This window comes from Channa argus, chromosome 9, assembly GCF_033026475.1.
Source record: "Channa argus isolate prfri chromosome 9, Channa argus male v1.0, whole genome shotgun sequence".
NCBI lineage: Eukaryota > Metazoa > Chordata > Actinopteri > Anabantiformes > Channidae > Channa > Channa argus.
In genome coordinates, this window is record NC_090205.1 from 3,360,828 (window position 1) to 3,649,185 (window position 288,358).

At 43.6% G+C, this 288,358-nt stretch overlaps 9 protein-coding genes across 46 annotated transcripts in view; 6 read left to right on the forward strand and 3 right to left on the reverse strand.

Moving 5' to 3' along the window:
* Positions 1-768: 768 nt before the first annotated feature.
* On the forward strand, positions 769-4,427 carry rgcc (regulator of cell cycle). Its single transcript, XM_067516709.1, has 5 exons — positions 769-925; positions 1,004-1,177; positions 2,983-3,093; positions 3,175-3,237; positions 3,827-4,427. Exons 1-5 carry the CDS (start codon positions 898-900, stop codon positions 3,832-3,834), a joined length of 384 nt encoding a protein of 127 aa, XP_067372810.1. The 5' UTR covers positions 769-897; the 3' UTR covers positions 3,835-4,427.
* An 11,115-nt stretch (positions 4,428-15,542) lies between these two features.
* vwa8 (von Willebrand factor A domain containing 8) lies at positions 15,543-73,055 on the reverse strand. Of its 2 annotated transcripts, XM_067515614.1 has the most exons (45): positions 72,781-73,055; positions 71,522-71,599; positions 71,284-71,414; positions 70,668-70,778; positions 63,845-64,012; positions 63,316-63,480; positions 62,897-62,946; positions 62,697-62,805; positions 62,436-62,540; positions 62,209-62,340; positions 61,184-61,318; positions 61,024-61,101; positions 58,666-58,826; positions 58,087-58,200; positions 55,576-55,774; positions 53,272-53,349; positions 53,063-53,178; positions 52,883-52,983; positions 51,491-51,597; positions 50,025-50,096; positions 49,621-49,697; positions 47,995-48,070; positions 47,671-47,806; positions 47,135-47,254; positions 46,592-46,797; positions 44,002-44,153; positions 42,122-42,230; positions 41,587-41,725; positions 40,515-40,702; positions 36,507-36,626; positions 36,231-36,295; positions 36,003-36,128; positions 35,838-35,929; positions 35,291-35,442; positions 34,528-34,732; positions 34,354-34,435; positions 33,877-34,081; positions 27,361-27,469; positions 27,051-27,207; positions 23,155-23,263; positions 20,638-20,763; positions 20,002-20,160; positions 18,566-18,664; positions 17,601-17,839; positions 15,543-17,436 (listed from the first exon to the last, which is right to left on the reverse strand). In XM_067515614.1, exons 1-45 carry the CDS (start codon positions 72,917-72,919, stop codon positions 17,328-17,330), a joined length of 5,706 nt encoding a protein of 1,901 aa, XP_067371715.1. In that variant the 5' UTR covers positions 72,920-73,055; the 3' UTR covers positions 15,543-17,327. The 2 variants fall into 2 exon arrangements, with proteins under 2 accessions (XP_067371715.1, XP_067371716.1); XM_067515615.1 differs by lacking the exon at positions 20,002-20,160.
* Positions 73,056-74,183: 1,128 nt separating this feature from the next.
* On the forward strand, positions 74,184-126,915 carry dgkh (diacylglycerol kinase, eta). Of its 14 annotated transcripts, none has more exons than XM_067515767.1 (31): positions 74,184-74,477; positions 75,487-75,651; positions 84,395-84,505; positions 85,765-85,923; positions 91,140-91,220; positions 97,638-97,742; positions 99,583-99,715; positions 103,153-103,259; positions 104,556-104,681; positions 105,928-106,030; positions 107,763-107,925; positions 108,086-108,194; positions 109,079-109,318; positions 109,644-109,735; positions 110,871-110,970; positions 111,068-111,362; positions 111,604-111,735; positions 112,856-112,990; positions 113,308-113,425; positions 113,527-113,637; positions 113,978-114,074; positions 114,674-114,781; positions 116,443-116,556; positions 116,646-116,780; positions 116,934-117,094; positions 117,188-117,293; positions 118,094-118,186; positions 118,269-118,388; positions 119,013-119,140; positions 121,065-121,195; positions 122,907-126,915. In XM_067515767.1, the coding sequence occupies exons 1-30, from the start codon at positions 74,430-74,432 to the stop codon at positions 121,147-121,149; spliced, it is 3,780 nt and encodes a 1,259-aa protein (XP_067371868.1). In that variant the 5' UTR covers positions 74,184-74,429; the 3' UTR covers positions 121,150-121,195; positions 122,907-126,915. The 14 variants fall into 14 exon arrangements, with proteins under 14 accessions (XP_067371868.1, XP_067371873.1, XP_067371875.1 ...); XM_067515765.1 differs by having other exon boundaries at positions 74,186-74,477; positions 119,035-119,140; XM_067515769.1 differs by having other exon boundaries at positions 74,186-74,477; positions 109,097-109,318.
* A 2,027-nt stretch (positions 126,916-128,942) lies between these two features.
* On the forward strand, positions 128,943-147,389 carry akap11 (A kinase (PRKA) anchor protein 11). Of its 6 annotated transcripts, none has more exons than XM_067514956.1 (13): positions 128,943-128,997; positions 131,347-131,415; positions 132,231-132,335; positions 132,804-132,914; positions 133,023-133,076; positions 133,229-133,357; positions 134,184-134,436; positions 134,602-139,012; positions 139,190-139,330; positions 140,323-140,406; positions 142,507-142,553; positions 143,045-143,244; positions 144,254-147,389. In XM_067514956.1, exons 3-13 carry the CDS (start codon positions 132,273-132,275, stop codon positions 144,416-144,418), a joined length of 5,658 nt encoding a protein of 1,885 aa, XP_067371057.1. In that variant the 5' UTR covers positions 128,943-128,997; positions 131,347-131,415; positions 132,231-132,272; the 3' UTR covers positions 144,419-147,389. The 6 variants fall into 6 exon arrangements, with proteins under 6 accessions (XP_067371057.1, XP_067371061.1, XP_067371060.1 ...); XM_067514954.1 differs by lacking the exon at positions 128,943-128,997 and adding an exon at positions 129,083-129,290; XM_067514959.1 differs by lacking the exons at positions 128,943-128,997; positions 143,045-143,244 and adding an exon at positions 129,078-129,290 and having other exon boundaries at positions 144,254-144,470.
* An 11,262-nt stretch (positions 147,390-158,651) lies between these two features.
* tnfsf11 (TNF superfamily member 11) lies at positions 158,652-171,731 on the forward strand. 2 transcript variants are annotated; one of them, XM_067514961.1, is made up of 4 exons: positions 158,656-159,100; positions 161,327-161,362; positions 168,263-168,389; positions 169,112-171,731. In XM_067514961.1, the coding sequence occupies exons 1-4, from the start codon at positions 158,897-158,899 to the stop codon at positions 169,567-169,569; spliced, it is 825 nt and encodes a 274-aa protein (XP_067371062.1). In that variant the 5' UTR covers positions 158,656-158,896; the 3' UTR covers positions 169,570-171,731. The 2 variants fall into 2 exon arrangements, with proteins under 2 accessions (XP_067371063.1, XP_067371062.1); XM_067514962.1 differs by lacking the exon at positions 161,327-161,362 and having other exon boundaries at positions 158,652-159,100.
* A 26,339-nt stretch (positions 171,732-198,070) lies between these two features.
* Positions 198,071-211,600, reverse strand: epsti1 (epithelial stromal interaction 1). Its single transcript, XM_067517239.1, has 10 exons — positions 211,325-211,600; positions 210,284-210,342; positions 210,106-210,189; positions 209,912-209,985; positions 209,675-209,758; positions 206,066-206,139; positions 204,819-204,903; positions 201,537-201,610; positions 200,989-201,176; positions 198,071-198,705 (listed from the first exon to the last, which is right to left on the reverse strand). Exons 1-10 carry the CDS (start codon positions 211,486-211,488, stop codon positions 198,572-198,574), a joined length of 1,020 nt encoding a protein of 339 aa, XP_067373340.1. The 5' UTR covers positions 211,489-211,600; the 3' UTR covers positions 198,071-198,571.
* A 661-nt stretch (positions 211,601-212,261) lies between these two features.
* idh1 (isocitrate dehydrogenase (NADP(+)) 1) lies at positions 212,262-221,784 on the reverse strand. 2 transcript variants are annotated; one of them, XM_067517236.1, is made up of 9 exons: positions 221,624-221,784; positions 219,981-220,110; positions 217,619-217,910; positions 215,170-215,272; positions 214,601-214,778; positions 214,360-214,511; positions 214,135-214,275; positions 213,861-214,023; positions 212,262-213,333 (listed from the first exon to the last, which is right to left on the reverse strand). In XM_067517236.1, the coding sequence occupies exons 2-9, from the start codon at positions 220,100-220,102 to the stop codon at positions 213,240-213,242; spliced, it is 1,245 nt and encodes a 414-aa protein (XP_067373337.1). In that variant the 5' UTR covers positions 220,103-220,110; positions 221,624-221,784; the 3' UTR covers positions 212,262-213,239. The 2 variants fall into 2 exon arrangements, with proteins under 2 accessions (XP_067373337.1, XP_067373339.1); XM_067517238.1 differs by having other exon boundaries at positions 219,981-220,113; positions 221,624-221,779.
* Positions 221,785-226,700: 4,916 nt separating this feature from the next.
* Positions 226,701-256,320, forward strand: mao (monoamine oxidase). Its single transcript, XM_067517235.1, has 15 exons — positions 226,701-227,065; positions 238,690-238,784; positions 240,595-240,732; positions 249,273-249,377; positions 249,459-249,550; positions 249,681-249,822; positions 251,175-251,324; positions 251,707-251,866; positions 251,969-252,065; positions 252,193-252,246; positions 252,324-252,381; positions 252,470-252,567; positions 252,939-253,050; positions 253,863-253,925; positions 254,016-256,320. Exons 1-15 carry the CDS (start codon positions 226,954-226,956, stop codon positions 254,169-254,171), a joined length of 1,632 nt encoding a protein of 543 aa, XP_067373336.1. The 5' UTR covers positions 226,701-226,953; the 3' UTR covers positions 254,172-256,320.
* A 27,272-nt stretch (positions 256,321-283,592) lies between these two features.
* The window catches only part of caska (calcium/calmodulin-dependent serine protein kinase a), a 115,533-nt gene continuing 110,767 nt past the window's right edge, over positions 283,593-288,358 (forward strand). For 5 of the 17 annotated variants that reach the window (XM_067514975.1, XM_067514988.1, XM_067514980.1 and 2 more), the window contains exon 1: positions 283,594-284,332. In XM_067514975.1, the coding sequence (XP_067371076.1) occupies positions 284,274-284,332 (59 nt within the window). In that variant the 5' untranslated portion in view covers positions 283,594-284,273. Of the gene's footprint in view, positions 284,333-285,427; positions 285,481-288,358 lie in introns of those variants that run through there. The other 12 variants (XM_067514979.1, XM_067514991.1, XM_067514983.1 and 9 more) reach the window with 4 other exon arrangements.

Here is a 288,358-nt window from a genome sequence, read left to right on the forward strand (position 1 = left end):
CTTTCCTTGGCATATATCCTGATATAATAACATGTCAAAGTCTAACTACCCAAGATGGAGCTACAGCTATTTGTCTTCTTGCTGCAGTAAGACACTGACTGACTGATCTACTGATTAGAAACAAAGTGTTTATATCACTATTGATGCTGATGCTGTTGGTAACATGAAAATGACCAATTAAAAGTCAACACAAAGGGAAACACACACACACCAATGACCAAAAGTATTTACAATTATCAAATAGACACAAAATGATGAAACAAAAAAATTAATAAAACACAGAAGATGACACCACGTGGTGACAAAACCGACATAAGATGACTAAACGTAGATGCAATTTTAAAAAATAGGCATAAAATTCTGAAAAAACAAATACAAAACTACTAAAACACACAAAAGTAAGTAAAACACACATAGAAAGACTAGAAAACGGAAAACAATGAAACCACAGACAAAAATGACGCGAAAATGTCCCCCAAAAAAAGGGCGCACAATGACGTCACCGACGCAAAAACATCCAATGAAACAATAACCCAAAACAGACACCGAGTGACCAAAAGAAGCGCAAACACAAAACTACACTCACTTACTTACTGAGCTAAGTACTTGCACTTTTACTCTGTGTACTTGTACCTCTGTGTACTACACTTCTGTGGTGACACACGAGTTGTTTACAAACAGACTTTAGTGAAGGAGACGTCAGAGCGTACACACACACACACGAACACACACACACGCCCAGAGGTGGGAGGGGTGTGTGTTAAAAAGCGGCGGTCCTCGGGCTGGACGCTTCAGTCCAGGACCTTCAGGAGACGGGACGCAGCGGGACTTTGTACTGAGAGAGCAGCGACCAGTCGGGAAAATACCGGTTCATCCCAAACTCGATCAACAGGAATCATGAAGTCTCCAAAGCTTAAAGCCCAAGGTCAGTCCATTTGTCCATCCTCTGCTTTTAGTCCCCTGTTGGACGTCGGGACCTTCAGTATCCAATATTTCATTGCAGCCACGCTGGTCGGCGACGAGGACTTGAGCGACGTGCTGTGCGAGTTCGACGCGGTGATCGAAGACTTCGCGTCGCCGCTGGAGAACCGACACTTCCGGTACGACGAACACCTGAAGACCATGAAGCGCAGGAGCAGCGCGAGCGTCAGCGACAGCGGCATCAGCGACTCGGAGAGTGAGTTAGGACCCGTCCTGGGTTTGTGCCCGCATCATTTACAGGACCAGTACTTCACTAGCTGCCGTTTTACAGTAGTAGTAGTAGTAGTTGCAGTAGTTCACATACTGATCAAATCCAGAACAGTGTATGACGTCGTTAAAATCAGCTCCACCCTGATGAACAAGTTAATGCATCAGTGATTATCCTGATGGAAAACTACAACTAACGAGTACTTGTACTTTGAGGTCTTTGGTACTTTTATGTACCGTAGCCTTTAAGTGCAGGTCATTATTTTTTACACTGTGGTACTTTTACTTAAGCAAATGATCCGAGAAACTAACGTGTCCCCCTCCACTGCCTTTTCTGTGTCCAGCATGTCCATTTTGACACGCACACAGTCACATGTGGGACAGAGCCATGGTGGTTCCGAGATTCTGGGCTGCTGTAGTTGGTACACCTGCCCCCATATTTAGGCTTCTCCCTAACGTTACGTGCTCTAAGCCCAGCAGGGACAGCAGGCAGAGAAAAACACGTCTCAGGTCTCTCGTAGTCGCGAGGGGTTTGGAATGTCCAGGGGAAGACGTGAGAAAAAGACTGTCTGTGTGGACGGGGGGTGGGGCGGGAGGGGGTAGTCCAGCTAACTGCATACTCACATGCATGCAAGCAAATCACTTTGAATATGTATGTGATGAAGGTTTTCAGCACCCAGAGAGTTTTTCAGTCCTGCTGCACGATGCAAACAGCGGGACGGCGTTTGAACCCGTCTCCGTGACACTAATGAGCTTGTTGGTTTGCTGCAGCGATCAGATTCCTGCTTGAACTCTGTCCTCTCCATGGCAGTCAGAAGAAGAGGGACCTGTCCCGCACGCCCACGGCCTATTGTACTGTGTCCTGATGGATGGACGGCCTCTCAGATATTTACTCTAGAGGGTGGAGACGGAGCTGGTGCGTGCGGCGTCCTCTGTCCCACGCTGTGTGTTCAGGGTCTGAGTAGTGGGAGTGTTGAGGGTCAGACAGGAGGGGGACTAAGGAGGTGTTTGACATCTGAGACGCTGTTCTGCAGGGCGAAGCGAGACGGAGGACGGGTGGCTTTAAGTGGCTCTGTCCCCGACACTCACACGCTGATATTGTCGTCAGGAGGCCTGATCACAAAGTAAATGAGAAACCAGCTGCTGTGAATGAAGTTCTACTGTCTCCTCCCTGACAGAGAAACGAGCAGTGAGAACACTGTAGGTTTTGTTGTGTGTTCTGGCAGAACCAGCCCATCATTTACACAACTGTCTGTTAGGAGTGTTCGGGACACAGAGGGGACACAAATCCTAAACAAGCAGCGTCTGCTTTGTTTTGATATGATCCGAACACGATCCAGAGATAAAAGTGTCCTTGAGGTGCAGAATGTCAGGGACAGGAGATTACTTCGCGTGCTGCTTCACAATAAGAGCAGCAAATGGAGTGCTTTTATTGTGAAGGAGCACCAGCAGCCAATGAGTGGCCGCTACAGTCTGTCAGAACGTGTCCTCTCCAACCTCCGTTTCCCGTTTGTGTCGTTATGAGCTAAAGACAACGCAGTAATTGACTGAGCAGGGACGTTGTGTTTTATCGCTCTCTTTGATGTCCACAATTGACCTTTAGTTACTAAACCGACCATGTTGTGACATTGCCTGTCGCTGTTGGACAGACGCTGTCATCAGTGCAGTGACAGTACTTTGTACTGCTTTTTGTACTTTTTTGCAAACACAAGCGTGTGTGTGTGTGTGTGTGTGTGTGTGAGGCTACACAAAGTCTGGTGCTGATCACCTGATCTCATTTGTCTCGTTTAACAGGTGCAGAGTCGCTCAACAGAAACAGCTTCAGCTTCAGCGACGAGAGGCTCAACTCCCTCACCGTGTTCTCCCCCGCCAACCCCACCTCACCTGCTCTTACGTCACCAAAACGTGAGCTGCTGTGCACTGCCCACACACAAACGCAGCGCAGGTGTGACTTTGTTTGACGCGTCCCTCTGTCTTCTTTTGCAGCCAAACTTGGAGACACAAAGGAGCTGGAGGACTTCATCGCCGACCTGGATAGAACGTTAGAGAGTGAGTGCTAATGTTCCCTGTCTGTCAGGCTGATGGATGAGTGTCCTCAGGATTAACACGAGCGTTTGGGCCCGGTGTCAGCCCCGCTAACCGGAGCCACTCTCCTTAGGTTTCTGGGGGGGGGGGGGCTAAGGATAGAGAGGCGGGGAGCCTCTGAGCTGTTGTGTTTACATGCATCAAACTGTAACCTGAGACGGTCACAGGCGTCCTTCAGTAGCTTACACAACATCAGGGGTTATAGACGTACGAGGCTAATTTGGGCTGGATTTCTCCGTAGCTACTCGGGTTGTGGGTGTTTGAACTTGCATCCGTGGAGCAGGAATGTGCACTGGGCTGAAATTCCGACTGCAAATGTCAGGAATGAAAGGAGACAACGCGCGGGAGTTTCCTTATTTCCATGCTTTTCCTTCCATAGGCCTGAATGTCTGCCTTTCACAGCCCCCAGGCGCCTGTAGAGCTGGACGCTCAGGCAGCCAGTCGGGCAGTCGGCCAGGCCCCTGTTTATTAGGGCGGCGTGTTCGCGATGAGCAGCGTGTGATTGTGGAGCCGGGGAGTCCTGTTCTAACCAAGTCTGTCTGTCTGTTCTTAGGCATGTGACCGAGGCCCACAGTCGTCTTGGAGTGTAGCCACGAATGAGGAAGGGAGTAAATGTCAGGACCCACCCACCACCCCCCAACACTGAAAACCAGCCAACAGGACACAGCTGGATGGCACAGCAGCTGCCAAGTGGCTCAACTACAGCATCAGGTTTCCCCAAGTGAACCAGGACGGATCGCAACAGGGGTCCAGATTTGCACCATAAGGACCCTGAGGACGAAACACTGGGACGTCAAATCCCCACCAGCAGGTCACACTCCCTCATCCCAAACTTGAGCTGGAAGACTATTTAAAAAAAGGCTTTTTATAACAGAAATATATTTGTAATTTTATCAAGCTTCTTATTGTCTTTTTTGTGAAATATATTTTTATATCTCATGTAAATAATAATTGTTTCAGATTCTATTTTCCTTGGTGTAAAGACGACAGATTAACATTTGACAACTGTTGACTGGAATAAAGTTGGCTACAGGCTTAAATGTAAAAACTTCATCCACCCCGAGGGACAAACTGGAAAAGAGCTGTGTGTATTTAATACAACTAATGACTGCCGGAGAAAATATTAAAGAATTGAATATTCTTCTTTATTAAAACACGCCTCCTCTCGTTATTTTTTATATCCCAGTTCATGTTCTAGGAGCTCAGATCTTCTCTTTGGGTCTGTGTACGTCTAGGACAGGCTTCGAAAAGCAGCGTCTCCAGTAATGGATGCATGCATATGGATAACTATATGTCCCAAGCAGTAAAAAGTACATATGTGTACTATTTATGCAGTAAAGGTACAACCTTTTTTAAGTAAGCTTGTGGTTATGAAAATGTGCTTTTACAATTGTCATTAATAAGTGAAATGAGAAGCCGAATAATCAGTGCAGCTGTTACAAATCCAGTGTGAAGGGTACGAATGTGACCTTTGAGTAGGAACAGCCCCCCGTCTCGGTGGTATTTGTCTCTGCTGGGTTGATTTGCATCTCTCATACCAACGTTGAAAGCAGAAAAAGGAACACTTGCCTCATACAGACGCTCTGCACCTGCATCAGGCCTGTTCAGTGATCCATCCATGTTTCCACAGCGTTGTGAAGGCTGTCAGATGTGCGTTTTATGCCTGACATTGTGCTTTTGTTACTAAAGATTCATTAAAAAAAAGCTGCATGCAACAGTGAAGTAAAGGGTGGGACACGGACTTCCACCCAGGAATGTAACGCCACACACAGACACACTGAAATAGATGTTCCATGTCTCTTTAACCCTCTCTGCTCATTAATCAGCCGCTCAGCGCAGAACGCAGGGGCTTATGTAACCTCTGTGGCAACAGGGTCTATTTCCAGAGGTGGACGGAGACGGGAGGCTGCGACCTCCTCCTGGCCCGGCAGCAGGTGCAGCTGCAGTAATTTGAAGTCAGAGACAACCCTCTGCCTGCTGACCACCCAGGGGGTCAAGGGTTACTAGCATTAGGCAGATATGCTTCCACCCCGGGTTAGTAGTGGGAGTGTGGCAGGTGCACTGGAAGTAGAGATCTGTTTCTGTTAGAGATCTGTTGTTAATCGAGCACCTTTGTGTCACTTTGTCATGAAGTTGCAATGGACAGATCACAGACACCAGGCTGCTGTTGCACATTTCTAGTCACATTTTCTGTCAGACTTCAGGAAGCTCCTCCAGCCACAAAAGCCAGTGCACAATGTTTTTATTTTAGCACACTGAGCTGAAACTGATGCACTTGTCTTTTATCAAGCTTATGGTTTTCAGTTTGTAGGCGTTGACTTAACTGTGTGGTCGAGTGTGTCTGATATGGAAGGACGTCCCAGATGTGGAAACACACACACATATAGAAAAATAGATGGAAATATACAAATAAACATTAAGTCCCGGTGGCTGCACCAAAGTGGAAAGAACCCGGCAATGGTTAAAATCTGAGCAGGTAGTCCAAGACCAAGCGAACAACGGAGGGGAAAGGCAAATAGATCAATGATCGAAACCCTGGGAAAACGTGGGAAGAGGTTTAAATGCTAATATAAACAGTGAGGACACATAGTAATGGAGGTATTGAACCCAGGTGAGGTAAGATAGTAGCACTGGTGGGGAAAGATGAGCAGGTGGAGCAGGAGGGCTGAGCATCTGTAGGCAGGGAGGAGGCCAGAAAACAAACAGAACAAGACAGAAACCAGGACAAGCTGTAGAAAAGACCAGCTAATGTGTCTCCTTTTCATCTGTGCTGCAGCCTTTCGTTTCTTTCAGGTTTGGAAGTGTTCAACCGAGACATCGTCCCACTGCATCCGTCTGTAGATCCGGCCTATCGCCGGACTAATCTGACGCCAGGAAGCTGGCACCGAGACCCGTCTCTACACTGTTTCTTTAGGACAGTTGGCAGAGCAAAGCTGTGGGCACTGTGAGTCCGTGGATCTGGTGTTCGGAGGTATCCTGCCCCAGACTGGGCAGTTGGCACTGATCTGAGACACCATATTGACATAACACTTGATCCCCTGATGCTGGGGAGCTCTCTGCTAAAACAACCCCCCACCACCACCACCTCCCTGGCAGCAGCGGGCACCTTTCTGGCAGCATGGGTCATTCCAGTAGAAGTTCTGGCATCGGCAGAGGACAGCTTCGAATCGTGGGAACGTCAGGCAACACATCTTGCAACCATGTCTCTGCCTGTACGTGGGGATGCGCTGCTATGGGAGGCCTTTCAAGGCTGCTCCAGTGGTGATTAGGCTATGTTTGTCCACACCACAAAGAGACAGAAATACACTGAGACAAATATCAGGTTCAGCTTTCCACTGGGTCTTCACATCGCTGGCGTCCAGATGTCCCCGCTGGCAGTGCGAACGTTAATGATGGAGTGTGTGTTTTCACAGGCTGACAGAATGTGACTCAAGCAGAATTAGAGGTACATTTGCATTTGGACTACTTAAGACCATGTCCACCACAGTTCAAAGGGAAATGTGTTTATTTGACATCTATAGTTAGTAGGAACTTGTAGTCCAGTAGATTTTTTCCCCCCTCGGATCTTTTAATTTAGTCCTCTGTACTTATAAATGTGGAACTAATGACTAGAAATGTATCTGTACCTAGAAGTTCTGGTATTTTGACTTAAGTGCAGTCTGCAGATTATGGACAGTCTGCTTCTCCACATGTGCTTTTGTCTTTAACCTTTGCCTGGGTCCTGGGTTTGATTCAGTTCTTACTTGAGAAGGCAAGAAAATCAAACCATAAATGTAATTAGCTCCCAGGTGCATGAGAGTCCAAATCAATGCTGTTCAAAAGATCCTTAGAGTTAAACCTATTAGCCACTGAAGGAAGAAGAGACATGGTCTGAAAAGACATGTGAACTCACCCTCCTATTAAGACAGAGTCCAGACACAGTCAAACAAAGATTGACAGGTTTGTTGGGGCTGTAATGGAGGTAATTATTAGTGCCTCTCCTTGACCTCGTGCAGCAGCACTTCCATCATGGTCTCCGTCATCACTATCAGACTGACTCATCTGTGACCCCGGCCAACGAACTCCAGCACTATTACCTTGACCTGTGAGAATTTTTCTGCAGCCTCTCGTGACACAGGCTCACTGAACATGCGTTTGAATGAGGCTCACCCTACTGACCAATCAGAGAAGAGAAAAGGTGTATTAGCTTTTCTTTTACTGTTATTTGATAACTATGAGCATCTGAAGGGCTGTGCAGACTGTGACGGGGTGTCATGAGCAAAGAGGACAGACCAGCTTGGGACTGAGTGTGGTCACCCCCTGACTCACCGACACCGTAGGACCATTCAGGTTGTGTTAGCTGGACCTTTTGTGTCCATCTTATACAAGCTGGACTTCAGATTTGATTGTCTGCCTTCTAACCTGTCACCTGCCTTTGGTCAGACTTTGGTCACCTGCTACTTGTTATTGGATGTCTGCCATCTTACCTCTTTCCTGGTTCCTCCATTTGTCAGGCCAACCTTCAAAACACCTTTTGTCATTCCCAATTCTGGTTGTCAATAAACCCTGTTAACCAGCCTCCTGTGTTCTGTGTTTCTGGGTCCAAATACAAAACTATCCCAGCCGGACCAGTGAATTGGCTGCAGTGGACAGTAGCTGTCAGATGGCTTTGTAAAGGCCTGTTCCTCTAGAGAAAAGCATGACACGTGACTCTTTAAGTAAGAAACCAAGTGAAATGTGAACACTGAAAACACACAACACAGGCTGTTATGCCAACAGCAAAGGTCAGTTATGTAACAGCTGCAGCCACCGCAAAGTTCTGTCCCGTCATACGTCCCACTGGGACATTTGTGGATGCAGCACCTCCTCCATTTTTCATCCTCAAAGCCCTGTATCACTTCTGCTGCTAGAGTTGTATTTCGCAGGGGGACAGAGCGACTCCCTGGGTTAGGGTGGTCCTACAACGTGGGGCACGTGGTTACTATAGTGAGGACGTTTGTGTGTGTCGTGTCTTGTAACTTAACCTTACGTGAAGTTGTTTTCTCCAACCCCAACAGTTCTTGTGTGGATATAAATGATGTCCCACGGGGTCAAATAGTGGCACAGCCGCAGTGTCCAATACTAGCACCACAATGTGCCTGTTACGTCAATGTGATACGGCAAAGGATGGAAACCATGGCACAATTTGACACCTAAGCAAGCGTCCTCATTTGACACTGTGGGAAATGTCCGAACAGTAAATGCATGTAATGCTTGGTAGGAAAAAGCACTTTTCTTCTGCTTTGCATTCAGCGGTTGAACACTGCAGGTTCCCCACGTGGCTGGAGCAGATGTGCTGAGGAGAAGGGCTGATGTCACCGGGCTCTGGGCCCAGTCGATCCCATGCCAACGTTGGGACACAGCTGTCTCCCTTGGCTGCCCTTAACTCAGCCTGCACTTCCTCTGAGCTCGGCCGAATTACACTGGACGGGTTTGATCTCAGTGGAAGAGGCCTGAGCGTGCGCAGGATCAAAACCACATCTCGCTGTGGATCATGCCGAACATCGACGCGTCCGAGTGACCAGCCTGCAAACACACTCTGAGTCACAGCGAGATTAAATGTGGTCCGATGTTTCCAAATGGATGAGTCATTTGCTGGTGGAATCCTCAAGAGCAAATCCGCCCTCTGCATTTCATTTGTCTGATAGTTTAGCAAACATTAATCTTGCGAGACATCAACTTAAATTTTGAATTTTTAAAAATGTGAAACAACAGAAAACTGCTTCTGCGTGATCCCAGGCAGCTCTGCCAACAAACCAGCTCCACGAAGCATGTGTTAACCTCCCACTTCCTCCCTTCCTTCATCTCGCCTTCTACTTCGGGGGGGGGGGGGGGTTTCCAGTAACCCGGTTGCTTACATGTGCAGGATTATATGCAGTTGCATATACTGACGTGTACAGAAAATACATAATTAACCCTAAAGCTCGTAGGTTTGTAAAGTATGTGGCCCATTAAATGCTAATAATTTGGTACATGAAATATTAATCTGATAAATCTGTTGGGTAAAAGCTACTTCCTCTCCACCCTGCTCCTTAACCTGCAAACGTTTGTGAATCTAAAAATCTTTCTTGTCCGTGCTTCTGCCTTTCACCCTCATCACGACCTGTGGCTTCACTTGTCACTTAACCCCCCCCCCCCCCCCCCCCCCCCAATGGCCAGGTTACAAAGGTGGGTCAGGGTTTAGTTTTGAGCCAGCAGAAGCCTCCCTGTCATTAAGGACTTTACATTGAGCCACTTTCAATGGGAACTGGACCCTGAGGGGGGAAACCTCACCCTGACAACACAGTTCTGAGTCCTTTTCTTCATTTTCGCCATCACACACGGCAGAAACTGTCTTTGCCGTCGTGTTTGACTCATGTTTGGGATCAGGTGCAGGTATGAAAACCTGTGACATCACTGCCTCCTCCTTTTTTTTTCCAACAGTGAATGAAAATACAGAAAAGAGCCGTAACTGCACACGTTCAGAGTCACAATCACTAGTTTAACAAAAGCATGTTTCCGATTTAGAAGTTCAGCGCTTTAGCAGTGAGAGCAACATACGGTCATTAAGGACAAAGCCAGTTCTGGTCCAAAAGGGTCAAAGGTCAAAAATACATCTGATTTAAAAAAAACAATTGTAACAATTTCTGGTCATTTTCTGTCTATTTCTAGTCATTTTGCATCTTTTAGCTGAGGAAATACTAACACACTGTGGGTTCAGTGCCCGACAGGCCTGTGTGCTACAATTCATCCATGAATGTAACTGTAGCTTTTCTTTCAGACTCTACAATCAGGAACAATAATACACTGATTTAACCCAATCGTTTAATAATGAACACGTGTCAGCACTTTTCTTTTCTCACACGTTTGTTAGGCACTTTTGAGCTGTGCACGGATCATCAAGTCCGATGGTCCTTCACTTTAGCCTGGAGGTCACAGCTCCCATGATTTGCAAAATCGACTTTCAGACTAGTCAGACCACAGGACAGACGTCTGGCTCAGAGACAGTGGCAGCAATTCTGGCTTCTGTTTATATTTGGTTGTTTCTTTGCAGGATAGAGCTTTAACTTTTCTGTGTGGACGCAGAGACAAACTGCATGGCAACAGAAGAGACACATGAGTTCTTGATGGTAGCTGTTGGTTGTCTTTACTACATTAGGAGCCGTGCAGCTGAAATAAAGCTCAAACATTGAACTCAGATGCTCATCCGTCATTGTTTAGACACACAGAGTTGAGTTTAAGGTGCCAGCACGACACTGACACAGCTTTTTTTTGTTGCCTACGTCCCAAACTTTTTTTTAATGACGAGTCAAATGACACCATGTGCGTTTACCGAGCTGCTTTGAATAACGACTGATATGCATCTCAACACTCTGCATTTACCTGGAGATTTACTCCGTTAACTGTCCCCTCAGGGCAAAGTCTCCTATCTGATCCCGGACCACGGAACCAAAATGAGTCCTTTCATCTTGAGCAGAGCCTGCAGGACATCAGTGAAACCTCCCCACATAATTACAGCTCAATGAGAGCAGCACTCTTTTACAGAGGACTGGGCTGTTTAAAGTCCTTTGTTTTACCCCCCTCCCCTCCACTTAAGTCTGGGGTGTGTGACACAAAAGGGGAAAGGTATCTTGAACTGCGCTGTCAGTTCTTGCCCAGATGAAGTGTTTTCGTTGGACTGAGACGAGCTTTTCTAAAGTGCAAAGTCAATAAACGGGGGATTCTGTGCACATTTCATCAGCTGATGCAGAGTCGCATTAACACGTTTCATGGCTGCTCCTGTGAAAGCCGACGTATCTACAATCCTCCCTGAACAGTGAGCAGAGCTGATGTTGACTAAGAAAGCTGAAAGCAGAGACTTTGCAGTGAGAGTCAAGTCATGCTGCAGTGCTTCAAGCCTGTCTCACTGTGTGACCACTGTTTTAGAGCCACGAGCAAAGAAATCACCACTTCAGGTTTCACAGTGTAAACCCGTATTCACGTCTTTCCTCTCTCACCTATTGCACATTTTACAAAGTCGGTAAATAAATCCTTAAATTCTTATATCTTATTCTCTTTATTCCAGGTTATTTTGCATTGCATTGGGCCAACAGGACTTTTTACCTGAGGACATGTTCTTCCTAACTAAACAATTTGTTTTGTACTGCTTGTGTGATTTCCTGTCTCCTTTCAAAAGTGAACTGTGCAAGAATTCCTGTGCACATCTGTGCATCCTTGACATTATGTCCTTTGCAGGCCATCAGCGTTGGACACAGTGTGAGGAGGAAACTAGCACTCGGAGTCCAGAAAGCAGAAGCCGCGCTGAGGCTGTGTCAGCTGGCAGAGAAGGAAACTCTGCTCATTCAGAGAGGCATTTCCTGGCCGTTGGGGTAACGAGGTCCATCAGGCCTCAGACACACAGGAGTAATTACATCTGACTGTAGGTAATAAGACCCATTAGTGCTCGTTTTCTCTTTGAAGAAGCGCATTTGTTCATGAAGAATGAACAGGAAAACCACAGCAGTGATGTTGTCATTGTGAAATAATAGTAATAATACTAATATTAAAAGAGAGGAAATCGTCAGTAGCAGTAATGTAGCAGGGAGACAAAAACGGCCCGACTCCTGGCCTCCAGTGGAGTAAAGGTCAGGACAGACAGACAAACCCCCACAATCCTCTGCTCTTCCTGCGTCGTCGTCCAGAGATGGAGTCGTGAGAAGAATGCATGCGTGGGGGCAGGTGTGGGGAAAACGCTTTTACCGTTTTGCCCATCGCAGATTTTCCTTTTGTCATCAGCATTTCACTGCATCATTCAGCGTCATTGTGCTCGTTAGTGCCTCTCTCCTCTGGGCTGTTGTTGGGGATAAGACCAGGATTAGACTCTGTCTGCAGGACGCTGCACTTCTAAAGACGGCGGCTGCGGCTCCACCCTTGTTTTGAGCCTAAGAGGGAGAAAGAAAACAAAAGACAGATGAAGCACAGCACAATCAAAGACACAGAGACGCTGGTCACATCGGAACTCTGTCCATCATTCATCGAGACAGTAATGGAAAGTAGGACATGCGTCCCCACTGGTCTGAACAAGCAGAATTATTACGTATTATCTCTGACATGCAGTGGAGTGCAGCTGGAGGACAGACAAAGAAAGAGAGAGAGACATGGGGTTGGTTTAAGGCCCTGCCAGACCAGCTGGGGCTGACGTGGTGCTTCGAGCGAAGGCAGCAGGAAGGAAACGAGAGAAATCTGCAAAACAAATCAGACTCCAAATCACCACGCAGCGAGCTAAACAAACTGTAAACGACAACGAAAATGGGGTTTTTCTGCTGTCACTCGCTGCCTGTAGCCATGGCAACAGCTCTGTGGGCCAGAGTGCACAGTCAGCAGCGGATTCCCATGCGGCTGTGAGCTGGACTGGACTGAGACTGGTACTGCTTACTTTTTTCGTAGCCAACTCTGCTCCAGGAGGAATTGAAATAGAAACCTAATCTATTAAATCAGCAGTGGGAGGAGGTAGAGGAATAAAACAAACAAAGAGGAGATCACAGGACCTATTAGAGCCACGGGGTGCCCCCCCCCCCCCCACCCCCACCCACACAGCTCCAGCCATGTCCTCTCTCTGTGTGTCCACACTTGGCCCTGTCTCCACAGGCTGCTCCATAAATCATCCTGTGTGTCGGGACCCACAAGACTTGGAAAAATGCACCAAGCCTTCACAGTAGAAACGGGAAACAAAAAGCCTTTTTTTTAAAATTGTGACTGCATTTATAAATGTTTACTGACGTCAAACTCCATCACTCCTTTAATCGCATTTGTAAAGGGCAAGAAAATCCAGTCGAAATCATTATTAGCAAAATGAAATCACAAGCACAAAAACTGAACATTGTTTACAAGTAGTCAAGGAGAAGTGCAGTAATGTATCTGTTCTGTTGAGCTCTGCACCAAACCACATCCTGTGCAGCGTGGACAGTAATAGTCACCACAGAACTATCTGAATGGGAAGTGTTAGTAATGGAGCCTTCACTGTCCCCGATGGCTGATTTCACTCACAGTGAGAAGCAAAAATGGGAGAAACTGATGCTGGGTTTCTTCCACTGAGGCCTGGGCTCAACTGAGTTATTCAATACGCCAGCACAGGGTTTGGGTGCTGGTCTGTTAATGGGAGGAAACTATAAGTGACTGAGTGAAACACAGGCACAGTAAGCTGGTTTTTATATGTGATTTACCTTCACACAACAGCAAAGACTCAACCTAAAGTACAAGGATCATATAACCTGGAAATTCTACTTTGTGAAGCACAAAAGTTTTCTGATGAATTTCCTGAAAGACAGTCGTGTTCAACTGGCAACGCAGTCTGCAACCTGCTTCACGTCAGAGTCCAAGACACGGCTGTAGACCAGGTGACACAAGTCAAGTTGATGATTGTTGGCCAGAACTGCTGGGGCTGCGCATCGAGGAGCTAGTGCTGACGTCAACTGGTACGTTCTGCGCTCGTGGGACACGAAACGACTCCTCCATAGCAGCAGGTGGTAATAGAAAGAGAGGACTGTGGACGTGTGGACATGTGGACAACGTAACGCCGTACAGTGTGAATGCATGATTACATCAGATCAGAGTCTTCCACGTGCTTGGTCTACACTTCAGGCTTCCAGGTTTCCTTGTTTTCGCCACTTTCCTCAGTGTCACCACAGATTGAACATGGTTCAACATCGGAAGGCTCCTCTCCAGACTCATGGTACAAGTCAATTAGGACTCGACAGGACCAGGTGTCCGTCTGTCTGCTCGTCTGCCGGGTCTAAGAGGGATCACGGTGCGCTCACACACACACACACACACTAACCACATAGTGATTTGTGAGAACTATTGACTCTGGACAAATGAATCTACGGCAAAGCTCTGTTACTGCTGCCAGCTGTCTGACCACACGTCCCCTCAGGACTGAAGCTCTTGTGTATGTGTGTGTCTAGTTGAAGCATGTTAACGTGCAGAAACCTTTATGTGGATGTTGTTAGGCTGACAATGTTAAACTCCCCTGTAGGACACCAGGAAACCACAAACCAAAGCCACCTTCACTGACCACATCCTTATGGAAAAGATGCTTCAACATCAAACTTCCCTACACTGTGTGAACACACTGCTGGCATTACACACACACACAGGCACACACACACACGCGCACACACTCCTGTTTGTCCTGTGAGGACCATCGTTCCGTCCCTCTGCATCTCTGCATCAGAACTCGGTCACAGTGTCCGGTTAATTGACCCGCGTGAGGACAAATCCTGCTGCGATCGTAGCCCTCGGTCATCACTCGGCACGTTCACACTCATGGATGGATTGAGCCCCCCCCCCCTGCATGTGTGAAGCCCCGCATTGAAAGAGTCTCTCTCTTTATCTCTGCTTGATTATGTCCCACGTTTAGTTCATTTTGGATCATTTTTGAGGCATTTTGTGTTTTGTTGTCTGATTGTTGAGTTTTTAGTCATTTTAAGCTAATTTGCGTCTCTATGAAGTCGTTCTGTTTATCGTGGTTATTTTTGTGTCACTTTTACTTCATTTTGGATCATTTGCGTGTCTTTTTTTGCTAATGTTGTGAGTTTTCATGTGGCCTCACTGTTGTGCATCCCTTTGTCTTTTTTTTGGTCTTTTTCTGCTCATTTTGTTTCTTTTGATTTATGTTGCCATGTTCAACAACACAAATCTTAATAGTCACATCCTATTATTTGCGGTCTCAAAGAGTGAATTGTGCTGCCATCAGCCACTCTGAGCCAAAAATAGATCGAGTTTTCCACATTATGAATCATCAGATGCTGAATTTTCCATAACGGCAGTAAATGTGACTCATACACAAGCAGAGCATGTAACTCAGGGGGGGGACACACAACAAACACACACACAACACTGACTAACGCGTGTCATGCTGTCGGTCTAGACATTTTATCTCCGTGTGGTAATCACACAGACCAGGTGGGCATGTGGTGTGTGTGAAGTCATTGTAGGAGTTTGTCATTGCAAATCCAAGCAGATGAACACAACAAAAGCTTGTCAGTGCAGGAAGCAGCGAGTGGATGATTCAACACATAGACTGCACCAACTGTCTACACTAATAATTATGAAGCGGCCTACGTCTAATTCAACTTTACATGTGTTTTCTACCACAATGACCAGCTTCTCGCGAGCTTTGTAACACGTGCACGTTTTTTTTTTTTTGTTTCCTTTTTGTGGTTGGTTTTTTTAATCTGTACATTTTCTCTGGAAAGTTGTAGTTGAGCGGACGGTGAGCTGAGGAAAATGGACCATGTTAACGATTTATTAAATATTTGTACATTATTTTTACAGCTCATTTTACACATTAATAACAACGTACACTTTAAACATGTGAAGCTTATGTGCTTCTGTTAAATGCCTACACATCCAAACAAGAAGATAGATAGAGAGAGAGAGAGAGACAGAGAGAGAGGAAAGTAGGTTGATTAAAAATCAGAGAGGGATCAATGCAGACTGATTACTATTGATCAGATCGACTGATTAATCTAAATTCAGCAGAGGACAGACAGTAGAGATGAAAAAGTCTGGCCCTGTATGTTCCAGCTGAGCTTTTTTAATTATGTCTTGACAGTTTGCTGCTATTCACCTGTTAGTTACTGGGAATTTCCGTGGCTCGACACAATTCGGTCCGACTTATAAAGGAGTGTTACTGTTACAGCTTTCGATTTTTAAAACATTTTGATAGTAAATACAGTCACCAGAGGCTCTATGGTTAACAGCATAGCAAACTGTTGGTGAGAAAATCCCGATTTCATTTGTGTTTAGCTGCTACATGTTTGATGCTGGTAGTTTTTCTGCTGCAGTGGAAATTCCTTCATTTCCTGTTTGAAAAGGATGATGACCAACAAATAAAACACACTTCCTCCTATTCAACTTACACACAGATGCAGCAGTTACAGAGAATGTGATGTTCAGGTCACGTTAACTGTTTGGGAACATGGGTGCCACCATGTGGGATCTCTCCTGCCTTTCTGTTGCTGAGCGTTCTGACTTCCTGTCAACGTCACAGTGGGTCAGTAGAGGAGTGCTGCTTTAACTTTTCTTCATTTCTTCCCACCTTCAAATTCAAATGATTTAAACAAAACATATGCAGAAAATAGGACTGTAACAGGCCCAACCTCACAAGATGGCACCCGCATCCCCTAACAGTTAACACAGCGTGATTAAAGGATTTCCACAGAGCAGACCTCTGAAAAAAACCGACCTAATGTGGAACATTTCCCGTCAAATTAGGATTTCTGTCAGTCTGAGCATGCACATGTCATAAGTGTGTGTGTGTGTGTGTGTGTGCGAGACAGAGGAGTGAGAGGCCTGTAACTGAAACGCAAGCTCAGATTCCTTGCAGGCATGAAATGTGCACAGGGCGTCGCACGGTCCAGCAGCCAGGCAGGAAAGGGATTGTGTGCGCTGACACCGACGCGGATCGTGCGACGGGGGTGGGCTTTAAAGAGTGTGTACAGTCAGCTGGGAAATTCCCTGGCCACATTCCCGGTGTTCTTAAAGCCACTGACACACGCCACATGCAAGTGTCGCTCAGGTGGGGGGTCGGTGTCACCCTTCGTGACACCGACCCCCCACTACGTGTTTTACCGTGAAGCAGGAAGTCCAAAACAAGGGTTTCAAGTTCACAACCCTCCCCTCTAAGTAAATTTGCCCACAACCCAAAACAGGATGAGCGCGCGTGTGCATGCGTCAGCGCTCCGTCAGGCCAAAAACAGAATTAAAAGCAACAACAGGTCAGGATGTGTGTTTGATCTCAACACGGGGTCTTAGACGAGCTTCAGGCCTTCATCATCTCACTGCTGTGTGTGTCACACTGCACAACATCACAGGATTCCAGACTACGTTGTATCTATTCCCTGAGGGCCGCTGCAAAGCAGCTAACCCTTCTTTAACCATGTCACGCTAACAGAAACCAAAACTGTCCCTCCCCAAGACCCGACACAGGTCTGATAATACAGGAACTGGGTTAAGGACACATCGTGCTAAGTCACAAGTTTCAGAGCTGGCGGAACAAATTGAGAGGCTCGTTCTCAGGCACTGGACAGCATTGTGGATGTGAAGATCTGCTGCAGTATTTGGGGGATCTGCTTAGTGTCCATAGCAACAAAGGATCTCCCAGCTGGGAGGGTCTTCTGGAGCCTGAAGCACAAAAAAGGGAAAAAAAAGACAGAAGGTAGAGGTTAAACAGAGGCTCTGAACTATCTTTTCCAAAAATAAAAAGATGCACAAGCACTCGTTTGCTGCCAAGTGGTGTGTGAAAAACAGGGCTGGAGCTTGGGAACAAGACGCTTCCATGTCCTCACCTTTCAGCCTGATCACCAAGGGAACCGATGAAGATGGCGAATGCGTTGACCTGTGGGTCAGAGGTCAGGACTTGGGCGAAACGCTCGGGCCGGATGCCGTAGCGCTCCAGGTTGGCGTCGCTCAGCACCACCACGAAGTGCTCGTCGGCCTCTTCTCGCGCCAGCTCCTTGATGCTGGCCTCGGTGCCCTCCAACGTGAAGTCACCGCTCATGCAGAACTGAGCGTGGGCGTGCATGGTCTGCAGGGTGAGGGAGGTCAGAACGGAAGCAGGAGAAAAGGGGGTAAATTACCCAGAAAGAAGTCATTTGTTACCAATGCACTGCTCGGCGAAACTGTTACTCCTGTACTTTATGTAGTAGCACTAGCTGGAAACACAGTGGTGGCTGAAAGTTTGTGAACTGTTTAAAATGTCTGCATAAAAATAGTATTCAATCTTAAATACTGGTAAAAGTATGTGAACCTCAGGATCAGTTGTTGACAATCGGGGGTGAGTCTGGGAGTTCAAAGAATTTTTATGCCAACTGTCAAACATGGTAGTGGCAGGATCAGGATGTGGACCTGCTTTGCTGCCTCTGGACCAGGATGATGGAGCTTTAAATTCTGAGCTGTACAAGTAAATTCTACAGTAAAAAGTGTCGTGTGTGAAAGTGGATCCTGCAGCTGGACAACAACCCTGAACACACACATGCACAACATGGGTTCACATACTTTTAACACACACAAATATTTCATTGTTTAATTGGCTTCCCTTTTTGGAGCTTGGGGACTTGGCTGCATCAGGTACACTTTCAAGAAAAACCCCTTCAGAACTCAACATCCAAATCAACCTTTCTAGCTGCACTTTATCAAAGATGTTTGACACATAGAAATTCAACAGTACCAACTTCTGATTTCAGTCTCTTTGCGTATGGAAATATCGGTCATAACTAAACCCACATGGGAGGACGACAGCGTGAATCTGTACCTTGAGGACTTTGAGTCTCTCTTTGTTATTCTTGGGGACTTTGTCTGCTCGGACCAGCTCAATGTCGTAGCCGTCGCCTGAGTGTCCCACGACGTCGTACTGTGTGGAAGAAGCACTTGAAGTGAACAAAGACTTGCAAAATGTATTCACAAGGGCCCAGAGTAGCACTTTACATGCAGCGTGGAGACCCGAGCGTGATGATGTAGACACAGGCTCCGTGTCAGCATGTTGACACTGCTAGAGGTGCACATGCCTCCTGTGGACCCCTCGTCCCCGCTGGCTCACATAAGGCCGGGTCAGTGTGCCACTGTGGGCTCCATGCTGCTATTCCACATGCAGGCTATTTCTAATGTCAGCAGGTATCTAACTGTGTGTCTCATTCACTTATGACCCTGCTACCTCATCAGTATTAGCTCGAGTTGAGGGTCACTCAGGGGCCAAGAAGTCTGCCTCCCTTCAGCTCTTCATACCCACTGTGTTCTTTCTGTTCTCGCCCAGATGAACGTGTGCTCTCCGAGTTCTGTTTGCACAAACTAACGCGGTCAAACGTTCGACAAAAGAGCCGCAGCGGCAAGTCCAGATTTGACTGCGAAGATCATTGGGTCGTCTGCCATGTAACAGTGCAGCATGTGAGCGAGGCTGTAACACAACACCTTCTTTACAAGGCAAAGTGGACAGGATGGGAACCTGGGGGCAGAAATTCAAATAATCTGCAAAATTAGCACTGCAGTGTGACGTCAACAAGACCACAAAGATTAGTGGATGTTTGTCGACACAGGAGCTATTCAAATAAATTGTCCCGGTTCTACTTTAAGACAGAAAGGCCCGGTTAGTTCTCATTATTTACTTTTCTTGCTACTGATTAGGGATCCGCTCCAACGGTCACTTTCCTTTATTCAAATTCATTCATGAAGCTGAGCAGGTGGCGGTTAACAACAAATTACAAACTATGTGCAAAAAAAACATATTAGACTAAATCATAAAGTCGAATGAATATTTTTATTCTACTGCGCTGCTTCAATGAGGAGCTAATAGGTACATTACTCTTCTCAACCTTTGGCAGCATGAGGAGCTGCATGACCAGTATCGGTTGTAGCACGACGGAAAGTGAAAATAAATGTATGATGCTAATAAAGCTTTTTACCATTTGTGTGTTTGCACCAGCTTAAATTCCGTATTGTAGCTTTAATCACCAGTGTTGAAATTAAATCCCAGATAGACTTAAGACCCTATAAGGGATGTGCTTTTGATACGTGGATTTAGGATCCAGATCTGGATTTTGGAACCCCACGCCACCACTTCCCTTCCCAAAGAAAAATAAACCAAGCCAGTTAGCACGTACTGTGTGCACACAGTGTATAGCTGTTTTGTTGCTATGTCACCTGATGAAAAACAGGTGCTACACTCAAATGTGAGGCCTCGTGGGCCATCCAGACCTTGAACTTGTGCTCGTAGTTCTCCAGAGCCTCCATGACCATGCACACGGCCTCCATGGAGCGCTCCAGCCTGCCATCCACGCCATTGAAGCGGTACATGCTGCCCGACACGTCTGCCAGCAGCCGCAGACGCTTGGGCTTCTGCTGAGGGCTGCCCGGCTGTAAGCGCACACATTGACATACGATCACAACATTTTCAACAAAAAACCCCTGATGATTAAATGAAAAGGAAATACGTGATTTGGACAGTGTGTTGTTGAAGTTGGTGCAGCTTCTTTGAAATAACATTCCACACAAGGATCGGATTTCAGAACTGGGTGCAATTATTTCAGTGGAGACCTAAAAATGTGCAACACTTGGAGCTAAATACAGCAGAAAAACACACGGTGTTCCCTGTATATTAGCTTCAGTGTGTGTTTGTATGATTAATGTGGGAACTACCTCTTTGCTGTGAGTGTGTGTGTGTGTGCTTACTGACTGAGAAGAAGCAGTTTAAAAATAATCTCACACACACCACTGGAATGTACCATGTCATAGATAAAGGTCAAAATTATGTGTGTGAGTAAGGAAGTGTGGAGGTGTGGTTTAGGGAAAACACACACACACACACACACACACACACACACACACACACACCTCTGGATCCAGCTCTCCTCTGCGTTTATATATAGTCTTCTCTCCAGTCAGCCCATCAATGATTTTGGCGTCATCCAGGTCTCCCAGAGCCTGGTTCTTCAACCACTGTCGCTCCTTTCCTTTAGCCTGAAACACACACACACACACACACACACACACACACAGTCAAACCACAGTTTCTAATCCAAGTTGGTCTGAATCCATGTTATGAACCAATACACCAAGTAAATAAACACATTTCAAAATGTGTCTGGGGGGATGAGTTCACTTTGGTGGGGCTTTTAGAGGCAGGAGGTGATGAAACGAGGCAGAAAAATCCAGACAGACAGAGAATGACCGCGCTAACAAACTCATGGCTGACTGCACGTTCACGCATCTGTCTCCCCCCACCTTTCGCTGCACCACCACCCTCACAAACAAAAGACGCAGGAGGCACTTTGAAGCTCTGAACACAATTCAGACAGACCCAGGGGCTGAACCAGAGGGGCTAAGGGTGGCACCCCATCCCCCCCCATCTGGCCACCGATGGGTCCCCACCATACCAAACAAAAAAAAGACATTTTTTGAGCTGGCAGTTTTGATAGACAGTGTCGAGACAGGAAGGAAATCAGGTCAAAGAAGTAATTTTTTAAATGACCTTCTTGCTGCCTGCAACCTGTGAAACATAATTCAGAAAGATTTCCATATTAATTATTGATTTTTGACCTTCCACTCTAACTCCCTGCAATTGTTTTATTTAAAATCCTTATGATTAAAGACTTATTGCGATGCCTTATACCATGTCGAAACGGTGCTGCTTCATAAGATTCATTTAGGATTAGAAATGAAGGCAGAACCTTTGCAAGAAGAACTGGGAGGGCAAATCATCAGCAGTATACTTCTGAATGGATTATGTTGCACCACACGTTTGAGACGGAAGAACAACGTCCCTTTCTCTCGACTGCAGTCGGTTCCTGAGGAAGCAGAGCAGCTTTGTCCAACAGATGTCTGACAAAAGAAGGAACACGATCTGCTCCTCCCCACCCACAGCGATGGAGTTTTTTTTCCTCGTGTGCGTCGTAGTTTTTTTTTTACATAACACATGACGTGTGGACACGCCAAGGAACAGAGCGTATCGACATAACGGACAATAGCTTTTGACTTGTTTGCAGACAAATAGGTGGCTGCTAGAGTGGCACTTAAAAGTTTGGGAACCACGCAAGTCTTAAAACTAGACACAATTAACCCAATCACAGTGTAGCAAGGACTAAACCAAGGCTCTTCCAGTAGTAATTCTCTTCGTTAATAAAGCTAAAAATATGAGTTTATTTTTATTAGTATAAGAAACACATTGGCTTGGGCCAATCGAGCGAGCACAAATTTCTCCTTCCACTAATCCATCGGACCAGACACCTCCACACCATTCTATCAGGTAACCACCCCGTGTCACTATTAAAGCCCCCTGAAATATTGTGTATGTTTTGTACAACCCCTTGAATGAAAGCGGAAAGTCTTGACTGCGCTCACATCGTGAGTGTGAGCCTGTCTGTACATGTACTGTGCACTGCAGTAACATGGTTACTGTAATTCAGTGTCTGTAGCAGATGAGTAATCTGATTACCCTGTACCCCTGAGTTATTTTGGAAGCTTTCTTCACAGATTTGAACTGTGCAGTGACAGAAATGCTGCCTCCTGCTCCAGTCACTCCTCTCAGCTCATATTTATAATAAGTTGACTAGAAACCCAGTTATGTGTTTGCATGGCGGGGAAATCTGTGTTCTCCTCCACAAATGTAGCTGGGAAAATCTGCTCTCTTAAACCCTTTACACCTATTGTAGCCCTCAGATTTCTGGAGAAAGCAGATTGTAATCAGGTTACTTGAGGCCATGTAATCCTCGTTACAGTTTATTAGAGGTTCTTGTTAGGTGTGTGCGTTTGTCACTCTTCATGACTTCACAGCGTCGCGCCTGCTGGGATCGGTCCCATCTCCATCACATCCACAGCGAGTGAGATGCCCGTGGCTGCAAAACACCTGGATGGAAAACACAAACACACACAAACGCCCTCCCACCGCCAACATATACAAACAGGGCTTCACACCTGGACGGGGGGAATAATAGAGCAAGACTTAGTGTCGCTGCTCTGTAATCATTGCGACGTGCTGCATGCTTTTCTTCACGGCAACACACACACGGAGCCGCAGCACGTGGATGCACATTGTCCCAAAGATGCTCCAACAAAGGGAGAAGAGTCTACACCAAAACAATGAAAGTGAGACGATATCACATCCTGGATTCTCGTTTCACTCATTCCACTATTTAGGACGCCACCGCTCCAACCTCCTTCCTGCCCCCACATTACATTCGTCTACTCAAATTATGACCTCATGATTTTTGTTTGTTCTGATAGACCACAGTCGGCTGGTCGTCTCTGAAAACAGCAAACACCATGTACATGATAGATCTAGGTAATACATTTATATTATTGCTTGTGGACTCACAACAATGTGAAGTATAAAATTAGGGCAAAGACTCCGACCTGTAAACTGTCCAGGATGATGCGTAGAGACTGAACTTGTCTTCTGACGCCGTTGGAGAAGCGTTCGTACGTGGCAGCATCGTATTCGCTCATATCAATCTGCTTCAACCTGAGACACAAAGGCCAAGAAAGACAGAGATGGAGAAGAGACACAGACAGTAAATATGTGTCCGTCAAAGCATTTATACTGCAGCTTTTCATGAGTAAAAGGCTGGTGGACAGGTCTCTACGTATGATTTCAGCATACATTTAAGTCGTGTGTTGCACATCTCAATCACCTAATAATAATTGTGGAATTATGATTTTTATAGATATTTTCTTTTTACAAAATGATTTAACCCTATTGAAGTTGGTGCCCAGATTTGTCCCACATGTGCCTCAAGTTTAGCTCCTGTTCAGTTTAATTCAAGGAGGGAACCACTTTTAAAACCACATTCGTGACTACATTCATTGAATTTCCTAAAGCAAATGCTCGGGGCTGCACAGCAGAGAAATGAAATTGTATTTATTGTGAACCCATTTCACCCGTGCGCTGTAAACCGCTAACACACCTTCAGATGTGAAATTAGAGCAGGAAGAAAAAGGGCAGGTAGGGAGAAAGTGGACAGAGAAATCTTTTCACGAGCTCAGGGACACCTGCAGGGAAACTGACCCAGGGGTCAGTGTTGTTAAAAATGGAGAATTTTTTCTTTGTGTGTGTCTGCGTGTGTGTGTTCTCTCTAAAACGCACCTGTGGACATAACAAGACAGGTGTCTCTGTGCTCCCTCCCACCCCAGCCAACATGAATTTATCTAATAATCCAACTGTGCTGGTACTGAAGTATCACTGACACACACAGACACAAAATCCTCTTTGGATGAGGGTCATACCTCCACCATGTCTGCACAGAGTGTGTGTGTCTGTGTGTGTGTGGTCATGAGGGAACTCTCTGCCAGATGGTTGAAAACGTGTGATGACAACCAGACTGTGACCACCGAAGAGATACGGAGCAGTGACTTTCAAATGCAGGATGAGGGATGAAGGAGAAGCTCTGATTTTGTGACACACAGCTTGCAACAAACCTGTGTGTATGTGTGTTTGTGTGTGTGTGTGAGACAGATAGTGAGAGTGCATGAGAACACAGTTGGATGGATTCATGTTGTGTAGACTGTGCTGCCATCAGCCATGCGATCACAAAGACCAAATACAGGCTCAGACATTCACCCACATCTGTGGGCACCGTGTCTGCAGTGGGTGACTGAAATGAACTCGGCCATCACAGACACTTCAGCTTCTTATATTCCTTTGCTGCTTCCATTCATCTTCTCCTGCTTTCGGCCGTACATTCACAATCATGGCAGATGCTTTCATTGCATTCAGCTCCGTGAGACACCAGTAGCAGATAGGATATTTTTTTTTTCTTCTTTACTTCCCTGCTTTATATACAGTGCATTTCCACCAGATTGTTCCTGGTAGTTTCCTTCCCGGGGATTAAACTCCGAGGACCTGCCTGGGCTGAAAGTCCCTAGAGTGCATTTCCACAGGATGGTCAAAACCCGTGCAGCCCCACGCTGACCCTCACTTCCAACTACGTGTATTTGAATTTGTCACCAGTGCAGCTAGAATCTTTAGGACAGCTGCTGCTTTTCACAACAAGCAAAACGCTCTTGCTCAGCTTCAAAGGTCAAATGCTGGGTGGAATCTCAGTGAAACTCAACACTGCAACACCCTCCCCGGTAGCACCTGAACGTTCAGAATAGAGATTTTTTTATGGCATAAAACTAAAGCTAAACCCTGGTTTCTCAGGAAGAAAAGAAGGTTTAGCAACTAAGTTGAAGAAAAGGTTCCTGGTCCATGGGGAAAGTCCCTTTGAGCTAAAATCCAAGTGAAGAGTCAGGGGTGTTAAATTCCAGTTGCAATTCTTTTTTTTTTCATCAAGTCGAGTCCAATTGCTTAAATTGATGACTCAAGTCCAAATCATGTGACTCTGCTGTCTGTTCACATCTTGTTAGGTCAGGATGTGAGTGTTTCCATGACTTCCTGTGTTGAAAAGGTGGGAAACTCGGTCTCGACTGCAGCTTTTCATCCTTTCTCCCTGCTGCTCTCATCTGCTTTCTGAGCACGGCGCAGTTCATCTCTAACAAGACTTCATCTGACTTGAAGCTGCAGAATCTTTTCCGTGTGTTATTGATGAGTTCTGTTCTGTTTTCACTTGACCCACAACAATGTCACGTTCACATTAAAGTTATTTTCAGCCTCTCTGTTCCATCACACCACTTTAGGTCAGCACACAAAATAGCACACGGCAGAGTGGCTTCCTTCACACATTCCTGTGTGTGTGTGTGTGTGTGTGTGTGTGTGTGTGTGTGTGCGTAAGGATGTATGAGAGTGTATGTGGCGAGCAGACAGTGGCCTGTGGCCGGAGCCATTTCCTTTAAATTCCTGAACTGTCGCTTTTAACAAGAGAGAGTTAATGACAAACACAGAAAAAAGACTGTTTTGGCTCATAGTGGAGACACCGAACACACACAGCAAGCACAAAAATAAGGAGTTCGACTGACACCTCGAACCAACGAGAGCTGCCTCTCCCAGGCCACAGAAAAAGAAGAAAGATGTTTTGATTCTGTTCAGTCTCAAAATTGAAATTACAGAGCACGAAATGAGAGAGACAGCTCATCACAACCTCCCACTATCTCACTTTATGCTTGATATTTGGTGGCGTAGTGAAATATAAATTCTAAGCCATTATTATTGTGGGTGTGTTACTAAATTAATCCACACATAACTTTTGATATTAATCATGTTCATACTTCACTGTATGGCTGCCTCACACTTTTTAAATAGGCTGGACAAAACATTAAACCACCTCTACTATAATACACTCCAGGACTCCCATGTTACATTAAAGATACATCTTTTAATTCCTGGCCTTTGTAAACTTTATGAACACATAAAAATGAGGAACGAGCGGCAGGTAAAGAGCCACTGGGGCAATAATCCCAAAGAAGAGGGCGTTTGAACAAGCACACATGGGTGTTTCATGTCTTACACATACCTAAGCCTGTTTTTGCCTGCGTGTGTGTGTGTGTGTGTGTGTGTGTTAGATCCTCCAGGGTTTATGCAAGAATCACAGTCTGACTGTTGCTCGACCTAAAGCTGAACAAACAAAGGATGGTGTGCACACGTCAGTGAAAGAGAAGGTAAAGGAAAAAGAGCGAACGAGCCGGCCTGTAATATGAGAAAAATCTAATCAATCAGCCTTATCTGTGAGGCTTTCAGCCAAGCACAGTGACACCTACTTGGAAGCAGGGTATCAGCTACATGTAGCTACAAGATTTTCTGTGGGCTTGGTGGGACTCTAACAGGCGGATGGAGAGGGGGGGAGCGAGCACTGAGAGAAGCAAGGGCTGCGACAAAAAAAGAGATAAAGTGAGAGAAGAGTCGTCCTCTTGGAGTGAAAGCAGGCAGTGTATGAGGGGGGCGTGCAGGAAAAGGGGGGGGGGAGTGAAGAGAATGAGACTGTTTGAAGCTACATTGAACAGAGGGGGCCTTCATGGTTGAGCTGCTGAAAGGGGGGGCCTTTCAACCCTACACGCTGAAGCAAATGTGTGTACATGCACACACACACACGTTTACTACCCAGTGAGATCTGCTGCTGAGTTCATCCCTGCAGCCGGGACCGTCGACGGTTGTTGGTCCAGGTTGGAGAACCGTACCTGGGATGGCTGACTGACCAGGAAACCCCATGGATGTCCAAAATAAAAACATGGCACACACATGCACACATGTTCCACATTACACACATCACATGCTTCAGATCGGGCCAGTTTCCAAGGTGGTAAACGCAGTCACTGCAAAACCTCCTGTGCAGCCAGCTCCATCTGGATGTGGGACTGAGCCTCCTTTCTGTACCCACCTCTCTTTGAAAGCCTTTTCAGCCATGTCCCGGGCTGCTCTGCGGACCTCTTCTGGAACTGCGTCCTTCTCCGTCTGGGAAACCTGATAGACCTTGTGTCCTGCGTCCAGGCGGTACGGCCCCCCTTTGCCTCCCAGGCCTGCCGTGTCTCTGCCACCTACAAAGAAACATCACATTAGGGATGAACCAATGGAAGCAGTTTGTCAAATCAGACATTTTGCCCAGAGCTTCTATTACTACGATGACGCCACATTTGCACATTTTAAACAGCTGGAGTTTGTGTGTGTTGCAGTAAGAGAACACTGGTCACCTGTGCCTCCTGCCCACTGGTTTCCCCCAACATGAGGAGCATTGTTGGCGTCGATCTTGCCATGTTTTGGGGCTGTGACATCCAGGCCGCTGTCCCGCTGGATGGTGATCTGACAGGTGAGGCGTAGAAAATGACTTTACTGTTTGCACTGAAGCTCGAACTGTTAAAGTGCGTCTGTTAGCAGTGGAAACACTCAAAATTCACAATATTTGGCCACTTATGAAACATACTTCAAGAGTAAATGTGCAAAAATTATGTTCCTGGATGCAAATAAGAAACTACTAAGGAAACATCTTCTAAAGTCTGTTTTTTTAAACGGAAATATTTCTGTCATTCAGTGATCAAATTACCAAAATAATCCCATTTATTTTGTAACATTTGCAAGAACGTAGACTCATTTTATTCGACTGGAACTGGAAGAATCTCACCGAGAGGGCAGTTAGAGAGAGAAAGGGCATAACACTTGCATAACACTTGGATGCAGTGTCGCAGTGGGTTAGACAGGCGGTGTGTTAATATGCTGATTACCTGTCATGGAAAAAATAAACCTGCTTTCATATTAGCTCTAACAAGAGTGCGTGTATGTGCAGGAAGCTGCAGATGCTAGTGGAGTGGAGTTGCTGGATGAAGAAATGCCTCCTTGTTTTTAAATCAAAGTGCTTGAAGTCTGACTAAAACTGGAACTAACACAAAGAGGCCTACAGACAGTGTAACAGTGTTAAAACTCCCAGAGAGAAGCTTAAAACAAAACACATGGCTCACAGTTTTAACAGTAACTGCAAACAGCTCTTCAACTTGTTAGGCTTCAGAACCAGGCATCGAAATGTCCAAAGCAAGCAGCTACCAACCACACAGTGAATGCATTGGGAGAGCTGCTGTCTCTAAGCTCTGGGGTTTTCTTCAGGATGGACAGTACAGTCTGTGTCTTTCTCTGCAGGAGACGGATGGAGAAAGAAAGTGTGGAGACACAGAACCTCTAAAGCTTTGGGTGTTTCTGTTTATCTCGGGGGCATTGTCCCAGCCAAAATCAGCGAGCTGGCTCTCACACTGCGGGAGGGCAGACGGCCAGAGTCTAGCACGCTCGAAGGAGCAGGGCGAGAAAGGGGAGGTTCAGTGGGAAACTATGCCGTTCAGCTCAGCTGCACACTTCAGGAATCTAAATGGTGTCTGTGAGGAGCAGGTTTTGTTGTAAACTCCTGTGTGTGAGACACCTGTGTGTGAGTTATTATCCTCGCTGATTGGAGATTATCTCGAAGGAGCAGCAGTGCTGCTGTATCAGCAGAGCTGCCTATATTTAGTGCCCATCAGGAGGCTCAGTCGGACGTGAAGCAGGTCACATTATGAGGACGAGATGATACTGAGGGATCCAGTTCATCTGTTATTGCTCAGATTCAAACTAAGTTTATGAATTTAAATATGCACTTGCAGCAATTATCAACAGAGCATTTTCTCAGCATTTGTTCTGTTTTGCAACTCTGTCTTCACACATATGAACATTTTTAGCACTAATATTAAACATTCCCCCATAAAGCAAACACGAAATGTAGAAATGCCAAAAATGCGGCACATGCACATTTTCGTGTGTCTCCATCATTATATCACGTGTCAACCTGTGAGATAAACCTCAGGTGGCAGAGAGGCCTTGGTGCCATAACTGTGTGCTGAGGTAAAGGGTCATAGGTTTGAGCCTCCTGCGTCACCACAGACCAGCTCATGTGATCGCTCTCCGATTACTCACTAACACACACACACGTGTCTGATTCACGCACCACAGCAAACAACACAATGTTTGCTGCACACGCTTGTCACACACCTAATGCACAGGAATGTGGCTTCAAAGGTTTGGCTGCACACGCCAGACATATCATCCTAACTGAGTGGTTACAAGAGTGATAGCCATCACTCCGCCAGCACAAAGATCTGCCATCGCAGCGCTGCCTCCGTGAAAGCTTGGTGGTTAGTATCTCTGTATAATCAGTCCATCAGAAAGGGAGGGCGAGAAGAAGCCACCCAGGCTTGTTTCATTCCTCACACTGTATAAAAATCTCTCTTGCTGGCAACAACATAACTTGTGAATGCGTCTCGATGCTGGTAACGAACTCTGTTCTGACTCAGTCATATCCGGTGAGGGGGTGACTACCGGTCCACTTTAGGGTTTAGGAAAATGATGAGCGACGCTTTATAGCATGTGTCCGAGAGGTTTTATGAGAGCTGCAGCTCTGAGTTCAGGTTCCCATTCTGGTTGTGAATAAGGCCTGCGTCATGTGGGGCGACAGGGGCTGCAGGGGCAGGGTGTGTGTGTGTGTGTGGTCACATTACAGTGTCAGGGATCCTGAGAGGAGGACGATCACTTTCACCTACTACAGGAATCCGAGAAAACTCCCATTCATCCAGCTGTAATCACCCAGTGATTAGCTGTCATTCTTTGTATGTAGAATGTTGCTCCCAGACTGGTTGTTTCAGTTGATAATAGAAGTACGAAACCAAAGCTGCTGACTTTTAAAGTGAACCCGTTCAAGCTTTGTTTAGCACTTTCAGCCTAAGCTTCCACAGAGCTCAGGGACTGGATGTGTTATCAGGAGCTAATGTCTACCTCCAAGCGTTTGTGTACACGGGCTTGTAGCTTTGACTTATCATCAAACAAGCGGAATGCAACTTTAATAACTGGGTTAGTTTTAGATCCACATAAGCCATAAATAATTTCCTACTCTGAGTCACATTGTCTATTACTAGACTAAAGTCACCTTTAGTCATTTTTATCTGTTGCTTATTTGGCTTTAAAACACTTTTAATTGCCTCTAGAATACTGAATAATAATGATATGGTGTAAATATCTCATTTACTCCTAAAGTCTGCACTAATTCTAAATAATCTGATGAGACAAATCCTTAAAACAATGAGTCTGTGTTTTTCCACAGCTTTCGGTTGAAGCATGTGAAAACATGATGTACATCCAGGATGCTGCTCTCTGGGGCAAGACCATAAACTGAGAGCGAAGAAATGGCAGCACAGTGGAGAAAAACCTCATTTTTTGGGGACTGGGAGAGTCCATGTCTCTGCCCCACCCTCCTCTTTCAGTCAGTGTTCTCCCTTCTCACTTTCTCCTCTTCACCCAGTGTCTCTCTGCGAGGCCCATGCCTTCTCTCGTAGGATTGATAGCCTCATAAATTTCTGATTTTCCCTTAAAATGCCTGAAGACAAAGTGACTTAGGAGTGATGCCATCTCTCTGTGTGTGTGTGTGTGTGTGTGTGTGCATGAGCCCACTGCTGAATGTTTATTTTGAGCAAATGCTCTGCCCGTTTGAACTTGGTTGGAAGCTCTTGTGTGTGTGTGTGTGTGTGTGTGTTAGTGTGAATATAAATGTGAGTCTGTACAGGAAAGTGTCTACAGTATATAAAAATATGAGCAAATTCATCCCTGAGAACGGAAAAAGTGTTAATCTCTGTAAGTTTAGGAACCCAAGATGTGTGTGTACGAAGTGACGTGTGCTTGAATCATGACGTGCTAACGAATTTAACTTTGTCCGTTAAGATAAAGTGTTGTCGGCAAACGATTACTGTTAACTACTGCTGTGTGCAGATAGTGCGCCGTGCAGACGATCGGAGCTTAGATTAAGAATGCGTGAGTGAAGCTGATAAAGGAGCTTCGCTGGATTAGGGCGGGAGGGAGCGGGGTGGCAGGTGACCAGGAGAAACATGCTGTGCCTGATGCACAGTTAGGTGTCTGAATGACTGGATATAGAAACCACCTTTTTTATGGGCTGTAGCAATGTTAGACAGGAGGAGAAGAACTAGTGAGTACAAAGGACCAAACACGGAGGCTGGAGTGTAATGAGGCCACTGAGCTCACACGTCTTGGCTCTAAAGGCTGAACACACATGTAAGAACAGCACATGTAAATGAGTTCAGTGATGAGCACGAACATTTCTTCCTGCCTCCTTCTTTCATGTAACACTGTTCAAAAGCTTAGATTTGTTACACATGCGTGGATCAAATGTTAGACACAGTGTTTGGCAGCCCGCCATGCCAACGAGCCCCCCACCATGTCTAAACGACAGGCAAATGGATAGTTTCATATCTATCGATGTTATGTTCATGACCAATCCACTTCTCTTTCATGTCTCGTGAGCATGTGTGAAGGGATCCGAGAGCCGTTCTTGTGAATGTTCTGCCTAAATTTCACAACCTGTCCCACATTCACTTCACTCCCTTCTTTACTCGAAGAACGAGAACCTGCCGTTGCAAAGAGACAGACGTGGTTGACTTATTACAGGGCGGTTTGATTTGTCCGCTGTTGTCAACAAACGCACCATTTAATTGTCCCTTTCTCACCAGCTCGGTGAGAGCGAGAGCAGCAGTAGTGAGACATAGTGAGTGAATGAAGAGAGGGAGCAGAGTTAGCGACAACAACTACGAAAACCAGAGAAATCACATGGTCTTTTCTGATCGTTTCACAGCGGTTATGTTCTAGAACACAAACACACATGGTCACATCTCCATACATTGCTGCAGGAAGGACTTGGGATGAACACAACTGAAGCACACTTCTGGTTTCTGCTCCTCTGTGGCCTCACCTGCTCTGCAGGTGTGTGTGTGCTGTGACCACAATAGGAGTTTAGCTAATGTTTAATATGCAGAGCTGTGACATTTGGTCTGACATTAGGATTTCGGGCTGTTAAATATAAACAAATATAGATTACCCATGGTAAGTTCCAGTGTGTTGGCCCATTTAAAACAAAGTTCTAAATAGAAAAGTTTGGAGCTTATTTGTATTTTTTTTTATTTAGTTTTTCTTTTTTTAAAGCAACATTTCTGAAAACAGGATGCTTAAGCTTTGTCTTTGCAGGGTTGGCAGGTACATTCTGTGGAATATGCCACCAGCATAAACAGCCTGAGGGCTTTAACTAAGGCCCCCAGTGACACTTGCATGCAATAAATGCGAGTTATTAATATTCCCTTTTTTTTTCTTTGAGCCTTACAACTGAAGACTGAATCGTGTCAACTGGACTTTTTGGTGAGAAACATCTTCTCCAGTGTGAAGGAAGCGACTAGGGGACCCGGTTACACGGAATTCACCAAGTAAAGGTGCCGCATGAGAAATAAATATCACAATTTTTTTTTTTGCGTGTACGCACAAAACCTCTATTATCCTCGTGCCAAGGGACAAAATGTAGATATGTGCCAGATGCAACAGAGAAGACTGGAGTTTCTATGCCTGTCAAAAGATGATGTCAGCTCTGATCCACGCATGCAGGAACACGGTCTGCACGCGGACAAAGCCACATACATACAGTGTACATGCACCTTTGTCAGTCAATTTTGATGACTTGTTTTCATAGTGTGGTACAAAAGATGCTTTGTCTACGGTTACAGAGAATCTCGATAGTTAGGCTGGTAGACACTCGAGAGAGGTGTGTGTATTTGTGTAGGATCCCACACTGTATTTACATCAACCACAGATTCAACTTAGTCTCCTTTGAGATGTTCCTACATAACTCAATATACTGTAATGTAATGATGTAATGACAGCGAAATAAATCGGAATAACAGTAAATGCTTCGGCAACAAGATCCTCGTCAACTCAACTTACACAATGTGTTCTCATAGAAACATAGGTGCAACCACAAAGAGTCCCACATGGACTCATCAACCCCTCTCCTGCCCGGAGAGTAGAATATTTACCGTCACTCTCTGAACCCATACTGTGTACAGAGAGCCGTCAGACGGCCATGTTTAAATACAGCAGAGCTACTGCTGTTTGCAGTGAGCCAACACAGAGCACAGGGAGAGTCTGTCTAAGTCTGACCAACAGTGGACCCATCAAAGAAGAACCTGACTGCTGGGGAATCTGGAGCAGAAAGAGCTCCTGTGTGCGCGTAGCAGGTGTATGAGGGCTTTTGTGTGAAACTAATTTATTTGAAGGTAGTCCGCTCAAAGTTTTGGCTGCAGTCCCGGACTTCAGCACACGCTTGAGAAAATTTGCATCACTGCGTCCATGACTTTTCCGCAGAAGCAAATGTGGAAAATGTAGAAAGAAATGGCACCTCCCACCACTACAACACACTCAATGTGTGAATTTGTTCCAGAGACATTCCCATGAGGTTGGCAGAGAAATTCATGTGCCAGCTTTATGATCAGTCTCCTTGTTATCCTCATTTCTGTTAGGTCTTCACTGTCTCACTCCTCCTTAACAATGCTGCCTCAGTACGCTGGGGCAAATGTTCTGACCCATGCTAGGGGGCAAATGTATTGCATCATCAGAACAATAGCGGTCCATTCATAGACACCCACCCTGGGTGCAGAGGGGTCATAAGTATTGGGCCTGGAAACATTCCAGACAGGAAGAAAGCAGGAATGTTCCCAGTCAATTTTGACGTAGCGCTGCCCCTCAGTGGTGCTGAGAGAAAATACAGGCTGCAAATGTTTGTCCAGGTTCCCCAGTCCTCTTAATTTGTGATACCAGATCGATGCTTCCCCATAGAACTATTAATATTTTAGACCAAGGTGTGACATTACCTGTAAAGGTCTGCCATCCTCCATCCCGATCATATTCCTCCATTCCATCAGGGAACGCTGCAGGCTGTCCAGTCCTGTCTCCCAGAGACGGACGTACCCACCCATGTCCACTGTGACCACACCTCCAGAACCGAGAGCAGCTATTAGCACGTCAGACTCGGACACCTTAGACAACCAGTTGGTGTAAGGCGACACAGACATTGACCTGCCAATCGCAGATACGCAGTAAACCTTTTTTTTTTTCATAATCACACACAAATATTATACAGTATATCTGATATGGAGTAGTGAAGACTCTAGTAAAGATCAAACCAAACACACTATGTGGTTTGGTGACACATAAGAACTTAATTACACTACACACAGTTAAATAATGAATTCATTAGTATTTAGTGATTTAGTGCTGCCAAACAATGCTCCCTAGCTGCTGCTACATCCCCTAAAACTCCGTTCCGGTTATAAGGAGTTTTTCTTTACCTTGGCACAGGAATATATTTGACTTTCTTGGAGTTCAGATCAGTCACCTCCAGGTACGCCGCTGTCATCGGAGGTGTCACATCTGAGTGACAAACACGAAGATGAGGCTTTACAAAGCAAACACACTCTCTGCATCAACTTACTAAATACTGAACGGAGTTTATGCCATCTGACCTTTTGGGTAGACCTCCTTAAGGGGCACCTTATTGGGTGGCAGCGCTCGGACCACCTGATTGGCCGAAAGCAGACTCACACAGTTGTCTCGTTTGGGTGTGTTCGACCGAAGTCCACCTCTGAGGAACATGTGAGCCCCGCTCTCAGCACTCTTCATCACGGACAGGTCCACAGGCCTCTTAAAGCTGTACACCTCATTTGGAGACTGGACAAGACAGGAAACGCAGAGAAAAACATCACTACCGCGGGGTCTTGGGTCAAGTCCCCCAACCCTGGTGTTGTTGATTAATTATCATCTATCTTGCTACAGAGCTAAACATTAAAATACCTCATCATTGTTTCAGTGTTGCTCCCTAAAGCTCGACAAGTACACTTTGCTATTTGGTGGCTTTAAATCTACAGTATGCAACTTAAGCAAGTGCTCCCGCGACACTCTGCTCCGCCCGGACCTCCCTCTCCCTCCTCTGCTGTAACCTTCTACCATCTGCTGCACTTCACCAGGTGAGGCAGCACATTTTTAAATTCTGCTAAAATATTTGCTATGATTTCCATAGGTAGCTTTAAATTAGAGTGGAAGTTTGAAGTACTACTGAGCTTGAATTGCATTGTCCCATGATTCATTATGCAGAGACAACTCTTCTCTTGTTACTACAACAGTTGCCACACTGGAAATCGAAATCGGACTAACCTTACCCTATTGATGAGTCTTAATTTGAAAACAGATTTGACGTGTCGCAACATTTATTTCCCCACACAAGCTCACCATGAGGTCTGGGAAGCCAACGATGATGCGTGCAAATGAGCCCGTGTCGGCCAGTAAGCGGTTAGGTGAAACAATCTTCTGATCCAGAGCAGCGCTCAGGTTCTCGTTGGGCAGCTGCTCACACGACAGCATCTGAGGTACAGACACCTTAGCTGAGAGGACGAGAGTGGGGGAGGGGTGGGGGAGGGGGTCACAACAGGAGGGAATGCTGAGATTACTGAGGTAGGAGAAAGACACAGAAAGACTGTACAAGGCTTCACACGGCTTAAGAGTTATGTCAGTAACCTTTGACCTTTGTACACTGATGCAGTGCAAATTTTGGCTCATTGCTCATGACTTTAATTTTTGTTCTCTTTAAGCCTAAAATCGATTTAATGGGCAAATGACGCATTAGCTAAGATTCGATAGGTCTTATTAAAGCAGACATGTAGCAGCCAAGGGGCAGCGGTCTGTTTCCCCACGTGTCCATCGCCTTAGTTCTGTTAACTGGGTTGATACAATGTCTTTAATAACTGCAGCTGTATGATGTGCTTATTGTTACATATACCTGAGCTGGCTGAGTCCTCATTGATGCTGTGGAGCTGACACACTTCAGAGCTTTCAGCTGCCATGTGCATGGGCTTGGTCAGCAGGAACTTTCTATTTAGTGAAACACACACTGAGTCACATTATCATTCAACTGACAAACTTTGAAGGGCATTTTATCACTGACTTGTTGGTGCTGTTCTCTAGCAGGAGCCAGCGATCCTCTGCCACCAGGAAGACAGACTTCAGGTTAATGGGAAGGGAGATGGAGTGAACTCGGCCCTCTAGCACATCCAGCACTTCCAGCTGGTTCCTGCAAACACAAACACAAGCCTGCAGACAGAGCAACGGACACGGACCCATCTGATTGTGCTGTGGATAAACTAGTTTCGGTAAATTAGGAGAACAATCTTACCCGTCCTCCTTGTAGAAGAGAAGCCAGTTTTTATGAGCAAAGTCACTGCACATTTTATTTGCTCCCTGCAAACAATCAACACATGAAGTTCAAATACTGTTACGTTATTACTGTGCATTCACTGCACTAAACTTTTGAAAAACCTTGTGTAAAGGATAATACATTCCATTTCCTCCCCAAATACCAAAATCCTAACATGTCAATATTTACAGGATCTTATACAACCATGGGCACGTCTGCTCTGTGGTTCAGATGAATAGTGGACACATCTCTGACCTGCTCGTCCTTACTGCTCCACCAATTGGAGGCTCTGGTCGAGGGCTGTTCACTGTCCGACGACAACACGAGTCGCCGCACAGCTCCCGTCACCGAGTCCAAATGGAGCACTGTGTTGCTCTGGCACAGAGACAAAGTCAAAAACCGACGTAAAGGGGAATGAAAATTAGACTCAGAGATAAAATGTTATGCTCATACCTCATACTTTTCTTTTATATGTACATTGAAAGAGGGACCAGTTTGAAGTAAGGACTAGGTCAATATGGCATATTTACATCAGAATACCAACATAAACAAAACCACTGAATACTTTTACTGTTGTATGGATGGAGCTGGGCACAGGAAAAGGTGATGCTGCAATGACTGACAGATGCCTGGTCGGCACAGGTGAAGAATAATGATGAAGAGTGACCTCCAGAAAAAGCTCGAATATGCCAAATTAAAATTAATTACATGTTGGTTCTGAATTCTCCCATGATTGTTTTTTGTTGATAAGATCAATATCATCTCAATTTTACATCACTGCTAGCTATTTAATAAAATTGCATATGTCAAGTCATGTACATCTGGTGTAATTTCTGTATTTTTCTCTCATATCTTCAAATTTAATTTAAAGCAGCACTGATCACTTTATTGTATTTTTTAAAGGTTACGGTTTAATTGTTTGTAGGAGTGAGTTGCACTGGCAGGCCTAATGAAGATAGGTTAAATTCTATACCTTAATAACTAAACCATAGCCACGTTTTGGTGCATATCACCACTTATGTGCACACAGTACATTTGGTCACCTTAAAAAAGAACTCGAGCTCAGGCAACGGGTAAAAAGTGATTATTTTCCAGTTATTTGGTTCTATTGCAGACAGTAGAGGGGGCTCTTCCCCAGGTGGAAGTTGACCACTGATGTGAAGCCTTTGCTACAAGTTAAGGTTTTTTTTTAATTTAGACCCACTAACTGTGCATATGTGTGCAGAATGATATTTCAGTAAAGTAATGGAAAGTAACTAGATATCAAACAACTCATCAACAGAACGACAGGACGATCCTTAAAACATGGCACAAGTAAAACAAAAATTCAACACAGTGACCTCAACTTCACGTTCTCTCTAAGGTTGTTAAAATCAGCTCAATTATAACCAGCTGCAACCATTATATTTCAATAATATATTCATTAAAATAACATAAGCCACGATGCAAAGAGAGGATTCTGCTTTTGTCACTTTAAGTATTTCTTCAACTATGACTTTTTTAAGTAGCATGCAGCAGTGGCACTGCTACATTCATTTAAAGCTGCAGCATCTACAAATATGCTCCAACTCTTATCTTAATGAGAGAGGTGCTGTTAAGCGCTACTGCGACAATTTGTGAGCGAGGTTCCCATTTCAGCTTGATTAACATGTTTTGGAGCATTCGTGTTTATTGTAATGTCATAATGATGGCAACCTAAAGTGCTGGGCGCAGCGTGGCAGAGTGTAGCAGAGCGTGTTGGCACTAACCTAAGTTGCATATTGTAGCTTTAAGTAAATGATCTGAGAACTTCCTCCACCACTGGAGCAGTAGGACATCTCAGTGTGTGTTTAGTGTGTGGGGTGAACTGTGCAAAAGGCCATTGTTGGTGACGCACTAGGCTTCATCTTCAAATCAGTTTTATGAGAAGGAACCACAGGGGAGCTGGCCTGGGTCCCAACTGCCCCACATCACATTAATAGCTTCCTTATGGACACGCACGCTGCTGTACTGAGCACTGGTTCAGCTTTCTCACTTCCTGATTCTAAACATGCGCTGCCTTTTGTGTGTCGTAGTACACGTGTGTAAGCTGCATGTGTTTCACTCCGCAAGTGTGTATCAGTTTCCTGCATGTGTAACTGTATCTGTGCATTTGTTTTTTCATGCCCTTGAATGCAACACGTTCATGCTTGTTACTGAGTGCGTAACATTCAGTGGTTTGGGGGACGAACGTACATTTGTGCACGTGTATTCAGATGTGTTTCGGTGGCTTCCCTGATTTCCCTGGAAGGCCAGCGACCTGTGAATGAACTCCATGTTGTCTGGACCTCTTCATTCTTAGACAGACGAAATATGATCCATCACAGTGGTATTTTTAGAAGTCCTCTTCTTGCCTAATATGCACCAGCTGTACAAGTGCTCTGCTTGGACAAATACCTAGCATGCAATTGTTCCTGCTTTAAACTCTGCAGTCAGAGGACATGGTCTGCAGAGATTCAACAGCACAACAACCACTAACCACCAGCCATTTTAAGACACTACCAGACTGGTCCACAGCTATTTTAAAGCTGTGAGGAATCTGTGGTTATCCTCTGAAAAAGCTACATGCTGTACCAGTCAGTAAAAAGACCAATGTGTGTTTTCTTACATAAAAACATTTGCAATGCTCAACCTCACTACAGGTTTTTTATGGTGTTTCACATAACACGCAGTCAAAACTGACATTTACAGTATGTATGTGCTTGAAGTGGATGACTAATTCTACCTGCAGTTGTCTCTACTCCCTTAAGGGGCAACTTCACCGATTCTCAACTCAAATGTACCTTATTGCTATTAAACTTCCCTCTGACTTCCCTATAATAAAATATTTCTCTGCTTCTAGTTAAAAGGTTCCTCCAAATGACATCACCCGGATGACCCGGATCCTTAGGAGCTCTGGAAAAGCAGGTTGACCACAATTACAAACTCCATAGTGTGAACAACAAAATGACATAATCTGGACCGAAGGTTCCTCCAAGAGATATTTTCATATAGGGAAATCAAAAGGAATTTTAATGGCAAAACGAGGTGACACACAGCTACAGAGGGTTTACGGCTGTAATGTACTGTAAAAACCATCAAAGACTCCGATCAAAGGGAAGAAGAACAACAAGACGCCTATGTAAACATTGCAGGCTTGAAAACCAAAAGCTTTGGAATGATTATAACATTTAGTGGCTGCGGTTTGCTATGGTGTTAGTAAATGACTGCAATGCCGAAGCCTTCTGATGCTGCTTTCACATCCAACTGAAAGGATAACTTTGTTTGGTACGAACCCGCTGCAATTCCTCTAAAATGACTAAGGTGACTCTTCAGATAGTGGTAATTTTGCTAACTCTGTCTCCATTGTGGATACTTGGGGAAGAGAAATAATGTTAAACGAAACATATTTGGCAACTGGTTAGCAACTGTTCAGAATCAATACGGTTTCAGTCAAATCAGTTTCCACGTTGGAAAGTGAACTGATAGGACTTGTGCAATATCTTATTATCCCGTGGACTCTGTGGAAGGTAAAGGCTCATTTGACTTTGATGGAAATCTCTATTTGTTTGAAACACAAGATGAGGAGCGGGATCAGATGGAAGAGGCAAGAAAACGAGTGGAGGCAGAGGGAGTGTTTCTGTAGACGCTGTTCTCCAGTGCCGACTGAGGATGGAAACTTTTTTGCTGGACTTGGAAAATCTAGGTGTAACCAGGTGTTAGCTTACAGTAAACTAGCATCTGGTTTTTTCCCACTGGTTCAGAGCCTCTCAGAAGAATATGACAGCGGGATCAGTTCAGCCAGCAGTGGTAGTTAGCAGCAAATGCTACCTCTTGTCTTCAGTTTATTTTCTTTCTAAGTCTGAGATCAGCATGATATATAATCTGACTGAAATGAAGAACTGTCAGAGTCTAACTAGTTGCCTTGATGTTTGCTGTTTAATGCAAATTCTAATTTCCACAATTCTTTATAATGCACAGTGAGCAATGACAGAACTAACTACAGAGGCACCAAACCCACTCTGAAGGGAAACACAGCAGGGGAACAAAAAGGAACTAAATAAAAGAAATAACCCTTTAGGTTGATCATTAAATGAGTGGAGAGGCCAGTTTTCTTACTCTTAAAGAATATATATTTACGTCTTGACAGGCGAAAAATATGGGATGAAAATCACATCTTTACTATGACCAACAACAGCAGCCTTAATAACCAAATGCAGAAATTGGATTTAACCTAAACAGTTTGAGTCATTATCGTGTGCTGACCTGCTCCTCGTGCAGCACCACCTGTCCATCCAGAGGACTTCCCAGAGCAGCAACGGTGACAAAGGGCTGCCAGACGCCACTGATGGTCCTGGGGAAGACGTCATAGAGCTCCATGCAGTGGATCGTATCTCCCCTCTCCTTCATGGAGTACAGAGACACGGGGTTACACGTGGCCACATACAGCACATCTGCAACAGAAAAGGGGAAAAGGGTTTAATACACACATATATTTTCTACGTGTAGAATATGTACAGTACTCGTCACTTGTTCACTGCTTGCACTAAGAATTTCACAATACAATGTTGTATCCAGTGATTTATAGAAATTACACTCTGGCCGACTCGGCAGCTGTCAGGTGTGGTGCAAAGTTATAATTAGTAACTGTCCAAAATCATTATCTACTCCAGACTAGAAAATAAACTATTGTGTCCATCATATGGATTGAATGAGTGAATGAGGAAGAGGGGGGTGACTTTGGAGTCAACCAGTAACATTCTTAGTAGTAATGTGTTCCAAATACAATATCCCCGAAATACCCTGCGGATGTTTACTCGATTCATTGCTGTGTGTTCTACTTGTTGGCGATACTTTTACTGGCAATGCACAACTTGTTCGTGTGCTAATGTTTTTGTTAGTGTACTATTTCACTTCCAGAGCAGACAATCACACACACGTCTTATTCAAACGTTTTTCAGAGTGTGTTTAGCTCTCAGAATGCTGCCTTAATGGGAGGAAAATATTCCTTGTTTGTTCAATCCTTCCCTTGTTAAAGCCTCCATCTACTGGTCTGCTTCTCCCCCCTTGTTTTAAGGACTGGCTATATCTATAATCTGTTTGGGATTTCAAAATCTGGGGGTCTTTCATCAGTCACATCAGAAACTTAAGAAACAAAAGAGATTGTGCTGCCTATTAAACAAGTTTTTTTTGAATGGATGTACTCATTTATCTTTTTTGCCTCCTGGACTCTCCAGTCTCTCAAAATTGTAAATTTCGATTTTCCATTTGTGTTCGTTCACTTGTTTGAAAGACGTACAAAATGACCTGAGGACGTGTTATTGGGCTGTTTGTGTACCGTCTTTGGTGGTGACATCGCAGATGATGTTGACTTCGTTCATGGGGATCTGCCAGTGGGCTTTCTCCTCGCTGAAACTCAAAGCCCTGCTCTCCTGTCGGATGCAGGGGTAACCCTGAACACGCAGAAACACGGGGCCCTGGAAGCACGAGAGACACTTATTGCACTCATTCACACAACGTATGAAAGCACGACTTGTGAGTAAGTGTGCTACGGTAGCTGGATTCGGTTCTCAAAGCTGCATGACGATGCTGATCCATCCTTCCTCTCTACACAACAGCAACTGTGGCCACTTTAAACTCAGTCCTAATGGACCTCGAATTTCTCAAACCACATTTCCCTTACAGGAAAATCAACTTCTCAGTGGTGCAGTCATATGATCAATATAAATCGATCTGTTATAGTTGAGCAAAAGTACAGCAAACGCAGAGTCTGGCAAAGCATCTGGATTTAAAAGGAGCATGACCCCACTTTTAGCAGAGAGGGATTCTGGATGGACTATTGCTATTTGAGCGCTGATGCTTAGTTTGTTTACCTTGACGTCGATGGGACGTGTCTCAGTGGGACACAGCAGCTTGCGGCGAGCGTTGCCACCTTGGTTTATCGTCCAGTACCCTGTCATCGTGAGCTCTGGGAGGGGCAACCTAAGGATTAAATGGGACATTTAAGAAGGGCTTTCGTGTACTGTGGACACTTGACACATCTTTTCACATTTTGAAAAGGATGGATTAGACACATTAGTCACCATTTGCATTTTAATTAAAACAAACGCATCGTACAGGGTCACCATGGCGACCGCAAAACTATTTCAGGTGGAAGTTTTATTTTGTTCATTTCGTAAACTAAGGCTTTAATTTGATCCCGCGCCGCACAGACAGCGTAATATGTGTGTGTGTGTGTGTGTGTGTGTGTGTGAGTCTCTGTTTGGCCAGTTGGGTCTGGCGAGATTCTTAAAGGTCTTCCCATGGATAATAGCTGGATTGTGGCCACAGTATTTTTGGCTGCAGGTGGGGGCGGGGGGGTGGACGGGGTTTGGAGGATTTAAAGTAACCACAAAAACTAAAATGCCAAAGCAATGGAAGAGTTAGTGGATGAACAGTTCCCCTAACCATAAGTATTTCTATGAGTGGAAAAGCAATGAAACACATAACTATTTCTTCATGTGTGAATTAAGAGACAAAATAGTTGCTTTTATGTACACAAGATGTTGCGGGTAAAGCAACTAGTCCAATATAAACTCTTCAAGATGGGCAATAAATTACCAAAAGAGTTTGGCCGAAGCACGTACAGACATAATGGAACAGATTATCCAAATTACATAACACTTAAAGGAAAGTACTTGTTTCTGCCTTGCTCCTTTCTCAAGGTTTTACTTCAGAGGTTTAGGAAACTGAATTTATGAATGCGACCAGTCCAAATAAAACCACAGGAGACAGTAGAAACAAATACCTTCCTTTATTTAAAATACAAGGCTGCACATAAAGAGACAATGTAATAGATATTGGAATCGTATCTCTTCTTGGAATGAATGCTGAGGTACTGTGGGTGATCTACACACAGTGGTGAGCAATAAAGAGACGACTTCATGGAAGCTTCCGAGTTTGACCCACTCAGAAACACGTCACAATGCTAAAGACAACATCAGCTGATTTCAAGCCTTTCAGGATTTTATTGTGAAAAACGATCACTAAATGATGTCTAACAGGTAACAGGAGGTGTAACACACTTTTTACAGAGCAGCTCCTGAATCGTTCTTTGAAAAGCAAACAGAAAGGTGAAGAGCCATAACCACGTACAGAAGCCACCTCAGAACCATGGTGGCATCATTGGGAACCCAACATACAGTCTAAAACTGGTCACTGAGCCCGAGGCTGAGCCTGAGAACGGCTAGCGCTGGGAAAAAACAGACGTGCTCAGCTACAGCAGACACATCGAATAACGTCTGATTCTACATTGCTACTTTGCTTCTCAAGCTCTTTTTTGACAAGAGATGAACTCTTTGTAATCTGAGAGGATGTCACGCGAGTGCAGTGCTGTGGCTCAGTGATATGGTTTTAATAGTTTTTAGATGAGCTCTAAAATACTAAGAATTTAGAAAACCACTGGCCTTCTGCTTTAATATCTAAAATGTGTACAACGATTTCCACTAATTGTATCATAAATAGTGTGAAGCATAAATAATTTGCATGTTTCATTGGATTTTTAAGCAGTATAAATGTTTGCAACATGACACACTGTCTATGCATTACTCTACATTTACATTACATTTTACATTTAGTCATTTAGCAGACGCTTTTATCCAAAGCGACTTACAAGTGAGGTACAAGGCAGCAAAAAGATACTAGTCAGATACTAGTCAGGTACTGTGGTATGTGGATGTGCGTTGGTGTAATGTTAGCTCCCTGTGCTCCTTACTCCTTAGCCAGTGTGACAGAGCTGGGCTTGGCTCCGATGGGAATTCCATGCTTGTGTAGCGCTTCGATCAGGACCTCTCGCGTGTCCTTGTTGTACGAGTCAAAGTCAAAGACGTTCCGCACCACGTTGGCCAAACCCTCACCCGGGAATTTCTGAAGAAGAGTGGACGAAAGAGGGGAGGAGAGTGGTGGAAAAGAAGAAAGAGATGGAGGGAGGTACGGAAATAAGAGATGGAGATGAGGAAGGTTTTACTTACTTACAGTAACTGTGGTGATACACAATGTAAAGAACATCCTAAATGTCACAGTCTTTCATTCTGTGTAGACAAAACTCAAATAACACATTTCCATTCACTGATATGAACAACAGTGACACAGACTTGCACATCCTGAGATACAACGTAGTGGACACACGGGTGATGGGCTACATGTCAGAGCATCCAAAACTGTGTCCTGAAACATGAGAGAACTGCTATGTTTTTGGGGACAGGCTGATATTGTCCCTAAATTTGCCATTTTAGCCTTCACTGAATATCAAACAAAACAAAAGGAAATATGAAAGGAAGGAAATATGAAGATTCTAACTTTAGGCTCTGGTGAACATTAACAGGCATTGTGATTACATATGCAATTCAAGTACTTACTCCAATGATGGCTGGAAAATGTTTATGGTTACATGATAGATACTGGAAATGTACAATTTTCTAAGAAAAATTACGTCTTAATTCTCATGGGTTACTATATACAAGTTGTAAAAATCCTAATAATTATAATAAGAATAGTGATAAAAAGAATAACAATAATGATCACTGAAAATAAAAAAGTGAGAAATCCAACTTGGCACTGTTAACAATAATCTCCACTAGAGGCAGAGGTTGAAAATGCAATGTGAATGAACATAACAGTGACCCGATTCCTCACTTCGATCCTTCCACAGTCCACAGTCTTAATTGGAACAATGTCTTGGCAGATGCTGTAATTGAACAGTTGTATACATTAAAAAAGACACAGTGCCTATAAGGATCATTATTAGGATGATTACTGTTTTTTCTCACCCACATATTAAAGTGTCTTTACATTACGACTGGTTACAACTTAAACACAGATTGAGCGTTGGGCTGCATTGATCTGTGTTCACAGTTACCATGTCAAACCATGACATGGTAATTAGAGTATAGCCTGGCAAGTGCCTTGGACGAAGCTATTTAAAATGTGACCAAATGATCCTGTATCTGCAGACGTCAGGACTTGGGGTGATGGACGACACCACTGGGCGCTCGAGGGGGGGAATCAAGCACAAAGGCTTGTTTTTCTGCGCTGAGTTATTGATCTACAGCAGCTCAGGCTAATCAAAAGCACACGCCGCCCTTCTCCAACAGCTGTTCCTCTGCTCTCCTCTCCTGCTTTTCTCCTGTAGTGTACATTTCTAAAGACCACAAGCAGACAGGAGAACGTGACAACCCTGGCCATTTAATGCAATAAAGCATCGTAACGAAGTGATAACCACTGGTACAGCTGACAAGATTTAGGTATAATAAAATAACGTGTGGGAAGCTGTTGTGTTTCTTTATTTTTTTAGAATAGCATCATTTTTAATAAACTGTGTTACTTTGATGATGTGAATCCAAAGGACAAGAATTGTGGCCATATTGCTCGAAGCTACATATCTGTGGGCTCTAAAGATATAATGAGGGCCGTGTAAATTTGATACTCATCTGGTGTAGAGTAAAATTGTTGATACGTGTGATACATGTCCGTTAATATGCAGTAATTGTCCCCACTTTGATTTTTTACTATTTAGACTAGCAGAAAAGAGGTGCCAGCATACATCAGAAGAAACACTGCAGATTAAACGGCCCTTCTTGTGTATCTGACTGTGACTGTGTGGGGTTGTGTCAGTCTTTAATGAGGCCGACAACCTAACCTCCCCTTTCTGTTTGCTCCTGTCAAAAACAAAAAACATAAAAGACGTGTTTTACTTGGTGAAATATATGGCGTCTTGCTTCTAACATGGGACAGCAGCGGAGGTTTGGCTGTTTGAAGTTATCGGATTAGCGAGATGTGATGCCGATTGTTGGGTTTATATGGTCCTTCAGGCAGCATGATGGTTATCGTACTAGCTAGCATGTAGGTTGCTGCAGTAGACTAGTTAGGCAGACATGGATGCTTGGTTACGTGCTAATATGAGGTCGCTGATGGCAAATACTCTGATGACGATATCGAACAAGCCAGTTGGACGACAGACTGTAGTTTCATTTATGGGTCCTGCTGCCAGGAATTTGCTCTTCTCTTGGGTGGGGAGACGATTTAAGAACATTTGAAAGTTTAAGTGGATTTAAGATGGGTGAGTTTCTCATTTCACTGATAACTACTAGTAAGACTAGTGAATCTGTGATATGTAGTAAATATGACTCCACAAGTGAGCAGATTGTGGTCATTACGTATGACGTTATGTAAGATGAGAGATAGGGTCCGTTACGACTAGAGAGTGCCGTTACCTATCGTGGGGTCACCAGAGTTATGATGGCACCACTGGTGCCCACTGCTGCAATACCACAGATACAAGTGGATGTTCTAGTGTGTCCTCTCACCTGAAGGTGTTTGACAATGTTGACCACCTCTCGCGTAGAATAGGGGTAGGTGATTGTGCCCTGGTCGGCCATGGACCTCAGCTCTCCAAAAGCAGCCACCAGTTTGTGCAGAGTGGCATCGGGAACATCGGGGCCATACTTTTTTAACATAGCCAGCTCTGCTTGGGGCTTTGGATTGTCCACAGCATGGCAGCTAAAAATATCACCTGTTCACGGGACAGAACCGGGTCACTTTTTCTTCATTTCTGGGTGCCTTACAAATACAACTCTACCAAATCACACTGGTCCAATGCTGCTTGTGTGCTCTTAAACAAGGAAGGACATGCACAACATGTGAAACCCAGGCCAGCCACACTCAGCAGAAAGTGTTAAAAAGTCTATAACAGCTACTAATTTAAAAGGCCATAAAGTCATAAAGTACATAACTTCATCCCAAAGCCACCATCTGCTTCCCAGCATCCTAACGTGATTGGCAAACAATAAAAGATTACTATTCTTCTGTAGGAGAATGTGGTGTGCATGCGTGTGTGTGTGTGTGTGTACCTAGAGCTCCAAAAAAGTCATTGCCCAGAAAAGGAAAGCCAGGTCGGTTTGCCAGGACAAGCATCCTGAAGTCTGGGTGCATGACTATGGTGTTGGGCCTGCCCTTGGCTTCACGGGGATCTGTGGAAGAGAGGCGGTCAAAGTGTGAGCATGACATGACAAGCACACACACACACACACACACACAAAAAAAACCCAAAACAAAACACCATAATAATCATTTGTATGTGAACTGCTTCTTCTGCTCTCGAGTCTTACATGCACTCTTGCTATCCTGGTAGCAACAGGAGCTGTCTTCAGATTTATTTGAAACCTCAAGGTTGTGTTTACATTCCGGAGAGGAAAGAGCCTCTCAGGAACAAAGAAGCTGTGAGCAGCTACTACATGGAAAAACACATTCCACTGGTGCCTGTCCATGAAGGCTTTTATCATTTAACATGTTTGTCTTCTAGGACATCCGAACCTCTGCTCGTCTATTTAATGCTGCTACTTCTATCTGCATATCGTTTGTGGGACGCGAACATGCGCACGTGTACCTGAGATGATTCTGCGTCCGTCGGCCAGAATCATCTCTCCGCTCTCCACCAGGGTCTTCAGTATGCACGTGACATTAGTGGGAGCTTTGTCGGCCTCATCAATCACTAATATGTGACCAAGTTTCACTGCTTTCACCTGCAAACACATGGACGGACACACACACACATTAGTGCACCACAAGTTGAGTGCAAAGACCACACTGGCGGCTGATTACTTACAGGATTGTTGTCATGTGTAATCGAGTGCACGTCAATGGAAAAAAATGTAGAAAAAGTATCGAAAGAAGAACTGTATGCGTGTGTGTGTGCGTGCTACTGACTGACCAGAGGTGAGTCCTCGTACGTTATGATGCCCTCTCTAACTGAGGGCTGCAAGGTCAAGGTCTGGACAGTCGTATCCCTGTGGGGGAACAGAAAACAGGGTTACATACAGACCTGCACCTCACAGCGATTGCACCCTGTGGACGTGCTTAAAAATCATGCACATCTGTGAACCATCTATCGTTCAGTCAATCAAACTGTATGAAGAAAGTTTAAGTGTAACCAAAAATATATATTTTTTACATGACATGTAAAAAAATCCGCCGCTTCCTGCAGCAAGAAGACGCTGTTCACTGTAATCTTCAGTAAATCTCTCCCTAGTGACGCAGATTCCCAAGTGATGCCCAAAATTATCACTCCCTCTATTTCCGAGCCTCTTTTTCTTCAGCCCAGCTACCAGCCCTTGCTCCTCAACAGTGTGACCCAGGAGATGTCCTAGTTTCCTATCTGGCAGGCTGCGTCTCTCTGGCTTTTCTGAACCACATCTCTGTAGGCTTTTAGTCACAGGCTCCCAAAAGCCACATGCACAGATCTTCCTGCCTCTGCCCTGGTCTAATATTAGCTGCTGCTACACCAGCTAACGAGGCCACGTTAATGCTCAGCTCCACTTTGACTTTCACAAGACTTTGACAAACTGCACATGTGCAGGCCGAGAGGAGAAATCAGCTGCAACTACATGTGCAGCAGATGCGCTGGTGATACATGAACTCTTTTAGTACACACTTCATTTGGTAATAACTTTGATCAGTATTTGTCTCAGATTCACAGACATACAAACCACAGGCTTCTTATCAGCACCGAGATCAATGCAAAGCTACACTCAACACCACAACCGATGCAGTGATCATTAGGCCGGAGCTACCTAGTGTCCTAGTTTCATGGGTGAGTTTTGATAAAAGTTTCCAATATGAAATTTAGATTCAATTCATTTTGGATGAGCTCAGGCTCAGAGCATCGTTACTGTGTTTTTGGGTCTTGTTTATGTAGGTTTGTTCCTCTGCATTGTTTTCACTTGCATTTGTGGATGCAGAGACAAACTCTGTCCACTGACAGTGGTTTTTAGAGGTGTTCTTGAGCCCATGCCGTTCTCTCCACTACAGAATCATGTGTGTTTGTAATGCAGTCGTCCCTTGGGGCCTGAAGATAATGGCCAATCGATACAGTCTTTTGGTCTTGTCCCTTTTGTACAAAGATTTCTCTGGAGAATCTTGCTTCATCCCTACTCGGCTTCACTAAGATGCTCTTTTTATTTTCAGTTATGATAATGACTTTTTGCCAATTAATCTCGTTTGTTGTCAGATGTTCCACCTGATTTTTTACCCTCATCCCAGTGCTTTTAAAATATGTTGCTGGTAAGAAACAGAATTTTACACGAAAACAGAAAAAGATATTCAGAGAAACTTACAAAAATCAGTTTAGAAGAGGTTTTTCAAAAGCTTTAGTGTTTAGTTGAACTAGATGTATTGTACAAACTACTCTCCAGTGCCTGGAGAAACTCTAGGCTTTCTAGGATCTACGTGCAGTGGAAAAGCTTAGAAATAGTTGTTGAAACACCTTAAAGTTCTATACAAAGTAATGTGCCACTTATAGAGGGAAGGTGTTGGGCGGCCACGGCGACTCTCTCCTCACCTGTGGAGCTGTAGGTATTCTCTTGGCCTGTTCAGAAGGTGCAGGAAGCGGTCCACTATTTTATTTTTACCGACGCCCTGGGGAGGGACACAAAGGAAAACGTTCCTCAACAAGAATAGTTTGATAAAATGAATCTGTAGATTAGTGACACATAAAGGTGTCAATTCTAGAACCAATCCAAGTACATAAATATAGTTATATTGTACATCTTTCCTTATGCCCACAGTGAAGGCTGCAGCTCTTTTGTGCTCAAACTCTGCTGACATGTGACCTACTTCACTTCACAATAAGACATTGTTCACAACTGGAACTTCTGTGGGTAAAAACTCAGCATTTGGTCGCAACAACGCCAACACACAACTTTAAGTGAAGCAGCCAGGTAATTATATAGTGATGTCACTCACCTGGTTGCCCACCAAAAGCAGGTGTTCTCCTAGTAGGAAGTCTTTCAACATGTCCTCCATCACCATCATGTGCTGCAGTGACATTTAAATATTCATGACAAAGCTCACTGGTTATAATTTGACTTCTTTTAACTTTGATTGAACCCCTTTCACATACACACATTCCAAAAACAATAATGTGGCTCCAGCTCGATGAGAAAATTTTGTTTCAAATCACCTGTGTGTGATTGTGTGTGTGTGTGTGTGTGTGTGTGTGTGTGTGTGTGTGTGGGGGGGGGTCTTTCCTCAGCTTGAGAGTTAAGGGTAGTCACAACTGTGCCTTTACAGTGAAGACAGACAGATAAAAAGTAGGGCAGCCTCCTTGCTCTCATCTTGTCTCACCAATGTCCCATTCAGGCAGAGGAGAAAAGGGCAGAATGAGGACAGGGGGAAAGAGAAAAATCTGGGTCACACAGCATCATCACTGTTGCCAAGGGGATGTCAGAGTGTCCTTATGTAGCTGGTTCCTCCCTCAGCACACCGGTTTGGTCAATAAGGCAGGTTTCAGATATGAGACCAACCTCAAACTGAACAGAAATTCACACGGAATTGTTTCACCGGCTAAAACCCAAAGTTTACTAAATAACAAATACTTACTGTATATACAGAAGTGTTGAATTTGTCTATGCTAAACGCGAGGACAAGTCTCTATTTTCTGCTTTCATTTGCCTTAAAAGCCTGCGGCTAAAGTAAATAACTTAATGTAGTTTGGCAGAGCATTAACTGACAATGATATGAACCAATTTTGTTGGTTTGCAAAGAAATTTAACAACAATCACTACTTAACTCTAATCTTTTATCACATACATCTTTAGACTTGCTGCCACTAAAAACACACAGACAACAAACATGCCATTGATTAAAATAGTAAAACACTGCATTTGGAAGTGATGGTTGCTGTTTGAAGTGAGGAGAGTCTGTCTGAACATGCTGCTGTGGAGAACTAAATATAGATTTTCACTTTCCTTCTGTGTTTTTCTAGCCGCACACTGCATACACTGGTCAGATACAGCTTTAACACTAGCTTGTTGTTTTAATCAGCATGGGAAACATTTGATGCTGGCCATGATCAGCAGATGTTGTTGTGTATGGAGATGTGCAGCTGCAGACTGGTTAGTGAGCCCATGTGGATCCCTGTTTACTACAACATTAACACCACCGGGTAGATTTAATGTTATGGCTGACTGGTGTAAGCTTGTGGTAAATGGAGTAAAGAATTTGCTGGAGTTTTGCCTGTTTCACACTTAAACAGTGCTCATTGCAATTAGTGCACAAAGTAGATATTAGTATTTTTATGACCCTTTCACCAACTCGACAACACATCACTTTCTAATCCAATAACATCCAATAATATACCATCTCCACGAATCTGGCTCGTGTCTTTCTGGACCTCTTTTACAATCACATTTGTGTGTTTGTGTGTCTACCTGGGGATTATCATAGAAGAGCACATCTGGAACCTTCATTTTCTCATTAGGGTGGTAGATGGGAGCAGACACGCTGCCAATGGTGAGCACACCGTCTGTTACGGTACCTGAAGAAACACAGAGCAGACAGTAATTTAGCCTTCTACTGACCAAATTCATTGGACCTTCGTCAACACCAGCTACTGTAGTTTCTATGTTCAGGCTTTAGCTGTTCAGCCTCTGCCCATGAGTTAACTCTAGTTTGTCATATACACTCATTACTAAGTTGAAACGGAGATAATTCTACTGTGTGGTTATTACTCATAGTGCCTGGTGGAGTCCTACTGCTTAAATTTGAGATTTTATTTTTATTTTCTTTCTTTCTGTACATTTTAGACATTTACATTTAGTCATTTAACAGATGCTTTTATCCAAACCGACTTACAAGTGAGGTACAAGGCAGCAAAAATCTAAGTCAAGACAAAACACTAAGCTGTATTTCCATGTACTCAGAAGTGGGAAATTAATAATGGGATCACAAATTATTTATATGTGAAAGGTCTTTACACATCAGAAACAATGTGAACAAACTAAACGAAAAAGCAAGTTTTTGGAGGCAAATTAAACGCATTTACATAAAATGTGACATGGACAAGTGAGCAGATTCCAAAAAAGTCACATAAAGCGATATTGCTGATACTGCTTAAGAGAAGAAAATGGGTGCATCAAATAGGGGAGAACGTAGAGAATTCCTCCCCAAACCTGATGTAAATCAAACATCCAAGCCTTTCAACTTGTGTCAGGAACTAAACCAAGCCTGTGTTTATCACCAGCACAAACACGAACACCATCAGTTCAGAAAGGAGAATCTGTCAGATGTTACACCAAAATGGAAAAAACACGGAGCCAGAAAGATTTGTAACCATCTTTTAGTAAAGTGGTAAAAAGTGGTAAAACTTTTTTACAACTAACACTAATCCTCAAGTGACAGAAGCACGCTCACCTGTTTGCATGACAAACCGAGTCACTGAGAGACATGGGTTTTGGCTTTGAGTTTTTTAGAAATATAAATACAAATCAGAGCTATTTTTGCAGTTTCCACTTACTCCTGCAATTACTGCAATTTCATCCCAGAAATGCTTAAAACATCATAACCTGGAATAGCAACTTTCCTTTTCAGAAAAGCTTCTATAAATATATACATTGAAGGCAGCAACAACTGTGGTCTGTGAAACCCTGGTGGAAGTGACTAAAATAACCAGATTGTTTTAAAGATACATGAATGTGTTTGGATGCTAACTGACTAACACACCATCCTGAAAGCAAACGTAGGAAATGTTCAGACTGTCACAGCTGGACTCATTCAGTGGTTAAGGACAAACTCGGATATTTAGCTTGGTGCTTGGAGCTTACAGGTAGAATCACGTATGTGTTCAGCAGGTTCCGGTGGGTCCTGTATATGACAGTTGGTGAGGTTTTTCTGAAGAGAGGCACGAGCCAGGCTGGGCAGGAACCTACAACACACAGGCACACATTGAATCCCCAGTGCACATGATTGTAGGAATCTGTGTGTGTGTTTGGGTTTGGGTTTACCTGGACAGACAAGCTTTATTGACAGCGTGAGCGATGCTCTCATTGGGGTACTGTGAGAGCCGGCGGAAGATCCTCAACAGCTGTCTGGTGGAGAGGGAAGAGGCCAGAGACTGGGCCTGCGAGCACACACACCAAACACAAACAAATGATTTCTGTCACGCTCAGATTAAAGACCTGCTCAGAGTGTGTGTGTGCACGCAAAAACTTACAGTGGGGTCGTTCGTTTTGCGCAGGTTGTGTGTGAGGTGCAGCAGCTGCTCTGCTGCTTCCTTTGGGACATTAGGAGTCTGAAAAGTGAGAGAAAGACAGAGAAGAGGTCAAGTGAGGATGATGTCAAGCTATAAAAAAGGAGTCTCGATCTAGAGTAGCTTTTTGCCAGTTGAGACACACATCAGTGGATTTTTCTTTTCTCCATTCCCAGGAAGTACAGTTCAGGAATCTTTGCTCATTTCCACAAAGGGGCCACAGACCTGGTTATTGAGCAAATTTTCCCACTGATGTATTAAAAGCATGAACCCTTTAACATCAACATATGCACGTCATGAACACGATGGATTTAAAAGCTGTTTGTACTCCATGCACATCATTCACGGCTACAATCTCTTCGGTTGCTCTGCGACAGAACTGCATGTTCAGCCTCAATAGTTCCTGGATTTTTGAAAAGTAGAACCTCCACCTTTTGGGGGAAGAGGTACAGCCTGGAACTAAGTTCACACACTGGTTACTCAGGTAAAAAAGGCAGGTTTCAGCGAAGTTCCTCAAAAGGTTCCTGGTCACTGAGGATAGTTCCTGTGGTGGAAATTGGCCTACTATGGTGCAGTGCTATAACTGCAGCACCATGACCTCCATTGTCCGAAGTGATTGGTACACTTGTACGAACAGAGTTTGTTCAAAAGTAGAAGAGAGGATTTATTGCAGGCTCACTTTGTTCTAACTGGAAACAACTGTAGGCACAGATGTTGCACATCTGATGTCCCTGCAAAGCTTTTAATCCAACTCAAAACTTCAAATAAGGGTTCACAATTTCTCATTGCATTTCAAATGACAGGTAACAAAAGGAATTTCTATTAAAATGCAAATTAAATTAGGACGACATAACCTCCTTAAGACTCCGAGTAACAACACATAACCAATGTGTTAATGCTGGAGGAGTTAACTAATCATGTTAGTTATGTAATGGCAACGTTTCCTCAACCACTGTCTGTATCTCCCTCCCTTTGCTTTTCCACCTAAGTCAGCACCACAGCAAAATGACCAACAGGCAAATAAAACTTTATTTGAGCCAGATTAAAGCCAAAACCGATAGCAGAGCGTGTTTCTGCTAATAGATCATCTGTACACTCGAGACCGTCTTATGCGTCACGTGCACAACATCATGAAACACAACAAGTCAGTGAATGGCCAAACAAGGTCTGTGCTTCACTTACAGTATCACTGCCAAGTCACAATTTATTTGGAAAAACTGTCCTGCTGCTGAGCTGTTCAAAAGGTCAAGAATGAGCTGCCGCATCCTGGGCTAAGCCTTGTTTACTGGCTCCATTTGTTTTCTATCAAGTCTTAACTCACTCGCAGAAACTCCCGATTGGTGTAGTTTCTCCTCCAATAACCTCTGTACATCAAATGTCCAAGGTAGAGCCGTGTTTCAGATCTGGAAGCTCTCGTGACTCTCACACAACAATTTGCAGCTGTTCACAAGCTTTGATGAAAATGATAAAATTACAGAAACAGCAGGAAGGGAAATAACAGATGAGACCACTGGGAGCTGCTGATCAGACCACAGACACATTTAACAGCCTCGCCCTCTTGGGTTTCCGTTGGCTTGTAGATGAAATGCTGCTATGTCCAACCATAAGGTCTGCAAATCAAATTTGTAGGACTCATACTGAAGACAAAGGTTTGTTATCCAGATTAATTTAACGTGCCCTGCTGAGTTTTGACCACTGGTGACACAATACACTTCCTGTTCCACTGAACCACAGGTGATGACAAATACAGCAATCGACCATCAAAAACAGTGAGGACAACGCCCAACAAGTGTGTGTGACAAGTCAGTGTGACGATCTATGGTGAGACAGAATCAGGGGGCATAATATGTACAATTTAGATACTCAACTCACAACAGTGCTAAATCTCCATTAGATACTTCGGTTACTCTTTAATACGACCTGACCACAAAGCTTATTTATGGGGCACGTGTAGAACAAATCTGGACTAGACTTGTACATTTGTGTAGTTCAATTTTGAAATGTTTTATTTTATTTTATAAAATCAAAGTATTTCAAATACTTTGATTTTTACTAGTAGCTCAGTCGGATTGATGAGCAAAGAAATAATTCTGTTAGCGGAACACTTGATACTTGTTGTATGTTTTAGAGCATGAACTTAGTACTTCAACTTTTGTAAAGAGTTTAATGTAGCATTTCTACTTTCAGTGGACTTGTTAACTAGAGTACGGAGTTTGTGTACTTCTGAGAGCATGCGTTAGGACAGGTGTGTGCATGGTGCTGGCTCACCAGTCCCTGTATGAGGTCCATCTCCTCTGCTTTAGCCAGAGGGGCGACCCTGTGGTAGAGGAACATTGTGAGCAGCTCAGGGCCCAACCACTGCTGACCTCTGCTGCTGCTGCTGCTGCTGCTGTTCGGACTGGCACCCACAATCGGCGGCTCTGCCAGGGCCAGCACCCTGAACGATGGGTGGATGGGGAAGATTGACCTGAAAGAGAGCGGAGAACAGCAAGAGATGCATGTGGTTGAACATCTATTCATCCATGTTTAAGCAGCTGTGAAGAGCATGGTGTTTGTTACTGTGTGTGGGTGTGTGTGTGTGTGTCCCACCCAATCTACGTCAGGGACAGAGCATGACTTTTGACAGCTGGCTATGTAATCTTCTAATTCAAGAGGACGGCAGAGTCCATTTCTATCATCCTGCAGAGACACCCACACTGCAGTGGGATATATTTACTCTAATGTGGGTGGAAGTGGGCACCAGCCATCAGCAGCCATCACTAGATCACAGTGTGGGAAGAAATCTTGTACATGAAGATATCAAAAGGCTGTAATTACCGCGCACTGTCCACCCAAAATGTGGCATATGATCAAATCGGGTTTGGCTTTATCTCTTGTTCGTACCCGGTCTGACTCTCTCTACTCATTTGGTCTTATAGCGTAATAAGAGAAATATACTGAATTTAAAAATTCACAACATACAATAAATTTGCCATCGTCAATTAAAATCTGTTAGGTAGCAAGCAATCCAGCAATTTCACTGTGAGTCTGAAGTCAGGTGCTCCAGCACATAGTTTTTAACTGTTGCTACAGGAAATGCACACTAACTACCAGGGAGGCAGAGACATGAGCCATAAAGTTTTAATCTACAGCCTCGTATAAAACTGGGCAGCATGTGTCTTGTTGCCGCTGCAGGACACTCAGAGACCACACTGAAAATGTCTTACATTTTCATATAAACAGAGGAAATGTTTTAGATCCACAACCATTTCCAGGTCAGAAGGGAAACTGAGCGTTAATCCCTTTCCGTCGACCTATCAGCTCATCGGAGGCTCGTTGCCATATAACAACCTGCAGTCACCTGTTCGAAAGTTAACAGTAGGATATTTGTGATCAAGCAATGACAAAGCAGCAATGACGATGGGAAACGTGGCATCAGAGCAGAGGTACAGTGTCAGACTCATCTGCTTTATGCAAACATTGGTCAGGCACCAAAAGTGACGTCACCATCACAAGATCAATCCATTTGCTCGCTGAGAGAAAGGTAAACTTGATCACAGGCTACATAAAGATGCAATTAGCAGAAGAACTATAAAAGATGGTGGTCCAGCAGTGGTTTGTGGTCTTAGACCATGAAAAGTGGTCTCTAAAAGCCCAGCAAGCATTTGGCTTGATTCCCCAAACTGAAAGGTGAACAATTAATACAATCCAAGTGTTTACGCACTTTGTCATACATATAAACATGTTCTGTTGCCTAGCAACATGCTGGCTTTGTGTCATCCATATCTGAGTTTGCTACCCAAAAACCTTAAATGTTGAAGTGAATATTGAAAGACAAACTAAACCCTGCACTGTAATTGACAGTAAAATCCTGGAACACATAAACACACACACACACACACACACACACACACACACACACACACACCGAAACACACAAATGTTTTGTCTGAGCCACAGGAGCAAAAGAAGAGGAAGCGGTTTTATTTCAGCCCAGATGCCGCACCACAAAACTCCTTCCTGGCAGCTTAGGTAGGTTTTTAGGACACACACAAAAAAATGTGCACACACACACACACACACACACACACCCTCCCACACACACACACCAACAATCGTCATTTATATACACAGTATTTTTATGCAAAGCCGTAGAAACTGTATTTCAGAGTGCTTCCTAGTTTGACACTTGACATTGCTCTGGTGTCTAACAAGGCGTTCTACTCACAAACCTACATCCCATTTTGAACAATTCCCAACACAGCACACCTAAGCACTGTTCTAACTTTGGGCTATTTTCAGTCTGAACACCTTGTCTCCCCCCCCCCCCCCCCCCCTTCATGCAGGGAGCTCAGCACAATAAGGATAATATAAATACTGACCTAGAAGGAAGACACACACACACACACACACACACACACACACACACACACACACACACACACACACACACATAGTATCTCAGGGTCAGCAGTTAGATTCCCATCTCTTGCTGGGGCTAGCTCCTTGTATGGCAGCTCTGCCGTCATTGGTGTGTTTGAGTTGGTGACTGTAAAGCTAATTGTCCGGCAAGGTAGTAAAGCAGACAAACGTTATACAATTACTTTTCCTTCGAAGGCTTAATTTGCTTCTTATTTGGGGAATTGCCAAAGTGCATGAGATGAGTTTGCGGTATGTGAATGTGAATCTTCTTTCCTGTTGCGACAGTGACGCTGAAGGTGGCTATTGTTCATACGTGTGTCGTGCTGCCACGTTTGCTGCTGTACACGCCTTCCCTCTGACCTGTGTGTTTGTTTGTACCTCTCTTGAAGCTGCTGGTCATTGAATTGGAGCTGTTCCTTTAGCGCCTGATATCTGTCCCACTTCAGCAGCTTGGTGCCATCATACAGATCCAGGTCCCTGTCATGGAGCAACCTGGGGGACACAGCACAGCAGTGAGGACATTTCGCGGGTCCTAACGAGTTTGAAGGGCCATTGGAGGGTTAAGACATGACTTTAGAAGTAGATTTAGATACAATATATAATTCAATAATTAGCATTTATTTATTTTGTAAAAATATAAACCTGAGAAACACATTTTTAAAGAAACTATCAATTCAGTTCAACTTTATTTATATAGCGCCAATTCACAACAAAGTCACCTGAGATTTTCAGTAACTTTCCTCAAGAAAATTAAACTAAACAGAAACTGACTGGTCATCTCTTTTTTAGGGATGTACATAACGAGGGAGCTGCACACAGATATGTGAGGATATGTGGTCACATTCACACGTGTAAATATTTATTTAATTGCTGCTTTTTGCCCTTGTATAATTGCTTTTAAGATTAAAACGAGCAGCAACTGAAAGAAAGTCATGCATTTTTAAGAAGCTGAAGTACCTTGAAAGCACAGCCAGGGTTCCCAGGTTGACCCTGTGTACACCATCAAGAAGCAGCAGTTTGCCCTCAATAGCAGCGTTGACCAGTGGAGACGGCCTCCATGCTGTGTCTCCGTTAGGGAGGGTGTACCTCTGCTGAAGAAGGTCCCTGGCCGTCATGTCCTACAGGTCAAAAGAATAAGAGAAAGACATGTTAAACCCAAAGTCCATGTAAGTGTGAAACTGAAGAAAGCAAGATGTGATCTTCTTGCAGTCACGTGCTTCTGAAGATTTTCAGTCTTTCTCCTTTAACTCTGTCCCCACATAATCTGACTCTGCTGCTAAATTTAATGTCTCAACTCTGTGAATTTGAAGAACGCGGCTGTCGTATTCATTATCACGCTACCGTATCATGGCGGAGGAGGGAAGACGAGTGGAGCTGCACAATTTGCTCCAGGCAGAGGATTACTGCACTAACTAGAAGACATTTTTGCATTAAGTCAAAAGAGACCCTGGACTTTCCATTTGTTGCTAGACTGAACCTGCAGACATGGCCGATTTAAGACAAGCGCTTAATGGGCAGCTTTCTTTACACACAATAGTGAGGTGAAACAGGAAAAAGCTGCTCAGTGTCTCCACATCATGACACAGTACCTGCCTGCTTCACATGTGAGCAGCCTCTGTTTCACCTGCCAAATTGCACAGGATCAGGAACGTAAAATGTGCTTTAGATGCCAGATATCTATGCCAACACCACCTAAAGCCAAGAAAAGTAGGATTTCTACTAGATTCACCTTAAAAAGGATCCTCCTCTTGGTGTATTACCAGGAGACAATTTGAATGTATAGTGTCTGCTTGTGACAAGCTGTGTAGTTCCTGAGCACCAAGTCACAAGAGAGAAATGAACCCCGTGGTTGTTTAAACGGACCCTCAGTGAAAGATCTGCCCGTTATTCTTTCTGCTGTCACGCATCGTGGGGTGGGGGTGGGGGAGAGTATCTCTGCAAGGGACAGATTCGTACCCCTCCTCTTCCGCCTCCATCTAACCCCAGCATCGGCATCCTCTTCTCTCACACCAACTAACTTCTCCCTAATTGTTTTATTACTATTTCTTCGTGGGTATTTGAAGCTGAAAATGGAACTTTTTTTATTCTTTCACATCACATAGTATTTTATTCACGTCATGTTCTTGCACTGAACAGAACATCATCTCTTAACTGAGGCCTCCATTTTGACACTTGAAAACTGTTTGGACCCATCCCTGCATACACACAGCAGGTGTGAGCGTGTGGCCGTTTCCTGAATTGTTTTGAAATGTACGTATGTCTTTGTTAAGAAGCCACATTCTCCATCACGTCTCAGATAAGGTTTTTGTGCAACATATTTGTGATATACATGACAGAAACATGTGTGATGCCGTCTTTTTAGTCCCCTTTGTTCACTTAATAAAAGGAAACCGTTAATCAGCAAAGTCCTGATTTCGGTTCTTCACAAAGCCCTGGGGGTGTAGGGGTGTTACTATTTCGTGTCTTCCCATTGCAGGGAATATTTATTAATATATTTATACTCAGTTTTAGCCTTACATGTCACTGCGGCTTCCAAAAGTGCTATTTTCAGAGCTGAGCAGATTAATTGCCCGGCGAAGGATTCCACAATTCCCGCAGCACAAGTCACCCCTGACCCCAGCCAGCTAAGAATAGCTGCAGCATGATGCATTACTATACGAGGCTTCCTGCACCTTCGTCACCCAGTTGACAAGTTTCCAAAGCATCAGACACATTAAAATACACACAGAGTAGTAGCATGTATCAAGAAGGGCAAACAACTGTGTGGATCCAGGTATCTTGAGTAGAAACTTCTGGTAAAAAAAAAAAGATCAGATTTTCTTCTGATGAAACAGTTTCTATTTTAGAAGGTCGTCTTTTATAAAAATATCCTTTTCCATTGTGTTCCTCCTCCCTCCTCACTCCTCACTGCCAGAAAAAAAAAAAAAAAAACCTCCTTCCTGACATTGCAGGTCTCTGCTAGTGACAAACACTTATCGAGTGACACAGTTACAACAGCTGCTTTATGGCTGTATGCAACTTTTTCAGGGCTTGTGTGGTTATTTGTATCATTTTTATGCAACATGTTGCCATGACCAGCAACTAATTGTTATTGCTCTTTCAGCCCTTCTTCTTTAGATACAGTAGATGCAAAACACGTTGTAAAAGTACTTTATGGACTGTGTGGACAGAATGGTTTCAATTATTCCAGGGGTTTGACAGTAATAAAAATCACTGTAGTGTTTACTCTCCATCGCATTATGTTCTCTATTTGAATACATAATAACAGGCACATTGCTCCGGATTTTGATCTTTCCAAGAGAAGTTTTCATTTACCTGATAGAGCATGACTGGCTCTATGCTGTAGCCCAGCATCTCAGCAAACTCTTTGGCAATCACTGACTTGCCACAACCCTAAAAAATATGAAACATATTGTCATAGAGATCACATTCACCATGCGTATGCTATGGGCGTGTAGCACTCTGTGTAAGCTACCTTTGCTCCAATAAGACACATGTCCTTAACCATGTGTGACTGCATCATCTCGGCCATCAGCTGGGAGTGACTTGGCGTGCTGATGAAGTTGGGGCTTGTGTTGGGTGGACGCAGCTCCTTGGTGCCTGCAGGGACCTAAAGTTTGGCGGGGACGAGATTTGAGTCACGACGGAGAAACTAACAGCTTTGTTATCGTTTAAAAGCAGTGCGAAATATCCCCTTTATTACAGTGTGATTCACAGACATATACTGCGACACGTAAAGAAAATACCACGTCAGGGGTTAATGAGCGGGATTTCATTTGTTTGGCTTGACGAGCAGCTCCACTATTCTTAGACATCCGGGACAACTCTGTTCCTTCAAACCCCACACAGTGACTCATTTGCTGTCAGTTTTCCATCCAAGGAGAAGAAATAAAGACTGATAAATATGTCCCTTTCAGAGGCTTGATAACGCCGACTAAAAAATATCTGCATTTGAGAAGATGATCAAGCTACCAGTTAGGGTGCATCTGCCTCTCACGGGACAGCAGAATTCTCTGTGAAATGAGTAAGTGACTGTCAGAAGCATGAATGGTGACTGATAATATATAAAACCACAATGTAACTATGCACAAGACTCTTGTCTTTATGTCGTACTGTGATTTATTTCTTTGAGTCGTCTGTTTGACATAACAGAAAAAACACATCATAGTTTAATGGTTCACTGTTCAGCGTCTGGTCTTTTTTTTGGTGCGAGTTGAGGTTTTTATCACTCAGTGCCTGCTTTGCTTCTCTCAAGCAGAAAACACTGCTCATTGCATGCGAGTGATACATTGGTTTCACGATATGCCACTGATCTGCAGGTGATGAGATCATGCCAAGAAATACAGTATGACAGTGTAACTGCTGGGCATACAGGGCTTTGCTACACCTTCCACTGGAAGCATGAATGTAGCCTAATGTGCTTGTAGCCCTAGTCCACGATCATGTGAAGCCGCCATTCACCCAGAGGAGACGCCGCAGTTCAATCTGCTATACTGGTACCTGAACAGTGATGGCTTTGGCACCAACACGTATTGTGACGTCAGCAATGCCTTCAGCGGCATCCTTTGCTTTAGACACACTCAAAACGGCGCTGGGTGCTGGCTGATGACGTCCATCTAGAAGTTCAAATCTCTATGCAAACAGTGAAAAGAACGAATGTCTTGAACCACAGCAGAAAAGCATGGCACTTATGAACATTACGAGCCGTGGTGCACAGGTTGACTCACACTGAGAACACCCTCCACTGCATTGCACCCATCCTTGCCTAAGATGCTCTTGTAGGGGTAAAGTCTCTGGACAAGCTGCTGGGAGGACAGCATGGGGAACGAGTTCTGCGGCAACATACAAAAAACAACCACTGGACCAGTTAGAGGGCTTTTTCATTCCTCTGCAATCTTGAGCTTTCATTTGGTTTCTACAATCATTAAAATCTAATACAATCATCTATTAGGAACAGTAAAGCAGATTTACAGTGCAAGGATTCTCACCAGCACGTGAAGGGCGGGAAGCAGGTTGTCTACAGGGAAATCAGGAAGACCCAGGGTGGATGATTCCTGGGAGCACAGTGTAGTGGCTAATGACAGCAGCTGGGACACCCTGACAAACAGGACACACAAATGCTCAGAAGACACCTGTGTCATGTAGAAAAGGCCTAAGACTCAGTAACTTCTACTTCTGTGTACAGTACCTTTCTGCAGCAATGTTCGTTCCTGCCGTGTACAGCAGCTCCAACTGGTCCTGAGGAGAAAGTGAGAATAGTTAGCAGCACCTTTAGCTAATAAAAGCTTTTGTCTAATGAAACATCAGGCACATGGACACGTAGAGGCAACAAGTGTAGTGTTTTCAAAGCTTCCACAGCTTTTTCGCAGTCAGCTTTAATAAAAAGCCAGTTTCACTCAAAATTACAATGAACGCAAAATTCAGCATTTCTTCTACAGTAAGGTTCCTGTTTCAGCGGCTGCAGTGTGGGTGTGTGTCATAGTTCAGGGTAATGCAAACAGGATCACTGGGGTGAACTAGCTTAGATGAACCCGCTTTCCTCATTACTGAGTCATTTGGATGGTGGGAGATTTTTGGTAACGGATTTGTGCAAATTCCTGGACTGACCTTAAATGGTAGGTAGTAGATATCTCTGGCCTGGAAGCGAGAGCGGAGAGGAGGATCCAGCATATTGCCCTTGTACTTGGGAACGGGAAGACCAAGAGCAATGACCCGAAAGTCCTCGCTTACACGGACAATGTTCCAGCTGTCCAGCTCCTCTTTAGTGTGCTCCTGTAATGCACCAAGGTGTTGACAACTCTGATTCTTGATACTCTCTACAGTAAGTCCCTGTCATTTTACACATTTTATATTAAAAGCTATTTTGATGCAAAAAGCTGCAGGTTCACAGAGCCATGTAACAAGTACAGACTCTGAATGAGAGAGTATTTGCGGGAAGAGCAGCTTTTCCATCTAAACCCAAGAAGTCTGTAGGAGAAGTGTAAAAACCCAATGCTTAGGTGTGAAGAGTTGGACAGATATAGCTCTGAAAACAACAGCCATGACTATGTGAAATAATTACTTTAAATGTAAGCACGATTATTCAGAGGCTATTACCCCCAGCTCCTCATCTTCTTTAAAAATGTGATGCACTGACCTGCAGCAGCTTGTCGTAACGCTCAGCGGACATGAGGAAGCGTCCGTCCTCCAGCTGCATCTCCCTGTTCTCCAGCAGGTTGTTAAGGACAGGCAAAACGTTTCTCTCTGCCTTCTCCAGGCCCTCAAGCACCAGGACCCGACCTTGTGTTGCTGCCCTTACAGCACACTGGAGACAAACAAACACGTCAGTGAAGTCAATCAATACTCAAGGATTGATTAGTTAATGGTACTTAGAGGATACAAGTATGGATTAGTAACACAAGAAAGAATTTTGGTATCAGGATGTGGTGACTAATGTGGAGGCTAAACACTGGCCAATGAAATCAGTTCAACCTCAGGTCAAACTTGTTGCTCTGTTGTCCTGGACAACCTTTCACCCTGTGTCAACACATCTAAAAGCATTTATACAAAAAATCCCTCTAACTGTGCTTAACTTCTTATTGTCCATCCCTTAATGACAATATGAGCTGGCCATAAAGCTTTTCCTGAGGATGTCCTCAGCTCACCGTGACCAGAACATCCTCCAAGTTTCGAAACAGTCTCAGCTGTTTTATAAAGGCCTATTTTTTTTTTTTTTTTACCACTAAGTGTGGGATCAACCTTAGCTGTACTTGGTTTGTGTGTATGTGTGTGTGTGCAGACGCACATTTCTGCAGAAGTCTAAAAGCTCATTTGACGTCAAGAGGCAGGAAACTTTAGCTGTCTGGGTGGACCGCAGAGCGAGCGGCCATGTAATTAGGTTAACATGCAAAGACGTGGCAGGTTGTGTGGGAAGCAGAGCCATAAAACTGTAGTGAGGACCAGATGCTCTATATTTAACTTTTGAGCCATTTTCAGTACCAACGCTGTAATCAGATAATTGTTAGAACTGTTGAGAGATGCAGGATGGTGAAAGAGGGCGCGCAGGCAGAGTTCGCGCTCGGTCTGACACCAACTTTGCATTAAAAATGCCTCTTGAGGACAGAAGGAAGAGAAGTTATTGAACAATCCATCAGAGGAGGTGACTGGTGAAAAACACTGCTGTAAACACATTGGTTTATAAAAGTATTTCCAGGTGTGAATGAGAAAAAATTGATTATATGGATATAACTATTATACTTAAACTTACTGCTGTCAACACATTCTGATCTATTCGGTTTGCAAAGGTAACTTTTTAATTTGTATGTGAAGGTTTTATGTCATTGGGACAGTGGGCTGTGAAGCAATTTGTAGTGGTCCAACCAAAGTATTGCAACTTCCACATTATTCATGAGCACACTGGCCCCAAAAAGCAAAAACACAAAAGTGGGTAACTTTTGTAGCTGAAATCCAGAGGAATGAGGATATTTTCAGACTGTGCTTTAGTGAGAAACTTTTCGAAGAAAAAGTGGGAACCATGCTTTGATCCGTTCTCATAATACATCCAGAGTGGTGAGGGGTGTCTCCCGGCCGACATTCAGTAATCAGAATCATAACCATCCTACGTTACTATAATTGAAATTGTGACAAGACTTAAATACCCCAGAGATAAACTGAACTGACTCTTGTCACTGTTGCTTGCTGGGAAATGGGGACAGATAAATTAGCTTGCACACCTTTTCATTTGAGGCGTTGTTTTTTTTTATTCGTTTGGTGACCTTATTGTAAAAGCAACAGCACATTTTGAAACAGTGCCACGTTTTCAAGAGCCATCTTTTCCTCTTTTCATGGTTAAGAAGATGCAAAGCATAAAATTCGAACAGGTGTAGTTATATCATTTTACAACAGAATCATCAAGCATATTAGGAAAAAATGCAGTGCTGACATGCATTGTTTTTAATTCTTTCTTATTTCACATTCTTCACAGGGTTGTGGTTCCTTGTTTTGGTGATCGGTTGCCATTTATTTGACTGCTTGTAAATTCAACGAATTTACGTAAATTAAAAATAACTGGCTGCTTTACTTGACTGGCTACACATTCGGGGCTTAGTGGAGGAGGAGCTTTTATAACTGTAACAACATTATTCACAGTGTGGGTTTGAGGTGACCGGCCATGTGACTCTATCCTTCACACAAGCATGGGGAGGGAACGAGTAAGCAGAGGGACCGACAGGTTCAGTCTGAATATAGGGCTCCAAATCAGCACAGGGCCTTGAGGAATACTTGGATGTTCCAGTTAGCACACAAAAACATACTGCTATGACACCAAACTATTCTCAAAGTGAAAAACTTGCTTATTTGCTCTTCCCTCACATCCTGTAATGTGCACATATACTCACTTATTGCACCCAGATATGCTTATTAATGCAGTCAAATAAAATGTAACAGCAAGTTTAATTCATCACTTTAAAAACCAGCACACACACACACACACAGACACACACAGAGTGCAATCTCTTCACACCTTATAGTACCATCCATACTGCTGTGTCTTTTCATGAGCCGTTTCCATGGAAACAGTCACCTGTTTTTGTTTTGATGAGAAAGTGGGCGGCAAATGAGCTGCAGGGAGTTACAGGGCTTGGCTGGCTTTCCTTGTTGCCAGAACCAGAAAAAGCAGCAGAAACAGAATTACTTTCCATGTTCCTGAGCGATTTGTGAGTTTCAGACAATGAAGTCTTGTGATTGTGAGAGTTTTTCTGTTCAGGGTCACCGGGGCTGGAGCTTATCCCAGCTGTCATTGGGTGAGAGGTGGGGAACAACCTTGACAGGTCACCTGTCAATCTCAGGGCCAACCCAGGGAGACATTAAAATATATTCTGTAACACATTTCTATAAAATAAATATATATTTGAAATTAGTTACATACTATACATACTTTAAGTACAATACCTTAGTAAATGCACTTAGTTCTTCTTTTTATATGGCAGCTGATGCTCTCTAGTTTAACTATTGAAATACGGACACCGTTGTGTACACACTTCTGAGACAGTGCTCAACTATGAGGTCAAGTTCATCACGAATGTGCCGTCACATGGAAAACACACCTGCAGCTTATTACATTAAGAACTAGTCAGCTGTGGCACCTTGGTGTCTTGTAGGTTGGGGCTAACTGCACTCTCTCCTCATTTGCTGATGTCTCTTTAGCATCACTGTCTGATTTATGCACAGTGAGCTGTGGAGCTAGCAGCCAGTACTGTTGTCACATTTGTTTAGTGACACACCTAATCAAACTTTACCGTCTTATTATTAAGAGGGTTAAAATAATAATGGTTTTCCAGATCCTGTAACTGCCCTAGTGTTTCATATTACAAAGTGAATTTGTTAGATAGTTACTCACTCAGACACAAAAGTGTTATTTATGAATTAGACTGTACTGTATATAGAATTAAAATGCACTGAAAAAAAGTGTAAACTGTGTGTGTATTTTCTTTTGAGATAAAAATCTGATCACAGGAAAAAGAAAAACATTTACTTTTGTGATATTTGTGACTGTGTCCTTACTTAGGGGCCGACAAGTGCATAGATTTAGGTTCAAAGTGTAGACTTTCTTTAAATCGAGAACAGCTTTAATTGAAATATTGGATGAATCAGTTTACAGATAAGCCGTCACACACACACACACACACACACACACACACACACACAGACAACCATTCACACTCACATTCACACCTACAGGCAATTTAGAGTCACAAATTAATCTAACACACATGCTTTTGGACTGTGGGAGGAAACCCACACAGGTATGGGGAGAACATGCAAACTCCACACAGAAGGACCACGCTCGGCCGGGGACACAAATCTGCAACCTTCTAGCTGAGGCACTAGCGCTAACCAATCCGCCAGTTAAGTGTCAAAGTCATGAGTCAAAAAAGACTTCAGAGTTAATACAGAGGGTTTACAATAAGATGTAAACCATTGGTCCAACGCAACAATGGCATCCGCAGAATAGAGTTTCCCTAAATCCATGTAAAAAAACTGTTGGTGCTTTAGAACATCCTGCTATGGACAGATGAGACCAAGTTCAACTTGCAAAAGAAAAACCAGCCTTCAGTCTGTCAGTGACTGTAAAAGATGTGGAACCGAGCATTAAATCTAACAATTTAATTTATGTTTACGTAAGTTTGTTAGGATGTTTTTGACAGTGTGGGCCACGAGATACAATTTATGATTATTTTCTACATGTATATAAAACTGTAGTGTCACAAAGTTTTCCGTAACGCTTTCAGTAAGTTATGGAACCCCAGTCACTCATTTTAGTAAAATAAAAATAAAAAATCATCATGAAACTATCAAATTAGAAATAATTGATAGTGCCAAACAAAACTGCACTGGCACAGGAACAGGCCCCAACTGAGGTGAAGTGCAAATCTTGCAGCACTTCTCAAGCACAAGCGATGCATCCACTGAAGACTCTGCATGTACAAGACGTACAAAGTCAGACACAATGTTGCATGTGTTCAATATTAGTTTAAGCTCCAAATTTTGGGGCTTAGATGAAGATCAGATTTGAAGATCACATTTTATGACCAATTACTACAGAAAAATAAGGTGCTTCCAAAATGGTTCACATTGTTTTTCTTGCCACTGTACATTTACAGTACATCCAATAATCATTCACCAAATCCACGATTAGCCTCAGCGTCGTCTTTCATTGACACCACAAAACAGTTTTCTTTCATCTAAAAAGCATCGCTTTAGTACATTAGTCATTCTCAGCCGCAGAAACACTCATGCTTTTAGCACATTCAGACTTGATTATGACCCTTGTGGGCTGACATTCAGAATTTCTAAATTAACTCCAGTACATCTAGAAGTCCTGGCACCCCTGCTTTCACTTAGTCCTCACTGGCTCCCCGTTTCCTTCCCCCTAAGTTAAATTCAGTCCCATTCAAAACAAACCCTTCCCAATCCGCCTCTGTTACCTCCCCAAGAGGGCCGATCACTCAAACGGGGGGTTGGCAGAACCCTACCTGAACTGACTCCCCACGGACATATGCTCTATTACACTATCCAGCCTTATAAATTCACCTTTTGATGCTGCTTTTAACTAACCATTATTCTCGTACGTCAAATCATATTGCTGATGGTTTATCTATGCACAATACTGCATCTTTGTATCTCTAAAAGAGTTTTATTTCTATAATAATGCCTTTTTAGAGCCACTATACCCCAGAGGAAAGAGTGTGACACTGTACAACTCCCTTCTATTTTCAGTTTACTAATGAGAAACTGAAACTAATTAGCCAGTTCTTGAAGACCAGATTTCTGAGTAAAGTCTTACGAATAAATGTGCTGGGAATTAAACAAGAAAAACTTCCCCCTGTTTCCATGGAGTTCATGTTAGAACTATTATGCAACAGCTTTATTTTTTTCTTATCACACATGAAACCATGTGCTCATTAAAGGGCAACTTTACCAATTTTAAACTTGCTCCCTATGGCTTTAGGTTAGGTTGTAAATATACAATAATGCAATAATATACAATATTAATAATAATAATAATAAACTTCTCTCTGACTTCCCCATTTCAAAATATTTCTCTTCTTCTGGCTGAAAAATGCCTCCACACAACATCACCTGGAGGAGTTTTAAATAATTAGGACTTTGGATAATATCATCTGGGGAGCTCTGGAAAAGCAGGTTGACCATGATCACAACCTCTATAGTGTGAGCAACCAGATGACATAATCTGAACAGAAGCTTCCTCCAAGTGCTGTCATCTGGAGGCATTTTTCAGCCAGAAGGAGAGAATTACATTAAATTAGGGAAGTCGGAGAGAAGTATAAAAGCATTATTGTGTATTTACATCCTAAACTAAAGCCATGGGGAGCAAGTTGAAAACAGGTGAATTTGCCCTTTAACTGATAAATAAATAAATAAATAATGATATGCTGGAGTAAATGTTAATTATCACAGCCTGCCATCATATGTCACTGGTGGCTGTTTGAAGCCCAATGACAGGGTTTAATGATCAGGCCTCTGTGGAATTTTAAAGAATGATTTATTTTTTTTAACCCCTGAGGAATGGATGGAGATCAGAAAGTTGTCCTTAGAGAAACCAGTCTGGATAATAAGGAACTGTTCGTCTCCATGGTTACTTGACTAGCAAAGTGTACAGAGTGTGAGGGCGTCTGTTTGCATAGCGCTAGATCAATCAAAATGTAGCATGGAAGGGAGCAGATAACGATAAGTAATGCCCCACTGTTGTGATGCAGCTCTATATGTTTGTGTACTTTGTAGTGAAGGAAATGGTACATTTGATTAATTTTCCAACTTTACTGGAACCAATTGGATCCATGAGCAATAGAAAAAACAGCAATGACAATTTGCTTTCAGTACCAATCCCATCAGTTCTTTCCAGACATTTAGAATATGATGTTTGCAATGCCCACACATCTACACCAGTCAGTCAGAACTTAAGACGCCTTTCAAAGTACCAGAGACTTATCAGTGGAAACTGAGCTGGGAAGGAGAAATGAAGTGGGATTTGTTCTTCTTTTTCTTGTCCTGCACATGTCCCTTTAGCAGCAGAACTCCACAAATGTATTAGAACATACTCCAAAACACTGTGTGACTCAGAACAAAGACGAGTCGAGATGAGCCTATTATTGAATCTCTGAATCATGTATGTAGCCACCAGTGAATGGGTACAATTTGAAAGCTGATAGAGCCTCCATTAGCATCCATTAAGCAAGGAACAGGGTACATTGTGGAGAGATCACAAGTCTATCACAGGGGTAAAACACATACTAGACATTCACATCTGTACTCAAAGAACACGTACTGAATGCACAAAAGTTTGTCTGACTAGTGTGGCTAACAACTTGGGTTACCTTACCTGGAACTTGCAGTGCTTTCCCTGAATGTTAGACAGTGTACGAGTCCAGATAAAAACTAAGAGCATCAAATGCATTTACCTGGTCTATGTAAAAGGCTGTTCCTGAGCGGATCTCTCTCCTCTGTTTCAGGTCAGTCTCTGTGGTGTCCCTGGACAGAGCTACATACTCTACCTCCCGTTTGGTCAGCTCCTGTTTAACGTCAAAGAAACATTGGGGATCAAAACAGCATATATCAGATTTTCAGAATCCCATGTAAGCTCATTTTAGAATTAAAACCATGACAACACTCAATGTTTCAGGAATCCAGTTATAAACACAGTTAATTCAAGTATTGAGTGAACAGTAAATTTAACAGCTCTGCTTTGTTACCTGCACTAATCTAGCAACCATTCTTCACAATTCTCACTAATACAATTTTTAGCAAAGGTATAGGAGCCAAAGACAGTAAATGTGTGACGCATTGCACAAATACTGCTTTAAAATCTATATGTTCAGAGGACAATGACATTTTAGGCAGAAAATTGCTTCAATATTGTTTTACTTCAATCACTTGGGACATTCGTTGCTAGTATGTTAAGTCCATTCAAAGCTGAGATCGGTTTGTTGGGGCAGTGGGTTTGTTATAGATGTATATCTAGTCAACCTTATTGGCCTTATTTGATGTGTGTGGTTCTGTGTATGTGTGTGTACTCACGAGGTACTGCATAGCTATAGATCGTCTCAGGGGCCCGGGGGGGCCGATGAGGAACACATCCTGGCCCAAAAGGTCTTTTTGCATAATCCATCGTAGGTGCTGAGCCACTGTCTGGGGTAAGGAGTCTGAAACTTGCAAAATCAAGCAAAATAAAGTTTCAAACATTGTTTCGATCTCGTTTTCCATGCAGACACACATGCATTTTGTACCCATATGTTTAAATACAAAAATTACATACTATATTTTACAGGAACAAGTTCTGGGTTCCGGGGTGTTTTGAGTTTATAAGAGATTTCTCCGATCTTCACTGTGTCACCTGCAAAAACATGTGGTTACTAACACGAGTCCTCGACAGCCAGTCAACTCCAGTGATAGTCAGTCACACTGTGGTATCAGTTTATTCATATTCAAATTCATAAGGGTTAGTCATTGCTGTTACATTTGACACACTGGCTTACTGATAACTAGCTCCAGCTTGCCCCTCTTATATTACCAACAGTTTGAGATTCCAGTTTTAGATTTTGGAAGTCACAGTAAGCGTCTGTTTTGTCTGTTGCATGAGAAAATTGTGGACACTCCTCCAGCGCAACACTTTGCTTAGCTTTTTATCTCTGTCATTTAGTAGCATTTATTCAAACTCCATCTTAACAATAACAGCCGTTTTACAGTACAGTATGGTTTAATTCAGTGCATAAAGGGCTATTGGTTTCTTATTTTCCATAAAAGCAATAGTTAGCATATGCACTTAGTTTGGAAAATTCTCTACAATATACCACAATGTCTGCAGTTATACATTAGTTATTCAGAAATGGGTAATATTTGGTCCTGGTTACCCTCCGCAACGTCGAGGAGATTTCTCTAATGAAGAAAACTGCTAAAAAGTAAAGTGTTGTGGTTCCTATTTGTTTCTGATAACTGCTGTAGATACCTGTTGCCTGTTGTTGGTGTTGCCTCATAACTATGTACCATGTAAATAATGAATTAAGCAGTAATAACCCTCAACACCTTTATAAATGTTCCTGAATAAAGAACAGGTCTAGCCAATATCCAGAGTCTAGTGTAGATAAATAATCGTGATGCACTGGACATAAAGAGGATATCTACCGTTAGGTGATCTACATTAAAGGCAAAAACTGGAACTACTTGATAAAAGTACCTTTAACCTTTAACCTACTAGCTAACGCTAGATCAACTGCTCCCAGATATAAATCCTATTCAAGTAACTTTTTAAATGTCTAATCTCATCGTTTTCATGTTTTTTAAAACATAAACCACAGGCCTGTTAGCTGTAAAAGGTTTCTATGCTGTCCAAAACACAGAAGCTAAATAATTCTGATAATAAGTTGGATGCTTTTTTACAGAGCTAGTAAGCGCTAGCTGTTGCTGCAGACTAAATGTGCTCTTTAGTAACTACACGTCGGCTATTTCCATCTGAAAACAAGCTTAATTGTTCAGTCTTTCTTCGACTGTTGGGACCGGAGTTTGTACACGGGCTACCTGAGGATGTGTTGAGCAGTTTGACCTCATGTGTTCTCCACATCCAGCCGTCTCTCCCTAGAACAGAACCCAAAATATGCCGCACTCTCCTCGCAGCCACGGCCGCCGCGGTGCCACTACATAATATCTGAGGATGCATTTCTAACTATTGTGCTGTCACACAAAACATACATTTATTTTAGCTAAATGTACCACCACATTACCGAGCGCTGCAGTCATTTCATAACATTAGCTAGGTCAATTTAGTTAGACTCGGACGAAATTGAACGAAGGACGAAGTGGTCCGTGACTAAAGTCTTCCGTAGTCGATTCCTGACAACAGTTCCGTTCGTCCCATCATAGTGTTTTATCACATTCATAACAAAGCTAACATTTGTGTTGCTTTGCTGAGGTGAACAAAATAAATAAATGCAGACGTGCATTCTTTAGCTATTATACGTGTAATCGCTTTACATAATAGTCTAACGTCACATACGGATGAAGAATAAGTACGTAATTTAGATCTCTAAGGATATGTGCATAGATTTTTGGATCTGTTTGTGCAGAAACATAGCAGCCTAACACCAATAGGCTCTTTGTTTTCAAGTGTTTTTCCAACAAACCAAACATTTCTGTCCCACAGAAGGTGCTGCTGTTGATATTTTGATCATTATATCTATACCTATATTACACATATAGCTAGTTTCACTCACAAGCAGCTGAACCACAGTGACTCAAATCAATTTCACTTCAGTTGTTATAATATTATATTATTACCTATTACCTGTCATAATCACTTAATTTCAAATTGTACATTCTCCTGCATGTTTACATCCTACACATTCAACTGGCTGACAATGTGATATATAAACGTGTCCAAAGTATTTGTCCGTATTAGCTTTTTAAGATATGCTTGTACTCTTGCAAAACAATCGCTCCAGTATAAATAAAATCCAAAGCACAAATATGTTTTTGTTTTAATCTATGTATGTATTTTTGTGTTTACTTGTTTGTTCAAACCTAGGCTTTTTGCCTTGCTATATTAGGTAGTTAAAAAAGAAAGTAGAATAGCATGTATTAATAATATGCTTTGGTGGTTTTTATTGGTGGTCTGAATTTTTGTGTTATGATCAAAATGTCAGATTCTTATTTTTTACCAACAAAAACTAAGGCCACATAGAATTTCTAAAAATTATAGGATAAATAGAACAACAGATTATGGAAAATTTATTTTTTAAAAATCCTATTGAATTTTGGGCTACAAGACAATGGGCTACATCGATGAATGACGTCACACACCATCCATGTAGTGCCACCCGCGAGCACGCGCGCACATACAATCCCCCGGTAGTGCGCGAGTGAGATGGCTTTGGAGCCTCGCGCTTTTAAGCCGGTTTGACGGTTGTCACGTGGGCCGCCGAAGGGCTCGGCCGTGGAAGGAGCGCGGCGGAGGGAAACGGTGCAGGCGGGAGGAGTGGAGAGGAGTGGCGGCGGCGGCGGCGGCAGCGCTGGTGGTGGTGGCAGCGGCGGCGGCGGCAGTAGTGTGGCTGCGGAGGGACGAGGAGCTACTCCGTGCTCGTATGAGTGGTGTGAGGCCGGTAGAGAATTCCTCCACCTCTCCCTGATTTCGGTTCTTTTCTCCCCGCAGCGGACTGAGCTGGGCTGGGACTATGGAGGATGTCTACCCGTACACCCGGAGCCCTGCCTGGGAGGAACTGGTTAGTAACAACTGGACCCGTTTTAATAACTCTTTGTTTTTCATGTTCAACAAAGCAAAATCGAATTGTTTTATGAAAATGCACTGACGGGTTTTCTGCTGTTTGGAGCCGTAGTTGTATTTCTCCAATGGAAAAGTTATCGCAGCGCGGACGTTAATTAATGGATCATTGAGTATTTCGACTCATTTAGATTTTAGTATCCGGCCCATTTCCTTATAGAATTCAAGTCTCGCCGTTAGGTTTGAATTTATACTATGTGATAAAAATGTTTGGTTGTTTTTTGTTTGTTTTTTTAATTATAGCTATCAGGCAAATGCGACGGAATCAGAAATAAGTTTATCCGCAAGTTTTCAAATGTCTTCATCATGACTCGGTGCCAAACTAGAATATTCACGATGAAAACACCAAAATATAGACAGCAGTTTGCACAGCATAGAATCCATAAGTTATATCAGAGAGTTATTATTAAAAGAGACTAATTATAGCATCACTTTGCTTAAATGTCGTTTCGTTTCCCTTATCATATTTATTTTACTGGTCACCGCACCACAGCAGCTTGTTCTAAGTCCGTGTGGTTCGATTCTGCTTCTTTCACTTTTGTGGCACCACTGCTGCGCTGCATGTGTACAGCAGCCGCTAGGGTCTGCCGTGCCACGGACACCGGTTTACGGAGGCGATGAGGCGGTCTTTAGCCTCAGATCTGGACTGGCCGTCCAGGCTGGAGCCATAACCATCAGCCAAGCAGGGAGTTGGTGGGGGTGGTGGTGGGGGGGATGTCATACGCTGTGGAGCCCATCCCCACTGTGCAGCAACATGCTACATCCCCTATGAGTTTACCAGCCCACACACACTCCAGAAAACACAGCCGTCTTTATTGTAGAGACAGGGAGAGATGACAGCGAGAAGAGACGCTTCCCAGCCGCTGAACAGCTCTCGCCTCCAGGAGAGGAAGGGAGCGGCGGAACGGGCGAAGAATAACCCCGCTTGGTTTTATTCCTTCCCTCGACAGGAGCCGGAGAAAGGGCCGGTGTCCGCGGCGGGGATCCATGCCCATGTGGTGGGCGCTGTCGCCGGCTCCGGTGCTGCGGACGAGTCTTCTGACAGCGAGGCAGAGCAGGAAGGCCCCCAGAAACTCATCCGGAAAGTGTCCACCTCAGGACAGATCAGGAGCAAGGTAAGACACCTCTGTCTTTTTGTCCTTCTTTAACTTCCTCGCTTGTCTGGATGTGGATTTTCCAAGGCTGGATGTGGTTGGGGATTACACGCCCTGGAGCTCGTTGTTGGGGGCACTGTATGAGCTACATGAAGAGTGGGCAAACATCCTGTTGGGCTGTCTTGGAGCAAGGCACTGATTCACTATAGAGCCCGGGTCTGTCTGACCTGGCTGCAGACTGCAGCCTCCTCACCTGTAGATCACCAGAATATAGTGTAAATGAAGCACACAGCTCCTCAGTTCTGATGATCTTACACATTTGCGTCGATGTGGGCTTATGCAAGACATGATTGAAGGGCTCTTGCTGATTTTCCCACATTTTGTGTGTTGTCATTGTGGTTGGTGTTGCCATGAACTGCATAAAAAGATCAGTCATTTCTTGCATGAATGGAGAAACCTGCTAAAACCTGTTGCATTTCGATTGTAATCAGTTTATGTGGGCACCCACGAAGCAATGCAACCTCAGATTAGGTGCAGATTTTGTAACTGTGAACTTAGCTTTTAAAGCATTAAACATTTTTCATGAATTATTTCCGTCATTGCACAATATTGTTTTGCCTCAAGTGTTTTCAGAACCACTTCAGAGCCACAATATACCAAAACAAATTTTCATCAAAATAAAATGCATGGAAATCATGTAAAGGAGATGTAGACATCAGCTTATTCACAGCAATTAACTTCAGGGTAAATTTTGTGCCGCATTCCTTCATTTGATGCCCAGGTAAGAGCTCAGGCACCTGGTTGTTCTTGGTCCACTTATCTTTTACACTGTGAATGAGTGCTGTCCTCCCACATCAACGGATCCACTTAATTATTGACTGCTCTACTTCATGCCACTTACATTATTCAGCGTGGGGCTAAATTTAGCAACTCTGGCGAGAGAAACGTGTGGCCATACGTTTATTATGCAAATGTGCGCCCCACCAGTGCATCAAATATATGAATTTGAAATTAGTCCCACAAAAAAAGTACAACAAATGCCAGTAAGAAGTTATTTATACTGTAAATATTTTAAATTACTTAATTTATTCGCTGAGAGTCAGAATACACAAAGATAATTCAGTTTGTAATGATGTGAAACAGGAAACTAATGCCATCTTTACATTTGAGAAGTACATCAACTGGTACTACAACTTAGTAAGTATTAAATAATGGTGTATCAGAGTTGTGATAGATGGATTTTACAGCAGCATTATGTAGTAGTACATCAAGAGACAGTCTAAAGAGGGATATAGTGTAAATACACGACTCTCCCTCATCAGCTGATGTTTGCCGAAACCTCCCATACGACTGTTTGTTGTGCAGTGAGTTTCTGCTCACCTGTCAGATGTGAAGTTACAGCAGGACTTTGACACACATGTAGACATGAGTCACGATGTACAGCACACTCCGACTGTGCTAATGTACTGAAGAGGTGCTAAGTGCAGAAGCTGACAGGTAGCCCAGCTGGGTACGGATCTGACTACAATTAACCTGCACGGCTACCACAAATGTATACAGCTCTGTTAGTTTTCTTGGAGCAGTGTGTTGACCTGTTCTCAAGGTTGTTGTTCTGTGGCTCGGTCGTTTTCTTTCTTAGCAAGTGTGTGTATGTGCATGTGGAGAGTTACTAATGGAGCACACAAATACTGACTCACTAAGTGTTGTTCCGCTGGGTTGTTTGCTCAGCACTGGACTGTGTGTGCGCATATGCATGTGTGCACATGCATGTGTCCACTTGCCCATCACAGTGTCTCTGTCCACCCCTCTCCATCCTCTGTTTCTCCAGTTCTTTGGTTGCCACAGACAACCACATCTTCAGTCTCTTACTGGCCAAGTCTAGGGCAGCACTGAGTGTAAGACAGCTGGTTTGGTTGAAGCGGCACATATACAAGTCACAGTACTGTAGGTCTTGGTCGTTATCCTTTCAGAGGTGCCTTCCTATGGGTTTCTATGTAGTTTTAACTTTGCGAAGGAAATCAGACAAAAAACAACAAATGTTTTGGTCAATAATCAAAAGTGACAGGAAGTGAAAAGGAGTTTGGAGAAAAGTCCAACTTTATTAACTTAACATAGACGGTTTTAAAACCAGTGAGGAAAAAAACACGAAAGCGTCTCCGAACTCTGGCCCTACATTCTGAAGCTAATCTTTGAATTTACCTGTCTGTCATCAACGTTGACGATAGAAACGTATAAACACGAGATGATAAATCTATAAATTGGCAGACGTGAATAGCTGTTGAATCACCTCATTTATTACTGTGTCGTCTCTCCTGTCATCTCCTCTCTTAGCCCCCTCTCTGGGGGTGCTGCTGCTGCTGCTGCTGCTGCAGCTGAAGAGAGCGTATAAACTTGTGACTAATACTGTAGCTGTGTGATTGAAAGCAGAGCTAATGGCATGCTGGAGCCTGCTGCTGCGGCCGCGGCTCACTCAACTGGGATAACTCTGCGAACCTGACACTGAATAAACCAGATCAGACAGATGCTGACTTAGGTTTAGTTGGCATGAGGCACCGTAGAGAATGTTCGTCTTCGCTCCGTGTTTTCCATGCGCTGGGAGAGGCGACACACTCTGACTTACATTTATGGGAAGTAAGGATCACTTTTTGTCATTTGGTTGTTGCTGATTATTGTCCATTGGATATAACTTACCTTGTTTATCTTTGTTAAAATCACAAGTGGAGGTCTGTGAAATAGGTGAGGATGAGTAGGAGAACATGTACCCAAAGTTTTCCCTCATAGTGTGGTGACTTTTGCCCAATCAGATGTCTTGTAGAGATGTAGATAACACCTATGATTTCCGAAACACTGTACTGAGGTTGTTCCTAAATGAAATTTGCCATTTGATTTGACGTTGAAAAACAAGTGAAACATAATGCAGATACACTTTCTTTGCCTAAACGTAATTTGCAAGAGTAATTTGGATCATGTTCCATAATCCAGTGCAGCACTGAAGCAATGTTAAGTTGAGATATTTTCTCTCCAAAGCTGGGTCTAATTGAGGTAATTGTATGTAAATTGTGGGCCTAAACAACATCACTTAACATCCCCTGTACCCCCCTGACACATGTATGTGGTCCAGTTGCACAAAGGAGATCACAGACAGGGGAATTACCCTTGCCCAACTAGTGGATGGTAATTTTCCCATCACTGTGGTGAAATTATAGCATGTGGTGGGAGTTGGAGGAGGATGGGTACAGCATTACAATTACACCCAACAGAGAGGACAATATGCCAAGGCAGCTACAGGAGAGGGGCGGATATGTGGGAATGCTGAGAGAGGTTGAACGATTCAGCACTGGTCTCTAAAAGAGCCGATTGTTCTGGCTCCACAGTCCAGTCTCGCTCAGGAATGACAAATGGAGGTATAACAGAGGCAAACTACATGGAATGATTCCCAAGACAATGGGCTCCTCTCAGCAACCACTGAGGATAGATTAGCAAGCAGCCTTCCTCAAAGTCACAGCAGTGTAATCTTTAGCCAGACAGTGATAGGTTTCCTCCGTCACGCAGGAAATTATTTTCCTATTTTGTGCATGAATGTGTGCAAGTGTTCAGTGATGAGCCCAAACGTCACGAGCAGTGTGTGGAGCTACTGTGTGTAGCAGGGTTTTTCCTCCTTTAGCCATCATGAAAAGGTTGTGCACCTCGTTGCCACAGTAGCCCCTCTGTCAGAGTGGAACAGTCTTCACCAGTTTGTGGGTTGTGCCCTCTCTGACCACTGTCTGCAGCCGGAGGAGAACCCCATTTTACTGAAGCTGGTGCCTTTGGAGCTCTTTCCATCCAGACTGTTGCATTGTTATGGAATAATAATGTTTAATAAGGTTTAGCTTAGGTTGCCTGTTGTAGCTTTAAGTAAAATGTCAAATTACTGAAGATGCAGCAAATACTAGGTGTATGTAAAGGACAGCATTAACTAGCAGGTAAGTAAGTAGTGAGAAGGTAAACTAGTAAACAAAGGCTGGAGACATAATTTGAACAAACACATAAACAGGGGCACAAAAGTATTTTTCCTAGAGTGAGGCAGATAATAGCAAACGTTCCCTGAATCATGATCCGAAGCAGGAGTTCATAACCCGGAGGAAAGGGATGGCAGATGCAGCCGTCTTGGGTTTAAGTAAAGCAGTGAGACTTGGAGGCAAAAAAGGTCAAAGCAAACAGGAAACTCAGTAACTGAGAATTGACAAGATTAGTGAGCAGCAGAATTTGTGCTGCAACAGTCTTTGTGAAAATCACTTTACAAAGTACAGGTTTGATACCTACAAAGCATGTGAAAGACACTGTCACAGTAAAAAAGCCTTAGATCCAATGTTGATGTCAGGAGCTGTCCCGAGTAGTTTATTAACACTATTTTCAATAACTAACAAGCATTGCTCAATAGTGAAACCGCATTTTCAAAACTCCTCACACAGACATGCATCTCAGCTAAACAGTTCATCTCACCTCCAGAACCTTTTCTCCCCAACAAAACATATCATACACGTTTCAAAATGAGTCAGAGAGCATTACATTAAAGACATTTTATCTTTAAGATTTAAATTCCTTTTCAGATAAATAGTGTTTTATTATAGAATAAGACGCACTTTACTGCGTGTACTAAATAATTGTATTTTATTTTGTATGAATGAATGAAGAATGAATCAACAATGCAGCAATTTGCTATAATTCCATTTATGGACTCCATTTCTTGCATAGTTGTTTACAGTACTTTATGAATAACACTCAGACCCTCTCTTCTGGGTTTGGCCACATGTTTTCCTCAACATCAGATCTTATGTCTTATGAATCTTTTAGAATGTCAGGCCCTCCACACCCTGCATTCATAGCATCCAGCAAGAACAGCTGGTCACGTAGAGAGTCGTCATAAACCTTCCACCTCCACGCAGAGAAAAACACAAGCCGAAATAAGCATCTCCACTGGTCTTTAAGGTCTGACATAGAAACCTTTGTTCTTCCATTCAAACACTTAGAAAATGTTTAAGTGGGAGGTTGAGAGTCAATCACTTTTATCAGATTAATTAAATAAAAAAGCTCAGTACGCTCCAGCATGGGCCGGTAATTTGTTTAGGACACAGAGCTCTGGAGCTAAAGATAGAGGAGAGAGGTTATACTATTAGTATAAAGGAGTCAATAGGTGGTCAATAGGTGGTCAATAGGTGGTCCCAGCTGTAGTTCATAGATGGTCAGTTCCTGCATGTATGTTTGTCTGGGTGTTATAAAGGCAGGACGTTGGTCTGCTCGCTTCATTCAGACTGCCAGGGAGCTCCTGCTCTGCTCTTATCCACCAACCACAGCTGCTGGACTCATTGAACTACGCCTGTGCCTTTGTCCATTGTATAAGTGTGTGTGTGTGTGTGTGCGTGTGCGTGTCACCCTGTCCATGGCCAGGCAGAGTGTGGGTGTAAGGAACACTGTGCTCAGGTTACTCATTTCTCTCTGGCACAGGACTCGCTCTCTGTCTCACAGTTTAGCAGAGGAGAAGAACAGCACAGAGGCAAGGGGGGGCTATTTATAGATCACTTCTGGCCTACTTGGCAACAGGAAGGAGATGAAGACAAGGAACTATGGAGGCCAAGGAGGGACAACATAGATAATAGAACGGCCAACTAAAGTCACCCCTGCTGATTGGCTGGTTGATGTTGGTTGCTTAGAATATAAAAGACCAAGAAAAGTAAAGTACTGACAATTTTCTCTATGAAATTATAAATTATTATTTAAATTATAAAACAGAAAATATAGAATCCCTGTATGCTGTAAGTGGTAGCAGATAAAAACATAAATTGAGCCACCATTTTCTGCCCATACTCTGCTGTGTAATGACTAAAGTCTTCGGCTCATGCACAGTTACTGTCATCTCAGTCAGCCATGAGATGTTCATTAAGCCTCTCAGTCATCACCGGGCTGCCCCTCTTCTGGTCTTCTGGTTGGATTCTGGTTGAGCTCACCGGGTTCAATGTGTGTTTACATGTCAGGAGTAAGGATGAGCCACTAGCATTGCTCAGTCTGGTTTGTCTCCAGAGTAGCATTTCTGTTCCAAAGCTGCTGAGGAGACCCTGAGTGCGCTTCCCAACCTCCAGCGTTAGCCCTGCAGATCTAAATGAGGAGATGACTTCACCCTGTTTCAGCCCTTCTTCGACCGTAGTCACAGGCAAACCTCTGAGGCCTTGTAGGGAAGTCACCATTGAGGTATTTCACCTCATTCCACCGCAGAAATATGGCCCTCGGGCCATATGTAGGTAGACAGCTGGTTCAGAGAATTCACTGTTCGGCACCCGTCCTCAGAACTTCAACACTTTTGTTAGGATCAGTTGTAGTTGTAACGTCTTCAGGTCTAGTGAATCTAAAAGAGTCATCTGTATGATACCAATAAAAAGGAAAAGGCCATTTATTATCAATCAACCATATTCTATGGTTTTAATGGAAGCTAACGCCTTCGAGAACCATTACTGAGGTGGCAGAATCCAAACGTTCATCACAATCAGTTATTGTGTGTTTTGTGTCTATTTTGGTCATTTTGTGCCCGTTCTTTGGGCATTTGCCAATTTTTAATAATTTAGCATTTTTCCTGGATAGTTTCAAGTTGTTGTTGGTCATTTTTGAATTGTTTGCATGTTGCTTGTTCAAGAAGGTGCCTTTTTGACATGCAAGTTATTACGAAAAGTACTTCTTTCTACTTATTAATACTGCTGCATCTCCATTTTCTGCTACATAAGCAGAGATCATGCTAAATAGCTTCAAACTTTACATTAGGAAGAAAAACTTTTTAAAATAAGCTTCATTGCTACCAGCTCCAACAATAAAGTGAATTATAATATATTTTTGCTGCTTGTTTTTGTAAATTTTAAATGGTATTTGAATGGGCATTCCATCACTGAATGCCAAGCCACCACTATAAGGGGAAATGAGAAAATAATTTTGGGGAATTTGGGTGAACCGACTCTTTCCAAACCTTCAGTGAAGCAGTTTAATAATAGTAGCAGAACACCCTCTTCCCAACTGATGAATCTCTTTTCAGGATTTGTAATGATCTGTCTCCCATTATGGCTCTGTTGTGCTGCTACATCCAGTGTGTGTGTGTGTGTGTGTGTGTGTGTGTGTGTGTGTGTGTGTGTGTGTGTGTGTGTGTGTGTGTGTGTGTGTGTGTGTAGTGTGTCTCCACATTCAGCCTGTGCTCTGCTGCAGTGTTTTCTGTGTTTAAGTTGACACAGCTGGTGGACAGGATGTCAGCTTCAGGCCTCTGTCTCTGTTTGTAATTCTCCCCTCAGAGAACAGCCTTCCTTTGCTATAAATAGCCTGTGTGTGTGTGTGTGTGCGTGTGTGTGTCCGCGCCCGTGCACGTGCACCCCACCTCTGCTCTGTGTGCTCAGGGATGTTCTTCCAAGTAGAATTTCCATCTCTGTGTGCGTTTTATCTTTGTTGTGTCCTGTTTCATGTCTCGCTGTATTTGCTCTGTTGAGTCCAGTGTATGTTTGTGTGTTAATGTGTGTGAGATGGTGGATCTTGCAGATGATGATGATGATGATGATGATGATGATGATGATGATGATGAGTATGTACTCTGTTGTGCGAGAGATAGTTTGGTTTGATGTGACAATGGTTGTATCAGTTGCAAGAGGCTCATATTCCTTTCTCCGTCTTTCCATCATTCTTCAAAATAACAACCTCATTTCAAGAAAAGTTGGGACAAACAAAAAGAGAAAGCAATAATTCGCAAATCATTTCAAAGCTATGTTTAATTGTAAATAGTAAAACGATAAGAAATCTAATGTTGAAATCGAAAACTGTATTTCCTTTTTTGGACAATACTTGCTCATTCTGAATTTAATGCCAGAAACATGTTTCACAAAAGTTGGGACATGTGCAAAAAAAGACTTGAAGATTTGTGTGATGCTTACAACAAACACCTGATGGAACATTTCATAACTAATCGGGTTAATAAGGAACAGGTCAGTATCATGACTTGCCTGCATGGACAAAAGGTTTAACAACCTGAAAATTATGAAATGAAATTATTCTTAAATTATTATGTTAATTGATGATTGATATTTGTCATTTTCATCATCTATGTTACATAGCATTTTTACATTGCAGTCTCTTTATTGACAATTTACAGGCTTATTGATCCATTTTCACTTACACATCTGTTTCATCCCATCCTAACCTGCCTCTCACACCTTTTCCTCCTCCTGTCACGGCCCTGTCATAGAACGTTCCTGCTGTGCGGAACGTACATCATTAAGTGTTTAAAATCAGCCTATGTGGAAGGCAGCAGAAGCCGTCCATGTGATGCCAACTTCACCTTTTCCTCACCCTGTTTGGGTTTTTTTTTCCTGTCTATCTACATGTGTCTTTCTTATGTATTTGCTCCACGGAAACAAGTTTGACTGATGTGTGTTTAGAGTTTTTAAGAGAAATGAGGGGCGGTGTGTGTAATAGGTTTCCTTTCTTCTCTACATTTTTGCTCATTCCTTGTCTCCCATGCGTAAAATTGGTGCTCAGATTCATACACATGCACATAAACACGAGCATACTTTTTATCTTGACAGTTTCCTGTAGATAAACACAAGAGGGTGTTCTACATCTGAGAGCGAGAAGCTGGGAATGTGTGTGTGTGTGTGTGTGTGTGTGTGTGTGTGTGTGTGTAGGAGAAACTTTATGTTATTTCTTGACAAGCGTCCATAAGACTGTTTTTTTTTATACTCATTGTTTTCTGTTCTCCTTTTAGACGAGTATAAAGGAGGGATTGTTGCTTAAACAGACCAGCTCATTCCAGAGGTGGAAAAAGCGCTACTTCAAACTGAGAGGCCGAACTCTCTACTACGCCAAAGATGCCAAGGTGGGCTTACCCACTGTACCCTCACACAACACACATTCACAAGGAGCCACAGGTGGACAGCTTAAATGTTCCTCTCTCTTCTGTCTGTAAATGTGTCCGTGGGGTTAATCTTCATATCTCACAAACTGCTTGATTTAATGCAGAGGCGACAAGCAGACAATCCTAATGGAATATTGCTTGATATATTAGATACATTCTTGCAGATATTTAAATGAAGCAAGGGAAGTAACTAGAGAAGCTCCGTCCAAAGATTAAAAATCCTCTAGTTTTTGTGAAACAAAATGTTTTGTATCACCACACAAGCAAGTGACTTCATTTCCACTCTTTATGCAAAGCTTAACTAAAGGGCTGCTACTTCGGGCCAAATCATGCAGAATTTTAGTTTATTTTAATTGGACTCTACTGAAATTGCTGATTTTATCTTTTAATGGGCCTTTATGAAATACTTCTTCAACGGTATGTGAAGTGGTTCACTTTTGCTCCTATCCCTTTAAGCCCCCCCCCTCATCCTGAGCCCAATGGGATCTGATTGACCAGCTTGTGACAGCCTGCTGGTGGGTTGAGCAGAGCAGTGTGTAATGTGAGAGCGGGTGGGCACAACTGTGTGCATTGTGGGTATGTGGTAGGGATGGGGAATGGCAAGAGTCTGGTAATACAATATTTATCATGATGCAGATGTTACAGTTCGATATATTCAGATACTGTAAGCGATGCGATTTTTTTTGTTTCTTTAAATACCAAATTTTAGGAAAACTTTTTTTCATTTTTTTTTAGTTCAGGGTCGCCACAGCGGATCATTTGGTTGATCTGGCACAGTTTTTACACCGGATGCCCTTCCTGACACAATCCCCCCCAATTCCTACTGGGCTTGGGACCAGCACTGCAAAAACTGTCATAGGATAAATAAAATCTTAAGTGAACAAAAGTTTTCAAAAGTTCCAGAAAATAATAACATCATCAGCAGTTTAAATAGCACAAAATTAATATTTGCTACTAAGCTTGTAATGTAAATCTGATGCTGTTTAATATGAAAACCCTTCATTAAGGCCCCAGTAAGTAGATGTTACAGCCTAATACTGTTATTGTACTGATAATGATCTTTTCCTGATCGTTCAGTTCTTTTAACAATACCAAAGCTTATGTTCACCTCTGCTTGTTCCAAACTTCTGAACTTTTTAGTTTTGCTGACGTCTCTTTCCTTCTGCCTCTAACCTAACTTCCTTGCTCTGGAACTTGTGTGTATGTGTGTGTGTGACTAGTCTGGCAGTGCCTTGGCACGCTGGCAGGAACGGGCGCTGCGCAGAGTGTCCAGGAGTCGCGTGTGCTGGCGGGTCCTGTCAGTGTGCTGGACGGGCGCACGATGCTCCCCCCCACCTTTGGGTGCCAGCGGATCTGAGGAAGGCCTAGTGAGAATCCGGGTCAGCACAGCACAGCCAGGGGGGACGGGGCCAGACCACCACAGCTGCTTAACCATCAACTCCTTAGCCATTGGCTTACAGTAGTGCTGCGTTCATGCCATATGGCCCCGCTGAGTCCAGACAGGTTTAGGGTCTGAATACTGGTTGCACATTTTGCAAATGCAAAATAAAAGTGCCATCTTGACAATGAGGAAGTGTGAATAAACAAGAACAAAGTTAAAGTCATTTAGCAAAATCCAGGTTTCTCACTGAGAACTCAGCTTTTTTATTGCCATATACATGAATGCACTGTATATTATATAAGTGTAAGCTTAGGTTGGTCGGCAAAAAAAACCTTTACAGACTGTAAGATGAGAAATGGTCTGTCTTAACAAAAGTCAGGGGCCAGAACGAACACTAAAAGAATTCCTGCTTGCTGTGATCATCCCTCCTGTTCATACTGATGCTTTGGGTTTTCATCAGAAGTTATAGGGACGGAATCCAAAGTCCATAGTCTGTGCAAAAAGCTTTTCAAATGGGGGTCTAAAGCTAAAACGAGGCATCGGCAGCCCGAGAAAGTCACATCAAGAAAGTCAAATCATTTGTTGCAACGTCTTTTTAGTATAAAATTCCCTGCGGGAAAGTAACAAAAGGGAAAGTGGCTTTTTGCACAGAAGAGAAACGGTGGATTTTAGTTCTCAGCAAGAACATACAAATGGTTACAGCAAGTAAAACCTGTTTCAGTGTCTGTACATGCACCTGGAAGTTGTTTTAAGACAGACCTCTTCTTTATGAGGATTGTTGTGTGATTGTCTTACAGTGCTTGTCCTATAGAGTAGAGTCTCCTCATGGCCTTGCCGAGAGAATAAGAAATCTAAATAAATAATTGTCTTTCAGTGACATTAGCCTTTATACTGTAGATAAGTGCCCATTTCCTACATGTCCATCCGCTCTGGTGTCTCTGAAGCGGCCTGGCTGGCTGTGCTGGCCTGTGCTTAAGAAACCTGACCTCCTCAACGATCCATTATGGAGGCTACATCTCAGCCGTGCAGTTTGTCCTAGAAGCTTCTCTCCTCTCCTTTCTGATTTCAAGCCGGAGTTAAAACATATTTGTGTACAGAAATCACATTTAATAAAGTGTAAAATTAGGAAGAGCAATGAAAGTACGAAAGGAGACTGAGATTGCTGAGATGCTGAGCTCTGGATCTTTGGGTAACAGAGGGTCTGGATGCTTGCCCTTGTCGACCATTCATTGTCAGCTTTCATTACAGCTTCTCTCAAGACAAGTGTGTGTGTGTGTGTGTGTGTGTGTAGTGATTGAGAAAGTGGGAAAAGAGACACAAGCACACACAGTGTTACAGCACTTCATCAGGGGGACGTGTTTGTGTTGGCCTGCCATTCATACTTACATACTGTGCAGGCCCTCTCGGCCAACAGTCCACACGCACTCACATGCACTTGTAGGCATATGTGGAAGTGCTAAGACACATGCTCTTACTACACACACACACAGAGTAAGCATTGGCTGGTGTCCCTCTCCAGCCAGGCCTGGGGAGAGCGTCATTAACTGGGCATTCCCTCTGACAGCTGCAGCAGCTCACTCCTCCCACACACACACACACACACACACACACACAGAGTCAGAAGGCATTCCTTTGACGACATCGATTTCTGGCCTGCGGCCCTGCAAGAGCTCAGCTGCGTGCCTTACGCATCGCAGCTCTGTTAGAATATCATTTTCGTGTTTGCAGACTCTGGCTTTCCTCTCTGTCTGTCCACTGGCTACGCCGGTGATAGAGAGTTGGCTTCTCCCTGTTGCTCGTAGGAAGTCAGCCGGACATGTTAACATTCACTGTCAGGTTGTTTGCACCGTTCTCTGGTCCAGACAAAAGAAACAACAGTAAGCCTCAGTCCAGGGTGGGTTTAAAGTGTAGCTGTGTTGTGGTAAAGTGCATTTCCTGTCAGATGAAACTAATTTGTTATCATGAGGAAAACCACACAAACTCACTGCTCCTGACCAGAATATTTCGGAGAGATTTCCGAGGCCCGTCCACTGTAATAAACATTATATATTTAATCATTTCAGCCCATGAAATTTAACAGTAAATAAACTGACTTGACAGATGGCAATGTGAGGCTTGACATAAAGTTATTATATGCACAAAGTAAATTTGAAGCATTTTATTTCTAATGTGAAGAACACAGAATTTTCACCTTTTCATCTACTAAAACAATAATTATAATAGTTATTATGTTATTATTATGAATATTATTATTATTATTATCATAGCTATTTGAGATATATTTACCTGAAATGCTGCTCCATTTTAGAGAGATCTAATAGTCTGTTGCATTATGTAACTTTTAAATTTTTTTATTAATGTAATTTGATCCCGACTAATACCTGAAGGCCTGTGCAGAGCATAGCAGATGGTAGAGAAGCATAGTGGAGCAGGGAGAATAGGGACTAAGTGTGGTTGGTAATTGAATCGAAACTCTGTTCCAAGTTAGAAGTGAATAAAAAATGTTTCTGATAATGGTTCCAAACGAAGGCTACAATTCTGCAAGGATGTCCCCCAGCTGTCTGCTGGACCGTCTGTAAGTTCATTTGTTTAGATAAAAGTTAGCATGTGTTGATAACACCTCAACCTACAGTACAAGCCAGTGTGACCGCAGGCACAAGTCAGAAGTGTGGCTTCAGTTAAGAGAAGAAAGATAATAAAATAAAACTGTTTGGATGCTAATGTAGCATCACAAAGCAGGTGTCACGTTCATAAAGAGACGTTTTTGTGCTTGTGGATTTATTAAGCATTAGTAAGTGCTGGCAAAGTGTGGCTAATAATGTGCCTCTACAGTGGCTCTCTAGCCCACAGGAAAGCAAAGTGGTTCTTAGAAGATTTGCAATTTGAATAAGCTCTGAAATGGCCCCAGCGCCACAAAAGCTCCTAGTTTATGTTGGTGCAAATAACCAGTGCTAGTTCAAGTTGGATATTGTTGCTGCAAGTTGGCTAAAGTTGTGGAATGTACATATGCTAAGAAAACAGAGTTATGTCCAATAATGTAAAGTAAAGTATTTAGAAAATGATGCACTTTTACCAGGCAACATGAATAATAAGAATAGTTATTAATGTTAGTTATAGTCACTGTCTAAACGTCTTTTTTAAACGTCTGTAAGCATCAGAATGCCTCCATTTTAGTCAATTTCCTATCACCTTATCCCTCTGTAGACGATAAGAGGCCCAGAACTTTATTAGCTTTATGAAGGTAACAAAATCTTCCATCCATCTATTACCTTGAATACTTATCCCTTTCACGGTCGTAGGGGTTTTGGAGCCTATCCCAGCCTGTCACTGGGCGAGAGGCAGGGTACACTCTGGACAGGTCACCAGAGACAGACATTCACACTCACATTCACACCTACGGCCAATTTTGAGCCACCAATTAATCTAACATGCATGTTTTGGACTGTGGGAGGAAACCAGAGTACGTGGAGAAAACCCAGGCAGCACGAGGAGAACATGCATACCCCACACAGAAAGACCACAGCCAACAGGTAGCTTCGAACCGGGGACCTCCTAGCTGTAAGACGACAGCGCTGACCTCTCCAGCAGGGTGCTGCCCAAACACAAATAACTGATCTAATGATTTACTTTGATAGACAAATACAGAGGGTTCCCAATGTCTCATAAGTAAAGACAATCAGGAAGACTAGTTTAAGAACAAAGATGGCACCGTCTTGCTGGAGAGGTTCCTCAGGCTGGTCCTAGACATTTCTGATTTCCTTCTGCATTTTGAGAAGCCAAACGAATCAAAGTAAATGTCAGTTGAGTCTGATCATCAGGCTGGATGTCATTTTTATTATATACCTGCCTGAAGTTGAAGCTGAGGTTTTATTAGAATTAGCAGCAGATTGCAGACGGAATCTGAACGACAGGGAGCTTGTGATTAAACTGTGTCATTTGAAATACCTCTAGACTACAGATGCTTGTAGTATATTTGGGTTCACCATTTTGTGCCTCTTTGTTCTAGTTCTGTGTCTCATTTTAATATTGTCTCCGTTTTGTATTTACTGTAGGTAGCTCATTTTAAATTCAATTCAAATCAATTCAACTTTATTTATATAGCGCCAATTTACAATAATGTCATCTCAAGGCACTTTCCAGAATAAAGTCCAGTCTCTAAGTATTTTAGCTGTTTGGTGTCTCTTTTATTTTGTTATTAATATATTTTTTGTCTCTCTTTTCAATTTGTCATTTTCTGTCTCAGACATTTTGTTTCTAGTCGTATTATAGTCATTTATTAATATTTGTGAATATTTAAAATACTCTTTAGTAGTTTTGTGGGTTTTTTTGTTTTGTTTGTTTTGCTTATTTGTTCGTTCTTTTAGCCATTTTATCTTTGTAGTAGTTTGGGGTCTCTGAAGGGTTTGTGTGTCTTTGTGCGTGTTTAAACCCCTCTGTTGTTGTTTGACATTGATTTCTCTTCTCGCTTCTTTACATATGGTAGTTTTACATGTCTTTGATTTGAAGCTTTTTTGCATCTCTTGAACAAAATAGGATTATGCTGATTTTCAACAAAATATTTTATATAATCTTAAAATACTATTAAACTCTTTTAGGGCAGTGTCACAGCACTTGGTTGAGGTTGGAGACAGACTGGGATTTAGCAAAACCCTTTTCTAACCTTAACCAAAGTACTTTTGTTGCTGAAAGCAAACAAAACAGGTCTCTTGCTTTATGTTACTAAATGCAGCAGTCGGAAATTACACATGAGAACTCATCCACTGATTATACCTTCCCTCCAAACACTTAATCACATTTGGCTTCAGTTACAAAAAATTACATTTTTAAGTGGACAGGGTCGCCCTGACTCCTTTGGGCCCTGAAGACTAGTGCCTGGTTCAGCAATTCATGCCATACGATTTGCAGATCTTGCATTATCTAAAGTTTGGGGCTCCAATTTAAAATGTAACTTATTAGTATTAGTATTAGCCAACAGCACTTTGCAGTAACATCCATTTCATTCGAATAAGTTTCACGTCTCCATTTTAGGTCTGCGTCAGTGTGGCTAAGAGCAGACATTTTCCTCACAGCCAACCACCGTGCTCTTCATGCCTTAGTATACAAGTAAAATAAGCGAAGTTGTGATAAAAAATACTGTACAAAGGCTCATTCTCGTGTTTTCTTATTCTCCCTCTATCTCTCTGCTCTCCTCTCTCAACTACTTCTTAACTGCAGTCCCTTATTTTTGATGAAGTGGACCTATCAGATGCCAGCGTTGCAGAGTCCAGCACAAAGAATGTCAACAACAGTTTCACAGTGAGTGCATCTTAACACACACACACACACACACACGAACACAGGGTTACATAGACTATAGGCAGGGGCACGTGTTGCGCAGGGAGACTGAGTGCGTGTCACAATGTCTCACTGGTGAGTGTCCCCATATCACTAGAGTGCAGTGCCGTGTTCCTTCATCCTCGTGTCTTTCGGTTACTACAGCAGGCTTGTGGTCGGATGAATGAACAGTGCTACTATCTCAACTAATGATTTTTGATTGAGAAACATTTTTAAATCTTTAAAATGTCAGAAGATTGAAAAATGCTAGTAGCAATTTTCCAGAGCACAAGGTGCTGACCAAGTTGTCAAAATATTAATATATTGTTGAAAATACTATTAAATGAGAAAATAACTGGTTATCTTTTTTTTTTTTTGCAAATCTAAAACAGCTGCTTGCTGTGGACTTTAAAAGTTAACATGAAGTAAACAGTGCAGGCTATTCATTGCCTGTATCCTTAAGAAAACTTTAAATCACAGGGACGGCATGAGGTGTGACCAAGATTTATGACATTTCTGTCAAACTGAGCACCATTGATAGCAGATGCTTGTGTTATTCAAGGAACACGCGACTGCATTCAGTGCACTCACAGCCGTTATGAGTTCATCCAGGAGGGTTCATTAGAAAATAGGGTTTGCCTTTCAAGGATAATGACTCAACTACCATATTTTACCCCTGCAAATGTCAGTCGTAGTTACATTTAGATCATATTTTAGCACATTTTCTAGCTTTGGTCCTTTGTAGTTTTCACATCGTGTTAATGAAGTCTGCTGAGAGTAAACAAGTGATGCTGCTATGAATGGATGCTTGTTTGGGAAGAGAATGAGCAGCTGAAGCTGGATGTGTGTGTGTGTGTGTGTGTGTGTGTGTGTGTGTGTGTGTGTGTGTGTGTGTGTGTGTGTGTGTGTGGCAGGCAGAGGGAAATGAACAAAAAGATGAAAGCAGACACTGAAAAGAGCTAGTAGTGCACTGTTTTTTTCTATAAACGTCTCTCCTCTCCGCTGGGTGCTGCTATAAATAGAAACAAGTAGGAGGAGTAGGTAGGCAGGAGAACAGAGCCCAGAGGAGGGCATGCTGCTATTTTTAGCGTCTCCTTGAAACGCTTCACTGACTGCCTGCAATGGCTTAACATCTTTATATTCATAAATAAGATTACGTGTGCTTGCTGCATGTGTGTAGCAGCATGTGTGTTTGCTGAAGGGTTAAGAAAAATGCTGCGTTTGTGGAGCTGAGCTCAGTGTGCCTTCACAAATATCTGCATTCCCTGGTACTGTAACAAAGACAGAGGACGATGGAAGAAAAGGTGCTAAAGGAAGATCCAAAATGGGAGTGTGGATGAAATTTGCACTGATGGTGGTGAAAGCAGAGCGTGAACTAAAAACTGATGCTGGAATGGCAGCAGACGGTAAAGGGAAATGCATGAAAAGGTAGTGCAGCAGAGGAAATCCTGGAGTGATGTCACAGCACCACTGACTGCACTCGCACACTCTCTCCCTGAGAAAAAAAAGAGAGAGGGGGGGGGGTGGACGAGCGAGAGCGAGGCATGAACGCGCGCTGATAAGTGGGAGAGGAAATACAGATGCAGAGGGAAAGAAGGGGAGGAGAGGAAGCTGATGATAGGACGGGGGAGCACCCTGGAAGGAGCAGTGAAACATTAAACCAAAAGGTAATGTGACATGCTGAATGGTAGTTCACATGCTGCTGCCCCTACCCACACACACACACACACACACACACACACACACACACACACAAGCAAATCTCTGTGACAGTCAAGCACACTGACAGAGCGAGACCAGGCTTCATCGGTCAGCGGGAGAGACCACTGCAGGAGAGGAATCACATGTCTGTGCTCTGACTGTGCAGAGCAGTCACCAGCCTCTGTCTGTCTGTCCGTCTGCATCTTAGGTCTCTTGTTGTCTGTCTGCCCTCTGAGGGTTGTGCAGGTGTCCTCAGTGTGCTGCTTGGTGTTGCTTGGTTGGATGGGTTGAGCTCCCAACTCACTCATGCCAGTGCTAAGATGTTTATTGATTCGTGCTCATTTCTGCGTCGCAGATGTCCCCTTGCTGTGGGCTTAATGTGCATGCTTTCACAGACTAGGGACCAAGGACGCCTTAGGGACCTACAGCACCACAGGGAACACTTTAAAGTCACTGGGGCGGAATCATATCAGAATCAGCATTTATTTACCTGGGGCAGTGAACTTGTATGTTGTTTGACGGGAATAAGACCATGCAGATGTAACATGCGTGTGTAACATGTCTGAATCTGCATGTTGACGTAGAACATTATGTGACCAGCTGAGTGGTCCAGTGTTCACACCTTTATCTTTTTTTTTAAGCTTTTGTGTCCCTGGTGTATTGAAAAGGAACCTGTGTGAATACACAATGAGGCGGCACCGCTGTAGCATGGAGCAGAGCACCTTGAAGTCCACGTGAGGCAGCAGCTCAGCCCAACCCAAACCCTAAACTCATTATGGTCCCTGCAGGACTCACTCAAGCCTATTGCTTTTTACTGTCCACTTAAAAACTATGAAATCAATCTCAAGGAAATTCGGATTGTCCTCTTGTGTCTGTGTTGTTAAAGCTTGTACAGACAATGGCTGTGAGAGCGTGTGCGTGCATGTTGCAGGGAGGGAGCAGCTGCTATAGTTATGTCCCATAGCGTGTGCTCTTGTGCTGCCGGTCTCAGTGGATACACAATCTGTGCAACACAGTCACTAATCAGGTTTCTGTGTGGGTGTGTGGCGGGTGTCTCCCATTATCACGATCAAAGACGCACACGTGATACATCCTGCTGTGAGGTGAGGTTTTCCAGCACTTTAGGGATGCCAAGACCCATCTTCAGAAACAACTGTTCCTGTTTCCCCTGGCAACCAGTCTTATCACCACCTTGTTCTAGAGACACACATGCACATACTGTAGTGCACGAGAGGCAGACTGACACATTAATCCTTGCTTTCCTGGTGGAAAACATTTTGTGGTGAACAGCTGAGACAAGCCCACATTTCTCTGAAAGGAGAGACGGCAGCAGCAGCTTTGCTGTTGTTGTACATGAAGAAAGATTGTGGCCGACTGGTTGAGAGTCACATGTGTACATATGAGCATGTGACGACATTTTCTCACACACTTTTGCTAGTTTGAAAGTTGCTTTTGTCCACGTAAAAAAAAACAAATTGAGAATGCTCATTTTATTTGCTTCAACATTTACAAAGCACCACACCCATTAATATCATTGGCAGAGATGTGACAGTATAGTACAGAGAAACCAGGGCAGAGAGAGAGTGGTGTGACATGTCTTAACCAGTACATTACCAGATACTTAAAGCATGTGAAGCTGTGGGAATGCTTCTATCATTATTGTAGGGTTAAAAAAAGTATTATAATTATTGATGCATTAATGTGATCATCACATTAACGTTGCAGCTGGTATCAATGACCTTTACACTGTTTAGAAAATGTGTTTTAAAATGTTAAAATTACTTTACATGCTGTTGGGTAGCTGCTGAATGTTACACCAAGGATCAATTAAATCTTATGGTTCGATTGTATTTTGTGTCACTAATCTGATTCTGAAAATTAAACATAGCTAATCCACATAAAAATGTATGTAGTGGATTAAAAGTTTGATATTCACCTTCCAACCTAGATACAGTATATAACATAAAATACAAATGCTCAACTAAGATACAAAACTATTTTAGGTGCATTAGTCAAATAAATGTACAGTTTACATCAATGTACAAATGTTGATGTAATGCAAGTTTCCTCCCACAGCCCAAACAAATTTCACTCTAACTTGTAAATGTATATGTGTGTGTGTACATGTGCCCGATGACCACAATAAAACCATTATAGAAAAAGAAAGCCACTTATGCTATTTTACATTTTGATGCGACTAGTTTGGACTAATTTTGAACATTTTAGAGTTTTAGTAAGACTCAGTATGTTGATGTCCAGAGACCAGAGATCAGTTTCTTAGTATAGCACTGATACTTCTGAACTACATTATATAGCATGAAGAGTAATTAGTACTTTAAATTGTGATGGAGAATTAAGATTTACACAGACAATTTATTTTATTTTGTGATGGAGCACTTTTACCTGAGTGTAGTGTTTTTGTGTTATCACTTAGTCTTTCACTTGCTAAGGTAACAACATTCAGGCAGACACACAGACACACACACATATATGTACTGGCAGTGATGTGAGTGTGTGATTTGCTGTGCACCTGTTGTTTTCCAGACCCGTTAAAAGCCTCAGGTGCTGCCGGTCTAACCATGTGGATGACGAGAAAGAGTAGGAGTGTAAGGAGAGTGGCGTATTCCTTTTATTTTGTCACAATTGATCATTTCTTTCACTCTTTTAACCGATTCACTGACTTGTGTGATGCCAGTCTGCAGGATGCACAGAGTGCTCAGTTTATCCAATTATTGCCAAAATGGGTGTAATTCAAGAATAGAATGGAGCTGCACAGCAGCTGGACGTATGGATTCAAATTATGGTGAATAGTCTGGTCTGCAACAGTTTGTCAGAAAATCAATGAGCACTTTGTAGGCAAAACAGAAACACAACAAACAGAGCAGAAAAGCTTCCACAATCTTCCCTTTGGATTCACTAAGAACTGCAAACTCTATAAAGGGAGACATACTGTATCTATGTTCATTTTTAGATCCAAGCTATAGGAGGGAGGATTACGGATGTTTGTACACCACAGCTTCTGAGTGATGAATGCCAGCTGTCTCCTGCAGCTGTGGAAAATGCGTCTGAGACATAATATCTGGCAAAATCAGGTGTAAAATATGAGTCAGTGCTTTATCAAAGTCAAGCTGAAACAGTGAGATCACAAGCAAGAGAAGTGGTAAGGCCACTTGTCAGGCATAGTTCAGGTGAGAAAAAGGCTTCAGTAACAGCAATAAAAGTTACCGCAGTAAATTAAAATATGCATTTTTATGTAAAGTAGCAGAAAAGGAGCAGCAGCCTCGTATTTTTCTCTTCCCGTTCTACTTCAATAGGTTTGATTGCAGCTTCTAGAAAGAGCCTGACAGATCTACAGCAACATTCTAACATGAAAAAAAATAGTTGTTATAACCTCTGATTGCTTTTTAAATTCTGTCTTAACGAATAACTTCATATGTGTTGTTGGGGCTGCAACAATTAGTCAGTACTGTTAAAATTGGCCCCTGGTCGGACCCTTTCTTTTTGGCTATTTTCTGTCTGTTGGAGGTCATTTGAAGCTGTTCTTGGACATTTTGGCTCTGTTTTTTGTCAACAACTAAAAATTGTGTCTGTTTTTGGTTATTTTTCTTTTTTTTTTCTTTTTTTCTTTTTTTTCTGGAGTTTTTTTGGTCGTTATGGGTCTGTTTTGATCATTTCTATTTTTGGTCATTTTGATTTATATCTGTTTTTTCTCAACATTTTTGTCATTTTTGTTGTATTGTATTTTTGTTGTTGTTGTTGGCCATTATGGCTGTATCTTCAGACATTTGCGTCTGTTTTTGGTAATTATGTGTCTGTGTTTTGGCCATCACGAGTCTGTTTTTGGTCATTATGCAGTTTCTGTGGAAATAATCAGGTCATTTTTCACAATTGAACGAGACAAAAGACCAGGAAAAAGTCAAAGAAACTTCAGAGGTTCTGGCCCATGGAGCCTCTGAGCTCTTTGGCCTCTGGGCCTGTTCTTGATAGGCTTCGTTACTTCTCCCCTCAGGTAAAGTAAATTCAGGAGATTTATAAAAGGGGACTGTCAATGTTATAAATCATAAACAACATTTCTCGCAGAGGGAAAGCAGCATCAGAATTGCTGCTACAACATGAATATTGATCAGCCTGATATTGTGTGTGTTTGTGTTACGTTGAGGGTGAACACAAATGACATAATAGCACAATGAGAGATGGAAAGAAAGGAAAAAGATGACTGAGCATAAATAAGTGATGAGGCATTGAAAGGCTGCTGTGTGTCTGTAGGGTTATCTACAGGGACACCGTCCTTTTAAACACACACACATACAGAGGACAGGGGGAGGCAGCAGGGGCAGAAAAGCTCTTAGCCTTTACTGAGGCGCTTCGCCTGTCAGCGCATATCTGTCTCAACACGGCATGAAGAGCTCCGAGCGAGGGAAAGAGAGGATGGAGCTGAAGCGAGGGAAAAGACTTAGTCAAGAAGGTGTTAGTGGATGAGTGAGCTAGAGTTAATGAGAGTGAGAGAGTAAGAAAGAGGGAGGGGGCTCCTCATCCTCATTCTCTCCCTTAAAGACAGAGTCGGTCTCTCGATCCTCTCAGTGCCACCGCAGGCTGAGGAGGAAAGCACTGGAAACCTTTATCCCCGTCTCGCTTTGGGTCTTTTTAGCGTACAGTATCCATCTCACCCGTCCGTGTTATCCCTCACTCTCCCTCCAGGTGATCACTCCTTTCCGTAGACTCATACTCTGTGCCGAGAACAGGAAAGAGATGGAGGACTGGATCAGTTCGCTGAAGTCCGTACAATCAAGAGAGCATTACGAGGTAAGAGCGCCTTTCTCAACCAGCAGAGAGACAGATCCATGTGGGTTAGTGTGTGGCAGGGAGGGGGCAAAGAGATGGGGAGTGTTAAGACATATTGCCGCAGGAACAATAGATGTGTCCTTAGGCTTATCCTCCCCTATGGAGGCTGTTTTGAGAATGAGGTTGTTCCTAAAGAGAAGAGTGTTTTGTTTTGTTTTGTTTTTTTCGGGAAAAGAAAGCCTGTGTGGAATAGTGTTAAGGTCTGAACAGCACGATGGGAATAAAACGTCCATGTTGTCTATTGTGATATCGGCCACAGTGAAGGCATCTGGGGACTTAACAAGTTGTTTTTGCCAAAGCAACACGCTCATGTTGGGATTCAGAGCCTCAAAGCACCAGACAACGTGTGGAGGCACAAATGGATGCACATGTACAGTCACAGGTGCATAACTGTACACTCAGAAATACAGTGAACACACACACACACACACAGCGTACAGTTAGTATCAAAACAACACAGAAACATGTCTAATTCTTTTGTCCTTTGTGACTCAACGGAATAAGAAACAAACAGGGAGTGGCTGCGTCCTCTGTCCATATCCAGCGCCCTTCTTCGTTATCTAACACCCTGATTTTGGGCGGAAAGAGAAAACGATGTCAACTTATGTGCAACCATTACTTTTTTGGGTTTGGATATCAGTGGAAGAGCGTAAAGCTGGGGTCTGTGCTGACTGTGACGGCTGGTGCACACTGGGAGGAAGCAGTGCTGCATTTTAATGCCTTTGATTTGGGAGGGAAATCTTATATAAGACCCCATCCCTCACCCCCTTTTAGTGTACTGCAATGCAGCAGCACCCTGAGAGCTGTAGACAGTGTGCACACACGTGTGCGCACACGAACGCACCCCCCGCCAAGAAATTTCAAAAGGAGTGGTGCAGGAATCTCAGTGTCCCACTTTGTGAGCACCTGTTACAATTGTACTTATGAAACTGTACTCGGGCTGCGCCAACTGCTGCAGACGCAACGCCCACACTGGCACATTACGCCACTCACAGTAGCTCATGAGGTGTGTAGGAGTGTCCAGTTCTCCTGCCCAGGTGAGCTGTAGTCACATAATGATGGCAGCCAACGGCAGGTTTTTTGCTGTGGTCTTTCCTGGGCAGCGTCGTCGCAAGGCTCCAACTGAGCAGAGGCACCCGACCATAAGTGACAGTTTTTCAAGTCGTAAGACAACGGTGAGATGAAAGAGGTTCCTTGCTGCAATCAGTCCTCCTTCAACAGATGCTTCTTATGTAATCGATGGGGGCCAAGATCCTACAGTCCTCCTTCTGTGCAAGAATGTATTAAAAAGTTTTCTGAAGACATTAGGAGGCTTCAGTGTTCCAAATTAGTCACACTAAGTGGATGTCTTCCAAAGTTGCAGCCATTTTAGTCCAAAATTCCTCGGTTCTTCTTTCTTTCTGTCCCTTTGTTACAACCCAAAACACACTAAATCTCACACTAAAAAAGACTTTAACGTTGGACTTGATTTCATTAAACCATAGTGCTGAAGCTTTATATTTACTTTAGATGCTCTTAAAGACTAAATTCTCTCATAGAACAAGGATGTGGATGTTGGTTATTTCCATTGAAAGGAGGAAGGAATTCGACCACTAAAACCAACGCTCAGTGCTCCTATAAACACATGTCTGTTGTTGCAGGAAAAGCCGATGCACAAGAAACACGAGAGACAGTAACCCAGATAGTAATGCTAGATATATGAATGTATATTTCATGACCATAATGATGTTGTGCACTTTGTCTGCCTTTCTGTGACTGTCATCCCAGTGCTGTCAACCTGTTTTAACTTTTCCTTTGCCAGACGGCACAGTTTAATGTGGAACATTTCTCAGGGATGCACAACTGGTACGCCTGCTCCCATGCACGGCCCACCTTTTGCAACGTCTGCAAAGACAGCTTGTCTGGGGTCACGTCTCACGGCCTCTCCTGCGAAGGTGAGTAACACTCTGAGTACACACGCACGGCTCTCTTTTAGACGCAACTCCCACTCATTTGTACATGAGAGTTTCTATTCTATCAGACACGCTGATAGGATTGCAGCAGATCATTTTGTGGTGCAAGTCTGGGAGTTCAGAGTCTGGGAAGGTGTGTGAGCGTGTTGCATAAGAACTCGTGAGTCACTGAAATGACAAAAGTCTTTGTTCGGATGTCTGTCCAAGCGGAGCAGATTGGACGCGCCAGAGCCAGTGTGAGTCTTTGAAATGTTCCGGGTTGTGAGGCAGGGTTCATGTTAGCTCGGTGTGAAAAGAGCTGGTGGTGAACTGCCATTAACGCTGCTGCACAGGCATATGACTGCATGTCAGCGTGTCTGAGGTTGGTGCCTGTTATGTCACGCTCTGCGTGGGATATGCATGAAATAAAGATGTTAGAAGTTTATTTTAGCATTTCACATATTTTAGAGGAAACAGGAGGAAAAAAGGAACTATTCACACAACCCGTGAATGACGCCACATTTCCTCACTTCATCTGTGAAGGAACCGTTTTAAATAGGACAGTATTTTTGCTCTTACTTTACTACTTTGGCTTTTAGCTGCTCTGAAGTGTCTGAAGTGACATGCTGCAGACCTTAATGAGCACCATCTGCATATCCCTTCCTTCTAATTTCACTAATTCCCCACTCACCCCTGTGACTGTATCAAATATGTGTGTGTGTGTGTGTGTGTGTTTACTATGAAGGTGGCAAAAGCCTCTCCACTCAGTGCTCATTATCCTCTGCAATGAGACAATGACTCGTATCCAAAGCAGAAGCCAAGAGAGGGAGATGAGAAAGAAAAGTCATTAGAGGAAACTTTAATGCCTGTGGTCTCCCCCACACACACATACACCTGGCCAACAATCGGAAGACCCAATTAAGGTTGCAGGAGCCTCATCAGAACATGTCAATATTGGGTGCAAACCCCCATAAAGACACCCTCTCCTTTAGTGTACAGTAGATTCATTAACATCCAGCTGTTTTGTTTAATATAAAACATCCAGATTAAGCTATGGAGCCATGCCGAGCACAGGAGTCGTTCATTACAATCCAATAGAAGCCCCCTGATGTCTGACTCATGAGTACAGCCAATCAGAGACAGTGAGTTGAAGCAGAGAAACAGCATGTGAGAGTGGAAAAAAGGGGGCAGAAGAAGAAGAAATAAAAGCAGAAGAGAAGCCAGGTGAGTGTCTCTATTAACAGTGGAGAGCGGACAAACAGTTTCACAGCAATCAAAACGGCTTGAATTTCCCTTCGATTTCCTGCACAGGACCTGCCCGCTGGGGATTGATTTACGCTACCCAGCCACACACACACACACACACACACACACACATACAGAGTGAATCTTGTCATTAAGCAGTCTACACATGATATAAGAACTAAGTCAAAGTCATATCCGGGGGGAAACAATCAATGTTTCAATCTTGTCTACCGCTAAATGCTGTTAGAGAGCATTAGCAGAACATTAGGAGAAATCAGAGGACACCACTGTCTGTTAATGGCCGTGCCTCATGCTCCAGGCCGGAGGAAAACATTGTGTACATGCCTGTGAGTGGTTTGAGGCTGCAACACAAACACAAAGGCAGAAAGGTGTGTGTGTGTGTGTGAGCTGGGTGTGGTGGCTAGAAGCAGTGCCGACGCTATTCATGACTGTGCTAAGTGCCTCGTCTTTAAATGGAGGCCAGAGCAATCTGGATGTTTTTATAGTTTAATATTTATTTATTTTTTCAATTTGTTATAAATAAAGTTGGACATTGTCATGTAGCTTAGCATAAAGAGTGGAAAGGGAGGGAAACACCTAGTCTGAACATACTAGCACCTTTAAAGTTCACAAATAAATGTTTTATTTTATTTGTTTTATTCCATAAAACAAACCGGATGAAGGGTAAAAAGTGGATGCTTTGTTTCAGATATTCACAATTCAGTTGTTGGGTCTTGTATGAATGTTCAGAGATGCTCGTAAGGTTCGCACATTGTTTTTCTCTTCCACCTTTGCACAGAGCACAGCTAGGCCTTTTTCCCTGCTTCCAGTCTTTATGCTAAGCTACGCTAACCAGGGCCTTACGTAATGGACAGATATAAAAGTGGGATTGATCTTTATCTCTAATTACAGTATTTCCATAAATGTCTAACTATTTCAGCTCAACATATGGACGGTTTACCAAGCAGCTGTTGTGGGGAACTCAGGATATTGTAGAATTGCTTAAAAGCATTTTTCTTTATTTTTTTCATATTTCTGATTCATTTAAGCCGCTGAGAGCATCTGCTTATCAACACATACTGCACTGTATCTTGCATGACATCAAACCTGCTACTGGATCAGATGTAAAAGGAGAATTGCTGGTGTAATGTGGGCATCGTGTCACTGATGAATGAAGTACAAGGAAAAGCCAACAACATTGGCCTTTGTCATTATTTGCCCACTTAATGTTTCACAGCAGTGATAAAGCCACTGAGGACTGTGATGGAGCCGATTACATGTAGCAGACTTTCACTTGTTCATCACCTGTTTTGGCTTTTCATAGAGCAAAGGGGCTAATACTCCAGAAACGGATGCATGTAAATCATTAGCAGAGGTTGTACAGATGTGGAAGCCAGAATCTGCAGCAGACCACTATTGAGTCAACCAGTCCTGTGTGGTCCAGGAGTTTAAGTTCAGTTATCTGTTTCTGATAGTTGTGCTTTAGTTTTTGCATCAGTTTTGGGGACTTTTGTGTCTGTTCTTGGACACTTTGGCGCCAATTTATGTTCTAATTGAGCTCTCTTTAAACAAGAAACATGAACTTCAGAGCCTCTGACCCATCGGCACCCTGAGCTCTAAGGTCCCTCGGCCCATTCAGTAATCAATTCATGGATTTAGATCTTAGCCTGGCTGTAGCTCTCCTGTTGCTGGTTGCAGATAAATGGATTGAGAGTGATGTGATGTGGATCTGAGTCCTCACCCTTTGCTTCTCTGTGTCAGATACTCTCTGTGCAGAGCAGGCTTAGGGAGGTTAATAATTACTCCCACTGACATCTCATTAGGGACTGATTCATTAGAACAGTGCACTTTTCAGGGTGTGTCTCTTTCCAAATTGTGCAATAGCTGTGCTGCTTGTTTTTCAGCCTGGGAATAAAAATAAATGTTGCATTTTTGCTACAATTATCCTGGGAGCTTTATAAACTAATGTTTTAATGACCTAATTATTTGATAATACTTAGGGATTCACCACATATCACCTTCATTATTTTGCTGTAGTTTACTTATCACAGTCTGGTCCAAAACCATTCAATATATATTCAACTATATCCATCTAATGCAGTACCAGAGTATGATGCTTGTGAGAAGTGCTAACTGTTTTTAAAGGTGAAAGGTGTTGTCAGACTAATATGTATGGTGATGTTTGTGTTTTTCAGTGTGCAAATTCAAAGCGCACAAACGCTGTGCAGTCAGAGCCACCAATAACTGTAAATGGACGACCCTGGCTTCCATAGGGAAGGATATTATGGAAGATGAGGATGGGGTAAGTTTGTCTGTGTGTTCATTTATTTTTGTTTTTTATTACTCTAACAAGAAGTTCTGTTTTCTGTGAAGCATTTGTTGCCTTGTCTGGTTGGACTTAGGTTCCCCAATTTTCAACATTGTCTTGTGACATGTTTAATATTGAACCTTACTATGTACTGTAATCCATACAATGAAGTTGTGGGAAAGAGTAGTGGAAGCTCGGCTAAGGGCAGAGGTGAACATTTGTGAGCAGCAATATGGTTTCATGCCTAGAAAGAGTCCAACAGATGCAGTATTTGCTTTGAGGACACTGATGGAGAAGTACAGAGAAGGTCAGAGGGAGTTGCATTGTGTCTTCGTAGATTTAGAAAAAGCGTATGACAGGGTGCAGAGAGAGGAGCTGTGGTATTGTATGAGGACGTCTGGAGTGGCAGAGAAGTATGTTAGAGTGGTGCAGGACATGTATGAGAGCTGTAAGACTGTGGTGAGGTGCTGCAGGTGTGACAGAGGAGTTCAAGGTGGAGGTGGGTCTGCATCAAGGATCAGCTCTGAGCCCCTTCTTGTTGGATCTGATGATGAACAGGCTGACAGATGAGGTTAGACAGGAATCTCCATGGACTATGATGTTTGCAGATGACATTGTGATTTGTAGTGAGAGCAGGGAGCAGGTGGAGGAAAATCTAGAGAGGTGGAGGTCTGCTCTGGAAAACAGAGGAATGAAGCTTAGCTGCAGCAAGACAGAATACATGTGTGTCAATGAGAGGGACCCAGGTGGAACGGTGAGGTTACAGGAAGCAGAGGTGAAGAAGGTGCAGGACTTTAAGTACTTAGGGTCAACGGTTCAGAGCAACGGAGAGTGTGGAAAAGAGTTGAAAAGGTGAGTGCAGGCAGGTTGGAACGGGTGGAGAAAAGTGTCAGGTGTGTTGTGTGATAAAAGAGCATAAGCGAGAATGAAAGGAAAGATGTTCAAGACGGATGTGGTAGAAGGATGCTGAGGTTGGAGCTGCCAGGCAGGAGGTCTAGAGGAAGAGCAAAGAGGAGATTTATGGATGTAGTGAGGGAGGACATGAAGTTAGTCGGTGTGAGTGAAGAGGATGCAGTGGACAGGGTTAGATGGAGGCACAGGATTTGCTGTGGAGACTCCTGAAGGGGAACAGCCCACAGGAAAAGATGAAGACTATGTACTGTAATCATTACTAAACCCTAGTGTGCGTTAATACACTGTTCATGCTTTCATCAGTCTTTAAGAAAGAAGACAGTGTAGAGAAAAGTGTTCCCAGGACGATAAAGGTAAACTGTGTTTGTGTTAATATAGGTTGCTATGCCTCACCAGTGGCTGGAGGGCAACCTGCCTGTCAGTGCCAAGTGTGCAGTGTGCGATAAGACATGTGGCAGCGTCCTGAGACTGCAGGACTGGCGCTGCCTCTGGTGCAAAGCTATGGTAAGACATCTGTGGCATATGCATGAATAAATTGTATCTGCTAATTAATGTTGGGATTTGAAAGAGGAATAACATTATAAAAGAAGCTGATTGTTTAAACATTAAAGAGTCACCATAACTGCTGTGCTGTTTCTCATAAGCCAAAATGATAGATTTTTTTGAACATCTTATGTAATCAGGGATGTACCGTTATACATTTTAACCCATTGTCCACAGTTTTTTTCCCCATGATTTTTATGTGTGGAAATGTGTGCATATACTTTAGTACAGCATTATGTGTAGAGTTTATATTTTTATATTTACTTTTTGTTTTTAAATAAATGTACTTTTTACATTTCAAAGGGACAGTTGTCCAAAGTAACTAAAATGATTTATTGAAGCACTGCACTGTGTAATTGTGAGGTACTTGAATGTTTCCATCTTGTGCTACAATCCAACATTAAACTTTCCACTTCTGTGTAAGTATTAACTTTGCTGAACTATTTTATTATTAGAAAGTAACTTACAGTTTAATGTAATATATTAATTAGGCTACGTAGTAGTATATTCAGTAGTTCCAATAAACTCCATATTTACCAGCTTTAACATTAAAGCAGCTAATGGTTGTTTGTATAATAGATTAAAGTATTGAATCTTTTTTTTGATAATTACATCAGCACTTTGGTTTATTTATTCACAATTAATTGTAAAAAGTTATACTCAGATAACTTGTTTCGGCCAAACAAAGGCCCCAAATCACAAATTTGATTTAACTTCACGAAATGCATTTAGCATCTAACCAGAAGTGCAAAAAGGTGCAGGTTACTACAGTAAAGTGATGCAAAAAAACATGTGATAAAAATAACATCACATCCTCAGAAATGACAACTTCAACCAAAAGCTTTGAGGGTTTCTTCTTTTTAAAAAATTGCTCAACTGATTACTGTCTTATCAAAATAGCTTTCGGTCACCAAATCAGTTGATGGACTTATCTTTGCAGCTCTAGATTAAATCAATGTTCTGAAATGTTTTATTCTGTGCTTTGACATTTGGTACTTTGTGTATGTTTTAATACCAATGAGTAAAGTACTTCTTCTATAACTGATGTTTCTTGACATACAGTATATACACACACACACATATATATATATTTCTACTACTGTTACTTTAATTTGGTATTTGCATCGTTGTACTTCCTGATTCTCTTCTTATTGTTCATGTACATTGGTGACACATTGGTCCCTGATTGCTATTTTCTGTCCTCTAGGTGCACACAGCCTGCATGGACCTGTATCCTCGCAAGTGTCCTCTGGGTCAGTGCAAAGTCTCCATCATTCCTCCTACAGCGCTCAACAGCATCGACTCAGACGGTAGGCTTCACACGCGTTCACATGATCAAACATGCAATCGCTCTGACTTGCTCACAGGGTCAGAGGGCGACAACAGATAGCACCCACAAAAAAACATCTGTTAAGAGGTGAACAGATGTTTGGTTGACTCCTCTTTTTGAACTCTGACCTTCTATTCCATCACATGGACGAAGAGAGACTTATGATTCAGTCTGGTTTGCTCAGCAGACACACACACTCACATTTTGTCACCACCCACATTTATGAAAACCACTGGAGCATGTGCAGGGAGACAGAAAGAAAATGACAATGTCATTACTTTGCCTGCAGGTAAATCAACATCAAAGCCACTGTTTCTTATTAGATTTCTGCTAAAGTGCACGACGGAGAGCTGTTAGGTTCTGGTAAACTGGGGTTAAAAATAAACTGAACTGACAGGTCAACACAGACATTTGTGAGGGCTTCAAATAGATCCTAAGACAAGATGTATGTGTGAGAAGAATTGTAATGAGATGATTCCCAAGTGTGATTTCAGCTGTAAGAATGGACACATTCTCTGCAGATGGCTGCAAAGCCCCTGTGAGGCTCCCTTCAGGCTTCCCGTTCAACAGAGCGTGTGTGTGTGTGTGTGTGTTCATGCATGTTTTTCTTTGTGCTCAAATCTGTCTGTACAATCGTGTGTGTTTGAACCCACTGTAGGTGGAGATCAGCACCTGCAAAACAGATTCAGATAAGCATGTGTGATTGGATTACTGTTGCCAAATCTACTGGCTGGTAAACACACACACACATACACACATACATAGCCCGGTGAGTGTGGAAAGCTGGCATTGGCTAAGTGGTAGATAGATCAAAGTGAGGCATAGGAAGGAAGGATCCAGGAGAAAGGATGAAGATAAGGAAAAGAAAGAAGGAAACATTTTTTAAAAGGAAGTTTATCCTCCTCTCTTCTTTCGCTCCTTCCTTTTTGGTGCATCTGCTCATGTGCTACGTCCCACTCTGCCTAAATGCAGCCTGGGAAGAGAGAGGGAGTGTGGTTGTAATTGGCTGCAGGGGGGAAGGCAGACTGTAGCACGTGCTGGAGTGTCGTGACTCCTCCCCCCCCCCCCCCTCACCCTCACCAGTCCTCCCTCCTGTTATCTTCTTTTTCTCTCCTTCTCTTCCTTAACCCATGCATTAATGACAAGATCACACACACTGACTGAAAACCAGGAAGTGAATAAAAATCGAAGAGAACCGATGGAGATTAGAGAGAAGGGAGATGAAAAGGGGCATGCAAAGGGGGGAGAAAAAACAGAGGAGGTAGCAGAGAGACCCACACCGCTTTAATATGCACACTTGTCAACATGGTGGTGGTGCTCAGATTATGTTGTAAGCACAGAAACTGCTTGTTGCATTACCTCCCACAGATTAGCATTTGTGAGTGTGTGTGTGTGTGTGTGTGTGCGCGCATGTGCTCGTCAGTGTGTATGGAGCTGAAACGTGGTTTTGGCATGTGCCACCCTCCCGTGTTTTATGACTCTCAGGCCCACACACACTTACACACTGAGACTTTCATGAGGGGGCGTAATGAAGGCAGCTACTGCGTCCAGCATTGCTGCTATGGCAGAGCATTAAAGGGACAGTTGAGGAAAATCAGGCCACATGTTATTCTGGTTTGATTCACCGTGAACTGCAGTCTGAGAAACCTGAGATCTGTCTGACATTTTGTGTTTAGTGCTCAAGGATTTAAACAGTTACCATGTGTCATCAGGCTTCTGGAAGGCCACCTGCCCCCCTTCGTGTGCCAGCCCCCTTCTAGTTTTTGTCAACTCTAAAAGCGGCGACAACCAGGGAGTGAAATTCTTGCGACGCTTCAAGCAACTCCTCAACCCGGCTCAAGTCTTTGACCTGGTCAACGGTGGGCCGCACCTCGGGTGAGGAAAGCAAACTACTCACAGTTACTCCAATTTAACGTTTCAACTGTTACACTCATAAACATAAACATTATAAATCACTGCTTGTCAAGTTTTTCACTGTGGAAATCAGAACCCTGCAAAGCAAACTGAGGGCTGAGGTCTTATATGTCTTTTGCAGCCTGCGCCTGTTTCAGAAGTTCGACAATTTCCGGATCCTGGTGTGTGGAGGCGATGGTAGCGTGGGCTGGGTCCTGTCAGAGATCGACAAACTCAATCTACACAAACAGGTAAGTCACAGTATGACAGGTACCCTGAGATGTCACCGCAGTGACGTTCAGTTGAACTTTAAATATTAGCATTAGGACACTGTTAGGAACATTTGGAGACACCTCTGGGTTAGAATAGCGTGATAGATTGGACCAAAGCACTTCAGTAGATCTAACAGTAATTATTAATCTTGTTTAATTATTAAATTATTAATCATGGTTGCTGACACTTTGAACACACGGTAAAAAGAAAACTAACAGGTAAATGGGTTATGTTATTATTATTCATTTATTTTTTTGAGTTAAATCGAAGAAGAGGAAAACTAATGGAGTCATTTATGTTTGTGATTAATTTTGAACAATTTACTTTGTGAAGATCTGTTTTCACCTTCATCTTTTGTCAAAAAAGTCCAATTAACCAGTGTTGTAATAAAACAACGTTGGAAACTTCCAAATGGGGCAGTGCACTCTAACAGGAAATAAACAGAGAAATAAAAGTGATTATGTGGAGTAACATTGGATTCCTTAATAATACCAAAATTACACATGCGTGGGCAGACAGATTCTATTTTGGGACCTGACACCACATGCTGATTTATTCATATATTTACTCTTCTTTGAAAAAGAAATTAAACTGGTACGTTTATTAAAAATAAAAAGTAGGAAACATTCAAATTTCATAAACGTCTTTTTGTAATACAAGCAATCTTGGAAAATGTATTTATTTATTTATTTAATGGATTTTATTTTGTCATAATTTATGAATGAAAGAATTAAAAGTACATCACAGTTGCTTGCTGTCATGTTTAATTCAGATGTTTCCAGAACAGAGCAAGTGTTGTGACATTGGTCCTGGACGTTTTAGATGAATACACACAGAGAGCTCATTCTCATGCCAAATAAAGCCGCTGCATGTGTTTCAGTGCCAGCTGGGGGTGTTGCCTTTGGGCACGGGCAACGATTTGGCGCGAGTGCTGGGCTGGGGCCCGTCGTGTGACGACGACGCCCAGCTGCCCCAGATCCTGGAGAAGTTGGAGCGGGCCAGCACGAAGATGCTGGACCGCTGGAGCATCATGACCTACGAGATTAAGATCCCACCCAAACACAGCTGTCCCACCACCCCCGAGGGAGCCGACGACTGCCAGGTACTCACAGGAGCTGACAGATGCTCACACGCATCAGTAGGTGCAATCAGAAGCAGCAGGGCTTCCAGATAGATGTGAGGGGGAGTTTGCTAAACACAGGCTGAACAATAGGCTGGCAGTATTTTTATTCACCTTCACCTGATCTTTAGGTCTAAACTGGACAAACTGATGGTAAATTATGGCTGCTCGTTGTAATTCTGTAAAATTCTCCAGTATTTCAAGTGCTAATAAGTGAACTGGAAGTATTTGAAGTTGCTTACTACAAAATACAGACCTACTGTGCCGTTGCAGTCATTGCAGTTTGTGTGTGTATTTTTCTCTCCAGTTTCACATTTCCACCTATGAAGATTCAGTAGCTGCTCACCTCACAAAAATCCTCAACTCGGAGCAGCACTCAGTGGTTATCTCTTCTGCCAAGTGAGTTTTCTGTATAAGAAATATACTGTAAGTCTAGTAAATGAAAGAAATAAAAAAAAAATATCACTGAACATTGAACATACATGAACATACAGTGCTATTTTAACTAGGAAATGAATTACTACATTTGATAAGTAAACTGGAATGGAAGAGGAGTGTACTGGTGTGTACACCTCTGCACACCTTTGACAGATGTGCAGATCTGTGGCAACTACAGAGGAATAAAGCTGATGAGTCACACAATGAAGTTGTGGGAAAGAGTAGTGGAAGCTCGGCTAAGGACAGAGGTGAACATTTGTGAGCAGCAATATGGTTTCATGCCTAGAAAGAGTCCAACAGATGCAGTATTTGCTTTGAGGATGCTGATGGAGAAGTACAGAGAAGGTCAGAGGGAGTTGCATTGTGTCTTCGTAGATTTAGAGAAAGCGTATGACAGGGTGCAGAGAGAGGAGCTGTGGTATTGTATGAGGACGTCTGGAGCGGCAGAGAAGTATGTTAGAGTGGTGCAGGACATGTATGAGAGCTGTAAGACAGTGGTGAGGTGCTGTAGGTGTGACAGAGGAGTTCAAGGTGGAGGTGGGTCTGCATCAAGGATCTGCTCTGAGCCCCTTCTTGTTTGCTCTGGTGATGGACAGACTGACAGATGAGGTTAGACAGGAATCTCTGTGGACTATGATGTTTGCAGATGACATTGTGATTTGTAGTGAGAGCAGGGAGCAGGTGGAGGAAAATCTAGAGAGGTGGAGGTCTGCTCTGGAAAACAGAGGAATGAAGCTTAGCCGCAGTAAGACAGAATACATGTGTGGAACGGTGAGGTTACAGGGAGCAGAGGTGAAGAAGGTGCAGGACTTTAAGTACTTAGGGTCAACGGTTCAGAGTAACGGTGAGTGTGGAAAAGAGGTGAAGAGGCGAGTGCAGGCAGGTTGGAACGGGTGGAGAAAAGTGTTAAAGATGGTGCTGAGACCAGCGATGTTGTTTGGTAGAAAACCTGCTAGAAGCATTACCAGGACCGTTACATACAGTATATCTATACATAACATTAGACAAAATGGTGCTGAATAATACTTTTCTCAGATTTTTTCAAAGGCTATATTTTCAAAATGAGCACGCTACATATTTTCATTCTGCTTCTCAGGATTCTATGTGAAACAGTGAAGGACTTTGTTGCCAAAGTGGGGAAAGCCTATGAAAAGAGCACAGAGAACGCAGACGAGTGTGACACCATGTCTCTCAAAGTAAGCCTTGAAAAATACATTTAGTTCGCTTGTATTTTACATTTCTGCCCCATTCAGCCTCCATTTGTCCCCTCTGTCTCTCCTCTGTGTCCCCCAGTGTGCCATCCTGAACGAGAAGCTAGACTCCCTCCTCCAGACCCTCAACACAGAGTGCCACGCTCTACCTCCACTTCCCCACTCCACTCCCCCTATAGTAGAGGAGGAGGAGGAAGAGGAGGAGGAGGCCAGCGAGGAGAGCCTGACTGAGCTGAAGGAGAAGCTGGAAGAAGAGGAGACCGAGAAGGGAGGAGGAGGGTCCCCACATCAGCTGTTTAAAAGCAGGGAGCAGCTGATGCTCAGGGCCAACAGCCTGAAGAAAGCTGTGCGTCAGATCATAGAACAGGCTGAGAGAGGTACACATGCTGAGCCCACCTGAACGGACTTATTTCTAGGACATTGCATGTGACAGCATAGTAAACCACAAAGGTGCAGGGTTAATGTGATGGCCCCCCCTCTCTCTGTCTGAAGCTTAGGGGAAATGCCCCCTCCCTTTTTTACTATCACTGTCACTATTTGTGAAATCTAATATGCAGGGAGTGAAACTGGCGGACTTAACAAAGCACGCTGCCTTGTCCTCATCCCTTCTCTGTTCAGTGGTTGACGAGCAGAACGCCCACACAGAGGACACAGAGCTGCCGTCTCCCCTGGAGTTCAGGAAGGACAGCGAGGAGGAGAACAGAGACAGCGAGAAAGACGAGGACACCAAGGAACTGGAAGGGCTGCCGTGTAAGTGCCGCTGCTGCAGCTGCTGCTGTGTGCTTTGGTTCCACTTCTAAGAACTAAGTGCAAGACCTCTTTCTTTCTTGGCCCTGATGCATTTGTATCTTGGGCCGTTTCCAAAACCCATAACCTGTCCAGTCTAGCATGTCTGATTTGCATTCTTCCCCTCTGCCAGCTGGCATTGTTCTCAGTAACTGTCTATTAAAATTATTTTGATAAATTATGGGTTAAGGCCTAGTTTAAGAACACAACTCAGTAGAATCTGGCTGTACTTCAGCTTGTGGATGAAGCACAGGCAAATTCACTCGGAAATCACTTGGAAAATGATTTTTTTTTAAACAAACATGAGACCAGATAAATGTACCAGTATTGTTTCCTTCCTAACAGTAACCATAAACAAAAGCCCAGATCAGCGTTCTACTTCATAGGAAAACGGACAGAATTTAAATGTCGCCCCCTTGTGGATATTTCCTTCCCTGCAGCACAGAGAACCAAACACATTTAATGGAAAAACAAAAAGTCCTGCTGACGCAGATCGTGTTTCCTGTCATAAATAAACTTCAGGGTTAGTGCTGGAGTGGAGAACCCCCACTCTTCTGTGATATTTCACCACTTGCACCAAGCGACGCAGTGTATCTCCCCATCTTAACTCTCTCCAACCATCTGCAGAAAACTTCTTTAATAACAAATGACTGTAGCTGTTGACACTGTGGCAGCATACTATAATATCTTGATGTGGATCCACACGCTTGTGTAGTGTCTGTGCAACGGCCACAGGATGTGTTATTGTCTTAGGGGTAGAAGTTCTTCCTGTTTATCTGGGGTTGTTTCCTTCCACACATTTTTCATCCACTGGAAGACCAGGAGGTATCAGACAAAACCCTCTGCTTTTCCTCTCAGTGGCTCCTTTCTCCTCCCTGACCTGGACACAAATTGTAAACACGCTGAGCAAAGGAGAGGATGTGAGCAGAAGGGGCTGTGCCTTTCAGACTCCATTCCTCACTCTTGCATCTTATTTGTTTTTCCCATGGGGACACCAGAAGCTGTCTTTGTGCGTTCACATGAAAGCTAAAGGAAATTTGATGCCTAATGGACGTAATGAATCATTTTCTGTCTCTGTGTCCAGCTGCTAAGAGTCCCTGTTCTCCTACGGAGCGGAGGGTGAGCCGCAGCACCCAGTCCTACGGCTCCTTCACTATCACCCCCTTCACCACCAGCAAGGAGAACCTTCCCGTACTCAACACACGCATCATCTGCCCTGGTAAACACACACACGCAATATTTCAAAGCATGCATGCAACTGCTGTAGTGGTCCACAGACCACAGGGTCTCCTGGATAAGTGTTAAAGTGTCCTTGGGCAAGACACTGAACCCCAAGTTGGTCAGGTGATCTGTGAGCACCTTGCATGACAGCTGCTGCCATCGGAGTGTGTGAGTGTGTGTGTGAATGGGTGAATGAGAAGCAACGTTGTAAAAAGTACTATATAAGCGGGCAATTACTTTTCCTCCAGTTGAAGATCACAGGGACGTTCCATGATGTCGGAGTGTGTGTGTGTGTGTGTGTGTGTGTGTGTGCAGGCTTGCGGGCAGGTCTCGCTGCCTCTATTGCTGGGAGCTCCATCATTAGCAAGATGCTGCTGGCTAACATCGACCCCTTTGGTGCCACACCCTTCATCGACCCCGACCTCGACTCACTGTAAGAGCTTCGCTGTCTATCAGTCTGTTTATGTATTTGTACTTAATATGCAGTGTGTTTGTTGAGCTTACCGACTGTTCATCTGACTGTTGTCCACCCAGAGACGGCTACATGGAGAAGTGTGTGATGAATAACTACTTTGGCATCGGCCTGGATGCCAAGATCTCGCTGGAGTTCAACAACAAGCGAGAGGAGCATCCAGAGAAATGCAGGTGCGAGACTGAGTCATTTTTATTGGCAGTCGGTATCCTCATATATTATTTTATGATGAGTTATGGAAGTAGGGGAGCCTGGTGGCTCAGAGCATTGGGTTGGGATGCAGAAGGCTGGAGGTTCAAATCCCACCCCACCAGGGGTGATCTTGATGAGTAATGTGAATATATTCTTGCCAAAGTATATAGTAAATATAATCGTTGTAATCTATAATGCATCACTGCATTTAATAAGTCTTGTATTTAATGTTAATTATTCATGTGGTTTCTAACTTAGTTATTTTAACAGCAGCCTTTTTCCTACACACTGTCATACACACTCCCTGCTCCTCATCCACAGGAGTCGTACGAAGAACATGATGTGGTATGGTGTTCTGGGCACAAAGGAGCTTCTGCAGAGGACATACAAGAACCTGGAGCAGAAGGTTCAGCTGGAGGTGAGAGGGGGGAAAAAAAAGCGTTTTGAACACTCAGAGTTCACTAGAACAGCTCTGGAAATCCATAGACTGAAGCCACTGGAAGCCAGAGCAATCAGCTAACAGTGGGGAGTGATTTAGTTCAAGATGTGACACACCACTTCCCAACACTCCTGAACCTCTTCAACCACTATTTAAGCCAAGTGAAAGTGAAGGGGGGTTTTTTTGCAACTGCACAGCCTGTTACTCAAGTGAAATCTATTCAGAAAATGATTTGGCTGTGTTCAGGTCAACCAACTGTCATTTCAAAATTATAAAAAATTAAAGAGGATCTGGGACCCTATTTAAATAACATATTACAAAATATACATATTTTGAACAAAGTTTAACTTTCCAGTTATAAATAAACTGAAAAACCTGGATGTCATCAGGAGGTGATTTTCATTAGGATTCCCAGGTTTATTTTAATATATGAGATATATTTGTCCCTAACCATGTGAGTCAAGTTCAAAATAAGTAAAGCAAGAAATCAGTTTGGCTTTTTTTTTTACAGGTTTTTGATTCCTTGCTTTTGCTGTAACTACACTTTTTTTTTATTTTTGTTTCTTTCTTTCCCCCAGTGTGACGGCCAGTACATCCCCCTGCCCAGCCTTCAGGGCATCGCAGTGCTGAATATTCCCAGCTATGCAGGCGGGACCAACTTCTGGGGCGGCACGAAAGAGGATGATGTGAGTACATTTACCGTCTTCCATCCTGCTGGACACGCCCTCGGCGGGCGAGTGCGATCACCTCTAGAGTGGAAATGAGTCGTTTTCGTCTCGAGCTCATGCCAGAAATTGGCCAGGCGGCTGTTTTAAGGGAACCATCCGTAACTTTGTCTTTCTTTCAGTCAGTTGGAAAACTATGGAACGAAAGCCTGTATCCTGGCTTAACATGAGCCTGATAGCCTAGAGGTGCAGGGGGAGGAATGGTTAGAGAGATATTTGTGCTTGTTTGTTTATCGCTCAGAGAACAGTGGCTGCTGAAGAATGTCATCTTGCACGCACACACACACACACTCACACCCCTTAGCGAGCCCTTGCTGAAGTTACCCTTGGACACACATATAGTGTATTTGGTGCAGTTGGTGTTATGTAACTATTTCACTGGAGAGGAGGGAACAAACACACGGAGAGGACGCTGGACACGCTGCAGTAGAATCTTTCTTTCCAACTTGAATCGATCTGGCTCGTTTATGGTCTAATCATATTTTTTACAGACAAAACCGAAAAATATAAAGATGAAGAACAAACGCCTTCACAGTGTGATTTGGTTTTCATCTAATGGCCGAGGCTCCACATGACGGCACAGATGATGCTGTACTTGTGCAGAAGCTGCCTCCTCATTTCTTTGACCTTTTCACTGGCAGTTTGTGAACTGAGATCAATACCACACTTGTTGGGAGCATGTTCTCTCAGAAACAAGCCTACTTTGTTATTTAGGCTGCAGCTAAACTGACCTGACAAGGGCACAGTGTCTTGTTTAAGGAAGGTTTTATTTTATTTTTTTTTCAACATACAGCAGTGATATGCAATTTTTGCTGCCTCAGTTTTATTAAAGAAAAATGATGGGGAGGATTTTTCTTGTCGACAAATGTCACGAAAGGACCAAAGCCAATAAAGAACTGGTTCTATTTCCTGTAGAGCTATAGCGTGATGTACTTTAGTATTTCCTTTGTGTCACAGATTACACATGGAGTGTGATTTTAATAAAGAATTGCAGAGCCCATACATAAAGACCCTCTGTCCTCCAGAGGTAGAAGTGCACACAGTCCGTAGTCACACAAAATATGCAAGTACTCGCCAAAAAAATCATTCCACTTGTAGCTACAACCACTTAATATTCCTTAATCACATATAGTATCACGAAGTACTAAGCACATGCTCTAAAATGTACTTATGAGTACAAAAGCACCAGTACTGCAGTAAGAAAGTGATCAGCATCAGTCTGAGTTACTTATAAAAAGCCTAAGAATGGAAACACTGTCAAACCGGATGCTGTTTATAACTTAAATCATTTGTTCCACATGTGCCTCATAAATAATACATAATAATAATACAAAATTGTACTACAGTACATTAGTTGAGTACTTTGCGACTAAAATGAACCAGTTTAGCCCACATTAGCTTGGACGTATTACGTGTGGCAGGTTTGACAACGCCATTAATATTGAGGAGGTTGATTCCAGGTTTTGTTTGTTTGTTTTTTAAATTTGCATCCTCAGTAGAGAATAATGGATATGGGGCCTGACAAAGGCAAGTGAAGAAAACCAGTGGTCTTATAATATAAATGTCATCTGCAATACGTTGCTGCACATACAGCTTCTGAGTGTCTCCATTGTGGTGTGCAGATCTTCTGTGCCCCATCTTTTGATGATAAAATCCTGGAAGTCGTGGCTGTGTTCGGGAGCATGCAGATGGCTGTGTCCAGAGTCATCAAATTGCAACACCACCGCATTGCACAGGTGAGGACACACACACACACACACACGTAAAACGTACACACATGCAGTATGTAAAAAATACATAATGTGTGTTTCTGTACCTGAATCAGTGTCGAACAGTGAAGATCACCATCCTGGGTGATGAGGGGGTTCCTATTCAGGTGGACGGTGAAGCCTGGGTCCAACCGCCTGGAGTCATCAAGATCCAGCATAAGAATCGAGCTCAGATGCTCACCAGAGACCGGGTGAGACAAAGAGAGGGAGGAGAAATGGAGTGTTGAAAGGTTGGAGAATAAGAGGAATATGAGTGGAGAGGTTGGTTTTGTGTGGGAGACTTGTGGCCAGATGGACAAGCTTTACAGGACCTGCTGTCCATGACATATATACTGTCCCTGCAGGCATTTGAGAACACGCTGAAGTCATGGGAGGACAAGTTGAAGTATGATAAGCCTCCTCTGAGGCCTCACCTCTACCCCCAGCAGTCTGTGGATCTGGCTACAGAGGAGGAGGCCTCCCAGGTGCAGATGTGTGCCCGAGCTGCAGAGGAACTCATTACAAGGTAAACATGGTCACAATAGCTCTACAGGTAAACATGAAGAAGACAGGAAATGTTGTGTTTATGCCCTGTGGCCTGTGCTCTGTCCAATCACAGGATATGTGAGGCTGCGAAGACCAATGGGCTGTTAGAGCAGGAGCTGGCTCATGCTGTCAATGCGGCATCTCACGCCATCAACAAAACGCACCCTAAGTTTCCAGAGGTGAGTTTCTCTCCATTGTAGAATTGGAAAATAGTGTGTATAGTTATTTCATACTGAATTCACACACGCACAATTCACCGACCAATGTACAAGGAAGTGCTGAATTCAAGCACACAGTGCTACGCTTGTTAGAAAATCATAAGCTCACTGGTTTTGGAATGAAGAAATATGTCATCCAGAGCAGTGGTGTGTCTGGCTGCTGTGTTGTTAGTAGTTTTTGGAAAACAACGGAGGACGGAGTGAATTCAAGCTGCAGGCCGACAACTAACCAAACACCACTAGAGGGATTCTGTGTTTGTATCTGTGGTGATTGTAGACAAAACATTGATTTAGAAAATGAAGAAAATGATCCTTCAACGGTCGGAGCTAATGAAATCAAGTGGACATCTACCAAAGTTAATGTCTCTTTAGTATAAAGTTCCCTCTTTTGTTTCCCTGGATATTGCTGAGTTGCAGTGCAGAGGCTTTTTTTTAAAGTTGTTCCACTTTGGAAGATATTCACTTAACATGACAGATTTAAAGGTTGAGGCCTTATACTGTCTTTAGAGACACTTTTAGAAGATTTTTGGACAAAGGGACTTTATGACATGGGCATCCCATGATTGTTTTAAGACAGACTTAAATTAGTAGAGTAGCTTGTTAACACAAGTCTAAACCCATGTTTTCTTAAACAGGGATGCTCCAGATTTAGTTTGAACCGGTTTGTTGAGCCTTGTAAAACAAAAACCACTGACTGTAAGCTTTAAGTAAAATCTGTAGCACACTTTAATATTTACGTGACCGATGTGTTTCATTTCCAGAGCCTGACAAGGAACACGGCCATAGAGGTGGCCAGCACTGTCAAGGCGCTCTACAACGAGACAGAGTCTCTTTTGTTGGGCCGAGTCTCTCTGGTGAGTTATGACCTGTACTTATCATTGAAGATCCTTTGTATTAACTCGGCCCTTGTCTCAACTTGTTTTCTCCCTCTTGCAGCAACTGGACCCACCGGAGGAGGAACTGCTGTCCAGTGCTTTGCAGAGTTTGGAGCTGGAACTGGGCAAACTGGGAGAGATACCCTGGCTCTATCATATACTGCAGCCTAATGATGAGGAGGTAAGCAGTGTCCATCAGCGCTCGCACCAGCATAGACATGGACAAGCCCGCTGCCCCACAGACGTGCAGTGCATTAAGCAGTGAGGCCTGAGAAAGATTATTATTATAGTTTATTTTAGAAAATCACTGCGGTGGGAGCACAAAATACTTCCGTACTACATGCTTCTTTAGCTGTGGTGACTTTCCGTTGGGCTAATGTGTTTTTGTGTATCGGGGTCATATTAATATAGGGAAATAAAGGTGACACAATAAATTGTGTCATAGTAAAAAAAAAAAAGATAATCATATCAGTGCAAATGTTTGCATCAACCACATTTAAAATAAATGTAGTTAATTTCTGATGAAGCCACGATTGCACTTGTGCATTAAATATGTTGCTGTTGACTTTTCGAAATAAGAGGATGCAAATGTTCGCAGCCACTGCTACAACACACACGGCCCTAACTCAAATGGAAGCTAAGTAGTTATTGTGTTTTCCCCTTGTAGGGCAGTTCACACACCACATTTCTAATGTAACACTTGCATAAAAACAGTCTGCATGCACTGTATATACTACATGTGTGTCTTTGGTGTAACATGGCTCCAAGGAACAGGACAGTTGAGTAGCTAAATGAAAGGCTATAGGTTGACTGTGCTTATGTACCAGGACCACTCTCTGGGTTACGGCAAGAGGAACAGTCGCAGCAGCATGTTTCGCATAGTGCCCAAGTTCAAGAAGGAGAAGGCCGCCAAAAAGACGAGCCCTCAGTCAGGTAGGGCTGCACCCACCTCTCCCTTTACGGCGAACACACAAGACAGACAGAGCTTTCCCCCCCTCTGCTGTGGGGATTTATCAAGTAAAATCATTTACACACCATGTTAAAACATTAGAGTACATCACTTTATGTTCCATACAGTATTGCTGCTTTTAATTTGAAAGGATGGTAGCACTACGTCGAAATGTAGGCTACAGAATGACAACTGGGTGATCAGATGCAGTGTCACCGTGGTTGGAAAGAATTCTGCGGAATACAGTGGGTAACATTTTATATGTCAATCATCAGCATCAAGTTGAAGTTAAAATATTGAAAGATGCCCAGTTAATTTCTCGTGGTCAAATACGTCACATCACAGATGGCAACAAGGTCTTTTTACTCAAGCACTGTCCTTATGTACCTACATCTCTGAGGTAGAATTTCCATCTAAAAGGATTCGTACTCCACTTCAGAGCTTCGGTGAATTTACAGAGGCAGATTCTCAACACAAATTCTAATCAGTTAAGCGATGCTGCTGCGTCAGGGCTGATGAAGGAGGTGTCACTTCATGACAACATTAAAATCAGCTTCTCTTGGGTTTTCTGTGGTGTGTAGCTCCCAACATCAGTCTGTGAATTGGAGAAATGAAGTGAATGCTGGTGGTTTTTCACAGTAAATAGCCAGAAATCAGCTTTTTGAAGTGGCTCTCTCCTTGAAGCTGTACATGAATTAAACTTAGCAAGACCTGAACATTTCAGACCTCTGGAGAAACTTGATTTGTACTCAGAGAAATCACTTCCGTACTAAATTACTGGTACGTTTGTACTTAAAGTAAACTTCGGAGCATGTGCTGCCTACTACTTTACTTTGAGCAAAGCATTTGAAGCGGTACTTTCACATATAATGCAGAAGGTTTTTAGGCAAGTACTTTTATTTGAGTCTCAAGTTTAGTGTACTCCTACCACCCACATACAGTACTGTTAATCATTAAGTACTTAATCTTCCTTCTGTGGCATCTAGGTTGATGAGCTGGAAGTGCTACCATCCTTCATTCATTCACTACCACTTTCCTTACCCTCTTTATGACAAACATTCACACACACAATGATCCAGCTCGTTTTGTCATCAGCCATCACCATCATATAAGAATCCATACATACAAAGACAAAACAAAGAATGGCTGCGTGTTTGAAGTGTTATCTCCCACTGTCTGACCCTAACCATCAACTTGCAACCTCCCCAATCCATTCATGCTCTCATCCAGCTGTCAACATGGCTTCAGAAGGCGCAAAGTCAGGAGAAGAACAAGGCTGCACCAACCAAACTAAATAAATCTCAACCAGCCAGAAACCAGATCATATTTGCTGCGTACTGAATATCCAGGATCAGATCTGAGTCCTCTGTGATTTGATTCGATGGAGTGGGTGCATATGTCCAGGAATAATTAGGATGTGTTGAACAGTCAGATCAGCTGTTAAGTCCTTCCTCTCATTGTGGGCCGGTCCCTGATTAGTTTGGCTGTATTTCCTGCAGACTGCAAAGGCTCCACCTCCCTTTACCTCCTACTATTTCTGTGTGTTCTGATCTGGTCTGCCATACAATGTGCATGCCCCCAGCCTTCCTCAAACATCACTGGCCACTGCCTTGTTCTGACCAACCTTTGACCTCTGTCATACTACTCCCTCCTCCATTAGCCGCCCCCACTTCTCTCCCTCTTCCCTTCTTCCTCTCTGATGCCCCAGCCCTTCCTCCTCATCTTCTCCTTCAGTGATTTACCACAATTTGTGCCCATTTGTGAAGCGTGTGAGAATGAATGAGACAAGCAAAGTGAAGTGTGTGTGTGTGTGTGTGTGTGTGTGTGTGTGTGTGTGTGTGCATACCTGTGAGGTGCTCTGAGCCTCTCTCTGCTCTGCTCTGTGTGTGCGTGCGTGTGTGTGTGTAGTGGAGAGGTGGGGCACAGAGGAGGTGGGCATCTGGCTGGAACAGCTGAATCTGGGGGAGTACAGAGACATCTTCATCCGTCATGACATCAGGGGCTCAGAGCTGCTGCACCTGGAGAGGAGGGACCTGAAGGTATACATGCACACACACGGCTGGTAACACACCACAGTGCCTCAGTGAATCTCTGTGAACCCTCCCGCTCCTCTCCCCCCTCCCCCAACCTACAATCAACTCTTCTTCTCTGTCTCCTCTTATGCTCTTTAACGTGTTAGATGTCTCCCTGTTTTGCCACCTCTCGTACTCTGCTGCATTGCTCTGCTTGGCTTCATCTGTCTTATTGTTGCTTGGTGAAGGAGACTCCCACTAACAATGTGCATTTGCTGAGAGGGGAAGCCTTTGGGGAGGGGGTGGGGTGTGTGTTGGGATAGACCAAATAAGGCTGGGTTGGTTGTTGAGGGTTGAATCAGGCAGTCAGAGCAGCCAGACAGTGTGAGTGTAATAAATAATAAAGCTAAAGTCCAGTGGCATTAATAGGATATAAAAACATATTCAGTGTCACGTGTCTCGACCCACAGATACACAAACACTTTCACACAGTTTGTTGTGAACTGTGGGACAAGTATCCACCTCCCAATAACAGGTGCAAATCATTGGTGGAAATGATTTCGCCTCTTGAAGAAAAATGGAGAAAAACATGAATGTAAGCTGAAGACAAGTTCAGCGCCTGCATGTGCAGCAAAGCGGCAAAGAAAAGAGTGAGGAATTGTATTTTTCCCATTTTCATGCACGCAGACCAAAACTGCCCCTTTGTGAATTAGGGTGTATTCATCCTAAAATAAACATTTGTGTTTTTTACTGCACGTTCAGGTGAAATCACACATTTCTGTGGCATAAAAAAAAACTCCGTTTTGCATCTTGTAATTTACTAGTCAGTCATCTCATTTGTCGTGCTACGCTGTTTCATTAAACGAATAAAAGTACAGCTTAATAACCACACAAACCTCCGTAGTCTTGTACATCATAAGGATCGTGTCATCGTTTGTGGTGTTACACAGTGTCAAATGGTGGTGACGCAAACACTACAATCACAAGACAGTTTAAACTTCTCTCTTTTAACCACTTGCTCCACTACACAGTCTCCCCCCATAAATTCTTACACTGCTTTACTCGGGCATTGAAGAAGCTCTGATATATCCACTGCTCACCACATGACGACCAAAGGTAGCAGCTCACCTGTGAATCCAGCGGAGGCTTTAACAGCTACAGAGCCAAAACCTCAGCTAGAATATTCTTCTTGCAGTAGTGAGGAAATGAAATGTTATGTTAATGACTGTGAATGTTGTGTTCACACCTTGTTTCCACTTCCCCCAATGTTAAAAAAAGAAAGATAAACTGTGACAAGTTCCGTGTTGGTAGAGCAGAATCCTGACTGTTGTCGAGATATTCTAGCGTCTTGGCCACAAGCAGGACTATAAAATTGGTGCAGCCCTAACTTAATTTCCAGTAATGTCATGCTGTAATCAAGAAGGAACTTTTACATGACTGCACACGGATGAAAAGTGAGACCACAGGTGATTTTTAACGTACAGTTCAAACATTATCAATAGTTTAGTCTGTGGCAAAGCCGTCACCTGACAGATTTCCATCCCTGGAGCCACTAGCATGACTAATAAAGGGCTTAGTGTTTCCGGGCTGCAGGGACATTAGATATTATATAACATGACCAAGTGTGTTGTTTCCACCTTCAAACCACACACGTTAAATGGCCTTAAATGCATCACGCAGGAGGCCAGTGTGTGCTTCTAACGCTTGACTTGCATGGGCTGTGCTTGTCTCTCTTCAGGATCTGGGGATATCGAAAGTTGGTCATATGAAGAGAATTCTCCAGGGAACTAAGGACCTGGCCAAGGCCTCCATGATTGACATCTAAACCGGCACCTCACACTACCGGAGAGGGGAAACGAACGTCCCCCTAATGCCGGTGGAGCACCGTAGGGACGGAAATAGAGGGAAGGTATTTGAGGAGAGCTGGATTTTAGCCCTCCGCTCAGAAAGCCTTTGTGATGTTGTGAACCAGATACATTAGTGTGTTTGTTTGTGCTCTGGTGCCAAAATGATAGTGGAGAAAGCTGTTAGGAGAAGTCGTGGACCTTTACGACGACGACACACACACAATTAAAAAAAAAAAAAAAGCCATTTCCAGGTTAAAAACTCTTCATAGCACAGAATCAGGTATGCAACTAACCCTACTGTTGACAGGTGATTTGTTGTTTGAGTTATAACAAACTAGTAGCAAAACCAGGACTTCCATTAGTGTGGGATTTAGTTTGAGTTGAGTAGCATGTAAAAATGTGATGCTTGCTGGATCTCTGCCTCACATTACAGCAGCCTTCAGGTTTCGTTCCAGACAGGAGACAAACTCGTAACATCAGCATCAAGGTGGCAGACAGTGGGATACTGTGGCATGCTGTGCTTGCTCTAACGTTCATATTTAACTGCATGATTAGTGTCTTGATTATTTTGTGTGCAGAATAACACTTGAACAGGTTTTACATGACTTAAGTATTAAGATGCCATTTGTTACTACTGAACGCATCCTTTTCGTCGAAATCAACCTGTTTTCCAGGCTTTAACTTATTTTGCTTGCATGATAATGACGATTCAAAGTGCCATATTTTTATTTAGCGTAAAACGTGCTTTATTGGTAGACGACATAAGTTTTTTTTTCAAAACCTGTTGGGGTATGAATATATGGACTTAGTATCTGTAAGTTGATTCTCAGTGGATGTGAAAATCAGAACCAAAGTGAATGTCAAAGAAAACATGATTATTCGGTGATTCTGAGAGTAATTCTTTATTTAATAGGCCAATAGGTCTTAGAGCTTAATTGCATTTAGGGTGAGAAAACAATAATTCTTAATGAGGAGAACAGTAAAACTGTCGGTCTGAAGCCGACTGTAGTGTAGCTGATTTATTTTTTTGTTTTTTTAAGAAATACTTAAAAGGCACTTTTTCTTCTTGCTTTATGCAAGTGCAACTCTTCATTTCATTAGGCAGAATTAACAGTTCACCTCAACTTTTTTAAGTTTTGGCATTTTACAGTATTTTACAGAAGAGCATTGAGGCTGCTTTAAGAAAATTGAGTTCTGACTCTCTCAAATCTGAGTTTATCTTCTGAGTAATAAGTCAGTGTTCTGACAAAAAGTCGGTAAACAGTAAAAGTTATATAAATTCTGAAGGTATGAAGGCAGGAAGTCTGAATCCTGGAAAAAAGACTGAGGGAAAAGTTTGACAAAAGTCTAAATTCTGAAGTTAAAATGAGGCTTAAATTCCGAATCTGAATTCCGAGGAACAATTCAGATGGAAGAAAGAATTCAAAGAAAAGAGTATGATAGAAGAATCAGAATTCCAAGTTTAAAAAAAAAAAAAAATCGGAAATTCTGAGGAAAACATCAGTTTACGTTTAAAGTCAGAAAGTTCTCAATTCTGAGACCAAATCTATTTTTAAAAAAAAGGGTTTGAGAGAAAAATCGAAATCATAAGTTTAAAAATCCGAATTTCTAAAAATTCCAAACTGTCTCCTTACACGCCGACTTCTGGGGGGAAAAGTCAGAGCTCAGAATAACAGTGACCCTAATCCTCTTCTGTAGTATGTAACACTAACGAAAATAGGACTTAAGTGTTGCTTTCAAATATGGATTAGAGCAGTTGATCTGCAGCCTGCACAGCTTTGTTCCAGTGCAGCTTTTCTTCTCCTTCAAAGTTTCTTTGATTAGACTGCTGGCATTACAGGGTATATTTCTACATGTGATGCTAAGGTTGTGCGTGTGTGTATATATATGCACTGTATATACAGTAAACCAGTGTATGCAAACAATGTGTGTAAGTGTGTTAGTCTTATGCATTTGTAGATTACGGATTAGCATGCAGTGTCAACAGATTACACTTTGGGTTTTTTACCTATATTACACCCTAACAATTGTGTATTGATGATTTTGTTCTAATCTCTTGTACATGCTAATGCTGTTGTATTTTAATGATGGTGCAATATTTTATCTCTTGTTTTGATACTGTCTCTGCAGCTTGGTGTTTCTCAGAGGGGACAAAAACTTTGAAAGTGTTTTTCTTTTCTTTTCTTTTTTTCTTTTTTTTGTACATGCAAATCTTTGTCCTCAGGGTTTGAGGATTAGATTTTAAAATTTACACCCGGGAACCGAGTGCTTTTTCTTACTAACTCCAAATTCCTTCCAGAGGTTTACTAGTTTGTAGTTTCGCTCCTCTGTGCTTCCTGGACGATACACTAACACAGGACTGTGTCAATGAATGAATACAGTAGAATGGGCAGACATGACTGTTGTGTTAATACGTACCACAGTGTGTATGTGTGTACAGTAGCATATTTTATCTTTTGAGCATTTGTATTTCTACCATTGCCAACTCATTTTATCATGTACTTTTAACTCTGATAACATAGTCTCTCTTGGAGAAGACTACGTTGCTTGTATATTGGTTGAATTCTGCCTTTTCTCTCTACGTTATTTTTTTTTTTTTTTTTTTGCTAAAGCAGTGCTCAAATGTAACAGTGTGCACAAGATTCTCCCCCATCAACAATCCTAAACAATTGTGGGAGGAATTGAAAATAATCCATGCATTGCCCCTGATGTCCCAGCAGAGGCCGCTCTACTGAATCTCATCTTCCTACAGCTCAGTCACATTATCAAACAGCATCACTTGACTGTTGTAAAGGCTGATAATCAGTTACACAAGTACCATTGTTTTCAGTATGTTTTGCACATTTGTATGCATAAGTCAGTAAACCTATAAATATAATTCCAACCCAAGATATTTATTGGATGTGGATTGTTTATCCTGCAACTTGCAGCCAAAGATTTGTTCTTTTAACCAACTTATAAACATTCGTGAGCCCACATTGTTTCACCTCTGCCTGAAGACCATTTAGTCTCATGCTATGCCTTTAATTTATTCAGCAGCTCTAGATACGTTGTTATTTAATGACAGTTGGCCTTTTGCAAGCCTAAAATTCTACATATCCTCTCAATTTTACCTAAGTTGAAGCCTTTCTGTTTGTTGAACCACTGCTCAAAGTGCTGATCAACTTTGGAATCATTAATTTCCACTGCACCAATCAACAAGCTGAATTCACGGATACTGTTGCATTTGCTGAGCTGTGTCTGTGTGTGTGTGTGTGTGTCTGAAGCGTCTGCCGGGTTCTGTACAAGAGTTTTGGCCCCGGACTCCAGACGAGAGAATGCTTGATCTTTGCGTCCAAAGTTTTCTCCCCAGCTGTGTTTTCCAGTGGTCTGTAAATAATGCTGCAAACTGCCTGGTTTTCAGAAATCAACGAAACCCATGCAAGGATCTCTAGAAAAGACAGGTTAGCACACAGTCTTTGGCGTGGTTCCTGAAGTGGTGGGAGAAAAGTGATTTTTCTTTTGTTTACATTAAGTTTACAATGGCACAGTTTTCATTTTTTTAGAATATATATGTAGGTATAAACAATATTTGCATATTTATTGCCTAAGGTTAAATGATGTGTATTGTGTTTTCACATTTGGAATATAATGTTACAGTTGTCACCTGTATTACTATCTGGACAATTTTGGTAAAGTAGTTGATGATTTTTATGACTACTAAGTGACTGTTTTCTGTGCCTTTTTATGGTTAGAATGCATGGTTAACTATTTATTACAATTTGGAGTCACTGAGATGTGTATTTTTGTATCCTGAATAAATAAATGGTTCTGCTTTTGTTGTACATTTTTAAGGTGCCTTAAAACAGGCTACCTATTCATATCTCTCTTCTTCAATAAAACCAAATACATAAGCAGTGAGTTTCTGTCTGATGCTGTTTTGGTTTCCCTTTTCCAGGAAAAGGACGCTGAGAGTGCTGGAAACTGTTAAATCATAAGGGAATAAAATGTCTTCCGGTCGTGTTGGCCCCTCTCACATGGGAACCTCTCGAAACTTTCCCTGATGTAAAATTACTTCTGGCAAACGGTTTATAACTGACAAGATTTTAAACTAAACGCTCGATAGAACTACACTGGGACTGAAGACTGTGGGCCATCTGTGACATTTGAAGCACCGAACGCCCACATCCCTACACAATTCTCTCCACATCCTCTCTTCTGAGGAAACGCTTCTTCATCTTCTGTCATTCTACTTTTTTTTTTAAAACAAGAAACATGTTTAGTATCTTCTGCTAACAGTGGTAGAATGCGACAAAGTACATTTAATCAAGTATGAATTTGAGGTACTTTCTGTAGTTACACCCATTGAGATTTTCCTTACAAAGCCTGGAGAGACTGCATTGGTATAGATCAACTACCAAAATTACATCAGGTTACTAATTCGGTGATGATTTCTCCCCATTTTTGTATTAAACGCAGCCCAGTGATTTGTGTTTTGACTATTAGTCAGACAAAACAATATGAAGGTGTCACCAGTAACCAGGATGGACATTTATCATTATTTTTAAAGCTTTACAACTCAAGCAATATACAGAAAATTATTCAATTTTTAAACAGCTGAAGTAGTAAGAAAAATAGTTTGTGAAATCTTTACCTTCCTGATGTAGATTTTCTAACTGGTCATGTTCTAACTTTTGTTTAAAATGCTGATTGGAAAACTGAAGCGGACATGTATCAGAGAAAACACTGAAACATTATGCTTAAAGATGGAAATAAAAGTATAAACTAGCTAAAAATGAAACACTCGAGCGAACTATAAACCTGGTTTTGAGCACAGGCCCAGAAACTGAGAGGCCTAGGCCCCTGGGCCAGAACCAGTGGGTGAGAGACTGTTAATCTTGTTTGACGCTCACAGAGCTCAGTAAAAAGATGCAACAAGGCCGCATGGAAATGCACAACAATCCCGAAGAGACACAAAACAACCACAAAAAGGCAAAAACCGTGGCCAAAAAGACGCACAAAATGATCAAATATAGTTGAAAAATAACCAAAAGAGACAACGTGACAACAAAGGGATGTGAAACAAGCCCAGCAAGAAAAATGACTAAAAGATATAAGAAATGACCACAAACATTTGAAAATGAGCAACAGGAGAAGCCTAATTTTGTGGGTGACCCCTGAGACATGCTGCAGAGGAAGATGCTCACCCCCGTGTATGTCCACAGAGCATCAGCAAAAATGCTGATTTGTGTGTTCATGTGTTTCCAATGAGCGCAAATGTCCACTGCAGTAGTTTCTGCAGTTGAGTTCCAGACCAATTTACATTTGAACGGCTTTTACAACATTTACGGCTTTCGTCTTGTCCCTTCAGGCGAGTTTTTTTTTTATGCTAGGTGACCTTCCTGCAGCCACCCTCCCATTTTATCCGGCTCGGGATCGGCACAGAGTTCGCCCTCGGTGGCTGGGCGGGGCCACACCTGGGGGGCGGGGCCACACCTGGGGGGATTCAAACCCATGGCCATCTGCATCCCAAACCAATGCTCTACCACTGAACCACCAGTTTGTATTCTGACAAAATTAAACACAGAAAGATTAGTCAAACATAAAGATTTATGAGAAGAGTTTAGCCTTTGTTTGAAGCAATATATTAAATGCCTTTGTCTCTATATGTGAAAAAACAATGACATCTGGGGAAAGATTCCTCCACAATACTTAACATATCCTCTTTATGTTTTTTTACTGGCCCTGAACCCCAGTTTAACTGCACATTGGATTGGTAGTGCACTAAAGTCCAGTATTACATTAAATGTCCAAACACACACATTAATGCGTCTGATGTTCGATTGCTCTGTCTTCTACAGTGCGAGTGCGACGTTTATCGTCTTCTCTGCGTGCGTCTAGTGATGCCTCCTACGCTCACGTTTTCATGGGGGAGAACGGCCCAGCGCAGTGGCTGGGCAGCTCGATTCTTTTTCAGGAACCGGTGCAAACGAGCGGAACACGGTAAAGCGTCTGAAACGAACTTGATGAGAACACGTGTAAAATGGGATTTAGCTTGGTTACATAGGTTCCAAACACCGAATGAAGGTTGTAGGTGCTGCTGTTGTTTTATTGCCCCGTCCGATTTTAGTGGAAGCCTGGATTATTTCAAGCACCAAGTATCGAGTTTGGTTAGTGATTGAACATCTACGACATTAGCAACGCGAGTCCAAAACATACGAATCGTCTGCGGGTGGCGCATTAAAACGCAGAGGCTCCGTCAGCGCCGCCGCTGGAGTCCGACGCCAAGTGCCGAGGTACAGTGTCTTTACGAAGGCAAACGTCTGTGTTTCGGTGCCCTGCGGGGATCACATTTCGCGGTCAGTGAGGTGTTGAATCGACCTCACGTTTGCCGTTAGCTCGGTGCTAAGCTAGCTAGCGACGGTGAGGTGACACCACAGACCGAGCCGCCCGCGGCCTGGTTCTGCCGCTAGCGAGGTGATTGACAGCCCGTCAGCTAGCAGAGCGGTTCACCTGGCGGTCCGTGTGTGTCCCGGAGGTCCACTATGAGCTGCTTATATCCATACGATGCGCTGCGTCTAGTCCGCTATAGCCAGAGGGGAGTCGGCTATGGGGAACGTTAGCCAGCCGTGTGTCAACATCAGCGGCATCCACACTGTGTGCGCTTCCTCTGTGGCCTGCTGCTGCGGCGGGTACCGGCCGCAGGAGCGGTGCCATTAGCTCGGTGCTGTTCTTCCACACACGCACTGTGCCTGGTTAGTTAGCAGGCGTGTTACACGTTCAGCTCTGCGTAGAGTTTAACGCCTAACAACCGTTTGAATTCCAGCAGCAAACACGACCATTTAAAATAATGCACCTGTTACTTTACGTGGGGAACTGCTGTGTTTTTTCCCCTTGAAGATAAAAGCTAAAAGATGTATCTTCACAGATTATGTTTTACTGTTCAAGCCCCCTTCGACTGATCCTCATTTAACAGCTAAGATTGTTCTGGGCTCGGCTGCCTGACCCATCAGAGTCGGAACGAGTCGGTTTGATTCAGAAGTTCCTGCTTCTGATTCATTTCCATTCGGAGATGACTAATATCTGAAGGGCTGTGCAGTGCGAAACCGGGTTTAGCAGAGTGGACTGGGTTTGGACTGTACTAATGCTACAGCCGCCTAAATTAGTTGTAGGTGCTAAAGCTCGTCAACTTCTTGCTGTGAAGTTCAATATGCAACTATTGTCACAGTTTGGCCCTAACTGCTCAAAATGACACCACTTCTTCACAGTGACGACCAATCTCATTGTCTGTCTGTGAAGGACATGATTCGTTCAGCAAATCGTTCAAACGTCAAAGCTGGAGCTGGGAAGGTTGTGACATTTTTGCTTTTTATTTTAGATGATTCCTCAAAACTGTTGTGTCATCCATTGCACATCAGACAGGCCTCACAATGGGCCCTTTCGACATGCAAGGTACAGGTGTGAATAATAAAGTCATTGCTTAATTGCGTTAGCTGTTTCTGGGTTCTGGCATTGCGCACGCAGCCTCTTCGTTGGGGCTTAGTCTGCCTGATTTCTGAGCTGGAACTATGACTTATGTGGCATTTTTGGTTGAAAATAACCACCGTCATTCATCGTGGTTACCTATAGCCAAATGCATTTATCTAATTAAGCAATTTATCCACCAGTTTCTACTCCGATTCGCCTTCAAATGCACACAGCACCACACTCTCTGTGCTCAGATCTTAGAGAAATGCACTGAGATTTACGGTTCTATTCACTTGTCTGCTCTGCTGATGCCACCTGATCATGAACCTGCCCCTCATCAAAGTCTGGTGTTGGGTCTCACAGTGAGCCATGGGTTTTTCTCATGTTCTCTCTCTGTCTCTGTTTATGTAGCCTTCTGGCCACCCACACTCGGGCTCAGACGTTTGGTTCACATCAGCTCCCAACCAAACAAACCTTTAGACTACACAGTTTGTGTCCTTGATCGGTTGTGTTGCCGTCTTCCTTCTAAGAGGATCACAAACACCCAGAAGCCTTTGAATGGATTTCTGGGATCTTGTCTTACATTTCTGTGCAAACTGTGATGATTCGTTTGATGAATCAGCCCTTGAGACTTTGTCTAAGCCTTTACATTGTTGCACTTAATTGCAGTTTTTCTATGAGCTGACTCATTCTAAAAACATCGCACATCGTGCGTCTGCACTAGTCCTTTAATGTGGTGATATAGGCCTATTGAATTGTATTGATGTTCATACATATTAACACTTATTGCTAAAGCTATAAACTGAAATAACTGAAATATAAATTGCTGATTTATGAATAATTTTTGTTTATTATCTCTTGTTTTTGTCTTTTTTTTTTTTACAGTCTCAACCATAATAGACGTCACTGTGTCTACTTCCCTCTGAGTGAATTGGAATGCACTGCACGGTTTAGGTGAGGCAGCAATGACCAGTTGTGTTGTTTTATACAGCTCAGCGAAGCAGTCGTGAGAAGCCAGGAGCTCCTGGATCACTAGAGGAAGCCAGGGCCATGTGCTCTGGCCCTCTGTTTCTCAGGATGCAGGATGGGCCGGCTAATACGACCGCCCGCCTGCATCTAGACTCCACCAGCTACTTTGGACCGTTCCTCAAAGGAGAGGCTTGGATTTCTTGGGAAACTTTTCCTTCTTGTACACTGTAAATATTTTGCCTCCTCCCATGCTGCTTATCGAGTGTGTTTCCCCTGGTCGGAGCGCACACACCCATTTTCTCTTGCCTCTCTCATCTGATCTCCGATGCAGGCCGGACTGTTTAAAGGATATGGAAAAAAAAAGAATGGCCCACAATATGTAGCTTATCCTCACCAGCGGGACAAGCCGAGGCCTATTTTTAAGACTTTGATTCGTGCAACTGTCACGAGAAAAACGTGCAGGACAGGCTAAAATGTTAACTGTATGTTTCACAGGCTTTCACTCCGTCGTGAGTCGTTGGTTTGCTGAGGCACTAAATGGGGCAGGTGCAGTTAAACATCTGACTTTGTCACATTGGTCTCCCTCTATTGGCATGTAGGTGTTGAGCAGTACACAGAGGCATCATTGTTGGCTAATAGTGCTCATGATCTTATTGCATTGTCGTGACAGTTGAGTAACATGTGAGGGCACTGGAGGATTGTTGATAAACCTTTTAGTAGAAAAGCTCAAAAGTGATCGTAGAAGTGTGACTTTCTGGATTTTTTATCGTCATACTCCCCTGAAACACTTTTCTTTGCAGGTGAGTGGCCAGTCAGCCGGCCACGTGCACCACTCTGTCGCTATGGATGCCTGCGCCCGTATTAGAGGACTCCCAGTGAGGTCCAGAGCCTTAGTCCGGAAAGAGGTCTGTCTCCCTGAACCCTGCATTCTATTCTGCAACAGACATCTGACAGAGGAGTTTTAAATTTACTACTGCATCTGATGTTACACAACATTTCTGCAAGTCTGACGGATGCATTTTACTTCTACTTGTTAAAATGCAAAAACACTTGCTTCAGTTTTTGGTCCGTTTCTATGGTGTGATAACAGTACTGTGTTAAAACTCCTGTATTATACTTGTGTCATGCAGTTGCAGATGTTCACTATATTGTCTAATCGGCTAATATTTGTTTTCACGGGAAACTGCTGGGCCCATAGGATCCTAAAGGTTTTTGAAACTCTGTTTGAATAGAATCCGAAAACCCAGCATTCAAATTAAAGTCCTGTGTAAAAATACTGTTTAGCTGCAATGATGGGCAAATGCATCAGTTTCTCCTGAGCTGTTATGGGAAACCATACGCTTGGTCTAATGTGTGTGTGTGTGTGTTTGTAGACTGTGCGTGACGGTGGGGCGCAGTGTGTCAAGAGTCTCTTCAGGAATAAGAAGGAGCTGTGCAGCATTGGCCTAGAGCTGCCAAACAGAGACGCCACAAGACTGACAGAGGTTTGTGTAACAGCAGGTTTTTATATTTTTTAATATTTATACACACACAGAGCTCAGCCACATGCAAACAACACACATTATTTCTTACCATCAACTGTGCTCTTCCAGATTCACTTTGTGTGTTTGCCTGGTCAGTGTGAAGGAGACGATGTCACCCAGCAGGTGAGTTTTTCAAATCGTAAGCATGAATTACGGTAAAATGGTGAAACACTTAGTTGCTTATCAGACATAAAGTTACATGTTTGAGGTTAGAGGTGGTAATAAAAACTATTTTAATAAGATAATGTGCTTCTCTGTCATCACCTTGTTACTAGGCTCTGTCGTCTCTGGGAGGGCTGTGTGAGCTGCTCAGGTCCGTCCACGTTCCCGGACTCAAGAACGACGAGGTCCTGCTTCTCCGAGACTCCCGCAGACTGGCGGAGAACAAGGACGCTGGGCCTCAGGTAGACAACAGAACTTTTATAATCAAGTTATGTGCTTAGCAGATGTGAGAGAATAATTGACATCTGTGCACCACTAAATCTGTCAGGTATGTATTCAAAAGAAAATGCATCGAGAATTTGAACGATATTCCTAAAAAGAAACTAGACATTTTTTAAGGTTGGACCACTCCAAGTTGATGTAGGTTTGTGTAGGAAATCCTAGTAAGTAAATCTTGTTAGTCTAGCAGATGTAGGTCTGTTTATACTCTAAACCTCCACAAACATGACGGGTGTTTACTTATTTTTCCTGAAAAACTTAATTTTGATTGGGACATTTTTCGGCCTACAGTACATTTCTCCCAGTTGTTGATTATATCCCCACTTCTTGGCCTTGTCAGTCCCTGCATGTAAACAGACAGGCCAAGTTCTTGTCACAATTTTGAACAGATGCAGGTGGGACACGCGGATGTTGTTTTATTTCGTCCCACGAATTCAACCTTGTCCTTTGTGTTCACACAGGCCGTGCAAGCTCCTCTCTTTCACACAGTTAGACCTCCCACCTCTCTGCATTACAAAGTGGACATGAACTAAGCAATTTTGTATTCTGCATATGCAACAGATCAACTTGCAGACATAACAAGACACGTCCGGCCGTCCTCCGCCTCCTTTAAGATTACGATGGATAAAATCCCCTATGTGTTCTGTTTAAGTTTCTGTTATCAAAATGTCGTCATCCAAGTTGTTATGGGACACGCACTATTTTTTTTTCTTTAAATGAGAAGACTAAATCACCAGCCAGTCAGAACTAACTTAGTATTTTTTCTTTTAATTTATTTTTCTCTCCCAGTGTTGGTTAAAGGCTGTGTGCGTGTTGAGACATAACCCCAGCACTCAGGCGAGCACGGTGTCCTCAGCGAGCTTGCTAGGGTGCTATATGGCAGGCGTCCGCTACGCTTTAGACCTCCAGGCTTTTCAGATGGGAACAGCTGAGCCCAGCCAGCCAGAGGAGGATGACACCAACCAATCGGTCTCATCAATCGAGGATGATTTTGTCACAGCCCTGGAGCATCTGGAGGACGATGACACAGGAGACAGTCCCTGTATGTTTGACATCTAATGCTTAGTGACATTAGTGACAGTTTATGATCCCATCAACTGAACTCCAAGATGTACATTTTTAATTTCTCTGTTTTTAAGAGTGATAATGCTTTTAAAATGTTTATAACCAGTTTTCTTCCCTCCCTCTTTTATATCCATCTCCGCAGCTGCAGCTTCCAATTGCCATTTTAAAAAGCGTGACGTGGCCTCACAGACAGTCCCAGCCCATAAGAGAAGGAAGGAATTATCAGGCTCCCGTGTTATCATAAGCTCGTCTTCGAAGAAGCATTCAGTCAGGCCGGGTCCAGACGTATCTGTCACAGTGCAGACCTCATCAGGCGTGGAATCTCAGTGGACCTACTGCACTCCCGGAGCTCGTCTGCCTGTGCCTTTGAGTCGTGCCAGTGAATCAGAAGAGTCGGACTGCTCTAGCCCCAGCCCAATCATTTTCCTGGATGAAGTGGGCTACCAGAAGAGCCTGCTGGCCAAGCTGGACATCCCCCAGGTGCCAGGAGGACCTAGAGAGCGAGTCGAAGACTCGGACTCTGAAGTCAGTGAGTTCTTTGACAGTTTTGACCAGTTTGATGATCTGGAGGAGCTTAATTCTGAGAGCAGCACTCTCTCAGTGCCTCTGGATGCTATCAGTGCCCCGACCACACTGAAGAAGTCCACTGAGGCCTCTGCCCTTGGGACAGCATCCAAATATGTTTCGAGGGGCTGTTCAACCAAAGGTATGAATCCTCACCGCTTTGACCAGCCCACTCTCCCAGCCAATGTGAAAAAACCCACTCCTCTGAAACCAGGCTCTCCCTACTCACTTCAATCTGATGTGCCTGACTCTCCTCGGCTGGTGCAGACCCCCTCTGAGGAGAATGGTGGCCAGCTCTTCAGTCCTGTCAGCTCGTCAGCTTTCAGTCCTCTGGTGGACTCTGGTGGGCCGCTGGAATACTTCTGGAAAAAAGACGAGGGTGAACCAGACAATTTAGAGTTACGTAAACCTCAACATCTCTGCTCACTGTACAAGACATACTCAGACTTTGCCAGCAGTCTGTCCAGAGAGATTCTGGGATCTGTATGTGGCTATCAGTCTGCTGTGGACATTAATGACAACAAGAATCTCAGCTGCGTCTGCCACAAGGAATTCAAGAACCCTTCAGGTTACCTGATGAAGCTTTCGGAAATACAAGAGACTGTAACCGTGGCTAAGCTGCAAAAGAAGTCCCAGTCTCTGAAGGATGGAATTCAGAGGTTTGCTGCTGACTTGGTGGAAATGAGCCTGGGCAGTGCCTTGCGAGACCTCCAGAAAGGTGTATCCTCCTGCACTACCACTCTGTGTCACCTAGCAGCCAGACTCACCTCCTCAGTGTTTCAGATGGCCTTCCATGAGATTGGCATGCGGCACTCCTATGTGTTAAAGGAACGAGCAATCAATGGGTTAGCTGGCTTCCTCGTTGGAGAGGCTGTATCTGGGGCACTGAAAGAGTTCCTGACAGTGAAAAAGCAAATTTTCCATAGTACAGTGACTCGTTTTGCTGCTGATTTGGCCGAAGAGCTTGTATTTGAAGGAATAATGGAAGTGTGTCAGTTCTCCCACCCTTCTACCCCTCTCACCCCTAGTGACTGGTCCTTTGGCCAAAGGCAAGAGGAAGACGAAGAAGAGGTGGTTTCCTCCTATGCTTCAGACTTGTCTGAATCTGTTATCCAGGAGGCCTTCATAGAGCTCTCTCAAGCTGATGTTGCGTTCACTAGCCAAGCCGCTATCAGCGTGTCTCTGGATAACATCTGCTACGTCAGTGCAGAGAACACGAGCACTCGCACCTGCAGTACTTTTGCCAACCAGCACATTTTAAGTGCCAGCACAGCTGCAGCAGTCTCAGTGCCCTCAGTCGAGGACGCCGCCTGCACAGTGAAGAAAGCCCTATTCACTGTATCAGGCATGGCCAGCTGTATTCCTGTCCCCCAAGCAGGTCAAGCCCTCTCTCACCGCCAGGATTCAGAGGAAACCTGTCAGTATAAGTCTAGCTCATCAGATACACCACAGGCTAGCCCTAAAAGAGTACCTGTACCCTCTTCTGACACCACCACATCCACACAGACTCATCTGTACAGTCATGGAACTCAGACCCCCATAACAGGAGGAGACCCCAACCAAGGAAAGTCGATGTTCCAAAACTTCTCCGGCAACATGGTGGATACGATAGTAACTGAGGCTTGTGAGCTAATAAGTGCTTCTAAGATGAAGAAGAGTTTTGGTGACTGTGCTGATTTCTTTGCAAAGACAATTAAAAACCAAAAGGGCTCTTCCTCTAAACAGGATATAGAGAATTATGAGGCCCCAGACTTCCCTTCAAAGCCGGGAGCCGGCAGGGAGTGTTTCAGATATGACTGCAGAGACTCGGGGTTTGGTAGGAAGGGCGGCTCTGTTGAGCAAACAGACTTTAACATTCCCATCATTTCCTTTCACACAGGCTCTCAAAGCCAGAGGAGGGCCAGCTGTGAGTTTGACCCTCAGAACAGAGGTGTGGTTGAATCACATCCTGTAATGAAGAATACTCTTGATGTGCCGGGTACTGAGATGGGTGGACAAAGGAGTGTATCTGTTATTGGGGATGACTCTGCTCCAAGCTCGGGTCAAAAATCTGGTGGGACCCCTGGCACTCCTCCTTCCACCCCTCAGCAGCCCTGTCAGGTGTCAAAGGAGAAACAGATAAAACAGTTTTCAAAAAAACTGAAAAGCAAGTTGGCCAAGGAATTTTCTCCTGCTACCCCCCCTCCCACACCTCACTACCAGCCTGAGCCTGGCCCAGGCCCAAAAGACATCACCCCTGAGGCAGACAAGGCAGAGTTCATGCTCAAACTGATGCGGTCTCTCTCCGAGGAGGCCGATGGCAATGAGGAGGAAGAGGAGGAGGAGGTGGCAGAAGATAGTGGCGTTAGTGGCACAAACGTATGTTTGGAGACAGGGGGTCGCCAGCATGAACTGAACCAGATGTCTGCTCGCAGAATGTCAAACAAGGAAGCTCTTCACTACGCTGAACGGTTGGCCTGTCACATTGTCTCCATGGCAACAGAGATGGACACACTCGGAGTGGCTGAGGAGGAGGGTGAATTGAGCAAGAGCCACGAGAGGAGGAGAGACAGTGTGGCTCAGTTCTCAGAGCGGACTCTAAACACTTTGTGGGTGTATGCTGGGGAGGTGGCGGGAGAAGTCATCAACGATGTCAAGAGGATGGTGCACTCTGGACAGGAGTGTCCATATCACAGAGCTCTCAGGAGGAGAAGCTTGGACAGATCTGGCTCTGAATGTTTGCATCACCACCACCAGGCCCAATTCAGTACAGACCGGAGCAGAGACTGGAGGGTAGGGAGACTGGCTGAGCAGTGTTCTAAAGACCTGATAGCCTCTGTCTTCCGGTCTCCCGCGTCTACTTCAAGCACCATCTCTAGCTCCAGCTCGGGTCTGTCATCTGAGTATCCCAGCTGTGAGAGTGTGACAGATGAATACGCCGGCTACCTCATCAGAGTGCTGAAAAAGGAGGGAGGAAGTAGGGAGTTGGTCTTGGACCAATATGCGAGTCGTTTGGCCTACCGCTCCATAAAACAGGGTTTGGCTCACGCCAGTCGCAAGATCAAGCAACGATCCTCCAGTGCCCGCCTTCAGTCCTCAAAGTCACTGCCAGATGAATGGAAAGCTTCTGGTAGTGAGGCCCCGTCGCCCAAGGACAGAGCAGAGTCTGTGATTTGTCCCTCAAGCGAAGATGCTCAGTGTTGTTGTAGGGAAGAGCTCAGACAGAGGGAGTACATGAATCTGGTCAATTTTGCCGAGTCTTTAGCTTACAACATCACCTGCGACGTCACGCACAAGCTGCACCAATCCTCCATACGTCTGCCAAAGTCTCTCACCGATTCTTGTCTTTATAAGAAATCCAACGTTGAAGATATGACGGAGAATCTCATCAGAAACTCTTTCTCCTGTCCTCTGTTGTCCAAGGAGGCTAGGAGCAGACATTACCACAGCACAGGAAGCCTGTATGATGGAGGGTACAGCAGCAGGGTGATGCAGGTCATCGAGCATTACGCCAGGAAAATTGTTGACGACACTCTGAAGATGAGCTTGGCTTCAGTTGGACTCTCATCACATGACCGTCAGGGGACCCAAGGGCATGACAGACACTCTCACACTCAGAGACTGTCTGAAGGGCCAGAGCCAGGCCAAGTCCAGGCAGGGAGGGTTTGCCGTTACTGTCAGGTCCAGGAGTGCCCATACTGCACCAGACTTGGCAGGCACCACCATCAGCCTGTCTTGGAGAGAAGGAAACGGTGGCCTGAATGTCAAGCAAGGGCTGAGCGGCTCTCCAGCCTTGAGATACCCAAGATCCACATTGACCTGGACCACAGGGCGGCGTTTGCAGAGGAGATGGTGTCCATGGCAATGGAAACGGCTAAACGTGAGCTGAGCAACACCAGCCTTAATGCAGACAGTGGCATCGGTCATGATGGAGCCAGCTATGCCGAGAGCCTTACTGCTGAGATCATGATGTCAGCGCTGTCCAACATCTGCCAAGCTGCCAACAGCAGGTACAAGATTTGCATAAGTGTGTGTGTTTTTGATATGTTCTGACCTTTATTTCCTGCACATATGACATGTTTCTAGATTATTTGAGCCGCTTTTAAATGTTAAATCATTCACTGATTAAAAGCTGCTGTAAGTAGATGTTTGCATAACTCGTAGAGCCCTGTCCTGTTTGTCTTCAGCTCTCCGGGCAGGGAAACCACCGAGTCCACTGTGTCCCACCAGTTGAGCGTGGGAGAGGACAGTCTGGGCAGCTGGTCTAACCTGAGCTTTGAGGATGAGCACCCAGATGAAAACAGCAGCTTCCTCCACCTCAGTGACAGGTAAAGTATACTGACAAAATAATGTTACCTGCAGCACTGACACCCTGAGCACAATGCAGCACTGCATGTTCTATGCAGACATGTTTAGGAGCAAGTGACAGTTTTTGAATTTGATTTTGAATCAGCTGCTGTGAACTGGAAAAGGCATTTGTCTTCAGTGTCTCCCCCCAAAATAGGCAGTGATTTAGAGGCTTCACCATGTCCTGCCAACAGCAGGTGGCACATGCCACTGACTAGGTTTCACGCTGTATTGTTCATCATCTCTCACAACCAAAGCCACAGAACAATAAAGGTGTGTGTTTGAGGACTGTCCTCACTTCAGGGCCTGTTAGTACAGGAACAAAGTCCATCGTGTGGGATTTATTAGACTGAATTTAAAACCCTGCTCCAACCAATTCCACTAAGGCGATAGAATAACGGGGTAAAAGAAATCCGCACTTTGAGACACTGAGCGTGTTGATTGACTAAACGAACTTGCTCTCAGCATGTGTCACTCATTCAAACCACAGGGAGAACACTGTAGCTGAGGCAGTGCACCATTAATGGAGGTATTTTTAGAACACAAAAGTTCCTGCCTTCAGCCTTTTTCTGATCACCGCACGCCACAATGTGCAGGTTCCAGCCAGTACGCTAATCATTGACTAATTACAGAAAAGACTGTGTGTTGTTGTGCTTCTGTTGCCAGCTGGAAACCTCAGGATTAACAGTATTATGTGAGGGGAAGAATGTAATGATCTCACATCTCAGGCCTTTAGCAACAAATTATCTCAATCAGCAATTACACATGATTGAGTGGGTTATACAGTGGAAATATTAATGCATCATTTGGCATTTAGCGGATTACTCCAAATGCCAGAGATTGTCTTAAACTTGAAGCTACGTGATATGATCATTGAGAGAAAGCTGCTTATTATATCCTTTGTTTCATTTCAGTAGCTCTCCTGTGATTATGTGCCTCAGTGGTGTGTTTACCTGCCTTCTCTCTCCCGCAGCAATGGGAACAGCAGTAGCTGGAGTAGTCTGGGCCTGGAGGGGGAAGCGTGTGAGGATCACATGTCATTCTCCCCCTCTGACAGGTTGGTCACCCTCTGGTTGGTACGGCTAGCCATCCAAAATCCCCCTCGGACCTGGAGGTTCACCTAGAATGGGACAAAGAAATGTCCGAGTTGCCGAATTCACTGTGGAGCATGCGACAGGTCCATTAGTGGAGATTCGCAGCCCCAGAAAACGGCTCCATCGTATGAAAAAATTTACTTCATTGTACAATTGGATTTTAGATTTACACTCTGTCTCATTCTGGTAACCACCAGCCCCCTTGCCTGGCCACAATAAAGCTTTAAATATAAATAGGCTTGACATGACATGTGCTTGGTAATGCTAATTTGAGCATGTAGCACATTGTTTTGTGGGTGCATATAATTTTAGTGCCTATTAGTACAATTTGTAGTGGTTTTTTTTGTTGTTGTTGTTTTTTTGGCGAGTTCGTTTTCTCTTTGCGTCATTTTAACAGTTTATACCCACAAATGGAATCTGGATAATTCAGGTCCCACAGGGCCCCTGCTCTTTAAAAACAACATGCATGAGATGTAGTGCAGCACTGACATATTTAATCTGAACTGCAGCTGCACATCCCACAAAAAAAGCCCACAAAAACTGCACTGTTTTCATATTCTTCCAATAATTTCCAGGTTCCTTTTCCATCAACACGGCCTTAAAAGTCTGCCGTAACCGATGTCAGACGTGAATGCACCAGCAAAGTAATCGGTGCATCGCGACCGCACGTTCAGTACATACGGACAAACAGAACATTATAAGCATTAAATATTCACCTTTTTCCAGCATGTTTGTGCTCGTCGGTGTTGATACCGATCTAACATCAACTGAAACTCGTGGCTTCCTAAAACCAAAACTGCTCCACATTTCTGTGTACCAGGAACAAAAGGAGGCTAAAATTGCTATTTGTTTTTACACATTACTGTCAGTGGAAAATATACGCGTACCGAATAACAACTGATTAGAATTTACGACATGAGTATTCTAAACCAAAGCAATGATTGTTTTTTTTTTTGTGGTTTCAGCATCAGTGTGATGAAGTCAATCGTGAATAAGACAAAAACACACATCCTGCCTGTTTTTGTAACTCAAACACTTTACCTCAGTGTTTTCCAGACGGTGTATCACGTTACGGATCAATATTACAGCATAAATAAATACAACGCAGTAATGATAGATTTCTTTCCGTGTCCTTCACTTGTACATCATTTGTCACTTACAAACCTAAAGTACAGTTGCAGCTGGCCAGTTGTGTTCCTGCCAATAGGTGGCAGGTTTTCACATGTTCCGGGTGCAGTTAGTGCTGAGGTCCTTCTGAACAATTAAGTCTTATAAGATGTGTCAGGAAAAAATAACATTGTTGTAAAAAGGCTTTGCTAATCAAGCTTCCACCATGTCATCGTGAAAGTGTTTATTCGGTTTTTTAAAAAAAATAAATTTGCAAGTCATTGAAAATAGGCGCCAATCCTGCCAACTGTGGGCTTGTGCTTCCTAGGCCCTGTCATTAATTCCTAATTTCCATAGGAGATAGACAACTTTATTAATCTGGTGTTATTCCTTTAGTGTTTGATTTTGTAGTCAGTGTTGCTCTGACTCTTCTCCTCACCTCTGCTTTGACAGTGCAGGTGTTGCTGATCCTCCTTTTTTTTTTTTTTTTTTTTTTTTTAATAAGCCTTGTTAGTCGTCCTCCCTCTGGAAGGAAAATGATATCCTTATATGATATGGAGCAGAGTCTGAGTGTCTGTAGCTGTGGGCTGTGTCAACAACGCTGTGATTACCAACGTTATAAAGTGCAGAAATGGCTGTTTACCTGTTGGCATGTCACACTCCAAATATTTGCACAATTGACAGAAAGGCTGTCGAGTAGATTTTCACAATGGAAAAATCGGCGTTCACACCGATGAAGTCATTAGTGATCGTTTCTTAAATGAATAAAGCAGAAACGTTTACATTTTTCATTTGCGTTCGCTCAGTCTAACGGGTCTGTTTTGATCAGGGTTGCTCTGATTGCAGCTTCTGCCATGCGGCAGTGTTGGGTAAAGCTGGGAGCTTATTGTTGTGTGTATCCTTGCGTTGTTTTTTTTCTCATCTCACCCACCTGTGTGACATTTCTCATTCAACAGTGACAACACAGAAGACAAGGACAATGAGGTCAAAGAGGAATCCAGCGGTAAGAGTACTTTGTATTCTTTGATTGGTGAAGATACTAGTATGCACACTTTTGGATAGAGGGAAAGAGGGGAGAGTAACAAGGCCTGTCTCCTAATTTGAGTTCTTTCCACTTTTGGAGATTCAGAACATTTGGCCTTGATTTCGACAGGCTGCGTACGTCTGCCGGCCTGTCTGAGTGTGTTCTAGCTGGGGATTTTACCACCCCCATATTCAGCCACACTAATGCTAATTCACTCCCTCCACAGTCTGTCATTCTGCGATTATGTGTGTTCAACCCTTATTGCGTGTGTGGGGTGGGGGTGGGGTTGGGGGGGGGGGGGGTCTCCTCATTGGTTCTGTTCTGCTCTGGGAGCGTGGGAACATATTGCCCTTGGTGTATCCACATGTGTTCTAAGATGTAGAAGTAGAACAAGCTGTTGTACAATAGATGTCTGATCAGTGTTTGGGGAAAAAAAAAAAAAAGGCAAAGATGATTCATCTGTCCTGCAGGGACTCTGTGTGTGGACAGGACTCAGGTGCAGGCTACCAGGACTGCACTGTTCATAACCAACTCTGACATCAGGGAGCACGGGCGTGGCCCTCAGCACGGGATCCTCGACCCTCAGCTCAGGAGCATGTTGCAGTGGGCAGCGGCCTCCATGGCCGACGTCCCCCAGATCCTGCTGACTCCTGATCGAGAGCTCCAGCAGGTGAACACACTCGCTAATCACCGTCCCAAGCAGGTTCCCTCTGTGGTATTTACTATTAAACATGAGGACTTTCCTGAACCAACAAATCATTGTTTCATGATTGTTGATGTTGGTTTTAAAATGCAGAAATCTTACCTAGTGGTATCTTGGTTTTCTCCACTGTTGCTGTGGTAACAGCAACCATTAGCTGCTGCAAAGGGAACACGGTGTTTAATCGTGGCACAGTGCTTTCCAACCTTTACTTTCTTTTAAATTGTCATTAGTGAATTTTAAATCAAATGGAAACAAAAAGAGTAAGAGAGATTTGCAAAAATTAGCAGATCGTTTAAAACAGCATATCAAATGTTGAAGCTTTTTTTTTTTTTCTGGAAAAACATTTTGAAATTGCAGAAAGAATAAAACATAATATTTCATGTACATTCAGCTTTCTGAAGTTTGCCATTTCATTGTAGGGTTATGAAAGCTTAGCCCTAAACATGTGTATGGAGATTCATGAGAAGTAACAAAAATGGTCAGAGTGGATTAAAGAATGATTGGCGCGACGTCGTTCTCAAGATTGGATATGAAAAGAGCAGACAATAAAGAAATTTGGGGATTCCAGCATATTCTGTTTTAGAATAACATTAAAACGTTCAGAGAATCCAGAGCGATCTGTACACGAGACCAGGCCAGATACCAGTGTTGTTTGGTTGTGATCTTCAGGCCCTCAACTTAAAACTCTTCCATGCAAAGAAACAACCAGATACAAACAATGTCCAGAGACGGTGCTGCCTTCTCCAAGCTCATTTAGGAAGGACTGTTCTGTGGTCTGGTACCTTTTAACCTGCAGTCCTGAAACAAGTGAAAAATGAGGCCCTGAGGTGCTGAGCAGTTGGTTTCATCAGTTCTGCAACACAAGTGTTGTTGAAAGAAGACGTGACACAACAGTTGTATATATGCACCTGCCACATGTGCTCAGACGTGCACCATAATAAAACAAAAGGTAAATTGACTTCTGTTTGTCTTACAGCTCCCCGCCGTGGTCCAAAGGCTTCGGGAGAGGAGGTGGAGAGTGGGAGACCTGCTCCACACGTTGCTGCGCTACTGTGAAGAGAGTCAGTCCCAGACCAGAGAGGAGGCGGCCAGAGAACCTCACCGGCTCCCTCTCTTCCAGTGGCTCCTGGAGCACGCTTAAGGCCTTTCTGTCCTCTCCCTTCCCTTCCCTCCCCCCACGTCCACTTTATCCTCTCCTCCATTCCGAGCAGGGCTTTGCAAACTCTACAGCCCATAGAGGGCGCCATACAAATCACCTGATCTGACTGACTGACTCTCGTGAATGTGGGTGGCGTGTGTTTTTTGCCTTGCATGCTGTGACAACTGAAGACAACTTCTGCTGGATTTTATTTTCCATTCCACCTTCTGTTTTGTTGTTGCCATTTCATAATTTCTGAGCTCGCACGTATATCATGTTGATTTAGTGAGCTGTCCCTCCCGCCCACAGACACTCCTGCATTGAAGCCCTCACACCTCGCTGATACTGTGCTCGAGCTATGGACACAACAGGGAGACGGAGAGAGACCCACCCTGTGTGTTCCAGACAGAGACAGAACTGCAAAGAAGATGAGAGAATGAGTGTTTTGTTAGGGAATCCCCAAAGCTGCTCGGCTGGATGATGTCAGAACACCCCCAGCTCACCTCTTTGGTGGTGTTTCCACATGCTAAGAGACCAACACACACGACAGCACTGCACCCTTGTATTATCCGAAGGAATCCAGGATGCTACATCTCACAGTAATTCCCCTCTATAGTATTCCAGTGTCTCATTAATCCCCGCTGAGTTATTCCAAGAATGTGTTTTACTGGAGCCCTGCAGGAGTTAAGTTGTGCTTCAGTGATACATTAGAGGTCTTCACGGGCCACTTACGGGTCAGATTGAGTCCGAACTGTCCTCGCTCTATTCGGGTTGGGGGTGGTTTCACAGTACCCTGCTAGCTGCCAAAGACGCTCGAGTGTACGCGCGATCAGGTGTGTTTGAGAATGAGAACCGTGAACTGTTGGGACGAGGGAACCGTTTTTGAACAAGTTTCTGACATATAAATCAGGTCAGAACACTGTCTTTTGACTCAGTCCTCCAGTTGGCTTTGTTTTAGATGGTACTTAGCAAACAAAGGAATTATTTTAGTTTGTCTGTAAAATATACAAATGTAAAAATCACACAGAGTTGGTAGAAAGTGGTTGTCTGTTATTGTGATTTTGTTAGAAAGGGGAAGTGTGATTCAGTGTTGGTCAAGTTAGGACTAATTTCCCATTTCAGGCAGGTTTGTTACGACCGTCTGGCTGAGATGTAGCAGGCAGTGATGCAAGCAGGAGCTCACGAAGAAGCAGTGACGCTCTTAGTCCTGATTTAGAGGCTGGTAGGTTGGTCTGATTATTTGTGCCCTGCTGTGATTTTTGCATTCAGCAGGCATCAGAGTGATGAAGAGCATCATGGATGAAGTTGCCTTGTGCCAGTATTGGTGTTTTCTAAGACTGTAACGCTGCTCACTTGGCTACGATGTCTGTGGTCGTCCAACATAGTTAGAGTTGATGATGATTACTTGGTCCATGTTTTGGGGGGGGGGGGGTATGTATATTTGAAGGTAGAGTATCTAATCAAACATGAAATGCTGCTGGAAGCTCCTAGAAAAGCCATGATGCTGGCACAGTGTTGCCAAATGTAGCCCCCCCCCCCCCCCCCCCCCCCCCCCCCTTAGTCAGTTGTAAATGTATAATACTATGGTCATTTGTCTGTGGCCCACGTCCAGTTCTGGGAAGATCCAGTGACGCAGACTGTGGATCTTTTAGTAATTAAAGAGCGGTCGTGTCTGCACCTCCATAACCACAATCTCAGCATGTGCATAGCTCATCTCTGCACTCACACTCTTTGTCACCCACCTAGTGGAATGAAGGACTCTGAATACCACAACTTCCACACAGCACTACTTCCCCACTTTTCTCCAACACACCCACCCGTGTTACTCACCAGCCCCCACGTGTACATGCACAGCACTACCGGCTACTTGCTGAGATGCACTTTTGTTGTTTTATTTTGGTTCTTTGTTTGATCAGGCTGAGGAGGAACTGGAAATGCCGGCTCTCTCCTCCAGTGTGAAGTTTCTTCTGGTCCGTTCTGCCGACCCAAGAAAGAAAAAACAAAACAAAAAAAAACTCAAAGATTATTGGGATATTGATGTCTGTATATTTATTTATTGTGGTGTTGTAGATTGAAGAGATGCTGGAAGGTCCTCAGATTCCTACCAGGAATTTGATTGTTGAGTTTGAAACACTGTAATATACCACAGCCTCACAGCTATTATGATTAACTAAGTGTTGATGGTGTGATCACCTGCATGGCTGAACAGTCATCAAAGTGAACGTTCTTCTTCTTCTTCTTCTGTATTAGCCTACGGTAATTGAGCTGCAGTGATTCGTCAGTACACTACAGGCCTCTGCAGATGCCTCGTCCGTCCCTGCTTAATCTGTAGGCTGCCAAATGATGATGTAATCTTAAAGGTGTTCATCCTGTATAATCTGTTTACAAGTCCACTAAGAATGAAAATCGAAAGTGACGCCCAAGTTATAGCAACTATAGAAGAGACGACGCAGTGAGTATTAGGTTTAATGAAAGTGCAGGTATTTTTGGTTTACACTAAAGGAATGTATGAAGAATTCCCCCCCCCCCCCCCCCACTAATAATCATCCACTTTACATTCCTGCACATCTCTGATGACCCGCACTGCTATATTGTTGTTTGTGAAGGCTGAACGTGCTCCTCCATTTAAAACGCAGATACTGTAAAACCTGTTTTGCTGCCGTTGTTCCCAGTGTTACTTTCAGCATCCCTCCTGCCACAGACGGGGGGAAAAATGAAATCAAATGAGAAAACAGAGATGTATTTCAGCTCCAGTCACATCTGTATTTTGTTTTTTCCTGCTTAATTGTAAAATCCTGCCAAATGAAGATATTTAATATATGATGTAAGTTATATAACAGTGAGTTCACTAACTGTCCTCCCTAGTGACATTGCTGAATAGTTCACACACTCTGAGCGTCAAGTCAAAAACTCTAAATTTGTTAATGTTGAAGCTTGGTGTGACAATAAAGCTTTTTTTCATGTGCTCTTACAAGCTGCATTTTGTTTTCACTTTTTTCAGCCTGTTCAGGTTTTTAAAAGTCTTGCTTAAATGTGTCATATTTTAAGTGCAGTTCCTCGATTTGTTATCTGCAGCTCTAATGTGCTTAACACTCAAAGTCTTGCATGTCGGGAAAACTGCTTTTGAATTCCTCACATCTGGTTCACAGCCAGCAGCAGTGCTAGTGCTCAGGTTAACACAAACATCCACTTATCAGCCGCGACGTTAAAAACGCCTGCTCCTCTGACCCATGGAAGCTTGGACTCCACGAGTCCTCTGAAGGTGTCCTCTGGTTTCGGGATCGGACTCTTACTGCATACTCTCAGATCTTTATGCTGCTACCCGACTAACAACTTTCAGGCCTGTCGTGCTGCCTGTACCGTCGCCATCAGCACAGTGTAGTTTCCTGCAGCCACTTCCTGTCTGTTGTCTAGTTGCCAAAACGTGCACTATTCCCCTGCTTGATCACTGTATGTGCTTCGACCTGCTCATCCCTTAGTGAAATGCAGACACTGATACAGGGAACTAAAACGATGTGAGTGCTGGAGAAACACTGATAAATGATTGAGCTCCATTAGCTGCAGCAGAATGGATTTGTTTCTCTTCTGTGGGATTTAGAAGGAAAATAGTGATTTAAGCTGGACTTCCCAGTAATACCAGCCTGCTGATTTCTCCAATCCTCCACCAGCCAAGGCCCGGCCTGCCTCCTCGCTGCTACCTGCGCTGCAGGTGCCAAAGGAAACACACAGGATGTGTGTTTAATAAAGCCGGTCTCAATAACAGAGCTACAGTTCTCGGTTATACCTGGATACTGTTGCACAAAACAGCCATTGTTGCTGTGCGATTACACCGTGCCACACAGGCATAAATGTATAATTAGGTAATGTTTGCAACAAGGGCTGATATCTGTCAGCGGATGAATGGAGGTGCCTGTCTGACATGGGGGGGGGGGCTAATTGCAGGCTGTGTGGTGATACAGAAGGCGAGGAATGTGTCAGACAAGCACATCTCTGATCTTCACAGCAGCCGTACGAGGACATGGCCACGGGTGACTTGACCTGAGTGAAGTCACTTCCAGTCGGCTACAAATTAGAGGATAAGTGGGTGAGTGAGATTAAAATCTTAGCGTGCCCCCTCAGTGAGGAAGAAGGGAGTGCTCGCAGAGAGACAAACGGCAAGCGTTGCATTTCCTGCTTCTTCCTGTGGGCCCCAGTCCACATCTTCCTCTTTACAGTTGGAGATGTAGCGCGAAAGCAACGGCAACATCTCAACGTTCTCATCACGCAACCACAAAAGGCCAAGTTGTTTTTAATATCGCTCCAGTGTCAGACTTCAGGACGTGCATTTCTAGAAGTTTAATCTGTTTTTTTTGGCTCGCATTCATGGTTTTCAGTCCATGTCGGGCATTATTTTCACGGCTGGATCAGGGACGCAGCATGCAAGAAAAAGTAAAAATCGGAAAGTCCCATCACTAAGTGATGTGGGGACAAGCCCGAAACACATTCCAGCATGGACGTCTTCACGGTTTATTAAACAAGATGAAAACTTTAGAAAGAGGTGAAACTATGACAGCCGTGATTGGTTTCTTGATTGAACCAGGGCTAACAAAAAATAGCAAGTCGACTCTATGGGATTTATAGCTGTATGTATAACAGTCCAACGGATAAAGGTTGACAGACCCGTCCCATCTCCAGGCCCAGCAGCAGCTGCTTCAACGGGCCGAGTGAGGCTCTTGGAGTCTAAGCACTGACTTTTAGGATCCAAATTACAAAATGCAAAAGGACAAAAGTAATCATTTATTTTTTGAAGGAGGATCCACGAATGGAAACAAACAGAAATCCATATTTCACGCATTCAGGTTTACTACTCTAGTGACTATATTATAATAGTAATAATACAAATCTAACTGTGGAAGCCCATTTTCACCAGTAACTCATAATATTACATTTTAGATAAAGGGTTGTTTCCACCCAGAATTTCGTTTATTTGGTAAATAATTTTAGTATATTCTGCTGATGCAGACATATGACACAGTCTCGTTCAGACACAGTCTTTTGGCAGATCCATCCATCAATTATCTGTCAGCCCTTATCCTGTTCAGGGCTGTGAGTGGCTGTCATCGGGTGAGAGGTGGGGTCGACCATGGACAGGCCTCCAGGCTCAAAGTGACCCCCCCCCCCCCCCCTCAAAAGCACGGGGGGAAACATGCACACTCCACAGTCCACAGACACAACAGCAGTTTTTAGGGAAGCACAGTGCCTTTTAATCTGCTCGGGCAGATTGGAGCAGATTAACACACACAGTCATCTGTACTGGAAGCAGCGCATAGCAGCTATTGTAAAAAGTGACCTGTCAGCAGTAATGAGACACAGAGAGCAGTTTATTCTTCCTGATGTCTCTATCACATTCATACCCCCCCCCCCCCCCCCAAGTGTGTCAATTTGTTATTCACTGACATCACTTCCCTCCCAACAGCAACAAACGGCCGGGTTGTTAGGAGAGTCCACTGGACGAGAGGAGAAGGAGGGTGGATGTTTGACTCAAGCCAATGGAATCCATGATATACTGTACCGGGCTTTGTGCTGGGTAGGGGAAAACCGACTACATCATCTCTGCTAAGCTTTTGTTTACTCCGGCCTGAAGAACATCTCCTTTGTTTTGCTTTCTCGTCCTGATGCGTCTGCTCTCTCTTTCATCAATAGGTGTGAGCGGTTAATGAGCCGCGGGGCTGAGTCACGGAGGTGGGTCCGGAGTCACACTGGATGACCCACCGTAATGTGGCACGCAGAGCAACGAGGCGCTTTTCTCCTGGAGCCTGTAAAGTGTTGTTTAAAGGCGGAGGTTGCGATGGTGCAGTCCAGAGACCTCACAATCCAACTGTAATACTGAAAACATTTACGGAGTGGAAAATCTAATCAAGCGGATCATTTTGCAAACTGAGATCTGTGCCTTTATTTATTCTATTATTTTTTTGGTTCCCTGAAACTGCTTTTGTAAAAAGCTCCAGGCGGTTCAGGTTGTTCCTGCATCCCAAATCGTTGGGAAACAGATGATCCATGTGTGAAGGACTGACAACTGAGTGGGCCTCAGAAAACATTAGATGAAACTGAACTGAACTGTTAAATTATGACTCGTTCACAGAGATACAGATATATCAACGTTTCTACCAGAGCTCCGTTAATAATGTCGAGCCTCTGGGTCCATTTTCGAACTTCATAGCCCGGGTTTGGCAAACTTTTAAGGTATGACATCACTGTCTTAGTCTGGATGGAGCCAGTACGCAGAGAGAAAGGTGTGGTTACAGATTCACCAAGCTTAACGTAGATGTGGTTTGAGAGGCTCAGTGTCTTTATCAGGAAGGCTGATCACACTGGCCAAAGGTGCAGCTGGTCCTAAGGGCCTTTATCAAAGACCCCCCAACAAGGCTGATAAAAGAGGGAACTAGTTCTGCTTTGTCACTTATCTCACCCCCAACGTCGGTGTAAGTCTCGTCCGGGTAGCTTCTTCAGCCTGCCACAACTCGGTAGAAAAACCCCAAAGTTGACCTCCGTATTCATTTCCAACAAAGACTAGTTGAATCACTACGATGCTACAATCGTCACCACTGCAACACTTCGTACCCGTCAGTTTCAATTTCATCATCCGCGCTTCCATGGTTATCCCAATCAAAAGGGGTCACAAGCTGTGACCTAGACAGATCAAACCTTCTCATCCTCTGTCCTAAAGATAAAACTGCTCTGCTAATTCAGGTCCTGGGGGTGTTGCTCTTCCTCTCTGCCCATTGAATCCTGATCCATCTATGCATGTATTTGTTTTACAAATGAAAAGTTTTGTCACACTAACTAAGCTGTCATCAAATGTGCTACGTTCACACACAGTTCACCCTGGGGAGGTGCTCCTAGCAACATATCAGATATCCTGCGGTGATGTTTTTTTTGATGATGCTATGGTAACACAAGTCGTGGTGAACTTCCTCAATCCTGTTGACTTTAGGAGCGAGACAGATCCCACACTCATGCTTTAAAACATGAGGTGCACATGACAGTTCCCTGCTATTGTCTGCCTGTTTCCAGGAGCGACCACACAGCACTCCTGTAACGGTGAGTGTGTGAAAGCCAAGTGGCAGGCGTGGACACATAACCCGGTGAAAAGTATCAGCGTGGGAGTGAAGGATGGAGACGGTGATCAAACAGAGTGGCTACAGATAAGAGGGAACAGCTGAATCATGTTGAAATTATGACTGTTTATATGAAAATGACTGGAAGGGAGCAGAAAGAGTGGAGTTTGGGTGGAGGGGAAATACAGTCAAGAGGGGCAGCTGATGTTTGGAAGCTTCGCTGATTGAAAACAGAAGGCGCAGCTTGGTGTGGACCTGGCAACGTGGTAAATACAATTAGCTATTATCTGTGAACATGAGCAGTGACTCACAAAAACAACAGGCATCCCTGAGTCGCCCCCACCCTGAGGGACGGAACGGCGGAGACGCACTTTCCCTGTCGGCTTAATCTGCTGTTGTGTCTCTGCTCATCTCTTGTCTGCTCACACCCACTGATGTATTGACTCAGGTGTGTGTATGCACGAGGAAACCTCTCGATGATTCATCGTTCGGGATGACCTCAGGAAGCTTCGCCCTCGCCCACCTTGGCGTGGGGGGGGGTTGTCCGTGTCTTCGGGTCGTTGCAGGAGCAGTTTGATGTGACCTCAGAGAGGAAGCCTAGGGGAAGTCTGGGAGATCCTGGCACGCCTGGCTGAATACGAGATGACCTCCAGGTGTCACGGCGAGCCCCTTCCTTCATCCTCTTCCTCCTCCTACAGAGCCTGGTCTGTTGGCAGTGGAGCTGGCGATGCATTTCCTGTTGTAGGGTTACTATATGCTTCTCGTGGTTTGGAGATGGACGTCAAACTGAACAACTGGGTTTCCAGTCAAGTGTAGCTCAAACCTTAAATCTCTTTCAAGGTGATCAGCAAAAGAAAATGCGAATGAACGCGTTTCCATCCACAACCATCGGGCCCCGTGTTCACTGTAGGAGCTGATTTGTTACGATTTGCTATGTTGGTGCAGAAGGAGAAGCTGCAACAAGATGAAGTAAAGAAGAAAACATTTGGTTCACGTGTGATTTTAAGAATGGTTACAATAATGGATGTTTAAATCTGAATTACGATTTATTCCATTGCACGTTGTTGCATTTTGCTTTTATCAATGTTTCAGCCGAGGGTCAACACTTTAGGTTATTATACACAAATTGCAAATGCACATAAAAGCTGAAAGTTGGACAACTAATGTCCCCACATGCACTCGAGCAGACAAAGCCGCTCCCTCCCTTCCTTTAGTGAAAAGTGACATCCACAGTGCAACCGCATTACACGGTTAGATCCCACTGTGGAACGTCTTCCCCCGTTCCGGCTGTCAGCGCGAGTCCTATAGGGATGAACGTCTTGTTTGGACAGTGACGTAAGATGGAGATACGGGAGGAAGAAGGGAGGCCGGGGATCAGAGAGGAAGCAGCAGAGGGGGGAGGATGTAGGAGCACAGAGGGGGATGCTGACAGAATGGGGGAGTGACGTGTGTTCACACACATTTAAACAAAAAAAAAAGCTGAGCAAAAAGTTTGGTTTTGTTTGTTTTGCTTCGTCTTTGGCAGCTGTGTTTTCCCTTGCAGACTGTTTGTGGTTGTGTAGCTTTTATCTCACATTCTGAGCCATGATTGGGTCTCGGGATCAACCCTGATCAACTGAGTGGACTCGTTCAGTTGGCACCAAATTTGGCTCATTATTTTTGGGGATCCTCGGATTATCCCTTAAAGTTTACCAAACAGCCTAAATGCCCCTCTGACCAATTACAGAGGCTCAGGTGTTTCTGCTTGACTCATATGTTTAGTAGCTACCTGAAGAACCTGAAGGCCTGGGCTTGTGCAGATGCACAGCTGCCTGCATCCGTCTGCCTGCACGCAGAGAATCCACAGGAATTTAGGATGAGACACCTTTATGTACGAAGCGTGAGTTTCACATGCATCCTATAGGGGCTGTTTTCCTCTCGCGTGTCAATGTCTCACGAGGCAGAGCACCATCAATGCCTCAACAGTCAGGAAGTCACTGTGAAATAAATAATGTGTCGCAATGCAAGAGGCTCCGCTGGCAGCTGCGGAGGTGTCGCTGTCATTTGACGCCGTCGCCCTTACGTGCACAGCTTTGGTAGCGTGATCCCCGTTCACCCCGACTCTCCCACACTCTGCAGCCCACAGCTGAAACAGGATCTGCATAATGGTTTGGAATATCCCTGTTTGGGCTGATCATCGCTCTAATTTTCTTTTCTGTGTGTAGTTTTGATAAAACCACTGGCTGGTGTGATGTGACGGGAGAGGAGAGTGGGGTGTAAACACTGGAGTTGCTATGGAGGTGGCAGTTTCGAGTGAGGAGAAGGAGTGTGTGTGTGTGTGTGTGTGTGTGTGTGTGTTACAGCAGACTTGGAGTGACCTTCTTACCACAGAGGATGTGGGAGTGAGGGGAGAGAGAAAAATCTCTGCTCTTCATGCTGTGAGTCTTATACGCAGATAAAAGAGGCCGGTGGAAAAATCCAGGTTCAGTTCTCCTCAGCGCCCCTCTGCAGAAATCTCGATGAGGCACGTTATCGACACTGTGCCCACCATCCACGCCATCAGATACTTATGCCAGGCAGCAGCTTGCCCGTTTCCTCATATTTGGCTTCTCTAATTTATGCATCTCTACCCTTATGGTTTGAAAACAAGCTGAATCCAGTGGAATCCTGCTGGTTTCGCTTTGAAGCTGAAATAGCCATGGGCAGGACCAGACTGACCGGACCCGGCTCACTGTGACTCCACAGTCTGTCTGTGAACCCTGAACCTTCAACCTTGACCCGCATCGAGGGGACGGGGATAAACTGCCGAGGTCGGAGTTGGTGGATGAGTGTGAGGTTGCAGAGTTCGAGCCTGCAACATGGTTAACTAGGAATGCTCTTAAAAACCAGAGATAATCAGTTGCTCGCAACAAAGCACGATTTGGCCAGCGGCAGAAGTAAACTCCCTATCTCAGGTTTTATCTTTGCATGCAGTTATGTTGAGGCACTTATAGCGTTTCCCTCTCATTCATGCTTCACAATGTTTTTCCTAGTGTTCTTCAGCTACAGGGCTTTTGGCTGTCTGTCATCATCTGAAAGAGCATCGTGTTCCACTCTCTGGCTGGCTGCATGTAGCCAAACACAGGGACGTGGAGATCATCCAAACGCTCCCTCACATATCTGTGCTCGTACGTGCACGCTCCAGAACCAACCCAATGTGAACAAAACCCCACACCAACCCACGCTACCCTGAACGCTGCCTCTGCTCTTTCTTGCTGAGGGCAGAGGAAACCCACAGCTAAACGTAGGTTCTCGCGGTGCGTTCACGGCCCCTGACCGGGAGAGGAGCGCTGCATCGTACCACATCCAGAGCTGATGCCCAAAGAACAGGCCACGGAAAGCCCAGTGCAGGGGGTCGCTGGAGCTGGGACGGGAGTTCACGAGGTGTCCTGGGAAAGATAAGATCTACGGGCTCGCTGTGAAGCTACATCAGGAGAAAGTTCAGGCTCCAGTCCTTGTGCTACGTTTCAAGAGCAAAACATCAACAGAGGCAGTGCTGCACAAAGGCTGTAAAAACGAGAGCAGCGCTACGGAGGGCGTGTGGTTATACTACAACATAACTGAAATGGTGTGTGGTTTTATGAAGTTAGAAAGCTGGTAATGATGGAGTATTAAATGATTGTAGCGCCAGAAGGTTTGATGGTTTGATGGTGTGTGGGTGTGTGGGTGGTGGGTGGTGGGGGGAGGGGGGGGGGGGCGCACATATAAAAAGCTAGCTTTCTCCCATGAACTCCTCTGGCACCTAGAAACTCACTTGGATTTCGCAAACTCACCCAAGCTTCTAGTACCACCCCTCCTTTCTATTGTCACTGCTTCTGCCTAAAATAACTCCTGCTCCTAAAAGAGGCTCGTTTTCTGCTGGGTTTTCAAATACTGCACTGTTGTTCTGCTGGCAGTGGGAAACATTCTGGCCTAACAGGAGCCGCTGCCATGTTTAGATGCAGCAACAGCCGCGATGCGACCGCCGGACCGCCTGTGGACGCTCAGCCCTAATGAGGTGGTCCGGCGGCACCATGTGACAGTACCTTGTTGTGCATGTTTTTGGGAGAACGTAGGTGTACTTGGATTATAATAGACGAGAATTAATAGCATCACCTTGTTTTAGTTTTGACTTTTTTTTAGGGATGAAGCTGTGGCACGTAGCGCGAGCGACTTCGCCACACAAGCCCATGCAGCTCTCACTTGCAGCTGCATTCATTAATATTTGGATATCAACAATGATTCAAATGATTGTGTGCAATGCAATGACTGCGGCTCATATTGAAAAACCCAACACGTCTTTCAACTCGCTGTTTCGGTTTGACAGGCCAAAGTTTGATTATTTTGGTTCGCGCCCGTCAACTTTATTTTCCAGTTGCAAGTGATGCAAGCCTTCCTGGGAGCCATTTTCAGAGGAAAACTGCGGTGAAATGCAGCTTCCGCTCTTGAAGAATGGAGGTGAGAGGAAATGACGTGTGTGTGCTGATGTAATAAGGCTTGTTAGGGATATTTGTGGCCAGACATATATACGCACACGGCGCGTGAGTCACTATGATGAAATGTTTTCTGGTTCTTTACTTGCTGTAATAGTGGAAATCCAGGTTTGTTGTAATCACTTTTCTGCATTTTTGACAGGGAATCTGAAAACCATTTATCACACATGCTGTGACGGCTGGGTCGGATTTTAGAACGTACAAGTTTCATTGATTCTTTGACTGGGTCGAATTTTCAAAGAGAGCGCGTTTTTCATCTCTTCCTGAACAATTGCAGAGAAAGTGTTAATGCGGAAAATATTAGCTCGATAAGTGTTTGGAGCGTCTGCGTGTGGAGGCTCCAGTCGGCAGCTGGTTAGCATGAAGAGCGGAAGCGGCTACGCTGGTGTGTCGAGACCTTTGCACCTTTTCCTTGTCGTTTTTCTCGTATCTGCATACGCTTGTGTCGCCTCTCTTGGTTGTAATGATAGTAATCATTTTGTGTGTGTCCTCGTGTGCTTTTTTGTGGATGTTGTGATTCTCTCTGCATTTGCTTTCCAAGGTAATTCTGCATTTCCTCGTGGTTGCAGGGCTCCAGTGACCCCACTTGAGCCCTTTCCCTTATGCAAGAATCTGTCCATAGTTTCTGCTGGCAAAGTGGAAGGAGCAAAGTCTTTATTCCATAAAAATGTTTTTAGAAGCATTAAAATGCTCCTGGAAGGTGTTTCTGCTCGTCCCTCTTCTTTTCCTTTCAGCTGTTCCCTTTCAGGTGTAGCCCCAACAAATCATGTGCCTCCATCTAACTCTGTCCTCTGCATACTCTTCTCTCACACCAACTAACTTCATGTCCTCTCTCACTACATCCATAAATCTCCTCTTTGCTCTTCCTCTAGACCTCCTGCCTGGCAGCTCCAACCTCAGCATCCTTCTACCGATATATTCACAATGTCTTCTCTGAACATGTCCAAACCACCTCAATCTGGCCTCTCTGACTTTATCTCTAAAACATCTAACATGAGCTGTCCCTCTGATGTCCTCATTCCTGATCCTGTCCATCCTCGTCACTCCCAAAGAGAACCTCAACATCTTAAGCTCTGCTACCTCCAGCTCTGCCTCCTGTCTTTTCTTCAGTGCCACTGTCTTTAAGCCGAACAACATCTCTGGTCTCACCACCTTCTTCAACACCTTTCCTTTCATTCTCGCTGATGCTCTTTTATCACACAACACACCTGACACTTTTCTCCACCCGTTCCAACCTGCACTTCACCTCTTTTCCACACTCACCGTTGCTCTGACCCGTTCTTCACCTCTGCTCCCTGTAACCTCACCATCTCATTCACACACATGTATTCTGTCTTACATGTATTCTGTCCTAAGCTTCATTCCAGTTTTCCAGAGCAGACCTCCATCTCTCTAGAACACCTCCAGCTTGTCCACTGCCTGTAATTAAGATGTCCTCTGCAGCTGAGCTCACCTCACAATCGGGTTAGAGACATGCAGCAAAGGTCCACGGGGCCACGACTCCAATGGATGTTGCACTTATGTGGTACACGTCCGTATTGGACCCATTTTTATGCTAATATAAGCTACCTGTGTACTGCATGGCAGTAGCTGTATTTTAGTTTTCATGGACATCAGAGTGTCGTGTGTGAGCTAACTTTTACGTAAAACTCAGAATGTGGTACTTACTGTATCATCACGATCTGGTATCTGTGTTGCTCCAATAGGGGCCTTCATAAACCTCTGGGACTCTTGGCTGTAAAAACAATTGAGTAATTCAAAGCTTGTAAAGACAAATCTCCCAGTGCATCTGCAGGAGCTACATGCATGAATTTAACATGCATTCATTCAAAAGAAACAAGGAGCAGTTTCCTTCCTTGTCCAGCTGCTGCATTATTCAGGGGTGGGAGGCCTGCTGGAGGACAATTCCAACTAAAAGGACAATTGGGGTGAATAACACTTTCCAGATATTATTCTGATTGGATTGTCATAACCACAGACTCATTTCCAGGTTAAAACAGAAGTGTGCATCAGACAGCAAGTCATGTTAGTCAGTGGCGTCAAAGTGAATCCAGAGTTCCAGCAGTGAGCAACAGCATTTAAAGCCGCTTACTCCCTTTGTGGTGAATGTGCATTTTTATACCTCAGAAATATGGTTTTTGGCAGCTGTTGTCCCAAAGTGCCACTGACTGTGCAGCTCTAATGAGCCGCGCTTCTGTAAACAACATATGATGAACAACATGAGCAAACTATGACAATTATGTGACAAGCTGCCATGGAAACCAAGCGTTATTGCACAATATTGAGATGCACGTTTCTACGTTGTTCTTAAAATTTCCTTCGCCTCCTAAAAGCTGCTTCTGTAGAACCTTCTGCAAAATGTTCAGTGTATGACACGTACAGTATGTGTGCACATACATTTTGTGTTATTGTGACTGTTGAGGGACCAATCACGCCGCACATGTCACTGAAACTCGAACCCTCGTGACACAGACTGGAGCATTAGAGGTGAATTTTACTAATGAGACACTTTATTAGTCATTATTTTTTTAATGTTTGAAAATGATTTCATGTACATAACATTTGCGTATTTGTGTATTTGTTTGTCTGGGTTTGAAGTTGAATTATTTCCCTCCCTGATTTCTTCTGCGCTGCGTTCCCACTGTGACGTCACCAGGGGTGTGGATCAAGCGGCGGATCTGGGCCATAAAGGCCCCGCTTTACCTGTCCGGGTCTCGTCGCGCTGTATCTATCTGAGCGCCGGAGGATCCCTGTGATTGGCTGCAAAGGGAGAGCGAGCTCTTTCAGCCCACCCACCGTTCATTATAGGGGCAGTCTTGCGGACTCGGTTTGCTTATTTTGCATTGAGTCTGGGACCTGGCCCCGGGCTGAACGGCACACAGCGAGCGAGCAGCATGGCAGCTACCCACAGTGAGTACAGAGGCTACCTGCGGAACTCCGTGGACATCGAGGCAGGGCAGCACCGCTTCCACCACCAGGCGCAGAGCTCTGAGTCCACCTACCGGCCGCTACTATTTGGGACTCTCGCTGTTATGGGACTGCTTCAGGTTGCTTCAAGCGTGGCGATCTTGTTACACCTGACGGGTTACCTGCAAGAGGTAGGCTCCTTGTGATCCCGTGCGCTTTGGCCTGTGTGTGTGTGTGTGCTTTTTCCAGCGCGCGGGGACACGCTGTGCGGGTCACCCAGCGCGCGCACGGCGCGTGTGTAGCTCCGGCCAGCCTCTGGTTTGTGTGTGTAAATATTTATCTCCACATATTGTAAACAGTTCTTTAGTCGGAGTTCGTGTTTGCGTAACTTTACAGCGCCATAAAGTGCGCGATAAGCTTCCCGGCTCTGTGTTCGAGAGGCGGCGTGTTGCTCCTAGAAGTACACGTCTCCGAAGTGTAGAAGGTTTTATCTCTTCGAGCACAAAGGGAGAGAGAACCGCTGCTGCAGTTTGTGTGCGCCAGCGTCTCTTTGAAGGTGAAAACGCTCCAACTGATAGATAGCATCTCCACAAGCCCTGATGAAAATTTACACCGACGTGACTTATGTCGTTTTGACAGGGCTTCAAAAGCCCCGTGAATCTGTTTTGGGTGTGATAAGATCTCAGAGTCCCGGGTCGGGGCTCGGCAGCAAACACAAATGTCAGTCTTGTTTGCAAAATACAGATGTTTTCACTTGAGGCTGCAGTATTTCATGCGCGTGTTTACACGCCATCGAGAAGTTATGTTTGTAATGTATATGTGTCACAAGCTGTAAAGCGTTGAGCAGAAGCAGAGCAGTTTGTCGAGGAGCTGTGGAGGCAAAACCGTCTGGCAAGGAAGTCGGAGGAAGCCTGGATGTTTTAATTTGCTCTCCACACACACCTCTGTGCTCACGGCTCTCTGTCAGGTAGCGTCCGCCTGCATGCAGGCCGTGTGTGCACACACACCGAAAACCTTTACAGACATGATTATGGCGGATTTGGACTTGAATGAGGTGTTATGTTTCAGCAACACACACACACACACACACACACACACACAGCATCCTCACTCCTGTCAGGATGCTGGTAACGTTCACCTGGGAAGCATCGCTGTCTCCCATTTGTTTCTTAATTTTTACCCCCCTCTTTCTCCCTCTCTCTGCCTCGCTCGCTCCTTTCTCTGGCTCGTCTCTGTGCATAAACACAGTGCGGTGTGGTAGTAGCGAGTTATGTGCTGGATGGGAACCAAAAAAAAAAAAAGGGGGGGGGGGGGGGGGGTAGAAAAAGAAATGCGGCGAGGGAGAGGGGTAAAAACCACCAGAGAGGAGATCAGAGGGATATAGAGACACGTTACATGTCATGGCTGTTGTATTACACGTGTGTGACAGGAGGGATGCAGGTTCAGCAGCAGTTCCAAAAGATGCTTCCAGTGCGAGTGATGGGAGACAAATGCAGTAAAAAGTTTACCTGAAGACAGTGCGAGGCGTTAAAATCACTTCTCCACGGTTTCAGCTTTTGTTTTAGCACAGACACAAAGGTTTTATGCTGCTGTATGATGAGCTCTGACTGCTTCCTTTTTATCTTCAGTCTCAGAGATGGACTTTGTCCCGCATCCCTACTTGTTGATTAAGCGTCGGGCCAATATCAGTTCATGCCCAGTGTGAACAGGAGAGAAAGCTCCGTGCGGGCACCTTACGGGAATCTACCCTTCAACCGTCAGCAGTTTGTCTGCATTCGGTGACAGCAGCATGTGGTAGCACTTTCAGCGTGAGTCAGTAGTTGTGTGCGGATTGGAGTTTTGGCTCCGGGCCGTCGTCTCGCCCTCGACACCTGTAGAACTTCCTGGAGATGGAGCTGAGCGCTGGAAACCGCTCAGCGTTGAGCCTGTGTTGGAATGTGCTCAGCGGAGCAGGTTTTTTTTTTTAAATGGTGCTCTTATTTCTACACAGGGGCTTTTGGCATGCATGGAAACTTTGTGGTCTTTTCTTTTTTTTAAATGTATATATACTCACACACACACACACACACACACACACACACACAGAGAGAAGCAGAGATAACAACCCTGTACAAGAAAACCGGTCCCAGTGAGAATTCGTGTCCAGATCACTGTGACTTTTTCCTGCTGCCTGTGGTGGAATGCTGAGTGACACGTGAAAAATAACCTAACCTCCCACTCTGTCTCTCTCTCTTTCACACACACAAACATCCAAACTGAACTGCTTCTTGTCTTCCTGTAAGTTTGCTAAAATATTCCTCCCACCCACACCTGTCGGGGGAACAATCTCCTAACACACTGCTCATTAGAGATAGCTCATCTGTGGTGTTTTGTTACGCTGACGCCTCTAACCTCAGCCCCTCTCTTTCTGTCTCCAGGTAGATTTGTCCGCGGCCCCACATCGGCCCATTGAGGTGAGTTTGCACGCTTGTTGAGCGCGGTAAACGGAGCAGCACGCTCTTTGGTTGGAATACAGTCCACTCGTATAGGAGTTGATCTTTAACAGGTTTACTTCCTGCTTTCGACACCTGTAGTATTTGAATTCAAACATTCCAACAATTCAATTCAAACTGATTCCTGCTTCACCAGCGTGACGTCTTTGGACTTTGATTTGCTCTGATCCGTCCTGAAAACCTCACTAAAGACAACGGGGAGGGAACAGAGCCAGAATTTCTGTCTCAGCGGCCAGCGCTGATCTGTTTGAAATGTTTTGAAGCACACCAGGTGTTTCCCCCCCGTCACTGCAGAGGGGGAAGTACAGTGCGTGCATTAACGGGGTTATGCTTTCAACAGAGAACAGTTAAAGCACCAAAAAAAAAAAAAAAAATTAAGATAATCATCTGCAAGTTTGTTCTGACTGCAGTCACAATTTTCCCATGGGTGTGTTTCCAGCATGTACCACGCTTCTGTAAAGCAAGCACTAAAACCCTAGGTGGTCACACAGGCTGGAGAGAGGTCAGACCACAGCAGGAAAAACACCTTTCTGCCCGTTTGTTTTTCTTTTTCTTTTTTATTGTTATAGTGGATCAAACATCTTGTCAAATTTTTCCCACAACTTTGATTAATCGTGTACTGGCTCGGTGCACAGAAAGTAGTTTACTGCAGCAGTTATTAGTGAGTCACTCGTTGGCGTCAGTGGTTGCAGAGTGTTCCTTCGACGATCAGCAGTAACATCAGGGAGTTGTAAAATAGGAATTCTTAATTGTTGAAGTCATGTTTTTTTTTTTTTTTTCCCCCTAATCCGTTTTTGGAAGTTGCCGCCTGTTTTTTGGCACGAGTTTCACTGAGCAGAGTCCATCCAGGAAGTAGAATAACAGAGAATGAAAGCACTGCTTTGCCTCACTAGTGTTTGGTTTCTCGTAATGCTTTTATTTCCTTTGAAATGATGTGTTTGTGTTTGCCCTGGGTATCCCTGGTGGAGCACTTACACAAACCACCCAGCCCGTCTTGGACCGAGGAGCTCATTCTGTCATCAGCCCTCGGCCGTTTCCCACGAAACGCAGGTAGACGTGCTGGGAGTTTTATGAGGTGACGGGGTGACAGGCCCACTCGGCCCAGTCTGTGTTGTGTCAGAGTCGGTGCTGTGTGCTGTCTGCAGACGTCCCAGGGGCTTTGCAGCGGTAGGCGTCCTCAGTGGACAGCTGTCAGCTCTCTTTGGATGTGAGGCAGGATGTGCAGCCCGGGGCCTTACAGTGCACCGAGCCGGGGCTGTGGTCAGTGGGGTCACAGGGAGTGGTGAGAACACGGCACCGTGAATCAGAATGTTTACAGTGTGTGTGGAGATCTGCACAACTGCGTAAAAGAAAGGAGCTGCGACTGCAGCATGAAGCACAAAGACACAATCTGCTTTGGTGGCCAAGCTTTGAGTGAGAGGACTTTTGTTGCAGGGTGTTGAATGATGTGTGCGGTGTGCAGTTTAAGGCCTGTACCAAGCGTGTGCAAGTCAGACGTCAAAATTGGTTCTTAAATGGTTCTTCAGAAGCCTGCACGGTTCTTTGAAAATCCATGCAGGCTTAAAGAACCCTTTTTTGTTGGTCAGTGGTTCTTTGGCTTCTACAAATGGTTCTTTGATGAAGTAAAGGTTCTTCATTCTTAGGTATTTGAGTTATTCGATGGTGGACAATGGCATGAACATTCATCGAACGTTTAATACCTAAAAGTGGAATTTAACGCTGAGATTGAAAAGACTCCCAGCAACACTTGCAAAAGGTCAAAAAACTGACACTGTTATTAGACCAACACTCGTTGGCATGTTGTCTGTATTAGACTATGTTACATCAATCTGCAAGTGTTGTTGGCAGTTTTCTTAACATCAATGAATCAGATTGTCTCGGAAGTTGTTCTTTCAAATTTAACACAGAGTCTTCAAATATCCAAACTCAAGCACACACACCACTGCACACATGCAGAATTACACACACACATACTTGCTTTTATTACTGTATCATAACTAGTACTTGCCTAACTCTAACCCAAAAGCAACTATTCACTGTGAGGGTTGTGGCTCTGACACATCAGCTGTCGGCCAAATAACCACGTACATTTAGTAAAGCGCTGCAGTTAACTTCAATTTTGAGGAATTTCTATTTCAATTTCTCCATCGTTGGCTTCAAGGCTAGTTTGTGCTCCTTACAATCTGATAAGTGATACATAATATAGTATAATCATAAAACTCATCAAAATCCTTGGAAATTCATAGGCCACCCAGCAGTATTTAAAGTAATTCATCAGCTTATCTCCTTCATTACCAGCTGCAACATTAATGAATCAATAATGTTGTTCCAATAAAATAACATTCATTTATGTGATGTCTAATGTCACAAAAGTAGTTTGAGCTAACAATATTGTACTTTTACTGTAGTAGCATTTTGAATGCAGGACTTTTCCTTATAGTATTTATATACTGTGGTATTGCTACTTTTACTAAAGTAAATGATCTGAGTCCATCTCCAGCCACTAATTCATTATGGAGTGTGATGCCATAGAGCGTGAGGGATTACGTCATACCTGGGGTGCGCACGTGAATAAAAAGAGGTGCGCACACGCAGAAAGTCCGCGAGCTACGAGAACTTTCTTCCAGATTAAACTTCTTGGCGATAGCAGTTATCGTCATCGGTATTTGTACTGCGTTGTTACCACTGGTCGTCTTCATCTCTGGATTCCGAGATAGAAAAGGTAAAGTATTTTCACACAAACGTTTTTACGTGTTGTTGCTTGTTAGCGTTAATGTAACTGTACGTTTCCTGTAGTGTTAGCTGCTACATGCTGCCTGTAGTTTTAGCTAAAGCTGAAGCTTCTTTTGTAATAACTATATATCAAAGACTGTCGCCGTGTTATAGGCGTCCTGTTGTCAATATTAGGGAATTTTTTTTCCATCAGTAACGCTACTACAGAGAACGCCGCCGCGTTGTTTTCATTCAGGTGACTTATGAAAAAATTCAGTAGAACAGGTTTTGAATACTGCAATACAGCAATACAGCAATTCATTGCCTACAGCAGAGTGCGTGTTCTTTCTGGAATAATACAAGTATTACAAGTATTACAAGTATTTTGAATAGATGAGATTGATTGGTTGTTATAGATGAGATTGATTGGTTGTTAACCCTGGTCCTGTCTTCTAGTTTCTGATTGACATAAATAATCCAAATTCAATAAAATGAATAGCATAATTGTATTAATCACTGTGATGACTAGGAATTTATTTGCCTAAAGCCTTTGCACAGCATTCGGGTCAACAAACACAAAGGCAGTAAGTGATTGAGTCTTTTTTGAGTTTAATAACTGATGTTTGTGTATCTTTAAATTTTTGCCATTATTTTGCTACTGCATGATGTTATGGTAGAATCCTAATATGTCATTTTTATTTTAGGCTCTTGAAGAGGCATCAACGTTGCCTAAAATGGCTGCGGACAAAACAGTCATCAGAGGATTCAGTAAGCTGGCAAACAGGCTTGTGTCCATAGCACCAGTGAACTCAAACGTCTCTGTCTACAGTCAGTTGACAACAGCACACATGTCAATAATGTCCTAGCGTGTTTTTTCAGCTTCATCCCAAATGCCACTTTCTAAGGCTCTGACAGGAACATCTGATAGGAAACGTCTTTTAATTTGTCAGGCCCAAAGCCTCTTAATCATGATCTCTAACAGGAAGTTGACAGGTTAACATTAAGCTTTTGGATTTGCTTTCCCAGATTCTTGACTTTAAACCTTTTGAAATAATGCTGACCATGCATAAAAATCAGCTGTGTGCCAACAAAAGAAGAGTTATCAAATATCTAACCAGAGTTAGTACCACAAGCGTGGTTATGGCTACATATTAAACATGTTTGTTGTATAACTCATCTTCATAGCATAAAATAAACTCTTCAGAGAAATAATTTAAATCCTAATGTTGTCATGACAGTCATGCACATGACGAGTGTATAAAAACTTTCATTCACAACCGTGTAAAGGCTCTTCTCCTGCCCTGTGATCTCTACATTGGTTCATTTTTAGGTCAGATGGTGAACACAGCGATACTTTTCTTGCCTTCTCTTTTTAAAGGGACTGTTTGCCATCTGTTTTTCATTAATTCATTTCTATGGTTTTATTTATTTATTATTAAATAATATGATTTCTAGAAAATTTAATTCTATTGAGCTATGAGTGTGATTTGTCATTTATTAAGATCCACTCAGCCCAGTTCCCACAATTGTCCTGAGCACCAATGATGCCAAGCCCCGTAATGACTGCACTGAGGTCAATGTCCAGATGGATGGACACAAAATGATATTGGACAGTGGGGAACTTAACATTACTCTGGCTCTGAGTATTGAGTTGTCCGTTTACTATGTCTACAATGTTGCCTGTCCAGGTCCGCTGAGAAATACTTTTTGGAAGTATTTGTTATGAAGCTTGAAACTTTGACTACAACTGCACCATAGCTGTGCAAAGAGTGGCAAATGCACTTAATGTGTCCCAGTGCCAGGAAATTGTAAGAAGAGACTTTCATTGTCCTAAAATTGACCAACATTGAACAATAATTCAAACATGAAAGTCTTGATACAGAAAAGCTGTGATGAATAGTTAACTGATTGGTCAGTCAATCGTTAGATAATTATTCTGCAACTGTTTTAATTTTCATATTAAAGTTGATGTTGTTTAAATTGGCATGTAAAATGAAATTTTATATTTTGCTGTTTCTTAAACTGTTTTGTTTAAAAAAACAAAAAGATATTTGTGGAGGCCACATTAGGTTCCAGGATGTATTTTTAAATAACGGAATGTTTTATTAACTACATTGTTAATTTATTCATTGTTTAAAGGTGCTAGATAGATAAACCTAAAATATAATTCTTGGTTGTTTTAGAACTAAATACGTTTTATATTATACTCATGAGGTCTTACATTTTTTGTATGTGGTACATTTTTAAATATGTACATAAAGGGTTTGCATATAAATGTTCTGTCATGTTTTTCTGTGAATTTACGAATTCCCTGTATAAGACAGCTGATGTAACTTCTCACGTTTAATTAAAAACTGTAGCTTGAACTCGGACTGCCAATATGTTAATAGCTGTGCTGAGGGTGGAAATGGTTTTATTGGTTCTGCGTATGCTAAGTGTGGTCAGTAAACTACTAGAACCATCAACGTTCTTGTACTTATTTTACCCGACACGTCAATTCATGATATGTTTTATTTTGAAAGATTTCTTAAAATTGGTTCTTTAAAAAAGCATTTTTAGAAAAGTTTGTTAAGCAACCATATAAAGTGCCTTAAAGAACCTGTCTTTGGTAGTTCTTTGAGGCACCTTTAGGGGTTCTTTGAACCATCTTCTGAAAGGTTCTTAATGGTGCCTCATAGAACGATTGTTGGATGGTTCTTTGAGGCAACTTTGAGGGTTCTTCAGTGAACCACTGACAAAAATGGTTCTTCAAAGAACCATCTTCTAAAAGGTTCTGTGTGGAACCAAAAATGGTTCTTCTATGGCATCAGTCTCGAGAACTATTTTTGGTTCCAGTTAGCGCCTTTATTTTTCTGTGTGTACCTGAATGTTCCGTGCGTTTCAAGCCCTCGGTTGTCACTGTGTCGCATTCTGATTCCAGATCACAGTGTAGACCAGGAAGTTTCCAAGTTGCTTCTGCTCTGTTTAAATAATCTTTTCTTTCTGGTTAAAGAGCTATGACGTGGTCTCACCACAAATCAGGATAGATCCCACAGTGCAGGCGCGCATTCACAATTACTTTGTAGCCTTGGCAAGCTGTTGTTTACTCCTGTCTCATTCCAAGACGCTGCGCTAAAAACATGTTTGTGCAGCAAATTGTTTTTGGAGACAGACGGTGCTAATCTTAGTTTGAGAGCCGAGAAAATGAGTCTGGACTCGGGTTGTAAATAAATACTTCACAGTAATATTAGCACAGCGCAGGTGCGGCCTTACAAAATCACGTCGGTGGGGGGTGGGGGGTGGGGGTCTGGCTGTAGTCGACCTTATTTGGCAGCAGTGTTGGAGCACTGTGTGTGTGCATGACGTTCTGTCCCACGTTGGCTCAGAGTTAGGATGAGGTGATGATGCCAAGATACCTGAGATCATTTGCACAGATGGAAACTATAAAAGAAGTCAAAACACCTTCAGGATATAATGAATTCTAATGGGGTTGAATATGAATATTTCTTCACTTACTTAAGCAAACATAAATAAAAGCTCCATTTAATAGCCACTTGTTCCGTGCTAATTTCATTAACGGATGCGTCTCGAATTGAGCCCTTACGTAAAACGCCAAGAGTGTGAGATCCAGCAGCAGGTAGAAAAGCGGGTACAGCAGAGGAACAAACCAAAGCAATCACGCCTGATAGTGTAATACTGTGCCAGATGTGCGACAGAGTTGGCAGCTTCCTTTCGGTAACTGTTTACTTGCTTGGAAACCATGTTTTCCCTGACAGTGCTCTGTCTCCGATTGTGGATGCATGGCCTTGAATAGAATCAGGACTCAGGGCTGAATTCGGTCCAGGTACTGTTTGTGCCAAATCTGTGAGAAGGGCCGTCTGAAAGGTTACACTCAGCAGGAGTGTCTGTCGCCACCTCGGGCCCCAAATACAACCACGGTTGTAATAAGAAGTTAGTAGACTAGACAAAGAGGCCATGCAGTCCGTGTACACTTATTCACTTTGTGTCGTCACATGTGCCCACCCACACAAGTTCCACACAAGCAGACTGTTGTTCAAAGAGACAGCAGAACAACTCAGCTGTAAAGAGAAAAAAAATTGGACAAGCAATATTTTTACCTTGCATCTGACATCAGTGTTTGTTTAATGAGCTTCCCCTTGTTGTCCACAGGATGTGCAGACAGAGCCGGTGCTGAACGCCCTGAGAGACACCCGGAAAAACAGGAGATGCAAGAACCCAAAGGAGAGTCTGCCCTCAGCTCATCTGCCGATCAAAGCCCATCAGGAGTATTCTAAGAGTGAGTCCAGTTCTATCAACGGGGCCTGTCAGTCTCGTTTTTTCTAAGCAGTTAGCTTTGGAATACAGTCGACATGTCTGACACGACCAGTTTACTCATTACTCAGAGCTGCAATAACTGATGTTTTTAGCCATTTGGGGACAGTAGACACAATGTTGACATGATATTATGTCCAAAAACCTCCTGCATGATTGTTGTATTGTTGGATTGGCCCAGCAACATGAAAACAGGAAGAACTCTACACACGTGCTGTACGATGTTAGTCAAAGTGTATCTTCACCTTCTTCTTCTTTAGCACTCACCTGCACGTGAGCTCGCACGCTTTCAACTCTTTTAGATGATACAGTGAATTTGTCACTTTTCACATCCAGCATTCACAGAGCAACATAAGTCGTTTAGGGGCATGTGTAATGAAGTAAAGTTTAACATTCCCTCTCTTCTAGCTCTGTTTCAGATCTCAGCCAATTCCTGTAGAATAATCGTGCTCTTTAGGTCCTCGACGTTTACCAGCTTGTCTCTAGTCGTGTCTTTCTGCCACTTGCTGATGAGCAGTTGTTTCTCTTTTCTCTTTCACTATGAAAAAACAAAATAATTCCCTTTTGAATGGCGCAACCTGTAGTTTGAACTAAGAATGGACTTTACAACAGAGAAGTATTTGTTAGGTTTGTCATGAACCAATAAAGATAGATTTTCTAATGTGTGCTGCTGTCGTTACCGTGCAGAAGGGGAGCCAAGAGCCATCATAATCGACTGGGATGAGACCCGTGGACACCACTACAAAATGGGCTATCAAAAGGGGAAACTTCTGGTGAAAGAGTCGGGGTTCTACTACGTGTACGCCAAGACCTGCTTCCGCTATTATAATTACGGTTCTCCGGAGGCAGGTCGACAGGAGGACAGCAGCCAGGCCGGGACCCCGCCAGTAGACGTTAGCAACACCCAACTCATCCAGTACGTCTACCATGAGAGCATCAAACAGAACAGTAAGGCGGCTGTGCTGATGAAGACGGGCAGCACCATGCGCTGGAACAACACGACTTATAACATGTACTGCGCCCAGCAGGGCCGAGGCGTCCGGCTGGAGGACGGAGACACCTTGTTTGTCAATGTGTCCAATTCTTGGATGCTAGACCCAGAGGGAGAAGGGACGTATTTTGGGGCCATAAAGTTGGGTAACTGAAATTTAAACACGTGGGGAGCGGACATGCTACTGAACATTTGATATGCCAAAGAACCACTGTTATTGATTTATAATGTTGATTTGTCCAAAAAAAAGTGTTTTTGTTTTTGTTTTTTTCTTGTACACGTGTTGTTTTTTGATTTGCTCATCACCAAGTAACTTAGGAGCCCTGTATGAGAGGAAAAACATAATGGACAAGGTGTCACCTGGCCCCATTTAACCGAAAAACGAACTCTCATTTGAAATAGCACTGGATTTTTCTTTCATTTTTACAGTTTTTATTGGAAAATTCTCAGTACACTTCTCTTCAGATTACAACATTCAGACATGTAACAGGAAGAAAGGATTTATCAGTGTTTTTGAAACATGTCCAGAGAGACCACTGTAGCTGATGGAGCGAGGGTGTTTTGCAAGTGTGAATAGGGCAGGAAGTAACTCAACAGCCGAACTAAAGAGAAGCTGCTAGACCAGGGGTCTCAAACTCAAATTACCTGGGAGTCTGGGTGCGACTGGGCCACATTAAGTATTCCAGCCGGGGGTCAATTCTCTCACAAATTGCCCAAGCTTGTCTGCTTTTCCACTCACCACCCTGAACTTGCAGTGCAAGTCTGTCAATGAGCTCCATTTGAAGCACGGGGGGGGGGGGGGGGCATCTTGCACATTAAGGAAGAAGGGGTTTTATGATGACATGAAGCTCATAACATTTGTAGATGGTAGAAAGTACCAGAATAGCGAGGGCAAAAAAACCGACTGCTACAGGGCTGTTGATTATCAGCTGGGACAGTGGGACAACATTATTTATTTATTCTATAAAACAATGGGATGCAGCCATGGAGGCATATTCACTGGCTTTTATTTTCTATAATAACCCCATGGATTCAGCGGTACGTCCTAGCCAACACTGATGTTCCATTGACTATATAACCGAGGCGGGTAAGAACCCGATGAGGCTCCAGCCTGACTCCGAAGCGGGACGGCGGGCGGGAGTTGGCCCCACTGGAGGTCCACGCCCCTCGGTGACATCATCAACGGAACATTGGTGTTGGTCGTTAATTTGCAGATTCTTTCCTGATAACAAATCGTCCGGTCGGTGGCGATTATATCGCCATCAACTTTCAAACAAATCAGCCCTTTTCAAATGATGGAAAACAAAATACAATCCACATGACGCCGAATCCAACGCTGGTAACATTGACTTTGTCCAGCTCGAAGTCAAACATGCTCATTTCAAACAAAGTAACAAGTAGTAATTCTACGAGGGTGATGTGATGTCACTAGGGCCACGCCCCCAGGAGCTATATATGCCTCTGTGATTGGTAGGTTTGTTCAGCTCCAGCTTAGACAAAAAAGGAACCTTCCGCACCCAACGCGCTAGACTGCCATTCATATAAAACTCGCGGGCCACACTAACGTTAAACTTTCATATTGTCCTGCGGGCCACAAAATATGGTCTCGTGGGCCACTATTGGCCCCCGGGCCGCACGTTTGAGATCCCTGTGCTACACGGTGATTCTGCTTCCCACTGAGGCACAAATGGTTTGACATGGTTTTAAAAGACAGTACATGTTCCAAAAAGTCTTCAGTTGTCCAGTTTTCTGTCTCTTATGAAACCTAACAAGTGGCCTGTTAATAAGGAGGAAGTGACGAGGAAGTGAAGAGTTTGTTATGTTTATATTTTAAAGTATTTTATAGTATACAGATAGCAGGACTCTCTGTATACTATAAAATACAGGAAAAATCATCTCTCTTCTTCTTTAACTAGAGGAACCAAGTGGACTTTGGTTCTTCTTTTAACTTAAATTTTGAAATAGTTTTTCATTTGGCTCCTCAGTGAGGTAAATGAGGAATATGCACTAAATATTTATTTATAAAGATCATGTATGTTAGTGTCATATGTGAGCTATGTGTGACATATCTCACATAACATAACGCACCACTTAGACGAAATAGTAGACACGCTTTTTGTAATTAAAACAGAGGGGCTTCATTTTTAAATTCCATATTTATGTATCTAAATTTTGACAATTGCCTATCCAAAAGCGATATGGATGTCTTGTTCTTTCTAGACGATTGTAGCATACCTGTCTTCATCTGATTTTTCATGCAGTGTTCTTTTTATTTATGTGTATGTTTTAATAAAAAAAACTACTTTTGTAACAGTGTTTCATGTCGCACTGAGGTGTGTTAAGCTGTAACCTGATGAGCAGGGCCACCCTGACTGGATGTGCAATTAGATCATCTCCACAATCTCTGGAAAGTTTAACACCCTCGTGGCCAAAGTGTGAAGTCGCACCTTTCCTTTACCCCCACCCCCCTCCCCCCCCCGTGAGAGCGGCCAACCAGCTCCTTACAGAGAAAACCGCCCACTGCTGCAGACAGTTTGGAGCACGGCACAGAGCGACCTGCAGAATAAAGGAGAGACAGGCTGCCTGAGGTGGGAGTAATGATGACCATGTCACTGCCTCACTGTGTAAAGCCGCTTCGATCGCTGTGGCGGTGGGTCTCCCATGAAGCCCGAAGCCAGACAATTCCTCTATTGTCTGCACTTGGGCGTTCACCAGCATATAACCAGAGAAAGGCTGGGGTTCACACGTTTGCGTGGTGTGGACCTCACACGACTCTCCAGCTCTTTGTTAGCGAGAGTTTGTAATGAAATCTGAGGTTCCAGGAGAAAAAAATTGGCCGAGTTGCTTTAGGAGCCGATCAGTTTTCAGGTTTTGTTGTTTCATTGCCAAATTTGCAGATGTGTACAAATCTGCCCGATTTGTAATGTAATTATATATTTTAAAGAAGCTCTTCGCTCGCGCCTTAAACGCCTGTTTTCGAAGAACTATTTCATGCCAATAACAAACTTGCAGAGAGTTTTGCAACAACACAACAATCCAGCTGTGGTGTCCATAGGGCTACTCTGTTTCCCATTTAAACAGTCGCAGCCATGAGTGTAAACAATGGACTTCCGTAGTGTGCCACCCTTTTGAAGTGCCACTCGATTTCTCAATTCCTGGCTCTGGACAGAAACCAATGAAATGTGTTGTGTCAGTAAACATTATGGAAAGCTTGGCGTCCACTGGACCCCCTTGAACACACACACACACACACACACAGTCCTATTCAGCACATTCACTCAGATGCATATACACACAGAGACAGTGCAGCTTCACTTGCTTGCTGCTCACAGTGATTCATAACGCAGCAGAGGTGCGTGGGGAACATCTTCTTATTACTTAAAGTGTCCTGTTTTAAACCATAAGCAGCTGCGGCAATGAAACGCAGGTGCGGATTAAGCTCACACTACTGGGCGAGCTGTAAAATGTCCTCTCACTCCTGCCCACAGCGCTCGTAGATACAGTCCATCGCAGACGAGCTGCACTGGAACATTTGTGGAGCTTTACTCATGTCTTCCTGGGTTTATGATGCTGCATCTCCATTAGACATTATTTCAGAGTCCTCTCTCCCTGAGGCTCAGTGAAGAGGTGGAGCTGTTGATTCAGAAAAACAAAGTCATGTGTTGGAAAATATATCAGGGTGTTTTCCCCCAATAAGCAGCACCAGAGGCTTCGCTATAGAAGTTAATGCAGTTAAGCTAACTGTGGGTGCTCAGCTTTATGAGACTTTGTGGTTTGCAGGAAATGGAGCACTGAGGTTTAGTGAGCAGCTGGAGGGCTCGGTTATGTACAGTCAGGTTGCTGAGGGTTTTGCATGCTTACACACATTCAAATATCCGCCTACACACAATCAATGTATAAATTTGTGCCCACACACTCTTCTGCTGAGTCGGCACGGCCGGCTGTTTTCCCAAGCTGGGCCCTGGCTTTTTGAGCTGCGCCCCAGCAGCGTAAGCTCACAAGTTCCAGGCCTTTGATGTCGGACGTTTTTTTTTTTACCACTTGGCTAATGCTAACGCTGGTGCTATTAAAACAATAACAGGGGGAGATTTACAGGCTCCGATGCAGACGCATGGGCGTGAGATAGCGGGAGGGTTATTACTGTAACCGGGCCCTGTCATGTCCTGGACGAGCTGTCGGCAAAGACTGCGTGTGCCAGACTGTCTGTGTGAAAGTGAGTGGGTCCACGGCTGCTCTGAGGTATTCAATCGAGGAACACACCCATTAAAGCTCATCCTGAAGGGTCACTAGGTTCAGGCACGTGTACCACATCAGCGAGACGGGTCCACCTCTCTCCCTCCTTTCCTTTCTTTGTCTCTTCTCTGTGAATCACCAGAGAAAACATATTAAAATATCATTAATGGGGCTCAGTACTTCCCATCCTAACCTCGTACTTCTGTCCCCTTGTGTCCTGGCTTCAGCACCATGGATAGTACATGTAAAACTCGACCTTCTGGGGCTTAAAAAACGATCAGAGACACAGATATTTTGTGACATCTCTGAAAGCTCTAGATGTTAAATGCACTTTGTTTGAAACGTGTCATGACTAATGTGCCAAATAACGTCATTTTTCCTCCACATAATTGAGCGCTGACATTTTTCTAAGGCTCTGTAATGTGCCTGCATTTTGGGCCTTTGTGCACGTTACCCACAAGCCAGGAGCCGAATGTCCGGCTGCCCCAGTGAAGCTGCTCACGGGCCAGCAGTTCAAACTGCGGTTAAAACTGGGCATCTTCCAAGCGTGCATGTTTGTTTCTGTGAGCCACCATTAGCAGCTAACATTTGTCAACCCCGAGCCCAGAAAACCTGCCATGTTATTACCCTGCTTGTCATAAACACGCTCATCACAATGTTAAGAAATACCCAGTCTCTACTGTTGGCACAGCGGACAAGACTGCGAGCCAAGTGAGCCTCACAAGCACTGAGCCAGCATCTGACCATCGGTGCTGAAACCAGGAGAAATATGTCTCAATCACCTCCGATTTCAGGAAGACCAGGGAATATCTGGAGAGGTTTCACACCAGCAACGCCACAACTGATTGCAAAACTTCATACGAAAACACACGAGTTGAACTAAAAGTCGTTTCATTCATAGTTGCACCCAAATTTGATGATGTTCAGCGTGGATTCGCAGTGGATGCAGCACAGCAGTGACTTTCAACCTATTTCAACTGTCCATCAAATGATACAGTATGAAAATGATTTCAACATGCCGCTTATGTTTATACTGGATATAGCCGAGATTAAGTGCAGGACAAAAGTGTCCAATGTTGTTTTGAAAAACAAAAATATATGAATCCACTTTGATAAATATCAGGCAAACGTCCAACACTTAGTTGTGTGTGCACATGCATGTGAAAATTAGAGACATTCTCAAGATACGTAATGACCACAAAGGGCCACAAAATGACCACAGAGAGATTCAAACAAACCAAATACTAATTCAAAATGACCAGTCCTCAATCTTCTCTTTCTTACTTCCCTTACAGGGCTCGATAAATTCCCGATACTTAAAATAAAACCCTGGAGCATTTACTGTTCTGATCACTGATTCAATTAAATCAAGTCTTCAAATTACACCCAGAAGAAGAGATGGAATGTTAATGACCTTCAAAAGTGGAAGGGCTGCGGTTCAACTCACTCTGACAGACGCAGGCCATATAGGCACAGGCGGACATACAGATGCATGCATCCATGCGACCGCACTCAAGAATGTGCATACACATTCACATAGAGGGAATCCCCGTCCGAGTCATGCAGCAGCAATCCTCGGTGTAATCCCTGGATAAAAGGTCTTAGGCGGATCAAGTAGCTTCTGTTAAGATGTGGTTCCACCTGGACGGAATCAGAAGTAAGAAGTAGGACTAACACCCTAATCCTGATGAGGGCACCTGCAACCCTGAGCCCTCCACCTGATCGACTCCAAAACTTTGGAAACGGGATCCGGCTCCTCTCAAGTCGTATTATGTACATTAACATCTCAATGTGTCCTCGCTGCCCGTCTGTCAGTCAGCGAGGCCGATCTGTAATGCAGTGACGGCAGGGGGATGACTAAGACAGAGGGGTCGTGCCAGGACAATGTCAACATATGAGACCTAAATCAGCAGAGTCTCCCAGACTTCCCAAACCACCAGCAAAAACAAGTAACACACCCAGAATCGAGACAAGCTGGAATGTCATTCATATGGTCCTGATTTTACCCCTCTCTCCCTTCCTCTCAGATTTTGTCCCATGTCTAGGAGATGGATTGGCTGTTTGGTTGTTTTGTTAGCTGCTACAATGGCTGCTTGCTCAGTGGTTGTCATAAGGTCAGGGTTGCCCTTTGGCAAGTCATTGTTATTTGTTGGTAGATGCTAGTTGTCTTAGGGCTGCAGTTATCGAATACTTTCATAATATGATCACATCCCTCCATCCATCAGCTGCAGTGCACTACATAATGTTTAGGACAATCATTTGTCCATTTTTCTTTGTGATCCATAACTTTAGTAAAAAAACAAATCAATTCTAGTTGGGTATCACCTTGTCCTCATGCTCTGCCAGGCCTGTCTTGCAGCCTTCTTTAGCTCATGCTTGTTTCGAAATCCAGCCACTTTTCTCTTCTGCATACCAAATTTGTGCCCACTGGGGTTCGCGATGCGTGACGGATCTGGCAGGACTTTGGAATTATGTTACGAGCATCACCAGTGAAGAGAGTGACCCAGCTCGTTCAGCAGCCAAAGCATCCAGCGTGTTTCACAAATGGGCTTTCTTGCTTTGCTCTAAAGGACATTCACAGTCCACAAAGACAGGTAGAATCGGCCTGCAGGTTTGGACCCAGAATTTCATTTTTGTAAAAGGACAGTGTAAACCAAGAAAGGTTAGATGTGTCGTTTCAGTGCAATTATTGGCACGTTGTTCCCGAAGGAGAGAATGTCTGTCTCTTTGGTCATTTTGTGCCACTTTGTGTTCGTTTTAAACCCCTTTGTGGTCATTCTATGCTTCTTTACAGTTGTGTGTGACTAAAAACACAGCTAGCAAAGTATCAACTGTCAAAATTCATAGTTTTTTGACCCATGTTTGAGCTCCTCATTGTTTTGCCCGTATTTAATGCAGGAAATACAGAGACAATGGACTCAGCTTCTGGTTCCACGGTAAAACAGAGCCAGAAAAATATAATCAAGAAATTGTACAAAAAAAAACTTGCTCCACCATCCCAGCGTCTCCCAGGATAAATAGTTTGGACAACGGATGGATGCATGGTGTCCTCAAATGTGTCAGTCAGGTATGTGATTGGTTGGTAACCTCACTACCTTGACAGGTCCTTGGCAGGCCCTTTGGTTGGTTGTGCGACCGGGTTGCGGATTGTTTCATTACCCAGTGGTTTGTAGTAAAACAGTTCTCCACAACTGGCTGTTTGTGTAGAGTCTATAATCTTGATAATCCTGGAATTGTGTAACACATTATGGAGACAGTACAATTGTTGTTTATAGTGCAGGCTTTTGTAGTTGCATGCTCTCTTTAAAGAACGATTGGAGCAAGACAATGAAAGAGGGGGTAATCTTCTATTTCAGTCGCCATCCAGGCACAAAACCAGTGACTGTAGTTGAAGGACGGTGGATTCAATTGTGACCACAGGCTACAGGCAGTGTACCAAGATGTTTGACTTTCCATAACTCGAATGACAAAACTTCCCCTTAATATACTCAAATAGAAATCGATATCATGGTTGGAAATCTCTCTGACTGCACGTCAAACTAGGCCGATGTCGTCTGCAATGAACTGCATCAGATTTGATCTTTATCTCAGACACACACATCTTCCAATCAGCGCGGCAGTTCTGTGTCAGGCTGGCCTTGATACAACCACACAGCACATCCTAACCACCAAGACGCAGCACTACCAGGTCAGATCTCAAGTCATGTAAAACTGCTCCTGCTGGTTTTTCCCCTGTGCAGCTCTGCAGATTCGCAGCCTAACAGAAAATATTTGGATTCTGAGTTGTTTGGAGACATCAGGAGATGAATTCTCGTGTTACAATGTGGACAAAGTGGAAAAAAGACACATTGCGGACGCTCCTTCTTAATGTGGTGTGATGGTGGAGGAATGTACAGTTACAGCTGGACAGAACATTTATGTTATAATTAATATGGGGGAACAGAAATATCAGTAAAAGTCCTGCAAATTAGACACTTGACGCTTGTATGTGAATTGGCAGCTTTGGTGTAGAATTTCCTTCATGAGAGCGCAGGGGAACATAACTGGTCAATCAGGTTTATGAAGAGAAAGCAGTCGAAAATGGGCTTGGAACACGATCAGGAACAATGAGCCATCGGGAAACATTAGTAGGCTGCAGCAGTGTAACAGAAACCCAGGCTCAATAAGCCAAAGTTCAGTGCATTTATCTCGTGCTGTTCAATAATAACAAACAAATCCCCAAATAAATCAAAATACCTCCTGCAGTTATGACAGTTTTTAGTCTGACTTTGACGCTATAACCACATAAATAGGAGACACATGCACTCAGCTGGCAGGTAACTGGATGCATGGGAAAGACAATATTATATAGACTTTGTATATATATTTTACTTTATTGATCCACAAGTGAACTTAACACACACCAATGACTACTGATGAAAGCACTGAGACTCGGTGTCCAACCTAAGAATGTGGAGAGATCCGTCCCTGTTTGCTATTGTGATTTAACTTGTCTTTTCTTTATCGTCATCCCTTCCCACCTTTATTTGTCAGATTTAAAGGATTTCAACGACCTTTAAGCCCAACAGAAGCCCTGTCGCAGGCACAGGTTATCAGACCGTGCACCTGACAAGATGGCGCCCGCATCCCCCGACGATTACATGATCTACAGAAACTCCCTTTAGAATAATGCAGCTGAGCAGCACAAACTTTACTGCGCGACTGTTCGACTCGGCTGCATGGGTTTGAGCTTTGTGCACCTGAAACTAGCGACACCTTGTATTTGTGCACTGACGCAACTTCTTCTCACAGAATGTAGCACGGGAAATGGACGGGTGAGACAGGCAGGAAGCTCACACAGTGTTCTCTACCGCTGCATTGTTACTTCAGGGCATGTTCCTGAAAGCACAATCTGCAACTTGGTAAAGTGAAACCACTGGATTACAGTGTATACAGATGGTATTGGTTTACATCTGTGTTAAGTTACCATGCATTTTTTTTCCCCATGCATCTTCCCTTCATATGCAAATGTCACTTGCCTTTGTGTCTAGTTTGTGTAGACTGCTGCGGTGTGATGGTGATCATCTATGAGGACTCCTTTTTAAGAGATGGCGTTGTTTTATTCCACTGAATAAACGGTTAAATTAGTTACATTTACACGAATGCGTCAGCTGCTGAATCTGCAGCTGTAAAATCACAGTAACTCAAAGCAGCTGCTACGCTGAGAGAGGCCTAAAGGTCAACCTTCATTATCCTGTTTAAAACGCATACAAGCAGAATTATTATTGTTGTTGTTTGCAATATTAAATATAAAAAAGTAGCTAGCATATCCATTCATTGTGAGTCCACACCAAGCTGCTATAATCTATATGTTTGTACTTATAATCAAAAACGCACTTTATGATTGAATGCATGAAATAATAATCCGTGTCTTGGGCAAAAAGTCACTCTCCTTATAGAGAATGGGGGACGGATATGCCATCTCGTGAGGTCTGCTTCTGTTTAGTTTGGCTTACAAATGATTTAAATCTTTGACATTTTGCGTTCAAGTTGAATATTGGGGCACATTAACCAAAAATAAGAAGAATAAGAATAAGAGTAAGAATAACTTCTTTGATCGTGCAGACGTAAAAACGACACCACCTTCCAAACTCTTAATTGCCAGAAACGGCACCTTTCATCTTTCATTTGGGGGGAACGTCATCAGCACACACGACCCTCTCGGCTTCCTGTGACGTCTCGTCCGCTCGCGCACTCGTCGCTGAGCGGCAGATGATTCCATCATGCCATAAACAGCGGAATAACATTCTGCCCTGTGTGAAGAAGCGATCGTGCATCCACGGTCTTCACAAAGCTCACATAATCGAGACTGTCAGTTTCAGTACCGTGTGTTTTCCTTTGCCTCGAATCCCAGTTATCTGATTTCAGCCGCTGCCACGCACGGCAGTTTACAGATTCATAAGCATGAAGCTGATTGTAGGTGATTAGGTGCAGTAGTTAGGAATCATCTAGAGTTATGAAATAGAGATTTGTGGCTTGTCGCTTTGATCACTGCGGCATGACGTGCTTTTTCCGAGCGCTCTATGTACACTATCCTTCACCATCCCTCCTGCAATTCGATCTGATTCTGTTTCTCTTGTCATTTGAAGTCTCTTGCTGCTTTCCATTGTCTCCCGAAGCTTTGTTCCTTTTCCCAAACTGGACGTCATCGATGGTTCTTACGCTCTGACCCTCGGTGACTTAAGTGTTTGTGAAATGGTGCAGATAAACAAACAGCTGTAACTCTGTAGTCGAGGCAGTCGTGACATTTGTATAAAAGAGCGAAATGTTCAAAAGACGGAAACAAGCATTTGCACACACACACACACTTATACAATAGGACGCACACAGAGCCCGTAAAACGTCCACCCACAGCGTTATTGACATGAGATCGTGCACCTCTGCCAAACATCCTTTTACCAGAATCCAGTTGACCTTGGGATGGGATCAAACTCAAATACCGTACTCATTGCCGGATTAGCCAGCAGCGAGACCACATTTATGGCTTGGAGGCCACGTGTGTATGTTGCCGGAGACGTATCACCTGAGAAGGAAGGACCCTATTTATTCCCAGTTAATCCTCGGACTGATTGGAAACAAACATGTCACGCAGAGCTATTTCCCTGCAGCGCTCCGTCAGTTCGTCTGCTGTAAACCACGGCAGCGGTAGCAGATTAGAGAGAGGAATCCAGGAATCAACAAGCGTCTGTCTGTGTGGTGTGGTGGAGTTAATGTCAGTCTGGGAGAGGATCACACACACTCGGGATCACATGCATGCATAGACACACACACACAAACAGCTGTTTAGAATTACATAGCCAGGGTGATGAACTCACTGACAGCGGTGCGACTCATGCAGCATTCAAAGACGGATGAAAACACACAATATTCATAGGTTTCTTGTATTCTCTCTTTGATGTTGTGCATGTGGAGTGTGAACCACTGGCACACGGTTACCAGCGTAAGCTCACAAACAGGTATCTGTGTCCTCAAACCTGCCCTGTGGGGAAGCTGCGAGTTGCACAGTCAACACTTTCAGGGCAGTTTACAGGAAGAATTAAATGTCAACAGGGAGCGCGGTTTGAGGAAACAACCAATCCAACACCTGCTGCTTTAGTGTTCATACCCCCGACTTTTATAACTCCTGCTATTGTTTGGATTGGGCGATGGGAAAACCTGATGAGACACTGGCCCAGTGGACAAAGCATTAACTAATGAATCTAATTGTCACACGAAACCCAGGCAGAGTGTGTTTAGATTCGGAGGTGAACGCGTTCACAGTGCTTCACAAAGTGAGACGGGTTAGAAGCTTCATGTTTTAGGAGGAAAGCAACTGCACTGAACACCTGCTGAGAAACATCAATGATGCTGCCTCATATTTAAAGAGGAGGCTATTTTGATTCAAACATATTGAGCTGCTGACAGCTGTGATGGTGGTTGCAAAGAAACTTCACTCAGAGTTGGTTTGAAATATGGCTGAAGCTTCAAGTAATGAGTAAGAGTTTGTCAACTCGTGGGAGAAGGGCGTCCAGTTCAACCAAAGTCCAAAAAAAGGCAAAAAAAGATAAAGAACTTTAGATAAGATTAGAAAACGTTATTAATCCCTAAAGGGGTAAAGTCACGGTCATTCTCACACGAACATAAAGCCACAGCAGACACACACACACACACACACACACGACAAACAAAAACAAACCACCCGGAAAAAAAGTCTAATAAAAAAAGTCCTACAAACATGGACAGAAGTCTCATTTAAATATTTTACTCCCGTCGGCACAAACGAGCACCTTGGCATCCGGAACCTGTTGAAATCACCGACCAGAGGCAGACTGGAAAATGGTCTGTTCTTTCTCTAATGAATCAGGAATTATTTCAATAACAGAACCGCCCGTAGCAATATGACCTCCCAAATATTTATAAGACAATTTCAATCCCCTCGGTATTAATGCACAAATGTTTCCGCTGGGCCGTCAGCAAAACCACACACTCAGACTCAACGGACTGAAGGCCAACGAAAACAGTGTGACAAGGAAACATCAGGTGAACTGTGGTCATTGTTGTGCTAGTGAAGCAGAAAATGGTTCTTTGCGTAGTTTCTAGTAGAGATAAGGTTTAATTTATGTACTTGGTGATTTTTTTGCTTCAGTTCTTCATGAAACTGAAGAACAGCCACACACCGGAGAGGTCACAGCTGAAATGTCGGTGCCCTTAAAAAAAATAAAATTTTTCTTCATTCGTGGGGAACAACATTTGCGGCTCAACGCAAAGTTTATGTGGGAGAATCACACAAATGATCGTGGTAAACACATTGTTCCGTGTCGAGGAATGTGGTGTGTGATGGAGACAAACATCAAACTGGTTCGGGGAGGTTGGAGAGGAAGATGCTTGTATAGGCTGATGCCCAGTTTACTCAGGTGTGTTTTTGTTTCCTGGTGGTTCACCTGCTCTGCTCATTGGTTCAGGAGTCAGGAATGTGAAACAATCATACAAAAGCTGTTGGAGGTTTGCTCAAATCCCTTGTACCGTGACAACCAACCGCCAACATTAGGATTTTCTCTGTTTTCTATTCAGAATGCAGATTTTAAGAAGTCAAACTAGCATCTATTTATTCCCTTTATTTAATCATATTAGAGGTTTATTCCATGCTCTGGTTTCGGTGACTTCCTTCGGTTAGTTACAGCAAGTGACCCCCGACCTTCCAGCGACTCGTCCGACGGAGCGATGGGGGCTTGTCCCAGATGCTGCAGTTTACAGGCCGACTGACAGGATGGATGGGCGGACACGTGCTTGGGGCTGTGCCCAGTTTGCTGGCTGCACTAGAGGCCGAGATGTCAGTTGGAGGTGGGAACAAAGGACCTGCCCAAGGGGCTCGTCCACATAGCTGAAGGTGCTGCTCCGGGTGGACTCCTTTGTTTGCCTGGAAACCAGCTAGTTAGCGATGAGTCCTTGATGACTCATGCATTTCGTTGTGGAGAGATCTGACATTCCCCGTAACAATGAAAGGCCTCTGAGGGATTTCTGAGCCAAAAACACTGGACGGGCAGATAAAGAATATGAGGGACGTGTTTTTGAATTTGGACACAACGGGCGACTACACGTGTTTAAGTTCATCCGTTGTTAGAAAGTGGAGATCGTATTGAACAGCATGCTGAAGTCATCCTTCAACAACACGCTGCATTTTAATCCCACACTGCAGCACTTGGCCTCTGGTTTGATTATGATCCAGTAAGTGTTTGTTCAACAGCCAGTCAGAAGTAGGCAGTTGCTTTACTGTAAACACAATTATGCTAACTGTGGCAAGATTCAGCGACCACATTAAGGCAGCTAGACTCTCACGCACAACACTCGCTCAGGCCTCTCACACACTGCAATTACTCAGTCGCTTACATGCTCATAAACCAGAACATGGCGTCCATCCGCACCTGCAGTCTCACGGCACGACCCCACCGGTTGCTCACATGGTCACACACCTACACATAATAAACAACTTCCTCTGCGGTCGCTGTGATTAGAAAGCACTCTGAGAGAGTACAACAAGGGGTCCGGCCCCCACACTGCAAACACACACACACACACACGCACTGTAACCACAACATACGATGGAGGGTTTACAGAGCAAAACCTCCACAGGAGGCCGCACGGGAGGAGCAATAATTCATTAAAACACACACAACATTTTTGATAACTAACTGCTGCACGCAAGGTGATTCACACATTCTTACACACACACACACACATACACACACATACAATGCCCAGTGTCTCACCTCAGGCAAGCATCTGTTTGGTCAATAGTTTCATTTACAGAATAACACATCATTCTTTCCAGTGTGGGAGTGGGCTGGGCTCTCTTTGGTTTCAGAGTCACTGTATACCCTCCAGCCAACACACACACACACACACACACACACACACACACAGAACAATATTCAACCATACACACACCCATGCACCACACAACTGTTATTGCTCTTAACTGGGAATTGAAGGGAACCCTCAGTGACATTAAGGCTCCTGCCTCGCTTCTCTGACCGCAAACAGGCCAGCTGACAGATTTATCTCCATCTCAATTAGTTTAAACAACGTGCAGATCGATAATGCCAGGAGGGGAAAAGTTCACATAGCCCGTGTGTCACTGCCGTCGCTGAGCCTTCTGGTCTCGGCCCCCTTGACGCAGACCAGACGTCGATCCGGATTGACTGGATGTTTACTGAAGACCTTTTGTGGGTTTGACATTGCCCACAGAGCAGGGAGCATTAGTGTCATTATTCACCACAAAGGCAGTGAAGTGAAAAGTGAAAGTCTGCGTTCAGTCAAACAAAGTGCCGTGGAGATTCACCCTGCTCGTAAGTGAGCACAACTTGTGCAAGAATGCAACTGCAGACGTCACCAAAACTCAGAGCGTGCAGTGCAGACTGCTCTAAACTTAAACCCTCATCAATTTCCCTTAAATTTATTGCCTGTGCTGCGAGACACCTTCACGTCTGCAGAATTGCATGTGTGTTTTCAGCACAGCGATAAACATCTGTGTCAGTGAAATCCAAATCACATTGTTGGAAAGTAAAAACTTGTATCTGCAGCTTCTGTTCAGAAAGGTCATGAGGCTGAAAGCGCCCACGGATATAAGCAGGCAGTGTCCTAGCATTTCCTCTCCTGCTTCCTGTGTCAGACGTGGCCCCGCGGCTGCGGCTTTGACACTGAATGAAAGTGAGAGAAGAGAGCTGTGCAATATCAGGGACGTAAAGTTACTGTGAATTCGCGTGACCTGAAAATGTCATGGAAATGCGGCACATTTGACAGAGCGTTTAACGAACGCCAACTTCTCCTACCTGCTATTTCGGTGTCCCATGCAATAAAGTCACATCTGCCTTTCTCTTTTTGTGATCATTGGCTTTAAACATATCAAGTGATGTCATTGCAAAAAAAAAAAAAAAAAAAATTATTTGCAGAAAACAATAGCAGCAAAATTGCAGATGTGGTTTTGGTGTCCCCTGGCACCACTATGCAAACGCAATAATTGCATAGGGAGTAATTCATTTTACAGGGGGGCAAATGTTTTACTGAGAGTTGCCTCAGCAGAGCAGAATGCAGAACAACCGCTTTAAAAAACCAGGAGAACAAATGTCTCACGCGGCTGCCGCCACCGCTGCGACATTTTTTGAGTGTCCTGTTGTATTAAAGTTACTGGAAGTAGCCTCAGACACAACTTCATTTCATCAGGCTTTTGTAGCACATCCAAGGGTCGATCTGCCTTTGAGATGACACTTAGGAGAAAATGTGCAAGACCGGTTTTAAAATGGTGCAAGCGCTGTGTTTGCCTGCTCTCACAAACTGGTGTGTGCTCAACGCATGCAACTGGAAAATGACCCCAAAAGCCCTGACAGGCAACTTGTTGAGTCAAAGTCTATTTCTCAACTAAGGCACTGCGAAGCCTTGCGCAAGTGGTTGTCACAGTGCTACATGTCAACGGGCAGTGGACCGGTCGCCACATATCTGGCGTCTCGAGACAAGCTAAGCCCAAGGCCGCTTGATTTGCTTTGCTGGTAATTGCAACAATTACGCAGCATTAGTTAAGCCCGTCCACCCTTTTCTGGCCACGGCTGCAGCCAGAGTTGGAGAAGGGAACAATGCTTGCGCTGTAAGAAATGACGGCGGAGTCGACCGAGGTGTTAGCGTCTCCCACCTCGGACACATTCGCTGGAGTTTGGACGCACACGCTTCTGTCTGGTGAGACTCGCTTACAAAGGAGTGAAAGGCCAGGAAACACTCGCTCATACGGTCGTCATTTGTCTGTGTGTGTGTGTGTGTGTGTTAGGTGGTTTGGCAGTGTGGTTGTATATAGATCTCATTTCTAGGGTGTCAACACTGGGCATTAATCTCCTCTGAGGGTGTCACGTTTTCTTCCTTTCGTCTTTCTGTTGCAGTTAATTTGTAGACGTATGTGTGTTTCTGATGCGTAGACACACACACACACACACACACAAAGAGGCATGCTAGAAGACACAACAAGTACCTACCGTGCATTCCTCAGCGCTACTTTTCCAAGGTGTGGCCTATGCAGCCCCTCAACATTCTCTGATTCATCAACCACACGGACGTTTAATTAAATCCTGACAGAAATAGAATCGATACCATGGTTACATGAATGATCCCCCGAACTCGTCCACCCCAGGCTTTGTGGTGTTTTTGTTCAATCAGCATCTACTTAATATCTCATACTGTGCAAAGGTTTCCATGTGTTCGTTTTAACTCTTTCGTGTGTATTTCTTGTCTGTGAAGCTGAATGTTTGCCACACTCTGATTTCGTCCACACTGCGAACCACTGTGTCACCTTTACAGATGGCTGCTCAGATAATGGCCTCAAATATTTACTACACAAATCAAATTAAAATATTAACTCAACACCCAATTTAAAAAAAACTGAATTCAGGCACAGCCTGGGTTGTATTCGGAGTCCTCAGGTTTGTCAGCATTTGTGGCTCAACACACTGCACACATGGATTTAATAAAACAGGATGTTATTAAACTGCAGTGCGTTGAGCTCTCAGGGCCACCACACGTATGGAAGCTACAGGATGCTGCACTGTCAACATTTTAAAACTCCAATATGAAAACAGTTTGTAGCACATTATACAATCAGCTTAAAAATGATTTGTTTTGTTTTTCCTTAAAAAAAAATCACTTCATCATTGTGGGTTACTGAGTTCTATTGTTTTATTTTCAGCAGAAAACAAAAGTTAAAAACGAAAAAGTCACTTAACAAATAAAACGCCTGATTAGATAGATGGTGGATGTTTAAGATGCTGTGCTGTGAAATTAAAATTTGCTCCTGTAGATGTTGCAAAGTGCTTCACAATAAAGACATAAACAAATAGAGCAAAAATGAAATAGGATACTAAACGACGCGTTGGACCTATTGTCGCACAAACTGTGCAGAAAAGGGAAGAAACAGTGTGATGGACTTGCAAAGGGCTTCCCCTGTCTTCACGTGTCGCAAAATGTTTAGACAAAACTTAACTCAGCTTGCAGCTCCCACTCAAGAAGCGACTTCCTGTGTATAAACACATGAATAAGGCACTTTGGAAAATCTAGAAAGTATTGTATCATGTTCTTTTCTTTTGTGGAAAATTGTGAAAGTGGTTTGTAAAAGCACACATTCCCACAAAGTAAATACCATCTTCATCTTCATCTTCTTCTTCTTCTTCTGTGCTGTGTCACGTGAGACTTTAACATAGACATTTTTCCGCAGCACAGATTCTTGGAACAAAATGCGTGAAAAACAACGTCCGTAAAAAACAAAAACAAAGAAAAAACAAAAGTTCCCCAATCAAACGTTGTCGAAATGCTTCAAAGTAACGTACTCGGAACTTAAAGGGACTGTGTGGAAAATGTTGCGTGGACGTACACCACAAATCAGTGTCCCCTCCCACACAGACAGTCTGACAGTCCCTTAAATATCTGATTTAGAAGGACGAGGGGGGTCAGACAAAGCCCATCAACATTCTCAACGCTACATTTTTGCATAATGTGTCCAATTTAGCACGGCACGGTGTAGCCACAAGAAGATATACTTCACAATTTCAATGCAACGTCGGAGATTTATTGTATGAGATGGCTCTAGTGAAATAAAGCTCTTTGTGCAGAGTACTTGGACGGACAGAGTCTTAGGAGACCTGTTTTGGTAGGAAGACCATAATTGCTTTGAATTGGCCCTTGCGCAAATGTAGCCTGCTACAGTATGCTGAGAAAGCAGTATAGTGTGCGAGTGTGTGTGTTTGTGTGTGTTGTTCTGCAATCCCCTGACTTGATGAAGCGAGTCCGCTGAGCCAAAGCGCCGCTGAGAGTTCAGAGTCATCAGTGAGGATCCTTGTGAGACAGAGAGCGACCACAGATTTGGTCAGGACATGGTCAAGCTTGGGTCAGGGCAGGGTCCGAAGGGAACGACTATATTAAGTCACTGAGTTTGTTTCAGGGAATGTTTTTAGGGAAAGGAGCTGACCCGTGTTTTTGGGTTCACTGTACTGTAAGCTGTTTGTGTTATTCTTGGTGCCGCTCCTGAAGAGAGCCTTTTCTCGACGGCTGCAGTCTCGCAAATCATTTGGATTTCAGCGTGAGCAATTTGGGATGTTTGGAAATATTATCAGGCTTCTGTACAATAGTATATGTCCAGCTCCCAAAACTTACTGAATCATTTAGGTTTTACCAGAGAAACTGGGCAAATTGTTTTCCCACAGAGGGTTTTTTTTTTTTTTTCTTTTTTCTTTTTGTTGTTTTTTTTTCTACTCCGCAAATCCTTCATAAAGTTCAGCTCGATATGGAATGTGTGTGCTGTGCCACACCGCTACAATACAGGGAGAAATTTGTCTCATGTCAACCCGGGAGATGACAGGAAGGTTGTTTGTCATTTGTTTTAATTGAGCTCTTTACTCACATTTTCTTGTAACATGAATTGCATTACATAATTGGGGCTAACAAATGGTGAGTGCTGTTATCTCTATAAATATACAATGTGTCAGTGCAACAAGCAGCTGTGTGCTTCATGTGCACATTTGCAGCCCCGTGGGATTTTCCCAAACTTCTTTCCCAGACTTGAGGGACAGCTCGTGTACATTACCGGCTGCAGAACACTAGGTAGAATGCTCATCCATTCATGAGGAGGACCTCCAGTGTTGTCCCAACCTCCCATTACACGCCATCAATCTGTCACCGTCATAGCCTTTTTACTGTAAGGTCTGTTCCACTTGAAACAAGCCTCTAATTACGCTCCCAGTCAACTCCCACTGGACCACATACTGTACGCTGCGCTAACAGGCCACGCTGCACTGTAGGTCTGCGTCCACAGGCCAACTTTGTCATCTCGCTCTTTCGATTCCGAAACCTCCTCTCAGAGCGGCCTATAGAAGGGGCCACACCTCAGATTAACACTAATCGCGTCGCGCCGAGGACATTAGGAGAGGGGACCACCGTTCCTGGCATGGAGCCCCCCCCCCCCATTTGTCAGCCTGACAGCGAGTGGGTATCGACACAGTGGCCCTGAAATGATTAGTGGTTTGAGCCGTTGTCAGCCCACTGCATGTGTGTTTGTTTGCGCCTCAGTGTAAGCAGTACAATAGAAATGGGGCTCAGGGTAAACCATCCTGTGGGTGGAGGAAATTTAGACCTATTCCGATGATGACATTGCCTTTGGTCTGATGTTGACAGTTGCCAAGCTGCAAAACTGTTATTTTGGGGCTTTTTATTTTTATTTTTTGCACGAGGGGTAAATTACTAGAACATGTGTTGCTCCGATAAGAGCAGAGCACTTTGACCCCAGCAGCCCTTCACCTCAGCTTCACCTCTGCATCCCTTTAAGCAGCGGGACTTCTGCCGTGATGCCGCAGCTCAGACCGCAGCCTGACGTCTTGAACACGATGAGTCATGTTCATTAGGACTTAGGCTGACAGTGACAAAGGCGAAAGGATTACTTTGCTTCATTTCCCTTGGTCACGTTTCGTTTCCTATGGGTGTGTAGTACAAGTGAAGCTGTTCCCCAAAGAGCCAATGAGTTCAGCTCGTCGGACGAGTCTGTGTCTGCTCTGCATTTTGTTCTGCCTCAGCTCATAAATCACCATTACAGGTCAATATCTGTGCTCTGACCTCCCAGTTTCGTCCGTGTAATGGATGGTGGATGAAACCAGGCCCCGTGTAACACTACTCTCAAACTGTGGACCACACAGGAAACGGCTGAGGGTGAGAAGCCAAACACTCTGCCTGTCTTTGCATAATCTCCCGACTACAAACACAACCTCTTTGTCTTTTTGTTGTCTGTTGTGTGTTTACAGATATATCTTCGTCTCCTGCGTTGTTGCTGCTTACGCTGCAGATTTATGATTTTTTTTTTTTTTGGGATTTTGCAGCGATAGGAAGTGTGTAAAGGCATTGCCAACAGATGAGTGTGTGTGGGAACGCACAGGACATGTGCTGCCGTCAGCGCTATCGACCGACACTTCAGGATGCCTTCACTGCCCTCCTTGTGGAGCCAACTTCCCCTCAGGAAGCAAAGTGACTCAGTTGTGGTTGGACATTTTTTTTTGTGGGTGCATATGGTGTGTGTGAGACGGATAGAGAGGGATAGAACGTACGAGCAGCAGTGTCTGTGCGTGCACAGTGCGTGTTTGCATTCCTGCGTGTGCCTATATGAGTGAGTGAGGAAACGCATTTTTAGGCCATTACCCGATCAAGTCCCATGACAGATGTGTTTGCTCGGGTCAGTCTATGGCTTCTCCCGAAATACACCTCTCACTCCTCGCAGTGGGAGATGTTTTATGACACTCGGTGCAGACATCACACCACTACGCCCCATATGTAAAGTCTAAGAGGAGCGTGCAGGGTGCAATCAAAACCCGAATGCACCCAGACAGCACTTGTGTCCTGGATCCAAAAATGGGCCAAAGTCAACTAATTCCAACCTGAAGGCTTCACATGTTGGAAGCAATTTAAAGTTCCTCATCTCCACTGTGAACTGGGGGGGGACTTGGTCTCCTGTGTCCTGCACCTTCCTACTTTTATGCTAGTTAATGTTGTACATAATGTGTGAGATGTTTTTTTTTTATCAAATTTGCTCCCATGAAGAATCATTGTTGAGCTCATTAAGATAAAGTAGTAGTTCTTGAATCGGAAAAGAAAAAAACATATTATCTTGCTAACCGTGCAGATAGTTTTGGTTTCCTGCACTGAAGTTTTGAAATAACCTCCTGTAAGGTTTCTGTCAACCACCCCCAACACAATGGAGGTGACTGGAATTCTGCTTGTGGTGTTCAAAGCGTTGAAATATTACAACTGAAAAAGAGCAACGTCTATTTCTAGAAAGAATGTCTCGGTTGCTCTGGATAACACAGACCTCACTGTGAGCAGTTTTCATTGGAACGACTTTCTATTGAAGAAATGGTCCCACTGCAAGCTGCCCAGTGAGGTCTGCAGATTAGCCAGTGGAGCCAGGACATGGTTTTCTGGGAAGATGCATTTCTCCTAATGGTCTTTCTCGTTGTTTTTCAGTTCTGTGAGCACCAAGACAAACTTCCATTATTTTCCTCTTTTGTGGTGGCGGCTGCAGAAATGAAAGAGAAAGAAATCTTGGCATGTAGCATCTCATGTAACCTCTGCATGGTTACATTTCCATGACGAGAGGTGAGGCGACACTCTCGTCCTCCCTTCGCTAGGACAGCCTGTCATCACAGGACACAAATTATATCATTTGTCTCTGTTTATCCAGCCCAAAGACAGTGTTCATTTGTAATATTTACTGTCTGCTCATACCAATAGGCTGTGAGCTGAACGCAGCTTTGATTGGCTTTGATTGATTACTTGTGATGTCATTAGACTCTCAGAAAACCTTTTTTAAACAGCTCTCTTCTCGTATTTGTCTAAATCTAGGGATCCAGTTTAGGACCACTTATTGTTCATCTGTTTACGCTACGCAGATGACACTCACCTTTATGTGGACATGTCTCCGGACGACTCATTGATGCTCTTTTTGAAATGTATCGGTGGATGTCACAGAACCACTTACAGCTCATCCACGATAAAACTGAGATTGGAGTTTTTGTTGAAACGGAGAAACTGGCTCCAAAATTGGATTGTCAAGGATCCACACCGAGCCCAAAAACCCTGAACCTTAGTGCGTCATTTTGACTCACATCTGAATATTAGGGCTCATGTAAAATCTCCTTTTTATCATTAAAAAATTAAACTTCTTACTCTTAGCAACTCTTTTACTGTATAACACAGTACTGACTTAGATTCTTGCTGCCTTGTTCCTCACTTGTAAGTCGCTTTGGATAAAAGCGTCTGACAAATGACTAAATGTAAATGTAAATGTACTGTACACGTGTTCACAAAGCCCATTCAGTGATCAGAGTCACATTTGTTGTCATGCTGGACCAAAACCTTTTCTGAGGCAGCTTTTGTTTTAGCCAATCTGAGGATTTGATAACAACCCATGACGATATTTTTAAATGCAAACCCACCTTTTCAGGCTTTTGATAAGTATTTTTTACAACACGTTTTTAATATTAATGATGTTTAATTTTGTCTATTATTCCAAAGTGTTGCATTTTTAATTTTTAATTTTTGTGATGGTCTAAGCCAGATCTGGGTTCTGCCTTTGTCCATGTGTGGTTGGCTGTATTTTTCCTTGTTTTCCAGGAAGCCAGTGGGTGGAGCTGAGAGTTAGACATGCCGTACACCTGTGTCAGTTGGGTTGAGGGGGCCTCAAAGATCCGCTCAGTTTCTTCCCCTGGAGCTGATGCAGAGTTGTCTTTTTGGTTTGTCTACATGTCTTTTACACCTTCCATCCAACATTGCATACAACACTGATTTGCTCACAAACATGACTCGAATCTTTTTGTGCTCAAGTTACTTGAGAACCTTGTGTGGCCTCCCTTCTTTGTCGCACGCTGTTGAGCCAGTTTGTGACAAGCTTTAAATGGAGTTCACACTGTGGATTTGTCAAAATATAATTGGAGTCTTAAATTTGAATTGCGACCAATCAAAATGTAATTTTATATATGTTAAATTACAGTTTGACTGTCCACCTATGTTGTTAAAATAGACCTTTGGCTCATAATGAGCCTCCCAAAGCTGCCATCATGACTGTAGACTTTGTTTTATTATTATTATTCTCCCTTATTTCTTATTCTTTTTCTTCTTTCCATCTACTTCGTGTGAGGGTTGGCTGTTTCTTTCTCCTTTGATAAAGTATTTGATCCCTCTATTTCTTTAGCCTGTGCATCTCTTTCTTGCGGTGACAGAGAAAAATCTCGTTTTGAGGTTGAACTGATGTCTGAATATGATTTGCCCACACACTTAAGAAGGTGGATGAGAATCACTTGTTTACTGTAATCACTGCATGGATCAAAGCAGCTCAGTTGTTTTCGTCATCACGGCTTTGCCACAAAGTACCGGTCCACCTTCGCTGGCTTGCACACGCCATTTGTCTGGCAGAGGAACAAAGTGGATGAGTGACTTCAGACTTTCACATTACTGGTCATGCGTAAGCTCACACTGTAACTTGATGCAGAATAGCCTTTCAAATAGCTGCTCTCCCAGGATATAAAAACAAACGGAGGTGATTTCCAACAGATCAACATGTCTAATGCTTTTCAAACTGATTTTAAAAACTAATTTTCTCCAGAGCTTCGTGGCTGTGTGCGACTGTCGGGGTGTATCTGAGTAGATAATTCTTTTTTCTTTTTTCACCCAGAAGTGTGTGTGTGTGTGTGTGTGTGTAATACTACAGTATGAGATGACCTCATTCTGACTGTGAACCACCCTCTGGGAATCCCCCAACTCACAACTGTTTGTAGGCCTCTGCATCCACAAGTGTGTGTGTTGGTCTGTGTAGCTCTGCCATATGCTGAGGTAATGGTCGTTCTCAAGGGCACAAGTCATCCTGAGAAACAGACGCTGGGTGGTCCAGTGACTCAAGCAGTGATAACAGCAAGGTAAAATAAAGTTTGAAGTTGTCTAAATGATGCTGCAGCAAGAGTGTAAATAAGGGAGGACGGCCTTCCAAGCTCGCCAGGTCTGTGGGAGACATAAGGGTCAGGGGTCTCTGGGGACCATAGAGGACCTCAAAGAGAAGAAATGAAGACAATATGGCCGAAAAGAGACACAATGTTAGCACAGAGAAACACACACACACACAGATCGACCACGAGGAGACAAGGAGCAAGAAACACAAAAGAACCACAAACAATACATTTTGTTTTTCAGTCTGGGGTTAGGGGGGGGTTCACCTACCTGTCCCCATGCAGACGCCCATTTCATGGTAATCTGTCCATCGTTAACCAGGCTACAGTGTTTGTCCCGGTGGTCAGGTGACCTGGGAGACGCTGAGCTGGGATGGTTTTTGCAGCTGCCAGACCTGGCAGCAACGAATGCACCTTTCACAAACGCTCCACTTGTATTTGATCTCACTCGAGTCCTTCTTGTCAAACAGATGGACACAGGTAGTGGTTATCAGGAGGAAACTGAAAAATATTAGCATCTCTTTCTGACTCATGTCTATTCAAGAACAACACTATACCAACTGGAGTGAGCAGACAGGAAAGGATCAGTGTCCCTCGCCCAGTAGGGAGTGATGTGGGCGTTTTGTCTGTTTAGCTCCACATGTGTCAGTGCAGTACTTGTGTGTCAAACTAGTTTGTTTTGTGGTTTTGTACAGGCACAAAACGTCCCTCTTTGAAGCTCTGGGAAAGAATCTGTCTCCTCCTGCACCTGCACCTCTTCCGCAAACCTCCCCTACTACGAGGCTTCCTGCTCCCCCCTTCCCCTCAGTCTGCTGTGGCCAAAGCTCCCCATGAACTCATACCTACAGGCCAAGGAAGGTCACTTGACTTGGTCTTCTGAAATAACTCATGAGGGCTGTTTAATCTTCCACGGTAGCGGTTGAGGTTAAATTTACGGGCTTAACGCTGCACATAGATTGGACACAGGGGAGTCTTTTTATTTAGGAGTCTTTAGGGAGCTTGTACAACTACTACTTGACATATCATCATCGTTTTAATGTGGCCAACTTATTACCAAACATAGAGCACTTACAGAACACAGGCTTGCTTTTGTGTTGGTGTCCAGCAGTGTTTAAAGTGTGCAAATGTTTATGAAGCCCTGCAGGAAACATTTTCTCCTAACAGCAAATATTGTTTTAATGCAGAATGTTTCTCCACCTATAACTCTAATGTTGCAGTACAACATCCACCCGTTTGGCTTATCACACCTGGCTCTCTGGATATTTCTATGAATTGCTATCCAACATCCATCCAGCAGATGTCCCCGGATTTGTCCACCTGGCCGTCCCCGACCAGTCACACACCTGCTCCCACTTTCCTCGTCAGTGTATCCCCGTGTAAAGCTAGATTCTCGAGTCCTTCATGTTTGTTGTTGAATCCCTGGTTTTCACCACCGGCGGTGACTAGTGACATTGAACGCAACACGACACATTTACTGGCATTTATTTAAAACCCTAATATTCCTCATTAACTTTAACTAACATGCTTTGTACTGTATGCGGGAAAAAGATTTGTGTTTCTGAGCTGAGCTGAATGCAGCTTTGTCACTAAAATTGCCACCTGCTGCTGAAAATGGAGGTGTGATGATAAAAGTGGATCAAAACAGGGAAGTTTCAGACTTGACAGGTAAAACAATGAGCTGAACTCAGTTAAAACTGTGAAAGTGCAGACGTGGGTGCTAATGCCAGCACCTGGATGAATGACTCCATGCGTAATTCCACAGAAGCTTATAGTTCGACTCTTTGCTGAACTAATAATGCATAATAAATACATTTTTCTATCGATGTGCAGAACAGAGAACTTAATAAATGGCTCAGTCTCTTTGGGTTTTCTGACGCTGACGACGAGTAATTACGCATTTGCACCGTAATGTTCATCAGACTCATGATAACAAACATGTCTGACTCGTAGTTGGAAAACTTTTGGTGTCTTTACACCGTTTTTGTTTTTCTCTAAAGATTTATTAATTTTCTGCAGATTCCTCCTTTCAGTCCGATCTGTTTCTGCTTGTCTGGGTTAGTCAGCAGTGAAAACAGTCAAGCTGGGAAGTACCTAAGTGGACAGCATTGAGCAAGAACAAGAAAGCAAGAAAAGTGCAGGGGTGAATCCCAGCAGGAGACTCACACACAGGGTCACTACACCGACGTGCTCACGCGGGAGGGACCTGCACATTTAGGGGGTGGGGCTTCATTTTGGCACACCGTCAAAAATCAATAAGTAGATGGGACGTGTACTGTTAAGGCCGATTGATCCTTCAGATCTAGTGTTTGAGCGTCTTTTGACTCCTTGTTTCACAGTTTCAGCCCGAAACCAACAACTTTTCATACACCTACAACGACATCCCCTGTGTGAAAACTTGTGCCATTTCCGCTCATATTTTGGTCTTCACCAACATTTCCAACACATCCTCCAATCACAACCTTTAGAAATATGCATCTTTGCAGCCCAATATCCAGTTAGTTATCCGCATATTCACATTATAGCATTATCTGTGCGTTTTAGTATTGTTGGAACAAAACTGTCTCTGATCTAAACCAAAGTGCTTTGATTCTCTAAACTGCACACAGCAGTTGAATTTGTGCCTGTGGTTAAATATTTTTGTCCTTCGTACATTCAAATCAACACTCTTATTTAACTTAATAAATACAGCAAATATGAATCCATCTAGTAATTAAGTCTTCAACTAAATGTATTTACAGCTGCAGTTGAGGGGTAAAAACTGGCTGTTTGCTACCAGGCAAATAGAGGTTTGCTCTACTAATTTCAACAACAGACAGCGATTTAAATTCCCTGTAAGTGAACTCATCAGTGCAAACATGGTTCTGGACTACAGCAAGTAGTGAAATAGATGGAATGCAAACAAATAAATGTAGTTGAACTTCTGAGTGAAATGTTTCTCTGCTTTTTGAGTTATTGTGGACCAACCTAACGTGTGTGTGTGTGTGTGTGTGTCGGCGAAGTGACGCACTTTGTTGACCATCCAACCACTACATCCCCTTCCCTAAGAAGTCACACATACCTACTGCTTTGGCTCTGAGCTTAGTTGTTTTCAGCTGTCTGGACAAATGAGTAATACACACGAACATGGGAGGAAGCAACTTTCCGAAGTTCTTCTCATAAATAGTCTATACAATATCACAACCTGCTCAACCCTGCAACGTGCATCAAACATACACAGAGACAAGTTCATGGCCTGTTCCAAGCTGCAGGTTGACTGAATTATGTGGTATGCTGTCAACATCAGCCCTCCGACTCCGTTCGAGGGGATTTCACCTTCAGTGAACCTGCTTCTTGGAACAGAGCTGCTGCACTGGGTCACGGAGCTGTTTCTGAACCGAACCCCGGAGCCCGAGGCGACGTCATACGATACCTTCCCACACCAGTGTTTCATCATTCATCCCCACACAGGCCCGACCCTTTATTATAACTTATGTATCCCAAATAAATCAGTTCCCGTGAAATGTCTGCATCTTATTATAACATGACATTAGTCAGACTGTTTTTTGAAATCTTAGACATGACTGTTGCTGCTACTCGAACATCTTCATAAATTCCCTTTTAGTCAGTAAAATACTAAACCTATACCACTCTAGTGTGTGTCACAGTATGTGTGTGTGTGTTTGTGTGTTAGGTGTGGAACTATATTGAGGACAAAATGTTTGTGTGTTAAGATTATGTGAAACTCGAGTTTACAAAGGAATTAAATCTGCACTGGTTTTCAAACTCAAAACTCTGCGTGCATCAATTTATTAAGGAGCTCAGAGCATCAGACAGTTAAAGTATTTAGTTAAACACAGGGCTGATGTTGAAAACATATCATCATCATCATCATCATCATCATCGTGATGCCTGGGGTAGCGAACTCCAGGCCTGGCCGTTTGTATCCCTGCACAGCCTTCATCTTCCAACTTCTGATTGACTGAACACACCTGATCCAGGCTAATCAGGAGTTGCAGGGATGTGGCCTTCGAGGCCCAAAGTCCACCGCCCTTGGTTTAAATGTTCAATCTAAAACATATGTATGGCTGTTTTTTTTTTCAATTTTAAAATCTAATGATGATCAGTGAATTATTCTCCACACGACAGCTTTGGTCAACTTTTATCTCCAACTTAAAATACGTTAAAAATAAAGTTCATTTTTTGCATATCAAGTCTGATGTCTGTGGGTATTTGCCACATTGTAAGATAACAAATTATTTAGGTCTGTATGTTTGTAAATATTTCCTTAAAATTAAAAACATAAGAAATATAGTTTTAACTTTTTGGGAAAATAGAAAATGAAGTCAACATAATTTATTTCTTCTAGTTGAAGGAAACCTAGAGTTTAACACACCTGAACTCAAAAGTGAAATCATTCACAGACGGCATATCATATGATTCATTATAAAATAAAGAAAGAAACAAAGAAACGGTTCCTGATGACAAGTAATTTATAATCAAATTTGTTGAGTTCCACTCCGTTTCCCTTGACATCGGTACTACACTACACGGTTCTGTCCAGGAAATGTCTTGGATGTAAAGACCGTAAAGTCGTATAAGTACTGCACCACCACCACTTTTCTGTGGTTATTAATCACAGTACAGGGTTCGGTGTTGATCTCCAGATATTTGCTGGATGACATCAGCAGGAAAATGCTCCTTGCATGACTTCATGTCAAAGTAGATGCAGGGAGTTTTCCAGTCCCCCATGTTCAGAGCACCACCCTTCTGTTCTTTGTTTCCTCGGCCAGGTGAAAACCATCTCTGCTGTGCAGCTCGACGACGTTAAGAGGATGACATTTACACCGGCAGCTCCGTGCCCACCGCCCATCTGGAAACCCCACCCAGGCTGATATAACACACTGATGACAGGAAAGCTTTTAATGTGGCTATGACAGCAAGACTGAGTTTATTGAAGTCTATTATGACAGATCTGAAAGTGTTTATCACATCCTATTTAAATATGCATCTTTAGTTTTCCTGAATAATCCTAATGATACATCACATTTGACTTTGGTTATAAAACGAACAAAAAGCATCATCCATTCTGGGTAGTTTCCTTCCATCAGCACACGCTGATTCAATTAAAAGCCCGAATATGATCAGAAGACTGTGAGTCATGGCGATGACCTTTTCACTAAAGTGGTGAAAATGAGCATCACTTCAACTCAATGCCAGTGCAAAAACATGCCATGACTCAGTATTGCATGAAGGGACTTAAAAAACACTAGTGATTAATAGCATAATAAAAAGGAAGCACATGCTGCTCTATAGGTGCAGATTTAATGCGATTGTGGTTCTCCAAGCTACAGTAGGTAACATCCCTACATTATTCTTTAGCATCTGAAAACTCCCGTCCTCTCCTCAAATCACAGAAAGTCAACTGAGGAGCATGTAGGCCCGATCGTAATCGCCATCACATTGGTCTAGAATGTCCTCCAAGGAGACTTTGCTGTATTGTGGGAAGCTGTTCATGAGTTTCATCAAGGCCCAGTCAAAGTCAGGCTCCGCGTCTGGAAAACACACAGGAAACAAATAATCTTCACTGATTTAATACTGAGATTCCTGTTGCTGTTTTGTCGTGACATACACAGAACGCAAGACTTCTGCAGGTCTCACATCACACCTTTAGTTCTCTTGGGGCGCAAGTGTTTCTGGTGACCATTTGCACATCTAAGTCACCAAACGCCATGATGCAATCCCCCAACTCCTTCTCCCTCAGCGATTTTGTTGAAATGTGCTAAAATAAAAGCATGATGTGGGATTCTTGGACGTAAAGTCAGCTCTCCCATGTGACCACTATGGCGTCCATCCAGGATCAGGCTTATCGTGGTTCACCCTGCTATAAGCTGGGTCCAGTTCTGGGTCCAAAAAAATGCAGGAACAGAAAAGGAGGCCACCACCTAATTAAGCAGGATACTGGCTCGAGGAGGTTTGGCCAGAGCGGAAAGACATGATCAGCACTCTGGCAAAATTTAGATCGGAGCTGACGGAGGCAGCCTAACATGGATTAAGGTTGTTGTTGAATTCTGACATGCAGAACTGTGGCCACAACACCGGTGCCTGGACATGATGTGAGAAAAAAGTTTGTGGATATTTTAACTTTAAGCTGTGGCTGGTGTTCAAGAATGAGAGGCTGTGACGAGGACAACAATGACCGGCGGACCAGAGGCATGGGATCAAAGATATGATGATCCCAATTTCTTCAATTGTGCTGTCAAAACCAAGCATGGATGCAAAACCTGAGTTCACTCTCCCGATCGATCGATGCCAACCTAAATGTCACTTATACTGCGTGTACCTTCCAACATGACCGTGTGAGGGTCTCTTGAGGTGGGGCCCTAATGGCAGCAGGATTCTTAGAGCACGGAAACAATCATAAACAGCTGCTAATTATTGTGGAATCAATACAGTTTGGTTAAACCGAGGCACAAAAAAGGTACAAAGGTGCTTAAAGTGAGAACTTCCTTAGCTTCGCACACACGGTGTTACAATAATAAACACGTCACGAATAGACACTATGTTTGAAACTGGAATGAAGTGTCAGCGTCCTGTGGGAAAGTTTGCAGTGCTGTGACCCGTCCACCCAGCCTGACTTCCTACCGAGTGCAGAGTCTCACGCTCCTTAACTATGTCACTACCTTTCTCCTGAACTCAGACACAACAGCAAAATGACGTATGGGCTAATTATTTACAGGAGGACCGTTTCTTCTGGACCCACTCTGTTTGAGTCTTTGTTAGTCTCTCATTCAGCTAACTATCGACATCTTTTCAGGTTCCTTCATGTAGGACTGGACCCGAATATTCACTTGTTGGATAAGTATTCAGTTTTCACTTTTGGTATGTGGGTTAGTTTCCAAACCACTGATGACCTACAAGCTGTACTGTCCTTAAAGGCACCTTCCGTGCAGCCAGTCAGGTCGGGAGGTGCTGTAGCTCAGTTGGTCGAGCGGTGGTCCACGAACCACAGGGTCAGTGGTTCAACTCCTGGTCCTCCTGGCTACATGTCCCTGGGCAAGACGCCAAAGTTGTCCTCAGTGTTCTAACCCTTAAATTACATATTACATATTTTCTGCCCTTTTCCCTTTCATATTAAAACTGTGGACTCTTAAAGTTCTGAGAAATGTATTAAAACTCCATAGAAGAACAACTTGGCTTCATGTGGAGCTACATGTGCAGAGGAGCTAAATAATGGACTGCTTGCTTAGTTGTGTTGCAGTAGCAGGTGCACAGCAGCCCGTGGGGTATCGTGCTCGGCGCGGGCCAGTTAAAACAAGGCGTTACTGCTCGTCTTGGCATGTCTGTTTGGCTGCAAGCCGGGTCACGGTCTAGCCTGGATCCAGCCATAATAAAAGATAACTTAAGCCCAATAACCCTCTGTGTGTCGCCCTGCATCCTGTCTGCACACAAACGCATCTTACGAATTGCTCAACACATCGTAAGTGAAGGTTTGCACCCAGAAAGAAGCTAAAACACTCTAACACTTACTCACACTTACTGTATAGACGCACACACATTTCCCACAAATTACAGGTAGCGGCAGGATTTAAGTGCCAGGAACTACACTATCACTACGTACCACACATAACTGTCTACATTTTTGAAGCATGTAAAGCCTTTGATTTAACGCAGACTAAACAGACGGTCACAGTGCTCTTATAAAGGATGAGGTGGGCAACTCGTGTCACATGTCTGATTTAGCTGTGGTTAACCAGTGTTGAGCCAGACAAAAAAAAAAAAAAAAAGGCGTGAGAAACAGTGGCAGAGGAATCTTCACACGTCAGTTCTCAGCTCACCAGCGCTCTCCATCCAGCTGGAGCAGCTCTCTTCTGCATCTGGTTTCGGTGGAGCCATGGGAGCGTCGTGTCCAGTCGGGGTGGACGGAAGGTGTCTAAAATCAGCCGAGGCCCCCTGCTCCCGAACGCCTTCCCTTTCGCCGCCTCTGGCTTGGGCCTCGAGTTTGTCCAGCCAGGATGAGTTCACCCTGTCAAAATATCATGAATCAAAAACACACAGTTCACATAAAATACACTGCATTTTACAACTTTACATGCGGGCAGGATCCAAATAGGCCTCAGTGGGATGTGTTTGACAGTTTTTCAAACTTCTGTACCCACTAAAATATAGTGAGGTCAGTGAACTGCTCTTAGCCACTTAACATTCACAGACTCAGCCAGTTTATTCTGATTTGATTCCAAGAGGACGAACAAAAGAAGCAATTCATCTGGCTCAGTCCACTTCTGCCTGTTTGGCTTTTATATTTTATTCAGCAAAATGCTTCACCGAATGCTTCGGTTTGGTGCTAAGTCTGAGTAAGGAATCCGAGTGAATCCGAAGTTCATACCTCTGATGTTCCAGCTGTACTTCTGCCGTGCTTTTCACAGGAATCTGTCTCTGTGTCCCCTCCGAGGCCTCACTCTGAATGAACACAGAAGATTAGTCAAGCCAAAGTTCAGTCACAGACAAATGCCTCCAGATAACGAGGCCATTAGAGCTAAAGTAAAGCTTTAAATGGAAGCTATAGTAGATAAGGCCATACAGTCTCCACGCTCTTTAACAGGTTGGTCTTGAACTGCAGACACGATTGGAACATTTGCTCTTGTTAAAATTAAACTACTCGCTTAGTGCTCAGGGAAATCATTTACAGATGCACATAATACAGTTCATTGTCTTTTCCCTTTTAGCTCACAATGTCACTTCCTTCCTCTGTAATATTGTCCATTTGACCCACTTTTCTCGCATTCTTCCCTCTGACTTCTATCTAAACACACTGACCCAAAGCTGGGAGTTCAACTTTCCCCTGTTTCTGGGTTGCTGACTTTCTTTTTACAAGTTGCTTGAATTAAATGTTTAACCAGATTTTCTTCCGAAACAAATGTAATTTTGTTGTAATTTTGTTTGCACTCAAACATTAAATCAATATACAGGCTCATTCTGCCTGAAATGAGCCTGAAATTTACCTTGTTGCATCTGCAGCTGAATTCTCTCACACACACAAATTGTAAATCCAAATGTCTGAACTATATGGATAAAACTGGACTTGACTTTGTTGGTTACATGCTGTGTTTGTGTAAATGTACAAACACCAGCACATCATAAAATTTGCAGATGACACTGAAATTGTAAGTCCTCTACGGGAGCCACAGTTAACTTCAGTTACAAATATCTTGGTAGCAAACTGAAATTTGAAGAACATGCTGACTTTGTTTACAGGTAGCTATAACGGCACCTACATTTTCTTAGAGGAGTGAACTCTTTTAATGTCTTTGGATCGATGACGACTTAGTTTAATCGCAGTTTTAGCAAATCTGTTTCTGTGTTGTGGTGTGGAATGGAAACCTCAGCTTGTTCTGTAAAAACAGACTTAATCACACAGCAACGACGACCAGACAGAGCTGGAACTAACCTCAGCCTCCTGCGATTTGGACTGATTTTGATGCTTTTGTTGTTGTTGTTCACCAGGCTGCAAATCGCTCACCAACATGGCCAGAGTGTAACTATGACACTGATTGTCTTGACGCTCATGATGGTGATGGATTTTCTGATCAAATATCTGCAGAATGAATGGGCCCCACCTCTAATTGGTGCTTAGTGCTAGTTGGCTTTTGACCTCTGACCAGCAGCAGGCCATGGCTAAAGGGCACTGAAGAGGTGGTAACTTTTGTTGTGATCCCTTTACACTTGAACTACATGTACTAATCCCTATGAAGAAATCGGGGCAACATGCGATCGAACCACTAACACTGTAATTAGTGGACGGGTTCCTGTTCGCAGAAAAGCAAAAGAAACCAGTAGCGGTGTGGAACGATTAGGGAAGCGTGAAGAAAAGCAGCTCTTGACCCACAGCACCACCTCAGCTGTCAAACATGATGCCGCTCCCGTTAGGAACTGGGCACGCACGGCTACCAGTGGAATTCATCTCACTGCCAACACAAGCAGCAGGATAAATGCAAAGCTATGTTAGGACATTGTGTGTGTGTGTGTGTGTGTGTGTTTGTGTGTGTGTTCGCGTGTTTCAGATTCAGTCAAATGCTTCCAAACTCACTCAGTCAACTCACTTCTGTTTTCCAGATCGTTGCCCCCCTGATTGATTAAAAAGTCACTGAGTTTGTTTCCTATCGTGCAATAACCACTAAACTCATTCTGACATTAGCAGGCAAACAGTTTCTATTACCCTCCGCCGTCCCCGGAGAATCCCAGCAGAGCTGATGGCTCATGGTAGTTTTGGCAGGAGAAAAAGGAACACAGCCCACCTGTAAGGCTCTGTGCTCCCATCAAAGCTCAGCAGAAAATCTCCCACACTCACATCAATAGCGGATATGAATGAGAGATCAGAACCGCGGCTGAAAGAACAACAGATCCCAGGGTCGCGGTCCGAACCACATCAAGAAGTTTGACTTTTGCTCCTCCGAAGCCACAAGCTTTCATCTCCTAATCTGAGATGTCTATCTGACAGAGCTGCAGCCTGGGAGAGTCAGGAGACGAGAGGACAGGGAAGGAAAGGTAACAAGGCAGGACAGGATGACATGAGAGGAAGAGGAGATGCCTGTTGCCTTGGTATCACCGGGTGAACTCTCACCAAGCCTGTGTATGTGTGTGTGTGTGTGTGTGTGTGTGTGTGTGTGTGTGTGTGTCCCACCATGAACCAGACATTATTACTGTAACTAGCTGCTTTCTGGTTCTCCCTACACCACAACTTCCCTCGTGGTCTCTCTCTCTCACTCTCTCTCTCTCCCTCGCTCACCCGTGTTAACAGATGTGTCAGTACATGCAGCAATACGTTCGTCAGGAGGAAAACACTGTGACCTTGGGCTCTTTCCTGCCTGCTCTCTTCTTCTGTGGTGGAGCATCACCGACAGGCTGGGTGGAGGAGCGCAGGCGGTGTTAGCAGCTAGTCGTGCTTTCCGACAGGAGCTGTCAACACTGTCTAATAAATGTTTTTGCAGCTCTGAATAACCATGACCTCTTCACATTCAAGACCGACTGACTTAAGAATTTATGGAGGCAATTACATCCAAAAATATCTGCAGGAAAGTTATTTACAGCGAGGGCAATCGGCTGCTCCTCTCTGACTGGCGAGCCTGGGTTTCCTCCAGGTACTTTTACTAGCACAGGTTATTCGGCTTGGCTCCGTCTGCTGCAGACTCCTCTCCATCATGTTGTGTTGTGTCTCTGCCTCTGCTCAGTCTGAACTCTGGGAAGTCCCTTGAACTCTGCTAGCCCTCCTCTCCTTCCCTCCCAGCAAAACCAGAGAGGAAGAAGAGGCTGGGAAAGAAACAAAAAAGGAGGCAGAGAAAACAAAGGAGACGGACAAACATTGAGAGAAGAGAGGATCCTCTGTGTGTTTTCACTTCCTTTTACTTACGCAGGAGACGGCTGTCCTGCTGTGTGGCCTGGCTTTGACCAGGACATGATTGCAAAGGGGGTTGGGGGGTCGAGCTCCTACCCCGACCCGGCCTACTAGGCCTAATACTCCACACCCAAGGATATTTGCTCAGAAAACACATTAAAAAGCCAAATCTAATGGTGTGAATTAGGACAGAGCTCCAGTCTCAACTGATCGCTGGGTGTGTGTGTGTGTGTGTGTGTGTGTGTGTGAAAGTACATCATGTGGTTGCTGGCTCACCGTGGATGACGTGTGTGTGGCGTTGCTGGATGCCAGCGGACCTGGGGCTCTCCTCTCATGGCTCTGCAGAAAGTTCTCCATTCTCCTGCGATGGACACACATATTAACATCCTCCTCTGGAGTTACACACTTCCAAAGCAACAAACACACAACAACGAGGAAGTGTCGGTTTACTCCACAGACGCTCCACAAGCTTGGGATGCTGACAGTCCCGCGGGGTCGACTAAGTTTGTTTATCCTCCTCTGACACGGCTTTTCCCCTTCACCAGCATCTGATCCCCTTAATGTCTTCATTGTTTCTTCAGGTCCGCACGTTGGGCCGCCCTCTCCTGATTTTTGGGGGGTTTGTTTTTGGTTTGTTTTGTTGTGTTGATCTTGTGAGGAAGCCAGAGATGCTACTTGACAAGCAACTTCCCCCAGAGCCGACCATGCACAACATTCCAGTAATGACTCTCAGGGTAATTGATTAGAGGCGGTTTGATGCATTGTTAAACAGAACAAGAACCTCATGCAGACGGGCCTGAAAATTTTAAAGGGTCACTTTACCAATTTTACACTTAAAAGTCAGTGTGAAACTACAGTATATTGTCCTCTGTGGCACTTTGGGATTGTTGACAAATGTGAAAAAAGTAGTCGAGGGACATGTCCCAGGTATATGATACACGTTTGAAAGCACAGGGCGTGGAGGTAGAAACGGCATTTAGCAGACAGGAGGTACCGAACAAAAGACATTATCAAGTTGCATTAAGGGAAATGCAGGATCCCGGGATTAGGAGGCTGACCTGCCCCAGAGAACAAGAGCCAGAGCTGCCAACACGGCTGGAGACTTTTTGTCTGATATTCTGCCATCGAGCCTAATTCATGACCGTGCACAACCCTCCAGCTTGGTCTTCCCAGGTAATGTTTTACCACGTCAGAGATACGTCACAGCTGCTTACAACAGTGAATAAGTCGCTGGGGGGAATCTGAGGTGAACCTCACTTTGCCCGTCTCCGCACTTCCCCCGGTGGGCTTCGTGTTTCTTTTTCCAGCCAAATGAAAATGCAGCTCACCCAAACTCCATTGATAATCATAGGTCAGCAGAGGATCAGACACCAGACGCCGCCTTTGTACACCCATGCAGCTTGTGTCACCTGATGCTGTGTTTTGCAACTGAGATCCATTGCACAGCAAGATAGAACACAACACATATCACACAAAAACAACACAATGTCACACGGTGACGGCGAACCTGATCCGGGCCTAACCTGAGGTAATCGGGCTGGAGCTCCTCCCTCCTCCTCTGCTGCTCCTGCTCTCTCTTCTTCTCCAGACGCTCACTCTGCAAAGCATCACAGTCACTTCTCTTCCCACATGCATGATTGACATTTCTCAATAGTCAGTGGGTGCAGTGGGATGAATGAAAGACTTAACGTATCCGTTACGCTGTCAACATTACATCACGGTAAATTGACTGCGATAATCAGCTTTCTGATGTAATCTAATGACAGATATCAACGGAGGATACTTGCAATGCTACTTGCGTTTGAAAAGAGACACATCAGCTCAGGCATGCACCGCACATTGTTGTCATTAAGAAATTATCTGTAAAGCTACCAGAGACAAATGTGGCGTGTCACCACCCTTTACTTGTTGTTTCGCTTTTCTGTGATCTCTTGTAAGATGACACATTTATTAGTCACCGAGTTTCCTCTGTTTTCAACCTGTTTACCGGCTAAAGACAAACAAGTGTCTCTGAATTTCCATTTTGAAATGACATGGTTGATCATCTTTCCAACTATCGGCTGTATGTGTGTGTGTGCAGCCTGGAGCATGTAGTCGGTTACTGTGTGTATTTACACTAAAACAGGACGTCGCAACTCTACAACGCAGTTAATCAACCAATCAAAATGTTATTTTATAAGCATATATGTGAGCACCTTTCGTACACATAATGCAATTTAAAGTGCTCTGCAGATCATTAAAAGTTGTAAAAAGGGAAAGATTCTTGCAGCAGCAGCAGCAGGGATAAGCGTTGGTTTGAACATTTAACCTCCAACTCTTGCACCCTGAACTCTCCCAGACTGGAGTGGGTCAGTCTCTAGTTAGATCACATCCATAGACTAAGGATATTCCCTGGATTACCATTAAATTCCTAAGGTTTTTGCAGGGGGTCACGGCACAACGGGGAAAAGTCTGTATATTCCTCTGGTCCTATGCATTAATCAGCATCCCACAGAACTGTAGCAGTCCATAAACCACTACTAGACATGTAGTAGAAGATGTGTGTCTTTGGTGACTGGAAAGCCATGAGGTCATTAATCAGGTACCTGTCAGAGCTGTAATGCTGGATGTGTGGAGGAAGATGGTGCTGAGAGTTGTCCAGCTTGTCTCTACTGACCTCTGGAGGTAAAAACTTATAGTGTTTCTTACGGAGAGAACCACAAACTGAACACCAACCAAAGAAGGTCCTGACTCAGAAACAGTGGCAGATAATCGAGTTCCACATGTGTTGGTCGAACAGTGAAGGTGTCTGATAACCTGCTCGTGTTGCCACTCTTATCCTTGCACTGTGACAGCAGGTGAAAGTGGGCCAAAAAGCAGAGGACAGACCCAGCCGTCCTCGCTACACACTCACAGATCACTTTATTAGGTGTTAAGCCAGATCTAAGCCAATCAATTTTGTCATTTCTTCTAGACTCTATGTTTTGCTTTTCGTTGGCTGCTGCTTTCTCTAAAGTTCTTGATTAAGGCAACTTGTTGCTGCACATGAGTCCACTCACACAATGTCTTCATAGGTTGGACAGATTATCACATCTCAACACCTGTATTTGGTGACTGTTCCCGCTGTTAGAACACAGATGGGGGGGGGACAGTTTGCAGAAGGAAACTAAGCTAACTGAATTGATTTGAATTCTTTCAAATGACTTTTTTTTAGCATTTTTATCTTTCTTTAACTGAAGAAATCATGAGATCATGAATATAAGCGGCTGAAAGGAGCATCCTTTGTTCGGACATTCGGGGGGAGCTCAGGGTAGAGCCACTGCTGCTTCCCCTTCTTGTGCTTCAGGCATCTGGTAGGAATGCCTTCCAGCAGCCTCCAGGAGGACATTTTCTATTTGTCCACTATGTTTCTATTCACTAGTTTCATTTTCTATTCGGAGACAGACCCAGAACATGCTGTAGAGATTAAATATCTCGTCTGGCCTGGGAAATGCTTCAGGAGCCCCCAGGAGGAGAATGTTGCTGGGAGAGGACAGTTTGGGTTTCTTTACTGGACCTGCTGCCACCCCTGACTTGTGATAAGCAGATGAAAATAGATGGATGAAGATATTAAACTTTTCCTGTCATTACCTGAGTTGTATCTTTGTTTTCTTTTTTCATTCTGTTGGTTATTCTATTGCTAATTTTCCTTACTGGATGTAAACTTATTCTGAATTTTAGGATTTACATGTTCATGTTATCTGTCTATAACTTAGTTAGCTGCCTAGATTAGCCCTGCATACAAGATGGTCGAGCATTTGAAACACTTAACACAGTGACACACATCAGAACTACAAAGACCTGGAGACTGTCTTTGCTGAAAAAGCGCAGCGGCATCTGTGCTACTTGCCTAAACTAATCTCATTTGACAGCATTTAATTCCTCTTTGATCAAATGCATTTTAACTTCAAGGTGCTGTAGCACAGCATATTACTGATCAAGTCCTCAAAACGGCAGCGAGAGGAAAAGATTAGCAACGACTTTATAGCGCTGCCAGCAGGACTGAGTGTTGATGTAAAACAAATAGAACAAAAGTCGGCTGTGTTCCAGAAGACATTAGACATAAAATGCTTACTTTACTTACTTACTTGCTTTCTTGACTGATTAAGGCCTTGTATTCTTGGCTTCTGATCCTTATTAAAGTTGTATAAGCCCTTAAACCTTAAAGATCTTTGTGTGATTTAGCTCAGTCTTACATTTATATTTTTGGATTGTTCTTATGCATCGGAATGATTTTTTTTTTGCCCTTGAAGGACTTGAAATGTTTCTATTGACTCAACTGAAAACCAAAACTGTTTTCACAGAATTTAAGGCTTAAATAAAAATCTATTTGTAATTTGCATGTCTGCACCCACTACTTTGATGGGACTCAAGGGTGAACTGATTAGATTTTGACGGTCAAAGGTCAAAGTTGCTGAGAGTTCATGTCCATCCTGTTCTCATCAATGCTATTTCATTATATTTGGCACAAATGTCTGCTTGGACCCATGGATGAACTGATAAGATCATGAGTCTGGCCTGACATGCATTTAAACTGCAACTTGACTGATTGGAAAACCAACGAGGCGCAAACTTCATTTGAACTGGTCAGTTTTTGCAGCAAAATTCACCCATTGCAGGTGGTAATATGGGAAGGTCCATCAGTAGAACAAACAGATACACACACACACACACACACACACATTTTCTACTCAACTCACAGACCATAATGCAATGCAACCACAAGACGCGCTATATTCTGAGCAAGTGGTGCAACTCTTTACCGGAAAGCTCTCTTTCTTTCCCTACTGCTTTTCTTTTCATGGTTGTGTGCAGAACATTCCTGACATGGGACTCTGGAGTTTGTCAGAAAGCTCTCTGGGATATACAGGAAATAACTCTGCTGACTGAAATAGAAGCAGATTAGAAAGACTTAGGGGCCGAACTTGTCATCTATCACTGTAAAAAAAAAAAAAAAAACCCCCCAAAGGGTGTTTAATATTCTAAAAAAGACTTGTTTTTCTTATATTATGATGTCTGACAGCTTATTTAGCCCATTTTTAATGCCTAACTGAGCACATCTGAAAATACTGCAACTGTTCATGGGTCAAACTGCACATTCTTCTTGGTCTCACCTTCGCCCTCTGTTCAGCTTTCTTTCGCTCATTCTCCTCGTCCTCCTCTTGTTTCTTCCTCCTCCTCTCATCTTCCTGCTTCAGCTGGAAAGAGAAACGGTAACATGAAAAGTTTCTCTGTGATTTTGCTGATGCAGAGAAGTGCAGGGAAGTATCTTCCTACATCTCTAACTCCTTTACATATATTCAAATATATTTAAAGCTGTGCATTATTTGAATGAATGAACGAGTTCATACCTTCTTCTGCACACTGCAGCAACGCAAACTTGCAAGCTGCTTCTCTCGGGCTTCAGCTAATGTTGCGTTGCCTCCTTGATGAATTAAAGGACAGATTTGCACCATATCAGTGAACTAAAGTCTGACAAGTGTCAAACAAATGCTTTAAAGATCCTTTGCATAAAGGTGGTGCGATGTTTAGTGTGTTGGTTTACCCAGCATCTCTGGGTTCATGTGCACAGAGGTGACTCTGTGTGTCTCTTTCCATCTCTGTAAATCCTTTTCTTCTTTTTGAGCCACTGCCAAAACAAAACACTTCATCACTTGGCGAAACAAATTCAAACAGGTTTAAATATGAAAATGCAGAGAGGACAATTGCAGGCATAAGATTACTCGTTTGCATCTGGCTTCGCCGAGATTGATTCGGTGGGATGATGGTGAATCCATCTGAGCTGAGACGAGGACAGAGACACAAATAGCTTATTAGTAATTAAACAGGGTGTGGACACTGTAAAACATGAGTACTTTTGTGTACTAACTCAAATGTGTCAGCAGCACTGATTTAAGGAAGGAAAAACCAGCCTAATAACAAAGCAGGAGGGATCTTAGGATTTAAAACAAAGTTCTCGGACGGCTTGGGGGTTTTGTTTGCACTGAATCACATTAAATGAAATGAGTGAAATGAAAGTGGCTTTAATGCAAAGAAACAAAGCACAATATGTGAAGCAGAAGTTATTAAAAACCATTCTGTGCTAAAGTGCGGTGATTGTTTTGTGGCAAAACATATCACAGGAAGTCTTTCAGTTTCAGGTTTCATTAAATATTTACCATCCTATTTTCATTTAAACGTACCTCACACTTTTACTACGCTTCACAAAAACTTAATATGATCTATTGATTAAATGTGACATATAAACTGCTATCACAATAGAGAGTTGTTAAATTCCTACTCCAGAAGCTCAACGTGATGCTGCCTTCTAGACCTACACACCTGAAAGTAAATTCCTTAAACAGGTGCTGGTTATTTTTGCACATGATGTATTAAAATAAAATATGGTAATACAACAAAGTGGGCTAAAGGAGGAGGGAGAGGATATTTATAGTTTATTAATAAGGCGATGCACAAATCCTTCTTTTAAAGTTAGTTATCTCTAGCAGCTCAGATTTGGAGCTCAGGGAGCTGGGATTTACGACAGACAGTGAAAGCAGCGTTTCTCTGTCCGAAGACAGGAAACGAAAGTGAAAGTAAATTTACTCCGGCTTTTACATAATTATTCCTCAATAACTCCATTACAACTCCAAGAAAACACATGACAGTGCCACAACTTTAGATATTAAACACTTTTCTTTTTGCTTTTCTTCTGCCATAAACACAAACTTCTGCTGGGTTTGAATCCCAGCTCAGAGAAATTGAACTTCAAACCTCTTACTTACTACCGAGGCTGTCTGTCTGCGGCTTGAGGGTTCCCACTGTCAGCTGCGTGTCTCTCTGGATTGACAGGTGTCGCGTTGTGTCCAAAAGGGTCTGACTGATCGTCCCTGAGGTGGGCGTTCGTCTTGGGGTTCGGCTGCTTCGGATTTCTCTGATTGTGATCCATCACCCGGGCCCGGAAAAGGGAGGATGTCTGACTGAAGCAGGTGAGGGCTGTACACTCCTCGTGTTTTCAGAGATAAAACACTGAGCACATGACTCATCTCCTCACAGAACCAGTTTTTTAGTACCCAGCACAGCAGAACGGGTGTAATGCAACGGCACCATCTGCTGGAAAATTTATTAAAGGGCCAATTTTTAATTTTAGAAGTTTGAAAAAAGAAAAGAAAAATAAGAAGAATATAACATTTGTTCCAGTCCTCTGCTGCCATTGATGGGAGCGGAGCAGCTCTCAATAAGCTGCTATGAAGTCAGTAACATTAATGATACATTAATGCATGAAATGTCATTAAAAACGAAGCCAACCCAAGGGTAGAGTCATCTCATCTGGTCTGGGAAGACCTCAGGATCCTGCAGATAGAGCTGGGAAACCAGGCAGAGGGACGTGTTGCTGACCTCGCTGAACCTGCATTTACTGCAACCTGACTCCGACAATACTGTTGTTGTTCCACTAATGAACTAATGCCCTGTTTAGTCCTTATTGATTTGGGTTAGGTATTAATTCTGTACCTTATCTAAAGCAATTGAACAGATTTCAATTTAAAATGTGCTATACTGTGTAATGTAGTTGAGGATATTCAATATAACACAAACATCACAGAACTGAGCAAACATAGTCACACACACTTTGGCTTTAAGTATTACCAGCCAAAGACGTTTTTACCAAATGAATTACGATGATTTCCAGTAGGTCACACACTCTCACACACACAGTTAAGGCAGAGGATTCATTTGCCCTTTATTGAAGCATAGTAATAGATATGCAACTGTCCAAATACTTTTAGTGTCGACTGTAATTACAACCACCAAGCTTCAATAATAACGTCTCCACAAGCCGTTTAACTAGAAGAATAACAGAATTCCTTCACAACTGAGTGTTTTAAGAATCATTACACACACACACACACACACACGAAGAAACATTGATTACCAACCAGCAGATGGCCGATTTATTTAGCTCTTTTTTCTGCACATACAGTATGTTATAACCCACACACAAACAAAGGACTCATAAATACATGTCTTAACTGTGAGGCTCATGACAACAATAAATCTAAAAGCAGTGTATTTCACTTTAATGCTCTCAATTTTGTAAACCGTGTTAGAAGAGTCAAAAAGTTTTGCTACAAACAAAAGCATCTGTCCACATGTTAACTGTTCCATCACGTTTAACAGTAAAAATTCATGGTGTGCATGGTCCCTCTGGTGCCACGCTGAAAGGGTTTATTGGGGAAAAACATGCTGACAGTGTAGTGCTTGGGTTTCGTACTGACCCTAAAATGTACAATGTAACCTGAGGTATTATAAAAACATCACAAGATGTAGGAGATGACCAGAGTCGACTGGACTGATGATGAATAAGGCAGTGAGGGTCTGAAGGCTCCCTCTGTTAATGTTTGAATGTGCCGTCAGCATGGCTTTTCATCTACTGGTGAAGGGACACTGATAACAAACCTCCAGTCCTCTTCCTTCTGGACAAGGTGTCCTGCGTGATGGGTTCACCAGGTGGGGTCCTGCTGGAGTCCCGGGCACCCTCCTTCCAGCTCTGGTTTTAACTACAGTAGCTGTTTAGGTGCCCGTGTGTGTGCGAGTATGTGTCTCAATGTGTGTGTCTGTTTATTAGCGGAGGCTGGGAAGGCGTGTGTGTGTGTGTGTGTGTGTGTGTGTGTGTGTGTGTGTGTGGCGCTGGGGGTGAGATCACAGTTTCGGGTGGCTGGCCAGCTTAATCTTCAGGTTCTCTGCCAGCTTGTCCAAGAACTCAAAGGTGTTCAAGTAGTCGGCACGTGTCACACTGCAAACACAGGAACAGAGAGAGGGATTATTTTTACATTTCTTTGAAATTCAGTCCAGTAGCAACCAAGATGGTTTCCACGGCAATATTTCACCATTTCACCCCTAACCTGTCATTTGTAGTGTTTTGCCACAGTATTTCTAATGCTCCTAATAACAAATACAATAGCAAATACACTGAGGCCAACAAATGACAGAACTGATCAGAAACTATGTCCGCGTTCCTTAAACTTGAGCAGTGCTCTGCAGAGTGCGTTCATTACAGGTCCTGGTTTAAAAATATGTACTTCTTCTTTCATTTCCTGTGTTGAATCTACGCTGAAGGCTACACAGGTTGTGCGCTGGTGTGTCAGTGTCACACTGCGAATACATGGCCAAACTAGTAGTTTGTGGTGGGGTTTCTGATGTTGTAGAACACACATGCAGCTAGACATAAGATAATGGCACGACAGCGTGAGACACCCTGCAACCAACAGTACATTTTGTTAGTGCAGCGAGCAGCGACACTTTCGTTAAAATGGCACTAACTTTGGCAGTCCTTTGATGCAAATAGCCAAATCCTTGGTCATGAAACCAGCCTCGATGGTCTCAATGCAAACAGCCTCCAGTGCCTCAGCAAACACTCGCAGCTCTGCATTGTTGTCAAGCTTTGCCCGGTGGAGCAGGCCCCGTGTCCAGGCAAAGATGGAGGCTGTAACAAACAGATGCACAGTGTAGGGATGTGCGTTAATATATAGAATAATTCAGCTTGTACGAGTTGCTGAATGCTCCGGTATAGACACTTGTTTTTGTTTTTTTATACCTATAGGATTGGTGGAGGTCTCCTTTCCCTGCTGGTGCTGTCTGTAGTGACGGGTCACGGTGCCATGGGCAGCCTCAGCCTCCACAGTGCGTCCATCAGGACACATCAGCACACTGGTCATCAAACCCAGGGAGCCGTAGCCTGAAGGAGAGGCGCACAAACATTAGGACATCTCTGACCCAACCGATGAAAAACTCAGATCTCATAGCTGTTAATGTATCCAACCTTGTGCCACAGAGTCCGATTGTACGTCTCCATCGTAGTTTTTGCAGGCCCAGATGAAGCCTCCCTCAGATTTCATGGCCTGGGCCACCATGTCATCTATCAGGCGATGCTCATACCAGATGCCTTTGGCCTCAAACTGAGCACGGTACTCCCTGAAGTACACACGAGGACAGAGGGTTGTCAGCTATATTTGGTGTGTGTGTGTGTGAGGGATATAAAGGTGCATGTGTAGCATCCTCACTTCTCATAGATCTCCTGGAAGATGTCTTTGAAGCGACCGTCGTACTTCTTCAGGATGGTGTTCTTGGTGCTGAGGTAAAGAGGCCAGCCTTTAGACAGAGACACCTGGAAGGAGCTGTGGGCAAATTCTCTGATGGACGCATCTGTGTTGTACATTCCCAAGGCCACACCGCCTGTGCCTGGACACACATACAATTACATACCCTAAGGATAACACCGTCACATACACTGTGCCCACATGCATGAGCAAAGTATGAAAACCGTTTTGTGGATGTTATGTCAGTGTGCGACTCAGTGTAAACGTTCAGTGATAAAAACTGCAACATTATAAAAACATTTTTCAATGTTTTCCACAGTGAACATGCTTGTGAAAGCTCTTCAGTGGTTTCAGAAATCCAAATTATGGTATCTGATGTGTTTGCCTTAAGATATTTTGGATTTAGGCTAATGTGTGTGTATATCTGCACACCTGACATGTGTGTCCATGACCCACTGTACTACCTAGTTGGAATCAGCAGAGGTTTCATATGCAATGAAGTGTTTAGAGCACCGGGCTGGTTGTGTTCTTACCCTCAAACTCATGAACAAGATATTTGACTGGCTGTCCGTTTGTGGGCGTGTAAGTCATCTCCACTTTCCCAGGCCCAGGCACCACAAAGTCTGTGGCTTTGTACTGTGGGGAGCACGTTGAGAAAGACAGAGACAAAAACAAAAGGTTATGGCTGGATTCACACAACACAATTTAAAAAAGGGGATAAAGGGCTACGTTAGTGGGGGGTGTTGTTTCCAGTGTAACTACAAAACCCAATCTTGGTCCAGTTGGAGGGATGGATTTACTGTAAAGTATGTGTATCGCTGCACAGAGCTTTGTGATACTATCAGACACGATTTTACACCAGGAATGTGTTTCTGCATGTACATAAACACAGTACCCTAACCTGGAGTCATGTTAGGCTGCAGAAACATTAGAACCGGATCCAACTTCTTCTTTCTTTCTGCATGACATGATCACTTAGGCACAGCCCCCTGTGGTACTGACCTCTGCAGCATAACCACACTTCCACATTCAAACAAATGAGAAAAGCTGCATAAAGAGTCAAACTACTGACCCGAGTGACCTACACAGAATGATTTATACAAAGGTCCAACCCCTGACCAATCAAGTGGTATTAGACCAAAGTTCAAAAGAGAAATGTCATCATGCTCAGCTCTGACATCCATGGGATATTATGTAACTAAACTTCACCTCGATTTCTCTCATGGAAAAGTTTATCTGTTGACTTTGGCAGAGTGCCACAAACCCGTCTGTTGTGATGTTGCTGAAACTGGTTTAGGTTGGAAGAGCAATGCACTGTAGTCCAAAGGACAGCTGAGGAAATACAATTATTAACTGACTCTCCTGACTATCACTACCACGCCTATACATAAGCTGACACCCTGGTGTGTCACCACAGCACAATCTAAACTGCTGTTAGCTGCACAACGACTCAGTTAAAACTAAACAAGTTGTGCCCTTTTCAATTTTGCAAAGATGCCGTTGTTTAATACTGTGTTATAAATCCAGCACACTTTGCTTTCCAGCAGGCTCTGCCAGGCTGCCGCACGTTTAGTTCAGCCAAAGATTCTACATTAGACGGTTCACCTGCTAAATAAGCCTGTTAGCCTCCTCTTACACAGTCAGGCTGTTCCATTACCACTGAAGAAGAGCCAAAACACCAAACCACTTTAGGTCAGTGGTCAATGGTGGACTCCAGCCTGGGTTCAGACCCAAAGGGCCTTATATCTAGACCAGTGTTTTACATTGAGAAGATTGTTTGGGAGGCACAGAGTGGATATCGTGGCAAAAACGTGCGGTTCTTTCTCTTGCTGCATTTTTTTTTTTTGAAGAAACCGAAGCTTTCCAAATCAATATGAAGCAACTGTGTTGGAATGAGCCAGGGGCACAATGGATCAAAGTTTAGAAGCATTTGAAAAAGTCAAATGGCGACATCTGCTGGCTTTTTTATTGCATGTGAATAGTGAATGAAAAAATTCACTTCAGAACAAAGTGTTTTTATGCTGCCATCATTGTTTCGTTCAATAAAGTTCGCATTATGATATATGATCAGATGCAGAATGAGAAATAATATTTAACATTAGCGCAACATCACGCAGATCCAAGTGTGATGCTAATGAAGCTTCATTTGGGTTCACATGACTTTTCACGAAGTGAAGCGAAGCTTAGCAATATCTCACTGCCACACATCTGCTTCAAAAGCTCCAGTCTGCTTTGAGTGTAATCACTAGTTTAATCCAGTCAGGTGGTGAGAGAACAGGGCATCAGGCGAACTTAATTTGACTTTTTCTAAACTTTAAACACACATATCCAACTGTTAATGTTTCAGTACTTATTGCATAACATGGTGTTCTTTAACAAGTTGGCCGCAAACATCTGATCCATGAATCGACCACTAAATGTTCTGGTTCAATTTGTATTTCAACAGTCCTCTTCATCATCGCGCTGTTCACATTTTGACATCCTGAGACCAAGACGACACCTAACATCTGACAAGATATTGAGTCATTGACATTTTTTGTTGCAGTATACTAAACTATGTTGCGTGCATTGAATATGGAAAATATGGAAAACTCCAGAAGCTCAGCCCGGACAAGGTATCAGCGCAAAACACACCCAGCAAACTGTAGCGGATCATTCTGGATTAAAAAATAACATGGTGCCAATTGAAACTACTTCTAAAACTAACTTTAGATTGAAGATGCTCACAGTCTTGCCATAAATAATTAAACTTTGAGCCAGCTTAGTTTAGCTGTGTTCAGCTCATGTAGTCAAACATAATCCAGAGCAGAAATAAAACTCTAAAACCACATTATTATACAGCACATGCAGCTAAAGAAGCTTGTGAATTTCTAACCACTCTGGCCCTGATTCTTCTAATCAAACTGACAGAAATTAGATCTGACAACACACATCCCCCCTCACGCTTATTTCAGTTTGCAGAAACACGTTGAATGATGGTACCTGGTCTCCATGGGCGTGCCTGCCAATGATGATGGGTTTGACCCAGCCAGACACTAGACGCGGGATGTTCTTACAGATGATGGCCTCCCTGAACACTGTGCCACCTAGGATATTACGGATGGTGCCGTTGGGCGAGCGCCACATCTGCTTAAGCTTGAACTCCTCCACTCGGTTTTCATCCGGCGTGATGGTCGCGCACTTGATCCCCACGTTGTAACGGCGGACGGCCTCCGCCGCCTCAACCGTCACCCGGTCATCTGTCGCATCTCGATTCTCCATACCAAGGTCATAGCTTTGCAAAAAGAGACAAAAAGTCAAAAGTTTAAATTAACAGTACCAGGAAAGACTTTTTTTTACCTTTTTTGATTTGAGAGTCGAGAACAGAAGCTGTAGTACAGATTGTAAAGCCAACATAAAGAACCAGGGACAAGAATGTGAGAAATATTCAGTTGCAGCTCCCACTGATTGAGGCTTTGGGGTTATTTACATGTATTCAGTCCAGGAGCACAAACGTACAGAGCACCAAAAGTGATCATATGCTGCTGCTTTTGGCTAGAAGCCAGGTGGTAAATGTTGTGATGTGAAACAAGATCACTGTCTCGAGGGACATAAATCACATGGACGAACAGTCAGTGAGTGTGTGAGCATCCTTTGAAGAAGAACCGAAAGTGCTGCCAGGGCTTTATAAAAACTATATCTAGACTAATTATAGTTTGTGCAATAGTTTATAGTTTTGCGCCTCACACAGCGTCTGCCGTAACAATGACCATTAACTTCCTTCGTCCCTTCCTCCTAAGTGACGAGCAGATCCAGTGAAACGTGGACAAAAACAAAGAAGCAGTTATGGTCTGGACCATTGCTGATTGCAGAGAGAAGTAGAACAGTTGCTCCTGTTGTTGCACTTGAGGGGGGAAAAAAAAAAAAACACAGTCAGAGCAGGAAACATTCGCTTTCCCTTCAAGCCTGTGAGCTTTCTTGTGCACTCGCCTTTGTTCGAAAGCAACCACGACCTTTTACCCACTTTCTTCCTCCCCTTCCCCCAAAACCAAGCCCTAACAATTTAACACGACTAACTGGACACATACCACTGAGCCGAGGAATTTTAACAAACTGCTTCACATTTGACAAGAATTCTGTCAAATAATTGTGTTACTCTGCATCTCTTCAAAAGTCTGATGATTACTTGAGCCAGAAAAACTCCACTAAGGCCTTTTTTATCCTCAACCTTTTTGATAAATACAATAGTTCTGTCAATTAGTAGTAATTAATTACTACATGTCATTGAACATGCAAAAGTATTGAATATGTCCAAATGTGAACATCTTTAACTTGGACTTCACAATAAGCTCACAAACACAATGTGACCCAAACAAAGTCCACAGAAGAGATAAGAACAGGAGGAGGTCATATGATAAAATGAACTCTCGTGTGCAAACTCAAAATGGATAGTATTCACCGAAAATGATTTACTTCATCTCTGAGATCACACCTAAAGGCTGTAAAGAGGACAGAAAGTGCATCAATGCAATGTGTAAACCCAATCCAAACATCCGCTGAAGCCATGTGCTAGTGGTCCCGAATCAAGACAAACTGCAAGTCTTCATTTCATTAGCTCATAGAAAACTTGAGGTATAAACACTGAGATGATTAGACAAAGTCCATATGGTACTTTTTCAATTCTCTGTGAGAATGTACTTTTATTCTGACTATTTAATAGAAATATAAAGATGTAATTTCCAATTCTGGAAAACTGTGATTGACATTTGGCACCAATTTCATAAACCGACTGAAGAATAATCCACAGATTAATAAGCTGTACGTTTGGAGAGTCTTTCTACTGTGATAGAGACCATGAGACTTCAAACAAATAGAGCCTATATTCAAGATAGTTTTTTTTGCATCTCAAATATTCTGAATTTCTGCTTTTCTGTTGGTTGGGCAAAACAAGATATTTGAATTTGTCATGGTAACTTTGTCGGGAAACTGTTGACGTTTATAGAGTAAGAAATCCATATTTATTACCAATCCAATCACACTTAGGTGCTTATCAAATACTCACATAAGTTTTGCTTATCACACTCTCCACAGGGAGAATCCAGGATGAACAAGCCTAACCAGAAATCCCAGAACGGCAGGAAATGTCATTTCACACGGTTGCACCCAGCACTGGTTAGCATGGTGCACTGTTCACTATGGTAAAACGTGATCAAAATGTACTCATACCAGGCAATATTGAAGAGTATAATCTGCATAAGTGCAGACATTTAAAAAAATATTTAGGTATATTCGACATACATAAGGCATTGTCAATCTACAATGCCGTCCACCTCAAAACGTGGTCGTTCCACTGAGGTGTCTGTACCTGTGCAGGTCGAGCTCCAGGTATGGGAAGATGAGTTTCTCCTTGATGAGCTCCCAGATGACTCGAGTCATTTCATCTCCCTGCATCTCCACCACAGATCCTGCCTTGATCTTCTGAGGCATCTTGGAGGCTGCTTGTGGACACAGGGGATAAACACACACACAGTGAGAGAGAAATAAAGAACTGTGGTTGGGGAAAGAAGAGAACATGTCTGATGTAACATAGATCATATACTGCTCTTATACTGTGCTATGACTATAAATAAACCTGTATTTTACTCTTGGTTTGATGGCAGGGGCTCTGCTCTGCACCTAACAATTATGTTATTATCAGGTAATCTACAGATCATGTTTTGTTAGGACAATGGACTCCCCTTCTTGCTAGACCTGACAGAGATCTCATTCAAATTTTGTTTGACAAAGACTAAAATTGAAAAATGCTTCTAGTAAATGAAGGAAGGGCAGCAAATTCTTACATTTCAGAAGCCAGAACCATTAAACATTTGTCATTTCTGCTTAAAATTAATAATTAACAAAGTGTTAAACTCAACCAATGTCTGTGGCTTCAAAAGACAAAATAGTTTTGGCTTCAAGAAGTTGTGATGCGGGTTTTTTGCTCTGCTTTGGCCCTAGAATATAAATTAACTTAAGCAATCGGACAAAAAATTTGAATGACTAAACGTCAACGTGAAAGCAACGTTTACAACCTATTTCACGGGGCCCTTTCAAATGAGAAACAGAGAATCAATAATCAACTAAATAAAACTATTTCTGTTTGTTTTTTCTTGGTCATTTAGGACTCTATACATGGAATAATGTGGACTATGAAAAAGTGAGAACTGCCCGTTTCCTAGTGTCTAACATTGATAAATGAATTGAATATTATAATAATTGTTAGTTGCAGTCCGAGTACAGCTAGCAGAGAAACTATGTCTCCCTACACAAAACCCTGTCAGTGAATGAATTCATCCACAACATAAACTAGAAGGACCCAGACCAGTGAATCAACATTGCTTTAACTCCCTAATCCTCGTGTGTGTGTGTGTGTGTGTGTGTGTGTGTGTGTGTGTGTGTGTGTCAAAATGAGCCAAATTACTGAAGAACAGTTTTGACTGATGCCAAAAATTCGTCATATTTACTGTTCCTGCTTTGAAAAGAGAATCATAATAACGTAACAGCTACAATGCACAGAAGTGTGGTTTCACAATAGTTGCACAATAGTTACACAGCGTGTTGGGTTTGCACCTTTTAGTAGGACAGACGACAACATTTTAAGCACAGTTAAAAGGACGGAGAGGAGACTGCTGAGGCGGCCGAATGCAAACGTTAACATGGCGCATTTTTTTACACTAATCCCAATAAACAACAGTTTGATGGGGCTACTGAGGGCCTGGGCGAGCACAGGTCGACATGGCCTGAATACGACTTCATTTTACCGCACTGGTTTGGCTTAAATCCGATTTGGTCGAGCACTAAACGCGAACCCTTTCAGTGAAAATCAGCGATTTGTGACGTTAGCCCGATGCTGTTGGTAGCAAGACAAAGATGGGATGGGAAAGAGTCCAGTACTTTACACTTCCTTGTTTGTGGCATCTAATTCATTCTGCAGCAAAAAATATTTTAGTACGTGTTACAAAGGCCTACCTTAATGTAAATGTCCACGAAACAAACAGGGAGGAACCGTGCGGCTGGTTAAGCTGAGTTTAAAAGGTTCGGACGGTCAGAGAACGGTCAGAGAACAGACAGATGACCGGCTTCAAACCGCTCCAAATCACGGAAGCAATACTTGCCAATCCGATAAGAGAAGAAACGCTAAATAAACCAATCATATACACCCACCCAGTTAGAGAGGCGTGGCTTGTCCGGGCAGGGTCTATAAACAGAGCCGGCTGATTGGTCCGTATGATTCTGAGCTTTTTATGTCATTACAAAAACATGACAGAGCTGATTTTACGTGTCTTTTTATATACTGACTGTCTACACATTTATGAAATTTGATAACCCCAAATTTGTTTAGGTTGTCTGTCAATCCGTCAATCCATCTTTACAAACAGCCCAGATCCCCATCTAAAGAAAGTTGTTCGGTGGCTATTAGCGCCGAATAAATTAATATAATGCAAATATTAATTTGCATTATTCATGAGTCCCTAAACTGATGGGCTGGAGACTCCATGTTCATGGGAACACAACCTAATGAATAATGTCATACTCCCTGCAGCTACAGCACTGGGTTTGAACATTTATTTCACTGTCTTTTTTTAGAATTCAGCAAGAAAATATCAGAAATATTAGCACAGTATTATTTAATTATTATTATTATTTATGAATCAAATAAAATATAGTCTACAGTGAAAATGAAAAGTATGTCTTAAACTCTTGTGGGCAGACTGTCATGGTCCCAGTGCACTTCCTGTCTGTGGACTTTTATTTTGTGGCCCCTTCTCCCTACTTCCTGTACCTTGGTTCTTTTCCCCAGCTTTGCCTTCGTTTGTCCCTGATGGTTTGCACCTGTTCCCTCCTCTATTTAAGTTCAGTCTTCCCTTCACTCCCCTGCCAGATCCTCGTCGTTGTTACCGTCGTCATTGCCGTCGTTATTACCCATCGCCAACCCCACAGTAGACTCTGGACTCCAGGTAAAGCTGAACGTGTGTTTCATGGACTCTTGTATTCTGGACTCTTGTTTCTTTCTGGACTTTGTATTCTGGACCCTGTTTGGTGAGATTCCTGTTTGCAGTTTTGTTTATCCGTGTCCCGTTAGTTTAGTTGGTCTGTCAATTTCCTTACACTTCCCCTATGTGTTTACCTGTGTAGTGACTTTTGTTTGTTTGTGCCTTATTTATGTGGTTTACCTCTGTTTGTCAGTTTTCCTTAGTCCCCCTCTGTGTATTACCTCTTACTTGTCAGTTCATGTTTTTCCCTGCCTTGTTTATTTAGTAGCTTATGCTTTTCCCTGTGCCCTGTTTTCATTTCGGAGTTTTATTTCAGTTTGTTACTCTCCTAGTTTTTCCCCTGTGTGGTTATTTAGGCTATTAGATTTTCCAGCCTTGTTAGTCCTGAGTTTAGTGTTTATTTTTGGTTAACTGAGTTCCTCTCTTGTTGTCGCCGTTAGTTTCTGTTGTCTTCCTATTTTCTATTATGTTAACGCCCCTCGTGTTCCGGTCCTGTGGATAGTTTGTCTGAGTCTTATCTGTTCTGAACCTGTTTTCTGTACCCTCCTGTCAATGAAAGCCCTTTAGTTCATCCCTCGCACTGTCTCCTCTCTTGGGTCCATCCGTAACAAAAACCTTGACACAGACAGAATTACATTCATTCCACATAAATAGCAGTAGAAGAGCAAGAAAACAGTCAAAATCTAAAGTCCAGCACGGACCTAAGAATCTGGCAGCTTCATCTGGATCCCATGTGGATTTTTTCCCAGTCTGAAGAAGCTTGATGAGGAATCGCATTTGTAAAAGGACTGCAGCCAACAAAAAAGGGGAAAAAAGACTGAGTCCTAAAAGAAGAATCAAAGGCCGGCTTGCAAAATGCATCTTCAGCTGGGATTTAAAACAAATCTGCAGCAAAATGCAGCGCATGTCAAGTGGTTAGAAGTTCCACAGTTTTGTAACAGCAAACGAACAATCTCCCCACATTTTGCACCTGGATGTTGGAACTTCTAAAAGACGTTGACCAGATGTCTGAAGAACTATTAATTCACTCAAGTAGAGCGGGGCTTTAAAATCAAACAGCAACAGTTTAAAATCGATTTGAAAATGAACTGGAAGACAATGAAGTGAGTAAAGAACCGGAGTTATGTGTTCATGTTGAGCAGTAGCATTTTGAACCAGTTGGAGGCGAGAAAGCGAAGACTGGTTGACTCCTACATGAAGTGCATTGCAATAATCCAATGTTGAATTGACAAGGGCACAAATTGTCTTCTCAAGATCTTTTTGAGATAACAATAGCTCAACTATGGCCAGTAGACGAAGCTGAAAATAAGCTCGCAGAATTAACCTGTTTATCAAATCTTAAGTCACGGTCAAAAATCACCCCCAGATTCTTCACTGACGTTCTAAGATAAGTGGCAGGCTACTAAAATCAAGGTTTAAGCCATTACCCTTCACAGACGAGCCAGACATCATACACCCTCCTACCCTCATTCAAGTTAAGGATGTTTGGAGACAGCCAGAGGTTTACATCCTCCAATCAGTTCAACGGGGTCTGCAGTGCTTTATCCCACATTTGGCTTGACTGATAAATTGATCTGCAAATCGTCTGAGTAAAAGTGGAAGGACAGATTGTGCTTGTGGATGATTGACCCCAGTGGGAGCATATACAGTGAAAAAAGGACGGAGCTGAGAATGGAACCCCGCGGCCCCCCACAGGAAGAGGACGTGTCCCCTGTCATTTCAGAAAACTTCCTATTGCCTAAATAGGACTGGAACCACCTAAGAATGTCAACAGTTTTATCCATAATCAAAGTGAAGGCTTTTTATCTGTGCACAGAAATTATGGCTAAAGATTAATGAAATTATCAACTTATTAAATTATCAAGAACTAACGCCAGTCCTGAGAATTTGGAAAGTGGAACCAAACTTCATCAAGATAAATATTTTTTAAAACATTTGCTATGTTTTTCTTTGCAGTATTTGTAATCACAATTGGATTTTAAATTATTTGCAAATCCCTGCATTGTTTTTATGTATTATTATACATATGTCCCAACTTGTATGTAATTGTTGTTGTTAGGAGTAACCCAGTGTATATTATGGAGGGATCTGCCGAACTCGTGATTTTGTGCGTCTGTTTTGGATTGTTAGCTCTTCTGTTTAGTGCTGTGATCACAGTCTACTCATTCCAGGAGCCCACATCTGGTTTTATAGCAGTACAGTATATTGTAGCTAAACATCTGGATGACATCAGTTTATCACTCCATGCTTTTTTTAGTAAAACCTCCTGACTCACCCTTCTGCAATTTACGCTCAGGTGCAGGTTTTTAACTATATCAAGGCTTCAGGAAATGTTTTAAAAACAGATTAGAAATAAGTCAAGTGTTGGGAGTTGAATCCTTCATCATAAACCTATGATCATACATACAAGACAGACTGAAGAAGTTAAAATGTGCATGTGTTCATATGTAATCTGATAGATTATTGGATTATTAACATGATTTAAACTCAGTGCATTATGCATTACTGCACTGCTGCCCCCTGCTGGATATATAAGATGTTTCAGCTCAGGACTAATTCTGTCAGGCTTCACAAACTGATATCTGATGGAAAAGAAAATGAATATTTCATCCTTTTTAAAAAGTAAAACTTCTTGCAGCATTTGCTTTTTTATTGCTGAAGTGTCAGTTAGTGAATGTTGGTGGTTTCTCACAGTAACTCGACAAAAAGCAGGCTTTTGAAGTGATTCTCTCATTAAATGTGAACCTGAATGAAACTTAACAAAACCTGAACATTCGAGATTCCTGCAGAAACTTTGCTTATGAGCCATGTGGAACGAATCCGTACATTCGTGGCATCACCAGCATCAGGTTTAACAGTGTGTAAACACTTATTTGGATTGATGTCCTTATCCTACTGCAGTACTGCTACTTTGGGATTTAAAGTACATTTTAGAGCAGCTTCAGAGCCCAGTGTTTGCTTCAAATAAAAAAAGTGTGTTAGGATGTTTGTAATGCTGCAGAGCTTCATGCAGACCTGCGGGTCACAAACGAACCAGGCCCAGAAGATAAATTCATGTTGTTGCATGAGTCCGTAGATATCACATATTACAAAAATGACAACAGCCACTTCTTAACTTACATAGTAAGGATTAATAAATGGATGCTCTATGTGATGCTAAAACTTCCTTTAATTAAACTCATTATTAACTTATTGTTATTCATTAAACTTCCTTTAATGAATAAAACCCCTGACAGGACCGGGCCCAGCATGGAAGGTTGGCAGGAGTGGACAGAGAAAATAAAAAAAGAACAAAACTCTACAGCTACATCTACAATTCAAAGCTTCAGAGACATTTCACTTAAAGAAAAGTACAGGTATTTGTTTATATTTTAAATGCATTATGTTTTGTCCCCATTTTTCTGTAGTTGTTCCCTCTTTTTTTTAAGACTGCAGCTCCAAGAATGATTCTTGTTAACCAGTGGACTTGAGATGGTGCAGCATCACAACAGGGGCACAGGTGATGATGTGAGAGGAGAGGCAGGGCCGTGTCTGGCCTTTTGCATCTGTAACTTAGGAGGAGCAGGAACAAGTTTGAGACAAACTCTCCTGGCTGTATGCGCCGAACCGTCCCGCAGCTGCAAACGCCGACAGCCACGAGAGGGCAACAGAAAGTAATGAAAGCAAACGTGAATCCAGGCGATGCCCTGCAGCACGTGAAACAAACAAACAAACAAACAAACAAAAAAACAATTGCAAAGCCTTTGGGTTATTGTCTGCAGACGGGCAAAGCAAAGCACTGTGTTGGCTAAAGAGAAAATCAAACCAGCCTAATGCTTAATGGGAGCTTTTGCTTCCACTACACTGGCTGGTGTCAGGGAGAAAACCAGCAGGTCGCTCAGACGTGCAGAGGATCTCACGTTATTCTTACAATCCTGGATCATCTCCACCGGCGGCTTATTAATCAGATCTCACAGAGAGGAGGGACCCTGTCTGCGTGGGAAAACGCTGAAACTGCCAGAATGAAAGCTGCATCATTAACAAAGCGCTTTACAACAGTGGATCAAAGTTGCTCCTTTTAGTACATGCAGCCGAAAGCCGCGTGATAAGCGGAAGCCTTGGGTCAGACAATGAGGAGCGAAGTCCGCGTCTCACATAACTGTTGCACATAATGGAGTGAAAGAGTAGTGCTGGTGCAGGTCCACCACACCTCCCGCTGGTCGTCCCTGTGCTCACGGCGCTGCGCAGCTCTACTCCCGGTGGGTGGAGTCTGCAGGGAGTGGGCCTGCCCGGCGCTTTTAATACAGATGCGCTCCCCCGTGCGCCATGCGTTCAGCGGCCTGCGGAGACAGCAGAGACGGGGGAGACCACCCAGACAGCACCATGACTGCACCCAGCAACACCTACGATGTTATAGTGGTCGGCGGAGGCATATCGGGTATGTGCAGCACCAGAAAGCTATATTTGTCTGCGTGGGGGGTGGAGGGAGAAGGAGGGGGTGGGGGCACAAACTGAGTGGGTAAATAGTATTTTGCCCATCGAGCTGATGCGCTTTGTGTAAGGTGACTGACAACTGTTGCATCAAAATCGCTCTTGTGTTGTCGTCAAGAAGTGGTACAGCGGCGGCGTGGAGCTGGGTTTGCAGCCACTGGAGAATTCTAGACTCTGTTATTTGGGAGAATGTGTGCGTGTTTTCTTTTTTTGAGATGTGTCGTCCAGTTTCTGCGCGTCCACGTCTCTTCCGTGAGGCTCCCTCTTCCCCCTGTCCACCGTGTAATGAGCCAGAGCATACGTTGTATTACATAAGAGGAGGAGGAGGAGGGGGGGGGGGGGTCATAAATTAGCACTGGCCGCAGCAATACGCCTGACATGTGACTTTTGCTCCCTGCTTCCTTTTACGCCTCACAGGAGGTGGGATGCTGTGGATGATTCCCGTGCGAAGAGCTGCTGCTTTTGCGAGATGCAAGCGGGTAACACTGCACCGCTGCATGTTAACCACAGTCACAATGTGAGGATGGTCACAATCATTTTAATCGTGCGTGGGTGGGCTATGAAAGTCCTCGCAGGGAAATAAATAAGTGCTCGGCGGTGTCTGATGGAAATGCCAAAGGTTCTGCAGTTTCCTGTCAATGCAAAGTGTGTTGTTAGGTAACAGTGTGCTTCCTGTAGGGAGAGGGGGTAGTTCCGAAGCAGGAATGTGTTTTAGGTTGATGGTGTCTGTCTGCGATTTCCCAAAGCTGCATCACATTTATGAGAAGAGTAAAAAAAGAGCTCACGTGAGCAGGATTCCAACAATCTAACCGTCGGCTGAATAACAGGAGAACAGAACTGCCACTCAAGTGACACCTGTCCACACGTGGATCTGAACACCTGCCAAGCCGCTGTTTTTCCTGATCCGCTGGCTGTGACTGAACCTCTGCCCTTTCTGTCCCCCTCTCCTGCCCTCTTCCCGTTTTAAACGATTTGAATCGAGCGTTTTCCTGCCCGCAAGTCTGTCCGTCTGTCAGACAGTGAAGAATTTAGGCCGGTGTCAGTTCCGATTTGAGTCAAAGGGACCAAACAAAAGCTGGAGAAACAAGTTAATCTAATAACACTGGCAGACAGCCCCTCACTCCCTGCGTTTCATCCCTCGTGTCACATTAGGGTTCTGTAATTACACCGTTTGTTTATGCCGCTGCCCTTTACTCGCTGCCAATGAGGTCCACATATAACAATCACTGTCCACTCAAAGGACAGATAAAAGGAGGGGGGAGACCTCTTTTCCCTCTGTGTGTCTTCTCTTGCCTGCAAACACAATTGTGATTTTCCTGCTGCATCCTCAAGGGATGGCCAGCACTTTTGGAGAAAACCTTAAACCCTTGTGACAGCCTGTTATCACACCCGGCATGCACAGAGGATGCCAGAGGAAGAGGAGGAGAAGGAGGAGGGGGGGACGGGTGGGCACAGAGGAATGGTAACCAGAAATAACAGGGACTAGAAGGAGAGAACCACCTCTTCTTGTTTTGTCTCGGCAGCTGCGACTGTGGGAAATGCAGCGAGGGAAGCTGGGAAGCAGAAATGAGGAATGAGAGCAAGAGCTACATGTCTGAGAACTGGGGAAGGGAGAAAGGGAAGTGAGTGTTATTTCAGAGTATAAACAGACAACTTGTTGATTGAAGAGGTTGGAAAGATTGCACCATCAAAAGTGCAAAAGTAAGGGAGTCACGGGGTTTATTATTTTTATTGCTCCTGAGTTGGCTGAAAATGAAAGTCCGGTGCAGTTCTTCCCAATAAACCGGGTCTATAAACTCAACTGGCCTCCTCGTCTTCACGACCTTTACTCTGAAAAGCCGGCAGTAAAGTTAAACGGCTTTAAAGCGACAGAACATATCAGGACTTGGCTTTATCAGACCTCATCTGTGGACACTAGGTCTAGAGTTTCACTCCCATTTGTTACTGTGACAGTACTGATGTGCAACACTTTTTAGTTCCCACGAACTATGTGGTTTTACATAAATGTCGTCCAAAACTGGTCGTCAGTCCCAATCACTCCACTGGGGATCTTGGGCAGCTCACAGTACTGCAGTACAAGGAAACGCAGGGCAAAGTTTGTTAAAAATATGTCGGCCACATTCTTTGGAATGAATAAAATGCATCTGGATGATGTGTTTTTAATCGTTTTTGGACAACAACACACACACACACACACACACACACACACACACACACACACACACACACACACACACAACATGCCAATCCAGATGCTGGATCCAGATGCAGACTTACAATTAAGCCAATGTGAGTCGAGAAGAATCCGTGTCAGTGTGGTGAGTTTACTTGGACGTAAAACAAAAGTTGTGCCCCTGTAGTGTAGAAAGACGGCGAGTACAAAGATGAGGCGGGAAGCCAAACTGATGCTAACCCAGTCGTTTGTTTTATTGCTAACTGATTTCCCAGCAGCTTGTGTTTGTTTTAGCAGTGTTCCAGCGCACTGACCTCACTGGTAACAACAAAACCCGGAGTGTGCTGGCTGCAAAAAGTGCTATTGTGTCTGTGAACGCACCGCACACACAGAACAGAAGTTGTACCCACTCTGCGACGCATCAGGCCGTGATGCCTGTGGTGTGTGTGGGCCCGCGTGGAAAACGGCGTGTGTGGGAGCTATGACGTGCACCCCTGCACTGCTGATGTGCGCTGCCCTTTAGTGGTATTTATTCAGTGCTGTTTATACAGTAAGAAAAGTCATTAGGCCTCAATAGAGACTGGAGGGCTGCATGTGTGCGTTTAGGCTATTTTGGGTGTTTATTCTGTCAGATGACTTGTTTGCTTTACTTGTAACAGCCCACGGCTCCTCGACGCATGTTTGATGCTCCATGTTGTCATCTTTGTCTCGTTGCTTAAAGCAGCTGGAACGTTTTTTGTTTTTTTTTATAATAACTGATCAGATGATGGTGTGGAGAACAAACGACACAGAGAATTATTAGCTGAATCTGCAGCTTTACCGTGAGGTCGTGGCATAAAACCTTTTTGTTGTGGCTGCTCTGGTCGACTAGAAGTGGAGTGAATTTTATGCTCAAGTTCATCATGCGGATGCAAGCGTGACTCTGAGACAACAATCATTTAGTTCTGTACGTGAGCGTGTATTTGTTCACCGCGTTCACCGTGCAGTTCACAACAACAAGCCTCCAGGGAGGAAACATTCGTCCCTGCGAGGTGCAAGTGGAAAATGGGTGAAAAGAGCACGAAAGTTTTCCCGATGTGCTGGTATTTAGGGAGCTGTGTAACGACCAAGGACAACAGCTCCCCAAAAATATGTTGGTGCGGCGCTAGGAGTTCACACCTTCCCTCCTCGCGTCTTTCTCGAGCTTCTACTGTCTTCATGCAAACTTCCAGACCTTCGTGGTTTAGTTTAAACAACCGAAGTGCTCAGGTGCACCTGTGGAGTCCGTCTTCACTTCACCTCAGAATGGCTCTAAGGCCACACGAAGCCTTCTGTGACTGCCCGTCTATTTGCCATCAACCTGGCTTCAATCCTGGAACACCACTTTCTCCGTCCAGCTGTGCAAACAACAGCAGCCGTTGCCTGAGCTGCCAGACACGATCATTAGATGCAGCACTCAGCAGCCTTCCCCTGTGTCATTTTCTGCATAGCTTGCTGCTCTGTTTGCCGTGTGTGTGGCAGGTACGTCCCTGAGAAATGTGCAGCTGTAATCTCAGCTGTGTTAATCCTATAAACGGTGGTAGTGGTTGTGAGAAAAGCACATCCAGCTGATGGATGTTTGCACAAGTCCTCATCTTCGTCTTTGTTCACTGGAGCGAGAGATTGGGAGCAGGTGACCTTTCTCAGCTTAGGGTTTGTCACTCGAAGTGAGATGATAATTAGCGTTATTATTTGCTCTTAGTTGAATTGCAACATTGAAGTGAGTCAGTCACATTGGAGCTGATTGGAGCCTTTTTATAGATACTAAAACGCAAAACAATTATTTACCCATATGATTTCTCCTCTGTTACTTCATATTTAATGCATAGTTTCCTTTCTGCACAAGCTAATTCTGATCGGTTTTATCCTCTACTATCCACACACACCAAATCTCTGCACCACCATCCGCTGTCCTCTACTTGACACGACTAGAACTGAAACAATTAGCCAATTACTTGGTTAGTTGGTCTACAGAAATTAGAATTACTAGCAACTATTTGCCAAACAACTGATAATAAACTACTGCAAATTCTAGTATTTCGGTCTTCTAACTGGGAAAAAAAACAAGCAATTTAAAAAAAAATTATGGACTTTAGGGGGAAAATATTCTGAAAACATTTGCAATATCTCAGTTTTACAAAAAGCCATTTTAAAATTGCAAATCTGATGATGATGATGCCGCTCAACACCGTGAATAAGGTGACCTATAGTTGAAGATAAACAAGTAGTGCAGCCGAGGATGGACTAAAAAAAGTTAATTTTTGATTCCAAACTGAGGTGATATGTTGGAGGTGCAATAATCAATAATCACAAAAAAATACTTAATGAACAAGGCCTCAAAACCATTAAAATAGGAGTCGAAATGCCAAAAAAAACCCCAAAGAGACCATGAACATTATAAATTCCACAATACAGAGAGTATAGATATGCAGAGCTGCAAGAGAGTGTAGTAATTAATACAGGAACCTTTAAATAAACACATATTAAATTACAAAATTAAATGACAATATTGATCTAAAAATGAAATTTGAATATTTTCCTGTATCACTGAGCCTCAGTGTTTTCGACTTTTGGTTAATCCAGAAATCATCCCCACGATTGAAAGGATTGTGAGCAGGACTGTTTCCACCCAGATATATTTACGACAATCATCTATTTGTCTGACCAAACGTAATTATTAATTCAAAATTAGCTACTATTTGCCACGAAATGGTAAAATGTCTCATCATCTGACATATTGTTTAAGTTCTATTGTCAAGTCAAGTCTGCTTTATTGTCAGTTCTTCCACATGTACAGCACATACAGAGAATTGAAACTGTGTTACTCTCAGACCCATGGTGCATATATAAAACACTAACAGAGCCTAAAAAACTAGATCAAATATACGATATAAAATGCAACTATGGGGTAGAATTTTTTGAGTGCATATGATCTGATGAATAAAGCAGTTTTCACCTTTAAAAAAAACATTGATTAAATAGTCAACACACACAGGAAACTAGTTTCTCATATTACTCTCCTGTTCTTTCCTCCTCACATCTGTCTGGATTTCATGGAATTGCACGTCAATATTCCTCCTCTGTTCGTTGCCAATAAACAGCCAGTCAGTGCCTCCACGCTGAGGACATGAGACAGGCAAAATGTGATTGCTGCACGTCCTCTAAATGTCCCCCCCGCCCGATCAATATGGAGCCTGATTAAGTGGCACACTTGTCACTCTGATGCCAATGGATTTATTTTTTTATGTTTGTGTCCCTGTGAAGACAACACTAAACGCACACATAACCACACGCTGGCGTAACCGACAGCAGTGCAGCATCTCGGCATCATGTAGGATCCTTTGACATTGAACAGCAGATGTCCGGCAATTGGTGACGTATTAAACATTTCACTGATGTGGCTGAGAAATCAACACTTTCAGTTCTCAGAAAGCAGTAACATGGTAACTTACAGCTCGCTTACTAAAAAGATTTCATCCTGTTTTGATTGACTGATAGTTAATAAAACAAAGTGTAAAAATGACAGGTTTGGATTTTAAGCATGACCTCCATAAAAGCACTTTAATTATAGAGAGCAGACACTGGTGATGCCTGCTAATGTGATTTTTACACCATTATTACTGGGAAATGCTGGGGGACAAAAGATGGCAAGAGCAGTTTTGAGTGGGAAGATGAAAGACAGGTGGTAAACCAGGTAGGAAGAGGCAAGAGTCAGAGGATGCCGAGCAGTGAGCCGAGATAAAGACAGAAACAGGAACTGCCCAGAGGACTTCAGAGGACAGAGGTGTGAAAGTTTAGATTCACATGGTCGGACGCAATGTGTTTGCAGAAAATATGCAAAAGGCCAATAACGAGGAACTGGATGTCGTGTGGTCGGGATACTGCTCGAACACTCTTCCCATCCGTCATAGAAACAGCATCCGGTGTCCCATCATGCAGTGGGGGAGAGCAGGATTACACCCTGGACAGGCTGCCCGTCCATCACACAGAGAGAAACACATATTGTGCAGAGATGCTAATACGCACAAATAGCCCTGAATCCACATTACGTTCTGAGTACCTGGATTTACTGGATTCACTTCCTCTTGCAAATGTTAACAATATCTTCCTTCAATACACATTTAACAGAATGAGTGATTCTATTAATTAATAGAAGGTGCTGCTACATGAAATACTGTAGTTGATGTTTTGTAGTATATGAGTATGGGGAGAACTTTGTCTCGGTTATGGTATATAAATAACGCTAATTACAAATGTAATTTATGGTATTCATAAATACACTGCGTCACTCCAAAGACAGAGACAATGTGGAGTTTACACTTATTATAATCTGATGTCATGAGGTTCATGAAATTGTGTTGAATTTGGAACCTAATATTTATACAAGTTATAGCGTGTTTTTGTTTTGCATTGTTTGTGGTGTTGTGAATGACATGAATGATGCTTAGTTTGTGGATCATGTGACACATTTGCACCGTTAATGAGACTAATTTCTCTCCACACACGTGTTTGAATTCACCTGTGTGTGTGTGTGTGTGTGGTCGCGTTGAATTTTACAGTCAAGGTCGGAAAGAGATTCAGTGCAGAAACACCAGGAGACAGTGTTGATAAAAACACACACACACACACACACACACAAATAGTCCTTTTCATGCTCTGCCCTTTGTGCTGGAGGAAGGGACGGACACAGTTTCCTTGACAACAGTAATTGTTAAGATAGAGCCACTTGGCAGGAACAAACTGTGTGTCTCTGTGTGTGTGAGGGCCAGTTTTAAATGTTGGGAGTGAGGACATTTGGACATTTTCCGACACAGCTGTGAAGGTTAAGAAGAATAGAACATTATTGTCTCTGGTTCACAGTTTCAGCACAGCACAAGACTGGGTGACACCCAACGATATCAACCAATAAAACTTTTATCACCAATAAAAGCCACAGTGGTCAAAACAATTAAAGCAGCCACACCGTGAAACATCGGGAATAAACTGACTGCATTTGGCACAGACAAACCCTTATGTGTCTTCCTAAGCTGCCTCTACATTATCTTGAAGACTTTAATTCAACGTCAGGATAAAGGGGATGTTCTGATTTTTCACAGATTAACACACAAAAACTGAGGTGTTACAAACGATCTAGAATATTTTGATCATCTCCAAAAGCCCTTAATTAAATAATCTCTGATTAAATAAAAAATCAAATCAAATAAAATCTGATTGTCTAGAACTTATCTGGAGTCTGATTGAACATAGTTTGACAAACATCCACCTGTGAATAACATGTCCCACATTTACATCGCATGTCAGAACAAAAGCCAAGCATTGAGGTCCAAGGACGTCCCTTGACCTTCCTGGCACTCAGCAACAATACTTTGTGGTGAGTCTCAGATCAGATCACATGTATAAAACCATTTCAAAAGCTCTGAGTGTTCCCAGCAGCACAGTGGAGCCAATAACTGTGAAATGCAATAAGTCTGGAACCACCAGGAGTTGACCATTCAGCCAAACTAAGTAACTGGACATCAGGACCCTTTGCTCACGGAGGTTACCAGAAGCTAAATAGTCACTCTAACAAAACGTCAGAGGGTTTCTGCAGAGATGGGAGAGCTTGGCACGATGAGCAGACCATGGTAGAAGTAAAACCACACCCTGTTTGGAGTTTGTCAGCTGTTAAAAGACTCAGAAAGACTCTTTGTTCTAGTGAAGTAAATTTGAACTCTTTGTGCAGAACTCCAGGCATTGTGTCTGCCAGTGCTCATCATCTGGTTGATACCGTCCGTACGGTGAAGCATGGTGGTGGCAGGATCAGGCTTGACATACATGAGTTTCTCAGGAGCAGGGACAGGGAAACTGGTCAGAGTTGAGAGAAGGACGAATACTTCGAGAAGTTCTTCAAGAAAACGTGCTGAAACCTTCAGCACAACAGTCACATAAGGCAAACAGCCATGATGATACCGGAGAGACATCAGGACTAGTCTCTGTCCTTGAGTGGCCCAAAGCCCATATGAAATCTACAGGACGTAGGCCAGAAGATGGCAGTTTAGACACTTCCCGTCCAATCAGATGATGCTGAGACGATCCTTCAGGAAGACTGGGATGCAAATGTACAAACTGTTAAGGTGTGTGTTTGTAATGTATGTCAAGTATGGGCAAGTCAGGCTTTGAGTGCATGCAGGACTGTAGCATAAAGTTCATCATCTGTGGGTCCATCTGCAACCCAACATTTAGACTAATGCAGCCAGTCCTCTGCACCTGCACCATATGAGTAAACTGGAAACTCCACTTTCATGCACCATGTGTGTGTACTGTCTTCATCCTGTTGTTGTGATCCTGTGCATCTGCACAAAAAGCTCCAAAGACTCCTTCAGGCCACGCACATAAATTGGAGTTTTTGAAGCTCGAAGACACTGGCCCATTAAAATCCAAAGCACACAGTCAGTTTTAGCTTTGTGTTCTCTTTCCTTTTCAAATATCTCGGACACCAGGCAATTAGGTCAACCGGAGCCCCAAGGTGCTGTGGTGGAGGAGTGAGGAGCAGCGCTGGGGAATCAGGAGACAGGAAGAAATGAAAGAAGACTAAAGAAAAGAGACAAAACAGAAGCTGTGGCATAAGAGCTGCAACAGAAGGAAAATCCGAGAAGCCAAATCTCCTCCATTATTGCGCCAAACTATGTGTGCGTCTGTGTTCATTAAGACATAATATTCATTACTTGCAGAACAGTTGGTAAAATGAATGCAGTGAAAATGTATTAAACACACCTCTAGGGAAATGAAAAGAGATGGAAAGATATAAAACGACGCAAAGAGGTGATTTATTAGCAGCTCAGTGAACTTCATGTGCAAACAATGGGTCATCTGAGTCAACTCTTCTTCTCTTTTCTGCTTAGTGCCATCAAATAGTCGGCTGCACAGTGTGTGAAACATGGATGTACAATAAAACCAAACTCACTTTCACTTTTCAGATCAGTCCTTAAATGCACAAATATGGAGGAGGCACGGCTGTACAGATGGTGTCAGGAAGCACCTGACACCATCCGTCATGGTTTCCATCAATGCCTGGCTGACATTTTTACTCCATTTGTGATTTCTTTAAGCACATTTGTAATGACTGGAGGTATAATGGTGAAATGTTAATGTAATCTAAAGGATTACGAAGGGAAACTTCCCTATGTTAAAACATTCCTCATCATTTGTGGGGGCTGTGGAAAAGCCAGCTGAGCATGATTACAAACGCCATAGTCTGAGCTACAGGATGACATAATCTGGACTGAAGGTTCCTCCAAGTGATGTCATCTGGAGCAGTTTTTCAGCTACAAAGAGAGAGATATTTTAATGTAGGGGAGTTAAAGGGACGTTTATTGGGATTTATTTACACCTAGTACTCAGGCTAGAACCAAAAGAAGCAAGTTCTACATCAGTTTCATCTTCATGACAGCATCAGTCATCCTGTAGAATAGCAGCCCATATGGAATTTGATATTGGTGTTTGCTTGCTGTAAGAATTTCTCTGCGGCTCAACTTTGGCTCAATACCTCTGGACGCTGTAAAAACTGCAGATGTGCTCACTGTAGCTGTGTTGGACAGCGGTCCAGAGACTAAGCAGGAGTCACAAACGTGCTAAAATCGTTCCCCCTAAGTTTCGGTCTTAGCGTGTTGATTTTTCCAGCAGTGCAGTTCATTTCTCTTTTTTTCTGCTGATGGTGTGGGAATGGAAATAAACAACAGGGAAACGCTCTGTCTGAATCCTTTTGAAGGGGTAATACTGTAGCTTTACACTGAGTTACAGTCCCTTCAGATATTTATTTGTAAAAAATTTTGAAAGCCATTTACCATTTTCCTTTCACTTCATAATTATGTGCCACTTTGTGTTGGTCTATCACTTAAAATTCCAATAAAATACATTTACGTTTGGAGTTATAACGTGACAAAATGTGGAAAAGTTCAAGGGGTATGAATAGTTTTTCAAGGCACTGTATTAGTCATATTTATGCGTAAACAAAAAAAAGGAAAAATTATACCTCAATCAATCCAAATAGGTTTTCGGATGAAAGGAACAAGAAAAGACTTTGTGCAGTGATTGCTTGAAGCTTAAACACGAGATGCAAACAGATGCTCTTTGTTTTCTGACCTTTTGAGCTGAGAGCAGGTAATAGCATCAATTTAACGGGCGAAGATTTGTGAGCCTCTGCTGCTCTGGGTTAATGCTTTGTCCAAAGTCTGGCAGACCGGCTCTGTTTGCACGAGAAGTTCGAGTCGGGTAAAACAGTACAAACAATGTTCAAACTTACATAAACCTTGCGAGCCTCAGTGGGACTTGGCTGGATTTAGAAGCAGAGAGTAAGGAGGTGAAGATAGGACGGGAATTCAGGCTGAGTGCCAGAAAAATGTTTGCACAGATGTTGGTGAAGATTCTCAGTCATCCAGGTTTGGTTAGTGAAGATGGAATAATGTCCACTTGACTTCTAACCAAGAAGTAAGAAGTCCAGTTGACATGATTCAATCTTGGGATTGCACAGATTTTAGTGCCTGCTGAGAGTTTAGTCTGAGTTCTTCCGCCTTGTTATGACAAACTGCAGCACATCCTGCTGTTTATGTTACGTCTTACTGAATTTAACTCACACGAGTTTTAGTCGGTATAGTGGATGCATGTGAGAGGCTGCTCTGACCTTTCTTTCCTGTTCCGTGGTCAACATTTGTCAGCTGGTCTGTGGTTCATTGTGGAAATTTGCACAACCTTCCCATCTTTCCCAATCTCAGTCATTCAAAGGGCAAATGTCGGGTAGTAATTCTTAATTTAGTCCTTTTCAAACGGGGTCTGTGTAGAAGATAAAGCTGACTGTAACTGTAATTATGATATTCATCAGTCTTGTCAGATTTTCCAAATAATCCCCTTCACCCATCTTATCTCTTTGAAAGTTGGCTTAGCAAAAAGGCCTCATGAAGACAATGAAAAAGTGCTTTCAAGGATGTTGTGGTGTAAAGTTTCACAGACCTCTGCCACTCTGCACTACAAAGTGAATTGGAACAAAAGAGAAGCAGTTTAACTTATGTTTTACCAATATTGCATATTTTAAAGTGTGATTATGCAACAGTATTTGACAGTGATTCACATGCAGTATACAAGTGTAATCCTGCCATTGTGTCTGCAGAAAGTGCATTTATGTGCACAGAGCTATAGGAAGTTTTTAAACATTTATTTAAGTGCATAGGAAGATGTGGAAGAATTCAGTTTTCAGTAGTTTTTTAGTGGAAAAGAGAGGTAGGGTCTGATCTTTCTGATGTTGCAGAGGCCAACTCTGCGACCCCTAGAGGCAGAGATGTGGTCGGTAAAGTTCAGTTGGTCGACTTACATTGTGTATTTCCGATTATTTCTCTGTCCGAGTGCAGGCCTGTGTGCAGCAAAGCTGTTGAAAGCCAGTGGACTGAGCCCTGTAGTGCTGGAGGCCAGAGATCGGGTTGGTGGTCGCACCTTCACTGTGCAGGTAAGAAGACCCTTAACCACTGCAGTGCCTGCATCTCAAAGTGAGGCATTTTGTGCATTAGTATGCTCTTACAATTAATATTACTCATTATATTATTATTATAATTCTTATAATAACCTTTGTTATCTGCTATTGCAACTCCGCCTTTATATGCAACTAATCAGCACAGTGCAGTCCTGATTAGTTGCTCCTTTTAATGAAATTCTGCAAAAACTTCTCTGCATCTCTGGGTGACAGAATGCTGTTTGTTCCTTAAATGTTGAGGAAAAGTTACCGAATCAGTTCAGAGTCAATGGAAATATCCAGATGAGGACATATTGGATCATCCATAAACTGATGATTGTTTAATTCTAGTTCTCACAGGAAGAAAATGTGATGGTTGTCAGGTCCAACAGCTATGTGGAGTTGGGTGTCATCTGCATAGAAGTCAAAATGAATACATCGCTTATGGATGATGATGTGTATTTTCAACATATAAGTCATTTGGCAGATGCTTTTATCAAAAGTGACACAAGTGAAAGTGACCTTGCTTATACTTTTGACACCTTATGTATGAAGCAATCATGTGTGAAAGCATTCAAGTTGGACTAAATTGACTCCATTCTACAGTTCCTTGAAAAAGTATCAATAAACCCTTCAACTTTTCCACATTTTGTCACGTTACAACCTCAAACAACCTAAACTGACAGGCCGGGCAAGGAGAGCATTACTGCGAAAAGCAGCCAAGAGGCCCATGGTAACTGTGGAGGAGCTGCAGAGATCCACAGCTCAATCTGTCCACAGGACAACTGTTGTGCACTCCACAAATCTGGCCTTTATGGAAGAGTGGAAAGAAGAAAGCCATTGTTGAAAGAAAGCCATAAGTCCCCACAAGCCATGTGGGGGACACAGCAAACATGTGGAAGACAGTGCTCTGGTCAGATGAGACCAAAATTGAACTTTTTGGCTTAAATGCAAAACACTGTGTTGCAGAAACCTCACACTGTACATCACCCTGAACACACCATCCCCACCGTGAAACCTGGTGGTGGCAGCATCCTGTGTGTGATGATGCTTTTATTCAGCAGGGATGGGGAAGTTGGTCAGAGTTGATTGGAAGATGGATGGAGCCACATACAGGACAATCTGAGAAGAAAACCTGCTAGTCTGCAAAAGACTTGAGACAGGGGATGAGGTTCACCTTCCAGCAGGACAACAACCCTAAACATACAGCCAGAGCTACAATGTGATGGTTTAGAGCAAAGCATGTTCATGTGTTAGAATGACCCAGTCAAAGTCCAGACCTAAATCCTACTGACAATCTGTGGCAAGACTTAAAAAACTGCTGTTCACTGACGCTGTCCATCCAATCTGACTGAGCTTGAGCTATTTTGCAATGAAGACTGGGCAAAAGTTTCACTGTCTCGTTGTGCAAAGAGATAAACCCAAAAGAAGGTGTAATTTCAGCAAAAGGTGGTTTTACAAAGTATTGACTCAGGGCTGAATACAAATGCACATCCAACTTTTCAGATATTTATTTGTAAAACATTTTGAAAACTATTTATCATTTTCCTTTCACTTCACACTTTGGTATCACTTTATGTTGGTTTATCACATAACATCCCAATAATATATATTTACATTTGTGATTATAACGTGACGAAATGTGGAAAATTTCAAAATTTTGCAAATGAAGGTGAAATGAAAAGCCACAAGGAAACATGGCCCCAAACATTTCAATCAAATACGAGGAACATCAGGAAATATACACCAGAGAACTGTCACCGTTCACACTAGAATGCTAGTTATTAATTTTTCTTTTCTTTTTCAGAATAAACAGACAAAGTGGGTCGATCTGGGTGGGGCTTACATCGGGCCGACTCAGAACCGCATCCTTCGACTGGCCAGGGAGTACGGCGTAAAAACATACAAAGTCAATGAGCAGGAAAACCTGGTGCATTATGTCAAGGTGAGTATCGGCGCATCTGTCGTTAGGGTGGCAGGTAATGGTGTGTGTGTGACATATGATAGATCCATACATGTTCCACGTGTGACCATTTCCGTACATAATGGTCTGACAGGTCTAACAGCTCTGTGCTCCTTTATTTTATTGCTTGTGCCTTTACTGTGTGGTTAGTCTTGAAAATAAGCAAAATCTATATTATTACAGCATGTTTAACTGTGCATCATTACTAATAATTAATATATACTTTTTTTGGTGATTATAATATGATTTTTTTATGCACATGTTGCACAACCTCCATCTCAACTCAGCAGGACAGACGCCTGTAGGCAAAACAGGTTTCTAGTCTAAGATCCCATCCATGTTTCAGCCACGTGTCTTTTTTTTTTCTCATTCTAAGTTGAGAGTTTCCACATACTTACTGACCTACGACGTAATCTCTGACCCGCCCCTCACACCACCACAACCTTCATGTTAGCTGTGACCTTCAGTGGTGACAAACAAGACGGTTTTCATACCAATAGTGACACTGGCCACAGAGCTACAGGCAGGGACATAGATGATAACCAGCTGAAACCTTCAAAGACTGGACAATGTTCAATGTTTATTTCCACCAACAGACTGAATTATTGACCAGATGTGACTGGATGTTGTGGCAGGAAACAAACCTGCAAATTTTCAAAGATCACGCCACTTCTCTCATGTTCTTGTATGAAAACAAATATGGACAGTAGTTGGCAGCTTGTACTGTTTATATGCAAAACAAACAGGGTGAGATCAGGACATGGATCACATGGACTGCAGAGTTATGAAGGGAACTGGAGATGAAATAAAGTCTTTATGCACAAAACACTTCATGATTTTCTCTACAGATTGTCAGCACCCACTGGTCCCGACCGAAACAGACTCATTCCAACTTGATCCCATCAGTCAAACGAGCACTGCCACCCAATTAGCAATGCTCTTCAGAATCCTTCCCATGGTGCTCAGAGACTTCCTAGATGTCTGCTGAGCAGCATTAGTGACTGGAGATGCTAATCTGTGCCTGAGGGCTTTCTGTAATGCAGTTTTTTTTTACTCTTGAGTGCTTGAAAGGAGACCAAAAGCAAACAAAGAAGCAACAAAGAGAGACACCGAGGCCATCTTTCTTTGTCCTTCTTATTCTTTGCTCCATATCTCATTAGTGTCGGTGCACCACTGTCCTTAACACAGTTGTGTTCCTCCAGCTGATTCGATTTGCTGTTGCTGCCGTGTTCTCTGGTCAGACTATCCCCCACTGTAAAACCACTAGACTGCCAAGGTTGTGTGTAGTGGGGACGGAAAGAGCTTATCTTGACACACAGTAGGCTGTGTTCAAGTCAACTTCAGACTTTGAACTTCTGGCCTGCAGGTGTGGACACACTCTCACTGCAATACAAAGACTGTTCATTCCCACCACCCACGTCCCCTTTACCCCTTAGTGTGCACGAGGCGGCCGCACTGCGTGTCCATCAGCGAAATCCGAATCCGATTAGACTTGAGATTGTAAGTTAGAAACAGCAGTTGACAGAAGTAAAAGTAGCCAAGCCTTAGTGAATACTGTGACAAATGAGTGCGGACAGTGAAAGTAGTGGAGTGGCAGGATAAAAGCAGTAATAATCACATGGTGCGATGGAGACGTTTGATTACTCATCTGCCTCGTGTATCCATAGATTTACAGTAAGCAGTGGCGATCCACCATTTCCTGCAGAAGGTGATTTCTTTGAGTAACCCTGTTACTTAAGTGCTTGTAAACACAGGGACAAACCGTTGTCTGTCCCATAGCCCCAGGCTTCTCTCAATCTGGGAGTCACGGGGGGTGGGGGCTTTGGTTTTAATGCTCCAGACGCTTCACCTCTGGCACCGCACAATCATGGACGAAACCCACTGCACATCCGCCCTCGTTTGCACTGGGAGCTTCTGTCCAAACTTTTTCCAAGTCTTCACTTCGGAAGACTTGTTGTTTAGGATCATTCACACAACTGTAAAACTTCAAATTGTTCTTTTTACATTATGTCCTCCCCTTGGCCACTCTGAACTCGCAAAGTGGCCCCGGTTTTCCCTTCACATCAAAGCACCCAATGGTAAAGAGCCAAAAGCTGTAAGGAAAAGTGAAATAGTCCTTTGTCAAATATCTTTGATCAGAAATAATGAAAAAACTTGTATGATTATGTTCATTTATAATTTTATACAATTTATCACAATAGAATTTTGTAAACCTGGCTGAATTTTTACCTCTCTTCACCCTTGTAGTTTCTTTATGATTTCGATGAAGATTCTAAGTCATCCAGGTTTGGTTATCTGAAGACTGAATCATGTCAAGTGGACTTCTTTGAGGCCAGTTGACATGATTCAATCTTCGGCGTCTCTATTATTTCTATTTGAAGTAAAAAATGGCTGACAAGTTACATACAACATTTTTGAAATTGAACATCTGGCCACCGCAATTAAAAGAATCTATATCTGCCCCTGGTTGGACGTTTGTGAGATTCACATTTAACGTTCGCCTGACTGAGTGGGAGCAAAAACACAGGATCTTAACTGAGCACAAACAAACCTCTGTTCTCTTATCAGTTTCAGGGTGACTTGCTCTCAGAAAAATACTTCTTCTGTGTATTTGAATGTGCAGCATTGTTCCACACTGATCAACACGGCTCATAGTGGGCTGGTCGTCTCACCACCGTGTCCTTGGCTGGGACGTACTATTGACCCAATGCAGCAACGCTGTGAAAGGTCATCAGTTTGACATGTGGCACAGACAGAAGCTCGGGAGTAAATCTGTGGTTTGGTAACTAAAATGCTTTGGTGTGGTGGAGCATTGTGAACTCTGAATCCATCCATACTCTCCCTAAGTGAGCATGTTTCCCTGGCTACTATCTCTGTAAGATCCTCTCAAAGACCCTGACACACACACACACACACACACATGCCACTCGTAGTTTCCTGCCTGGTTTCCATGGCACCGAGCCTCATCAAAAGCTGCTCGTCTCTATCAGTGTCAGACAGTGTGTGTGTGTGTGTGTGTGTGTGTGCGTGTGCGCGCTTGTGCATTCATGCATTTGCACATGTAGTGAGGGGAGCTCAGTTTCTGGCTCCCACAGCTGACTCCGCAGAAAATAATTTCTGGACTCTTTTCAATTGGATCTGTGTACATAGGTGAAATGGTGGGAGGTCTCCTCACCTACATGTACAGCATGAGGGTCACCAAGCATCCAACTTTTTGGATTCTGTGCCTGTACGAACCTTGAATCCTGCGCTTGTGGAACGCGTGTTTGGAAGCTCGTTGAATCTGGGCCCGGTTCTTTGTATGTGGAGTTCTTCTGCTTAAAACGTTGACTATATTCGAAGCTGTTGTCATGGCAACAAGTCCAACCTTAGGTCCGAACCCTATTTACAATTCACAGGATAGAGACGAGACATTAAGTCATTTTCAGAAAAGAACTGAATAAAAACAATGAGTTGATGTAGTCCTCACTATTACAACAGATACAACAGAAAACCACGTGTGTACACACACACACACACACACACACACACAAAGTCAATCCAGATTTAGAGATTCTGCAAACCTGAACAAGAGCTGCGTACATGAATGCCTCGCCCCAGAGCATGCTGGGATGGCTCCTAACACACACACACGTACCTGCAGTCGGTCAGCGAAGTGAATGCTGATCGAGGATTCAACTCTCAACACAAGGGGACTTCATCCACGATTGACACATAAGTTCTCAAACTGCTTTCTAAGAATCATATTAACAGGATGAGAACTAGCAGAGAGAGATTATTTTTTTATATTATTGTTATCAGCACATTAGCTTGAATTATTTAAGCCCATTCTTGACACGCAGGACTCAGTTCTCTTGGGTTTTCTGCAGCATTACTAATACTTGCAGCCTTTGTTTGCTGCACCTTTGTCTCCTCGTAGGCAGTGCAGAATACCATGAATCAAATTGCACAATCATTTCAAACAGGTTCGTCCCGGTTGTATGACTACGGTTTTCATTGTAAGTAGCTTAGGATTTGCAGAGAAGCTCCTCGGACGAATGAGCTCTGAAGAGACACGTCATGTGGAGCTTTCCTGATGATTGCACAAGTATGAACTTGATTTCAGATGAAAGGACACGTGGTGAAACTGCATCGATCCACGAGAGAGTCTACATCACTTCACAGGACATAAACTATAGTCATAGTAAATCAGCATGTGTGCCAAGCCATTGTGTAACTAGAGCTAGCTTTGATGCAAGCCGCGTAACTAATCAGCTTTTCAGATTGTAATCCAAAAGGCCACTGCTGGTTTCCCTTATCAGCAAACTGGTGCCTAACAGGCAGCTGCCACCCTCAGCACTGGATTTATTAATGAGGCATCGCTATCGGAGATGGGGAAACAGACTGATTACATACTGTCCCTGGTTGTCAGAGGTTGAGAAAGAGCGTGAGATTGCCACATCGCTCCTGCAAGCAGGGTGTATGTCGTGCACGTTTGCACGTTCACAGGACCACAGAGAGAAACGGCTGATGACTGTGCAAGTATCTTAACTGTGATCACTGTTAACGCATTTCACTGCTGTTCCCTGATAAAGACAGAAGTGGCTTATAGTATCCAAAAAAAAGAAAAAAAAAACAGATTTACTGTGCGACAGCAGTCAGTGGATGCTGAGTAAATACCAGGACACCGAAGTTTCTGTAGTTGTTTTTGGTGCCAAGTTGCTAAATGCAACCATGAAGCCCAAACAATGGGGGACGCTGAGAGGAGCTACTGTGTCGGGTATCGTGTCGTATAGTGTCGGCCTTGTCACTGCGAGCACAAACTCTGATTTACCGCTTTATGTATTATGCATTAATGCAAGTTTCAAATCCAGTGTTTGTAGCAATGCATCCGCCCACAAATGATCTTAGAGTGCGTTGTCACAAATACCTTCTACTCTGCAGTACACCTGTGTCTTCATGTGCTGTTTGGTGTAGTGTCTTAAACAGATGCTCCTCCTCCTCCTCCCTCCTGTAATTCTCTTTTATTCACTTGGTCGGCATCGCCATGGCGACAGACCTGTTGTTCCACAGCAAGGGACCGTTCGGTGCCGGGCAGCATCCACTGTACGTAGCGAGACACTGAATGTTTTGTCTCTGCCTCAGAGTGAAGTTGACGCTTGTCGCAGACTTTTTTCAGGGGCAGCGCAGGGAAATCATTGGTGTCTGGAGTATTACTGTCCTTCTGTCTGTGTTGTCAGGGGACCAAATGATCCACAAGCACATGTGAGTGTTGGACAGGAGCCATTAGCCGAATTTCTCACCATCTATGAGCCTCAGTTAATCACAGCAGGTGGAGCTTTGCTGCGCTGTTTGTGTGCCGCTGAACATCTTATATCTAAGATACATGTCAATTTTGAATCTTTAATCTTTTGTGTGCGTTTGTGTCACTGTCCTGTAGTCACACACATTTACGTCTTATTGCTCTTGTCTTGTTTAAATACTCCTTTTTATTATTATCAATCTTTTTTTTTTTGGCTTTTAATCAACTTTTAATCCTCTGTAATACACTTTAAATTGCATTAATCTGCACAAAAGCTGCTTTAGAAATAAAGTTTAGATCGATTTGATTGATTTGAAATGCACTTGTTTACTTAAAAACGAATGACAGTAAATATTGCATTATTATACAGTAAAGGATGTTTGATGTTGCTATGACTATACGATATGCAGTTTTCTGCTCAGTTGAATGCTGAGCTACTTTTACCCTTTACACTTACATACATCCAAAACAAATGTTTAATACAGAGGACATTTGTTTGAAGAATGGGCTCAGGGGTCTCAGGAGGACACGTCAAGTCAAATTACAGCTGAGGTACAAAGCTGCAAAATAGCTCAGTCAGGGAGAAGACATGGGGAGCAAAGTTACCTTAGATGTGATGGACGCAGCCTCGGCGCTTAACCACCCTTCATTTTTACCTTGAGCTTGTTTTGTTTTTACTATTAAGTTTCCATACTTTTGCAAAAAGCGGCACGTTTGATTTAGGCTTAAGTTTTTGTGTTTTATATACACAGTTGTCTGGGAAACATGCACATTTGGTTAATTGTGTATTGTCGGTGTTTAAGGTTGTTTTATCTACGCTGTAACTTAATTTCTCTCTTTCTCAAGTTACTTTTCTGCTTGTCATCTAAATAAAAGATTGGACTGAGGCCTTCATCAGGTTTTAATAGCGTCCGCAAGGCCTGGACTATACCAAGTCCCCCTTTGAATGCAGGGAGGAGGAAATATGGGGAAAGTGTTTCTTTAGGTGTTATAGTTAATATAAAACTTTATTTGCTGCATCTTTTTTTTATGGCTTTGCTCAATAAAAAATTTAGGAATGTTAGCAAACTGTCTGTCTGTGCCTGTTTGTGTAGTCACAGTAATGTCTGTCCCTTGTGTCTCTTACTGGTTTGACCAGCCTGTGTATATGTTGTTATTTGTGTGTCAGTTTGGTCTTTGAGGACGATTAGAGTGACCTCACTTGTGTTAGTAATTCAAATTTCTTTGTATTTGTTGCATTTTATGTTGTTCTCTGTGTCCACCTGTTCAGTCCCTGACATTAGCGGAGGCTGCAGAGGAGTTCTGTCCTCAGCATTATTCCTTTGAATATTACTAGTGACTCTACTGAGCTTGCAGAGTTTGGTGCAGTAGCTTGTTCCACCACTGAGCTGAAGAGCTTGACTCAGAAATGTTTGCAGTGTGGTTCGCTGGTAGACGGCAGAGGGAGGGGTCCATCGTAGAGCTTGATGAGGGAGTTCAGGTGAGAGTATGAACCTCTCAGTAGAAGAGAGGCGGAGCTTTGAACCTGATGAGGCAGCAAACAGTGGACCTGCTGTGTAAAAAGAGGTTTGTCCCTGTTCCCTGCAGCTGGAGCTCCGTGTGCTCAGAAGCACATTTGGTTCCTTCACCAGCTGAACAGATGGGGCAGTTACTCGATAACAAAGAGTGATCCTTATCAGAAACACCAAACACGCTCAGGGCGCATGTTACCTGCCGTGTAACCAAGGGTAACTTGAACCCTTTGACCCCACCCCCCTCCTCCCCCCCCCCCAACCTCTGTCCCTGGATGTGTAAAAATCACGTTGAGAAATAGAGCAAAGGCCCAGTTATTACAACAACACTACACCCACACACTTATCACACTGGTATGACTCTGAATATCTGAATGAGTCGTAAAGTATTACACAACCACTTTTTTTAATGCAGTTTATTATTTCGGACTTGGTCATCTTAAGGGTTTTGGCTGATTTGGATTCCTAACGTGCAGCTTTAAGGCCTGCTTATAATACATGTGCAGTGGTGTGAGGAGCCTGAGGACACAGTGTCTACGACTACTGGAGTCTGTGTGTTCATCAGGGAAAACGCTTTATGAGGACATGAGAGACAAGCAGCTGTCCGCAGCAATTTGTTTTTTTCTTGGAGGGAAATTCATCCTTTTGAAATGTTTCTGGAGCTTTTCCAAAGCGGCTTTTGTTTCTTAAAGTTCATCTACATCATTTTCATTAAAAGTAACTACGTAACTGCTGTATGATATCTGTAAGCTCTAACTGGAACATAATCTGGGCAGCACGGTGTTGGAGTGGTTACAGCTGCCTCGGATGTCTCCGGTTTGAATCCCAGTGTGGTGTTTGCATGTTCTGCTTGCGTGGGGTTCCTCTGGTTTCCTCCCGCAGCCTAAAAACATGCATGTTAGGTGAATTGGTGACGCTAAATTGCCCACAGGTGTGAATGTGAGTGTGAGTGGTTGTCCCTCTGAGACGGACTGATGACCTGTCCAGGGTGGACGCCACTTCCAGGCCCCTGTGGCCCTGAACAGAATAGGTACTAACAAATAATGGATGAATGATTATTATCTGTTCAAGTGTTTGTAGTTCACCCGGAACTCATTGGCACAGAAACTCCACTGACAACTAGTGGTTTGCCAGTGTAATCGCAGGTTGACACAGACACACCAGCTCACACTGGTGCCGACTCTGCAATGTGAACGCAGAGTCACTTTCCTGAGGACACGTTTACTCGTGTTAAAGATGGTAAATGGTAAATAGTCGCTTACATAGCGCTTTTATCCAAAGCGCTTTACAATGTTGATTACTATTCACCCACTCACACACACACTCACACACACACACCGATGGTGGTGGCTGCCATGCAAGGTGCTCACCTGACCCACCGGGAGCAACTTGGGGTCCAGTGTCTTGTCCAAGGACACTTCGACATGTAGCCAGGAGCGGGGATCGAACCACTGACCCTGTGGTCCGTGGTCAACTGCCTTTACCAACTGAGTAGATACAAATGAAGGAATGGGAAAATGTGTAGGAGCACTGGGCCGTGGAAGAAAAACAATGAGCAGGTCTGTTTGGAGTCAGAGAGGAAGTTATTAGAAACAAAAAGTACATTTGAGCACAGTCCAGTTAATTCACAGGTGAAAAAAAATTTAGATTGAGCAACTTTTATTGTACATGTAGGTGACTGAAGATTACAGGAATAGTTATTAAAGATGGTGCCGATGTGTGTCCCGCAGGGAAAGTCTTACCCCTTCAAAGGATCCTTCCCTCCCATGTGGAACCCCATCGTCTATTTGGACTTTAACAACCTGTTTAGGACGATGGACGAGATGGGCAAGGAGGTAAAGTATCATTGTGACTGCGTGTACTTTTACTCTCCTGCTCTTTCATGCTACGTGTTTCTCACTCCTGCCGTGTTTCAGATTCCCAGAGAGGCTCCTTGGAGGGCTCCCCACGCTGAGGAGTGGGACAAGATGACCATGCAGGAGCTCTTTGAGAAAATCTGCTGGACCAGGTAGATTGGCTTTTACCATTGCACACACACACTGTGTCCATTCAGTTTTCTAAATCAGCCCTTTTCCAAAGTGGGACATTGTAAGTGGGACGTCATGCATTTCCTTTCAATCCTTCTCCTCACCTGCTAGTACCGTCCGCCGCTTTGCCACGCTGTTCGTCAACGTGAACGTCACCTCTGAGCCTCACGAGGTGTCGGCTCTGTGGTTCCTTTGGTACGTGAAGCAGTGTGGAGGAACAATGAGGATCTTCTCCACCACCAACGGAGGACAGGTAGGTGTGCGAAGGTGTGCGGGTGCAATATGCATCTATAGCAAAGATTTTTGTGAGATTTAAAAGGACTTTTTTCACACTAAACTATACGAATGGAGTATAGTGCTCAGCTGCTCTAAAAAGTTACACGTTAGTCTCATATTTTCCAGGATAGTTCCAAGAACTTCCTCCATTACTCGTTTCTGATTATAAGAGAAATGGAGATTTGGTTTCAGCTGCATTACTTCAGATCTCTTTTCTTTTTAAATCCCAATCCCAATTTGCATAATGACAGCTTTTGGCTTCGCTTCCAGAACCATTACTTCATTTTTTTATTGGATTCTTAATGAGTTAACATTGATTAATATATATATTTTTTTTGTCTGTCTAGGATGAACTAAATTTACGTCCTTATGACAAACATACAGTTTTTTCTTTAAAACTGAGAAACTGTGCTTCCTTTAGAAATAGTACCAAAGTGCACAGGCCTTTCTTGGAAACTTTGTGGCCATTTCCAGCAGATTCTTTTTAAAATTTACCTTGAATATAAAGTATTACTCCAGAAACTCTCTTGAAAATGCAGACCCGTGCTGGAGGGCTTTGCCTGTAATGGATTTGGAGACTCGGTCACTGTGAGAAACAGGAGCATGGGTGACGGATGCCTCCAAAGACACTAAACTTAGTTCGCTGCTGATCAGGCCAGCATAATTATGAGCCTGACAAAAGCGGTTCTCTGGGTGTGCTGGAGGAAGAGGGGGGGTGGGGGGTCACATTCTGCTGCTGCACTGTGAAAAACTGAGTGGCCCTGTTTCCATAGCCGCTGAGGCTTTGGATCACGTTCACATAAACACGCCATCTCGTCTCTGTTTTCTCTTTTCCATTTCAAACATGCACACTTGTTCGTGGCTGCATGCAGGAGAATGTTACAGTATCAACAGTCGGAGAGACACTTCTTTTACTCGCTTTCAGTTCAACTTTCCAGCGAGTCTGGAAACATTATCTTGTTGTTAATCAAACAAGACAAGCACAGACTCAACTTGTTTCTCTGCCAGAACTGATTCAAGTTTACTTGGCTCAAACATTTTCTGGCAACTGGCAGCAAACTACTGCACAAACCCTAGTGGGATGTCTTTGTTTCAGAATATTTGAATGAAAGAGGGGCTGGATTGAGGACAACACTACGGTGAATCAGTAGACGATATCAGGTTTTGTTGTAACCGTACCAAGGGTTTTATAATCCAGGCAGAGTCGCACTCTGAGCACCACAGACTGTAAGTAGAGCAGAAAAAAGCTGGACTAGACCCCTCTGGTCTTGCCGTATTTGCACACACATCAGTGACCGAGTCCTGCTTTTCTCCCGTCCACCTCTGCAGGAGAGGAAGTTCTTAGGCGGCTCCAGTCAGATCAGTGAGTCCATGGCCAAAGAGCTGGGCGACCGTGTGAAGCTGCAGTCTCCAGTCTACAGGATCGACCAGACTGGAGACATGGTGGTGGTGGAGACGGTGGACAAACAGACCTACATGGTATGAACGTCTCTGATGCAGCCGTGCGCTGGAGGACAAGTGCATGTAGTCACGTACTCTACATAAGTATCATTTTAGGCATTTTACACCAATATTTCATGCAACTACAACTTAGTGTCCAGCTCATTTCCCTCGTCAGGTCACCATAATGTCATCTATGTTCAAATCAGTCATTTCTTTTCACTTGTAATGGAGTATTTTAACAGTAACGCGTCTCTTCTTGCCTTGATGTCATGTGGGTATATTTAGTAAAGTGCACGATGGGTCATAATAGTAGATATAACTCTGAACACAATTATATTGTTTTGTGCTGCCATCTGCTGGTTGTAACGTGCTGATGTGTCCCATTTGTTCCCATTTCCTCATCCGGTCCTGGTATTAGGCCAGATATGTGATCGTAGCCACCCCTCCTGGTCTGAATCTGAAGATGCACTTCAGCCCCGAACTGCCGCCGCTGAGGAACCAGCTGGTCCACCGCGTTCCCATGGGCTCCGTCATCAAGTGCATGGTCTACTACAAGGAGAACTTCTGGAGAAAGAAGGGTACGTAGGAAGTGGGAGAGAGGGAGTTCTGTCATATTAGGAGTGATTTTGATTTTGAGTGATTTTGTGTGTGTGTGTGTGTGTGTGTGTGTGTGCGTGCAGGTTACTGTGGCAGCATGGTGATCGAGGAGGAGGGAGCTCCCATTGGCCTGACCCTGGATGACACAAAGCCGGATGGGACTGTTCCTGCGATCATGGGGTAAATACACAGATCCTAGAGGTTCTCTTCAAAACTGCAAATTGTTGTTTTAGACTGCATGGACAAAAGAGTGCGGACACATGCACAAGTGCATTTTAAAAGATGAAACCTTTTCCCTCTACTCTAGATTCATACTCGCCCGCAAGTGCAGAAAACTATGTGAGCTGACCAAAGAGGAGAGGTAGGTGACACCGGATCAGCACAACCTCACAACTCGTGATGGAGGTTTAATCCACACTTTTGTCCTGTTGTGTTCAGACTAAAGAGGATCTGTGAGATCTACTCCAGGGTCCTGGGCTCTGAAGAGGCTCTGCATGTGAGTTTGGACACTGTTACTGTACTGCAAGTAGGTGCACAACTGCATCACTAGTTAAACAATCCACGCGTCCACCTGTGTCTTTCAGCCGGTGCACTACGAGGAGAAGAACTGGTGTGAAGAGGAGTATTCTGGGGGCTGCTACACAGTCTATTTCCCCCCAGGAATCCTCACCCAGTTTGGCAGGTAGGTCTCACACTCTCGCACATTCATTGACACACAACTGTCTCCATATCTTTGTATTTGTCCATTGTCATTTTTTTCTTTATCATGGTTCTTTTTGTTTGGTCATTGTCATGGATTCATATAAACTGACAATTCAGAAAAAATGATAATTGCATTTATTCCACTTTAAAGAAATAGCTCCACATGTGTGGAGGCAAAATACAACCCACTTGTTTGCATCGTTTTAAATGGTTACCACAGGGAGGAGAACATGCACATTAAATTAGGTTGATAGAATACAACTGTTTGCTGCATATTTAAATAAACTCCACGTTTCAAACAAGCTGACCCTCTGTGACCTCTCGTGTTCTCCTGTTGTTTCTCGCATCCAGGGTTCTGAGGGAACCGGTCGGCAGGTTGTACTTTGCAGGCACAGAGACGGCCACAGAATGGAGCGGCTACATGGAGGGCGCGGTGCAAGCTGGAGAGAGGGCAGCCAGAGAGGTGAGAGCACGGTCCAGGAGACGCACTGATCTGAGGAGCGTCTCCAAAAAAACAAAACAAAAAAAATCCAGACTCCAGATCCAGAAGAATCCAGATCCAGAATCCAGATCCAGATTTTCTTATTCGTTGTTTTAAGCGAGGTCTCCAAGTAGTTGGAGCTGGTTCGAAGTCACACAAACCAGCTCTAACTACACTGATCAGGCATAACATTATGAGCACCTGTGCAATTGGATGCAATGTTTTCTCATTCATTTGAAATAGGGCGGCCAAAACATTAGAACCACCTCTTCCTATGATGCACTCCAGTACAACTCCACTACCCACTTTGACCTCAATAATAAACAGAGAGTAGAATTATCACCTTTCTGACAGTTTCTACTAACATTGTGAACATTGTGAAAGTAGAATTCATGGCAGAGCTGCTGGGTTGGATTGGATTAGATTGTACAGGTCATAATGTTAAAAGTCATCAAAAAGGGAAGTTTTAAGCTGAGTCGTGAAAGTAGAGATGACCTCTGACTCCCATTTTAATTCTGGAAACTACCCACACTCTGAGAGCGAAGTGTTCGCCTGGGATAACGCACCGTAATGAGGTCTTAAGAATTTCAATTCCATTCTGGATTTTATGGGGAGCAGACAGAGAGAAGTCAGGCCGGTGCTCGCTCACTCTTCTTACTGAAACAAACCGGCTGTTTGCAACTCATCTCCCTCCTTTACGTCCCCAGTCTCCCCCATCATTAGCATCAAGTGTTGCTTCAGGAGATGTATTTATTAGTGTGTGTGTGTGTGTGTGTGTGTGTGTTCTCTTGCAGGTCATGTGTGCAATGGGTAAAATCCACCAGAGCCAGATTTGGCAAACGGAGCCTCAGTGTGTGGTGAGGAAAAGGTTTTTCGATACGCTGCGTGTAGCAAATGAAAACCAGAAGTTGAACACATGTAACGTCTCCCCTCTGTCCCCGCAATAGGAGGTTCCAGCTGTCCCGTTCGTCTCCACCTTCTGGGAGAGGAATTTGCCTTCAGTTGGTGGTTTCCTCAAGTTCGTGGGAGTCTCCAGCGTCCTCTGCGTTGCCACGGCGGCTGGTCTAGTGGCCTACAAGAAGGGCCTGCTCCCCCGGTGTTAAAGTGCCCACAGCCTCGAGGGGACACATCTCAACACACGCTGTCCTCATGTATTTCTAGTTGACTACTTTACGGTCCACACGCCACCAAGTGTTGAGCTAAGTTTTGTAGAGAATGGTTTGAGAGGAGACTGTGCAGCTTATGCGAAACACTACTGCACCTAAAGAAAAAAAAAAAGGGAGTGAGACAAATAGTGATTAAAGGTTAATGTCAGTTTGAGATGACGAAAACAAATGAAGGGAAAACCACCACAATCAATTCACACGAGGAAAATAATCACCCAATAATTCTCTATCTTCTGCCTTTGCTTGATTACGTAGGACTTTAGTAACTCGCCGTGCTTACTGTGTTCGCACGAAACCAGTGTGCGTGCAATTGTGAGTGTGTGTCAGTGCTGTGCCAAACGTCTGTGTGTGTGTCCCCCCCGTGTCTAATTACCGGTGCTGATTTATTCGCGGCCGCAGCTGTTCGCGAGGCCCCGTAACGTCGGAGTGAAAGGGAGTCGTGCCAGTGCTCAGTGCGAGGTTTGAGGGGAAGTTCTGTGTTTTCCTTATCGTGAAAAAAGCCAAGTCATTATAATGGATACAAAAATTAATGGATGCTTTTATCAAGCGTTGTGTGCATAGCGTGCTTGTGTGCCGTTTGTGTACGAAAACCATACAAACTCATCAGTGTGCATCCATCCACTGCAGCCGCCACTTTTTTCCAAAGTGCATTCAGGCTGACGGAAAAGCAAGTGTTCAAACAAACGTGGGCTCTGTCGAAGCTCCCAACAAACACTGATGGATTGTGTTTCCAGGCTTTCAGATTCAAACCTCAACTCAAGTTTCTATTCTTTTCTCTGTGCTTTCGTGAAGTGCAGTCTCGGGAAGAGCTCAGATCATTTTCCCATCGAGCTGATTTTTATTTGCGCTTTGCAATTTGTGCAACAAACAACAACCGTGACTATTTATTCAATTGGTCCCACAAGAAATTCCCCAATGAACGGGGATGTGAACTGATAATCAGCTGTGCCGTGACTCATGAGGTCTGTCAGAAAAACATGTACTAAACTCAGCTTTTACAATATGGAACCAGTTCTTAATTCCCATCCCCACCAACAGATGCGCTCATTGCTCAGTTCAGTAGCATTAGCCCCAAATGTTTTCATGGGATTTTACATGTAGGGGAAATGTAGTGCTGCTAAGTCGTTCTGTGTATCTGGTAAATTGTTTTACATTTACATTTTTTTTTTAATCGTTATACAAACACTGTGTCAACAACAACTGTTATATCTAAAGACATTTCGACACAGTTGCACCTACGAAAAGCTTTGTTATATAATCAGGACTTAGAGGGAATCTAGCTTTGAATCCCACAGGGTGGGTTTTCATTTCCGATGCATGAGATTAAATGAACTCAAAGCCAGAATCAAAGTATTAAAAAGTTTGAATTGCTGACTAATTGTAGGTAAATGTAATGGTTGAGCACATTGCGCAGACTTCAGCAGCCGTCCATGACGATGTCCCCATGTAGACGCAGTGCTTCTGTGTGTGTGTGTGTTATCTGTTGTGCCTTCATGGAAGTCGTCGCGTTCTTCATTTCCCTTAAGTGCCTGTGTGATTCTGACACTCTCTGGCCTCCCATTGCCCCCCTCCCCTCGCCTACAGTGGAGGTGAGAGATCAGATGGACCAGGTCCTCTTACCGCGTCCCACACCTTTTTATTACCTGAGTGACGTCCTCACGTTCAGCTGGGTGTACAAACACAGACCGTGGACTGTTGATCAAACTGTTTGTGTTGTAATTGCAGTGCTTCTCTGTGCCCCCCCCCCCCCCCCATCCTTCCCTTTTGTCGTGATGTCCTCATGTCTCCTGAGGTCTAATTTAACCATGTCAACCCTTCAGCAGCTGTGCTGGTTTTATAGGGACTGGACTATGACAAAATGCTTCACGTTTTCTGGCAGGCAGCGTACTCTGTCTGTCTCAACCATCAGCACACATGTTGTCCACTTACTGATTATCTATTGTCCTCATGGAGAATGTTCCTCCGTCCCTCTGTTGTCCCCCACCTCCTTCAGTGTTTCTGTAACCATCCGCTCTCTGATTCCTCAAACAAAGCTGGTGATATTTAAAATAATAAAATGTGAAATAAATCTTTTACTCGTACTAAACCGGTTCTCATGTATCATTCTGTGCATTTCGACTGTGAGAACACAGCTGTGTCTGTCTCCTCTCTCTCTTTCCGCTGGTCCCAGGTAAGATCGCTTCTTTTGTCCATCAGCTGTCACAGTTCATATCAGTCCCACCATAGTATAAAATGGTCTAAACACTGTACTGCATCAATGTAAAATATACTACACACAGAACGGCATCATGACAACGTGAAGGAAGTTTGTTTGAAATCTTTGCAAATTTATTACAAAAATAAGTAAAATCACATGTATTAGTATAAGTATTCATGACCTTTGACTTGTTGTGCATCCTGCTTCCACTAATTTACATGATTTGGAAAAGCATACACTTGTCTATATAAGGTCCCACAGTTAACAGTGCGTGTCAGAGCACAAACCAAGACAGGAAGTACAAGGAATTATCTGTAGACCTCAGGGACAGGATTGTATCAAGGCAGGTATCTGGGGAAGGGTACAGTCCCAATGAGCACAGTGGCCTGCATCATCCATAAATGAAAGAAGTTTGGAACCAGCAGGACTCTTCCTAGAGCGGCCCGGCCAAACTGAGCGGTCAAGGGAGTCAGGGAGGTGACCAAGAACCTGATAGTCATTCTGAAAGAGAACATTCCAGAAGAACAACCACCTCTGCAGCACTCCAGCAATCAGGCCTGTATGGTAGAGTAGCCAGACGGAAACCTCTCCTCAGTAAAAAACACATGTCAGCCACCTAAAGAACTCTCAGACCATGAGAAACAAAATTCTCTGGTCTGATAAAACAAAGATTGAACTCTTTGGCCTGAATGCCAAGTGTTATGTCTGGAGGAAACCAGGCACCGCTCACCCCCTGGTCGATACCATCCCTACAGTGAAGCCTGGTGGTGGCAGCATCATGCTGTGGGGATGTTTTTCACCAGCAGGAAATGGGAGACTAGTCAGGATGGAGGGAAAGATGAATGCAGCAATGTACAGAGACGTCCTTGATGAAAACCTGAACCATAACTCTGGACCTCATCTTTTCAATACGACAACGACCCTAAGCACACAGCCAAGATAACAAAGGAGGGGCTAAAGGACAACTCTGTGAATGTCCTTGAGTGGCACAGCCTGAACCCAACTGAACATCTCTGGATAGATCTGAAAATGGCTGTGCTGACGCTCCCCATCCAACCTGATGGAGCTTGAGAGGTGCTGCAAAGAAGAATGAGAGAAACTGCCCAAAAATAGGTGCTAAACTTGTAGCATCATACTCAAAAAGATTTTAGGGTTTAATTGGTGCTAAAGGTGCTTCAACAAAGTATTGCGCAAATGCTGTGAATACTTAGAAATGAAGTGAATACTTAGAAAATACTTATTAGTTAGTATTAATTAGTTTGAAGTGGAGATTCTCCACAACTAAATAAGGGAAGTTAGGACAGCTGTCTGTGCTTGTACTGAACCTGCTTACCGGCCTGTCTGTTTGCATTATCTGTGGTTCCACCTAGTTCTGCTCAGTATATTAGAATTATGGTTCCTCGTGATCCACGTCACCTGGACTTTGTGGAAACCTGTATCTTCCATCATCATTCAAACTCATCCCGTGTGACTCACATCACAAAGTTTCCTGAACGTTGAGACAAATGAACATATGACTACTAGTGGCTGTAAAGTGGAAACCTCTTCAGAGCAACAGGTTCTCTTGCAGCTTGCAAAGGAATCCATGCAAGAGTTTTTTCAAGAGGAACTGGTTGCAAACAAAGGTGACAGACTTATAACTTCTGCATTATGTCGTCTTAAGGGCCAGAAGTTAAATCACACAAAATGAAATGAAACAGATGTAGACAAAGCCATTAATCAAGACAATAAGCCCCAGAAACTTGTCTAAAGGAGCAACCAGAGGAATGTGACACGTTACGAAGAGGTTAAAGGTCAATTAGCTGGAGGCACTAGAGTTGTCCTTCAGAAACCATGAATGTTTAAGGAAAGTTTCAAAGCCATTCACCCACTAATTGCCCTCTGAACTGTGGTGGACTAACATAGTGAGTTCTTGGCTGAATCACACTAATGGCAGATCATTTGCCAGAAGTAGTGTGTAATGAAAAGCTCCGGGCAAAGGTTATGAAGACAGAAGGATAAGTGACTTACAGCAGATTTGCATTTGGTGTCATTTTCTAACTCAGGCCCTTTCTACACACTGAGGTCTTACGTCAACTCAAACCCACCAAGATGTGCGGCAAAATCCCAAGAGAGCTGCTCAGAGACAGAGAGGTCCGCTGACACAACCACGTCCACTCGTCACAAATGTCAAACTCCAAATATAAAACCCGTCCTTCTGATTTATCTGGATAATCTGCTCCCTGAGACAAATGACACGGTAGCACTTCTTTGCGTGTGTGTGTGTGTGTGTGTGTGTGTGTGTGGCCTCATGCCAGGACTTCTGCTCCGTTCAGCTGGGATAAAATGTCGCCCTCTTTCATCTCTGCTGCATTTAATGTAATGTCTGCTCTGAGATGCTCGCAGCAGGGTCATTCACGCAGAGTCAAGAGCTGTAAAATCAATATCAAATATGGTTGAACAGCAGTATAAGGATGTGAGCACTGAGACAATGTGCTCCGACCGACCATCAAGAGCCTGTTAATGAAGTCTGAAGCAGTGATTTCCTTCTGCAGTTTCATGCAAGGCCACAAGAGGGCGAGTAACAACCATGAAACAAACTCCTCTGGGTTTTTTTTTTTTTCTTTTTTCCATAAATGACCACATATCATCATCCACTGTTTCCCCTGATTCTCTTAATGGTTGCTATAATTGCTGTAGGAGTTGTTAATATGCGCACGCGCGCACACACGTGTAGGGGGGGAGTGTGTAAGCACTTTGCTGTCACTTTAATCCTGACCAGGCCTTAGTCATGTTGTCTCTGGGCCGGTTTTGCTGGTTGACATATGGCACTTAAGTTGCTCATCGCTCCTGTCTGAGCTGTGATGGCCGGAGGCTCGTGCAGCTCCACACTGACACAGCAGGGTTGGTCACTGCAGCCGCTGTCCCACCCTGTGCTGCACTGCGAGCCCCCCACCACCGCCGCCCCCACCGTCACCTTTAGCCAGTCTGTCCTCAGTTTATTAGACGTCAGTCCTGCTCCTGCAGCTCTCTGTGATATGAAATCTGACACTGTCAATTTGCCTCCCAATCCGTCAGACGGTGGATTGGATTCAGACGTTGTGGGGCCCGGGGACTCTCAGCTGTGGCCTAGGCAACCGCTACCCGCCACCCACCCACCCACCCACAGCCACACACCCTCGAGTTCCCTCAACGGTGAAATCGTCTGCAGTCTCCCGTTAAATGTTCCCACTCCCAGACTTAGATTGTTTTCTCAGCTGCAGGTATCAGGAGGTGCTACGAATCTCTCCCACGGGTGCTGAGGTGGATTGCAGCAAGAAAGTTTGCTAGTAATAAATGTTTCTAATGTAAAACACCTTCTTTTTATTACTGGTCGTTCAAAATGCAAAATAACAACAATAATGTTTATGTAAGTTCAGACTGGAGCTTCTGCTTTCTCATGTCTTTGTTGTGTGTTGGACACGTGAGTGATGTCCAAACACGACAGCTGGGCTTTTTTATCCATTAGGCTGCGTTATGCGTCCAATGTCTTCTCATCTGTCTACAGGATGCAATGATTCATTTATTATACATATATTCTATTTAATTCCGTTTTCCCTGGACAATCCTCACTGCACAGCTTCTTTTAGACAGTCTTGCACTAATGTACAGTCCATAAAAGTGTATTACTATCATAGTAATGTATTCATCTTTGTCTCCATTCTGTTTTTCTTTGACTGATTTTTTTTAGATATTTCATATATAGTATAGCCCACTTTGCTTTATCTGTTTGTAATCCCTGCCAGAACATGACCTAGCTCCTTAGCTGTGTACCATGGATGGATTAGTGAAAGGTCCTATGGAGAGGCCCCTAGAGATCAGGGCAAAAGGGCCAAAAGCAAAAAACAAACACAAAATGACCACAAACAGTCACAAATCAAGGACGGCAAACATACAACCAATGACAACCAGACCGAGAGGGTGGGGGTCTGTTCCCAGCCACAGTATTACATGGATGAGTAAATTGTAAATGAGTAAATGATTGTAAATGATCCTACGATCACGTGCTTTGTCCTTAGATGCTCAAATCAGGACTCACTCTTCAAGATAAAGTGAAAACAAATAAATCCTCTTTCTGACTCTGAATGATGCTAATCGAGTCATTGGTGCTTTTCACCAACCTGACTTAACAGCGGGCCAGGATGGAGCAATCCCAGCCGGCTCTGTGATTCCCTCATCTCACACTGCTACACGCTCGCTAACTTATTGCTCTGGGCCGCTGGGACGTCTTGCAAGATTTACTGCGAGATCCTCAATTGATTACAGCATCTCCTCCTGTAGAACATTTCACTTTGGCTGGATGAGGAAAAATATGCTCTCCAGTAATCTGCCCTCATCATTTATTCGCCGTGTGCTGAGATGATGTCATGCACAGATGTAAATATTCCAGCAATATCAGATATGTCTGAGTATCTCGCTTAGTGTTTCTGCTTTACGGAAACAATTCAGCCTTTTATATTTTTACACCCGTTTGCTTTTATTGCCAACATGTCTGCGCGTATGCTCCAAATGTCAAAAACCGTTCTGAATTATGAGACAATGTTGTGTCGATAGTCTGTTGGATATTTTTAGTCTGAAGCTTCACAAAGATCTCTGTGCTGGAGCTGGCCCATTAGCCCCAGAATGGCTTCTCAGTGACAGTGACAGAGCACTGAGGAGGATTTCATCTGATAGGGAGACGTCGGAGCCTGGTAATGATCAGCATCACTCACTCTGTCAAAGCACATAGACAAAAGAAAGCGAGCGTGGCAAGAAAAGTTAGAGAGAGGCCCGATCCTTGGAGGGGAGAGGTCAACGAAGGTGACGGTGCAGAAGCTTCAACAGGAAGTGGGGAGAAAGGTGAGGAGGCCACGTGGACAGATGCAGTCTGGTTACTCTGATAACAAAGATCATGTGTGTCTGTGCTGACGTTTGGGTTTTACATCCAGAGAGGACAGTAAAGTTGGGGACATGCAAGACTTAGGCTTTAGTCACTAAACCTTTAGCATTGTTTCAGTGCACAGCTACTATGCGGCTTTTTGGAACATTAGTCTACATGCACAACTCATACCAATATAAAGTTATAGGCTTGGATGGATCACTGACCGGACCTACTGGGTAAACAGGGACTGTTCAAGCAACACACAAACGATGCTTAGGACCAAAAGTAGACGAAAAATTACCAAAAAATGACAACAAACAAACAAAACAAAATGACCATGATATACCAAAGATTAGACAGGACTTAAAGGTGCAAAATACCAAAACTGCACTCAAAATGTCAAAAAAAAAAGGTAATAAACAGACAGAAAATGACAAAAAACAAGGTACAAAACAACAGAAAATGCACAAACAAAGAGTGAAAAGAGACAAAATGACACTAACTGGTGAAGAAATGCTTCCTCAGTCTTGTGGCTGGCCCTGTTCTGTAGGACGGGTCTGGTTTCCATTTTCTCATAATCTGTCCACAGTTGGTGCAAAGGACGAAAAAACAACGTAGGAACCAAAATATAATAACAAGATGATTTATGCTACTTAAGTATCACATGCTACATGCAGTTTACATAACGACGACGTACTGAGCAATTATCTCACGTTTTCCGCGTCTTCCTGGAAACATTTCTTGTGATTTTCTAAAAGAATTGCTCCCATTCAGTTGTTGAAAGTGTTGATTGCCACACACACAGCAGCTGAGATATCAGTGCCCATCAGAGCGTCCACGAAACAACTAGATCAGAATCAGAGAGGAAATGTGTTTAGGTAGAAGTAGGTGTATGACAGCTTTTGTCTTTTATTTTGTTATTGCCAAGGTCTGGTAATAAACCGTTATACGCTAAACTTATGAAAATGTAAATGAGGAGAGAAATATGTTAACATTATTCTGTTACCCCCACAGTGATGGTGAGCAGCTAAGTATCTGGTAGTTCAGAGCACATATGTAAAAATAATCACAATAATTGTGTGTCTTGTTCAATTTATTCTTGCAGGCTGTCGTTACAAGTGATTCTAATGCTTCTGACAGCTGACACGCGCTTGACGTCAACGTCCGACACCTCCACATCTGTCTGCAGGACATCAACGCGACCGGAGTCTGAGCACGAGTGGCCGGCGTCCTCAGACGGCAGGCAACAGAGCAATCAAAGCAAGTTACGCAAAGCCAAGATTTTAAATTTCAGCCGTGGCAGCATGTCACTCTGTGTAGCCCTGCAGGCTTCTCCATCACAGCTCCAAAGTGATACTGATTTCACCCGAGGCTGCAGTGGGAAGGAGGAGACGAGCAAAGGGAGGTTTTCTGGGCCCTGATCCCTCCACTGAAATGACTGCAGGGTTTAAACGCCGAGGCCGTGAACCCAAAAAGAGTGTTTTCCTCTCGTTCTCATTTCCTCGCTCCGTACAATAAAGGCCGGGCACTGCTGTCTCCTGCCAGCGCAGGTAAATGGTCCATTAGAGCGAAAGCAGGGAAATAAACAGTGAAGTGCAGCACTTAGGGGGAATCACCTGCCACTGTCACGTTCCCAGCTGGTTAAAATGTGGCCCACTCAAATGTGCAGAGGGTGGAAGGAGCTAATCATATTGGAAATCTAACTGTGTGGAGGGTTATTTGATTATTCCACCTCGGCAAAGATGCAGCATGGGGGGGGGTCAGCTGGGTGCTACAGTATGTGTAGCCGCGTCGACGCACAACAGTGCAAAGATGCAGAAAAGTCATTAAATTCCATCTGTTCGTTTGCAGAAGAAACCGCACCTGACTGGAAAATCAGGAAAGAGGCCACAGAATGCGGATGCAGCAACATTCGGAGAACGTTCATCATGTAAATTTGTAAATTGCAACTTAGTTTGAATAGTTCAAAGAAGTTGTAGTTTAATTGGATGTTTCGTGCAGCAAGAGCATATGGATCCGGTTTTTCCCCACCAAAACTCATCCAAGGGAATCAAGATGCTGCTCCTCGTTCATAGTCACTCACTCATATCAGCTAGAAATAAAAAGGAAAACAAATCCATTCTTATGAGCAGTGTCATTTGACTTTTTAAAGCTCTGCTTCTCCCATCAAGCAGTGCTCGTCCACAAAGTTGGGAAAGAGCAATAATCAGGAGGCGAAGGGACAAAAGTCTTTGCAGGTGTTGCCTGTCAGTCATTCGTATTAAAAACTTGTCTTTTATTCCACACATCTGGACATTTGAAAGTCCGTACGATCCGATTAGAAGCATAAACGTTACAGACAAATGTGACGTTTTAGTTGTTTTTTTTAAAGTCTGAACTTTTCTGGTGATGGAGTTTGGAAGTAGACTTAGTAACTGTACTCTTTTTAATGATTGTCTCTTTTGGTTTTCTGTCCGTTTTGGTACTTTTATGTCTTCATTGATTTTGAGGTTGTTGTTTTTGTTTTTGTTTGTTTGTTTGTTTGTTTGTTTTGATTAGTTTTTTTGGGGGGGGGGCTTTGTATGTCTGTCTTTGCAGTGGTTTCGTGGGCCACTGGGCCTGAGCATGTGTGTGTGTGTGTGTGTGTGTGTGTGTGTGTGTGTGTGTGTGTGTGTGTGTGTGTGTGTGCCTCCAAAACCCATTATCCTCAATCTGACTGCAGCTAAATGGCCATTTCCACACGAACCCTCCTCCGTTCTAACGTCGCACCCTTGAGGGGGCCATACTGCTTCATCCTCCAGCGGCTCTGGTCTACATCACACCATCCTTTTCAGCCACAAACAGCACCTCAACATTGCAGCTTTGATCGTCTCTGGTGGTGCGTGGAAGACATGATCGCAGCCACGTGTACAAGCCTACGTGTGTGTCTCTGTGTCTGCCATCTATTAGCATTTAACTCGATTTAGCAGTGAAATGATCTGCTCTCATTGTCTTTGTATCTTATGCAGAGATGTTGTTTATCATAATTTGATGCCTCCCTCGAGTGATTTCATGGCGCCGCCTTCCTTTGTCATCGGAATTACTAACAAACCAAATGGGGAACTGCACTCATTTTGCCACAGAATCTGAGACGTACTGGTCGCACTAAAAATACATGCAGCACAGAAAGAATGCGACAGTAAAACACGACGCCTGTTACTATGAGTGTTACAAGCTTTTCTCGTTAATAGAATGGATTCATTTAATTTGCACAGCTGACGATGGAGCAAGTGGACAACCCTGCCGCACAGCCAAACTTAGCTCCCAATCAACGTAAAATGTCTGTATATTTATGAGTCCTAACAATAAGTTTGTATTATTTTTTTAGCGTGTTATTATTCTGGGTGGTAAACCACAGACGGTGGCAGCCTTAGCCGTTCATTAGTAACTTTATCCGCCACCTCAGAGCCTGTTTCCAGTTTCCTAATGTTCACTCCTCTGCTCCTTCCCCAAGTTTCCACAAGAGCCAGAAATTACATTCCAGAGATCAACACCATCAGCAACATGGATCTAATAAACTCAGATGCTACATCCACTTTGATCGAGCCCCTTTTGCACTTTGTATTTACGCATGTATTCCGACATCATGCAGCGTGAACTCTTGGGGAAACGGGCGCCATCTTGTGAAATTTTCCCTCCTTTATGTTTGGTCCCTGTGTCACTACTTCCTACCACTGTACCACACGTAGGTCAGTGGAGAAGTGCTGCCCAGCAAGTATGACTGTACTCTGGCAGTGTGCCGACTCGTGAATTAACAAAATTGCACCGCGTCCACGTCCAATGCAAACAAATTTGTTCAGAAGGCTAAAATGTGCTAATTAACGCTAGATATGCAGTTGAGGCTAATGGAAATATAATTAGGTTTTTCAGTATTTGAGGGGGGGTAATCACTGAAGATGTTACAGTGCATCCTGGGGGGGGGCAGGGACAGGAACGTATGTGCAAAATGTCACGACCCAGCTTCCACTAGTTGATATATTTCAGCTTGAACCCTCTACAAGATGGAGAGTAGGGGTATTTTCTCCTGCACACTAGTTTCTTTAACATACTGCACCTTGATGCACAACACACACACACGCACACGCGCACACACACACAGGACCCCTGAGGTCTGCACCAACCCCCCCCCCCCCCCCCCCCCCCCCCCCCCCCTGAGGCCGGAAGATTAATTTGCACTCAATTATAAACCCAATTGAAATTTTTAATTCAAAACCTGTGAGGAGAGGGTGAACGCATCTATTACCCTGTTAATTGAATTCAAGTGGTGGAAAGCAGTTGAGTGAATATGAATTTTTTTTTTCCCCCTCATATCCAGTTTATGGCGCTTCTCAAACTGAGTCACAGATAAGAGGCATCTATTTACATACAAACAGAAGCAGAGAAGCACTGATGATAAATTTTCACTTCACTGAGCGACGCTCGGGGGAACGGGACGATCGTTTTCAACAATCGCACCACTTTAACTCCCACTGGCATTTAAAAACAATAATACCAAAAAATGCTGAAGGCGGCGCGACAAAGCAGAACAACTGAGCCCTTGTTCCGAGCTGCAGCCTTCATCAGTTGTCTCCTTTCTGGTTTTTGGCTTCTGTAAGCGTCTGGACAGGCAGATGACATTGCAGGCCCACAGATACAGATATGGCGGCTGCAGAGGATCTGTTATCCCTCTCTTGCCTCTTTGTGGATGGCAGCCTCGCTCTGCCATCGTCTCCCAGGTACGACCTCGTTCACACGCTCCGCTGGACCCTGTGGCGCTGAGGCCAGCGTGGCTGATGGCCGGGGCTGGGGAGGCTGTTGAGAGGCTGACCTCGCCTCTATCTCTGACATGCAGGTGGGAGGAGGGGGGCGTCGTCATGTGGGAAGCCCAGAGGGAGAAACCGATACACATATTTGAATATTTATCCCACTGAAGATGGTTTATTGAATGTGTCACTTTATTCTGAACAGAACCTGCCTGATGTGACCAACACAGTCCACGTTAAAGTGTGAGAGAATTTTTATCATTTGGTGTCTGGTTTAGTTTTTGTTTGTGTGTGTGCGTGTGTGTCTGTTTTTTGTTATTTTGCATCATTTCTTGGCCATTTTTTTGTTTATTTTGTGTTGTTTTATATCCTTGGTTAGTTATCCTTAGGCCATTTTGTGTCATTTTTGTTTACCATTTATTTTTGGTTCTTTTGTCCTTTCGCACATTTGTTGTTTTGTGTGTCTCCTTGGTCTTTGTTTTTTGGTCATTTAGTTTGTGTGTTTTGTCATTTTGTGTGTTTGTTTTATTTTGTTTTGCTTTTTGTCATTTTGTCTTTTCTTGTTTTTGGACATTACCCGTCTTACTTTGTCTTGTTTTGTGTTTGTCCTTGATCCGCTCATTTTGCACTGTATGTGGATGGTTGTGCATCTTCATTTGTTGGAGTGTGTTCATTTTGTGTCATTTTCCTGATTTTGCACACCGATGTGTAAACGCTTTGTAAATAAGGTGAGTTTCTCGAGCCAGTCTGCAGCTTCATGAAAACGCTATGTAAAGTCTGTATCTATACATTTGTTTAGGGGAGATGCAAAGCTAAATGTGGCCGACTACAAACTAAGTAATGTGTCCTCAGTAAGTAAATAAAACCGATTTGACTCGACTCTCAGACACACAGGTGACCACGGAGAAATGTAAATGAATGCTAGAAAGAGCAAACCGAGGCACAGATGCAGCCCCCTTTTCTTTCACTTGCAGTTGTCGTCGGTCATTAGACAAATGTAAAAAGTGCCACCACCAAGCTTACACCAGCCAGTGCTCGCTCCTCTCACTCAATGTCTCCTTCCTGGGCTCCAAATCTGTAGATTAGGCTTTGGTTGGACTTTTTTTGCTGCCTTCAGCACACTCACACGCCTCATTCACACGCCCCACACTGCTGATGCAGCTAACCTGCACAGCTCCTGCTTATCGCTTTGTAAATAAGGTGAGTTTCTCGAGCCAGTCTGCAGCTTCATGAAAACGGTGTGGCTCATTTGTGTGTGTGCGTGTGTGTGTGTGTGTGTTTCGGACAACAGTGGAGCTCTGTGGCGCAGAGAAAGTGCTTGTTAACAAGGTCGATTTATCCATGAGTTGGATCTTTGCAAAAATACGGAATATCTCTCCTCTTCTCCTTTGAAGTCTCCGTGCAATTTTGCAAAGCAAACAGCAGATTTGCAAGAAGAAAGAGCTGACACACCAACCAGCCCCCAAAAACCAGGACTATTAGATCCTCTTTGTCTTTGTCTCTGTCACACACACAAATGGATGCCCTCAGCAGCTGCGGCGACGCCAACAGAAGCGAACAGATGGAGGAAGAAGAGGGTGAGAAGTGAGGATGTTTTCGGTGCTTTAGAAACGGTGTCGCTTGCATAATCAGGGTTTAAGAATTATTAACACTTGAACAGGGAAATAGGACTAAATGCCAACTGTGCTCGAAGACACGAGGCTCATGGTAGGAAATAAAAAAAGGGTGACTCTTCCCACTCGTGACACAGAAGAGAAACTTTGATCTCCCAGCCAGCGTGACATGAAGGCAAACCCACACTGTTAGAAATAACACTCCTACAATGCTACATTCTCTTTTAACAGGTGAACGCGTTAGGTCCATCATAAACCTTTACTCTGTGTTGCCAGCTTGTTTGAATTCAGTCACTTATCTGCAGGAAAATCCTCCCATGCAGAGTAACTGATTTCTATTGTTCACCTTTTCGTCCAATCAAGCCATTTGTAGCACACAGAACAACATAATGACGTGTTATTAGACTGTGTGTTCAAAAAGATGCTAGATTCAATCCAGCGTTGATAAAACTGGAACATTTTTAAGAGCGTGACTTTTCCTAATGGAGCAAATAAAGCAAAAAGATCCAGTATGATCCAGTACGAACGCTGAAAGCAAGTCAGGTTGCAAGTGAGCGGCGCCTTTGGGAGACTATCTATCTAACTATTTGCCACCCACGTTTCCTCTCAGCCTCGTTAGCTTCTGCACACGTACACCTGGAATCAGAAGTAGGTTTATTGTCAAGTAGACTTGTAGACCTGGGCCCTTTAAGCCTACTGACACAAATGTGGACAAAGGTGGACAGTGGTTTTTAGCTGGGACGGGCAGGTTGGTGCAGTGGTGAAACCCAGCTTCTTTCACTTAAAACAACTGGCAAAGACCACATCACCCTGGTTTTAGTCTTTTTTTATTTTGGCGGGTTATTTTTTTTTTTTTTTGTTAAGCACTTTGGCTTTTGACCTACTATGAGAATGTGATTATACTATTTCATTGTATTTTATTATTTTAATTCTTTTCTACTTTTTATTTTCATTGTTAAGCACTTTGGTCAGTCTTTGGTGCTTTATAAACACAGTTGGCTTGGCCAGATTGGTATGAGTTAGTCTTGGTGAGTTGGTGTCAAATGCAGTGATGATCTACAAAAGGACAAACAGTACAGAGGCCCTGAGCATTGCAATGCAAAAAGAGAGCAGCACTGAAAGTGTTGCATTAATGTGCAAATGGGGGGACCTCAGTCTTGTTGGTGAGACCGTCAGCAGTCTGTTTTTGTGGAGGTAAAGAGTCCATTTCCGTCCCCCAAGGTACAAAGTTCACTAATGTTCCGCCCACGGCTAAATATTGGACCCCAAGGTAACTATCTGCTCCTCTTCTGGTCCAAAAAGCCACGAATATGTACCACTTTTCAGTTAAGGGACAATTTCTAAAGACAGAAGACTGTTTATCAGTAGATTTGATGTTACGACGATCAAGTGAATAATGCAATTATCATTAATAAGTTAAAAGAAAAGCGATGACACACAGTGTGTGCACTCAAGTGGCAAAAGGTGCTGAGTAATGAGTACAACTGTTACCACAAAGGTAAAAATACAGTGTGAAGGTCACAAATGTGACCTTCTAGAGGAAACAGCCCTAGTGATGAGCCGTTGTACCTCTGAAGGTGCAATTAAGTCAATGCAGATTTCAGCTGTTGGTGCAAAGTCGGTGTGTGGAGCCGTGTGCTGAGGGTTTAGGGGTTGAAGACATGTTTGCCAGCTTTATGTGCTGGTCGCTCATAAAAAGCCAATTGCCAGTTTGTGTTTTCTGGCCACTTGTTGCAGGTACTTTACTCTTTTCCCTGTTGTTAATCCCAGGCCTGGTGTTTTGGGCTTTTGTCTCCTCACGTGAACTGAATTCTTGGTTTGGACTGTTAACCTGTTGTTGACCACTGAACGTTACTGAACTGCACCTATTTCTTCCTCCCTGCCTTATTTGTTGTCCTGATCTATCAGTAGTCAGCTTGCACCTAAGTTAAACCTTTTATTGCATGCAATATTCATGTCTGTGTGTGTGTGTGTGTGTGTGTGCACGTGCACACTGCACATCTTCATACCTGTAAAGAAGTATTTTTTTATCATATATTTTACAGCTAAAAACTCATCAGTTTGTGTGACCTCAGGTCTTGTACGTTCTCTAACTTGTCTCTCTCCCTCCACTGATATGTCTAATTTTTCTCATTCTCATTCTCATTCTCCTTGTGCCCCACCCCTCCCACCCCCCACCCACAACCTCAAATCTTTTGCTCCTCCATCTGCCCCCTTATGATTTCGCTCAGTGCCAGCTCAGATCTGACATTTGGTTTCATGCTGCAAGCAGCAGGACAGATAGTAAGTCAGATAGAGGGATCAAGATGGAGAGCAGGAGGAAGGAGAAGAACAAGAAGCAGAGGAAAAAGAAGGTCACAACACGAGAAAAGGCTTGAGAGATGGTGGCGAAGGTCACAGGACTTAATAAAGCCAAAACAAAGACGGGTTAATGTAAGGTAAGAATGGACCTTATAAGATTAGGATGTGGCTGCAAGAGCAAGTGACTGAAGAGGTGGTACAGAGTGGGAGGGAAGGAGGGAGGGAAGTTGTTTCCATAGTAACCGGCGTGAGTCTGGGATGAGGTAAGAGGAGATAGGAAGGTGGAGGGGGAGACAGAGATGGAGACTCGTGTCGTGCTTTAATTGCTGCTCTCTGGCCTAATCTCCTGTAGGCCCCATGAATCCCTAACAGGCTCCACTGTCCATGATGGAGACAAGACTCTATCCAAGTCAAGCACAGGCTTAAATGTCTCTAAGCTTCACAACTGTGGTGCTCCATCATTTTACTGATGAAAAAGATGAAGTTGTGTTCAAGGGGGGAAACTGACACATGGATTTTCCATCAGCCTGTCTGACACCTTTCTTGTTGCACAGGAAGTCGTTTTGGGGACACAGGGTAATGTTATGTGTCCCGAACACCTTTTGCTGTAGTCTCTGCGCTGACATTAGCTGGCACGGATTTACTTTACAGCTCGACTGAGAGTTTTATCTCACACTTGACTTTAGTGCTTCCAAAACAACCCCGTCAACATTCGGAACATACTTCTGTTAGAATTATGTCCTGATGTGAGATAATATTTAAAAAATATGAAGCACTACATTTATCACACATTGTGTTAAAAATGTTACACGAGCTTCCCATGATGTTAACTTCTCACATAAAAGGTCATTTTAACTGATAAGATCAACCTATCGGAGACTTGACATTTACTGTATTTAGGTTTTTGTGCTTGCAGTTTAGTTACATACACGTGAAAATGTTGATCTATCATCAGCTTGTCAGCAAAAGCGTCTCTGTGCCATTATACAGTCCCACTGGTCTGGTGTTGTGAGCTACAGTGAGGCTCGCACGATGGTCGACAGCGTGGGGCCCCTGACGATTTCCATCCAAGTGAGCAAGTTCCAAATATGCTGCACTCTCCACATTCTGGCAGCAGTTATGTGTCTGTGTGTGCAGTCAGTGAGGCCCGTTCATGCAAGTGTGTGTGGTTTTAGAAGCCTGATATTCCCTTAAGGGGGGCAGAGAGATGGTTTCAGGGCAACACACACCAACGGCACCCAAATCCAATCGGTATTTAGTGCCTTTTCCCCCCCTTTGAAGCCCCAGCATGTCCCAGGCTGAGGGGGATCTCTTCAGCTGCTGTGTTTTGGGGTTTTTTTTACTGCTGACCTGAATTCACTCATGTTTACCGGTTCAGCTCTGTGATTGGCTGGTGTGCAAAAGACAATTGTGTGTGTGTGTGTGTGTGTGTGTGTGTGTGTGTGTGTGTGTGAGAGAGAGAGAGACTTATATTTTATTATTAAGACCAAGTTAATGACACAGTTTTGTATTTATACTTATTTTAAGACACGGGTCACCAGTCTGTCTCTGTCCACAGAGAGACACTTACAGACAGACAACAACTCCCAGTCACCAAATAACCTAAAATGCGTGTTTTGGGACTGTGGGAGGAGACTATTATTATTATTAATATTGTTATTATCATTATCTTATTTTAATTTCTTTTATTTTAAATAGTCTTGTTTATTATTGTGTTTTGTTTTTTTTGACTGTTTTTAAATTTTATTGTTTTTGCTTCGTCACCTTTTTGGCAACTTTCAGTCACCCAACAGCCCCTTTCCCCTCCCCCGCTGTTCAGTGCCGGTCCAGGCCGGGTAGAAACTGAGGAGCGTTGCGTCAGGAAGGGAATCCGGTGCAAAAACTCCCAAATCAACATGTGCACAATGATGCGCTGTGGCGACTCACGGGATTTAAAAAAACACTGAATTGCATTCATATGTACGCAAAGTGCTAAATAAATTGATTAATTGATACCAAGCTGAGCCTTTGCACGCGACAAAACAGGCAACATCTGAACTTTACTGAGACCCAGTGGGGCTTTTGCTACCTACCGGTACATTTCTCAAGCTGTTGTCTTTCTACTCCAAAAAATCCGTCTCGCTAACGGGACCACTTTTTCCTTGGTTCGAAAAAGTAACAATTGCTGAGACAGGTTTAAAAGTATATTTTAAGAAGGCTGCTGGGAAGACAGAAGAAGGAGAAATGAAGTCATGTGGAGGTTGTGACAGGGAGCATTGAGAACAAAGGAAAAGAAGAGGGTGCAGAGCTGCAGGAGACACATCCTTGTGGCCTGAGGCTGAGATCATAGGGGATGAAAGTGATGAGCTCATCTGGAGCAGCCTCCTCTGTACTACTAAGATTGTTTGAGCTTACGGTTCCCACTGGGCTGAGATGTGACATCTCCACAGGCTGGTGCAGCGTTTATAGAGACGTCAGCAGCACTAATGAGGATCCTCTCCAGTGTTTCTCATGATGTGCTGCACCACAGACATGTCCTCAAAGGAAACAACGGATGAAAGACCGGCTTGGATTGGATTGGCAGCAACTACTGTATGTATCAAAGAAAAGATCGACCCCACAAATGGACACAGCACAAGCTCGGTAACAATATGTGTCCCCGGCTGTGGATCCTGCAGGGAGGTTGTCCTCTGCAGCAGCGCTGAGAGTGCGAACATCTCAGACTTAATTGTGAGGAGCAGATAGAATATGTGTTAATAATCTTACAAATGATAAACATGCTAACATGGCTGGTATTAATTGGATGAATAACAGTTCTCCCGTGAGTTCAGGTTTGTAATTTCAAAGCAACACAGACTTTATGAAACCCTGCATCCTGTTCCTCAGAAAGTACGTGATTATGTGTAACGGTGCTAAAATCCCCCTTTTACCGGTAATTCATGGAGAATTACTGCAGAAGGGAGTGGGGGGGATTTCACAACACACTTTATTTAACAATTAGTGCAGAAACTAGGTCATTCCACAGGCTCACATAGTTTTTCCTACCACTGTAGTTTAAAGTGGCAGATTAACAACCGACGTAAATCAGAATGTAAAAAAATGATGTACAAAGGCGATTTTCAAAAGAACGTGTGCACAGTGACAACTGGAGTCAAAAAGAAAAAGAATTTGGCCACGCAAACACAAGAATCTGACATTTTCGACGGATATTTTAGGTTAAGTTCTTTCTGTAAGTAAATTCAGACACTATTTAAGGTCAATAAAACTATTTTTACTTTTACAGCTTGAATGTAATGAACTGGAGAGATTTGCTGCACAATGAGCACAGCCTGCACTTAACACAGGAAGAAATGAATTTAGAGTCTGGTCTTACTTTCTTAAATAACAGTATAAATATATGTTTAAATGACCTCAGCTGCACAGACCTACATGGAGATGACCAGAGTTGATGTGTTTCCGTGCACAAGACTATTTCTAGAAGTCAGACTTGGTGATTTTTACCACTACAGGTATCATTACGAGGCTGAGCAGGATCAGCATGGGCAGACCAGATTAGACTAGACCAGGATTAAAACCTTTGCCCAGACTGGACCACCACAGTCGCCCCAAAAAGCAGCCATGTCTGCGCTCGATCCTCTTTAAAAAGCAGAGGTACCAGCAGAAGTGTGGTGCAGCTGCTGTTAGCTAAATACAAAAAGGGCAGCTGTGCACTGCACTACACCTCCCTCAGAGTTTGAGTTGCTATTTAACGAGTTCGGATTTGTTCAAACAACCTACAAAACCTGATGCTTTGTCATATTTTACCTGTTCTACTTGTGCTTTCATTTGACAGCCTGAATTGAAAAGATTACTTCCTGCCTCTCAGCATCAGGTCCTGCCTCTGCCACACACAGTTGTGTTATAAAGATCTTTATTTTCATAAATACGAGCTCAGACAGACCATCAATCACCCTACGATAAAGTGAAGAGGTGAAATTATTAGTAGAATAAACTCAGAGGGACAAATGCCTTTTAAAGTAGTTTCTGAATAATACTCGACATCTGTTCACATCTACTCGCAGGCTTCACATCTGATAAGTGTCACAGCAGAGGGACATTTTGAAGTAACAAGGGCAAACCTCAGTCACTTCTTCCACACCTTTGCGAACTTTTCTCCATTTAGTGTACGTTTTCACCCGCCACGTAAAAGAGACGTCACCACTTGCGTGGCTTATTCTTTCCGTTTGAACATGTCCATGTCTGTGCTCCCTGTATCTGCCCGAATTTATTTCCTCCTGAATCTGTTCTGGCCATTAAGTTTTCTGCATGAGTCATTATCACCTAAGCATTAAACCACATGTGAAAAAAAAAAACATCAGTCCAGAGTCCAGTGCATTATGATTAGGACAAGTTGTGCGTGTGCCCCTCGAAAGGGTCAGAGGAAGCATTTCACCTATTTAGCGACGCAGTACTTCTGCAGGATTCGAAGTGCCTCTGGTTCTTTTACATGCTATTGCAGCCGTTGTGGTCCAAAGTGCAAGTATTGATCCCGTGAACAGTTACACACAAAAAAAGTGCAAAAAAAACAATCCTCGAGATAGAGAGCGGATTCTTGATGAATGCCTACACGAACCTGCTGCGAGGTAGCTCAAAGGACAAAAACCTAATCATGTTCAGGTCATGCAGTAATGTTGCATTGGTATCTCTTACTATTATTGTAATAGAAGTAGACATGTCCCTGATAACAAGTACTGGTGTCTCGGCGTATTTCAAGGGATCAGTATTGGTCTGAGGTCAAAGTCTGTTTGGTGTAAAATTCCCTGCAGTGGGAGAACAAAGAGGGAATTTTAAAAAGGATGCAACTGAATGTGGAAGGCTGCAGCTCTTTATTGTCTTCACATCAACTGACGTATCTTACCCTTCACTTACATACTGTGTTTATGTGATCTTATTGGTTGTGTCTCATTTTTGTCAAAGTAAATTAAGCTATTGAAGTCTTCGGTGTGTAAAATCCGATGGATTGCTTTGAATGAATCCCACTAGCACTAGTAATATTATCTGTAAAGGCTCTGTGAGACGACAAATGTCTGGGCCTTTCGATGTTGCTTTCCACAGATGTGTCCTCATGGAAGAACAGACTGGAATAATTGTGTTTTCCTCTCCCTCCTCTCCACCACGGCGTGACAATCCATTAAAAATGTGTCCATTAAATTCTTTCGGCGCGTCTTTCAACTCACCTGTCTGGGGACGGAGAACCGCAGGGCAGACAAAATTGAGCAAACACCAGAAGAGCCATTTTTTTTAAAAGCAGCATATTCATTTTTCCAGAGTCCTGCGTGGCACAGCAACACACGAGACACACACAGGAATTTTATTTTTATCCTAATAATGAAGATTTAAGAGCAGTGTGAGCCTGCACAGCTCTTTGCAAACACGGCGTGCACACTTGTACATGCCCAGACACACTGGCAAAAACATGCACAACTAGAATTACCACCTGGTGCTTTTATGCCTCCACCAACCAGTTAATCAGCAGTGTTAACATGCATGTCCAGACTGATATGTTTGGTGTAGTGATCGCTCCAACAGGGAATGGTTTACAGAGGAGTACAGAGGACTGAGGGAGGGCTCCATCATATCATGCAGTGAACGTCTCCTGACGTTCAGTTTTTGCAAAGTCAGTGAGTTTGTGGTGGGAGGAACAGGAGGCTGCCTGTGGTTGTCATGGTCCAAAATCTAATCAGTTCATCTTTGACTCTAAGTGAGTGTTTGACTGGTTGAGACACCTGCCACAAAGCCACAGTGTCCTGGGTTCAAATCTGGCTCACGTCATCGTTTTCTGTCCGCTCTTGAACGGTGCATTTACTTCAATGCAGAAATGCCAAAAACAAGTCTTGCATGAGCCTGGCTACACATTAAAGCGGATCTTTGGTCAAGACACTGAACCCCAGGTTGCTCCTGGGGGGGTTGGATGAGCACTGAGGATTGAAGGTGAGAAATAAGTTAAAGCTCCATCAATCCAGAAATTCCATGTTTGCATGTTTTTCTTTGACCTTCGGTAGCTGTGTTCATATTTTACTCACCTCTTAAAAAAAAACATTACATGCAAATACATTAGACGTACATATTGAATTCCTATTTGTCTATGTGTGTTTCTATATCACATGGTGGTGGAGTGCTTAGCGCTGCCGCCTCACAGTTACAAGGTCCCCGGTTCTATTCCCTGTAAGGAGTTTGCAGGTTCTCTCCATGCTTGTGTGGGTTTACTCCAGTCTCCTCCCACAGTCCAAAGACATGCGTGTTAGGTTTACTGATGACTCCAAATTGCCTGTAGAGACAACTTGGAGATCTGTCCAGGGTTGACTCCACCTCTCACCCAATGACAGCTGGGATGGGCTCCAGCCCCCCTGCGACCTTCAACAGGATAAGGGGTTAAAGATAATGAGTGGATGAGATTCTATAGCATTTGATTGAATCACATTCATGCAATAATTTGTTTATTTTTGAGGGGAGACCTGAAATATTAACCAGCCGGTCATCAAATCTTTCCTGGGAGGTGGGTACATTTGGCTTAGTTTATCTTACTGTGCCCCCATTGGAATGAATGAAGGGCTTACTGTAAGATGAAAGTGAAAACTACCCTGAAAACATCCCTTGTTTGGGTCTAGGTGACGATTATTCCTAAGCCTCCACAGCTACAACAACCAAAAACACATGTTTATTCAGCTCCAGGCTTTAGCATTAAAGAGTCGAGCTTGCTAAAGGTGAAGGGGAGAGGGGCAGCAGAAAGGCAAAATAAAAGCTTATGTAGCTTTTTAGTAGCCAGTTCTGCTGTATCCTCTGTGGCAGTATGGTGAGACATTTATGAAAAAAATATTTTTCTTATGGACTCCAACAGTGAACATATGTGGCTGCACTGCTCACTCTGTCTCCTCTTGTCCCCTTCTTGCTTCCTCCTCCCCCACTGATGGGCACTCAGCGGACATCACATCCACATCAGGGGGACAGATGAGCATCCTCTTTCTCTAACTCTATACTATAAACACACACACACACACACACACACACACCTTGGAGTCAGCCCCACCAGTGGCCACATTATTCACCCATTCTGTGGCTGTGAAGTACATTGATCCAGCCCATTTTAATCAGCATGGATTTCTGCTTATGAGAAGAGCTACCAGTCGGTGTGAAGACACGTCTCCTCTTTTGCTGGACTTATAACGCTCACCTTCTCGTGTGTGTGTGTGTCTTTGTTTGCCCCAGGGAAAAGGTGCAATTGCACAAAAGAAAATAATCTTCCTGGCAACTTGTTGACTGAGCAGAGAGGAGACAAAGATGGAGTGAGTTTCCATATGCAGGATGTGCCAATGAACATAATCAACAGTGAATCTCTTCCCAGCCAGAGATAAAAATATTTCCACCATTTTTCATGTCCACCCGACCGAAAACAAAGCAAACAGGGAGAAAAAAGGTAAGCATAAACAGGGGGATATGTGTTTGTGAGTGTACTTTTGTGCATGATGGGATGTCAGAAGGAGACTCTGAGGCAGGGTTGTAGTAATGCAGCAAAGACAAGACACAAACAGCTCCTAAATGGGCTCCTGCAGGAGAAGGATGATGCTTTCTACGTGCAATGCTTTTCCTAAAGCCTCGTAATTGGGGGAAGTTGAGTTTTCTCTGCTGTTGAAAAATGGAAGAAGCTTTGCTTTAGACTCAGCCAGGGGGCAAGACATAATACTCCAAAACCCAAAAAAAAACCCAGCAGAGGACATCAGTAGGCAACGGTGCCATGATCTGCCTCTGTGATGTGTACCAGCATACTTCTAGAGGCTGGATCGAGTGAATCATACATCAGTGCCGGGCTCTTTCAAGAGAAATCTAGGAAACTACACATGCACGATTGATGTCAACAAAGAGACGAGTCCTCCGTCTTAGACAAAACATGTGAGTTGTTTGAGTCTGCCCTCGGATACGACTGATGACTTTATCCACATGTTACCTTGAAAGAATACTACGTGTTCAGACTGGCCCCCGCTTCATTAAAATCATATTACGTTTAATTTCAGGTTTGTATTTTTTTATTTTTGGGCTCTGAGTTAGTTTTGGACAATTTTCTTTAAGGCCCGTTCACCCAGAATCTGCTTTGTTCTGATTGGCTGCCTTGGAGGAGCCTGATGATGCAGACTGAAGAATAAAAAGCTGTGGGGAAACTGAGAAGGTAACATCAGTTCACTGTTGACAGGAGAAACTAGCCTCTCTTCCCTCTGTTCCTGTACTGGAATCCTGTTTATGCACAACGCTCCTGAAACTTAGCAACACTAGGAAGCCAGTGAAGTGCAGTGACCAGATGAAGACTTTGAATTGAGGCAGCTGTGTCTCTTTGTTTCAGAAAGAATAGACATCTCTCCAAACACGTAAGCTTACTAACTTCCCCCTTAGCAGAGCCGTGGAAACGATTCCTACAGCACCTGAGCCGGTTGATGCAAGGAAAGTCCCACAGAAATGAACAAGGAGCAGCCTGAGATGTGAGATTTTGATTTTGATTAATTTCTCATATGTTATCTTGGATCCTCGAAATTTGTTGCCAAACTTTACAAAAGTGAAACCAAACTACCAAAAAGCAAGATGTGTCATTCCATAAACTAAATATAATATCGCAGCACTGTTTTTATTATTATGAAAAAGCTCTGTAAAGAGCTTTAACTATCAATGAAGGTCAGGGGCAAAATAATATTAGGGGCACGTGATGCTTTCCAGAAGCATTGCATTGTTGTTGCAATAAATTTGCTTGAACGTTTAAAACCTAATTATTTATGTTAAGTAAAAATTGAGAAATTCTTGGAGAATAATTTATACTGTAGCATCATGTAAATCTTTATTGACATGATATGAAAGCAATTATGGCTTCCGGGTTATGAAACAGTCGCAGTGTGATTCTAAGGTTAATTGTTTGCTGAGACATTTACCATAAATTTTTGACTTTCACTTATTAGCATTGATATGAAAATTCAAGACACACTGATTCTAACAAGGGAAAAAAAACGAGTAGCACCAATCACGTCTCATAAAATGGGATTTCTTCGTTCTTTTGCCCCTTGCACACAGCACGCTGCACATTCTGCACATTCGAACTAAACAGGTGGGAAGGAGACGAGAGGAGAAGAAGAGAAATATTATTGAAAGAAAACATAACGTCAGAAGAGTTGAATGAGATCATGTCGCCCTTCAGCAGACGCTCCGGGGAAGCTGATGACTTCCAGGAGATCACACGAATACTGAAGACTTGCAGACAGTCTGTGATCATTCTCGTCCGGCATCAAAGGGTTCACTCCGTCACACAAAGAACACACTAAACCCTTTATGCTCTCGTCATTTTACCGAGACAGTGCTCTCAAGAAAGTCAACAGCTGGGAGATTTTTTTCTGGATTCAGTTAAACGTTTTACTGTAAATGATGTAGAATATTTGTGTGGTTATGTTTTAGAAAAGACTGACAGATCCCAGGTAGAAGACTGTTAGGGGTCTGTCCTTTCATCAGACTGCAGAATGTCAAAGGCAATTTCACTGTGGGTCATAATTACCTGCTCCCTGAAGCAGGAGTGTGTAGTTTCCCTGTTCTCCTGCCTTTGATACACAAATGACCAGATTACCCCTGACTAGGATGGATTTCACTTTGAGAAGCCGCATTATGTTTCCCACAGAGACAACACCTGGCTAAGATCATGGCTAAAGTGTAAAAAATCGGACAGCAATGCTCATCTTTGAGGCTTGTATGGCCAATGAAGGTGCTTTCGAGCCATGAGCTGGGCTTGTTGGACCATTCAAAGAACTCATGGTGCAAATTCGGGCTCTACCTTGTACAATTACCATCCCTACCAACCACCTACCTACAACTTGTGTGCTAGTTTTTGTTGGGCACTTACCGCACACAAATAAATGATGATAACTATTATTTACAAAAATATGGTGCGTCATAAAAGCAAAAAATTTTATTAGATTTCCTAACACGGGATAATTGGGAAAATAAATATACTGTACAAAGTATAAACATACATGAGACGGAGTTATATTACATATTGAAGTTTATGTAAAACTCTTTAAAGGATCATCTTAAATGTTACCCGTCAATAAAAGAACTACTCAGACTGCATGTTGGGATTCTTAAAAAATACATACATATGTGTTTTACTGCCTGGTTGATCCAACTTTAAAATGGAAAACAAAAACCATGTCTGCTCAAAATTTATACAATACGTAGCAATCAGCATAAGTAGATGACTGAACAGGCCCACGAAGGGGTTAGAGGCACATGGCTCAGAAGTTACTCTGGAAAGAGCTCAGTTAAAAGACACAAAATGACCAGAAGGAGATGTACCACAACCACAGAATGATGCAAAACAAATAAAAAAATATTTGTGGCCTTTTCTACAAAAATGATGCATGATGCACGTTGCATTGACGTTTAAAATAATAGGGCTGTTCCGAATTCATGTGGGATGGGTCGCTGTGATTGCAACATGACTTCTGGAGGGAAAACACATACATACAGTGCTTGCACTTAATACCCCAGAATAGACATCACAACAGACATAAAAAAAGTCAAAAAGAGACACAATAATGATCACAAGCAAGCTTAAAATCAAATAGAAATGGCGTGAGGGCTGCTTTTCCTGTCTGTGCATGGGGTCCATCTTCTCATAATCCGTCCATGGCACTCAGCCACCAGAGACCCTGTAGAAACATATTCCAGCCTTTAGCCTGTAACAACATTTGTATAAAAGCTCATTATGTCATTAGGGGTTATCCTCACTTAACCCTTTTGATTTAAATCTGTAACACAAGGCCTGTGTTACGGTCTGGGGGCATGGTAAATGAACGAAGTGGGTATTTAATGGCCATTAATGACAGATACTATCAGACTATATTAAGGGAAGCTCACAGCAATTTGGAGCTCAACCCACAGACACTTGAGCATGTTCCAGTTTGACCATAAAAATTTTATGCTGCCTCTTTTAGATCTACTGACTTGAGGGAAGTATAACACTTACTGTAGTTGCTGCTGTGCCCCTGGACTTTAGCTTTAGTTTCAACTGTGGTTTTATTTGTGTCAGTTTAGTTTTTATGTCATTACTTTTTTTTTGGATTTGTTTTAGTTTAGGTTTTAGCTTTGGCTTAGCCCTAAAACCAACTCTGAAACACCCTTTTATAGTTCTCTTCACTTTCCAAAAACGTCTTCAGTTTGTTAGGAAAATACTGTCTGGGACTTTGGTCCTCACCAAGTGAGCAAGTGCAAGAATACACACATGCATGCATGCAGGGGTTTGTTGCTATGGTGTGGTGCATCAGTTGTGATTTGAGACTGGGGGAATGAGCTAAGAACTTCTGGTAAGCAGTCATACACCCCACAGGCCCACCAGAGTAGATGGGTGTGTTGGTTAGAGATAAGATGTTCAGTGATGTCCTGATTACTATGATTCACCGAATGGTCCCCTGCGTATGACCTCCCCACATCCCCACATGTGAACAACTCACATAATCAACAAGGGCATAGATTTCAGGCTTTAAAAGGGCTCAAATAAAAATAATCCAGTATAGCCTGATTCAGACATGAACCCGAGAGAATGTTAGGAGGATCAGATCCTGACATTGTCTGGAGTTTCCCTTTCAGACATGTAGCCAACATTGGGAGGAAGTCCGTGTTAGATGCGTTCTTACTTGCAAAGGAATACTCCATGTAATTGGACATGGGGCAGAACATGACCCAAAAACAAAACTGCAGAAGTGACAGTGTTTTGCTTTGTAATCTGGCCGTATACAAAATCTAGTGGTGTTCCTGCTATCTGTCTGACCATTTCCAGTTCTGCCCTTACCGGCCGAAGCTCACAAATTTAGTTTTCCTTCAAGTTCAACATCAACGTTTGTACTTTGCCCGGTTTTGCGGCAGTCGCAGGAAATGGACGGCATCAACACGACCGCTCACTCATGGTGAATTCTCCTCTATTCACAAATGAGCTTGGTTGGAGATAATTCAGACTTTGCACTAAGGGAGCTTGGATGGGTACAATCCGAGTAATGTCAGGGGCAACAGACTTGGGCGTATAGCTTCAACCCACCCCAGAGAAAGTCTGGAAAATGTCTGAAATCCAGTGCATGTCACAATGACACAGTTATGTATCAGAGGAGAAGAACAATAGCTACAGCAGCTTGCTACAGGGCTTCCTTTTCTTTGAAAAACCATAAATATAAGAACACGCTCATCATCTTGGGTTTACTGACTCTGCTCAATTATTCACCTGGCATTAATTAGGCAATCAGCTGGCAGTGTATTTAGTGAGCCCACCAGAGCTCATAAAATATGAATAGGCAGCTCGTGTGTGTGTATATGTTGTTCTCACATCTCTACAATAACTGTTTTGTACTGTTTTTATTTGGGGTGGATGAGGGAGTAGCAGCACCATTTGTGAAATAAAACCAGTTCAAGAGGCAGTTTCCTACAATCCTGACAAGAGCTGGGAAACAGGCTGACAGTGCAACCTATTATTGCAGTGTTGTGTCAAAATTCTGCTTTTATCAGTGTCAAGGGTGAACTCCCACATGTTTAAATACCTGGGTTTAGACAACTAAGCATTTTGTCAGGTGAAATATGGTGTAAATGTAAGATGTAAATGCAAAAGTAAATATGACTCACCTGCCTTTAAAGTAGTTAGAAGTTTTTTCTGCTTCTTATTTCTGCCAGGTTTTGCAGAACGAGGCAAAGTATGCAGCTGAAAATGGAAAGTAGTAAAGAAATACCTCAAAATTGTGCTTAAATATGGCAGTTAAATAAATGTAGGTAAGATTGGGGTCAAGTGAAACAATTAAGTTTCAAGCAGTCACAAACAAGTAGGTGTCATGTGTTCTGTGCACAATTGGTTTGTGTACTTGGATGGGATATGTTTTAACTTAATCACAAATCACCAGCAAGGTGATATTTCTCTGTAAATGGAAACATGTGAAGTGCAATTTATGATATTAGTAATATAATAATAATAATTACATTTCATTACTAAAAGCATTTGTCTTTGCCATTTGTTACATTTGATCCCATTTTTTACAAAATTAAAGTTTTTTTATACAAAATTTGTTAACCATTTACCATGTTAACTTGTAAGTGATTAAAATACATTCTATTATTTTGTAGCTTAAATAAATGAAAATATTCCTGATGTTGGTACTTTGGTGTAGTGAAATGTGTAACATAAAACAATACATATATAATATAAGGCCATAAAAAGCCAGGTTAACGTGTTACGTTTCTGTTTAATGATCGCTGAGAAAAAATTCTGAATTTATATTTTTATATTTCTGAGTTCAGTTTCCAACATTTATGGAGATTCCTCATTCATGCTCCTCCTCGCTTCCGGCCGGGAACTCCACTTCACGTTTATCCGCTAAAACGTCCGACGGAAACTGCGGTTTTGGAAAAGCATTCATGGCGCCATCGCGCCGCCATCTTGGCTCAAATCCTATAGATTACAAACGGGAATCCTTGGTTACGGCTTGGCGCCAAAATGGAGAAGAGGAGAGCAGTTTCACAGCCCTCGTGTGGGAGGAGTTTGGTTTTCTGGAAGCTCCTTGGAGCTTAACGTCGGCGCACACGGACGACGGTGGGCGGAAAACACACAACCGACGGCTGGAAAGTGGTGCCGAACCGAGGGGAACGACACAGAGAGTGGAGCTACAGCGAAGACCGGAACCGGTTCGTCCGTAACGCGCTAGGAGCACTGAGCGTGTATTTCCAAAAGTGTACGCCGCGGCTGGTCGGGATGTAAAGACCAGCGTAACCCTCTTGGACCGGCTCTGTAACCCCGAGCCTGATGCCCGCTACCCGCTGGGACTGTTCGGGCTTTTCACCCTCCGTGAGAGCGCAGCGTTGAATCCGTCTTCGGTTAACGGAAGCAGAAACAGCAGCGGGAGAAACGGTAGTTTAATGTTTGTTTGACAAGCAGTCGTTTGCTGTTTGACACACCGGGAGCCTGTTGGGAAAGGCGGGGTCGAACCGGTGGACTCTCGAACCGGATTGTTACTGAGCTCCGAATCACAGCGACGCAGCGGTTTTTTTGGGGGGTGGGGGGGGCGACGAAAGGAGGCAACAACTGGGATTTAGAAACCGCTCTTGGGGAACTCTTTACCGACTGCCCCGCAGCTGACGGAGCGGGCGGCGTTTCCAGTGGTTTCTGTCAGATGGTCAGCCGCTTGTGGCCTTCGTTTGCAGCGTTTGTGTAGGAGCACAACCGGGTTCGGGACGCATATTTTGGGGATAATTTCCCCCCCTAGCCGGGGTCAGACTATGGCGGACGACGACATTCTCTTTGAAGATGTTTACGAGCTCTGCGAGGTCATCGGAAAGTAAGTGTTGCAATGATTGTTTGTTTTTTAATCGGGTCTTTCCAGTTAGATTCCTCATAATGTCCTCAAGGTATGGCGTGAGTTCAGGTGCACGCGCGAGCACGCGCGCACAAAATGCCTGGTGATGTTTGTGTGTGGGAACTAATGGTGGTCCGTGTGAATGACTGTATGGTGACCTCCAATATCATTTCAATGATCGCCGTGGACCTGATAACAGCTGTTGCATTCACAGTTTTATGTGATTATTATTATTTTTTTTAAGTGTCAGTATCAAGTCTCCTGTGCGGCTTTTGCGACACACAGCACGTTGGCACGATAACGTGGGCTTTAACCTAGTGGCAGTTGGCAACCTGCTGCGGAGATTAAAGGGCAGGGCACAGACCGTCATGAGTCATGCACACCGCACATCTGGTCATCGTTAGCAACCGGGAAGGTTTCATTTCTGCAGTGCAGATTTTTGACGTCCCGTCATTTCAACCGGGATGTGTTCGTGTTATTGTGGTGTATCCAGTATCAAGTGCCTTTCTCTCCATGGGGAATATCCCAGCTGCAGTATAAACAATCATAACATATAATAATGAGTGGTAAGACCTGTCTAAACTACCTACAAAATAGTTTTTTTGTTTTTTTTTTGGGGGGCAAAATTGCTGCTTCTACTACCTTCCTTCTGTGATACTGCTTTTACAAGTCAGGGGCACAGCTAAGGGTGGTAGAACCTATCATTACGTATGCTTAATGTTTATCCATGTAATTATAATTCATTGTATCCAATTAGAGGGTTGGGACTAGGCTTGGGGATGAAAAACATTTCGGTTGTGATATGTCGCAATTTTTCACTTAGACACAATCAGTATGGGTATTAGTGTTTTCTTAATATCATGTTCAGTAGTTTGGCTTACTGATGTGGCACCAATGTGGACACCTGAACAGGGGAGCTTGTGGCATGAATGGCAGCTACAGCTGTCAGCGAATAAGAAATATGAGCAACATGGGGAACAAAAACAAATCAGCTAAGACTAAAGACTATGAGACATGAAACCCTGGCGAGACAACTGCGTGCATTAATGTGCTCGATACCATCCAGGTTTGACTGCTAAGACGACAAAGAACATGTCTGCACTTCAGCCGCAACCTGCACATGCATTTATGTAAGATTCCATTTTTCTTGCAGTATATAATTTGTAGCAGAGTTGCTAGTGTTGTAAATTGAAAATCATAAATTGAAATGATCCTGTGACTGTGTCATCAGCTGACCTGCGATTTCCATTTCTAGTTGTAAAACTCCTGTGTGTGTGTGAAGCTATACAGGGCTGTGAATGTTCCCATGCTGCTGCTGCTGCTGTTGTGGCGACTAATAACCAGGACCAGTTACAACAAATGGCAGAAGGATCCCACCGCTCCACTGCTTTCAGTCTATTATTCAGGTTTATATTGTTGCATTTAGCTTTGTTCTGCTTCATAGCCGCAGTACTTTGCACCCAACCTGGGACTTTCCAGCTGGATATTGCAGGTAAAGGAGGAGGAAGAGGAAGAGAAAGGCAGTAAATGTTGAGACGGTCACTTTATGATATTCATCCGAGACAGTTAAATGAGTGAAGAAAATCGGAGAGAAAACTGTTTCTGCTTCGACCAACGCATGAATAACTGACTGTGTCATCCAAACTGCTGGCCTTGAATGAAGCACTTCATCGACAAACAGAAGCGCCGTGTGAATCAGGAGCTTGGCAGGCCTGACAGCCGCAGTCCGTCAGTCATACAAGGCTGACTGGTTATGGGACTTCTGCCGTGTCACAGAGATGGTTGGCTGTTTGACAGGGTGATAACACCTGCACAGTACATGTTTAGGCAAGCCTGAAAACAGGGCATGTTCTTTTTATCCCACAGTCACAAGCAATTTTTCCCGTTCGTACAGCGTAGCCCAAAAGAACTCCTCCGGGCCTTTTTGTATAACTTAAACACATGATAACCACCATTTTAGCCAAGGTTCTGGAGAGAGAAGGTCCATTTCTAAAGCCAAATGCATTGAGTCAGCCACACAAATAGACTTGAGTTTTCTGAATCACAGCCTCGCTTATTGTATTGGACAGATCTCTGTGATTTACAGTTTGCAGAAAAAGAGTGCAGGCTTTTTATCAGCCGACGGGCTGTTCCCCGTGTGGGGAGCTGCTGCAGCCACGGCTCCTTTTTAAGATGCCACTGAAGTACCAATTGTGGTTTGTGATCCTGAAAGGGACTGGATTAACTGAAGGGAAACCCAACCAAATGACAACACCGCAGTCAGGAAAGGCAGTACTATAAAAGTCCAACGCCCTGGATCTTGTGTAGTCTCCCGTGTGCTTGCATGTGTGTGTTCTCCAGTGTTAGAGCCATGCGGTTGCAAATGCAGGCCTTTTATTTAGGTCATCCTGAACTGTACTTTGCAAGCCGTGTTGCGATCTCTCTGTCCGTGTCCCGTGGACTTAGTTGTTGGATTTGTGGACATCACAACAATGAGTTGGAAATAAGATAAGTGGTTTAAGTGTAGACCGATCGTTTAAGGCTTGGGTCTAAAATGTTAGATTAAATGTAGAGAAAGTACAGCGGTTATTATTTAGAGAGGGATATTCGACAAGCTAGCAATCATAAATTAAATTGTCATTTTTAATACTTGGTTGGAGTCAATGACTGCCTGCAGTTTGGAACCTGCAGACATCCCCAGATGCCCTGCCAGACATTTACTGCAGCTGTCTGCACTTGCTGCTTGTTTGTGCCCTCGGTTTTGCATTCAGCAAGTGAAAAACATGCTCAAATGGAGGCGCTTGACTTTTCCATGGCAGAACTTTGCTCTTCTTTATGTGAAGTGATGTTCTGGTAAGCTCAGGGATACCCAAAGACCACAGAAAACAACTGTGGTGGATGACCCCCTTTACGATAGTGATCAACAACTGACTGCTGGAGGTACCTACCAGTTTCAAAGTGAACACACCATCTTATGGGCTGATGAGACACAGGTCAGCTTGCACCAAAATGACTGGAAGAGGAGAAATGAAGAAGGGAAGGAACTGGTCATGATCCGAAGCTAATACCTCAACTTTATGGACATGAATGTATGTGGGACTATAAGCCCTGTGAGTGTGTTTTTGTAAGCGCACTGACCTCAGACAAAAGCAGATCCCTCACCCACACGTGTGCTTTGTGTATGTGTTAGTTGTTGTCAGATTGATCTCGCCCATTGTGCCGCGGTGTCCCAAGGCACAAAAAGAAAGAGGCTGGGATGACGGTAGGAGAAAGTAAATAGGACTACCAGCAGATGAGAACTGGGAAAGGAGGGGGAGGGGGCTGGAGAATGAGAGAGAAAGAGAGTGTTTGTAGTGGGGATGGGATGAGTGAGGGAGTAAGAGAGGTCAGGGGCACGGTAGATGGAAGCAGTCCATTAGTTTGACTCACACATTAAGAGACATCCTGTGCCTTCAGGCCATGCTCTTTTCTAGTTCATCCTCTGTAAAAAAATAAAAATAAAATTGGGCCTGTGACTTTCACATTACACAGCACTGCGTGTAAAGAAATGGACTGCAAGAAAGATGTCGTTTGCCTTTGTTTTCCATAGTCCTTGCAGATTTAAACAGTTCCGCAGATAATAACAACAGAAAATTGTAATATCTGTGCATTGAGCCAAAACTGCTTAGCAACCAAAGTTTCGATGAAAGTTATGTCACATTCCAGTTTATACGCTGGCAATAGTGACCAAGCTACAGAGAAACAAACTTGAAGCATGAACTGTCGTCTCCTCTTTTAATGAAGCCAAAAATGAAAGTTGATATTATGCAGCCGAATGGATCATCAGCCTTACTGAATGTTTGGTCTCGTGTTTGCACTGGCTGTGGCATTAACGTTAGATATGGTGCTGCACAGCTGATGTCCTCTATTATGATTAAAATGAATTATTCTCCATTTGCATACCTCGTGTTCTACACGGGCACTCGAGGGTGCTGCACAAACCCCGACTGGCCTCATAACTCTAAACCCAAGGAACTGTGTGTGCGCTAA

Excerpts from the sequence above, each read along its gene's own strand:
- rgcc (XM_067516709.1), top strand. The coding sequence starts at position 898 with ATGAAGTCTCCAAAGCTTAAAGCCCAAG. Across the intron at positions 926-1,003 it reads TCCAAAGCTTAAAGCCCAAG|CCACGCTGGTCGGCGACGAG; the intron begins GTCAGTCCATTT and ends ATTTCATTGCAG. Across the intron at positions 3,094-3,174 it reads TGCTCTTACGTCACCAAAAC|CCAAACTTGGAGACACAAAG; the intron begins GTGAGCTGCTGT and ends CTTCTTTTGCAG.
- vwa8 (XM_067515614.1), bottom strand. The coding sequence starts at position 72,919 with ATGCATCCTCAGATATTATGTAGTGGCACCGCGGCGGCCGTGGCTGCG. Across the intron at positions 63,481-63,844 it reads GTTACGACAAGCTGCTGCAG|GAGCACACTAAAGAGGAGCT; the intron begins GTCAGTGCATCA and ends GGTGCATTACAG. Across the intron at positions 48,071-49,620 it reads GAATACCTACAGCTCCACAG|GGATACGACTGTCCAGACCT; the intron begins GTGAGGAGAGAG and ends GTTCCCCCACAG.
- dgkh (XM_067515764.1), top strand. The coding sequence starts at position 75,370 with ATGACAGCGAGAAGAGACGCTTCCCAGCCGCTGAACAGCTCTCGCCTC. Across the intron at positions 104,682-105,927 it reads GCCTCTGGTGCAAAGCTATG|GTGCACACAGCCTGCATGGA; the intron begins GTAAGACATCTG and ends TCTGTCCTCTAG. Across the intron at positions 121,196-122,906 it reads TGGAGAGGAGGGACCTGAAG|GATCTGGGGATATCGAAAGT; the intron begins GTATACATGCAC and ends GTCTCTCTTCAG.
- akap11 (XM_067514956.1), top strand. The coding sequence starts at position 132,273 with ATGGATGCCTGCGCCCGTATTAGAGGACTCCCAGTGAGGTCCAGAGCC. Across the intron at positions 133,077-133,228 it reads GAGACGATGTCACCCAGCAG|GCTCTGTCGTCTCTGGGAGG; the intron begins GTGAGTTTTTCA and ends CCTTGTTACTAG. Across the intron at positions 142,554-143,044 it reads GGTCAAAGAGGAATCCAGCG|GGACTCTGTGTGTGGACAGG; the intron begins GTAAGAGTACTT and ends TCTGTCCTGCAG.
- tnfsf11 (XM_067514961.1), top strand. The coding sequence starts at position 158,897 with ATGGCAGCTACCCACAGTGAGTACAGAGGCTACCTGCGGAACTCCGTG. Across the intron at positions 159,101-161,326 it reads TGACGGGTTACCTGCAAGAG|GTAGATTTGTCCGCGGCCCC; the intron begins GTAGGCTCCTTG and ends TTCTGTCTCCAG. Across the intron at positions 161,363-168,262 it reads CCCCACATCGGCCCATTGAG|GATGTGCAGACAGAGCCGGT; the intron begins GTGAGTTTGCAC and ends TGTTGTCCACAG.
- epsti1 (XM_067517239.1), bottom strand. The coding sequence starts at position 211,488 with ATGGATCACAATCAGAGAAATCCGAAGCAGCCGAACCCCAAGACGAAC. Across the intron at positions 210,190-210,283 it reads GCGAAGCCAGATGCAAACGA|TGGCTCAAAAAGAAGAAAAG; the intron begins GTAATCTTATGC and ends TTGTTTTGGCAG. Across the intron at positions 201,177-201,536 it reads GTACAGCTGGAACATCAGAG|GGTGAACTCATCCTGGCTGG; the intron begins GTATGAACTTCG and ends ATATTTTGACAG.
- idh1 (XM_067517236.1), bottom strand. The coding sequence starts at position 220,102 with ATGCCTCAGAAGATCAAGGCAGGATCTGTGGTGGAGATGCAGGGAGAT. Across the intron at positions 217,911-219,980 it reads CTGGAGCTCGACCTGCACAG|CTATGACCTTGGTATGGAGA; the intron begins GTACAGACACCT and ends CTTTTTGCAAAG. Across the intron at positions 213,334-213,860 it reads TGCATCAAAGGACTGCCAAA|TGTGACACGTGCCGACTACT; the intron begins GTTAGTGCCATT and ends CTGTGTTTGCAG.
- mao (XM_067517235.1), top strand. The coding sequence starts at position 226,954 with ATGCGTTCAGCGGCCTGCGGAGACAGCAGAGACGGGGGAGACCACCCA. Across the intron at positions 251,867-251,968 it reads GAACTTCTGGAGAAAGAAGG|GTTACTGTGGCAGCATGGTG; the intron begins GTACGTAGGAAG and ends GTGTGCGTGCAG. Across the intron at positions 252,247-252,323 it reads GAGCTGACCAAAGAGGAGAG|ACTAAAGAGGATCTGTGAGA; the intron begins GTAGGTGACACC and ends TGTTGTGTTCAG.